Source organism: Hypanus sabinus, chromosome X1 (assembly GCF_030144855.1).
Source record: "Hypanus sabinus isolate sHypSab1 chromosome X1, sHypSab1.hap1, whole genome shotgun sequence".
In the NCBI taxonomy this organism is placed as follows: Eukaryota; Metazoa; Chordata; class Chondrichthyes; order Myliobatiformes; family Dasyatidae; genus Hypanus; species Hypanus sabinus.
Genome location: NC_082738.1, coordinates 41,054,236 through 41,342,593, shown reverse-complemented (window position 1 = coordinate 41,342,593; position 288,358 = coordinate 41,054,236). Strand labels below are relative to the sequence as shown.

Here is a 288,358-nt window from a genome sequence, read left to right as displayed (position 1 = left end):
CAGTCAGTTAAAACACCTGGACTGCACATGGTGACCTCCATTTAATTAATTATGTAACTTCTGAAACCTACTGGCTGCACCAGTGATGATTTGCTGTGTCATATTAAAGGGGGTGAATACTTATGCAATTATTTTGTGTTTCATATTTGTAATTAATCTAGATCACTTTGAGAGAGCTGTTTTCACTTTGACGTGAAAGAGTCTTTTTCTGTTGATCTGTGACAAAAAAAATCCAAATCAAATCCACTGTGATTCAATGTTGTAAAGCATTAAAACATGAAAACTTCCAAGGGGTTGATTTATACCCTTAAATATCTTAACAATAAGATTACTTATTAACATATAGTAAATTAAACGTATTTAGCTGTTCAGGAGAGGACAAGCCACCTCATCTGAGGAGTTAGCCTAATGTACTAACTGGACTATTTCCAGTGCCAGTATGTCCTTTCTTAAATAAGGGGACTAAAACTACACACATTGCAGGTGCTGTTTCATCAATACCCTGTGACAATAATCTCCAGCATTCTTGTAATGTAGACTGATATGCAACTTGTCTTTCTAACCACTTCCTGCAAATGTGCTCACTAATTTTTCTATGATTCATGCACAAGAACATCTAGGTCCATCTGTGTATCACTGATGTGCAATCTTTCTCCATTTAGGTAATTGTCTACCTTTTGATTCCACTTAACAAAGTGCATGACTCACACTTTTCCACATTAAATTCTATTTTCCCATTTCTTGCCTATTTACTCAACCCATGTACAGTATAATCAGTTGCAGAGGTCTAATACATGTGATCCCTTGTCACAAAGGGGTTGCATTCCTTGAAAAATATCCATTGGGGAATTTTCCATAATGTGAATCCTTTTCCCATTGAATTCCATGTTAAAAGTAGAGATGTATTCCTTTAGGATGATTTTTCTCCCATAGTACACATCTCCAGGGTGACAATAAAGTGACCCACCACCATTATTTAACAGCTGAGGCCATCTTGAGACTCCCAAGTTGGAAAAGGCTCATGGATTAAGCACCGTCAAAAACTGGAGGTATTGGGGAAAGGACTGGGAAACTGGCAACATGTTTGACTTTAGTCCCATGAGTTTTACTAACACCCCCCCCCCCCCATTATGGTAATTGTTAGAAGCTTTTCCACAGTGCTTGGAACTAGACAATCAGAAGTCTTTGGAATATTTGCAGAATCCTATGCCGCAAAGAGTAATGTAACGTATTGATTTAATTTGTCTACCATTTCTTTATTCTCTGTTATTAATTTCCCAGTCTTATTCTCCAGGGTCCTACTCTTACCCCAGTTGCCTACTTTTTTTATATATCCATAGAAATTCTTGCTATGTTTTTAAATATTTCTTGCTATTTTCCTCTCATAGTCAGTTTTCTCCCTTATTAGCTTTGCAGTCTCTTGTTGCTGGTTCTTATAAAATTCCCATTCCTGTTGCCTATCACACCTTTTATATTCTAGTGTTTGAGTTAATATTTTCCTTGACTCCTCTGTTAACCACAGGTCCTGCTTTTAAAATTGACAATGTTGAAAGGGTGCACTGTACTTTTAAGTTAGCACATTCTAAGCCCCTTATCCAGTCTCCTACTGCACTTTTCAAGAAGACTGAATGTGTTTCCAGGCCAGCAGTAGCTTTGACTGTGAAACATTGTTCAAAAAAACTGGATTGCAAAATTATAAATAGGATTGTAGTTCTTGGTTTTAATGTATTGCCAACTGAGGAAACAACAAAAAGCTACATGAAAATCCTTTTCTGTTTGTTTTCACCCACTGTGCCGACAATAAATGTTATGTATGTAGAACTTATATTTTTATCAGTTTTGATTTAACACTGGTTTTCAAAATGCTTTTCTGATCCCACTTGCCCACAGGACATGCTTATTGTTGGCCTAACAGAGGTGAGGATGGCTGGAAAAGTATTACATGTGGGTGTGAGGGTATAAACCAAATAATCTTATTTGCGTCATCTTTAGTCTTTTGAAAGCTTTTATCACATGCTGCTGCAATGTTCATGATTCATGGCCTCCGTCACACTAAAGCCACATATTGAAAATTAAGTACTGTTGCTCTAGGAGATCAGGAGATGTCTCTTGCCCATCATTTGCTGCCGCTTTGTGCAAATAGAATGAAGATTTTGTCAAAGAAATAATTAAGATAAAACACGAGCTGGTCTATTGCTATGGCTGTGCTTTGTAGAAACCAATAGCTAATGGCTCTTGTGAATTTTTAATAATTGAAAATATCTGATTTTGCCTCACATTAATAAAGTCTAAAATGGCACTCCTAATCTGAATTACAAACAAAGAGTGAAAATTCCAAATGCTCATTATAATTAAGCCCATTTATATAGTATGCAGAGCTATCAGGAACTAAACTGGAATGTTGAAAACCTGCCCCTATATTGGTCATCCTTCACATAGCAATGTTCATCTCTTCTCAAGCAGGATAGACAGCCCAAGGAACTGTTTGCCTGAACTAAGCAGACTGCTGACATTTATCATTCTTTTAATGCTGCTTATATCATAGCTATGACTTCACTTAACTATGTCCTTGCTGATAAATGGAGCACCATGTTTGTGTCAGTCTTGGTCTGTTAAGAGCTTTTATCACATACGGCTGTGAAAGTGCATGGTTCTCAGGCACTGTCAAGCTGAAACCATGTACTGAATCTCCATGCAAGCCTAACTGCTCTGTTGTAAACCTTGCTCATCAGTCACCACTACATTGCCCATAGAAGGTGGCAACATGTTAAACATAACCACTGTGCATTAGGCTAAAGGTTAACATTGAGTAATAAGTAACACATATCAAGAGTGGTATTGGGTGTCCACCGCACAAGCTTTCTTGCACCCTCATGTGACACTGACTCTTCCCCGAAGGATCAATGGGATTTAGGAGGCCTGTAGCTGGGCATGCTGGTGTAGAAATAGGAGCCGGAGATCTGAATCAGAGCCAAGAGTCTCTGCTGCATAATCCTCAGAGCTCAAGTATCTTCTGATTCAGTAATATGGTTGGCAAGGAGTTCACAGAGGGATGCGTACAGTTGGAGATTAGCTGAGAAAGCATGTTAGCCGACAAGGCAGCCGCATCAATCAAAAGCTGAGTGTTGCGAATTAGCTGTCAGAAAAAAAAATGGAACAGATTATATGTCAGAGGACTGGCATCTTCCTTTGGATCATGGTTCCCAAGTGTCCTGTGTCAGCTCCCTGAGAGATCCTTTAGAAAATCTCCATGGTGCATTTGTGTCTGCTGTGCTCATCCTGCCACTGTCTCTTGCTGATCTCTGTCTTTTGATGTTTGCCCCTGGTCACTGTAAGTCCTCACCCCGAATGAGCTGCTATTCTTAGTCCAAAAGCTTTGACAGCCTGTAGATAGCTGAACTGGAGGGGGAAAATTGGACCCATTGGTGCACATTTTTATGCACACTTGGTATCTACAAATAATTAGTTCTGGGTGAAATTGTGCCAATGGGAAAATTTGCCCCTGACAATAGAGACCTCACTTTCTGTTAGAGATTCAAAATATTTCAGTGAATGGATCCCTGATTCATTTATGGAATTAGCTTGTTACAACCTTTTCAGTGCTTGTACTGTTATATCCTATGAGGCCATGACATTTATATCAACGAGGCTTTAATGAGTGGGGATTCTTGTGTATGGAGGACACAGCTGAAACCAATTCCTGCCGACTCTTCCTATGGTGGCCTGCCAGCCACACTCCACCCAAGACCTTCCTGTTTTTTTTTCAAACGCATCAGTGAGAAATGCAGGGTCTTTCTCACTAAATCTAAAGCCTGCCTCTCCTGCTCCATCACCCAGTCCCTGCCTTCTCCCTTTATCACTCTCCTCTGTGACAGCTATAATGTGTGTCTATAAGGTCTGCTGCACCCCCTCCTACCCTCCGATTGGTATGTAGTGCATTTTAGCAGGTATGCCCAGCTGGACCTGGTCAGGTCTGACTGCATGATTCTGTGTATAATTGATATCATAATTATTTATGTATGGGCTACCTTTGCACATAATAAAAGGGTGAGATTTATTTCTTTAATATCCAATACATTGGGGTCCACACTGACCATCAAGAGTCCATTTATTCTCATCCCATTTTTATTCTCTCCGCGTTCCCCTTAAGTTTCTGTCACCCACTTGCTTTGGGGCAGTGGCCAATTAACCTGAATGCCTTTGAGATGTGGGAGAAAACCCACGTGGTCACAGGAAGAATGTGCAAACTCTGCACAAGTTGCAGCAAAGATCAGGATCGAACCTGGGTCATCGGAGCTGTGAGGCAGTGACTGTACCATTGTCTTGTTTCAAGCTGGGCGACATTAGTATAGTATTTCTAGTTCACAATGTGGATGTTACCATTAAGACTAGTGCTTACTGTTTGAATTATTTTTTGAAGAGAGGATTGTATGGCTCTTTCAGAGAGCATTTTAAAATTAGCAATATTGGTGGCTCTGTGGGCAGATGGATACAGATGACAGATTTCCTTCTTTGACAGGCAGTAGTGATCTGGATGGGGTTTTGAGTTTCCATTACTGATAACAGGATTTCATTCCAAATGCATTTAATTACTTAAATTTAAATTCTGGATCTGCATGGTCAGATTTGAACACTTGTGTCCAGATCAATATTCCAAGTCTCTAGTTACTAATCCAGTTATTTAACCACATGCTAAAAATATTCTGTACTCAATCCTATGAAGAGGTATATCTTTATGTAATCTGTGATAAATATCCATTTATTACAATGAAATGCATTGTAAATGTACAATTATCTATTGTAATAATATTATGGTAGAAGAAAATGTCCATATTCTTCATTTATCTATTTTGATTTCCATTAAACTTCTGTTAAAATTATTAGGCAAGGAATTTTCTGGCTCTATGCCTACACACATTGGTGTGCTTGTGCATTGAGAATATTGGAATATCAGACTGAGTTAAAGATAAACCTACAACGGAAGTTTCTTTTTTTAATTTTTTTTTAATGAATTTTCAAATAGGTTACAGAAAGAAAAAGATTATCAACCCTTCCCCCCCTTAACCCCTCCCCCCTAAAAATTTCATTCTTCCAACGATCTATACTTAAGTATGAATCCGATTTCCAAGTAACTGCAATAGCCTTTTTGGCTACTGCCAATGCAATTTTTATGAATTCTTTCTGATATTTATTCATTTTGGATTTCGGTTTTATCCCTTCAATATCGCCTAGTAAAAATAATGTTGGATTATGTGGAAGTTGTGTTCCAATAATTTGTTCCAGTAAAACTATTAAATTTCTCCAAAAAGGTTGAATTTTAAAACAAGACCATGTAGAGTGTAAAAAAGTACCAATTTCTTGATTACATCAAAAACATTGATCAGATAAATTTGAGTTTAATCTGTTTATTTTTTGTGGTGTAATATATATTTGATGTAAAAAGTTATATTGTACTAATCTTAGTTGAACATTTATTGTATTTGTCATACTGTCAAGACATAATCTTGACCAACTTGTTTCATCAATTTTAATCTTCAAATCAGTTTCCCATTTTTGTCTTGACTTATGAATTCCTTGTTTAATTGCCTGTTTTTGAATCAAATTATACATACCAGAAATAATTTTTTTAGTTTTTCCTTTATGAATTAAAGTTTCTATTTCATTAGGTTTCAGCAATATCATTGTTTGACCCAGTTTATCTCTTAAATAAGCCCTTAATTGGAAATAGCAGAAAAGAGTGTTATTTGATATTTTATATTTATTCTTTAATTGGTCAAATGACATTAATATACCTCCTTCAAAACAGTCTCCTATATATCTAATCCCTTTATGAAACCAAAGGGAATTATCTTCTAGATTGGAAGAATGTGGGAAAATATCAAGGTACAAAATAAATTGGGATAAAAGTGAAATTCTACCCCTTACTAAAGGAGATTAATGTCGATGTCGATTAATAACTCAATTTAGATGGTCGATAAATGGTATAAAGTATTTAGGTATAAGAGTTGATAATGATATAAAGAATTTATATAAATTAAATTATTTGCCATTATTGAAAAAAATTCAAGAGGATCTTGATAAATGGATGATGTTACCAATAACATTAATAGGTAGAGTCAATGCTGTAAAAATGAATATATTCCCTAGATTACAATATTTATTCCAAACACTACTAACACAATTACCGCAGAAGTTTTTTCAAGAGTTAAATAAATGTGTGAGGAAATTCCTTTGGAAAGGTAAGATGTCAAGGATATCGTTGGAAAAATTGACATGGAAGTTTGACCTAGGAGGGTTACAATTACCAAATTTTAAGAATTATTACAAAGCAAATCAACTTAGATTTATTGCATCTTTTTTTGATGAAGATAGACCGGCATGGATTAGAATAGAATTAGATAAAATAGGAGAAAATATACCAGAAGATTTTATATATAAATGGGAATCTAATTGGATACAGGAAAAGAAAGAATCTCCTATACTAAAACATTTGATTGATTTATGGAATAAGATAAATGTTGATGTTGAAATAAATCTTTATTAGCAAAGAGACCTTTAATTCAAAATAAACTTATCCCTTTTACAATGGATAATCAACTTTTATATAACAAAGGAAGTTTTTTAGTTTCATCTTGCGGTATGTTCGCCCCATGACTGTAGGGGTTTTGTCCGGGTGCTCTGGTTTCTTCCCACAATCCAAAAAGATGTATAGGTTGGGGTTACTAAATTGTGGGCATGCTATGTTGTCACTGGAAGCATGATTACACCTGTAGGCTACCTCTAGCGCAGCCTTGGACTGTGTTAGCTTTTGATGAAAATTATGCATTTCACAATATGTTTCAATGTACATTTGACAAATAAAGCTAATCTTTAATCTCATTTAAGAACTCCAGATATGATCACCTAGTTCTCTGATATTCAACGTGAATAAGTGGACCCAAGAGTGACACAGTGACACACCAAGTAGAGCCTGCTGTCTTACAGTTCCAGCCAGAGGTACTATCGATGTGGAGTCTGCACGTTCTAACTTTGACTGTGTTGGTTTCATCCCACATCCATCAATGTGCTAGTTGGTAGATTAATTGGCCACTGTAGAAGATTCTGGAGGTGAATAAAACAAAGTAGAATTCCTATATATAGTAGGTGTAGGTCAAGGGGCTATTTCCATGCTGTTGATTCTGTCATCTACCTTATTGCAACTTATTTTGATTGCGTGATTTTAAGGAGATGACTCAAAGCCATAGGGAGTAGACATCAATAATTTCCTGAATTCATGTCAGTAATGAGAGTCCTACTAGTATAACTAAACAAGTCGCTGATTAATTCACATCTGAAGTGCTAAGGACAACTGTGGTCACTGTGCCCTTAGTTACAAAAGATTGGTCTTATAGTGGATGTGCAGATTTATCAGAATGATACCAGGAACCCAAAGGAGAGATGTCAGTTGTACAGCTGGTAGAACTGGTGGCTCAGCACTAGAGACCTGGGTTCACTTCTGACCTTGGGTGCTGTCTGAGTGTAGTTTGCGTTTTCTCCCTATGCCTATGTGGGTTTCCTGCAAGTGCTCCAGTTTATTCCAACATCACAACAATATGGGGGTTGATCGGTTAATTGGAAACTGCACATAGCCTCCAGTGTGTACGTGATTGCTTCCATGAGACTCCCCAACCCCTTTTACTTTGGAGCTTACACCTTTGTATGATCTACCATAGCATGATAGAATATGTTTCTGTCGTGTTCTGTCATTGCTGCTTCTGTCATTTTGGACAGATGTGCCTGACCTGTAGATGGCACTGGATGCTTAGTTCAAGCAATTGTTCTTCAAGTAAAAATTTTACATTAAAAAACATCCATTGCCTGAATCCCCCCGCCTCACCTCAAAACAATGCCCTTGCCTACTCATCTCCATTCTAACTCATTAATCTGCTAGCTAACGAGAAGCTGATTGTGATTTCCCTCTACCCTTCTGAAGTAGGTACCATAGAGGCATTTAAGAAGCTTTTAGGTTGGCGTGAACATGCAGGGCATGGAGGGATACGGATCATGTGCCGACAGAGAAGATTTAGTTTAATTTGGAATTATGTTCAGCACAGACATTGTGGGCCAAAGAGCCTGTTCTTGTATGGACTATAGTATTCATATGTTGTGTGGTCTTCCAGATTCTTCAGATCTCTCCCATGATACTCCCCAATTACCCCTACTTTGGAACCTGGAACCATAATTTTCCTGTTCCCCTTCACATGAATGTGTGAAGGAAAGGCGTTTCAGAATGTGAGCCTGTTCTCTAGTATACAGTATCTTGTCTTTTACATTGTGGGATGCTGTTAAAGCAAGCCTTTGATCAACATGATCTTTGAACCACCTGTTACAGCCTCCCTAGAATTTGTAGTTCCATACTTTTAAAACCAGAAAGAAATGTGCTTAAAGGAGAAAGACAAAGGCAGGAAACTTGCAAGCCACTTAGTCTATCACTAGACATAGGGAAAATACTGGAATCCATTATTGAGAAGGTAATAGCAAAACATCTAAAAATTCTTAAGACGGACATACAATATCAACATGGTTTTATGAAAGGGAAACCCTTGACAATTTTTTAAGGAAGATTTCATTGATGAGGTAATAAACAGGATGAATAAAAGGGAACCAATAGAGATACCTTGGATTGCCAGAATGCATGCAGTAAGGTTCCCCATGAAAGGTTACTTCAGAAGATGAGGGTACACAGGGTTGGTAGTAACATATTAGCTTGGATAGATGTTTAGCTTACCAATAGAAAACACGAGAGCCCTGATAAATAGATCATATTTGATTTGGCAATCAGTGACTAGGAGGTGCTGCTTGGATCAGTGCTGTGTCCTCAACTATTTACAATTGATATTAATAGCTTACATGAAGAGACTGTGAACATGAAGAATAAGCCCTCCCACTATGCTGGATATAATAGGACCTGTATTATCTTTCTGTTGGCTCTTATGTGAGCTCATTTGTCCTTCCAACATCCTTTGATGTTTGTGTTGTGTTATGTTGTGCCTGAACAGGACTGCACTTTACTTTTATACAATAAAAAAGGATTGATTAATGTTCCAGACCATTGATTAATATGTTTATATCAAACGCTTATGTATTAAGCATGCAGTAAACCAGTTGCAAATTGGGATCACTGTAAGATATTGAGAGGCAGGTGCAATAAGCTATATTCTCTCCCAATTCCTCCTTGCCCACTACCTGATTGACGACTGTGGTTGCACAGCTAACAGCTGTGTCAAATCTGCACCAGGCAAATTTTCTATTAATACGTTAATCTCTGTGCTAAAGTTAGAACTCGGGAATTGCAGTTCCAAACGGTCCTGCTAAGAAGCTGGAATTTTTAATGATGCTTATTGAACTATGTAAATAAACCATAAAATGGTGTTTTTACAGTTGCTACCAGTTTAAGTTGTTGCAATCTATAAAATAAAAAAATGTCACTTCTATTACTTGGTGACAATGTAAGGCATAATAAACCATTTATGAGACATTAAACTTTAAAAGTAGACAGCAAGAATTGCAGTTTTGTCTGCAGGAACTTAATATCTCTTTTCCAACAGATGTTCCCAAATGTTCTGAAATAAAAGATTAGGTCATAAATCCAGTTTCTTCCATAGTTCTGGAGATGAAATCAGCTAATTACAATGTAATTATATTACCGCAGGTTTGGCCTGATGGTATGGTGGTCATGGGTTTGAAATAAATGGCATATTCTGCTTCACATTTTTCTTTATCTGAGATTGTTGTTTTAAATCCTTCATAGAGTCATAAAGCGTGGAAATTCAGATTTGTCTCATTTATATTCAGAAGAGCTATACTCTATTTAAAAGATACTGAGAGCCATATTTTTTTATATATGGTAAAATGATGACCCAATGGGCAAGAATTCAGATTCCTTCACAGTCAGCAATAAAAGGGAGCAATGAGTTTGCTTCCTTGCTGCTCTCACAATTTCTCCTAAAATTGAAGCAGCCACTTGTATGTAGCTGTTCTCAAAAAAAATCATTAATTGCTGAGTAATTATATTATTGCTGCTTTGGCTTGGCAACATTATACTTGGGGATTTGATGTAAATGTCATATGTAAAGGGTCAGTGTTATGTGCTGTTGGGAGGCGATGTTCTGAGTGCTATGTTAACAAGCACACATCTTTCAGTGGTCTAAGGCCAGATGATAAATTGACAGCATATTATTTCACCTGTCGCTAAAGGGCATGACATTCCAAACTGTTTGGATGAGATCAGGGTGGGTCAAGTAACAAGGTCTGTTCTATGCTGCAAGATTTATGGCTGTTAATGATGGAGTCCAATGTGAACGTGTGTGTTATATTCTGTAAGATGTTAGAACTATTGCCGGAGAATTGTAATACCATAGCTACAGCTATAATCATGAATCCTTATTGTTAATTCAAATCCATAATGCCATCATGAGAGTCACAGGATGGATGTGGAGAGGATATTTCCTTATATGGAAGAATGTTGAGCTAGCAGTTAGTTCAAAACTAAGGGATCACCCAGTGAAATTGTAGATGAGGTGAATTCTTTTCTCTGAGGGTTATGAGACTTTAAAACTATCTTCCACAAAGAGTGATGGAACCAGTCCTTAATAAGCAGTGGGGTGAAAGGTTCTTACCAGGGGACAAGTGAAGCTAATGTGAACAAGACCCATGATCTTACAAAGTGGGAAAGTAGGCTTTACAAACCATCTGGCTTATTCATGATCCTAATTTGTACAGTAGAATATCACATGGCTAACCAAAGGAAACAGCAAGGAATACAACATGGAAATTGGCTGACTTGGCCCATCAACTCCACTCTGGCCATGCACCACCCAGTTTCACCAAACCCATTCTTCCCATACACCTATCAACTTGCCCAAATTCTACTAGTCACTAACACAATAGGGTCAATTTACAGTGGGAATTAACAATTCAACTTCCATGTCTTTTGGACGTGGAGGAAACACAAAGGATCATGCAAAATCGATGTAAGCACCACTGAAGGTCCCGGATGAACCAGAGTTGTTGGGGCTGCAAAGGGAAATTTTATTGCAGATCTTCTTTGTAAGATCCTTACAACATTAGAAGTCTCTACTATTAATTAATGTAGTTATACATTGTAAGTGACATCAGGGACCCAATGTCCGACAATCTGGATCATTGGGATCTCTTCTGAAGAAGGTATGACCTGTACCAAAGGGATGGGTTACACCTGAGCATGAGGGGTACTAATATCCTTGCCAGTAGGTTTGCTAGAACTGTTGGGAAGGGTTTAAACTCAATTGGCAGGAGGATGGGAACCAAAGTGATAGGGCTGAGGCTGGAACAGTTGGTATATACAACTAGGTGCAGTGTGCAGTGAGATTGTGAAATTCTCAGGAAAGACAGGCAGATGATAGGACAAAATTGCAGTCATTGTAATGAGTGTAACATGGGGACAAAATCTAAAAGGGTGACAAATACCATATTGAAGGTGTTTTATTTGAATACATGCAGTATATGGAATAAGATAGGTGATTAGGTAACGCATTTAGAGTTTGGAAGGTACGATGTTGTAGGCGTCACTGAGTTGTGGCTGAAAGAAGATCATAGTTGGGAGCTTGATATCCAAGGATGCACATTGTATCAAAAGGACAGGTAGGTAGGCAATGAGGTGGGGTGGCTTTGTTGGTTTAAAAAAAACAAATGAAATCAAATCCTTAGAAAGAGGTAACATAGGATCAGAAGATGTAGAAGCCTTGTAGGTAGAGTTAAGAAATTGGAAGGATAAAAAGAACCTGATTGTAGTTATATACAGGCCTCAGAACAGCAGACTGGATGTGGGCTACAAATTACAATGGGAGGTAAAAAATGCAAGTCAAAAGGCCAATGTAATGATCGTCATGGGGAATTTCTATACACAGGTGGATTGGGAAAATCAAGTTGATGCTGGATCCCAAAAGAGAGAATTTCTAGAATGCCTACGAAATAGCTTGTTAGAGCAATTTGTAGCTGAGCCCATTAGGAGAAAGGCTATTCTGGATTGGGTGTTGTGTAATGAACTGGATTTGGTTAGGGAGCTTAAGATAAAAGAAACCTTGGGAGACAGTGATCATAATATGATAGACTTCACCAAGCAATTTAAGAGGGAGAAGCTAAAGTCAGTTTAATCAGTTTTACAGTGGAGTAAAGGGAATTACAGATACATGAGAGAGGAGCTAGCCAAAGTTGATTGGAAGGGGGTACAAGCAGGGATGATGGCTGGAGTTTCTGGAAGTAATTCAGAAGGCGTAGGGTAGATACATCTCAACGAAGAAATAGTATTCTAATGGCAGGATGACACAACTGTAGCTGACAAGGGAAGTCAGAAACAACATAAAAGCAAAAGAGGGGATATATAACAGAGCAAAGATTATTGGGAAGTTTGAGGACAGCACAGAAAGCAATTAAATGTTGGGGGAGGATGAAATATGAAGGTAAGCTGGCCAATAACATCAAAGAGAATACCAGAAGTTTTTTTCCAAATACAGTATAAAAAGAGTAAAAGAGAGGCAAGAGTAGATATCAGGCAACTGAAAAGTGATGCTGGAGAGGTAGTAATGGGGGACAAACAAATGGCAGAAAAACTAAATAATATTTTGCATCCATCTTCACTGTGGAAGACACTAGTAATATGCTGGAAGTTCGAGAGCGTCAGGGGGCAGAAGTGAATGCAGTTGCTATTACTAGGGTGAAAGTGCTTGGGAGCTGTAAGGTCTGAAGGTAGATAAGTCACCAGGACCAGATGGACTACAGGGTTCAGAAAGAGGTAGTTGGGGAAATTGTGGATGCATTGGTAATGATCATTCAAGAATCACTAGATTTTGGCATGGTTCTGGAGGAATGGAAAATTGCAAATGTCATTCCACTCTTCAGGAAGGGAGGCAGGCAGGATAAAGGAAATTATAGGCCAGTTAGTCTGACCTATAATTGGGAAGATGTTGGAGTCGATTACCAAGGATGAGGTTTTAGGGTACTTAAAGACACATGAGGAAGTCAGCATGGAAAATCTTGCCTGACAAATGTGTTGGAATTCTTTGATGAAATAACAAACAGGATAGACAAAGGAGAATCAGTGAATGTTGTGTACTTGGATTTTCAGAAGGCCTTTAACAAGGTGCCTCAGATGAGGCTGCTTAACAAGATAAGAGCCCATGGTGTTACAGGAAAGGTACTAACGTGGTTAGAGGATTTGCTGATTGTCAGGAGACAAAGAGTGAGGTTAAAGGGAGCCTTTTCTGGTTGGCTGCCCGTGACTAGTGGTGTTCCATGGGGGTCTGTGTTGGGATTGCTGTTTACATTGCATATCAGTGATTTAGATGATGGAATTGTTGGCTTTGTGGCCAACTTTGCAGACGAAATGAAGACAGGTGGAGGAACAGATAGTGTTGAGGAAGCAGGGAGGCTGCAGAAGGACTTAGACAGATTAGGAAAATGGATAAAGAAGTGGCTGATAGAATACAGTGTTGGGAAGTATAGAGTCATGCACTTTCATAGAAGAAACTAAAGTGCAGACTATTTTCTAAATTGGCAAAATATTCAAAAATCCAAGATGCAAAGGGACTTAGGAGTCTTCATGCAGGATTCTCTAAAGGGTAACTTGCAGGCTGAGTCGGTGGTGAGGAAGGCAAATGCAATGTTAGCATTCATTTCAATAGGACTAGAATATAAAAGCGAGGATGTAACACTGAGGTTTTATAAAGCACTGGTGAGACCTCACTTGGAGTATTGTGAGCAGTTTTGGGCCCTTATCTAAGAAAACTGACATTGGAAGAGGGTTCAGAGGTGGTTCACAAGAATAAATCTGGGAATGATAGGGTTGTCGTCTGAGAAGCGTTTGATGGCTCTGCACCTGTACTCACCGGAAGTTAGAGGAATGAGGTGGGATCTCATTGAAAGCCTAGATAGAATGGATGTGTAGAGGATGTTTCCTATAATGGGGGAAACTAGGACCAGAAGACACAGCCTCAGAATAAAGGGACTTCTATTTAGAATGGAAGTGAGGAGGAATTTCTTTAGCCAGAGGGTGGTGAACCTGTGCAATTTCTCACCACAGGCAGCTGTGGAGGCCAAGTCATTGGATGTATTTAAGGTGGAGGTTGATAGGTTCTTGATTAGTTAGGGTGTGAAATATTATGGGGAGAAGGCAGGACAATGGGGATGAGAGGGATAGTAAATCAACCATGATGGACTGGCAGAGCAGACTTGATGGACTGAATGGTCTAATTCTGCTCCTGTCTTTTATGGTCAAAAACAAAAGCTGTTTTATTTTTGTGGCTCCACGTTATTGAAAATTGAGAACTGACTACACGGAGCGCAGAACCAGCAATTTTACTTCCAGTTCCACCTGAGATGCCTACACCCAAATGACATTCAGCAGCTCACAGCATTGTGCAACACATGCTTACTTGTGTCTTAGTTGTCATGGTTGGTGCACCAATCATACATAAGCAAGATGTCCCTTTACCTCTGAAGTCTGAGCTGGTCACAAGCTGTCATTGGGAGCCCAGGCCAAGTGGGTCAAGTCACTTTGAGTTGTTCTCTAGCCTGCTGCTCCTTCAGATTCCCTGTTCTGCCTCCCCAATCAAATTTCCTCTCCTTCAGCTTGTGCCCCTCCATCAATACCTCTCGCCTTACTATCTCACCCCTGCTACTGACTCAAGTTTGATCATCCTGTTAATTGCCAACCCCTAAACATCACACTGAAAAATAGCCCTTAAACTTGATAGAATGCCTCATCTCACAAGTGGAATTTTCTGGTGGACAACCATTTTGATTTCTTTCCCCATTCCCATTCCAACATGTTCATGGCCTCCTCTTCTGCTACGATGAGGCACTCTCAGGTTGGAGCAGCAACTCCTCATATTCAAATCTAGATAGTCTCCAGACTGATGGCATGAACATTGATTTCTTTAACTTCCAGTATTTTCTCCCTCCCCCCTTCCCTCCTCTTCAATTCTTCACTCTGGCCTCTTACCTTTTCTCCTCACTTGCCTTTCTCCTCCTCCAGTGGCCCACCTCCTTCCCTTTCTCCCATGGTGCACACTCCTCTCCTATCAGATTCCTCCTTCTCCAGCCCTTTGCCTTTTCCACCTGTCACCTCCCTGGTTCTTACTTTATCCCCCTTCCCCCACCCACCTGACTTCACCCGTCACCTTCTAGCTTGTCCTCTTTCCCGTCTCCCTACCTTCCAATTCTGGCATCTTCCTCCTTCCTTTCCCAGTGAAGGTCCAGGCCCAAAACATTGATTGTTTATTTCCATAGCTACTGCCTAATGTGCTGAGTTCCTCCTGCTTTTTGTGGGTGTTTCTCTGGATCTCCAGCATCTGCAGAATCCCTCATGGTTTATGAACAACTTGTATTTACCGGCTCAATTTCTCATACTCTCCTCCATTCCTAACCAGACAGAAATGTAACAACACAAAATCTGCTCGAGGAGCTCAGCAGGTCAATCAAGGGTATGGAGACCCTCTCAATCTGCCTCTTCATGGTCTCGCACGTTATCATCTGCCTGAGCTGCTCTTTCTCAGAAGCTGTTGCACTTTTTTCTGCATTCTGTTATTGTTTTACCTTATACTACCTCAATACACTGTGTAATGAATTGATCTGTATGAGCAGTACGCAAGACATGTTTTTCACTGTATCTCAGTACCTGTGACAATAATAAACCAATTCCAAGTCCTGCACCAGGACAGAGTGCAGAGGGAAGACAGTCAGTCTTATGAGGAAGGAGGGAGTAGTGTGACAAGATCCCAAGATGATTAGTGCCATGAAGAGGTGTTGAGAGGTTGCACCAGATAGGGGAGAGGGGAAGTCACATTGGGGAACATTGACGGGTGAATGCCAGTTAGAGGCAAAGAGAGAAGGAATAATTGAGGCAGCTGGGGTGAGCTGGAAGGAGGAGAGAGTGAAGATTGGAAACAGCTGCAGGAGGAAGATGAGCAGGAACACAAAGGGCTGCAACTGCTGGAGTCTGATAAATAAAGAAAGTGGAAATCGGAAATGTAAGAGTAGAGGTGAATGGCAGATGGAACTAGGACAGGGGGATAGGGGAGGAAGTTTTTGAATGGAACTAGTAGGGGGAGGGAAGAAATGTCAACAATTCCTTTCCCACCCCTTGCCCTACCCAAAGATGCTGGTTCCTCCAGCAGATTATTCATTGCACCAGCTTCTAGCACCTGCAGTCACCGGTGTCTCCAGACAGAAAAGTAGGCTGGTATAACAATCTGATGAAAAAGTTTCTTAAGCTACGGACAGTTCCAGAAAGAAATTTATTGATTTTATACCTGCTCCATTCCCAGTGTTAAACTACTTGACTCATTTTAGTGTTGTGATGGTATCTATAAGTGCCCTATCACTCATAGCCAAGAGTAGAATTAGGCCATTTGGCCCATCGTCTGCTCCGCTGTTCAATCATGACTGAATCCTTTTGTCCCCTCCTCAACCCCACTCCCCAGCCTTCTCCCCATAACCTTTGATGCCATGTCCAATCAAGAACCTGTCAATCTCTGCCTTAAATATACCCAACGACCTGGCCTCCACAGCTGCTTGTGGTAACAAATTCCACAAATTCACCACCTTCTGACTAAAGAAATTTCTCTGCATCTCTGTTTTAAATGGACACTTCTCTCTCCTCAAGCTGTGCCTTCTTGTCCTAGACTTCCCTACCATGGGAAACATCCTTTCTACATCTACTCTGTCTAGGCCTTTCAACATTCGAAAGGTTTCAATGAGATCCCCCCTTATCCTTTTAATTTCCAGACCCAGAGCCATCAAATGTTCCTCATATGATAACCCTTTCATTCCCAGAATCATCCTTCTGAACTGCCTCTGGACCCTCTCCAATTTTTTCTTAGATGAGGAGCCCAAAGCTGTTTATAACACTCAAGGTGAGGCCTCACCAGTGCCTTATAAAGCCTCAGCATCACATCCCTGTTCTTAGCTGTAGGTACATTCACCACAGAAAGTCCTCAAAGGTGAGTGCAGCGTCTAGCTCCCTGTCATCAAGCTCGCTGAGTTGCTTGTTGACACTGGGTTGAATTGCACATCACAAGAGTGAGCAGGAATTTCATGCTTTGCATTCTTCTTGAAAGAGCAGTCACTTTACACAGCCAGCAGGGATCAGAGGAATGAGTTGTTAATGAGCAACATTTGCTCTTCACCTTGAGACAACTAATGAAACTATGGTTTAACATCTTTCCCAAACGCTGGTGCCTTTAATAAATATTAAAGTATATGTAAAGCAAAACTCTGTCTCAGAAGTCTACACCAGTAAACTTTCATTCTGCTGTTCCTGGAAAGGGTCCAGAGGAGGTACATGAAAATGATTCTGAGAATGAAGGGTTAATATATGAGGAGCATTTGATGGATCTGGGCCTGCACTTGCTGGAACTTAGAAGAATGAGAAGGGATCTCATTGGAACCTGTCGAATATTGAAAGGCCAGACAAGAGTGGGGGAGTCTAGGACCAAAGGGCACAGCCTCAGAATAGAAGGATGTACCTGCAGAATAGATGTGCAAAGGAATGTATTTAGACAATGGGTAATGAATCTGTGAATTTCATTGCCACAGTCGGCTGTGGAGGTCAAGCCATTGGGAATATAAAGCAGAGGTTGATAGGTTCTTGATTAGTCAGGACATCAAAGGTTACGGCAAGAAGGCAGAAGAATGGGGTTGAGAGAGGTAATAAATGAGCCATGATGGAATGGCGGAGTAGACCCAGTGAGCCAAATGGCCTAATTCTGCTCCAATGTTGTATGGTCTTATGGGAATCATCCCTGAAGCAGATAAAGTAGGAGGGGAGCAAATGGCACCTGAGGGTTTTGAAGTGCACATTACCCTCAATTCTTAATAAATCCTTTGTCAATTTTTGCTGAAAAATCAAGTTTAAGAATACACTGGAGACACAAAAGGCTGCAGAAGCTGTATTCTGCAGCTGTACGTTCACCAGTCTCTTGGGCAGTCTACACTTTTCCAATCTCTGGATGAACGTACTGATTGACTGAGCAGCCACAGCCACTTTAGCTGGTGAATTCCAAAGATTCATCACCTATGGGTGAAGACGTTTCTCCTCATCTCTGACCTGAACGGCCAATCTGCTCAAGGAACTGAGTGGTTTATGTGGCATATTCCACCTGAGAACTCTACAACCGAATGCCATGAATATTGAGTTTTTGTATTTTAGGTTCTCTCTCTCCCCCTCTCTTCCCTCCTCCTGTCCCCTAACCCCACCACCATCCTCTCCCCCCCCCCCAAAAGATGCTGCTCAACCCACAGAATTTGTCCAGCAGACTGTTTATTGCTTAAGAATCAACTGGATAGTTTTGGCAAGTTGATTGAAAGATCTTATTTTTCACCTTCCACTGAAACTGAGCTTGCCTCCTCTAAAAACTATCTTGTTTTTCTTGTGGCTGCAAAACCCTGTTGGACATTGGTAATGTAGAACACTGCAAGTTCAGTTCACTGGTTCATTGGTGATGCTGATGGCAGGGGAGCTGTGTGGCCTCGGTTGTAGCGTGGACCAGGGTCTCATGCCCATTGCAGCCTCCCAGCTGCCCAGAGGAGGGGACGGTGTGGCGCAGTGTCCTTACCTTGCTGGGGGACAGCACCACCCCCGCCCCCACTGCCATCAAAAAATTTGCTCAGTGGTAGACAAGCTGCACTGTGGCTGTGGCTGCACTTATTTTCTCATGCATGATGGTTGGACTGCTGTGGGCTTGTTCTTGTTGACAGTATTCACGCACCATCAATTCACAGGACATGACACTCAGGGACTTGGGCTAGATTATTATTTTGTGTTACTATATGTTTACTGCTGTCATAATTATATGTGCTATCTGTGCTGTGCGTGACTGTTGGTACTGTGTTTTGCACCTTGGTCCCAGAGTAACACTGTTTCGTTTGGCTGTATCCAAGGGTTCATATATGGTTGAATGACAATTGAACTTGAACTTGATAATTCCCTCTCTTTCTCCTCTGCATCTGCCATGAAGTAAACCAGAAGTATGCTTTTGGCCGTGCGTGCATTATCATTCACTCTGTCCTTTGGAAGCACCAGTCAAACAATTTTAAAGGCATTCATTCCAGCAATTCACCCTTTCCTATCCAGTAGATGTGTTTGCACCTAAGCTGTCATTGCCTCTGTTCTTTCATAGGCTCAAAAACTAATGTGTGTTTCCTTTAAATCAAATACCTTTTGAAAGTCTGTATGCACAATGCCAATTGTACTGCCCTGAATCATGACCTCTGGAACTTCACCAAAAATCTCAATCATCTTAGTTAAACAAGACTTTTCCTTTGCAAAACGTGATAGCTATAATTGATGCTTGTCCAGCTGGCTTTTAATTTACCTAACGGACATTTTTATTTCAAGTTCTTTAGCAATGTTCAACTGTCTGATCATTTTATTGTTCATCCCCTTTTATAAATAAGACGTGGTAGCCATAGAAATAGCTTAACAGAATCATAGCCAACCATAACATGAAATATAAGCAGCAGGCAGTAATTTGCTCTCTTGTACCTTCTGCTCCATTCAATAAGATCAATGCTGACCTTTTATTTAAGCGGCACTTTCCTGCACTAACGTTATTTCCAAACATTTTTCCATCTCTACCTTGAATATAGAACCGTACAACATGGAAATAGGCTATTCGGCCCACCAAGTTCATGCTGACCAGCAGACACTCACTTCCCATAATCTATGTCTTAGCGATTCAAGTTCCAGTCCCGAAACTTAATTGCCATCAGAAACTTTGCTTTCACCAATCCATTAGTAAGGGTAGTCCAGGTACTCTTCACTCTCTGGATGAATATATCCAGTGGCCAAGTATCTACAGCACTTTTGGCTAGTGAACTCCAAAGATGATCACTTTATGGATGGAGAAACTTCTTCTCATCTCTGATGTCAAATCCTTTGAGATTGAGACCTCAGTTTCTCTTAGACTGGGGAAATATTAACTCCACATCTTCCCTTTGAGGAACTGTAAAGGTTTTGTACATTTCAATGTAGTCACTTTTCATTCATTTAAATGTGAGAGAAGCATACAATAAGTTTTAATAAGTAGATTCTGCAGATGCTGGAAATCTTGAGCAACCCTTACAGAGTACTACAGAGACTCAGCAAAGCTGGTCTCGACGAAGGGTCTCATCCCAAAACGTTAACTGTTTATTCCTATCCATAGATGCTGCCTGACTTGCTAAGTTCCTCCATCATTTTGTGTGTGTTGCTCATATGAGTTTTCCTTCATTGAAATCAATCTTGACACTTTGCTGCACATCTTCAGTTGCAAGTATATCCTTGCTTAGGTAGGAGGGAACAAAAAATTAGCAATAAAGCTAGCCAGGAATGAAAAAGTTAGTTAAAGTACAGATATTTAAAAAGGAAATGTGCTAACAAAGTAACTATTCATCCTGTCAAAGGTAAGTCTGGGGAACTAGTAAAGGAAAATGGGCAGCTAATAGAGCTGCTTCCTCATAGTGCTAGTGACCTGGGTTCAAACCTGTCTTTGGGTGCTATCTATGTGAAATGTGCACATTCCCCCTGCAACTATATGGGTTTCCTCTGGATGTTTGCTGCCATGTCCCAAAGATGCGAGAGTGAATAGGTTATCTGGTAACTGTAGATTACCCCCAATGTGTAAGCATATGATACTGTCTGGGGAGAGACGATGAGAACGTGGAAAAAATTTAAAGAAGTGAAATTCTTGTAGGATTGGTGTAAATTGGTGCTTATTGTCCGGCATGAATTAGTGAGCTGCTGAGTTTGTATATGTGCTGTGTGACTGTAAATGGCAAATAAATAAAACAGTTATTTTTCATTAGTCATCACAACAGAGAACACAAGTAACATCAGTAAATCATGAATCAGAAAGGAGTAAAGGAATAGAGAAAAATAAAATTGCCATGGCAATGGTTAGGAGTTGCAGGCTGCCAGATGCCCCGATCCTGATGAAATTTATTCTAGGAATTTTTAAAAAAGTGGCCAGGGAGATAGTTGATGTTATATTTTATTTTCCAAAATCTCCTGGATTCAGGAAAAAGTTGCACTAGGTTGGAAAGTGGCAAATGTAATTTCTTATTATTTGCAGGGAGACCAGCCTTGCACTCAATATTCCATATACGCTCTCACCAAGGCCCCTATATAACTGGAACAAGACATCTCTACTTCTGTACTCAAATTCTCTTCCAGTGAAAACCAACAGGGCATTCGTTGTCCTAATTACTGAACCTATATATTAACAAGTTGTGAAAAGACCCCTCTGACCCCCAACACCTTTCAATCTCTGACCACTTGAACCTACTCATCCTTTCAACCTTATATGTTTCCACTTCATGTTCTTTGCCGTGCCCATAACAAATCACACAGACTGTCTGTATCCTCCCTGCGCCTTCCCCACATTGAAATCTAGCTTTGTATCATCACAAAACTTGGAATAGTACACTTGGTCCCATGATTGTGAACAGCTGGGGTCCCAGCGCTGATCCCTATCAACCTCTAAATCTAAAAACTGCATATTTATTCCTACTCATGCTGTCCATTGGCGAATCTGTAATCTGAGCTAGTATATTATTCCTAATAACTGAGTTTTGCTTTAATAAGCTCTTATGTGGCCTCCATCAACTATCTTCTGCAAGTCCAAAGATTTCAGATGCATCCTTATATATTCTTCTAAAATCTAAAAAGTTTCCTGCAGACTTGCCAAGATTTTCCTTACACAATTTCATATTAATTCTGTGCCCATTTTTGAAACTGGTGGGCATAGCAATTTCAGGAACATCTCTTTAATGTGAAGTTTAAGGGAACTCTATTAATGTGCTCTGGGCCTCCTGTGGCTGCTCCAAAAACCAGTGGTTACACTTGAAAAAGACTGAGCCCCTCAGAAGGAGATTTGAACTACTCTAGGCTGCCTTGCATTTCCAACCTCCAACTGGTGTCATTTGCTGTGCCTTCCAGCAAGTCGGACCAGAGCTAGGAGTGTGATGGAGTTTTCATGGCAGTGCCCAATTTGTGGATGGCGCTCGGTCAGCATTATTGTTGCTCAGAGGTTACTCTGTGGCATTAATGTTAGAGGCTATTATAACCTCAACAGGCATGTGGTGGAGGTAAACGAGACTCTACTGCATAGTAATGGCTTTCTTCATAAATCAGATTGTTTTGGTGCAGCTGTTGGGAGGCATGCCCATATATTGGTAATGTGGTAGTATTTTACCATCTGGCAATCTGATCCTGATTTTCTTTTGGAAATTAAAGAATTCCAGCTTCATATTGGGAAGTCCATACCTGCCTGAAGTAGGAATGGGTTGTGGGAAGAATGGCAGATAGCAGGTTTGCAGTAAGTAGCAGATCAGTATGTTGCAAGAAACATCAATAAAGAAACAAAATTAAATCAAAAAATTCCATGTCTCTCCATCTTCCTGCCTCTCACAGTGATGGAAATCTTGAATGCCCATTATCTACTGGCAAGAACATATCTAGTGGTATTTTACAGAAAATTGGATCGATGATGCCATCTTGTCATCACATAGTTAGTCATCTGTAAAGTGTCTTGAATCTTCTGCGTAATGGGTACTGTTCGCGCTTTCACTACCTGCTGAAACAATGTAAAATTAGGGAGGAACAAGATAAGTTGGATGTTTGGAGAATGGAATTTACATACAAGTCCCTCCCGTATGATCTGTTTATTACAGGTGAGCAAGAAATGGAAATCCAAGTCCTTGTGTGCATGAGGTCAAACTGGCATCGAAGTATAGTTTTACATGTCGAAACCCAGGGAGATGTTGGGATTTTTAATTGACTTTTAGTGGACTATAACGTCTTTCACAGTAAGATCTGTGTTTATTGTGGGATACTTGTGCTGTTACTGTTAAGGTGAAAGGTGTCTTAAAGGAATTGAAGCCATCGCTATCTTTTCAAAAAAGCATTCCATTGAGACACCATCTACATCAGCAAAGGAGAAGGGAAGTAGATTATTACATTGATGTTTGTTAATCAGCCCCCAGAGCAAGGTCGATCTTTGCAACGACTGATGTTGTCAGTGTATTATAGAAGTGAAATACTCTGAATGTTTGTTTAGTGTCAAGTAAAGCCAGCTTTCCTACTGATGAATACTTACAGAGTAAACAGAATAAAGTATTGTGTATGATTTATCTCTGCAACGCTGAATAGGACGAACACTGTGAAGCTTAGTGTTAGGGTCTAGCAGAAAGCTTGACTGTAACAATATTGTAACGCGCTGTGTGACAAGATACATGCACACTTCTTATCAGTGCAGGAAAATTTCATTTGAATGTTAGCCGCGTGTAAGTCACTGTCTCCATTTGACAAAGCTGAGCGTTTGCTTGCTTCTTGGTAGTGTCACTTAATAATTTATTTTATCAGTTGATTGAAAATTCTTCAGCCTTTTTAAAGTATCCTGTGAAGTTCATTTCTAATCCACTGAGACTGGTTTCCATAAAAAAAGACATCCTTAGCTACCCCATTAAAATGGAAAGGGCCCGAATTGCTATCTCTTAGCTCATTGTTGTTTTAGGCTATGTGATAGATTTTGAAATTGAGAGTCAGTCATAGAGTCACAGAGAGATGCAGCACCGAAACAAACTGGGGTTGGCATGGTAGTGTAGTGATTAGTGTAATGCAATTACTGTGCCAGTAACCCGGTTTCAATTCCAGCACTTGCCTGTAAGGAGTTTGTATGTTTTTCCAGTGTGTGCATGGGTCTCCTCTGGGTACTCAGGTTTCCTCCCACATTGCAGAGACGTACGGGTTAGTAGGTTAATTGGTCACATGGGTGCAATTGGGTAGAACAGGCTTGTTGGGCCAGGAGGGCCTGAATACCTGAAAGAAAAGCCCTTCGGCCCACCACATCAGTGCTGACTATAAGCACCCATTTTTTACACTGGGCAATGCATTTTATTCTCTCTGGATTCTCATCAATTCCACTAGCCCTGCAGATTCATCTATACACTAGGAGTAAATTACTTTGGCCATTTACAGCAACCCACACAGTCTTGGGATGTGGGAGAAAGCCAATAGGGCCAGTAGTCTGAGTGCTGGGCAGGGGGCGAAATCACCCCTACATCTCCTTGGAGAACTGTCTCCAGAAGCCTAGGCCCTGAACTTTTGCTGGGTTAAAACAAAACTGGTGGCACAACTGAATTTTAAAGTGCAAGTTGTCTGTTGCTTTACTCATTAAAAGGAGAAATTGGACTTTAGGAAGATGTGAAGAGTTTGAAGAGGGTGCAGAAGAGGTTTACCAGGATTCGAGGGGATGTGCTATAAGGAAAGATTGGACAAACTTGGTCTGTTTCTCTGGAATGGTGGAGGCTGAGCGGAGTCCTGATAAAGGTTTATAAAATTACAAAAGGAATAGATAGGGTAGACAGCTGCTATCTCTTTCCCAGTGTTGAAATACAGAGCATGCATTGAAAGGCGAGAGTGGGAAGGTTCAAAGGAAACGTGTGGGCAGGTTTTTTTTTTCACATGGAGAGTGGTGAGTGCCTGGAATGTGCTCCCGGGGTGGTGGTGGGGGCAAACATGATAGAGGTGTTTAAGAGGCTCTCAGGCACATGAATCTGCAGAGTATGGAGAAATATGAACTTGTGTGTGCAGAAGGAACTAGTTTAGTTAGTTCAGCTCGATATCGTGGGCATAGCATTTGTTCTGCACCGGGCGTGTGTCCCTGAAAATCAGCCTTTGACCTCACCCCAATAAACTAGGCAAGCCTCTGCTGTCCAAAGTGCCTCCAAGTAATGGAACTACATTTGGATTCCCCCCATCAGGGAACTGTGTACCTGATGATGTCTGTCACTCAGCAGGCAGTACTGAGAATAGCCAACTATTGGAAGAGATAGGGGGATAAATTCATAGATCCTGTGCCCACTATAGGAAAACTCAATCACCCACTGATGACACCAGGACTTGGTAGTGCTGCTGTGATTATCCGTCCTGGTACAGTTGACACTGCACCTGATCCAGTGATTTGGAAAGAAGCTCCATCGTTTACTACTGGTGTAGTTTATCCACAGCTGGGTTGGGCAGATCCTAGGCCTCATTGACCCCATGAGCATGTTAAATTTTCTAATTCCACAGTTCCCAAGATCTTGCTAACACTTCCAACACACCCCACCCCATCTACTTCACTGAATTCTGTCCCCCTTTCACAATGCCACCATATAATTTGAAAGTTGTCCTTAATGTCTCAGAAATCATTGAAGGCCAACATGGTCTCAGATTTTTCATCTCTGCCTGGAATGTCAGCCTTCCATATTCCACCCAGAAAACGGATTCAATCATTACCAATTTCTGCCCTGTAAGCGGAAATGTCTGGAGTTTAAAATCAGCCAAGTGTACTCTGTCATTTCAGATCTCATGCTTAGATCAGCAGCAATTAGGATCCATTTTAGGCTGGGTGCCAGCTGAAAAGTGCCAGTTTTGTAGCGTTGATCCAAGGCTAGAACAGATGTCGATTCCATTGATTCATTTGAGCTTCTCACAGCCAGGTCAGTGCTAACGTCAAAGGAGCAGATACTTTTTGCCAGCTTTCAATATACTGGATCACCTTGAAACTACAGTGAAGAAATAGTGCAAAAATCGTAAGAGGACTAGGAGAGCAATCTTGCCTTTTAATGCAAGTAACTTTTAGAATATATTCATGGAATCATATGTTAAGTTCTTCTGATGAAACCACAGTAAGACTTGTTATAGGAAATACATGAGGACTCAGGATCTTAAACAAGGTGTGGTAGCTCATCCAATGTCTTCTTCAACATCCTCCTTGTTGTCTGTATAGCTCATGTGACAGTGATGTCGTTGACATATTTGCATGCCTCAATATGACTATATGCCTCAGCAGGAAGTTTTATTCCAGAAAGAGGCCACTTGGTCTATCATGACTTTGCTAAAAGTCAGAGAGCCAGAGAGTAAATTCACTTTGCAGCACGTTGCAGATTATGGTGCATCAGGTGCCTTGAGAGCATTTTTTTAAAAATGAGAATGCAGGCAAAGCAATCTCTTGTCATTTTAGGCAGTGTGTTCCATAACTATTTGGATGAGTGGATACTCGTACTTACATACAGAATCAGAATCAGGTTTAATATCACTGGCAAATGTCGTGAAATACATTGTTTTGCAGCAACAGTACATTGCAGTACATTAATTAAAAAAAACTATAAATTACAATAAAATATAAATAAATTAAATTCAATAAGTGGTGCAAAAAGAGAGCAAGAAAAGAAAAATATAGTGAGGTAGTGTAAATGAGTTCATTGTCCATTCAGAAAGACAGTGGTGGTGGGGAAGAAGCTGTTCCTGGAATGTTGAATGTGTGTCTGTTCAGGCTACTGTACCACCTCCTTGATGGAAGCAATGAGGAGGCATTCTGGTTTATAGGGGGCCTTTAATGATTGATGCCTCCTTGATGTTCTTGATGCTGGGAAAGCTTGTGTCCATGATGGAGTTGGCTGAATCTGCAACTTCCTGCAGCTTTTTTTTGATCCTGCACAGTGGCCCCTCCATACCAGACAGTGATGCACCCAGTCTGAATGCTCTATAAGGTACATCTGTCAAAATTTGCAAGAGCCTTTAGTGACATACCAAATATCCTAAAACTCCTAGTGAAATGTAGCCGCTATTGTACCCCCTTTGTAATTGCATCAATCTATTGAGCCCAGAATAAATCTTCAGAAATTTTGACACCCAGGAAATTGAAGCTGCTCACCCTTTCCACTGCTGATCCCTCGATGAGGACTGGTGTGTGTTCTCCAGACTTCCTCTTCCTGAAGTCCACAATCAATTCCTTGGTCTTAACCGATGTTGAGTACAAGGTTGTTGCTGTGATACCACTCAACCAGCTGATCTATCTCACTCCTGTACGCCTCCTCGTCACCATCTGAAATTCTGCCAACAATAGTTGTGTCATCAGCAGATTTATAGATGGTGTTTGAGCTATGCCTAGCCACACAGTCAATGTGTATATAGAGAGGGTAGAGCAGTGGGCTAAGTGCGCATGCTTGAGGTGCACCAGTGCTGATTGCCAGTGAGGAGGGGATGTTATTTCTGATCCGCACTGACTGTGGTCTGCCAGTGAGGAAGTCAAGGATCCAGTTACAGAGGGAGGCACGGAGGCCCAGGTTTTGGAGCTTGTTGATTAGTACTGAGGGTATGATTATGTTGAACGCTGAGCTGTAATCAATAATGATGTAGGTATTGCTGTTGTCCAGGTGATCCAAGGCTGAGTGTAGAGCCAGTGAGATTGCATCCTCTGTAGACCTACTGTGGTGACAGGCAAATTGCAGTGGGTCCAGGTTCTTGCTTAGGCAGGTGTTGATTCTGGCCATGACCAACCTCTCAAAGCACTTCATCACAGTACTGTGGATGTGGGTGAAACTGGATGATAATATTTGAGTTAGATCACCCTACTCTTCTTGGGCATTGGTACGATTGTTGCTGTCTTGAAGTAGGTGGGAAACCGACTGCAGCAGTGACAGATTGAAGATGTTCTTGAACACCCCCCCCCCCCCCCCCCACAGTAGATTGGTACAGGTTTTCAGAGCCCTGCCAGGTACACCCTCAGGGCTTGACACCTTGTGTGGGTTCACCCTCTTGAAAGATGTTCTGATGTCAACCTCAGAGACAGAGATTACAAGGTCACTAGATTCTGCAGGGATTCACACAGGAGTAGTTTTATTCTCCCTTTCAAAGCATGCATAAAAGCATTTAGCTCATCTGGGAATGAAGCATTACAGTCATTCCTAATGTTAGATTTTTCACCTTGTAGAAGTGGTGGCCTGCAGACCCTGCCAGAGCTGATGTGCACCTGATTCCATCTCTAACTTCAATCAGAATTATTTCTCTGTTTCAAAATAACCTTCTGTAGGTCATACCTGCATTTCTTGTACAGTTCTGGATCACCAGTCTTGAATACCGTGGATCTATACCTCAGTAGATTGTGAATCTCCTTTTTCATCTACATCTTTTGGTTAGGGTATGTTCAGTATGTTCTCAAAGACACACACTCATCCACACAGGACTTGAAGTCAGTGACAACTGTGGCGTATTCATTTAGTTTCACACCCTATATCTACCTGGAAAGCCCACCAAGCAGACTGGTCAAGTATTGCATTGAGTGCAACAATTTGTCAAGACATGGCTCAGAGAATAATTTTGCCCATTAATGATTCTTGGGGAAATGTTCCTTGAGATGTTTTACACTATTACTTTTACTTACTCAGAAATTGTGTTCTAAGCCAAGTAATTATGTTCTTAGTTACCATGGTAGTTTAAGGAACCCATTGTTGAATTGGATCAGTGGACACTCAGTCACAACGTGAGCCATGAATTGATCCTACAGGCTATCAAATCAATACACATTCAATCATTCCCTTGAATAGACTGCTTCCCTCTTTGCTTGATCCTGGGAATAAAAATGCATCTCCCACAGCTAATGATTATATGGGTCTATATACTCAGACATCAATGTTTTGGATTATGTGTATGCTTAATGCTTTACATTGTATGTTTTATAGAGTAAGAGGTAGATTTAGTTAAGATAGTATAGAGATTTATGAAGTCCACAGAGAAAATAAACACTATTTGCCAAAGTTAAATTGAATTCACAATAGTGGAATCAGTCTGAAAAGGTAAATCCTGACAAAAGTCATGTTACAGCAGGGGAATTTAAATGAACTGTTCTCTTTGTTTTATGCTGGGAATCAAACAGACTTTCTGAAAATAGAAAATAAATGCACTTGGCCTTAACGGCTTCTGGGTCACAGCTCTCAAGTGGATTGGAAAAATACAAATAATAGTCTCTATACGTTAATCCAGTTACTTGCATTTTTCCAGTGATTAAATCTAAATCAATATCACAAGGGCTACGGTAGACAGAAAAGAAAATTACTTGTTTGGAACTCTAGGGTAATCAAAAAATGGATCAGGACAAATTCAAAATAATAGTTGTAGGAGATTACATAGCCTCAATGTTTGATTAAAATTGACAAGATTCAGTAGAATAAATGATGATCTTTTCAAAACTCATTTCTGAGATGCTAACTTCACTTGCAAGATCAACTTTCATTGCCCAATCCTAAATGTTTCTTGGTGATGGTAAGCTGCCTTCTTCTGAGTGGTGAATACATAAGCTGGTGAGTCCTGGGATTTAGTTCCGGAACAATGAGACACAGTTTTATGTTTCCAAGCAAAATAGGGGATGAACACTTGCAAGGGGGTACAGCTTTTTCATGTTCTTGAATTTGCAGAACTGGACAGTGCTGATAAGAAACCTCGGCAAGCTGCATTTTCTAGAGGGTACACAAAGTAGCCATGATGTGACTCTGCAGATGATGGAAATGAACATTTAAGCTGTTGGATGAGGTTCCAATTGTGAACATGAGGCTCTTCGATACTGAAAGACCTACAGTTATCAGAAAAGTGATGCGTTTTTCTTCACTTTGCAGATACCTGTAATGCTGTATTACACTGGCTTCTTATGGTTTAGTCCTGTGTGAGTGTGATAATGTTGTCACGTTTTCTGCCTTGCAGTATATTACCAAAACCTTTTCAGATTTCCAGTTTATTGATCCTCATAAACATAGTCATGCTTTGAGACAAGTCAAAGGAGGACAGATATTGCATTTTCTGAATGAATTGGAGATGCAAAATATTAAAAGACAAGGCTAAAGTGTTTTTTTAATGAAATTGGTTATTAGGTGATAAAACAGTAGGACCATATGCTGCATGATAAATGTCTTTAACACTTGCAGGATTATTCTATTCCTGGCTTTGTATAACTTCAAAGTTTCAAGCAACAACATGGAAGAGTCCTTTTAGTTCACCCGTTTTTACAGCTACTTTTCAGCATCTATTAATCAGATCTGATATGATCAAAGAGCAGTTGATCCAGGTAGTTTTAGATTGTATTATTGGAAATTCTGTACACAGATGCCCTAATTCCGAAAAGCAAGGCCAATTCAATGACTGGGGCAAGCATCCGCCGCTTATCAATTCCTGATCCTGTCGAAAAACGTGGGACTGTTTGCACTGCTTTCAGGTTTCACCACAGAAGGAGCTTCAGATCTATTCTATCATTACCAAACCAACTCCATTTTACAGTTAATCTTCTCTATTCCCAAGATCTTCTGTACAAGCAGCTCATCTCTCATTCTTTCCTCTTGTACTTCCCTAATTTCAGTTGCTCTATGATTGGCAGCTTTCCATCAAACCCCTGCTCATTCTCTGAAGTTCCCTCCCCACACACACCTGCCTTTCCACATCGATTTCCCATTCAGGCCCCCCTTAAGGCCTGCCTTATGTACTAAAGTTTTGGCTATATCTCTACTCTTTCCTCAGGTGATTTGGATCTGTTTTGTACATTTTAACTCCCCCAGGAACTAAGGTTTCAAAGACCCCATGACAGCATTCTGTTAGGAGATGTAAGCTTTATATGTGTAGGTTGAGAAAGGGTTCAGATAACTCCTGCCCCTTTCCTTGGTTCATACACTGGCTCACCAAATCCAATGTACTTAAAAACTGACACTAAAATAGAACAGCATAGAAACCTGTCATGATTTGTAACTTTAAAACATTAAACTAATTCAAAGTCCAAGATGTGAGTTTAACTTTGAGCTTTGCTTTAGGCGAGGTGCACACGTATCACGTGGTAGCGTAATGACTTATGCAATTCATGTATTTATACACATAACCCATAATGAATTATTTAAATGAAAAAGAGTGCTTAGTCAAGATTACTCAAATATTATTGTAATATTAAATACGCAACAAAACTGATGGCAGTTTCTTCTGGGGCTATAAGTGGGCAATTTCCTTACAGGTACTCAGATGGAACTGAGCATATAGCCAGTGTATATATATCAGAATTACAGCGGAGTTGTACATATTAGCCACAAGCAACTTCATGTATCACACAAGAAGCGTGAAATTACCTAACCATCAGTAGGTTAACATTTGGAATGATCCTCCTGTTTCTATCACCACAAATAATGCCTGTCTTGCTTCATTTTCTGTTTTGCTTTGTTTCAGATTTAGACCATAAGATATCAGAGCAGAAGTAGGCCATTTGGCCCATCAAGTCTGCTCTGCCATTTCCAGCATCTGCAGTTTATTTTTGCTTCAATTGTATGCATGGCTCTTTTTTAAGTGAGAATTTTATGAAGCTGTTCTCCATGTATTGTTTTATTCTGCAATGCAGTTTGAAGTGAGTTTGACTGCACTATCAGTGCAGAAATGTTAAGTACTGACATGCTGATGCCTAGTCTGTCATGTTAATCACAAAAATACTACATCTATGTAGAAGCCTTTTAACCTGAACTGAAGAAGCGAAGTATCACAAAAATATTAGAATCAATGGAATTTCATTATCATTTGATTGTTTTATTAGAAGCAAAGCCAACAATTGCATCATTCATAAATCCGAGGATTTTGTGTTCCACAAAAGGGAAAATTTATGAGCTAGCGGTGTGGCGGCTGTTTTTTTTGTTGTTCCGAGCCAAGAAAGTTGCCACTGCCTTTTTCATGGAAGAACTTGACACTGCTGGTCACAGCTGCAGTTCATATCGGGCTGAGCTACTTTCCCTGGCACAGTCTGGGCCTCCAGGCAGCAAGTTCATCAGGAGCTGTCATCCACAGTGCAGAAACCCTTTGTGGAGTGGAGTCAAGATAGGCAGAGGAAAGGCCATAAGAAAGGGGAAGGTGCTAGTCGAGTGCCTCTGAACACTAGTAAGGTGGAGGTTACAAGGCAGTGTGACTATTATTTGAGATACTGTTACTTACCTTTCCAGTATGTTTAATAACCAAAGTACAATATTTTCATATAAGAACACTAAAGTTTCAAGACGAGCTTGCCCATAAATGTACAAAGTAGCAAATGTCACGTAAAGATTGGGACAGGATTTCTTTGCCAACCCCCCCTCCCCCAAACACGCTGGTATGTAGCATGGTGGGTAATTTATTTATCTGGGAACAAGTTCCACCCCCCTCCCACCCCCCCCCAGCAGCTGCAGATTTTCAGTCTAAGTAATTAAAAAAGACTGCCTCCGTAATGGCAACTGTGAAATTAAAAAAAAGACACAAAATAAAGGCCTTTGTCCCAACTCATCCACACTGACCAAGATCCCTATCTGAGCTGGTCCCATTAGCCTGCGTTTGACCCATATCCCTCTAAACTAGGGGTTCCCAATCTTTTTTATGCCATGGAGCCTTACCATTAACTGAGGGGGTCAATGGACCCCCAAGTTGGGAACCCCTGCTCTAAACCTTTACTTGACCATGTACGTATACAAATATCTTTTAAATGCTAACACGAGGAAATCTGCAGATGCTGGAAATTCAAGCAACACACACAAAATGCTGGTGGAATGCAGCAGGCCAGGCAGCATCTAAAGGAAGGAGCACAGTCGATGTTTTGGACAGAGATCCTTTGTCAGGACTAACTGAAAGAAGAGATAGTAAGAGATTTGAAAGTGGGAGGGTTGGGGGGGGGGGAGATCCCAAATGATAGGAGAAGACAGGAGGGGGAGGGATGAAGCTAAGAGCTGGAAAGTTGATTGGTAAAAGGGGCACATAGCTGGAGAAGGGAAAGGATCATGGGACGGGAGGCCTAGGGAGAAAGAAAGGGGGAGGGGAGCACCAGAGGGAGATGGAGAACAGGCGCAAGGAGTGATTGTGAGGGGGCAGAGAGAGAAAAAAAGGGAGGAATAAATAAATCAGGGATGGGGTAAGAAGGGGAGGAGTGGCATTAACGGAAGTTAGAGAAATCAATGTTCATGCCATCAGGTTGGAGGCTACCCAGAGGGAATATAATGTGTTGTTTCTCCAACCTGAGTGTGGCTTCATTTTGACAGTAGAGGAGGCCATGGATAGACATATCAGAATGGGAATGGGACGTGGACGTGGAATTAAAATGCATGGCCACTGGGAGATCCTGCTTTCTCTGGCGAACAGAGCGTAGGGGTTCAGCGAAACATTTTAATTCCACGTCCCATTCCCATTCTGATATGTCTATCCATGGCCTCCTCTACTTTCAAGATGAAGCCACACTCAGGTTGGAGGAACAATACGTTATATTTCATCTGGGTAGCCTCCAACCTGATGGCATGAACATTGATTTTTCTAACTTCCGTTAATGCCCCTCCTCCACTTCTAACCCCACCCCTTATCTATCTATCTATCTATTTATTTATTTATTCATTCATTCATTCATTTATCTATTTATTTATTATTCTCTCTCTCTCTCTCTCTCTCTCTCTCTCTCTCCTCTCCCTCTCCCTCTCCCTCTCCCTCTCCCCCTCTCCTTTCTCCCTCTCCCTCTCCCTCTCCCCCCCCTCTCTCTCTCTCTCTCTCTCTCTCTCTCTCTCTCTCTCTCTCTCTCTCTCTCTCTCTCTCTCTCTCTCTCTCTCTCTCTCTCTCTCTCCTCCCCCCCTCACTCTTTTTTCTCTCTCTGCCCCTCTCACAGTCACTCCTGTTATTGCCGATCTGTAGTAATGATTTCAAGGGGTGGAGCACAGTAGCCAGGTTTGGCAGCAACCTGTTTTAGTCAATGACAAATCCTAAAAAGGACAGCAACTGTGACATGTTCTTTGGCCTTGGGACACCCATCACTTCTTGAATTTTCTCAGCAGACTTGTATAAATCTTGTGCATCAATGGCGTGACCACAGTAAGTGATTGGTTTAAAGAATTCACACTTGTTGCGTCGTGCTCTGGGCCCATAATCTTCTAATCATTTTAACACTGTCTTGAGATTTTGGAGAAGTTCCATGTCATCCTTACTGGTAATAGTGATGTCATACAGATAACAAAATCCCTGAGCAGCCTAGCAGTACCTGGTCCAGAGCTTTCTCCCAGATTACAGGTGCAGATGTTACTCCAAAAATAAGCCTATTATAACAATAAACCCCTTTGTGAGTGTTTATAGGGATTTATGTACTTTTATATATAACCTATAATGAATTATGTAAACAAGAAAGAATGCTTGATTAAACAATATATTTACAATATTACTCAAATATTATGGAAATATTAAATACACTACACTTTTGAGCTTACTAACACCTTTCCTTTAACAAGGTAACCAAAACTATACATAATACTCCAAATGCAGCCTCACTAACATTATACACATCTCAATAGCAAGGATGTAATGCCGAGGCTTCAGAAAGCATTGGTCAGACCTCACTTGGAGTACTGTGAGCAGTTTTTGGCCCCTTATCTAAGAAAAGATTTGCTGACATTGGAGAGCGTCCAGTTTATGAGAATGATTCCAGGAATGAAGGGTTAACATGTGAGGAGCATTTGATAGTTCCAGGCCTGTACTCACTAGGGTTTAGAACAATGATTGGGGGGGGGGGGGGTGCTCACTGAAAACTATTGAACATTGAAAGACCTAGATAGAGTGGATATGGAGAGGATGTTTCCTATAGTGGGGTGGGGGGGGCGGTGTCTAAGACCTGAGGAGACAGGACAGCCCCAGAATAGAGGGACGTCCCTTTAGAAGAAAGATGAGCAGGAATTTCTTTAACCACAGGGTGGTGAATCTGTGAAATTCATTGCCATGAATTGCAGTGGAGGACAAGACATTGGGTATATTTAAAGTGGACGTTGATAGGTTCTTGATTAATAAGGGCATCAAAAGTTAGGTGGAGTAGACAGGCAAATGGGGTTGAGAGGGATAATAAGTCAGCCATAATGGAGTGGTAGAGCAGACTTGATAGTCCGAATGGCCTAATTCTGCTCAGATTTAAAGAAGACTGATGAGGAATGAGTGTGAATTAACACCAAATCAGAAATAAATGGTGGAAGAGTAATTGGAGTGAGGAAAAAGTAGAAATGAAAAAAAAATTTAAAAATAGTTCCCTTTTTATTAGAATAATTTCCTACCTGCAGGAACCTTTCAGATTGTTTCTATTCTGGCCTGAGAAGTTGACTGTTAAATTAAATTGGTAAAATGCCTTATTATTATCACATGTACAGAGGGACAGTGGAAAAACTTTATGGAAAAACATGCCATCCATGCAGATCATTTCATCACATCAGTACATGGAGGTAGTACAAGGGAAAAGCAATAACTTCTCATTACTTCTATTATAATTGTAACATTATTCTCTGCATTCTGAGTGGATCTGTAGAGAGCAGCTTGCAACGAGTCGCCATGCTCTGGTGGCATCTTGCGAGAAAACATGGTTATCATATTAATAATTATTGCCATGTAAAAACGTCTACTTGCACTTTCAATTCCAGCCCCATACTTTGTGATGCATTTAGTCAGAAATAAATGTACAAAATCCAGCAAAAATAACGGGGAGGTCAGGAGCAAAAATGGTAAACAGTCTCACCGCTTTCCAGGTGCAGCCTGACCAGCTGAGTGGCTGCAGCATATTCTGTTTTTGTGTCTGTGAGGAATACTTTTCTCTCCACAGGGGTGTAGCCATTGGAAGTTTCTGCCATCTTACTGCTTGAAGCACCTATTAGTGAACATTCTCTACTAATCTGGAATTATCAGTGTTTTACCACCCACAGAAAAGGCAGTGTCTTCAAAGTAACTAGTCTTATTTTCTTTAATTGCTCTTATTGAATTCATGGGCATTTCTGAGTGATGCTTTGTTTTATGTACACTGTTAACTGCAGACTACTAAAATGGATTTCTCTTCATTTATCGAGTACTATGAAACAGGATAAAAACATTGCTAAATGAACAATTGCAAATTGTACTGACATTGGGTGGAATACTAGGCCTCTGGTCTGACAGGCTGATAGGCAGCAACCATTGAAATGAGCAGTCAATGGTTCGGGCTGAGACCCTTTGTCAGGACTCATGTCAGTCCTGATGAAGGGTCTCGGCCCAAAATGTTGACTGCTCATTTCAACAGATGCTGCCCAACCTGCTTGTTTGTACATGTTGATTTGACCACAGCATCTGCAGTTGTGGTGAACTACGTGTACCTGTCTGGACACGCCCTCTGCTGACTGCTCCTGTGGCTCCTCCCACAGGCCCCTGTATAAAGGCGATTGAGGCCTGAGCCCGGCCTCTCAGTCTCCAGGATGTAGTATGGTGGTCACTCACTGCTTGTTCCTTCTTCCAGTCAATAAAAGCCGATATCTCGCCTTTACATCTCAGAGTGAGTTATTGATGGTGCATCAGCAGTGTACTTTGTGTTTGTGATAGGTAGCAAGGTACTGGGCCTCTGGAATGAGAGTACAGCTGAGACCAGAGTACTAGGCCCAAGTGTGGAGCTGACAGTGAACAGGGCACTGGAGCTATCAGTGGTTTGTGTGACAGCGGATGTAATGGCTCTGCCCTCTTGTTATGCAACTGTCCTTTCTAAGTCCAGTCCCTGTGCTTCTGTTCCTTTATCTCTCTCCTTCAGCTTGCTGACTCTGTCTTTACTTCCCAAAGTGTACTTGCCAGCACTCACGTTATAAACTGCTTGTCCTGCTTCTCATCCGAAGTCTCTCAGATGAAATGTTCAATGTGGCCTTGCCACAGTCCATAGCCTTTATGAATAGTTAGTAAGTAGTCTGATTCTTTGTAGCATTAACTCTTTCAAATCATCTCATTATCTCATCCATTCAAACAAAAGGAACATCATTTGTCCAAAGTATCCCTCCTCTTGCCAGGCTGCACTTTACTGAATCTGTGCTGTAACCTGTTTTAGCCCAGCATCTTTTCTATAGTGTCCTGTCGCCTGCTCTGTCACATTTCCCAAGTATTATCTAATTCAAGGTACAACTTGTTTAAACAAGATGTAGCACTGCAAATTTTCTTGCATTGAATTTTATCCACTATTCTTTTATTCTAGTCGCAATTTTATTGAACTCCACTTTGCAGTTTACCTTGGGCTTCAGTTTACCTTGAACTCCAAGTGTGTGTCCAAATCATTCTGCGTTGATTTCAGAATAAACCCCTATGGAGCAGTTATCTAAGTCCATCTGCACTATAATGTTGGCCTTTACTTTACCCCTCTGGGTCTAACTTTATAAATGGAAGGCTTTAGAGTGCACGGTGGGGGGTGGGGGTTCAAATGTTATAAATGTAAAACAATAATCCAATCTGACTCAATCCCTATTTTCCATTTCTAATGGAATGAGGTAAAGGAAAGTGGACTGACTTCCTCTCATGAGCTGGATTCAATGTTGCAGCCTTTTAAAGGGATTAGCTTTATTTGTCACGTGTACATCGACACATACAGTGAACTACATCGTTTGCATCAATGATCAGTACAATCTGCCAATGTGCCAGGGGCAGCCTGCAAGTGTTGCCATGCTTCTGGCACCAAAATAGAACACCCGCTACTTACAAACTGTAACCCGTACGTCTTGGAAGATGCGAGGAAACCAGAGCGCCTGGAGGAATGTTGCGCAGTCACGGGTAGAATGTATAAACCCCTTGCAGAGGTAACTCCTCCCTGCCCCACCATCCTTCCTCATCCACCACCTTGCACCCCCTTACCCCTTATAGTTGCCTTATAATTTCTAATGACCCCTCCCATTCCAACCCAGCCCACATTCTTTGCCTTTGCCTCCAGTCATTGCTGATACCTGATCTCTGCTCCTGAGTTTGTTTAGCGAGTAATGCACTGGCCTATTTATATTATTGGATAGCACAGATTGCAGTGATTATGATGTGAGATGGATTTCAAGCATTCAATCAACCTTGCTCAAGAGATGAAATGAAATTATTAATTCTTCAAAGCCAGATAATTCTAAAAATAAGCAAATTCTTGGAATTATAATTGAGGTGCATCATTTGATCATTCTGTCTTTCCCTGGGAGATTGTTTTCTCTTTCTTGGGATAAAAAGAAATTCAGATTTGTTTCATAATCTTTTCCTTAATGGCTATTATTAAAATAATGAGTGTTATTTCTGGGCACTGCCTTCTCAGAATACATTTGCTATTATCTCCAAGTCAATGAATGCTTGAATATAGTTCAGTGGTGCCATCTTGAGGCATAATTGGCATAAGTAGCTGATGTTTTATTTCAAATAGAATTTTCAATTCGTCTAATTTGCAGGAAGAGAATTATTGAAGTATTTTTCAGTAGGAAGCAAATATAATCACCAGATGTGTACCATACAGCAGACATATAAAGTAGCAAAATTATTTCTGCTATCAAGATTAACCTGTAGAAGACATGTCATAAAGACCATAGCTTGAAATAACCTATCACAGAATAATTGTGTGCATCTCACTTCTAAATTTCTGTAATTATTTCATCTGTAAAGAACAATTTACATTTATGTGGAGGCTTATCATCATGCAAAGTGTTTCCCAGGTACTGTGCATCACTTTGATGTACATTAATTGTTGTTTGGGCAGAGACAGCTGGGATTTTATTGCTGGCCAATTCTCGCCAACGGCAATGAGACGTATGAGACCAACTATTCTGTAGCTGGTGGTTTTTGTTGTGCATGACATTTTTCTCTATTTCCCCTTTGACATTTGTTTACAATAATAGAGTTTGTGACAATTGCTTGACTTTGAATTCCAAAGCTGTTCAATTGGTCACAAGTTTTCAAATATTTTGATTTCAAATGTTAGGACTCAACTGGGACTTTTATTAATCCTTTCTAGCTATTTAACAGGGTATTCTTGCAAACAGATGCCTATTATCATTCTATTGAAAAGTGTAGCAAAGCAAATGAGAGAGCAGTTATGGCAAGCAGCGACAGGTGGAGTAAATGTGGTCTCAACAGATCAATGACTGTGGTGGGAAGCTCATAAGCAGATTCAAATATATAATTAAGCCATGGCTTGATGACAGTATCATCGGATGGAGTTACAGATTCTAATGGGACATGGAGGCAAACCACAAGATTTAGAGTCCGGAAGTTCTTCTTCAGCAGTAGTTCTTTAGAAGAAGCCACAACTGTGTTTTGTGTTCAAGAACATTGTGATGGGTGCAAGAATAGTTAATTTATTACGCAGTACAGTGCACTGCTAGGCCTGGCAATAAGCCTTATGAGGACATAGTTAAAGGACCACTATGCACCTAAATCTTCGATTATTGCTGAGAGGTTTTGATTTCATAAAAGGAATCAAGAGGAAGGCGAGTCTGTTTCAGTTTGTGGCAGTGCTGAAGCAATCGAACACTGTGATTTCGGGCAGTCACTGAATGACATGTTTTATGACAGACCCGTACGTTGTCTGCTTAGTGAGGCAATTCAATTGCCTACAGAAGACAGACATGGAGATGGCAGCTAAAGAAGCACAGCTATTAAGCACATCTCCCCAAGTTCATAAAGTTTCTACTAAAAATAAGACAACTATTGGCAAACAATATTACCATTGTGGCCACAGTGAAGATGAAGGGGGACACAGGTGCTGCAGTATCACTGGTGTCATACAGTTTACAAGGAGAAATTGCAGGATCTCACCCCAGAAGGGGAAAGGTTGACTTTAAAAGCTTTCACTGGTGAGGCTGTTCCAGTGAGGGGAGTGGTACACGTTACAGTGGAGATTAATGAGCAGAGAAAGAAACGTCCACTGTACATTGTTAAAGATCATTATCCAGTGTTTCTGGGCCACTCGTGGTTAGAGCAACTCAAACTCAACTGGCACAAGAGCACCTGAGTCATGGGAGTGCTGGTCTGCCAGAGGTATTGAAGAAATATGCAGAAGCATTCCATGGAGAACGGGGCAGTATGAAAGGAATCATTGTTAAGCTGGCTGTTAAGCCCAACACCACACCCAAGTGCCTGAAGACAAGACCTGTTCCATATGCCCTCAAACCAAAGATAGAGACTGAATTAGAAAGACTGGTCCAGAATAAGGTATTGGAACTAGTGTGTGTAGGTAAGTAGACAACTCCAGTGGTTCCTGTCCTAAAAACGGATGGGTCTGTAAGGCTTTGTGGAGGCTTCAAGGTAACTATTAGATTGGTTCCTACAGCTGAACAATACCCTCTTCCCGTCATTGATGGCCCTTTTGCAGTATAAGCTAGAGGACAGATATTTACCAAGATTGACTTGCGTCAAGCATATTTGCATATGCATTTGGAGCCAGAGTCACAGGAACTGTTAACCATAGTGATTCACAAAGGAATGTTCAGGTAGCGAAAGTTCTTATTTGACATCACCTGGGCTCCTGCACTTTTTCAGCGAGCAATGGACCAGATCCTGAGTGGGTTGACAGGGGTACAATGCTATTTGGTCGACTTGCTCCTTACTGGGAAAAGTGATCCCCAGCACCTACAAAACTTGGCTGCTGCACTACAAAGACTCCAGGAATGTGGACTAAGGGCCCAGAAGGAAAAGTGTGAGTTCTTTGAACCATCGATGAAATATTTGGGCCATGTGATCAACAACCCATGGCTTCACAAGGCACCAAAGGGGAAGGAAATTGTGGAGACTCCATCACCACGCAAGTCAATTAAGATTTTTCTTAAGACTACTAACATAGTATGCAAAGTTTGTTCCTAACCTAGCTAGCACACTGAAAGCACGTCATGGACATTTAATAAATCAACACACTGGCAGTGGACATATCACTGTGAAGAGGCTTTTAGAAAGGGTCAAGTTAGCTTTGTCACAATCTGAAGCACTCACGTGCTTCAACCAGTCATTGCCATACAGTTGGTCTGTGACTCATCATGCTATGGTGTCGGGGTAGTTATCTCACACATCATGCCAGCAGGTAAGAGCGTCCACCGGCTTTCACATCAAGGACATTAAGCAAGGCAGAAAGCCACCATGCCCAGATTGAGCAGGAAGCGCTTGCAATGGTCTTTGGAGTTAAGAAATTCCATCAATTCCTCTTTGAGTGACAATTTACACCACTGACAGATCACTCCTTGACGTCAATTTTGAAGGAATACATGTTGGGCATTTCTCCCCTGGCTGCTAGTCGAATGCAATGTCGGGCTGTGTTACTATCTGCACAACAGTACGATACAAGGTACAGGAGGCCTGAATGCTGATGGACTACCCAGACTCCCCTTACCTGTTACAGCTCCGGAGCCATCCCCAAAAGTGGTCTTTTACTTCAAGGAAACATCTACAGCTCCGATAACTGTGGCACATCCAGAAGCACACACGTACTGACCCTGCTCTATGCAAGTGGTAACTCAGGAATGGAAAGGAGGGCCAACCATAGAACTGAGACCTTAGCAGGCTCGATGGAAGGAGCTCCCTGTTCAAGATGTTTACAATTGGGCCAGTGCATTGTCATTCCTCCACCATTAAGAAAGCACAGCTTGACGAACTACATGCAGGGTATTGGTGTAGTGTACATGAAAGAAATTGCACACTGCCACCTCTGGTGGCCAGGACTGGATGTAACCATTGAAGAAAAGGTCAAAGCACACCCACATCGTTAGCCACTGAGGAATGTTTCTCAACTTGCTCCTTTGCATGCATGGCAATGGCCTGAAGAACCATGGCAGAGGAGTCACAGATTTTGCAAGACCTGTAGAAGGCCCCATGTTCTTGGTCATAGTGGACACACATGGCAAATGGCCTGAGGTTGCCATCATGAAGAGCACTACATCTGAAAAATGAACTGAGCAGCTATGTTCCACCTTTAGCTGTTTTGGGCTTCCTCAATAACTTGCAAGTGACAATGACCCACAACGCATGTCTGAAATGTTCAAAGCACTTATAGAAGCAAACTGTATTCAGCATATCAAGTCTGCACCATACCATCCAGCCACTAATAGCCTTGCTGAATGATTCGTACAAACTATGAAACAAGAGACTTCAGTGGGAAGTGGAACCCTCAACCAGTGTCTTGGCACTTTCTTAATGGTGTACTGCAACACACCTCACGCCACCATCAAAATGGCTCCAGCCACTGCACTGATGAAAAGACAGCTTTGCACCTGGCTTGACCCTGCAAACATAGAGCAGATTGTGCTAAATGAACAGAAAACCCAAGCAGAGAGATGTGCCAAAACAAAGTACAGACATTTCACAGCAGGAGAGAGTACTTGCCCAGAAATACATCTCTGGAGCAAAGTGGATACCTGTGATGGTAGTGGCACAAACTGGTCCTGTGTCGTACACAATGGAAATAAGTAACCACAACATCTAGGGGAGAGATGTTGATCAGCTATTGCCCAATCTGAGACTACTGAAAAGCAACACAGACTTACCAATCCAGATCTAGCTGTAAAAATGGGAGAGGATTCCAAGACAACAACTGCAGAACCTCTGTTAAAATCAAGTGACACAGCCAGTGCTCCCCCATCACTAGTGCTTCCTGAGGTGCCCACCATTGACAATGCAGTACCCAAGACAAGATCTATACATACACCACCAAGAGATAAAATGACTTTGGCATCATCCCCAGGTTGAAACTACCCTCACAGGAACAGGCAGCCTCCAGACAAATTGAATCTCTAGTTTAGTGACTAACTCTCATCACGTGGGACAGAATAATCCCCAGGGTTATGTCTGGGAATAGAGGCAGTTACTCTCTTTCCCGAGTTTAGAAAAAAAATGTTTTTTGTTGTTGGTTGAACTTAATGGTTACTTTAATGAATAAAAAAGGATCTAGTGCTTTCTGGCATATATAACATATTATCTCTTCTCGAGCTTCCAGAGACTTATATGTTGTATACACCAGGAAGGCACTAGATCCTTTTTCACCTTCCTCTATGGGGAAGAAGTTCACCGCAATATTCGTCACTTTTAATCATTGAGTAGGTTAAAATTGATACCTGTACCCAGCTGGAAGCCCGAGAAGAGTTTATACTCCAATGAATGCTAAAAGTTTAGCAGCTGATCTGTGTATGAGAAGGGGAAGAAACATTTAGGATAAGGGGAGAGTAATATGTTATGTATTCATGTATATTTCGACCCTAGAGGTTGCTTTCAAGCTTCCCTATGTGGTACATACTGAACATAATGTGAAAGGGCATTCTGGGTAGATGACTTAAAAGCAAAATAAACAGATACAAATTTGTTCCTCACCTCCCTGTCTCTCGTGTGTGTTATTCATGGTCACCCGGCTTCTCAGTACCACAAACATAACATTGTCTCTGGAATTCAGCTCATTGGTCTTTACTTTGACCAAATGTGTGATGAAGTCTAGAGCCAAGTGGTTCTGGTGATACGTAAACTGGACATCAAAAACAAGTGCCAGAAACTACTAGAGGGACGTAGTGGGTCAAACAGCATCTTTGGAGACAATCCTCATCAAATTCACTAATCTCAACCTTGTCAAAAACTGTAACTTCCCTGCTCCTCTCGACTACTCAAACCTTACTCCTCTGAACACACAATTCACCACTCACTCTGCACCAATCCCAACCTTGTCAAAGTCTCCACAGATGCTGCTTGACTCATTGAGCTCTTCTCGCAGTTTGTTTTATTCTCCAGATTCCAACATCTGCATCAATAAGTAGGTTATTGGTGAATGAGTGCCATTTGGCAGCTCTGTTGACAATGCTTTCTGTCGCTTTACTATTCATTGATAATAGAGTGGACAAAATTAGCCAAATTGGATTTGTCTTGCTTTTGAAAACAGGCCATCCCTGGGTAATTTTCCATCCTGGGTAGATGCCTGGATTATAACTGTACTGAAACAACCTGGGCAGAAGTACATCTAGTTCTAGAGAGTAAGTCTTCAGTATTCCAGCAGGGATATTCCCTGGAACCATTGCCTTTGGTGTATCCAGTGTTCTCAGCTATGAAGTGAATCAAGTTGGTTAAAGGCTGACTTCTGTGATGTGGAGATCTCAGAAGAAAGCCAAATAGACCTTCAACCGCTCACTCTGGTAGAGCATAGTTGCTAATGCTTTAATTTTCCCATCAACACTAACCAGCCTGCCCTTGACATTGTCTTGGCAACTCCTCATCCCATGAACTATTTAATTGTCCACAACCATTCACAACTAGTTGCAGTAGAACTGCAGAGCAATGATTTGATCCACTGATTGTGAGACGACTTAGCTATCTGCATACTGTTTTATTTTCCCTTGTATGTATAAGATGTATATTATCCAAATTACAGCTTCACTATGTAAGAATTTCATTTTTTCTCTCTCTCTCTCCCTCCCTCCCTCTCTCCCTGCCACCCTATCTTCTGTAGCACTGTGGAGTGTCTAATAACAATCACTGCATTAAAACTTGTAGACTAATCACTGTTGACTGATGAGCGGATGTTGTTGTCTTTGCTAACTTACTGATTTTTGATCAAATCCAGACTTAAGGTTTACTATTTACTATTCACCTTGACTCTTTGTTACTTTTAATAAAGGCAACCAAGTAAGTTGACCTGATGGAGGCTGATAAATTACGAACAGCTTTTATAAAGTTAATAGAAGATGTTTCCACATTGTGAAGTGTCAAAGCAATGGCCCTTGAGTGTAGGATAGTCACATAAATCCAAAGAGATATCAGGATAATCTTCTGTAACCAGACATCGATGTGTGGCACAGCTAGTAGAGTTTCTGTCTTAGAAACTTCTGTCCTGTCTTAGAGTTTCTGTGATCCAGGCTCCATCCTGGTCTCTGGTGCTGTCCGTGCACATTTTCCCGGTGACTATGTCGCTGCTCCAGTTTCTTCCCACTTTCCAAAATTGCATGGATTGATAGATTAATTGGCTACTGTAAGTTTTCTCAAGTGTGTATATATAGGAGCAGGGAAGTTGATTAGAATGTGGAGAGAATAAAATGAGTCAGGATAGAATTAGTGTAAAAATGGGTGGGCAGTACAGACTGTGGGCTGAAGGGCCTGTTTCTATGTTGTGTCTCGCTTGTGAATGTAAAACTGTAAAACAGAACTCCTAAGCATATCAGATAGTTGCAGCACTGAACATAGATGGATTGAAAGTGAAGTTAAATATGAGGAAAAGTAATTGGAAGTTGTGACTACGCGGAGGGCATCTGTATGGAACATAAACACTGGCAGACAGATGTCAGACCAAATGACCTGTTTCTGTCCTGTAAAATTCTATGAAATTGCATGATATCTGTGGAAGATTCAGCTTTGTGATGCTTGCTTTATCTGATAATGACTAGAACAAAATTATCTGCTTGAAAGACTACTGGAAAATATATTTGAATCTATCCTGTTCACATCAATTGCCATCATATTTATCATGTGAAAGGTTTTCAAAAAGGAATTGAGCCTTTGAAGTGTTGAAAAAATACTAGTAAATGCAACAGTCCCTTTGAATGCTGACTGTGTTGGAGCACCACATTTTCTGTAGGCCAAGATTATGGAGTGAAAGAGTGACTTTTAAAACAGAATGGAAATGATCTGGATCAAAGCAACTAAAAATGGAAAGAAATTCTGAAATGAAAAAAATTCTGAAATGAAAAAAACATAATTTTTGCTCTGGCTATTGAATGTTACTTTCAGTTGCTTACAACAAATCCATTGTGTTTTACAAAATATAGGACTTTTTTCAATTTCATTTAAATATTAACTGGCAAAAATAATTGCACTTTTTCCAGCCACTTTCTCAGTTTTCTCATATTATAGACTGCTTTCAGGTTAAGAAATGTTATGGAAAGCTTCATTCCAGTGCTGTGGTAACTCTGTTGTTTATCTTAATAACACTTTGTGGTTGGTTTTCTACTTTAAAGCTGGCAGATCCACCAGGATCAGCTGGAAGCACACCCTTCCATTCTGGTGATGTGTCAGCCTCAGGGCATAATCTGTACCGTGGTGGTTGTCTCCCCGTGGAGTCCAACAGGTCAAGGTAAACTTCCTCAGATTTACCCCATATCCAGCTGAGAGAGCAGAACGTGCACAGGCTACATCTGGCACAAAAATGAGTGCCTCATTGCAATAAATGGGAAGGGACAGCTGCTCGGAGAATAGTAGGTAGTTTGAATGATTTCATCCAGTTAGTTTAAATGTAATTAAGTGCTTCTGAGCATATTATTTAGTGTTACATATTCTTTTAAGAAAATATTGAGCACATCTACAAGGAGTGCTGGCATTGAAAAGTAGCATAAGTTATCAAAGACCCTCACCATCAAGGCCATGCTCTCTTCTCGCTGCTTCCATGAAGAAGGAGGTACAGGAGCCTCAGGTCCCACATCACCAGGTCCAGGAATAATTATTACCCCTCAACATCAGGCTCTTGAACCAGTGGGGATAACTCAGCCCAACACTGAACTGATTCCACAACCTACGAGCTCACTTTCAAGTACTGTACAGCTCATTCTTAATACTTAAAGCTTGCTTATTTATTATTATTGTTTTGTTTTTTCCTCTTTTTGTATTTGCAGTTTGTCATCTTCTGCACATTGGTTATTTATCCATCTTTGTTGTGTATGGTTTTTTATTGATTCTGTTGTTTTCCTTTGTTCCACTATGAATGCCCACATGAAAATGAACATGAAAATAAATGTGATTTGGTAATAAATGTACTTTGAACATTGTATTTATATTCATGTTATATTATAGTATTCAATGGTTTTTCAGTTTCGTGAATGTTGGAGAAACTAGCGTTCTTTTCTCAGGAAAATGGGAGGCTGAGCAGAGACCCGACAGAAGTTTATAAAATTATGAGAGGTATAGATAGTGTAGTCGGAAATGTCAGATACTAGAGGACATGCATTTACAGTTAGGGGGAAAGATTAAGGGCAAATTTCTTTTTCCACACACTGTGGTAGTCACAGTCACAGTCAAGTTTATTATCATATTGTATACTAAGTATATATTTCTGACTGAGCAACCTTGCAACATTGATTTCCTTCGGGATAAATAAAGTTTTATATGCAAAAGTACAGGTGTAATGAAAAGCTTGCTTGCAGCAATGTCACAGCCACATAGCATCAGATGCACAACATTCACAAGATGAACAAATTAAACAAATTATATGCAATTTTTACAAGAAAGATTACAATTAGAACAAAAACAAAGTTAATCATCGTACAGAGTGGCCAAAGTGCCTGAAACGGGGTAATGGTGAAAACAGATATGCTTGTAGCATTTAAGAGGTGTTCAAATAGACTCCTGACTGTGCAGGGAATGGAGGGATATGGATCGTGTGCAGCCAGAAGAGGTTTGGTTTAATTTGATATTATGTTCAGCATGGACATTGTGGGCTATATTGTTCTAATGTTAAAGATAAAGCTCAGCGATAGCTATGAAAGCCAGTGAGCCTAAGGACGTCTAGGAGCATAGGCACGAAACTGGGCAGAGGGGCCTTGCCAATCTGACAGAGGTCACCCTCCCAAAGGAGAACTATGCTGGAAGATGGAGTGTAGTCCGCAGGCAAGTGTGAAGCGAGCTCAGATAGCTCAGTGGTCAGCAGGAACTCATTAGAAGTTAATGCTTGGTTGCAATTGGACTTGCACCTGTAGGCGAGTCTGTCAGTGTGAGGTTAGGTTACCTAATGAAATGTGACAGATCGAGTATTCTGGAAAATTTACGCCACATTTGAATTAAAATGTGAAAGTCAAAGTTGCATTCAAAATGTTAAAAGCAATAAGTTCAAATTCACACATGAAATATAGAACAGGAAACGTACCCATCAACCTGAAAATAAAAATCCATATGAAGGCACTTCATCCCACCCTTCACTGCCTTTCTCAGTGTCCTTGTGACTGTTTTCCCACACTGACCAGCCCTACTCATTTATACAAACGTGCCCCTTCCTGACTTTATTTGCTATTCAGCGAGTCCCTCCCTATTTCCTATATTTCTGCTCTGCTAAGAAATGTCATTCTTCAATGCTCTAATTGCACCTGAAAATGAACAATAAAACAGCAGAAGCTGTAAAACTAAAATAAAAGCAGAAAATGCTGGAAATACTCAGCCAGTCAGACCGCACAATTGGTAAAAGAAACAGAGTCAACGTTTCAGATCAAAGACACTTAATTAGGACTGAGAAACAAACTTGTTAAGTTGCAGGGCTGATGGGAAAGGGGGATGTCTTTGATAGGGTAAAACTATAGGGGTAGGCTGTAAACAAAGTTATCAGGACAGTGGGTGAATGAGCGCAATTAAGAGTGAGAACATGGAGAAAAGAATGTAGGAGTTGCAAAATGCAGAGCAGGAAGTCATGCCCGGAAGATCAGGCTGTGTATGTCCCCAACTCCCAGAGCATAAAAGGTGAAAAACAAACGGAAACAGTCAAAATCACAGACTAGTGACTGATACAGACAGAAATCAAGTTATCTAAAAGGTGTAGAATTCACTGCTGATTCCAGAGACTGCATTGTGCCCAGATAAGGGATTGTCCATGACTCTAATCTTGGACCTCATTTTAACAGTACACAAAGCCACAGACTGATCAAAGTGAGAGTTCATGTGACAGGCAACAGGAAGATCTGGGTCACTTTTGTGGACTAACATAGGTGCTCTGATGATACTTTCCTCCTTCTCTTGCATTACATCAGTGCTTGCGTCTTACAAGTTACTCATTCTGAAAGGGATATAGAGGTGTTACATAGATCCAAAACCTTTTCAGTTTGCTCAGTGTTCATTTACATAAGAATATAAGTAAAAGGATCAGGAATAGGTTGCATGGCTCTTTGAAGCTGCTCCACTATTCATCAAGATCTTAACTGACCTTTACCTCAGTACTGTTTCCTAACACTATCCCTATATCTCTGATTCCCTTAATGCCCAGAAATCTTTTTGAATAAACTCAATGGCTAGACTTCCACAACTGACTGAAGTAGTACATTTCAAAGGCCCACCACCTGAGTGAAGGAATATCTCCTCATCTCAATCCCAAAGGATTTATTGCTTATAAACTGTCCTGCCCAGTTCTAGACTCCTTGGTCAGGAGAACCACCCTTCCTGCATCTAGCTTGTCAAGTCTTTTTAAGTTTCAATGGTATCTCCCTTCCTTTCTTTTTCACTAAAGAATGTTGTCCAATGTTTCCTCATGTGGCAAACCTATGATCTCTAGTACCAGTCCTGTAAACCTTCACTTAGGTCCCTCTATATCAAGTAAATCTTTTCTATTTAGAGACAAAAAAAATCCACTCCCCCAAGTGTGGTTTTACCATTTCATAACAAGTTGGAGCAGAAATGATCATGCAGCCCCTTATGGCTGACCTTGTATAATCCCTGTAACCCTTGATTCCTATAAAGTGTAAGAATCTATCTAACCAACCCAGCTTCCATCTCTCTCAGACCTCAAGAATTCCAAAGGTGCAGAAGTCTTTTAGAAAAATGCTTGCCTCGTCTTTTTGAAATTGCTCCTTTATCTCATGAGTGAAAATATTCAGATGTCCACCCAACCAACCTTGCTCCACACACCAAGACTCCTATTTCAATGGCATTATGTCTCATACGCCTAATGAATTTCTTCATTTGATCATCTCAGTATTTCCCTGTGTCACCGTCTCCCGCTGTCTTTTCCTCCATCTCATGACCCTTCCTCCCCACTTCCTTTTTAGCCTGCTTCCACATTTGTTCTATGAACATTTGGACACAAACAGCAGCTTTCAATAAAGTACCGACACTGAAGATTGATTTGTTTTCTGTTTATCTATCATTAGCCAAATGCAACAGTACAGAAGGTACTATTCCAATGGGATTGGATGCTGTGAAAGTGTTTTTGAATGTAATTTCTGGCTTGTTATTTTATCAATTACTATTTAACAAAAATGCCCAGCATGTTTACATATTAATTACCTTTTCCATTCACACTAAATTAAAGAATGCTCCACAAATGCCCAGAAGATTTATATTCTATTAAATAGCAATATGTAATTAGTGCACAAATAAGACTAACACCTTGAAACATTAGAACTTAGTTTACTGTTCCCATTTATAAGATATTTATTTGTCTAAAGATTAAAGCGAAAGCACTGAAACCAGCTAAAAGCAGTGTTGGTAAATTGTATTACATTGATATTGTTGCTGAAAGCTCATCAGTGGATTAACATGGCATATCACAATAAAACTGAAACAGAAAAATAAATTTGAGTTCTGAATCTTATTTTTTGTTTCTATCAATGGCCCGTAACATTTGGTTCAATGCCAATTCCCTCATGCTGGTCTTTGGAGGTACAGATATACATTATCTCTCACTGCCGATTCATTGTGAATCCCCTTCTGGCCCTGTAAATCCTAATATACCTTCTCCAGATGTGAACACTTTTCAGCTGCCACATTCAGGAATATGGGAAAGGGTTTAAAGGTTCACACAGCTTCTGGCACTTTATTAGCCCATATTATTTCTGGCCCCATTACTACTGTAAATCCAACCAAGAATAAATTTATATGAAGTGTTTAGCATTCGATTGGGAGGCCTGAACACTTCATTATCTTTTATTACCATTTGCATTACCCACTGCAAATTGCAAGATAATGCACATATATAATAAAAATTAATATAGAAAATGTGTTTAGCAGGAATTATCACTTTGATTCATCTTTCCAGACCTTGCTTAAAAATAGCATTTCAAGTTCAAGGTGATCAGCTGGAATGATGAGGAAGATTTGGTGAGATAGTGATGTTCTAGTATACTGTATCCCGATTTAGTTTCAAGGAAAATAGATTCATCCAGACAGGAATGTTGGAGAGGCTAGACGACTTGTTTCCCTAGGGTAGCTCCAGGCAGGGGCCATAAATGATTGGAGTAAAAAAACCTTACTTTGTCTAATTCTAAATGCCAGTGATAAAATCGAGAATATAATTAGTTTTGTAGGTCCTATTTTAAAAGAAAAGAAATGCTTGGTTTGAAAGCGGACAGAAAATCTTTTGGTGGTCAAAAACAGTTAATAACCTTTCTTTTTAAAGGTATGAAACGGCCATTAAGCCCTCCTCTGCCCCCTGAAAGTGGTGATGCTGATGCTTCCTCGGTGAATGAAGATGTCACAGAATTACAGTCTGTTACTGCAGACGGCACGCAGAAGCGAGAAAGAAAACTCCAGACTTTCACTCTTTGTGGGGTGTGTAACATTCAGCTGAACTCCGCTGCCCAGGCCCAGATCCACTACAATGGTAAATCCCACCAAAAACGACTTAAAAAGCTTCAGAATGGAAAAATGCCCACAAGCCAAGGTAAGGTTGGAACAAGGTATGCTGAGTAGAAATTATTTCCCTTAAACCACAGCACGTGGTTCATCCTTTAACAGAAGCAACCCACTTAGGAGATCTACCCTCAGAGAGAAATATGGTTTATTGTCACAGTATTAATCATGTGTTATCCCTGATGATAATTTCTTCCAATCTCTTTCTATCCAGAAAAGGTTTCTATCCTTAAATGATTCATTATGATGGCTAATTGTTGAGTTTGTGTTACCCTTTGGAAAGAAGAGAGTTTTGAGTGTTAACTGTGAACATAGATGGAAAAGATTGGTTACATCTCTGAGCACTGGCTTAGAGTTTCTTTATATCTAGCCCCTCTTCATGACTCTAGTTGCAGAATGGCACAGTGCACCAGTTGACAGTGGAAGACCACCAATTAGGAAACTCCCTGCCACTTTCAGTTCTGAGAGGTTTATCTCCCTTATTGTTCTGTAAACTGCCAAGGTTCCAAATCTAGGTTTCGAGTGGAAAATGTATCCACAGAATATGATTGTCACCAGTGGCCAAAGGAAAGAAGAAAGCAGGTGAGCCACAGGCAGAGTCCCTGAGGGAACCATTCAGCCATCAGCTTGAACTGTGCACAGTATATTACAGTACCGGCAATCGGAGAGGGTTGCCCACTTTGAGCATTGAGCTTTACCATTCTGGAACTCAGCATGTGGGAATCAGTAAAAAATAAGTTAATTTTATTCATTTTTTCTCATGTTTCAATATATGTGCTCTACTGACAAAAGATAAAATTAGATGAAACCTTGTTCAACGTTATAAAGGTATTTTTGATGACCACTAATATAGGAATATCACAAGAACAGAAGCTTACAGCACAGGAATAGCCCCTTCATGATGATCATCATGCACTCATTTACACTAATCCCATTTCTGTTTTCCCCACATCCCCATACTCGCCCCAGATTCCACCACTCACTTGCACAGTAGGGGCAAAATACAATGGCCAATTAACTCAATAGTTCCTGTGTCTTTTGCCTGCGGAAGGAAGCCCAGGCATTCACTGGGGAGAACATACAGATCTCATCCAGACAGCATCAGAGGTCAGGAGCAGGTCATTGGAGCTGAGAGGAGCAGTTGTACTATTCTGCTATCTGCATCTTTACTTAATTATTTGTTATCCATTGTTACTTAGATTCATAATTGATTTGGAAATGAGGTTTTTGTAATCTGCAAAAAAGGAATAATTGAAATATTTTGAGCAGCACTTAAACCTTTACAAAATAGTGGGCAACATCACATGGTCAATAATACCATGTGATCAAACCTCCACACCAGCTTCTAACCAGAATGGTGTGTCAGACTGTAGCACACGATGACAAGATTTTGCACTTGCCTTTTCCCACAGATATGTCCTTTTTATTACACTGTGCCTCATCTATGCCTCCTTGAAGCTGCAGATTCATTCTCATCTCCTGTTAAAGGGGTGGAGCATAATTCACAAGCTCGGCCAGACAAACCATGCTATTTGTCTCTCAATGTAAGAAAATCTATGGCTATTTAAAAATAAATATGCACACTGATGATTTGTTAGATTCAGTTTATACAATTCTATGAATATTATTACTGCTAGATGACTGATTCCCTTGCACAAACCTTGTCCAGAAATAAACAGTCAAGCAGCCAAATTACTCCAGTAACATCAGCTCTCAATTTTGTCCTTTGTTTGCTGATTTTTATGGTTTGTAAATATATAATCATATTTCTACCGGAGATTTTGACCATTTAAGGGGACAGTTGACTAATCTGCATGCAATATCACATTTGAAATGCACTTAAAATTGCTTGTTAATAGGTGATATTTCATTGTTTAACTGTTCTAAATGTGATAATGTGCTTTTGACAATTTCACCAGTTGAATGCTTTATTCCTTTTTTCTGTCTGTGACTTTAATGAAAGTGTTTTCTCATTGAAAGTAAATTATCTGTAAAAATGTGCGCATGTTGTAGGAATGTCAGGGAAATAGGTGAAATCATTTGCTTGTGACTGGCAATTCTGAATATATCAATCCATTCCCATTCCAGGGAATTCTGGACTTGTAAAGTCCAACTGGAGCTTCTGGATTTAGTGAGTGACAGATGCCACTTCAGTGCTCTGCATAGTTCCCAGATTGGCCAGCATTCCCCAACATTATCCTGGGGAATCCGCTGCTCTGATTACACTATTGGAGATGTCATCATTTTGCTGGGATTTCCCCACCTCAACAATGGGCAAAGAGATTTTAAGTTAATTTACTTTGACTGGTAGGCTGGTTTGAAATTGTTTCTTGAGATGGGTATGAAGTGCCAGCATCTACATATCAACATTGTAAAACACAGCTATGAATTTTTGAACTGGAACCAAAATGTTCTATGTCCATTCATTTAAATGTGCTTGAGCAGCAAGATTGTTTTATGTCCAAATAGATTGTGGGTCCATAAAATTGATTCAAATTCTACAGCGTGATTTTTTGGTTCTCTCACATTCTTAGCCCTTTATCATCAGTTCAGGAGATTGCAATTTTCTTCTGAATCCTGTTCATTCGCAATCACATCCAAACAGCACAAGATTGCATATTACTGAAATGACGCCATGCAGTAAATGTTTCATAAATCACATATTTGAGTTTGTGTCTTCATTTATATTCTATGATAATTATAATGAGCTACAGCGATTGATTTTTCCCCTTACGCAAAATGATCCTTTTAATTAGAATTATCAAGCAAACACATTAACCAGATTTTGCTGTGCATGTTTTATAGTATGACTATAAAAAATACATTCGAAATAAAACAATTTATGAGAGCTAGAATTGCACTTTTTTTTATATAGATTTTGGTAATTGCATGTACTGAACGATGTAATAAGTTGTGTCCAAGTTCAGTGGAATAGATTGGCATTATATTGAAGTGTTTGTCTAATAGACTTTATGGAAACATTGATTTTTATTTTCCATTAAATTGCTAATCCATTGAATCCAATGGGTATTCACATGCAACTGATGTTTGTTTTATGTTTAACTTGGATGGCTCAGGCAAAAGGCCTTGAACCATACTCAAGATCAAAGCTTAACTGGAATATTTCGGTTTCCTGCAAGTTTCAAAAAAGCTCAGGCAGGCAGTTTGACAATGACAAATGCACTGGCTTCCCTGCAGAGCTGAGCTGGGAGGTCTCCCATCAAGATGGATGAAAGGTCAGCAGAAAGAAATTTTAGGCCGGTAGGAGCTCCCTTGAGTGCAGCTGACAGCAAGTCTCTTAGAGGAGGTACGAGTATGGAGCAAAAAAAAAGGCTACTGGAGAAACTCTGTTTCAGGTAGCATCTATGGAAGGAAATGGATAGTTTCAGGCTGAGGCCATTCATCTAGACTAAAAGGATTGAAGGGAAATGGCCAATGTAAAGATTTAGGAGGGAAAGGTGGGGTAAGAGCTCGCAATCGATAGGTGGGTCCAGGTGAGAAGGGTTGATTGGAAATCAGATCGATGAGGGCGAGCAAAGAGTCGAGAGATGACACCCTTCCTGTTTTGGAGTAGCACCTGTTGTGACCACTGCAGAACAAGTTCTAAAGGTTGCTCATCCTGTAGAGGAGCAAAATTACACTGCAATCCTGCAGATGTCAAAGTAGTCCGTTCCGTTGGTTAAAGCTTTTTGCCTGCAAACACGAGACAATTTTTTCCATGTTGATCAGATGCTGGAAATCTTGAGCATCAGGAAATCCAGCCCTAATGAAGTGTCTTGGATTGAAATGTTGACTGTATTGCCCTCCATACATACTGCCTGACTTGCTGAGCTCCTCCAGTATTTTGTATGTATACTGGAAGCTGGATTACTTGCCTCTGGATTTTGTGTGCTGCATGAAACTATTTGAATGAGAAATAAAATGTGAAAAAAGATTAGGGACTTAGTGCAAATTGCACAAAGGCTGCAATTTTTCTTTTGGGGGCCTCACTGACCATCTAACAGACTAAAGCTTAGAGGAGCAGGGAGATGCTGAACAGAATGTGTTGGATGCACAAATGAGATCTCCTTCCATCTGTGAACAAGCCTTTCTTTGTGGCCTTGACTTAATGTCAATCCTGTTTACTATTTTTATATAGTTTCATTTAATTTACTAAAGCTATTTGCCATCTCAATTAGAATTACAAAGTTATCTCTTATTCCACTTGTTAAATGTTATGTATCCCTAGGGTTCGTTTTATCTGTGGACTGTCACTTTAAAATGCTGGGATAATGAGACTGACTTTTGGACACTGTGGATCTCTGCTGACTGCAGAGTTGCTTGGTTACTATGGTGGAGAGAGGTGGCGTTATCTGATGGACAATCGATGTTATGGTTTCTCTGCGGCTTGTTTACTTTTTACAAAGACAGTCACAGACACACATGCTTAGAGTCAAGATGGATTCGGTCAATGGAAGACACCAGTGAGTTGGTCACTGGTTTAAACCCTCAGTAGCTCAAAAGGGGTGAGTTGAGATCGATCCAGAGTATTGATAAATGATTCTCACAAGTTTCTGCAGCTAGAACAAGTTTGAAGAGAAGAGAGGAAGGTTTGAAATAGAAGAAACTTAGTGACAAAGAGATCACCGTTTGGACTCTCCAAGTAGTCCATAAGGGTGAGTTTGTTTCCATTTGGCTAAGAAAGTGTGATTGTCACTTAGTTAATCCGCAGGAATGGGTTCTCTGGTGAGGGAAAACCTTTGTGAATACCACGTGTGTGTTTACCCTTTGTCTGGGTGTGGTAGTTCACTGAAGAAAGGCACCCTTGTGGCAAATCACTGTTGGCGTTATTTTGTCTGTCGTGGAACTGGATACGTGGCTATCAAGTTGTGTGTTTGGGGTAACCTTGTGGAATCTACCGGTGTGTCGATCCTTGCCTGGGTGGTGGTTCCCCTTTGTGATAAGCTACTGTTGGTGATAATCCATACGTGGATTCTGTTTAAGTATCCTTTCTTTCTTTTTCAATCTTTTTATTGATTTTCACATATACACAAAAAAAATAACATAGTAATGTAAATTATAAATACAATAGACTTGAAATCACATTGATAATAAGATAATAATATCCTACTAAACATCAACAAAAGAAAATACCTTAATCAAGTCCACATGATTATATGAAAAAAAAACAAATAACCATTAAAAAAGAAAAAAAAAATATTAAAAAATATGTGAGAAAAAAAAAATATATTAAAAAAAAATAAAACACTAAACTAAACTAACATAGGCAATAATAACAGTTTACAAGTATAAGATAGTGTCAAAGAACTCCGGAACTCCATACCTGAACATGAATAAGCAGAAAGGTCTGGAGAAGGCCAAATTAATTCATTTAATTCATTTAAGTATCCTGTGGCCACTACTTTGTCATGTCCTGTAGCTGAATCCGGGTGTGGTACTACTTGTGTTGAAAGGATATTCGTTGAAGATCTCTGTTGTGATATTTCATGTGTGGAGTGGAACAACTTTGGAGATAAAACCTATTGCTGTTGTTATTTTGTATTGCTGTCGTGGAATCTGTGGAATATCAATGAAATTGCCTTTTCACAACATTCGCCTTTGGATTACAAATATCTCGCATTAGTTAACCTATGCATTTGAACTGAACTTTTCTTATATACCATCGTAAGATTGTATCACTTACCACCTAAGCTTGAGAAAGTTTGGGAACTTTATATATTTACATCTATATATGCATAACACTGTTAACTCTTGATTTACCTGGTATAAGTTACTATATGACGTAGTTACTAATAAAATAGTGTTTTGTTAACAGCAAAACCGGACTCCAGGTGCGTTCTATTGTTGCTGATACTTTTACTGGGTTGCGTGTACGTGATGTAGAGTATAATGCAGTTTCTTTTGGCAACATTTTTCACTTAGCTCTCCATCCATGATTAGAAGATGTTGAACCGTATGTGGCATTATCGATGAATAATTCCTGCTTAACATTCATTTATTCTAATTTTAATATTGCACAATTCAAACATGGTAAGTCTTAGTATGCTTCATTCTATTGGAATTTCCTCATCAAAGACCTCGCTGGCAACTACCACCCTACCTTCACCAATCCTCTTCATCACCTCTTCAAGAAACTCTATCAAATTTGTGAGACACAATTTCCCACACAAAACACAATGCCAGAGGAAGTGGTAGAGGTGGGTTCAGTTATAGCATTTAAAAGACATTTAGACAAGTATGTTGCTAAGAAGACTTCAGCGTGATATGGGTCAAATGCAAGCAATGGGACCAATTCAAGAAGGCAATTTAGATGGCATGGACCAAATGGGCCAAGGGCTTTGTTCTGTGTTGTGTAACTCCGTGACTAATTCATTTTTGTAGCTATCCTTTCTAACTAGAGTAACCCAATCAACATGGAGATCAAAGCATCCCATAGTTAGTGCACTGTTCTTTCAACAAGTTGTCATAACACACACCAAAATACTGGAAGAGCTCAGCAAGTCAGACAGTATCTATGGAGGGGAATAAACAGTCAACATTTCAGTCCAAGACGCTTTATCAGGACTGATTTCCTGGTGCTCAGGATTTCCAACATCTGCAGAATCTCCTTTGTTGATAATTGCCATTACCTGTTGGTTTATATTATACTCCTTCCCACAGTTTTAATGCTGAAGTGTCACTGTAGACTGAAGGGTTAACATCGAAGTTGCTGGAGTGGACCAGAGGCATTCAACTGATACCATACTTCCTGTGGCCATTACTGAGTGCACAGTATGCTCAGGATTACAGGGAGTTGGAGGATTTTTTTTCAGTGATTTATACTCTCCGAAATGGGAAAAAAACACCAAACATCTTCAGAGGTTTGATAAGACTTAGAACAACTTAGAGGCTTAAAAAAAATTGACAGTATCCACAGATATTGGTTTCAGTCAACTGCTGACAGAAGATTATAGAATGTCTCCAGATTAGAACAGGGCCTGTCTAAATCAATTCAGCAACAATGAGCTATTTGAATTTGTGTGCACATGATACCAGTGCAGCACAGGTTTTACTCCACCGTTCAGCATACCAGGTACACTTGAAGTGAAAAGCTTCCATCACCACAGGTTAGCCTGTGCTCCAATGGAATTAAAACAAAGCCCTTGTTGTCTGTGGTTGCAAGTGTAAAACAGTCTGGAGCTTCTAATACATGGAATTAAAGGAATATAAAGAAAAACCTCTCCCAGTTAATGATAGCAAAATTTTATATCCAAGTGTGAGCCCTCACAGATAAAGGAGTGTTTTGGAGAAAGTAGTGCTGTCCAACCTGGTAATGTTAATATTCATGCACAAGCCTGTTGTTAGTCTGCACTGCAACATAAAGTACCTGAGTGAATATTGCTCTTCTGGATTAGGTATTTTTATTTTATTTATGTGGGCTTTACCTGCATTCTAATGACCTCATAGTTAAGTTACTGGAGGAGTATTTGGAGGCCTGGACCACTGACCTGGAGAGACGAGATCAGGGAGCTAAAAGCATCAAAATAAAGAAATATAAAGGAAGTGCCTAGAAAACTCAGCTGATTCACTGTACTTCTGGAGAAACAATCATCAGTTCTTAGCTGGTCTGGCATGTTTGTGACCCCAAACCAATAGCAGTGGTAATTCAGAATTATCATAGTTCAAAGAGGTGGTGAGGCAGTGTATGGTGTCTGAAGCAATTACGTCTATATTTTCTGAAGAGATTAAGAAAAAGTTGTAAGAAAATTAGATTTGGATTTGTGTAACACCTTTCACAACTTCAGGTTATCCCAACTCTCTTGACAGTCAATAAAGTTCTTTTACAGTGTTGCTGTTTCAAGGTAACCAACATTGTGATGAGTTTGCAACAGAAAGATTGCACAAACCACTGTAAAATAAATGACCAAATCAAAATACCACATAAGCTGGAAATCTGCCAAAAAATTGGAATTTACTCGGCAGATTCAGATGATGCCTCTGTCAGGTCAGTCAGGAATGTGGTGTGGGAAGACTTTAACCAATACTTAGCATTCCTGATAATCAAAGTCATTTGGAAACAGTTAAAAAATAGTTTCAATGCAATGACACCATGATAACTATCTTTAAAATATATGAAGCTGTTGTTAATTAATTTAAAATATTTGCATCAAAATTAAGAAAAATAAATACTTAACTTCCTAAAAATCTTTTAAATGAAGGTCGTTGACTCCATTCAGATGAATGGGGCTGTGTTGAAAGCACCAGCTATGGTTAGTCTAATGCCCAGAGGCTATACTCTGTGTATCAAATTGGCTTGCAGAACACTTCCGGTGAGTGCAGGGACAAAATGAGAGGTCAAATGTTCATGTATCTGATCTCTTGTAGACTCCTGATGTCCTTGCTCCAATGTAATGTTCTGTAATGGGCCTGGCAGCACGGTCATGGGGCTGCTATCTGCCTGTACTATCCAATGTTTCCAGAACTGCCGAGATGTTTAGTATTGTTCATTAACCAATAAATATTAGCTAGGATGCTAAATGTTGAGTTTGTCATGCACATGGGCAATGAAAAGCTTAATTGCAGCAGCATTACAGACACAAAATGTTAGAAAAGCAGCAGTTACAAGAAAATCATAAATTAAGCATAATTTGTGCACTATTTTTACAAGAGCACAATTAGAATCAGAATCAGACTTTAATCGCCAAGTACCTGTGCACATACAAGGAATTTACTTCTGGCAGATGTTGTCTCTCTGCTCATAACAATAATAATGATAAATATAAATGAAAATATAGATTATACATACAGGTAGTGCAATCCAAGTAATAGTTAGCTGACAGTTAATCGGCAGTTAACTGTTCAGCAAAGTGACCGCAGTAGGGAAAAAACTTCTCCAGTGCCTATTAGTCTTAGTCTGGAGGGATCTGAAGCGCCTACCAGACGGAAGCAGTTCAAACAGTCCGTGCGCAGGATGGGAGGAGTCCTTTATGATGTTCCCTGCCCTCTTCTTCAACCTGGAAGAGTACAGGTCCACAATAGAGGGCAGGGAGGCTCCAATGATGCGCTCGGCAGTCCTCACTGTGCGCTGTAGTCTGGTTCTATCCTGCTTGGTGGCGGCTCCAAACCACACAGTGATGGAGGTGCACAGGACAGACTCAATGACTGCAGTGTAGAACTGCAGCAGCAATTCCTGAGGCAGACCATATTTCCTCAAGAGCCGCAGGAAGTACATCCGCTGCTGAGCCTTCTTCAGGATGGAGCTGATGTTCTGCTCCCACTTCAGATCCTGAGAGATGGTGGTTCCCAGGAACCTGAAGTTCTCCACGGTGGACACAGGGCTGCCGAGGACTGTGAGGGGGGACATAACGGGGGGGGGGGGGGGGGGTGTCTCCTGAAATCCACTATCATCTCCTTTGTCTTGAGCGTGTTCAGCTCCAGATTGTTCCGACTGCACCAGAGCGCCAGTTGGTCCACCTGCTGTCGATATGCAGACTCATCACTGTTCATCACTTAGAACAAAAAACACGAAGTTCACTTTAGTGCAAAGCGGTTATAGTGTTGCTATCCTGAGGTTGTGATTAGGGTTGTGCAGGTTGGTTCACGAACTGAATGGATAAAGGGAAGTAACTGCTCTTGAACTTGGTGGTGCTGGACTACAGGCTTCTGTACCTCCTGCACAATGGTAGATGGTACCAGGCTAGATTGGCATGTCATCGATGCCATATGATCCTTTACATCCACATGGAAACGCAGGTCTCAAGTTAATCAAAACATGAAAAATGGTGAAACTCCAACAATTTGAATTTAAATGTTTAATCTAGTAAAATCAATCATTTTTACCTCTCTTACTACTGGCAATTTTGCTTGGAAATGTGTATCTGCCAGGTACTTTGTTTTTGAAAGCCGGCATTTCTTCTGCTTGTTTCTATGCAAGCTCATTTAATTAACAACGCAATCAAGGTGATTGCCATGTGCAGTCATTGCAAATCAGAGTACAATCAACTGCGCGTTCTGTTTGATATTTGGAGCAAATGAGTTTAATTAACACCTTGTTATTCATAAACCTCCAATGTCTACTGAAACTGTTGCATATAAATTGTGTCAATGACTTCACCAGAAGTCAGTGAAGCTGTCAGTTTAGGGCCAAATAATGTACTATGTGTCCTATTGTATCAGGTACTAAAAAGCACTTACCCAAATTCATTCAGCATTTTGTGTGTGTTACCCAAATTCATTCTCCGTAGTAAAATAAAGACTAAAACTGAAACAAAAATTGAAAATGTTGGATATGTGCTATATGCTTGACAGCATGTTCTGTAAATAAATAGGTTGGGTATCTCTCAGGTACTAGCTTTCTCTGGATCCAAAAGATAATTAAATGCTTTGCCAAAAAAGTGACCATTTATAATTCAAGCATCCAAAGTGTTTTACTGTCAGTAATTTTTTTTTCAAAATGTATTCACCATCTCGTATGGGGGGAGGGGAGCTACTGCACAGGATTGAAATAAGCTTCAGAGAGCTGTATACTTGTTCATCTCCATCATGGGCACCAGCCTCCCCAGCATCCTGGACATCTTCAAGGAGCGATGCCTCAAAAAGGCAGCATCCATCAATAAGGACCCCCATCCCCCAGGTCATGTTCTCATTGTTATCATCAGGGAGGAGGTACAGAGGCCTTTGGGCACACACTCAGTGATTCAGGACAGCTTCTTCCCCTCTGCCATCAGATTACTGAATGGACATTGAACCCATGAACACTACCTAACTACTTTTTATTTTTCTTTTTGCACTACTTATTTAACTATTAAATATATATACTTACTGTAATTCAGTTTTAATGTATTGCATATTGCCAGTGAAATTAAACCTGATTCTGACCTGTAGTATATGGATTTGAGGAAAAAAAAGAAAAAAAATTGGCCTAAATCTCTTGCAATGGTGCCAACAGAGCATCAAAATACGACGATATAGAAATAGGAATGAACCATGCAACCCCTCGAATCTGATCCCTTGTTATGAAAGATCTTGGCTAATCCTGCACTAGAAGGCCCATTTCCTTCCTCAATGTGTCAATTCCTTGAGTGTCCAAACATGTTTGATCTCAGCGTTGAATATGCTCAACAACTGCGCTCCTAAACATCTCTGAGAAATTACTACCCTGAAAAGTAATATTTCATCATTTCAGTCTCATGTCCTGGGGCTATGCCTGATTGTCCAGCTAGGAGCGCAACCCCTCAGTGTCTTCACATACCACCCTTCCCTGAATCATGTAGGTTTCAATGGGATGGTATCCCATACAGATAACCAAACAACATGCAAAGAGATAACATCAGGGACATAGAGAACAAGTAAGGTAAACTACATCTGTAGTAACGAAATGGAAAATAAAGAAAAACATCTATGTTTGCCATCTTAACAATTTCTAACCTTACTGACCTGTTCCAATCTGCCCAAATGTGACATGCTATTTGCACTTCTCTTGCCTTTTCCACTCTGACTTCTGTTTTGACCTGTTGATCCAACGAGACTGCACTTCAGAGACACAAATGAGTCTGCAGATATTGGATCCTGGAGTAAGACACGAAATGCTGGAGCAACTCAGCAGGTAAGACAGCATCCATGGAGAGAAATGGACAGTCAACTTCTCAAGTTGAGACCCTTCCTCTGGACTTAAACATAGAGGGGAAAAAAGATCTAGGAAGGAGATTGACTCAAAAAGTCAACTCCATTTCTCTGTGTAGATGCTGCTTCACATGCTGTCGTCTTCTGTTGTTTCGTGGGAGGCTGAACATTGGTCCAGATGTGGTGGTAAAAATTATACTGAGATTATGGGCTCTCCAGCTTAATGGGCTAGATCACAATTGACCTGACCCAGTGTCCACAGTGCCCACCCACCTTTCCTTCATTTGGCTGCAGAGGACTGAATCAGCTGACTCCCTGCACTCAGCAGGACCCTGGGACCAATGAAGCAACAGTTGGCCAGAAGCTTCTACAGGCTGCAGCTTCTCTGTTTGGTCACGCATTTGCAGAAGGTCCCTCTCCTTTTGTCTTTCTGCTAGCACACGACCAAAAGCAGAGGTCCAAGATGTACAAGAGGTCGGATGCAGGCAGGTCCCTTTAGAGCTCCTACCTCTCAGTCTGCGTCCATGTTAGGGTGGCTTGAACATGCACAGCCAAACCCAAGGAGTCTGCTTCTCTGTTCATCTGAAGTTATGTTGCCTGATATCCTTTTTGTTGCCTACTGAGGGATGTTTGATATTGTTAATTATTTTGCATTAAACTCTGTGTAGATGTTCATAAATAATCCTTTCTGTTTGTGGTTGAATTTTCTGTTTTTTATTTTCCCCTTTCTTTGCTCCAGGATGTTTGTAAATTTATTTTCAGTTCTTGTAAAGGGGTTTATATAAAAGGATAAGGATGCTTTTTCCATTTAAAGATGTAAAAGTGGACAGCTGCAATTCCACTGTCCTTGTTTTATTTGATTTTAATTAAAATTCTTACAAGGAGTAAAAATTCGAGTGACCATCATGGCAGAAAATTGAAAGGTCTTTTTACTAACCCATTGTGGCATGAAGAATTTTCATTTTAATCATCTTCAGTGCTGCTGCTGGTGATTACAGATGCATTACTGGCAATTATAGGTGATGCGCTTGCTCTGTAAGCTGGCAAGAAATCTCAGAGGGGTGCATTATTCAAATTTTCTCCAGCACACAGAAACAAACACCATAAAAAAGCACAGGTCAGATCTGAGTGGTACAGCCAAGATGATAGCTCTGTTTCAAAAGAATAACTGAAAAGCAGAAATGAGGGAATGTCAGTTATTTTTACCAAAGCAAATCTTTGAAAGGAATAATGAAAATGGATTTTGTTATCAAGCCTCCATTTCACAGTCCACAATAATGACTGAATAGAAAGGTAGAAATTTGTTGGTAGCTTATAATGGAATGGAGCGTTGGTGCTGCTGTTCATTGTGCATGGACTTCCATACTATTCGGTTAACACAAAGCACAGGGCCAATTTCTACCTGAAAGGTTTTTTGCCTCGTAATAAAACCAGAAAGTGCTCGAAACATTGCAAGTCTCACTGCAGTGGAGAGAGAAACAAAGCTGATCCTTCAGCTGAACAACTGAGGTCTTTGTCTCTGTCTCCATGGAAGCTTTTCTAACATCTACAGCATCCACAGCCTTTGCTTCTGTCGGTTTACATTCCTCTTTTACCCCCCTCTATTCCAGTTTGTTTTTCTTCTGAGAACGAAGAGATCTGCAGATGCTGGAAATCTTGAGCTACGCATGTAAAATGCTGGAGGAATTCAGCAGATCAGGCAGCATCTATAGAGAGGAATATAGCAGTCAACATTTCAGGCTGAGACTCTTCTCAGAAGCGGGCAGAAGCCAGAGTAAGGTGGCAGGGACAGGGAAAGGAATACAAGCTGGCGGGTGAACAGTCGGTAATTTGGGCCGAGACTCTTAATCAGGTCTGACACCAGTCCTGATGAAGTGTCTCATCCAGAAACATTGACAGTTCATTTCCCTCCATAGATACTGCCTGACCTACTAAGTTCATCCAGCATTTTGTGTGTGTTTACTGTTTTTCCAGCTTTTATCTTCTCTAATTTTTTTTTCAGGCTTATTACATTTTCCTCCTGATAAGGCGTTTCATTGTTTCCTTCTTGCCCTCTTCCTTTCAGACACACAGAAAAGAAAGTAGGTTGTATTTTGACAGGTGCAGTAGCTAGTGATGCTGGGCTGCTCTGTAGCTGGCTCTATGGGAGAAAGCTTCCAGCTCTAATCCCAACTAATTCCCACACTATTTCTCACCTTGGTCCTACTCATTTCATACCACACTCCCCAGCCCTTATCATCCCTTTATACATCTAGAGCATCAGCTCAAAGCATCCACAATTTCACCTGTTAACCTATTAATTTGCACGTTATTTAAAATCTGTCTTCACTTCTCATCAACGTTAGTGGCCTGAAGCACGCACTCAATCCATGTGCTAAGCATAGCCTTGTCTTCTGCAGCTCCATATTTCTTTAACAGCATAGGAGACCACCTTAGCTTATTGAGTCTAGACGATTCACAGAGCAACCCCATTTCTCTCCCCACCTCCCTCTATCAACCACTAACTGCCTCTACAACCTATGCTCTCTACACTCCCATCACCTAAATTCCCCCTCCCACTAGATTCTGCGACTCACCAACACGGGCAATTTACTTTGGCCAATTAATCAACCGGCTTGGATGTTTTTGGAATGTGATGGTAAATTGGTGCACCCTGAGGAAGCTAACACAGTCACATGGACAGTCTACAAACGCCAGACAAGGCAGTATGTTGTACACCAGATACGCCTTTCATCTGGACTGAGAGATGGGGGGGCAGATAGCCAAATACTCACTCTTCTCTCTCAACTGCCCATCACCAGCTCGCTGATGGACCTGCCACTTGCCAGCTCTTGCTTCACCCCTTCCTTCCATCTCCTTACACTGGCTATCACCTCTCTAACTTTCAGCCCAGATGAAGGGTCTCAATCAGAAGCATCGACTTGCTATTTCCCTCCATAGATGCTGCCCAATAAGCTGGGGTCCTCCAAAGTTTTGAGGAGATGTAAAAAATCTGTTGAAAAGGATGACTGTTGGCCACTGACATTTAATACTGAAAAATTTGAAGTATTACATTTCGATAGGTAGAATGAGAAAGGCATTATAAACTAGAGGGCACAACTCAGAAAGGGGTAGATGAAGATAAAGATGTGTAGGTATATACCTAAATTTCATTGAAAATGTCATGAAGATTGAGTAACTGGTTAAAAGAAACATGGAGGACCCTAGGCTTTATAAAGCTGTAGAACATACAGTACAAGAAACAAACCCTATTTCCTTAGTCAGTAGGCATAACTACATTCCCTTGTCCCAAGTCATAATGAGCCATTCGAAATCTCTGGTTAACTGCAACTATCATCACACATCGCACATCACAGGAAAACCAGCCTCCCCTCCATGGACTCTATCTACACTTATTGCTGCCTCAGTAAAGCATCCAGCATCATCAAGGATCCCACCCCCTGGACAACCTCTCTTCACACTGTCCTCTCTGGCAGAAGATACAAAAGCCTGAAGACCACCAGGCTCAAGAGCAGTTTCTATCCCACTGCTATCAGATTTTTGATTGGACATCATTATGATCTCACACTTTATTGTTTACCTGCGCTGCACTCTTTCAATAGATTTAACACTCAATTCTGCTTTGTTATTGTCTATGTAATGATTTGATCTGCATAAACAGTGCAAGACAAGTTTTTCTCTGTTTCTTAGGACATGTGATAATAAACCTATACTGCTATGAATTTCAATACTCTTCAGTTTAAAGGGGTTATTTTGGGAGTCTGTCATAGGCCAACGCCGAGAGGCTGACTCAGTTATGTTACCTTTATGAGATTTACTTGCCCGTCTCTCACCCCCTCACCTCCAATCCATCTTTCATGCCCTTACTGCCACCACTGACTTCCTGAACCAATAGAACAATGCCTTCGCCCAACACCACCGACAACCAGAAATCACACCCTGCCCCTGAGAACATCACCCTCATCTATTTACCCTCCCGACCCCTGAAGGAAGATCACAGGAAGAGGCTAGCAGTCCAACCCAGCAACTCAAGGTCAACCCTGGACAATCTCTCTTCACACTGTCCCCTCTACCATCAGGCAGAAGATACAAAAACCTGTAAACATGAGCCACCAGGCTCAAGGGCAGCTTCTATACCATTGGTATCAGATTCTTGGCCTCACAATTGACCACATTATGAGTTTGCACTTTATTATTTGCCTGCACTGCACTCTTTAAGTAGTTTCTACACTTTATCCTGCATTATTACTTTTTTAGAGAGAGTGAGATGCACTAGAATTCCAGGGATACAGGACAGTAGTTATCCTGTGGACAGGGGAAGCTGGGTTTGTTCTCTTTGGAACAGAGGATATTGAAAAGTTGTTGCAAGGACGAAGCTGAGGATGAACCCAAGTGCAGGACACGGGCATAGAGGCAGAGTCATGATGTGTTAGCATTGTCGTGAACAGGGAACATGTATCCAGGAGAGTCTTTACACAGAGACAAGGTTTACATAGAGTATCCAGGAAATGATGCAGAGCTTTGAACTGCCAGTCCTAAGGTATCAGGAAACAAAGTTTACCCACACTAGAATCAACCAAAGCATGGCTGTGATGCCTGAGTTTTATCCTGTGTTCACTAATGGGAACCAGGTGTGTTGTAATTAGCTGAACCAGGAACAATTGGAAATCAGACGAGGGGATTAAGGCCCAACTAAAGAGGTAATAGCAAGATGGGGAATTGCCAGGCGGGACCATGACAAAGATTCTGCTGATCCTGGAAATCTTGAGCAACACACACAAAATGTTGTAGGAACTCAGCGGGTCAGGCAGCATCTGTGGAGAGGAATATAGCAGTCGACATTTCAGGCCGAGGCTCATCAGGACTGGAAAGGAAGCGGGCAGAAGCCAGAGTAAGAAGACAGGGACAGGGAGGAGTACAAGCTGGCAAGTGATAGGTGAAACTAAGTTAGAGGGGAGGGAGGTTGAAGTAAGAAATTGGGAGGTGATAGGTGGAAGAGATAAAGGGCTACAGAAGGAGGAATGTCTTGGGAGAGGAGGGTGAACAATGGATGAAAGGGAAAGAGAATAGGAACCAGAGGGAGGTGATGCCCAGGTGAGCAGAAGGGGTGAGGGGGTAACCTGAATGGGCAATGGGAAAATTGAGAAGGAGGGAGGGGAAAGGGGATGTGACCATTTAAAATGATGAAGGTTGTTGAGAGAAGCTGTTCTTATTGGAGGAATGGGAAAAACTACAGGAAATAGATGAAGATGATCAGGAAAGGAAACAAAAAATATGCTGGATAAAATAAAATTCCTGAGAGGTTAAGGGTCTGGAATACACTGCCAGAGGATTGGAGTGGAGACAGATTTAATTCTCATGTTCAAAAAGGATCATGATGGGCATCTGAAAGGAATGAATTTGTAAGATTGCAGGGAGAGAAGAGGCAGTAGAACTGATTGGATTGCTCTTACTTAGAATAGGTACAGGCCTGATGGGCTGAATGGCCTCCTTCTGCACTGTGATAATTAAATAGAGTTTTTTTCTGTAGCCAACCACGGTAAAATCCCTATTGGATTCTCAGGAAAAAAGATTGAATTCAATGAAAATAAGCAATGAGCCGTAATTTAAGCTGAACAAATGAAACAAGTTCTCTGTAAAATACCTTCCCTCGGGCTACGGTTAAGGATCGTCACATACAAATTACTGTGTAACATTAGATTGACAAACAAATGGACTTACTGTATGTCTGGAAAATTAATAAATCATTTTAAGGCTGGGGTAAAACAACTGAAAACTAAACTTGAATGTCTTTTATTAAAATTGTCATGCTTAGACAGTAGCACTTCAGGGTGAATCACACTTCCGATTTGCTTTATTTCAATTTAATGTGGGCAATGACTGGGTTAGGAATGAATAATTCTTCACTGTCCCTTAACAGCTGCCCCTGTTCATTCTGGGTTTCTGAGCTCAAGTCACATGGGATTTTTGTCTACATTAATTTGCGTGATCCTAACAAACCTCAGGGATTGTGGCAGCACAATAGTATGTTACTGGGCTAGTAAGCTGGAAGCCTGGACTAATAATCTGTTGAATGTGTGCTAAAATCCCACACCAGTAGTAAGGGGATTTAAACATAATTAAATAAATGTGGAATTTGAAAGCCTGTATCAGTAATGTTAAATATATTTGTTTCATCTCTACCTATAAGGAAATTTGCCAACCTCAATCCTATGTCATTGACTTTTAACAGGTTTCTGAATTGCTTGATGAAGTTACAATTTTTTTAGGAAAAGCTGTAAATCATAAATTGGGACCAAATAATCATTGGCCCTGGCGTACTCAGCCAGACGACCCTGTAACCTACATCAGTGAAGAGATGGACTTGTATTTAAATGGAGAAGGATTTGTCTCACCTGTCCCAGACTCTTTCCTGACTATACTTGAAGTCGTATAAGAGCAGAAGGCATAGGAGCAGAATTGGGCCATTTGGCCCATTGAGTCTGCTTCACCTTTCAGTTATGGCCAATTTATGTTCCATCTCAACCCAGTTTTCCTGCTTTCTCCCTGTAATCTTTGATAGCCTTACTAATCAAGAACCTGTCAACCTCCACTTTAAATATAGCCAATTATGTGGCCTCCACAGTTGTTTGTGGCAGTAAATTCTACTGATTCATCACCCTTTGGCTATTTTTGGGAGGACTTAGCATTGACATCAGCCCCAAGGAAGAATCAAATAAAATGCAAGGAACCTATCTGTTGATCATCACTCATTACTCTTCATCAACAAATGAATTGGTATTGAACTGTATTCAATACATAAATCTGTTTTGAACACTACCTGAACTAACCATGTACAAGCAGTACACAGAACTCACTATAGGTAAGGGAGTTCAGTATTTGTTACCCAGTCAGAGGTGCTACATTACTGGTGAGCTAAGTAAAACCAGAAGGAGATGATGTTACACTGATTGGCTGGTGGTAAGAGACTGAGCAGGAGAGAACATAATCCTGACTTTGTCCTCATCTCTCTGCTTGTGGTAGCTCCATTTGCCCATGATGGTCTTGCTAGGGCTTCTCACAGAATTCACCATTTTCTGTGGCTGGAAGCAGGGAATCCACGAGGACACTTTGTGTCGTCACAGTGGGATGGCTCCATCTCTCTCCTTGTGACCCAGTATTTCTCCAGGGGATTCAAGATTCAGAATTGTTTAATGTCATTTTCAGTACACAAGTGTAAGGGAGAATTAAATAATTGTTACTCCGGATCCAATATAGACAAAGCACAATAATAAAAAACATTAAATATATTGTAAATACTATAGATAAGATAGCCTTATGTACATTGATTGTATGTCCATAAAGTAACACTTGGCACAGGAGTGTCTGTATGTAAGGTGACTGACAGGAAATAATAAGGTAGTGGTAGTTGGGGGTGTGCAGGGGAGGTTGGTCCAATGAGGAATGCTGGGCACTGTTCGACCTCTATGTTCTCAGATGCCCAGTTATAAATGGATAACTTAGTAAATAATATCATTTCCTTAAACTGACTGACTGTCGATAAAAGCCATGCTCAACATGAATGCACAAAGGACAGGGAAATTATTTGCAACTTCACCCAGAGATGCCCGTTATCTGAGAGGACTGGCTTTAGCAGATGTTATTTATTCTTATCCAATATCAACAATCACTAGTAGATCCAATAACATCTCTCGATGGGTTGTGTTCTTTTCTGGTCCTTGAGTTTTGCTTCTGGGTATTAACCCAACTTTGTCTATTGATAAACCATGGATACTTCCCTTATTGCGGGTAAGCTGCACTTGTGCAAGTTGTGTTTTCAGCTGTTGTGCAGAAATTCTGACTTGTGCAATTAGTCAACAAGCAGATGCCAATATATCACTGTCCCAGTGGAAGAGTTGTAGTAGACATGCTCCCAGCCACATCGTTCTGATATGCAGGAAACCAACAAAGTGGGAAATTGTGTATATATCCACAGGAAGCAGTTGAATAATCTTTCCATTCCAGACAACAGAACTGTGATGGAAAATGGCAGTGTTGCCATGCAGTGCTCACCAGTGGCTTAGCTTGTGTTTCACCAGGACTTCTTGACTTCAAAGATCATAACAAAATTATGTTTTCAGCTTGGTTAATAAAAGGCATTGACTTGAAATTGAACCCACTTGTATCTATTTCTAATGTCCAAGTTCCACATATTTTAATGTGATTGTCCCTTTTCCCAGTGGAAGTCTTGCCCGTTGAGAAATCAACTGGGCACTGCCATGCATCATGAATGCCATGTCATTTCACCAGAGTTACTTGCATGCATGATTGCATTCGAAGGTCACTTCACCCTGTCCGGAATGGAGTGGATAAGTGCAACATATAATCTGTGTTTCTCAGTCACAATATAAGAATCATCAACCATATGCAAATTATTGTGTCCCCATTGGCACATTGATATATTAATATCAGATTATTGACTGATTACACAAGAGATGATTTCTGGACGACGGCTAAAATGATAACTTGCACAGTTCAGCTTCTCCCCAACATGGAGAACATCCATGGATGAAGTTGGGTTCGAAAGTAAACACAGCTCAAGAACCAGAAAACAATATAAATGACATGAATTTGACTGGGCTAATATTAAGCTTTTGTTCTAATATCTTTAAAATGCTCACTTAGCATGTGACCAGCCAGGAATTCAAAAGGGCAGTGTAGCTATCAGAAGCCTCCAACTGCAGCAGCAATTGCAGGCCATCTGTCTGAGTTCAGCCTCTGGCTCACAGTGATGCAGGTATTTGGTATTTATTGATAAATATGATTTGGGGAAAGTGATGGGGCCACATGCAGTATATGAAACACACTTGCTCCATTCACCTCCCATTTTCCCTCATCTCACTGCACCGTGACTGCCATGGAAAGTGTACTTTAAGGCACTGATTCCCCTTCCAGTGCTGAGTGCAGGAATGACATGGCAACCATGAACTTGTGTACAGCTGCCAAGGGGAAAAGTGCATGCGGCATTTTAGCAAATGGAAGGTCCAAGCCACTCTTGACTTTTTTATTTACCAATTGGTTTGCCAGTCCCCCATCTGTGCATTTGAACTAAATACTGTACCTGATCATTCTACGATGCCCAACTTCCACGGAACTTTATTCTTAGTATGATCAGGCAAGGTTTTTTAGAGTAACACTGGAGAATGCCGGAGATACTCAGCAGGTCAGAGAGCGTCCATGGAGAAAGAAATAGAGTTCAAGTTCAGATCTAATGTAAGAGTTAAAGATTGGGCACCACGGTAGCATAGAGGTTAACATGAAACTATTACAGCTCAGGGTGTCAGAGTTTGGAGTTCAATCCCAACATTCTTTGTAAAGAGTTAGTACGCCCTCCCAGTAAAGTGCATGGGTTTCCTCCGTGTGTTCCAGTTCCCTCCCACAATCCAAAGGTGTACTAATTAGTAGGTTAACTGGTCATTGTAAATTGTCCCATGATTAGGCTAGTGTTAAATTGGGGATAGTTGGCGGCAGCGCACTTTGAAGGTCCAGAAGGGCCTATTCCATACTGTATCTCAATAAATAAAAATCAATTACATCTTGTCAGAACTTACTGAGTATTTCCATCATTCTGTGTTGTTATTTCAGGATTCTAGCATCTTCAGTTTCTTTGCTCTCTGATTACCATTTAGTTATGGCTTCTACCTACAGTTGTGTTTGATGCTGTTGTGGATCTAACTGCTGGATCTCCCAAACAAACAGCACTTCAGGAGAGCCATCTCTATATCCTATGCCATCATTCAAAGGGGCTCCCTAATCATCACCATCCCAGGAGAAATTACAGGCTGACGTTAAATTCTGACCTTGCTGGCAATAACCCCATCCTGTAAATGAACCAAAAATAAAAGACAAGAGAGTTCAACATGAGGTGTGGAAGAGGAAAAATACATCTCATCAGCTGTCTCCTTCAAGTGACTCCAACAGGCATTTGATTCTAGGATATGACATTCAAAATTTTGCTTAGCTTTACAATAATGTGTATTTATTAGTCAAAGCAAACTGACTGATAATTAGTAAATCAATAACCCCCCCCCCCCACGACACCAATTGCTAAACACTAATTGAGGATGTAGTGTATTTCCTCAAACAAATAAGCATACAGCTTTGATTTAGGATTTCTCAGTTTATTTTGCCATTGTGTGGGAGACTACGGCTGTTTGTTGCTGCCAGGCCTCATTTGCCTTGATCAGCTGAGTAGCTCTGTGAACGTAACACATTGTGGCAAGATGTTCTATGGATATCCAACACCGCATACTTTCATTCTCATTTTCTAAACCCCAAGCACATCCACGGACAAGTGTCCTTATGCTTTTTACCATCAGACTTCACAACAGAAACAACATACAACAATGTGGGCAGCACTTCTGAAGCGAGGTAAGTTTGTGTTTTGTATTGGTAATACTTGCTGTTTGCAAGGGAAAAAAATGCAATGAGATCTGTTATAATCAAGATATATTTGTCTTCAATACAGGAAAGGTATTTGGCAGAATTTCATCCAGAAAATATTGCAACTAAGGATTTCTATCAAATATTTTAAAATCAACATGAAAAACATTGCACCTTGCAATTTATTGATATATGAGGATGTGAATCAGTGTTTAGTTTCACTTTAGTACTCAATGAAACTTAAAGAGATGCAACTTATTAAAATAGCATTACTTTTCAAATGAAACAGTTAAAAGAACTATTTGGGGTCAATTTAAAAGTCAAGTTTAAAGTTCAAAGATGCTTATAAACTGAAACACTTAAAACTGAAATTAGTTTCCAATCTTGAAGTACAGAATATTGTAAAATGGTGGCTGACGTTTGTTGTTTTTCTCTTTTGAACAGCCCTTCAGATTTTATGCACTTAGATCAATATAATAATGTAATTTACCTTAAAGTAGAGTTTTATTGAAACTGTTGACTAATAAAATATGCACTTTACAAAGTAACAAAGTGGGCAGAAGAGAAACAAATCTAGTTTGCATCTCTTCATCATTATGCATTCCTTGGGTATCAGTGCATGGAAGGAATCATGGACAAAGAATGTCATTGAAATAAGCTTGATGTAATTTATAATTTTGTTGCAAATAAAAATCATTGTTTCTTTTTGTTCCTGTTGTACTGTTGGTCCTAGATTGTTAATAACTTCAATAAAAATCAAATTCTGTCAGATGCTGCTTGATCATTTGTATATAAAAATGCAGTTGGATCCCTTTAACCTCCCAATCTGTAAATGAGATTGAACTAAAACTAATTATTGTGCAATATACAGTATGATCTTTACCAGAAAGTTGTTAACCTGTCAAAGATCTTAAAGTACTGGACCGATGTATTCAGAGTGCTGAGTGATGAGGATATAAATAATTGAGGAACAATTTATGCACATACATTTAAATATTGTATTTGGATCGGCATATCTGTGTAACTGGAAATGTCTGAAGCTCTTGGCTTTGAATCAACCATTTGTTTCTAAAGAAATTCTTTTAAATATTTGCATTGAAATTGATCATCATTGCCATGGTGATGCTTTTAAATGATCATCTTATGCTAGAATGGCACCAGTTTAGCACCAGTAAATAGGTATGTTGTTGCTTTTCATTATGTTTCAACCAAATAGCTAATCACCATTTGACACCTATCATTTAAGGTATCTTAAGTAGTGCTTGTGTGACTAAATCCCTATGATAACCCAAAAATGACAATTTAATTACCGAAAAATTCCCTGCAACAGCTTTAGTTTTATGCTCTTTTGCACAATATTTATAAATGAAGTATCTTTAGTTCTGAGTATAATTCTTTTCACTGAATTGATTTGTTGGATTGGAAGCTATATGCAAATTGACAAGTCAAAATCTTTAAATTATTATTTTATATCTCCAGGACTTTTATTACTGCACCCCTTCACGACCACCTCCCCTCACACTCCATAAATAACACAGTTGCTAAAGAATAACAAAATTTTACCAACTAATGGAAAAGTAGCTCCAGTTGTAAATATGCACTAATATATTTGCAACAAAGCATTCCCAAGCTGTAACATTATTTTCAGACTCGTGCAGAACGCAGTTGTGTGATTATCACCTTGCATGGACACGCATTTATCCTAAACCATAACTGAACCATAGGCATTTGATATTTGGTTTCTGAGAAGCCCACTGCAGTCAATTTTCAGACACTCTTCCTGATTAATGTGATTATTCAACATTCATTTCTAACACTGCATATATTATTCTTATTATTTTTCACTTTTTTTTACTGTATCTGTTGACCTTACTACAATTTTATTTTGCACTTCTGGGCATCTTGCTTGATGGCACACACAGTGGCATTTCAGATTTGTAAAGGGGCAGTTCCCAATTCTAGACCGATAAAGAGAAACAGAGGATGAGTATTGTTGGGTTTGGTCACATCTTCCCTATTAAAATTCAGGTTAACCAAAATCAAAATGTAATTACAAAGACTGCAGTCCTTCACACTTACTAGTAGATGGATGCAAGAGTCAAGAGACTTGGTTTTGGCCCAGTTTTCAACTGCATGAATTTCTAAAACAAAAAATGAGGGGGTTATCCTTGGCCAGACTGTAGACTTCTCCCTTGGGAGGACTTTAGTGTAGTAGATAAACAGTAAACCTCAAGATCTTGAACATCTAAAGATCAATGTAGCAAAATGCATACAGACAAATACGTAGCATATAGCTTTTACCAAATACTGCATCCACTTTTGCTTTGAAATTAATGTGTTGTAATAATACTCACATCTTTTTGTCAAGTTCAGTTGCCAAGGGATCACAAACAGCAAGGACAAATGTATGCTTTTTTTAATTTCTGAGTTATAAATAAACTATTAACGATTTAACTCCCATCACCCGAAACAGAAATTAACTCAGCCGAGAGATACGACTAATGCTCAGTTGCAAAGTGTAATAATGAGACAAATTGATATTCCCGCTGGGAATGTCAAGTGCTTCAGAAAATGATGTGCATAACAATGAATTTCTAGACAATGTTTTAATATCCTTATAGGAAAATCTCAGACAGATTGAGTAGAGAAGTGGCCATTTGAGATTTCTAGAACAGCTGCGTTCCTTATGAGCTTTAAGTAGCTCGGTGGGGATTCACACATTGAAGTATGGTCTAGCTTGGATAATCCCCAAAGTTGTGGGCAGAGGCAGGAATATGGCATGGGACAACACTAAGTCTGCAAATAGTGCACAAAATATTTGCTGGAATAAGTGGAAAGCAGGAGGAATGTCCTCATCCATAGAGCAGCAATACATGGCCTGAGAAGGCAGGTGGAGCAGATACTCTGGAGGTCACAAGAACATAAAGGAAACAGGAGCAGGAGTAAGTCACTTGGCCCTCAGGCTGCTCCACTACTCATACTGATCATGGCTGATGTCTGCCTGCATCAGCTCCTCTTCTGTGCCCAGAACCTTCAATTCCTGATCATTCAGAAATTTATCTACCACCCTTTAAATACTTCCAATGTCTAGTCTCCACAACCCCCATGGGTAGTGATTCACCAGCCTTTGCTGTGCACCTCGATTTTAATCAGCTGATCCCTTACCTTGCAGCTATAGCTCCTCATGCAACGCTTGTTGAAACATTGCTGGATGTTCAGTGACCTCACACACATAATCAGGTTCAGTGAATGTGTTTCAAATGTCTTACCCTAACATCTGTACTGCTAGCCATAGGCAGTGTTCTTGTTACCACAGCACCAGTGGCCTCTATCAGTCAGGAATTGTGCTTAAGGTTCAAAAGTTACAATGCATCCTCACACACTTTAATGTTGCTGAAGCCATTGCACAGCTTGCAAGTCCTGCCCGTTATTCCCAATAGGTGCTGCTGTTCATTCCTCTCCATGACATTCAGATTCAGATTTATTTATCACATGTACATCGAAACATAAAGTGAAATGCGCCATGCGTCCAAGGATGTGATGGATGTAGCATATCACGCCAACAATGCAAGACATCAACAACAAAACACGACACAACAGACAACACAGCACAACAAAACAAAACAAGACAACAACAGCAAAACAAACCCCATTTCCACACGCTCACAGGACTCCAACCCCAGGATAGGTCGCCTCCAGTCTTTGGCCTGGGCGCAGCCAGAGTCATCTGGAGCTGAATGATGGGAGACAGATCAAACATCCAGAGCGGAATGGTTTAGCACCATTGTAGGGTTGGTTGTTAGGCCAGAAGATATAGGAACAAAATTAGGCTATTTGGCCCATCTGGTCTGCTCTGCCATTCCATCATGGCTGATTTATTATCCCTCTCAACCCCATCTCCTGCCTTTGATGCTCTGAAAATTAGGAACCTATTAACGTTCACTTTAAATATACTCAATGACTTGGCCTCCACAACAGTCTGTGGCAAAGAATTCCAGTTTCACCACCCTCTGGCTAAAGAAATTCCTCCCCATCTCTGTTCAAAATGGATGCCCCTCTATTCAGTGGCTGTGCCTTCTGGTCTAGACTCCACCACCATAGGAAACATCCTCTCCACATCTACTCTAGCTAAGCCTTTCAACACTCAATAGGTTTCAATGAGATTCCCCCCACCCCCCATTCTTCCAAACTCCAGTGAGTACAGACCCAGAGCCATCAAATGTTTCTCATACGTTAACTCTTTCATTCCCAGAATCATTACATGAACCACCCCTGGACCCTCTCCAATCCAGCACATCTTTTCTTAGATAAGAGACCCATAACTGCTCAGAATACTCTGGAGTGTGGTTTGAGCAATGCCTTGTAAGACATTACATCCTTGCTTTTATATTCTAGTCCTCTCAAAATGAATGCCAACATTGCACTTGCTTTCTTACTGCTGACACAACCTGCAAGTTAACCTTTAGGGAATCCTGCACAAGGACTCCCAAGTCCCTTTGCACCTCTGATTTCTTAATTTTCTCCCCATTTAGAAAATAGTGCACACCTTTATTCCGTCTGTCAAAGTGCATGACCAGATACTTCCCTGCACTATATTCCATCTGCCACTTCTTTGCCCGTTCTCTCAAACTGTCTAAGTCATTCTGCAGACACCACCTGCCCCTCCATCTATCTTTGTATCATTCTCAAACTTGGCCACAAAGCCATCAATTCCATCCAAGTCATTGATATATAATGCAAAATGAAACAGTTCCAACACTGACCCCCGCTGAACACTACTAGTCACTGACAGCCAATCAGAATAGGCCTCCCACCTTTTGCCTCCTACCAGTCAGCCAATCTTCTATCCATGCTAGCATCTTTTCTGTAATACCATGGGCTCTTATCTTACTAAGCAGCCTCATGTGTGGCATCTTGTCAGAGGCCTCTGACCTGATGTGGTTGGAGGCAGCAGCAAGGCTGAAACCATGAGAAGTCATGAGGTTATGCACAAACAATTAGGCTTTAGAATGGCCCACCTAGGGCACACCACTTCCAAATGGGACATGATAAATCCACTTCCCTGCTTGTAGACCCAACCTTAATGGCCAATGCCACAGATTCCCTTGTGAATGAAGAGCAAAACTGCAGATGCTGGAACTCTGAAATAAGAACAGAAATTTCTGGTCAGGTGGTCTTCAACCTGAAATGAAAACCCTGTTTTTCCACAGGTGCTGTCTGACCAGCTGTGTGCTTCCAGCATCTCCCACTCCCCAGCTTGTCATGGCAATTCCAAAAATTTGTATAGGAATGGCCAGAAGCAAGTCAACCTGGATATAGAAGGGGATCCCTGTGACTAATGCTGGTGCACACTCCTCTCTTGTTCATTGGGTTGAAGGGTTCAGGGATGCCAATAGCCGGCAACAATTGGTAGCCAGCACCTTTTGCTCCAGAAATGTCTCAAGTGGCACAGGTGTAGTTTGGAAGCTGTAAGTTGCCCTTTCTGAAGGCAGTTCTAACTGAGTAGACGCAGGGAAATAATATAAAAAGCATAAACAGTAATTTTGCTGGAAGGGTATTCCAAATTTTAAAGCCCACAGTCTGTTGTTAGTTTCCAGCTCATGAGGGAGAAGTCGTCTCATAACGTTACAAGGGCAAGTGATTTAGCTAATGCGAAGGAATATGTAGTGAAGTGTAAAACTGTCACTGCGACTCAGCGTTCAGTAGTAGTAATGACTTATTTTTGTAGACAGTTCGTCACAGTAACATCCAAACAATAGGCTAGATGCAACTCAATTGCCTGAATTTATTAAATTCAGGCAACGAGCAGTATCCTCTATTGTTCAGAGTCACTCAGCAAAAAGAAAACAAGCAACTTTGAATGAGCAGCCATGGATCACGATCCCGACCTTGTGGGAATGATATTGCTTTCTGTGTCAGATGTGCGATGTGAGAGTAAATGTGTAATGAACCCCACTTCTGAAATTTGTTTCTTTTGTATTCAATGGAAAGAAATTTTGGAAGCAGAGTTCAGTCAAACATTATTACACCACTTATAAGAGCGAGTAAATTTCTACCCCATTGGATTTTAATGGCCAAAGAAGACCTTTTTGCTAGCACTCTGGGTAAAAGGGTCCAGCTCCAAGTTTTGCACTGAGAGTTTCCTCTCTAGATTTTAATAGCTACTGACAGAAAGATTTCTTCACAGAGCTTGTTCTAATTATCCAATGATGAAGCAGCTTTTAAGGAGTCTAACCCAGCCGTAAAAGGGATAGTTATAGTTGAAGCCAATAGTAAATGCAGATGTAGGTTAACAAAACAGGATTTAGCCCTCAAACATGCTCTGTCATTGAAATGACCATTGTTCCTCAAGAGATCAATTGCACTTACTTGTCATATCCCTCAAGAAGGGTCTGTGGATAAAGTTCCTTATGTGTGGCATCTAGCTTCCTATGATGCTGGAGTTCTAGAACTCCCACTGCAAAGTTCTTCTTAAGGTAGTCTGAGGGTTAGGTCTACCATGACTAAGTAAAAGGACTGACTATATGAATAGAGAACAGTTGTGGAATCTGCATGCTCTCCTTACCCTACTTGCAAATTCCATCAGGAATCATCAAAGCTAAATGTGTTATTGAATGTTGGAGAGATGGACAAAGAGTGGCAAATGCAATTTAATCCAGACAAATGTAATCTGATGCATCTTGGGATTACTAATGAGGCTAGGACATACACCATGAATATTAGATCTTACAGCATATTGAGAAACAGAAGAGCATATAAGTACAGGTTTATAGGTGCCTGAAAGTATCAACACAGATAGGTAATGTGGTTAGGAAGCCAATCAGGATAGTGACCTTCCTTTGTTGGGAACTGAATACAGAAACAGGAGGTTATGCTCCAGTTTTATAAAACCTTAGATAGACTTTAGCTTGGAGTATTGTGTACAGTTCTGGTTACCGAGATAAAGTAAGTATATGAGACCACAGGAGAGAGTGCAAATGGGATTCACCAGGATATTGCCTGAGATGGGAGCATTACTGTTACAAGAAGAGACTGGAGAAGCTAGATCTATCGTCACTGGAGAGGTGGAGGTGAATGGGGGTACATGATTGAGGTACATAAAATTATGAGAAGTACAGATAGACCAAGAGGACCTCAACCTTGTTATGGTTTGAAAGTTTGCGTGCCTCAATGACCCAGAGAACTATGTTGGCAGAAGCCAGAGATTTATGCTTTGGCTCTTGGTTGGGTCACCCATGCCAAACAAGTCAAAGGGTAGAGGCCAGACTAAATGTGGCCCACTGGTCCTTCAGGTTTGGGGGTTCAGCTCAGGGCTAACAGCACTAACTGGTAAAACAAAATTGCGACAGAAGCAGCAATGAAGAATCTTTCTACATCTGTGTGCAATGGTATTCCTGAATCTCCATCCGGGACTTGCATGACTGATAGTTGTGAAAACCAAGCTACTGACACAGTGAAAGAAGCCCTGAGCACCACTAGAGATGGAGGATCTTCATTGATGCCCTAAATGCCAGTAGTATTACAGGCAGTATAGAGAGACAGACAGACAGATAGGGTAAACCCTAGAAAATATGTCCCCCACAGCAATGGTAGATAAAACTAGTAGACGTAGATTCAGCATAAGGGGAAAGAGCTTCAGAGGTGATATGAGAGGGACCTTCTTCACCCAAAGGATGGTACGTACATGGAAATACTGCCTGAGAGAGTAGTGCAAGCTGTGTTGTGGACAGATTTAAAAAGTGTTCAGATGGACACTTGAATCACCAAGTCATGCAAGCATACAGGCCAAGTCCTGTGTGATGGGATTAATACACAATAGCACCCACTGTCGGTGTGGACAAGTTGGACCAAATGACCTGTATGTTCAATGACTGTGTCTGACAGCTCCAAAAATATATGCAGTGAGTTGTATACAGAGGAGGTGAATAAAACCTGATATTACCACAACAAGTGAGGGAAATGCAAGACTGAAATGGCTGTTTATATGAAATTATTGAATCTGGAAAGACGAATTATGCCCAATCTGACAAGGTGATGTTCATCAAATTTCCTTCGCATTGGAATGGTGCAGGGAGTTGAACATGGAGACATCAAGATGGGAAAGCAATGGGGAATTGAATGAAACAAGCAACTGGAAATTAGGGTTCCCTTGCTTTTGTTTTCCCCAGTATAAAGGGGATCATATAGTGAGCACTGAATGTGATTCATTGAACTGTAAGTGATACAAGTGAACTAAAGATGCCTCCTCATCGATATTTCATCACATTTATAATTTACCCATCCACCATGCTCCTATCTTACTCCAAGAATTTAGCTCATTCAGTCATAACTTTTCCTTGCTGACTCAGCTCAATCAGTTTACAAATAATCAAGCTTCTGACAGAGTTAAGTAAATTATTTCCAATTGACGGTAAAATGATTGGAACATGAAACTGGCATACAGTTTCTCTCTTGCTCCTTCCTTTTCCAAGTAATGAGCTAATCCTTTAAATTGCCTGATCTAAATTGACCGCAGTGAGAGGAAGTACTCCCTCAAACTAGTCAAAGATAAATTCAGAGAAAATATCAAGAATATTTGAAGCATCAGTAGGTAACAACGAATGGAATCCCAGTTAAGGAAGGCTTATGGAGACAAGAACTCATTTGAAAAAAAAAGTTCAATGTCATATTGAAGGAAAGGATTTTATTTTAACACGAAAATGTCTGCAGATGCTGGAAATCCAGAGCAACACACACGAAGTGCTGGAGGGAGCTCAGCAGGCCAGGCACTATACATGGAAATTAATAAACAGTCAACGTTTTGGGCCAAGCCCTTCTTCAGGACTGGAAAGGAAGGGGGAAATTGCCAGGATAAAAAGGTGAGGGGAAGGGGAAGGAGGATAGCTAGAAAGTGACAGGTGAAGCCAGGTGGGTGGAAAGGGTCAAGGGCTGGAGAGGAAGGAATCTGATAGGAGAGGAGAGTGGACCATAGGAGAAAGGGAAGGAGGAGGGGATCCAGGGGGAGGCGATAGGCAGGTGAGAAAAGGTAAGAGGCCAGAATGGGAAATAGAAGGAGGGGGAGGATAATTTTTTTTGTATATCAGAAGGCAAAATCAATGTTCATGCCATCAGATTGGAAGCTACCCAGACAGAATATAAGGTGTTGCCCCTCCACCCTGAGGGTGGCCTCATCTTGGCACAAGGAGGTCATGGACCAACATGTTGGAATGGGAATCAAACTTAAAATGTTTAGTCACGGGGAAGTTCCACTTTTGCTGGGATTATAGCGGGTCTCACCAGTGTAGAGGAGGCCACACTGGGAGCACCGAACACAATCGATGACCCCAGCAGATTCACAGGTGAACTGTTGCCTCTCCTGGAAGGACTGTTTCGGGCCCCTGAGTGGAGGTGAGGGAGGAGGTGAATGGGCAGGTGTAGCACTTAGGCCGCTTGCAGGGATGAGGCAGGTGGGTGATTACTGGGGAGGGACAAATGCACAAGGGAATCGCGCAGGGAGCAATCCCTGCGGAAAGAAGGGGGTGGGGTGGTAAAGATATTTTTGGTGGTAGAAGGGAGAGGTAAAGATAGGTTTGGTGTTCTTTTTATATGGGTGGATAGATGATTGTTCTGTAATGTTTATCCCACCTGTCATTCAAATTGCTTCATAGCAACCATTTTTAGAACCAAGAAGTTCAGGGCCTGCAGATGAGTTCATCACCTCTGCCTTTCAGAGGAAACAATTATATTGATAGATAGGAAACAAGAGACTTCATTGAGAAAATAATGCATTAAGCTGTGGTAAACATGTAAAGATCTTGCACATTCAGATTAAGTAGCTCTTTAAGATTGCTACCTTGATAACTTTGGATTTATAGAACAATTTCAATGTGTGTCACCTCTGTGCGGCAAGCCATTGCCCCAAGCAATCAATAAGGTGACTGGTTTCCATGTAAACCAAATGTCTAAAGTAGTTTCCATTCTGATGTTTCTTCCAATTCCCTTATAAACACTTTGCCCAGGGCAGTCCAGGAACTTAAGTGATTGACTCATGATTTCCAGGAGTTCATGTTTCAGGCTATCCTTCATGCTCATTTCTCTCAGCTGAATGACTTCTAGGCCACCTACTTGTGAGTCTTAAAACCTAAGGTGATCGTGGAATGAGGTGTCATTCTCGGCTATTTCCTGCCAGCTGAAGGTATTGGGCCAAACCGTGCTGGCTTTGGCAATAACAGCCACTTACTCACAAGTATAAGAAACATAAACAATGGGAACTCTTGAGCCCTTTGTGCCTATTCTGCCATTCAATAAGATTAAAGTGATCTTTTACATCAGTGCCATATTCCCACACCTAACCTGTATCGCTTAACTCTCCAAATATCTATAAGTCTACCAATCACTGTCTTAAATATACTTAACAATTGAGTCTCCATATCTTGAGTAGAGAATTTTGAAGACTCAGTACTCTGTAGGTGCATAAAATTCTTCCCATTTCTGTCCTAATAGTCACCGATATCATTACTATTTTTCTATGGCATAGAAGGAGGCCATTTGACCCATGAAGTCAATGCTGGCTTGTAGAATGATCCTATTCTATTCCAGGTATTCAATTCTCTCTCACACCTATCTGATTTTCCAACCACCCACCTACACTAGGGGCAATATACAGCAATCATTTAACCTAACGACCAGTATATCTTTGAGACGTGGGTGAAAACCAAAAAATCCAGAGAAACCATGTACTTTCACAGGAGAAGGTTCAGGCACCAAAATGACAGTCCTGGATCAGAACACAATATTCCAAATGCAGTCAAGTTTCTTTGTGGCTGAAGTAAGAGATCTCTAGTCTGCTCCTCAAATAATTTTAAAGGACAAGATACAATTTGCCTTCCCAATTACTTTCTGTATCTCTGTGTTAAATTTCCAGTGCAAGGACATCCAGGTCTCCCTAACCCTTTCAAGCTCTCACAATTTTAAAACTACTTCATGTTTCTGTTGTTCTTGCTGACATGGATGACCTCATATTTTTCCATTTTATATTCTCTGCCATCTCCTTGCCCATTCACTTGAACTGTCTACATGACTCTGAAGACTCCTTGCATCCTTCAAGCTCCCATTGTCACCCAGTTTTGAATCATCAGTGAATTTTGATATATTATGCTTGATCATTGGTATCGATTGTGAAAAGTTGAACTCTACATAGAGGCCCATGGCAGAGCCTCAATTTACTGAGATATTACTGGGATTGGCAGCATGGTAACATAACGGTTAGCTCAATCACTTTACAGCACCAGCAATCACTGATCTGGGTTCGATTTCTACTGCTGTCCATAAGGAACTTGTACATTCTCCCCATGACTGCATAGGTTTCCTCCAGGTGCTCCAGTTTCCCACATTTCAAAGAAGTACTATGTTGTGGTCAGGTATGTTGACACTGAAGGTGCCCCCACAATCCTCGCTGATTTGATTTGACGCAAATGACTCATCTCACAGCGTGTTTCGATGTTTCAGTGACAAATAAAGCTAAACTTTAATCTTTAATCGGGCTGGAGAATGATCTCTGATCCTGTGCCAATCAGAGCTAAATAAGGAATCCCAGCCTGGAGATTAGGAGCTAGAAGTATTTATGTTTATTTAATGAATATAATTATTTCTAAGTACTTTAATGCACATTTAATTAATTTTACTATTTTAATTGTTAAATCATTTACATCAAATATGATAGTTTTTGAATGTCTCAGATTATCAGAGATGTTTAAAAGATGTCCAACCTTTGACAGCCCTTCAGTCAGAACTTCCAAGGGACTTGGTCTTCATTCCACGTTGCCTGAGACTTGCTCACTTGCCACTGAGGCCCTGCTGCATCTCACTGGATGCCTTCTGTTTGCAGTGTGATTGGCCCTCTGTGTCCAGTCCAGAGGAGGATGAGAGGGTGATGGCAGCAGGTGATAAGCTTCAGGGTGCATCTGATACAGAGTCATACAGCATGGGAATAGACTCTTCAGCCTAACTTTTCTATGCCAAGTAAGATACCTATCTAAGCTAGTCCTATTTGCCTGCATCTGGCCCATATCCCTCTAAACCTTCCCTGCCCATGTACTGCACCTGTCTCAACCACTTCCTCTAGCAGCTTGACCCATATAAGCACCATCCTCTGCTTGAAGGTTACCCCTCAGATCCCTTTTAATATCTTCATATCTTAAAGTCCATGTCGTATAATTTTTGATTCAATTTTCCTGAAAAAAAGACTGTGCATTTACCTTATCTGTGCCATTCTTAACTTCATAAATCTTGAGTATCTGAAGATTATCTATGGTAACCTTTAGTCTCATACACTCCAAGGAATAACATCCTAGCCTGCTCAACCTCTCCCTATAACTCAGGCTCTGGAGTCCTAGCAGCATCCTCAGAAATCTTCTTTGTATTCTTTCCAGCTTAATGACAACTTTCCTCCAACAAGGTAGCCAAAACTGTGCACAATACTCCAGGTGCAACATCTTGTAGAACTGCAATGTATCATCCCACATCCTATACTCAATGCCCTGACTGACGAAGCAATATGTAGCAATGCTTCGGCCAAATACCTTTATCTCTCCCCTGTCTACATGTGACACTCTATCACTGACCAATTTGGCCGGATAAATTGAGGTCACTTTGGTCTGTGTCAGTGATGCCATCCTATCTGAAGGGGGCAGTAAAGCATCATGGTAATGAGCCTGCTATCTCGACGTGAATATCAGCGGAACTGGTTGTCAGTTTTGAACCCAATTTATCTCAGTTATTCAGTCACAATGATGTAGATCTCATCTATAGATTATATACAGTCAGCAAAAAATATGTTATTTTGGATTTTGTTGTTTTAATCACTGAACTAGATTGATTGCAATGTTGCCTTCCTTCTGTGGACTCAGTCTATACTTCTTGCTGCCTCAGCAAAGCAGCTGACACAGTCAAAGACCCCACCCACCCTGGACATTCTCTCTTCTCCCCTCTCCCAAAAGACACAAGATATAAAAGCCTGAAAGCATGTGACACCAGGCTCAAAGACATCTTCTATCCCACTGTTATGACTCTTGGACAGACCTCTTGTATGATAAGATGAACTCTTGGCCTCACAATCTACCTCATTATGATCTTACCTGTGCTGCACTCTTTCGGTAGCTTCTACACTTTATTCTGTATTGTTATTACTTTACCTCATTCCAGCTCAATGCACTGTGTAATGATCTGATCTGTATATATAGCATGCACAGCAGGCTTTTCATTGTATCTTGGTGAAAGTAAAAGTAATGTATCAATACCTTAACAAATGTGCTTTCAATAATTGTATTCAAAACTGCCTGAATAGCATGACGTAGCGGAGCACAGCGTTACAGGTTGTAAGCACTGCAAATGTAAAATATACAGTAATATCAGCCATGCTCAGGGTTGTATGTGGTGGCATGTATATACTCCGATAATAAACTTCACTTTGAACTTTGCCTGATATTAGGTGGTAAGTATGGTGCTTACTGTTTCAGTATCTCCCTCAGTCATTCTCCAAGGTACTGGCCATAGATGGACTATCAATGAAAGCACTCTGTTCATGAAACAACCTACAGAGCCAGGCTATATAGTTACTTTCTTCCCGACTGCTTCCTTCTAGAAATTTTCTCCTCAACCCACTCACAGGAAATTCCTTAAAGGAGTAACAGTATTAAAAGGATCAAATATCGTCCTTGGGTTGATACTGCCTATCGTATGGATGTTCCAATTTCAAGGGCTGTTACACACTGCAATGAATAAACAGCAAGATTGAGCAGCAACACACACAAACTGCTGGAGGAAATCAGCAGGGCAGGTAGCATCTGTGGAGGGACTAAACAGTCGACATTTCAGGCCGAAATATTGACCGTTTATTCCCTTCTGTAGATGCTGCCTGACCTATTCATTTCCTCCAGCAGTTTGTGTGTGTTGCTCTGGACTTTCAGCATCTGCACAGTTGCCTACTGTGCACTGGCTTTGGAACTATGGTCACACTTGTTTTTGACTAGAAGAGAAAATACGGAGTTAAGAAGATTGATACATTACTAACAAGTCTAAACTAGCCAAGCCTGTAAGCAGCACCTAGCCTGCAATATTAATTTTTGTTGTCTGCATTCTAGCGAGGAGCAACAAGACAGATGACACAACAGCTTAAATCAGCACAACAGTGATTCCACATGCCACATATGATTACCAGCATGTATATGCACTCAGACAACACACACAACACATTATGCATACATTCTTATTCTATCCCTCTCTCAGGTTTAGTGGAGTGAGCCAGGGAAGTTGTTAGACAGATATATCAGACACTTTCCTAGAGGTAAAACATAAAATCAAAGGGCAAATCAGTCTATGTTACTTTTGTGCACTTCTTGTTAGTCAAGTCTTTGGTTAACATTGGCAGGTAGCCAGGGGCTCATTCTGTTGAGGAATGATGCAAAGCATGACTGGAGACGAAGGGAACCTAATGAGCCATGATAAAATACAAATAATCAATTATAGTAAATATTTCAAAATAAAAGTTTGTATTGCATAGTTTGAAAATTCTTCTTGATATTCCTACCATGCTATATATATTTGGTTAAAAAATCATATTCTGGATGTTCTGTGTTGAACAAGTTATTTCAGTTAATTGGAAGTTATTTCCTGATGCTAATAACATCCAAATGAGGCATTTGTGTGGATGTCATCAGGAGCTTGGAGCATTCAGATAGCTGGCAGTCATGGTGGCTGCTACTGAACCAAAGTGGGGGGAAAAAAAGTATGCACATATGATTATAATTACATTAATTGTATTCTGCAACAGATCATCAGAGTGAGATTGGGTCTATTACCGTAGTTCGATATTAAGTTCTGGTTAAAAATACTATGTAAGGCACACTTAGATTGTATCAAATTATAGTTTCACATGTCACTTTTATAGTTCATTATAATTCCAATAACCCTTCCATTTCCTCTGGTCTGTATTGTAGCACCTATAAATTTATTCTGAGTTCACCCTTCTCATGGATGAGGGGTTTTGAAGTTTTGTTTTAAAATTGAGAAATTAAGAACAGCTGTTAATATCCACTTTGTTGGCTGTTGCACAAAGACATCAACAATTTGATGGTTCATTTGTTAAATATCCTGAGGATGTAATCTGCAAAAATATTGTTTGTGTAGATTAGCATATTAACAATCTGGAAATCTTCTCCGCTCTTTCCTTATCTGCTGAGACATCTCTTTATTTTTCCAATTACATCCTCTTTCTGCAAGAACTTCAGGCAGTTTTGTCTCACATTAACGGTTTGCTGGGGTTTAAGTAATGGGCAACAAGAGAAAATTCTGGAAATACAGCCGATCATGCAGCAACATCAGGAAATTAAAGTCAATGTTTCAGACCAAGAACTCTTCATCAGGATTCTATCAGAAAATCCTTGACCATAAATGATGACTCTCTTTCCCCATGGATGCTGCCTGCCTTACTGAGTATTTCCTGCATTTTCTATTTTTGCTTTTACTTAACGTCATTTGCAGTATTTTTATTGCAATTTAGATGCAGGGCTAATAATTGTATTTAGTAGTCTGCATAACATTGAAGAGACATGAGATAAATACATGGTATCTGCAATTTAGTCACCCTCCCCACAGAATCAAAGTGTAATGTATCATCCATTGGTAAAATGCTTTAACAAAGTAACTTGATCAACCCTCCAAACAGGTATCTACATAAATCCTGCTGGTCCAATGCAAACATGCTCCTTAACAATGCAATTGTCCACACCCAGTCTGGCAAAGCAGATCTTAAAAACAGTTCCAAATGCCTATCCCGGATTCCTAGATATGCTCAGCTGTCACAGTACAAGCTTCATATCCCAAACAAACAGGCTACGAAGATAGTGCATTCAGTTTGTGATGCATTGTTACTTGTACCTCAGAATCTCAGATCTCAGTTGAAGTGGTGGGGCAGGCAGACCAGTCAGAGGATATTTGGATTTTGTCATGAGGAAAGGATTTGCTTTGGATGTGGCTTTATTTTCCTTTTCCTTTTCTCATGTAGCATTGCACCAAAAATTCTAGTCACACTCTAATCTCAACTAAAATTTCCATTGAACTTGCCATGTAACCAGTCCTACACAACGAGTTTACTTGCATTCATTAACAAGTACATTTTGCTTGCTCTCGCTTTCTCTTCTTTCTCTGCTGTTTTCACATTCACTAAAACCGACTTTAACTAGTTGCTAACATAAATGAAACAAGTTGTAAATGATCTGTTTTGCTGTAATCATTCCTGTATAGACTGAATGTACTTAAGAATTCCAAAGTGTTAACCAGTTCCAAATCCATTTTCTTACTAAAACAGATTTTAATAATTGCCTGGAACTTTTGGAATTATAACGAGGCAAATGTTAGATTTTATTGAGTCTGTATGCTGTGGGTGGAGCCAGACCCCTTATTAACATAGCAGTGCAAATGTAAAGAAACAATATTAGTCCAACCAGATGGTCCATATAAGCACTGACTTACACATTTATAATTCTCTTCTTTCATACATCCAGAATCAACACTTTAATGTTCCATTTTCTTGTTTAAAACATACATCATTGACTCATTTGTAAAATGTTCCAGACATTAGTGTTGGATGTGGACAGAAGAGAGAACTGGAGCCCAGTCTGAGGCTAGATCCCAGGGTAAGGTGAGACTGGAGAGAAGACAACATCCGGTCTGCAGGATTTAACTGAGGATCAGAATATCGGCATGAACAATTAGCTGGGACAAGGAAATGGGGAGTGAAGTTTCATCAGTGAATTAGGTAAGAAAAGAAGTAAGCCTTGGGCAAAGATAGGAGGACATCAGGAAAGGGTTTGTGGCAGGGACAGGACCTGCGTAGAGACTCAACTCACAGCTGTGGGGACAGGAGGGTTGTTGAAGTGGGGGCAGAGTAAAGGCCACAGTTATGGGGGCAGAGTAAAGGCCACAGTTATGGGGGCAGGATAAAAAGTCTCAAAAAAAGCAGAGAAAGCTGCAAGAGTTGGCAAGGACTGGTAGAAAGCAGGATCTGTTGCCACCATTAGGTAAGCAACAGGAGTCAAGCCATCATGTTACTGCTCTGCTTATTGAGGTCTTACCTGTACAAAAGGGACAGGTTACACCTGAACTCAAGGGGGACCAACATCCTTACAGCCACCTTTGCTAGAGCTGATGGGAAGCGTTTAAACTAATTTGTCAGGTAGATGGGCCCAGAGTGATGGGGCAGGGGCAGTTGGTATACAACTGGCTGCAGCGTGCAGTGAGACTGTCAGGAAGTGCAGGCAGATGATAGGGCAAAATTTCAGTCAGTGGGATGAGTTAAATTGTAACCGGGGCTAAAATTGAAAAGGGTGACAAATACAGGATTGAAGGTGTTCTATTTGATTGCACGCAGTATATGGAATAAGGTAAATCAAGTCAAGTCAAGTCACTTTTATTGTCATTTTGACCATAACTGCTGGTACAGTGCATAGTAAAAATGAGACAACGTTTCTCGGGACCATGGTTTTACATGACACAGTACAAAAAACTAGACTGAACTACGTAATAAAAAAAAAACAGCACAGAAAAAGCTACACTTAACTACAGACCTACACAGGACTGCATGAAGTGCACAAAAGATGATCTTGTACCACACTTAGAGATTGGCATGTTTGACGTTGTGGGTATCACTGAGTTCTGGCTGAAAGAAGCTTGTAGTTGAGAGCTTAATATCCAAGAATATACATTGTATCGAAAGGGTAAAGGATGTGGGCTGACTCTGTTGGTAAAAAATGAAGTTGAATGAAAGAAGTGACATAGGATCTGGAGATGTCTACTCCTTATGGGTAGAGTTAGGAAACTGCAAAGGTAGAAATACCCTGATGGGAATTATATGCAGGTCTCTGAACAGTAGTCAGGATGTGGGCTACAAATTACAATGGGAGATTGAAAAGGCATGGCAAAAGGGCAATGTTATGATAGTCATGGGGATTTCAATATACAGGTAGATTGGGAAGATCAGGTTGGTGCTGGATCCCAAGAGAGGGAATTTGAAGAATGCCCATGAGATGGCTTTTAGAGCAGCTTGTGGTTGAGCCCACTAGGGGAAAGGCTATTCTGGATTGGGTTTTGTGTAATGAACTGGATTTGATTAGGGAGCTTAAGGTAAAGAAGCCCTTAGGAGGCAATGATCATAATATGACAGAATTCACTTTGCAGTTTGAGAAGGAGAAGCTGAAATCAGAGCTGACCAAAGTTATTTGGAAGGGGACACTAGCAGGGATGATAGCAGAACAGCAATGGCTAGAGTGTCTGGGAACAATTTGGAAGGTGCAAGAAAGATACATCCCAAAGATGAAGAAGTATTCAAAAGGGAGGATGGGGCAACCATGGGTGATAAGGGAAGTCAAAGACAGCGTAAACCAAAAGAGAGGGCACATACTATAGCAAAAGTTAGCAAGAAGTTAGAGGATTATGAAGCTTTTAAAAACTAACAGAAGGTAACTAAAGCCATAAGGAAAGAAACAATGAAATATGAAGGTAAGCTAGGCAATAATATAAATGAGGATGCCAAAAGATTTTTTTCAGATGTATAGGGTAAAAGAGAGATGAGAGTTGATATCCAGTCTTCCACTGAGCAAACACTGGAGAGCAGCACTGACCGAAAAAGCCAACCTCCAACCCAGTATGGAATTCAATGGCACACAGCCAGCTCCAGCATCTCCTTCCCCAGACTGCTGGCCAGCTATGAAAGAGCTCTGATGACCTCTGATGGTTCACTGACTGTTTTACTTACTTTAATAACCAGAGACTTCTTGAACATATTCAGATAGATTTAGTATTGTAAAAGAAAAAAAATCAGAATTTAAATGTTTTATTAAAAATGTTAAAATGTTAATAATAAAAAATCAAAGCCTTGTACAACTACCAAATCCTTGAATCTCTTTTTCAAACATGCATTTCCTTCATAATATATGTAATAAATACAATTGAGGCATTTTTTTCTCTATGCTATTTTTTTCTTGAAGTTATGTTGCAGCTTTATAAAGCCCTGGTTAGAGCACATCTGGAGTATTGCATTCAATTCTGGTCATCCCATAGAAAGGATGTAGACTGTATGGAGAATAAAAGTTTTTATTATTATATAAAGTGGAAAAGGATGGCTAGAGTGAATGTACATCCTTGGAGGATGAGAAGGGGGAATTGATATTGGGTAATGAGGAAATGGCTGAGGCTTTGAATGACTATTTTGTGTTGATCTTCACGGTGGAGGACACATCTAACATGCCAAAGAGAGATGATACAGATGTGATGGGAGGTGAGGGCATCGATACAAAAGCTATCACTAAAGAGGTAGTGCTGAGCAAACTTGTGGTTTTAAAGATAGACAAGCCCCCTGGTCCTGATAGAATACACCATAGGTTACTGAAAGAAATGGCAAAGGTTACCTTGATAATAACCTTTGGTGATAATTTACTAAAATTCTCTGGACTTTGGGCAGGTCCTGGCTGATTGGAAGAAGGTGAACGTCATGCCACTGTTCAAAAAAAGATGTAGGCAAAAGGTAGGTAACTATAGTCCAGTTAGTTTAACATCTGTAGTTGGGAAAATGCTTGAAACTATCATTAAAGCAGAAATGGTGAGGCATCTGGGAAGAAATGGATCCATCAGGCAGATGCAGCTTGGTTAGCAAAGGCAGGTCATGTTTGACAAACTTACTGGAGATTTTTGAGGTTATTACAAGCACAGTGGATAGAGGGGAATAGATTGACGTTATTTACTTGGATTTCCAGAAGGCGTTCGATAAGGTGCCACATAAAAGACTTATCCATAAGATAAGGATGCATAGAGTTGGTGGTAATGTATTAGCATGGATAGAGGATTGGTTAACCAATAGAAAGCAGAGAGTTGGGATCCATGGGTGTTTCTTTGGTTGGCAATCAGTGGTGAGTGGTGTGTCGCACAGGTCGGTGCTGGGCCTGCAACTGTTCATGAAATATGTTAACGATTTGGAATAGGGGAATGAGTGTTTGCTGATGATACTAAATTGAGTGGAAAATCAAATTGTGCAGAGGATACGAAGAGTCTGCAGAGAGATATAGTTAGGTTAAGTGAGTGGGCAAGGGTCTGGCAGATGGAGTACAGTGTTGGTAAGTGTGAGGTCATCCACTTTGGAAGGAAAAATGAAAAAGCAGATTATTATTTAAATAGTAAAAGGTTGCAGCATGCTGCTGTGCAGAGGGACTTGGGATTGCTTGTGCATGAATCACAAAAGATTGGTTTGCAGGTGCAGCAGGCTATCAAGAAGGCAAATGGAATGTTGGCCTTCATTGCTAGAGGGAGTGAATTTAAGAGCAGGGAGGTTATGCTGTAACTGTACAGGGTGCTGGTGAGGTCGCACCTGGAGTACTACGTGCCGTTCTGGTCTCCATACTTGAAGAAGGATATACTGGCTTTGGAGGAGGTTCATCAGCGATAAGGGGGTTAGATTATGAGGAGAGATTGATTCGCCTGGACTGTACTCACTGGAATTCAGAAGAATGAGAGGAGATCTTGTACAAACATTTAAAATTATGAAAGGGATAGATAAGATAGAGGCAGGAAAGTTGTTTCAAAAGAGGTTTACTAGGATGCTGCCTGGATTAGAGGGCATGAGCTATAACGAGAGGTTGAACAAATTTATTTTATTTGAAGATACAGCAAGGTAACAAGGTAACAACATCCTTATGACCAAAAAACTTACTAACCAGTGTGTCTTTAGCATGTGGGAGGAAATCGACACAGTTATGGGGAGAAGATACAAACCCTTTACAGGCAATGGTGGGAATTGAACCGAGGTCACTGGTGCCATAAAGCATTATGCTAACTGCTAAGCCCCGTGCCGACAAGCTGGGGTTTTATCTGGAGAGGAGACTGAGGGGAGACTTGACAGAGATTTATAATATTATGAGAGGCATAGATAGAGTCAAGAGCTGATATCTTTTTTCCAGTGTTGAAATATACTACAGAGAATGCATTTAAAGTTGGGGGGGAGGAGGGGAGAAGTCAAAGGAGATGTACAGGGCAATTTTTACACACAGAGTGGCGAGTGCCTGGAACACGTTGCTAGGGTGATGATGGATTCAGATACAATGGAGGCATTTAAGACACATGAATGTACAGAGAATGGAGGTATATGGACCACGTGCAGACAGAAGGGATTAGGTGTTATTAGCTTAATTAGTTCAGCTCAGCTTTGTGGGCTCAGCCTATTCCTGCACTGTTATGTTGTATTACCTTTTTTCAATATAACATCTCAGTTTTCTCCACTTTGTTAACAGTCCAGTTCAAACTGTCATTAGTGTAAGATAATGTTATGTTGATTTCCAACCCAACACCATTTTGTACTACTCTGCCCGATTGCAGTCACTTTCCTATTTCCTATAGGACTTTCCTATTGGTCCTATTTGATGACCAAAGCAATGCAGTTTTCCCAAAGCAATGCAGTTTTCCCATTAGCAGTGTCTGCAAAACACAGGCAACTGAACTGCCTGCATCCTTAGAAACAATCACATCTCTATTAAAGAATGCAGAAGTGCTGCAGAACACTTCAAAGTGTGATTACCTCATTGCCAGGTAGATTTTATCATGCATTTGATTGCAATGATTATGCTGTAACTGCATGTTTCACTGATTTACTGGCAGATTTGTCTGTCAGCCAACAAAAGTTCACCAGTTGTTTAGTTTGTCTTGGATAATGTTGAAAGGTAGAACCCGCTGAGGACTCTTTCTCAGTCAGTATGCTACATGATGCAACTTTAAATCAGATTTGTGTGCACTTGGAGTTTTGTTTCAGCTTTATTTAGTTTAGGAAGGATGTAAAAGAAATCTGTCGTCGTTCTCTAGTGATGATTGCCATTGAGTCTATTGGCTACTAGTTGCACATTTACTTCATTTGTTCTTGTGAGTGGGGTGTACAAGAATACACAGATGACTACAGGCAAATTTGACTACTTTTTTCCCTTAGTATCTAATAATTGATCCTCATAGAGGGATCAGAAGTGGAGACAGTGAGCAGCTTCAAGTTCCTGGGTGTCAAGATCTCTGAGGATCTAACCTGGTCCCAACATATTGATGCAGTCATAAAGAAGGCAAGACAGCAGCTATACTTCATTAGGAGTTTGAAGAGATTTGGCACATCAACAAATACGCTCAAAAACTTCTATAGTTCTACGGTGGAAAGCAATCTGACAGGCTGCATCACTGTCTGGTATGGAGGGGCTACTGCACAGGACTGAAAGAAGCTGCAGAAGATTGTAAGTCTAGTCAGCTCCATCTTGGGTACTAGCCTACAAAGTACCCAGGACATCTTCAGGGAGCGTTGTCCCAGAAAGGCAGCGTCCATTATTAAGGACCTCCAGCACCCAGGGCATGTCCTTTTCTCACTGTTACCATCAGGTAGGAAATACAAAAGCCTGAAGGCACACACTTCCGATTCCTAAATGGAGTTTGAAGCTTGGGACACTACCTCACTTCTTTTAATATACAGTATTTCTGTTTATGCACATTTTTAATAATCTATTCAATATACGTAATTGATTTACTTGTTTGTTTATTATTATTTTTTCTCTGCTAGATTATGTATTGCATTGAACTGCTGCTGCTAAGTTAACAAGTTTCACATCACATGCTGGTGATAATAAACCTGATTCTGATTCTGAATTTTGATCTACTGCCCACACCACATTTGGCATTGTGTTATAACTCAGTGGCACTGTGGGTAACCTCTTCAATCCACAATAAAATCCTGGGTGGCTACAGCATTCAGGGCAGCATTACCAACCTGAAATGCACCCAGGAAGAACCTTGTTTCCAGCAGCATAAAGAATACACGTCCCTCAGGGTATAAACCAAGAGGGGCCTGAGTGAAATTCTGCTCTGCATAGGCATAGTAAAGGTATTAGAATCAGGCACAGTGTTCATTGGGTGAATGAGGGCAAATTTGCCCAATGCCCCATTTTCAACACTCTGCTGTTTACTGCTACTGACGGGTACCTTTGACTTTGGAAGGATGGTGGGGGATGGCAGCAGGAGAAGAAGAATGACCAACCTGAATGAGTAGAAAAGAGTGCTTCGAGCTTCGGTCTGTGTCTGCGCAAGCCTTAGTGGAATCTTATATTAGGCCTCACTTAACTGGATGCGGTGCATGTTAGGCCCATTTGATGCTGGAAGGTAAGATGAAGGAATAAGGCTAGGGAAGGGGAGAGTTGGGCTAACATCAAACCTGGATAGCATAGGAATTTTTTTTCACATTCATTTATTAGCTTTAGGTTTATTGCCTATCTTTATTGTTCTTGAGAACATGATGGTGAATCACTGCCTTGAACCACTACCATTGAAGGTCTTCACACAGTTATACTGGGAAGGAAGAATTTAAACCCAATGCATGCCCTCTCCTATGAGGCATTTCCAAGTCTGGAAGATGTCCTACTTGGAAGAGTCAAGAAGGTAAGCCTGTATCCACACACTTACTGCTCTTGTCCTGCTTGGTTTTGAGTGTTGTGGGTTTTGAGATGCTATCACAAAAGTCCCAGGAGGTGACTATAATGCATCTTATATATGGTGCACACTGCAGCGGAGATGCACTGGCGGGAGAAGAATGTGAATGTTTAGGATGATAGATGGGTTGCTTTGGTGTATATAGAACTGAAACAGTTGGAGATGTCCTCATCTAGGCAACTGGAGATAATCCCATCACATCTACTTATACTTAGTGGATGGTGGAAGGGATTTGCTGAGGGAGTCAAGAAATGAGTTACTTGCTGCATGTACTCTGTCTCGGAATTTTTCTCGTAGCCATTGCTTTGATATAGCTGGTCCAGTTACTGGTGTGGGATTCAGAAACAAAAAATGTACAAAAGGAAAGGAAAAATAGTAACATGAGGACTGCATTCTTTGAAACCAGTGGTACAATGGTTTCACAGATTTGTGCTAGAGATGGTCGTTGGCATTAGTATAAGGCAATATGTTGCTTTTCAGTACCAGCCTAGGGGTAAAGTTAGTCTTGCTTTGCACATGTGCAGTTGTCTTCATAGTTCAGGAGTTTTGATTTTCTGCTCTTTTATCAACTCATGTGCACATAACTTTGATCAGTCCTTGGTAGACTGCTGAATGTGTCCCTCAACTCATCATAAACCAAACAGATGGAAAACAATTTGTTCTTAAGTTCTGTGCCGGGTCCCAACAGCCGGTATTATGCGCACTTCAGGCAGCTAAGTCTTTCACCGGTTTGCATGGCTGACTCTCAATTGTTCTGTATTTAATATTTCAGTAATATTTGAGTGATATTGTAAATATATTGTTTGATGAAACATTCTTTATTGTTTACATAATTCATTATGGGTTATATGTAAAAGTATGTGAATGGCATTCGCCATCACGCCACCATGTGTATGTGTGTACCTCACTAAAGTAAAAATGAAGTAGACACACATTATCCCTAGCTCCCCTGAGTCTTACTTTAGTGGTTGGTAAGTTGATGGAAAAGATCCTGAGAGGCAGGATTTATGAACATTTGGAGAGGCATAATATGATTAGGAATAGTCAGCATGGCTTTGTCAAAGGCAGGTCATGCCTTACGAGCCTGATTGAATTTTTTGAAGATGAAACTAAACACATTGATGAAGAAAGAGCAGTAGATGTAGTGTATATGGATTTCAGCAAGGCATTTGATAAGGTACCCCATGCAAGGCTTATTGAGATAGTAAGGAGGCATGGGATCCAAGGGGACATTGCTTTGTGGATCCAGAACTGGCTTGCCCACAGAAGGCAAAGAGTGGTTGTAGACGGGTCATATTCTGCATGGAGGCCGGTGACCAGTGGCGTGCCTCAGGGATCTGTTCTGGGACCCCTACTCTTTGTGATTTTTATAAATGACCTGGATGAAGAAGCGGAGGGATGGGTTAGTAAATTTGCTGATGACACAAAGGTTGGGGGTGTTGTGGATAGTGTGGAGGGCTGTCAGAGGTTACAGCAGGACATTGATAGGATGCAAAACTAGGCTGAGAAGTGGCAGATGGAGTTCAACCCAGATAAGTGTGAGGTGGTTCATTTTGGTAGGTCAAATATGATGACAGAATATAGTATTAATGGTAAGACTCTTGCCAGTGTGGGGATCAGAGGGATCTTTGGGTCCGAGTCCATAGGACACTAAAAGGTTGACTGTGTGGTTAAGAAGGCATACGGTGCATTGGCCTTCATCAATCATAGAATTGAGTTTAGGAGCCAAGAGGTAATGTTGCAGCTATATAGGACCCTGGTCAGACCCCAGTTGGGGTACTGTGCTCAGTTCTGGTCGCCTCACTATAGGAAGGATGTGGAAACCATAGAAAGGGTGCAGAGGAGATTTACAAGGAGGTTTCCTGGATTGGGGAGCATGCCTTATGAGAATAGGTTGAGTGAACTTGGCCTTTTCTCCTTGGAGCGACGGAGGATGAGAGGTGACTTGATAGAGGTGTACAAGATAAATGAGAGGCATTGATCATGTGGATAGTCAGACACTTTTTCCCAGGGCTGAAATGGTTGCCAGAAGAGGGCACAGTTTTAAGGCGCTTGGAAGTAGGTACAGAGGAGATGTCGGGTAAGTTTTGTACACAGAGAGCGGTGAGTGCGTGGAATGGGCTGCCGGCGACGGTGGTGGAGGCAGATACAATAGGGTCTTTTAAGGTACGTGGAGCTTAGAAAAATAGAGGCCTATGGGTAACCCTAGGTAATTTTTAAGATAAGGGCACGTTTGGCACAGCTTAGTGGGCCGAAGGGCCTGTATTGTGCTGTAGGTTTTCTATGTTTCTTCCCACCCTCTCTGCCCCCTTGCACGCTCATTCTCTCTCTCTCTCTCTCTCTCTCTCTCTCTCTCTCTCTCTCTCTCTCTCACACACACACACACACTAACCCTTCTTGACATTTTCCTAATTTATCGAGCCATAGTGTTCAGTGTAGCTGTCAAAATTCTTCTGATCTTTAATTACATCGACCTACTCCTGCTCCCTATGGAACCAGTTGCCTTCCCAGTAGTTCTTTCATCCTGAGATTCTGCAGTAATGTTACAAACACCTGATCATGATTTTCTGATGCCCTCATTTTTTTTAAGCATTTCAACCTTGTTGCCATTTTTAGCCTTTGGTTTTCAGTGAGGTGAAGTTGGGGAAGTGGAGAATTTTTATCCATCTGAGTGCAAATAAATACTGCTTGCCTGAACAGCTGAGTATTTCTAGCATTCCATTGGTTCTGTTCCAGATTACCAACATCGGCAGTCTGTTGCACTGATTGTCCATGAATGTTAACAAGCAGTTAGTCAGTCACATACATATAATTTATTTATTTATTTATTAAAATTGGGTTTATTATGTTTTTTACCTGGAAAATAAATTGTGTCATTGGAATGTTATTCACAATCATCCAACAAAAACAAAGCACACTATATAGACCTTTCCAATGCTCCCCACTCATGTTCGGGTCATCCTGGTCTTGCTTAGACTGTTTGAAGCTGCCTCTTTCTCTCTTGTATCAGGACCCTGTTGACTTTATTTGAAAGAAACTCTCTTCTCATATTTTGTATGTAGTTGCCTTTCATATACAATTAGTTTATCTCTCACTACTATATTTTTATAGTCTGACATTCCTAAAGGGTTTCTTTTACCCTGCTGACACTGTGAGACTGCCAATTCCTAGCCTGCTTTCCCTTTACAGCAGGCACGACTAGACTCTGCACCTCACTGAGTAAATATGACCATCTGCAGTAATTCACAGATGCATCATAGAAATTGTTTAATAGCCCTAAGCTCATAAACCCCCACTGGGATAAAATATTGAATTAATATCCTGCTTGCAGTAAAAGCACAATACTTGTTCCTTTTCTAAGTTAACCTTCTGTAAAATAGTAACTTTGTTACTAGTTGAAGCTGATGGCATCATCTGTGGGATGGACTGACCAATGAGTCCCCGCAATGTGTAATCTTGGGACAATGGAACAATTATTCATGTAAAGTAACATTTCAGTGCTTTTTTTTTGCTGGTTCTTGAACAGATGCTTTCAAAACTCATGTACGAAATGAAGTCTAAAGATAATGAATGTGAAAAAACAATTCAGCATAAGCTGTGGACATTTATTGGAAGACTTTTTTTGTTGTTTCATTGAAGGATGAAAACCTTCTAAGTGAGTAACATTCCATGTCCAGATAGCAACCGAACAGACTGTGAAAGGGTTCATTCATTTCACAGACTGAATACTAACTGCATTCAAAAATAAAGTGTTGACAAACTGTCTCACCAAATGGATTTCACAGAAGGAGAAATGCAGGAGAATCAACCCAGGAAAAGATGACTGAAATCTGGTATCACTTTGAGGAAGCCTTCTCAATTTATGACTTAATGGTGCTTTGCCATTAGGTTTACTGCCATGTCCATATTGTTCACATGGCCACACATGGTTTTCACAAGGAATGCCATTTTGGACCAGTGTCTGCTGATCTGTGTTTGAGGTTGACATTCGAGGCCAGGTCTGGTAACAATGTGACCTATACCTCTGTTGCAGAACCTTTGCTTTAGAGTCAGACAACTGTTGTAACAATATAATCCAGGCAGACTCTACTATGCATTTTTAAGGGATTTGTCACTTTCCAAATGAGATAGCAAACCACTTCCCACGTTCAGCAAACTTTTCATGTACAGTAGATGCAGGAGATTAATCTGAATATGCCAGGACACTATTGGAAGATAGTTGCACTCAGGAGATGCCCATTAGAAGTAAAGCACTTAGAGATGAATGCACTTTATAACTATAAACAGGTTTCTTTCTATCTGAGCATGCTCCATCCCTTATAGGACATATTTGAATAGTAAGTGAATGGAGCCTTTCAATATCTTGAACTATGTGCAGAGCATCTGACAAACGAAGGTCATCTCCATCCATCACCCAGTGTATGCAAGTACTTGTCAGGGAAACTTCTGTCAGTAACAAGCCTTTAAAGTTGCCCTTTCCCTTGCTGTTAGAACACCTGGGGGAGGATTCCCAGACCCATCCAAGAGATCTGGAAGTTGCCAGGAAGAGAAAAAAATGGTCTGGAGTCTGTGCCTTAAGATAAACATGGATGACTGTTCTTTTCTTCCCAGGGTAGGGGAGTCCAAAGCCAAACTTAAATGGGGGGGGGGGGAGGAAGTTTAAAGGGGACCTGAGGGATAAGTTTTGTCCATGTAGAGGGTGATGGGTATGTGAAACAAGCTGCCAAAGGAAGTGGGAGAGCAGATTATAATTACATTGTTTAAAAAGCATTTGAACAGTTACATTGAAGGGAGAGTTTTAGAGGGTAGAGACAATATATGGGATTAGCTCCAGTAGGCATATTGGCTGGCATGGACAAGTTGGGCCGAAGGGCCTATTTTCATGCTGTGTAGCTCTATAACTCTATGATTCTAACAATGAGGTTCTATTACAGTTCAGTACGTTCACACATCCTGGGCAATATCACTGAGTTTTAGTTTTCACAATAAAGAGATCTATGCAGATTACTCTGAAATATCTAGTAAAACCCTTGTGCAATTTGAAATATTATTTGATCTATTTGGATAATTTTCAGTGCCTGATGATAACCTGCAGAGGTGGATTAGCCAAGTTTAATTGAGACCTGTTTGATTAAAACCACTTACTAGAATCTTGCCTGGTGCTGAAAATAAACATCTTCCTTCTTTCCATCATTGGAACAGTTATGAGCCATTTAGCCTTAGGAATGTGTCCTGCCATTCATAAGATCCTGGCTAGTCCATGACTGATATAAAAACATCTTCAGCCCATATGCCATGATGGCTTTAGTGCTCAGTCCCAGATTTGCAGTTAGCAGCTGGCCTAATACCAGATGTTGTTGTAGAAGAGCATTCTCTAGATATTTGTACCATTACTCTTTAGAGTCATGGCTCTTTGGACTTTACTTGATTGTTTTAGCTCTTTCACCAGCACAGATATTTTCTCTCCATTTCCAATATCCATTCCCCTTAATGATCCTGATTATTCTGGCAGATCATAGAGAGTCCAAATGGATCTGCTGGTGGAAGCAAACCTATGTCTTCTGCAAATGAGTAATGATCAGTGATAATTATCAGTGTGTGTTTCAATACCTTTCATCACAGGATGTGTGAGCCCTTTAACTTTAAGGGCAATGGGGAAGACAGGAAAGGGAAGGAAATTCTTTTAAAATTATTGTTGCTTTATTTTGTATTTTTATCACTTTTTTCCATGCCTCTATGTAATTTGTAACAGCTTGAAACTTTGCTATATATCAGAGACACTTTAAGCTCCTTCTTCTTTGACAGATGGTAAAGCAAACATCAGGAAAGTTTGGGGATGTGTGGGATGTTGCCCTGTTGAAGCCTAACTTTTTAGCACACCCCAGAATTTGGGCAACTATATGCTAGCAAGATAGGCCATTGTCCCGGGATAGTAAAGTCCTTGAGCAAGGTTCTTGGCCCAGAACGTCAACTGTCAGTTTTCCTCCACAGATGTTGCTTCAGGTTGAAGACCAAACATCAGAACCAACATAAAACATAAACCAGTGAATGTGAACAGCCTTCTGTTGAAGGGTCTTTGACCTGAAGTAATTCTCTCCCATGTCTACAGGCAAGTTGGATGTTTGCAGCCATTTTTGTTGCCCTGACAAGGACTATATCTACCTGTGGTATAACATCTATTCTCTGAACTCAAAAAGTAGTATTTGACGGGGTGGACTATCAAAGGAAGAACCATAAACCAATGTTGCTGATCAGGGGCCTAAATTTAGAGATGTCTTTCAATTTTTATTTTTTCTGACGTATGTGAAACTAAGTGTAAAAAATTGTACAGAGGTTTTTGCTTCTTTTTAATAGCATCGCCTACAATGTTCTTGAGTATCACCTTTCTGATATGTTAATTTCAGAATGCTGTCGAAAATCTTCTTGTCTTATATATGACAATTTCTTTTTATGTTCTACTTGGCTCAGCAGTTGTTAGACAAGCCTTCCCAGATATGAAAGCAATACTGATATCAGGAATAAACCTATGTTGTGCAGGGAGCTTAAAATTGCTGAAGGTTAAAGAATATTTTTATAAAATAAAGAAAGAAAAGTTCTTGAATGTTATTTTGTGAATAGGAAGCTAAAGGTAAGGGTAGATCTGTTTATGAACAAAATATTAGCAGTAAATATTAGCAGACTCTAACTCCTGGTTGGATGGGCAAATGAATTGAAGAAACTCTGCAGAATTGAAGAGAACAATACTTTAATTCACTCTTCTTCGGTCAGCCAATAAGCTTGTGTTCCTGTCACACCACTCCCCCTCTCTTCTTTATACTGACCGTTCTCCCCCTCTGCTTTCCATCTTGATGCAGGGTTTCAGTCCGAAATGTTGACAGTTCTTTCCCTGCACACCACATTGCGCCCCCCCCCCCAAACAGGTGCTGCTCCACCCAATGAATTCCTCTTGTAGATTATTTGTTGCTCCAGGTTTCGGAATCTGCAGTCTCTTGCTGTTTCTGATACTTCTATTGTGTCATTGTAGATTTTAAATGTAATAGTCATAATATTAAATTTTAGCCATCCTCATTGCCCAGGTCTAAACACAATTCAGGGTGGCAGTCAAAGAGTTAAAGATAGAAATGTGTCTCCAACCTGTTTCATGTAGATATAGTCTAGGGAACTGTAGTTGTAACCAGCCACCTGCATAATGTATGTGGGAACCCAGTTTGGAGTTTATTGCACTTGAGCCACTCAGCAAGAAAGATGGATAGGAGCTGCCGATTTCACACAGTTAAGTGTCTATACCTTGTGGACCAGAAGGAGCCAAAGTACTTCTCCAATACTCCTCCCTCCTGATCATGAGCCTCTCCTGATTGCTACAGATCCCTTTGACAACTTTGGCTGGTGAGTTAAGTGCCCAGCTTTGGGAATGCCCACACCCTCTCAGTTTCCCAGTAACAACAAGGGTTTAAAGATCCCCTCCAGCCAAACCACAATGTTCCAATTGATGGAAACATATGGAATTAGGGGAGTTTTTGCAATATCACAAAGCTTTCACTGCGAAGTCTGGATTTCAAGCCACATCAGCATTTAAAACGGTCCTGAACATCATTCTTGATGGTCCAGTTGCAATGGCGCATTGGCCATTCCCATTAATACAGGGTTTGAATCTTTCAAATTTTATACTTTGTTTAAGAAATGTAGTTTTGGTTTAATTTGTGTTCAGCAAAATTATGTTGTTGATAAAACATACTAGAGGCTTCATTCATTCCAAAAGCCTATATAAGCCAATGTCCCTCGTCAGTTATTGACTAGTTTGGGCTTTAGGTAAATTGTATAATCATTTAATTGCAAAAAAAATCTCGATTTTCTTTCATGTAATCATGAGCACTTCTTTATTGTTTTGCCCCCCCCCCCATTCCCCCTATTTCCACCTTTTTTACCATTTCCAGACAAATGGTATGGGTCAGTGGCCAGTGAGCTTTTTGAATGCCAAACATGCATTCCTCAAGCAAAATGAGCAAAGAAGTGAATTCTGCATGGACATTTATTGCCAGCACAGGGTTTTATCCCAGAGGGAAAAAAATTCCAAGTTGGCCTTTGGGGACACTTGTACTATTTTTATCAGTTGAAAACTGAAATATTCAAGCTCTAACAATATAGATGGGGGTGAGCAATATGTTGGAAATTTTGAATTTAATCTGCAAAATGACCTAATTTATATTATACAATGCAATCCATGTATCACCATCCAAAAGGTTGCATGTTATGAAAATATTATGTAACCTCGAGTTGGAAATGTGAACAGATTATACAGTGACATTAGCTTGTCTCACCCCACAATGCAGACACTGGCATATTAATTTGAATTTCTCTGAGATGATCGCAGTTTAGTTTAAGACTCTGAATTTCAGATTAAACGTGTAAATCAATAACTCTAAGCACTCATTTTCTAAAAGTGTAATTATTTCTCTCTCCAATTTGGTCAACACAAATTGAAGCCACAGTGATTTATGTATCCTATTACCTAGTGTAAGTGATGTCACCATATGATGCATGAGTCTTCTGAACTGTCTAGTAGTCCTTTGCAGGGCCTCCTATTGTCATCAGTGCATCCCTAATGATAACTGGTTTAGAAGATGCCAAAATAATATCAAAGGTGCATTGTCTCTGTGCAGAAGTGTTTTCAGTCTCTTTCAATCATTTGATAAACTTGCAGCATAGTTATGAAACTCTTGTCAATATTGCTTTCCTTATGGTATTTTGGTAATCATTTGCAGTTCATCTGACATTTCCACTTACCTAGGAAATCTCTATCCTTAAAGCTGTCTTGCTACATGGCCAAACCAGTGATTTAAAACTTGCATCTACTGAACAGTTATGGTTGCACAAGAACATCTCTGATGTGCCAGCTGAACATTCAGAAATGCTAGGAAAATTGAGGGTGACACAGATATTTGTCTGAATGTCATTTGGAGCAGAAAGTGCAGTCACAACTACATCTAACTATAGTTTTAACAATTTTTAACATTTTTTAAAAATACCTTAGCAGTTACTTGGGGTAAGGTAGGTTTGGTTTAAAAGTGGTACGAGTTTTCATTCATTATATGCGTATGTGCATTTAATAGGCTCTTAAGTAGGCACATACACTCAGTGGCCACTTTATTAAGTACACCTGTACACCTGCTCATTCAATTCAAATATCTAATCAGCCAATCGTATGGCAGCAACTCAATGTATAGAAGCACACAGACATGGTCAAGACGTTCAATTGTTGCTTAGACCAAACATCAGAATGGGGAAGAAATGTGATCTAAGTGACTTTGACTGTGAAATGATTGTTGGTGCCAGGCGGAGTGGTTTGAGTATCTCAGAAGCTACTGATCTCCTGGGATTTTCATGCACAACGGTCTCTAGAACTTACAGAGAATGGGGTGAAAAGCAAAAAAAAATTATCCGGTAAGTGGCAGTTCAGTGGACGAAAATACCTTGTTAATGATAGAGGTCAGAGAAGAATGGCCAGAATCGTTCAAGCTGACAAGAAGGCAACAATAACTCAAATAGCCACATGTTACAACAGTGGTGTGCAGAAGAGCATCTCTGAACATACAACACATCAAACCTTGCAGTGGATGGGCTACAGCAGCAGAAGACCATGAACATACACTGAGTGGTCAATTCATTAATTACCTCTTATATGTAGATATAATACAGATATTATAATATTATATAATAATATATGTAATTACAGATATGCAGAAAATAGAGGGATATGGGCCCATGTGCAGGCAGAAGGGATCAATTTAATTAAGCATCATTAGTTTATTTGGTTCAGCACAACATTGTTGGCCAAAGGGCCTGATCCCGTGTTGTACTGTTCTATGTTCTGTCATTGATAGTTGTCTATCCTTGTTGACCCTGATCTGAATAGCAATTAAGAGTAAACTGCAGTTAATGAGTCTGGAGTCGCACACAGGTCAGAACAGGAATAGACAGTGGATTTAATGTCCAGAAAAATATCATTGAACAACAGAGATTTTACAACACACTCAGAATGTTGGAGGAACTCAGCAGGCCAGGCAGCATCTATGAAAAAGAGCAGTCAACATTTTGAGCCGAGACCCTTCATCAGGACTGATGAAACATCGACTGTTTACTCTTCATTCAGGGGATATGGGCTTCACAGGCTGAGCCAGCATGTAAATGCCCATCCTTCGTTGCCTTTGAGAAGGTGGTACTGAGCTGCCTTCTTAAGCCGCAGCAGTCCCTAAGGTGTGGGTCCACCCACACTGCTGTTAGGGAGAGAGTTCCAGGATCTTGACCCAGCATTATGTGGCTTGCAGGGCAATTTCCAGGTGGAGCTGTCCCAGTACTTTTCTGGCCTTGTCCTTCTCGCACAGGGGTTGCCAAACTTTTTCCTGGCATGGAGCCCTACCATTAACCAAGGGTTCCGCAGACCCAAGTTGGCAACCCCTATTCTAACAGGTCGAGGTCATGGGTTTGGATAGTGCTGTGTAAGGGATCTTGGTAAGTTGCTGGAGAGCATTGTCTAAATGATACAAAATATTGCTACTGTGCGTCAGTGGGATTGAGTGAATGGTTGTGGACAGGGTGCCTATCAAGCAGGCTGCTATGCTCTTTCTCTCTTTTTTCTCTCTCTGTGCCCCCTCATAATCACTCTTTGCCTGTTCTCCATTTCCCTCTGGTGCTCCCCTCCTCCTTTCTTTCTCCCAGGCCTCCCATCCCATGATCCTCTCCCTCTCCAGCTCTGTATCCCTTTTGCCAATCACCTTTCCAGCTCTTAGCTTCATTCCTCCCCCTCCGGTCTTCTCCTATCATTTCAGATCTCCCCCTCCCCCTCCCACTTTCAAATCTCTTACTATCTTTTCTTTCAGTTAGTCCTGACGAAGGGTCTCAGCCTGAAACGTTGACAGTGTTTCTTCCTATAGATGCTGCCTGGCCTGCTGCGTTCCACCAGCATTTTGTGTGTGGTGCTATGTCCTTTATGGCTTTGACAAATGTTTAGATGGTGATTTAGCTTTGGAGGAATAGGAGGTGAGTTGCTCACTGTAGGATTCCTAGCCTCTGACCAACTTTTGTAGCCCATTATGGCCACCCTAGTTTAGTTTCTGGCCAATGGTAATGCCCCCCCCCCCCCATTATTGAAAGTAAGAGGATTAAGTGATGGTAATGGCAGCTGGATTTTCTTGTGTTTTTTTGTTATTGTATAACACAAGTGTTACCCTGCCTCAAGGGAAAAGAAACAACTTCAGAAGCATCAGAAGGCCAAGGTTCATTAGAAGACCCTTGATGTAAAGGACATACTGCATGCTCAGTATATCTGACTGAACGATGACACTTTCTCCCAATTGGCTCATTTGACTGCTCCACCAAGCACCTCCTGCCCATTGAGCCAGACCCTGTAGGTTCCACCTTGACCTCATTGACCAACTCAAACCCAACAAAACTTAAATGGAAGCACAAGTCATCCTTCACTTCAAAGAACTACCTGGGGACAAGAAAAGATGCTCCCCTCACTGGGTTGCTAACTTATTGCAAATAATTCCCATTACAACCCACTTCCCTTATTGCCAAAGGCTAACTTAACTCTCAGTGGTCAGAATAACAGTCACTGTTTTCCACCTCCTGATGACATTGGCAGAAGTACAATTAAAGGAGAAGATGCCCTGTCAGCCTTTGTGGCGGTGCACTGCTATCAGCATTCTGTGCTGAATCCCGACTGGGACAGAATTATACCATCCATACCAATGGTGCAGATAAATCAGTTACAGTTCCTCTTCCAGATTGTGATCCAGTAATAAATTGTGATAATGAATAAACCCAATATCAGAATCCTTTGTCCAGATCATAAGTAACACTTATCCATCTATACAGTGGTGTCATGGGCATTGTGCCCTGCCTGTGAAATTCATCCTATTGACTAATTCACTGACTGGGGATGAATTTCTGGGGTATTTTATTCAGAATCACACCTGAGATGCCAAGAGGTAGCAGGAATGTCTGCAGCAAGAAATAGAGAAAGAGATAAGCAGCACGTTTATAGGCCACTCAGCCCACTGTGTTTTTTGCTAGCTCTGAGTGCAACAATACCATCAACCCTGTTCCCCTGCTCTTTCCCTCTAGTGCTGCAAAATATCTTCTAATTCCCTTTTGAAAAACCAGTGTTTTCCCTCTACCACTATAGTCAGTGAGTTTCAGGTCTTAACTCCTCTCTGCTTAAGAAAATATTGTTCCTCACATTCTGCCATTACCTTTAGTTCAAATCCTTGGAAGCAGCCCTCCTGTGCTATTAGAAACACTTGCACTTAATATTCCCTACCTAAACCAGTTTTGATTCTGTCTATCTTTTTTCAGCCTCCACTTCTCCAAGAACAAGCCTAGCTTTTTTAGTGTAAGCTTCTGGATGAAGTCCTCACCACTGGAACTGGCACTTGCAGGTGCTGGGGTGATTATAACAAACAAAAATAGTGTCGCTCTATTGTTGCTATTATGCAGAAAACTATTTCAAATTGCATCAATTACTTTCTCTATCTGCCACCTCTCCCAGATCAATATGAGCTTGACTGAATTTATGCCGGCCTGCCTGAAGGAACAAGAAAGGAGCGGAGTACTCCTCAGTGCACACTGGCCCTTCATCAAATAGTGAGGTAGTTTATAAATAAAACCAAAAACTGAAAAGCTTGAAATTGGCTTGAAGGATTTGATCCAGGTGGAAGAGTCTCAACCTGTAACATCCATACATGCTGTCTGACCTGCTGAGTTCCTCCAGCACCTTTTGTGTTAGATCCCAGCACCTGCATCCCGCGTGCTTCCACTAAAGGGAACTTGCATAGCAAAAAGAATATCTGCTATAAGACACTGCAGCCTAGGAATTCTATCGTGCAATGTCAAATGCAAGTTGATCTCGGGGAAACCGACCATGAAGTGTACTTGGAGGCTTGGGACCCAAATCACATTTTCCTTTCGGGTCTTCTGTACATTGGGTACACAGAGCTCCCAGCCACGTGTGGCACAGTCCAGGAGCATGTAACACATCTCTGCAATTTTCATTAGCTCGTGACTGGTCTGTGCACAACTCAGACCTCTCACCTTCTCGAGGTGACCTGCCAATGCTGCTGCTTTCGTTCTTCCTCCTCAATCTGAAATAGTAAATTGGGTTCAGCATCGGCTTTGCGGGAGAAACCAGAGTGGTAGTAGATGGTATTCCCTCTCTGATGGGAGGCCTGTTACTAATGGTGTGCTGCAGGGATTGGTGCTGGGTCTGTTGTTAATCATATATATTAATGATTTAGATGATACTGTGGTAAACTGGATCAGCAAATTTGCAGATGACACCAAGATTGGGGGTGTAGTGGACAGTGAGAAAGGCTATCAAAGCTTGCAGTGGGATCTTAACCAGCTGGAAGAATGGGCAGATGGAATTTAATGCAGACAGGTGTAAGGTGTTGCACTTTGGGAGGGCAACCCAGGGTAAGACTGGTTGGTCCTCCCTAAGTGCAACACCTCACACTTGCCTAAATTAAATTAAATCTCACCAACACCTTATAGAACTTTAACATACCATCCCAACTCCTGTACTCAGTACATTGATTTATGAAGACCAATGCAACAAAAGCTTTCTTTACAGCTCTATCTACCTGTGATGCCACCATATCTACACTCCCCATAGTTTGGCCAGTGGAAGTTGTCGATATGGTTTCAATTGCAGCATTTAGGAGGTTTGGATAGCTACATGGATGAGAGGGGCATGGAGAGCTCTCATCAGGTGTAGGCAGTTGGGTCTAGGCACAAAAACTAGTATGGACTAGATAGGCTGAAAGGCCTGTTTCTGTGCTGTGGTGCTCTATGATTTTACCTCTGTAGCTGCTGGCTGTGCAGGGAACGGCAGCAGTATGGGAATAGTTCTGCAGAGGGTGGCAGACCAATGTAGATGTTAGAACCTGCTTAGTTTGGTGCTCTGCTGGAACTATGGTGTTCTCCCAGAGCTGCCCAAGCAGTAGAACACCTGCTTGAGGTCGCCAATTGTGGTTTCCATGTGGTATGTGTTGGGGGTTTGTAGTTTCACACCAGAGCGTAGGTGGAATAAATAAGCAACATTTTCAGTATGGACCTGACCATTACTCTTGGAAGAATCGCTTCCTGAAGACTCAAGGCCAATGTCGCCTCCTCTTGAGGCAGCTCTTTCTCCCTCCCCAACTGCCTTCCTGCTGTGCATGTTCCCTGCTCCTTCTTGTCACAGCACACTCCAAGGGTGCACGGTGGGGTGGCGCAGTAGCATATTGGTTATCATAATTCTTTACAGCACCAGCAGTCAGATTGGGGTTTAGCTCCAGCCGCTGTCTGGAAGGAGCTTGTACATTCTCCCCGTCACTGTGTGGGTTTCCTCCCACATTCCAAAGGGTTAAGGTCAGTTGTGGACGTGTTATGTTGGCGCCGGAAGCATGGTGACACTTACAGGCTGCCCCCAGCACAACTTAGATTGTGTTGGTTGCTGATGCAAGGTTTCACTGTCCATGTGACAAATAAAGCTAATCTTTATCTTTAAGGGCATGCCTATGAGTGTCCCCATGTGTGGATGAAAACAGTTACTGCACAAACCTTTAAATCAAACAAACTCTGTTACATGCCACTCACAGTGGTCTTCAACAACTTTAAAATATCCAGCAACACCAGTTAGTAGTTGATTCACAGCAATAGACAATAGAAATTGTTCAACAACCAGCAATCTGCTGGAGGACATCAGTGGATTGGAAAGCACCTGTGGGAAGAAAGAAATCGTCAACATTTTGGGTTGAAACCCTTCATCAGCACTCTGTTCAGCAGATTGTTAGTTGCTCCAGATTCCCGCATCTACAACCTCTTGTGTCGCAACAAATTATTCAGTCACTGATTTATAAGCTTACATGTTATTGATCACATGTTTGCCACCTTAGGTTAACAAGAAAAATCTGGACACACAGGGAAAATGGGTAAACTACCTATAGACAACATTGGAAGTCAGAACTGAATTTGAGGCAAAGCTGTACGGGTTACACCACCAGGTCCCGCTGTCAGCACCTGAAGTGCCTCAACAACATAGCAGCCATTTTGTGCTCGAGGTTCTCTTTGTTCACTTTCAGAGTTCATAAAACTGACTGCATTATTGATCTCGATTGTGGCCCATTGCATTTTCAATCCTACAGCTAAACAGCAACATGAAAGCCCAGTAATGATTTTGTGTCACAGCTGCATCTCCAAAAGCCCTGGATCCTGGTGAATGTCAAGATGCTCACTTCTAGGAGGGGATTTTAGTCTGTTACACACAGCTGATGCTAAAACTGCCATCACACAGCCGTCACAGATTATCTTGGATTTACATCTGATTCACTCATTATGTTCTCCTCCAAAGTGTCTGAGACAGATGAAAAATTTCAGGATATTGTTAATGACTTCTCTAGTCAGCCCCCACAACTTCTGCAAGTGTAGATATCCAATTATAGAGCGCATCCACATGAAGTGTTGACAGGACAGTCTGGCTGTGCGGCTAAGCACAGCTCAAATGCCATCTATAAATTTGCCGATGACACCACTGTTGCTGAGATGGCGACGAGGAGGCATACAGGAGCGAGATAGATCAGCTGGTTGAGTGGTGTCATAACTACAACTTTGCACTCAGCGTCAGCAAGACTGAGGAATTGATTGTGGACTTCAGGAAGGGGAAGTTGAGGGAACACACACCAGTCCTCATCAAGGGATTTGCAGTGGAAAAGGTGAGCAGCTTCAAGTTCCTGGGTTTCAATATCTCAGAGGATCTACCCTGGGCCCAATACATTGATGCTGTCAGAAAGAAGGTGTGTCAGCAGCTCTGCTTCATTAGGAGTTTGAGGAGATTTGGTATGTTACCAAAGACTCTTGTAAATGTCTACAGGTTGATGGCGGAGATCATTTTGACTGTTATGCAGCTTGCAATGCATAAACTCGCAAGAGGCTGCAGAGGGTTTCAGGCTCAGCCTGCTCCATCACAGGGGCAACCTTCCCACCATTAAGGACATCTTCAAGAGGCAGTGTCTCAAGAACACGGCATTCATCACGACCTGCCCTCTTCACATTACTACCATCAGGGAGGAGGTACAGGAGTCTGAACACCACCAGTCAATATTTTAAGAACAGCTTCTTCCCCTCCATCATCAGTGTTCTGAGAAGTCCATGAACAGTACTTTGTTATTTGTCTTTATTTTATTATTTAGAGATATAGCACAGTAACAGGCCTTTCTGGCCTAATGAGCCCACACTGCCCAATTACACTCCTGTGACTAATTAACCTACTAACCTGTACACCTTTAGACTGTGGGAGGAAACCGGAACACCCAGAGGAAGCATGTGGTCACGGGGAGAATATACAAACTGCTCACAGAATTGAACTCGGGTCACTGGTGCTGTGATAACGTTTTGCTAACCACAATGCTATAATTCTGCCTATTTATTTATTTATTGTTTATTGACTGATTGTCGTTGATTTATTGTGTTAACTTAGTCATTTTTTTGTGTCTTACACTGTACACTTGCTGCAAAGCAACAGATATCACAACATGTGTCAGTGATAATAACCCTGATTCTAATTCTCACAATGCTTTCAGTAGGAAGATCATCACCTTTTAGCATTGAGTCATTCTTGACTTGCCAGTAGCACATGGTGTACCTTAACCTGTAGCGCCTGGGCCGAGGGTTTATCACAGGCAGACCAGTGAGAAAAGGAGAGGCACTCTCAGGCTTACTGCTTATCGGATGTGACATGGATGACAGTAAAGAGTACCTGGCATTTTTTATGTGAACAGTGATGCTTTTCTCAGTGTCTTGACTAATATATATCCCATGGTAAACATTACTGAAATAGATTCTCCGGTCATTATCACATTGCTGTTTGTGGAGCTTTCTGTGCACGTCAACTGCCTTTCCTACATGACAGCAGTGACCGTATTCCATTATAAACTGAACTGAAAAGGATGTCAAAGATGTGATAGTCATTTTAATATAACAAGACTAACAACAAATATAAATAATGTATAATTTCTCCCATGATCTACTTCATACAAAACCATCCATCTTTGATGTATGAAATGTTACATTTGTGAGAATCAACACTGCAAAATATTTAATAAAATATCTCACTTGCAGCCAGAAATTCATGGGCAAATTCCAATCTGTGAATTTTTTGTTGCAATCAATGACTCTAGCTAGCCTTGAGGTTTGGTTATTTATAACAAGAGTCATAGAAAAGTACAACACAGAAAGGGGCCCTTCGGCCCATCTAGTCTGTGCTGAAGTATTTAAACTGCCCACTCCCATGAACCTGCACCAGGAGCAAAGCCTTCCATACCCATGTGCATGGACAGTACATGTACATCCATGTACAGTACCTATCTAAACTTTTAAACATTGAAAACAAGCTCACATGCACCACTTGCGCTGGCAACTTATTCTACACTCTCACAACCCTCTGAGTGAAGAAGAATCCCCTCATGTTCTCCTTAAAGTTTTCACCTCTCACCCTTAACCCATGATCTCTAGTTGTAGTCACACCCAACCTCAGTGGAAAAAGCCTGCTTACATTTACCCTATTTATACCTCTATACCTCTGTCAAATCTCTCCTCAATCTTCTATGTTCCAAGGAATAAAGTCCTAACCTTTCCTTTAGGTTGGTGACCAAAAACTGCACACAATACTCCAAATTAGGCTTCACCAACATCTTATACAACTTCAATGTAACATCCCACCTCCTATACTCCATACTTTGATTTATGAAGGCCAATGTGCCAAAAGCTTTCTTTACAGCTCTATCTACCTGTGATGCCACTTTCAATGAATTATGGATCTGCATTCCAAGTCCCTCTGTTTTACCGTACTCCTCAGTGCCCTACCGTTCACTGTGTAAGGTCTAGCCTGGTTGATCCTGACAAATGCAACACCTCACACTTGTCTGCATGAAATTTCACCTGCCATTTTGCAGCCTATTTTTCCAGCTGGTCCAGATCCTGCTGTAAGTCATGATAGTTTTCCTCGCTGTCCACTGTATTATAAGACTGCAGACAGTGAGGAATACCAGTAATAACAATGAATTTGGTTTCTGCATCTCATCTGACTCTCTGTAATTGTGGCATATTTCTTCACTAACTGCTGACATGTCTAGTTGAGGTGCAGCCTCACAGTTCCAGCGACTGGATTCAGTTTTGCCCTCTGGTGGCTGGTCTGTGTGGAGTTTGCTTTCTCTTCCTGTGACCATTTCCTCCCACATCCCAAAGATACATTGGTACATTCACTGACTGTAAGTTGCCCCAAGTATGCAAGTGAGTGGTAGAATCCAGAGAGAAGTGATGGGAATGTGGAGAGAATGAAATTAGTTAGTGGAGGATTTGTGTGAAAATAGAAGCATGGACTCAGGAAGTCAAAGGACCTATTTCTGAGCTACATTTCTCTATGACTCTGTAACCTCATGTACAAAGTATATGAAGTGAAAGAAAGTGCATTCATTCTAAAGTTTGGATTACTTAATTGTTCTTCCTGCTCTCATTTTGCACTTTTTATTTATTTTTAAATTTTTTTAAATTGGAATTTGTAGTAAATTTTTATGTATTCCACTGTACTGCAGCCGCAAAACAACAAATTTCACGACATGTGTCAGTGATAATAAATTTGATTGTGAGTTATTGGAATGTCCTGATCCAAGGGGTATCTTGGTGCCAAGGGTTGTACTGCAGAACAGTTCATAAAATAACGAGAGATGCTGTTACATACAAGGATTCATATTAGGAAGAAACATAGTTGTTCAACTATCCATTTAATTGTTAAAGGAAATTTCTCTTTAACGGACAATTCACCCCTTTTGAGGGTTTTACTGCAGCCATCCCAGTTATGATTATTTTCAGTTGTTTCCTCATAAACAGCAAGGTCACCATGTGGACCGTGACCATAATGGGCTCATGCTATATTCAGATTTCTTCCTAATTCAGTACTGTGCAAAAGTCTTAGGCACATATAGATAGCTAGAGCACCTAAGGCTTTTGCACAGTACTGTATTCATCGACATGCAGCAGAGAGCAAGTTTGTAAACCTGGCGGGAGTTAAGGATGTTGGGAATGGTGAGGGTAGAGCACCTTAGAAGGGGTGTGGGACGTGTGGAAGAGGAGGAGTGCCAGGGCAGTGGGGAGTAGTGTAGATACAGACACACCCAGCCCTGAGACACCAGGCATGGTCATTTGATTCCAAACAATTGGTTTATTGATCATTACAGAATGTCCCTCTGGTGCTTCTCATTCCCTCCCCTCTCCCTTCCCCTTTTCTCAACCACTATTCCCCTCTCCTTGCCCCTTTCCCACTTTTGGACCACAATAGAGACCCATATCAGAACCAGGTTTATCATCACGGATATATGTCATAATTTTTTGCAGCAACAGTACAGTGCAATATGTAAAATTACTACAGTACTGTGCCAACTGCTGATGGGACATCAGCCATCTTGACTTCAACACCCCTCGCAATTCCAAGCTCACCTTTTCCAAACTCTCTACTCTCCACTCCCTCTGCATTAATTTCATCACCTCCCTCTGGTGTTCCACCTCCCTTTTCTTTCTTCCATGGTCTTCTCTCCTCTCCTATCAGATTCCTACTTCTCCAGACCTGTATCTCTTTCACCAATCAACCTCCCAGCTCTTTACCTCTCCCCTTCCAGTTTCACCTATCACCTTTGTGTTTCTCCCTTCCCTCCCCCCACCTTTCAAATCTACTTCTCAGCTTTTTTCTCCAGTCCTGCTGAAGAGTCTTGGCCCAAAACGTCGACTGTACTCTTTTCCATAGAACCTGGCCTGCTGAGTTCCTCCAGCATTGTGTGTGTATTGCTCGGATTTCCTGCATCTGCAGAATTTCTCTTGTTTGTGATTGAGTTAAAAATATGTTGGTTTGTTTATAGAAAATGACATCCAATAGTCTGGATATCTGTCAGTCCAGCACCACTGAAGTCCTGGGCATGTCAGATTATTGGATTTTTGCAGAGGTTAGGAGTCCCAAATGAATAAACTGAAACTGGGTTATTTAATATTCGACTCTCATCTGTAACAAATACAGATCGTGCCACTGTACATGCTGAAATAGTAACAAATGAATTCACATCATGACAGCATGATACAAAATGGAGAACACACCAGAAACAATGCAAGTGGTCTGCTGGACAACAGCATAATACACAATACCTGCTGGTTTTGTGCATGCATAATCACATTTGTGTTCACTAGTTTGCATGTAGTTTGAATTAACTGGGTGAGCAATAATTTTTCATTTTTGCTCCCGCACCCTCTCATTTATGATATCTCCTCCCTGGCCTAGTGTGAGATATCGTACCTCTCTCTGAGTTGGAGAAACTTGGAATCACAGATAGAATCAAACTTACTATCACTGACTGACATGATGTGAAATGTATTGTTTTGCAGTAGGTTACAGCATCCAAGATATGCAGCAACCCAGATGTGTTTGTGTGGAGCTTGTACATTCACTCTGTAGTCATGTGGGTTTGCCCTGGATGCTCCATTTTCCTACGACACCCCAAAAATGTAGTTTGAAGCTTAATTGGCAACTGTAAATAACAATTAGTGGGTGAGAATCAAGAGGGGAATTGATAGGAAAGTGGGGAGTACGAGATGGGCAAGAGTAAGATGAATGTAAAAATGGTCAGTGTGGACTTGGCAGGGGTTAAAGCATTTGTTTCAATGGTGTCTTTCTGTGGATCGCTGAGACTACGACTCTGTGGCTCTAAAAAAGAGCCATCCGGATCATCCTGTTTCCCACAGCCCTGTAGGTACCTTCCCCAGGACTGAGTTTACCAGGGATGCAGCCTGAGAGGTTAGCTCGCCTTCTGAGGACCGAGATTACGTTGCTCTGGAGACGGGGGCATCGGAGTTCGATGTCCGGGCACGAGATCGGTGTGTCGTGGGAGATGGAAGATCTAAGGCTGTGTGCCTGGAGACCTGAGATCTTTGGCAACAGAGCTCGGAAAAAGCAATGCAACTGACTTTTAATGTCATAAATCAGCGAGTTGTTTGTTATGTCTCCCCACTCACTGTGAAATGGAGACATCACTTTCTCCCTTAATAAGGAGAGAGAGTATGTCAAATACCGGGTGAACGAGTAGTCTTTGGGGTACTGCAAGTCTTTACTGTGGTTTTGCTCATGTTTGAGTGCTCGGTGATGGGTGCCAATGCTTTTTTTGCTTGGGGGGGGAGAGGGGATCGTTGCTTGCTGCTGCTTATGCGTGGGAGGGGGAGCTGGGGTGGGCTGTGGGGTTCTAACATTTAACTGTCGTTCATTCTTTGGGGGCACTCCTCTGTTTTTGTGGATGGTTTGCGAAGAAAAAGCATTTCAGTATGTATACTGTATACATTTCTCTGACATTAAATGTACCTGTGAAACTTTTGAACCTTCACTGGATCCCAGATGCAATCCATTCAGGGTGCAAAGAATTCTACATTCAGCACAGGAAATTAGATTTTATTGCACATAAATAAGACAAGCACTCCTGATAGAAGTTCATAAAATAATGAGAGGCAAGATGGAGTAGACAGTCAAGATTGGAATGCGTATCACTAGAGGGCATACATTTCAGGTGGGGGGTGGGGGAGTTCAAAGGAAATACGTGGATCAAGATTTTTTTTTACACGAAGAGTGGTGAGTGCCTAGAATGTGTAAATGCTAAAGAGGCTATTAGAGAGGCACATGATTATGGAGAGAATGGAGGGATATGGACCATGTGCAGAGAGAAGGTATTAGGTGTCATTAGCTTAATTAGTTTGGAACATCATGGGCCAAAGCGCCTGTTCCTGTGGTGTACTCTTCTATGTTTCACTGTCTCAGGAAAATGAAGGAAAGGGGACAAGTGGTGTTCAGTATTCAACTTGCAGGCTGTCTTCAGAGTTTCTTAAAGCATGCGTGTACACTTCAGCTATTGAGCAAGCATATTGATCAGCTTTTCCTCAATTCATTCCAATATCTTCGTAGGGTTCAAATAGGCCATCTGTCACCCAAATAAGCCCAAGTAAAGATTACACTGAGTTCACTTCTTGAACATCTGTGGTGAAAAATTCACTCACTGCAGTTGGTCAAAAATAATTATTTCATTGTAGATTTTCAATTAGTTTTTCGATCAAACTTCTCTATATTTGATTTTAAAGTTTAAAGGGTGTAGTTATCTTTAAAAGAAACTTGTTTCTATTTGGAGATTTCAAAAGTGTATTTAAATACATTTTTGGTTATTACTCTTTCCCGATTTCTTCCCACAAGGGCAGTGATTCATGTCACTGATGTCAGATCAGCAGGCATAAGCAAGCATCCTAGTCTCTCACCCAACTGCTGCCCCTCACAATGAAATTTCCACAGTCAATGTTGGCAGACAGTTTGATTGAAGGACTGGTACTACTGGTAATTCCAGTGTTGGTCTTCTCTAAGACCCATTGATGTTTGTCATCTATGTCAATGATTTGGATGAGAAATGTACAAGGCAAGGTTAATAAGTCTGCAGATGGCACTAAAATAGTGGTGTCCTTGACAGTGAAGACACTTATCAGGGTTTACCAAGGGATCTCAGCAGCTGGATAAATGGGCCAAGGAACAGCAGCAGATGGAGCTCAGTTTGGATAAGTGCAAGCTGTTGCAATCTGGAAAGATGAACGAGGGTAAGACTTTCAAAGTGAGCAGTAGGACCCTGAGAACTTTTTTTTAGAACAGAGAGACCTATAAGTATGTTCCCTGAAAGTTGCATCATCAGCACAGAGTGAAGCATGCAATCTTTTTCCCAGGAACTATAGAGGGGTTAAGGTGAGAGGAGAGAGATTTAATAAGAATGTGAAGGGCAACCATTTCATCCAGAGTGTGGTCAGTATATAGAATGAGCTGCCAGAGGAAGCAGTTGAGGCAGGTATATCAATAACATTTAAAATATATTTGGACAAGTACATGGATAGGAATGATTTATTTAGAGGGATCTGGGCCAAATGCAGGCAAGTGGAGCTAAGTTAGATGGGAATCCTGGTCAGTATGGACCAGTTGGGCTTTTTTTCCATGCTGTATCACTCTATGACTCTAGAAACAAAATGGGGTAGGCGATTCAGCCTATTAGACACGTTGGACCTGCTGTGTTCCTCCAGCAGTTTATTTTCAGCACCAGACTCCAACATCTGCAGTCTCTTGTGTCTCCAAAGCTGTTCTGTTATTGCACTATTAACAGCAGAACTAGGCCATTCAGCCCAATAAGTTTAATCTGTTATTCGATGATTTACTTTCCCTCTCAATGCCATTTTTCTGTCTTCTCCCTGTGACCCATGACACCCAAGAACCTATCAACCTCAGCTTTAAATATACCCAATGACCTGGCTTCCACAGCCATCTGTGGCAATAAATTCCACACATTCACCACCCTGACTAAATAAATTCCTTCTCATCTCTGTTCTAAAGAAATGTCCATCCATTCTAAGGCTGTGCCCTCTGGCCCTAGACTCTCCCACTATAGGAAAGATCCTCAATGTCCACTCTGTCTAGGTCTTTCAATATTCAGTAAGTTTCAGTGAGATCCCCCCCCCCCCATTCTTTTAAATTCCTGTGAGTACAGACCCAGAACCATCAAACACTCCTCATACATTAACCCTTTCGTTCCCAGGATCATTCTCATAAACCTCTGTTGGGCCCTCTCAAAAGCCAGCATATCCTTTCTTAAATAAGGAGCCTAAAACTGCTTACAGTACTCAAAATGGGATCTGATTAATATCTTATAATGTCATGTCAAAAGATTCAGTCAGAAGATCCTGTGGCTTAAGCCCACTTTGTCACCTGATTCCCATATCCTCTCACTCCCAAATCTAAAATTCAGACTTGAACCACACTTCAACTGGGATAAAGTTTAAACAACTATTCATGTGTTTTTATTTTAATCCCAATGACGAGATAGGCAAGGTGGAAATGGTTGACTAATTGTCCTGCCGGTCAAGATTGACAGCAGAGTGATTGATGTAGGTGGCATGGAGACACAAGAGATGGTAGATGCTGGAATCTGGAGCAATAAACAATCTGCTGGAGGAACTCAGCAGGTCGAGTAGCATCTGTGGGGGGGAGGGGGCAGAAAGGAACTGCCAACGTTTTAAGCCATTTCCAACACCACATCCCACCCTCTGCTGACGCTGCATGACCTACTGAGTTCAATGTAAATGTATTATCAAAGTATGCATCTGTCACTATATACTACCTCAAGGTTCATTTTCTTGTGAGTGTTCACAATAGAACAAAGAAATAAAATAGAAACAAAAAAAAGTACACACAAAGACTGACAAACAACCAGTGTGCAAAAGAAGACAAACCGTGCAGATACAAAATACATAAATAAATAATTCTGACAGCATGAGTTATAGAGTCCTAGAAAGAGGACTCTATAACCTATTCCATAGGTTGTGGAATCAGTTCAGTGATATAGTGAGTGAAGTTATCCACACTGGTTCAGGAGCCTGATGGTTGAAGGGTATTAACTGTTCCTAAACCTTGTGGTGTGGAACTTAAAGGCTCCTGTACCTTCTTCCTAATAGTAGATCCCACCATCGAGGCCATGTTCTCTTCTCACTGCTGCCATTGAGAAAGAGGTACAAAAGCCTCAGGGCAAACACCACCTAACACCACCAGGTTCAGGAACAGTTTTTACCCCTCAGCCATCAGGCTCTTGAATCGGAGGGGATAACTTCACTCGCCCCATCATTGAATTGATCCCACTGAACTGGACTCACTTTCAAGGACTTTTCATCTTATGTTCTCGACATTTATCACTTAATTATTATTATTTTTGTATTTACACAGCGTGTTTTTTTTTGCACGTTGGTTGTCCTCTTGGGTGTGGTCTTTCATTGCTTCTATTGTGTTTCTGGTATTTATTGTGACTGCCCTCAAGAAAATTAATCTTAGGGTTGCATATGGTGACATATATGTACTTTGATAATAACTTTTTTTTGAAATTTGCTTTCTTGTGACAGCGCTCCTTGTAGATGTGCTCAGTGATGCAGACAACTTAGCCTGTGATGGACTGGGCTGTAGCCACCACTTTTAGAAGGCTTTGCCATTCTTGGGCATTGCGTTTCCGTACCAGGTTGTCCTCCAACAGGTTGCTTGTTGCTTAGGTTCATCCTCCACTCACTGCATTTCTCCAAGAAATTGCCTCAGTTTTATTTGCAGAAGTTGTACAGTCTCTCTTTCCCATGCTCTGTAACTTTGAATTGACTATGTTTGCCGTGTGATAAACTGACTTCTGTGAATCATCTAGCACACCCCACCTCCACCCTCATTATATTTGGGATTGCTGCGTAACTATCCCAATCCCTTGGGGACACAGAGAATTTGTACTGAAGACTCTGCATAATGCCAACCACTGCATTTGCTCACCACAAATGAGAGCTTTTATATAATTAGCTTCGAGAAGATACTGCTGCTGGTTTTTGTTATGTTCTCATATTATTAACATGACACCTGTAGAGCAAAGGCAAAATGAGAAAAATAAAGTGTAACAAGGCGTTTAATAGAGTTTCTGGTTAAAAATAGTAATTGCAAAGTAGAGGAAACTTCAGGCATGGGTTCACAAGTTAAAATGCAAATCTTTTCAAAGCACACGACGAGGCAGTGAATGTTAGTTTGTACCTCAGCACTATAAACAGCCAGGCAGACCCACATCCAGAACTGGTAAGCTAGCAAGTATGTACAGCGAGTATCACACAGAGAAGCTCTTTCATTTCGGAGGAATGTTATGATTCTTGTATAAAAGAAAATAAATAGACCAGCTCTCATCTTTCAGCCTCCTGTCAGGCATTCTCTACCAGTCTGCTGTGTGTGGCTGGGGAGAACGGAGGTAGGAACGGAGGCAGGAAAGATGAATAACTCTATTTAAGTTCCTGTGTTTTGAAGGTGCTGCCTTGCATGTTAATGCAGATAGGAAAAAGGAGATGGATTCTCGGGATGTGATTGATGCAGTTGAGCCCCTCGTTCTGGAGGATTCTGTGTTCCGCCGTTTACCCTGAGCTACTGCTGAAGACGGAGTGCGAGCCTGCTTTACCCTGTGAAGGCAGATATTTGAACTTCACTCACTTATGTTCCCTCCCCTCTAATTCTCATGCTGATTTTTCTCTTTTGTCTGCGGGACCTTTGGTAGGAAAGGCCATATGGTTGTTAATTCTCATCTCCTCTTGTGATTGGGTTAAATGAAACCAGTAGCTGCAGAGAACATTCAGCTATCCTAGAGGCACAAGAACACTGGAGCACTGAGTTTTAAGGTGTAACTGTAGCATTTGGAATTAAGTTGCCCGGGAGAGATATTCCGTTCAAGGAGGTCTTTGTTTTGGCTGAATTCCCAACATTTGAACTAACAGCTGGCCTCCAACAACCTCATCTTGTGGGAGAATGCTTCTCGGTGAGTAAGAAAAGGAAGGGGAACTTTAAACACAGGGGATGGTGGAATTTCTGTTTCATCTGGCAGAGCTGTAGCATTGCAAAGCTCATGATTGCACAGAGATAGCGACACAGCAGAAAAGTCGAGAAGCCTTTTCAAGTGTCAGCAAGGCTGAAGCTGGATTTAATCTCATATACTTGCTATGATACCATGTTCTTATTCTATCGCCTGCATGAATTTTAACCAGTCTTATTTTATGGCATGTCTTATCGTTATTGCTCAACATTATATCAGAAATATTTAATAGAGGCTGAAAGAGACAAGCATTTGCTATCAGGATTTTACTGCAATAGACCAGCTAGATAACTGGGAGTAGGCTTTTTTGTTAATCTGCTTAATAAGGCATAAAATGTTCGATAAGAACCTAAAAAAGATATTCAGTTACCTCTGAATTCAGTTGTGCTCTGTAAATGAGTGGCTAAGGTAATTGCTTGGTTCATTAAGGACTCTGTTCTGAGAGGAAAGTCTTCTGATCTGAAAGTAAGACCTTATCTTCTGGCAGCTTTGAGAAATCTGTGAATGGGCAATGTGACCTCGTGCATTGAAGCATGTTGGTGTTAAGGTAAGCATCAGTGGTCAGTGTTATCTGTGCTGCAAAATCAAACACATTTGATTAACATAATATTTTATTTTCGATTTATGCAAGTTGTTAGCCAAAGAAAAGCAGATACAGCCCTTTAATAGGTCACAAAACAGATTATCTATGAATGTATGTTACAGCAAAAATACTTCTCAAAAAACAGTTCTAAGTAATGTTTTAAGCATGGAAGTAAAACTATGTGATATTTGATTTTTATGTATGAAATCAATCTGCCAGTGAGTGGCTCAGCTCATTTTCACGGTTAAAGAACCTTTGATTAGCATCCAACCAGGATGTTAGGTCTCTGATGGTAATCTCTAATCATGTTGCTGCAAGGCAACTGGTGCCTTTTATTCAATAAGGTAGAATTACCTGAGTGTGACAACATGCTTTTTAAGATGTATTCAGCATTGCTTGAAAATATTCCATGTGACTTCGCTTCCTAAGTCAGTAAGGCGACATGAGGATTAAGCTCAATCAAAGAACAAACCACCCACCCCCACACACACCCTTCCGAATATCACTGTGGTAGGTAGAGCATTCAGTTCAAGCAAGGGCAGTGCTCATGAAGTGGCCAACTCTTGTCCGATGTACTCCTGGAGGTTTCATCGTATGACCTCCTGTTTGGTTACCTTGGTTACCCTGCTCTTCTTTCATGCTATGGTTTGCCTGATGTGTCCCATCCTTTCCACTGCTAATTGGAAAGAATATAGGATCTTAACCATCCAACTTGACAACACGTGAGGATCAATTTTCTTCTTACAACAAGGTTTCAAAGACATAAAAGTTAAACACATGCATTCCTTTAATGCTACTATGTTGTTTGCTTTTATGGTGTTTGTGTTCATTGTAGTAAATATTCTTGCAAATTGATCTTTCATTCATTGGACATATTGCTGGGATAAACACACAAAAAGCTGGAGAGGCTCAGGAGGTTGGGCAGCGTCCACTGGGGAAAATGTTTTGGGTTGCGACCCTGTCCATTTCCCTCCATAGATGCTACCCGACCCACTGAGTTCCTCCAGTTTTTTTTGTGTGTCGCTCCATATTCCAGCATCAGCAATTTCTTGTGTCCCATGATTCCTGGGATAGTAGGTTTTGCATATGAGGAGAGATTAAGCAATTTAGTCCTTTATTCTGTCTTGAGTTTCAAAGAATTGATCCAATTGAAAAATTGAAAATTTTTAATAAGCTTGACATGGTAACTATGTAGTTGAGGTTTCTGCTGACCATGGTTTCTAGAACCTGGGGTCACAGTCTCAATATAAGAGGTTGACTACTCACAATAGAGTTGAGAATTTTTTCAGCAGAGGGCATAAATCTTTGAAATTCCCCTTCCAAAAGGTTGCAGAAGCTCAGACTCTGACTATATTCACAAACTAGGAGGTGTCTGTTTATTAATGCATTTGCAGTTTGCACAGCAAACTTCACACTAAGGTAAAAGATTGGCCTTGATTTTAAAGTTCAAAGTAAACTTATTATCGAAGTACGTACATATATGTTACCATATACTACCTTGGAATTCATTTTCTTGCAGGCATTTACATGAAAGTAAAGAAATACAATAGGATTTATGAAAAACTATACATAAACAGACAAAGAATGATAAACAGTCAATCTGCAAAGGAAGTCAAACTGTACAAATAAAAATAATACTGAGGACATGAGTTGTAGAGAGTAGTAACATCAGTTGTGGAATCAGTTCAAAGTTGGGGTCAATGAAGTTATCTGTTATGTTTTGTAACTCCAAAACATAAATTGAAAGGAAAACAGGGGAGCCGAGAGATATCTCACGTACGTTCGTTTTTACTTTTAATTGAGGTGCATGCATATGATGTGGCAGCATAATGACGTATGCCATTTCTGTACTTCTACATAATGCAATGCATTATGTAAACAACAAAGAACGTTTAATTAAACAATATATTAACAATACTTCTGAAATATTGAGTATGTTACACTCCTCCCTGCTTAGCTATCAACTCCAACACAGTATATAAGCATACTATATATATATAATATACTAGTATACTATATATAGAGAGACTTATCAAATAGACATCCACAGCATAGTAAATTTTAAATTCTCCCATTCAGGCCTAAAGATTTAATCACCATGGAGGATTTCTTACTCTTATGGGATAACATATTTCCTGACAATGGGGCTCACTCTACTTGGCAGGTGAAACGTGGCTGTGAAACAGTCTCAGGTTCTGGGGCCTTCTCCGTGGTGGTTGTAGGAGTTGACTCTGGGATGACTGGAAGTGGTTCTGACAGCTCTAGAGTCCTGATGAAGGGTCTCAGGCTGAAGCGTCAATTGTTTATTCCCATCCATAGATGCTGCATGACCTGCTGAACTCTTCCAGCACATTGTGTGTAGTTCTCTGGACACCTTTCCTCTGGATGTGTTGGCATCCTGAACAGTGCATGGCAAGCTTCACTGGATGATATAGATCATAATATGTGAGTACAGTGTCTGATATCACCATCTCCTTTACTTTTTGGAAAGCCACCTTGCACTGCCTTTTTTATTGCCATTTTTTTCCAAACTGTACTAATGAGTTCAAGGGGTGGAGCACAGTAGCCAGGTTTGGCAGGAACCTGTTGTAGCAATTGGCAAATCCTAAAAATGACTGCAACAATGACACGTCCATTGGCCTTGGGGCATCCACCACTAGGAATTTTTTATGCATACTTGTGTAACTCTTGTGGGTCGATGGTGTAACCACAGTAAGTGATGCTTGTTTAAAGAATTCACACTGAGCATCATGCTCTGAGCCCATAATGTTCTAATCTTTTTAACATTGTCTTGAGACTTTAGTGATGTTCCTTATCACCCTTCTGGTAACAATGATGTCACTCAGCTGACAATGAGTGCCTGTATAGCCTTGCAGCACTTGATCCATAGCTTTCTGCCAGAGTGTAGGTGCAGATGCTACACCAAAAATAAGCCTATTGTTGTGATAAAGCTCTTTGAGAGTGTTTATGGTGAGAAACACTTTGGACTGTTCCATCACTATCTGTAGGTAGGCCTCAGCAAAGTCCACTTTGCTGAAGTGTTTCCCTCCAGAAAGGCTTGCAAAGATATCCCTTATCCTGGGCAGAGGGTTTTGATCTACTTTCAGTGCTGGGTTGATGGTGACCTTAAAATCACCAAAGATCCTGATAGATTTATTCTTCTTGGTTACTGGGACCACTGGCATTGCCCATGGGCTCTACTCAATCTTGAAAAGAATTCTTTCAGCCTCACTGGCTACTGTATCACAGATGGACAAGCTTTGCAAATCTTGGGCATGGCATTTTCATTTAGCACTATTTTACCCTTGATATCTTTGAGTTTTCCAAAGCCATCCTTGAACATTGCTGTGGCATCATTCTGTGCCTTTCTTAATTCACTTTTGGTTGACACTAATGCAGAGAGGGTGGTAAATAGTTGATGGATCTCCAATCAAGTTGTAGTTGTCTCAGCCAATCACGACCCTACCATGTTGGCCTTACTGTTTTTTTTACCACATACAAGTCCATTGTGGTTTGTTGATTGCTGTATCTCACTGTTACAAATGTCATTCTCACAGGAGTAATCTTTCTTCTAGCATAAGTTCTTAGTTGGATATCTGCAAGCTTCATTTCAGTATCTTTGAAATGCCATTCAAACTCATTTTGTGGAATGACTGAAACAGCCAAACCGGTGTCCAATTCCATTTTAATTAATCTGCTGATTACTTTTGGTGTAAGCTATATTGTTTTCCTGCTGTTAGTTTTCACATTTTAAATCTTAAGGCTACACAGTCCTGTGTCACTCTCATTATTTTCAGATTTTTCAGTAACAGCATGCAGATTAGTGCTCTTTTTGAAACTCCAACTGGACATTTTATCTCTTTCTTTTCCCTTTGCAATCCATTTATTTTTGTCTGCCTGACGTGCTCTTTGTATGTATTCAACTTTGATGCATTTTCTGTAAGTTTCACCTTTAAACCTGCATTGGCCTGGTGTATGTGAGCCCTGGTCACAACAGTAACACAATTTGTTCAGCCAGCCAGGTTTCTGTTTAGACATGGCAATTTTGTTTATGCTCACTTTCATTCCTGACTGCAACTCAGTTGCATCTCTGCTGTTTGCATTGATACAGCTATTTCAACTGCTCTTTTAAATGTAAGTTGTGCTTCAATCAGGAGCCATTTTCGAATGCTTTCTTCTAAGATTCCACAAACTAAATGATCACTCAGTGCATCATTAAGCCCGTTATGGAACTGACAATGCTTAGACAGCTTCTTCAATTCAGCTACATACGCAGAAATTGACTCTCCTTTTCAATTCTGCTTATGAAACCTAAAGCATTCTGCATTCATTTGCTTCAAAATACTGCTCAATTTGCTGAGCCAGTTATCTGTTATGCAATTGAATGCATCTATCTTTGTGATGTGGCTGGCCACTTCTGCTTTATTCTTATTTATGATTATTATCACCTGGTACTCACTGTTTATGAACCCGTGAATTCATCCATTTCCTGCCTTTTTTTAACTCGACCATGTCCTTTTCATTCCCAAAGAAGCTCATGCTCTGCTGTTTCTTGCAGTGCCTTTTTTCTTAACTTGAACATCTCGTTGCACATTTTTTAAACTCAAACCTTGCGCTGTGCTTCAACGGGTGGGCAGTTGTCTTGGGTTCATTTAAAACATCCTCATTGCCACTGTTATGTTCTGTAACTCCAAAACACAAAAACTAATTTAAAGAAAAACAAGGGAGATGGGAGATAATTATGTACATTCGTTTTTACTTTTAAATGAGTTGTGCACATATGACGTGGCGGTATAATGACATATGCAATTTACGTACTTTTACATATAAGTTACATTGCATTATGTAAACAACGGAATGCTTAATCAAACAATGTATTTACAATATTACTGAAATGTTGAATACACAACATTATCCACACTGGTTCAGGAGCCTGATGGTTGTAAACTAATAAGTGTTCCTAAATCTGCTGGTGTTTTTGAGCAAGAGGTGGGGTTCAGTGGTCTAACTCTGACTCCATTTCAGAGAACTGCTGATTCCATTTCTAGAGATGCAGTCTTTATGAATAGGGTCTGAAGCGAGGTCCAAACCATACACTGACCCAGGGGTAGCTTGATGCACTCTGTCTGCCATGTGTACTATCAACAGGAGCCTCTGGTTGTGATACTGTGTAAAGAAACAATTTATCAATGCCTCCATTGCCCTAACACTGACTGTTTATTGGCACAACTTCTGTCCAAGGGAACCAGTAGACAGATAGCATTAATGTGTGGTGATGCCAGGAATAATGTTCTCCTTCTGTAGGGAAACCTATTGCAGGGTGTTGGTACCATCAGACATTCGGAGAGCACTTACCATGGATGTCCATGGAGTGGTAGCTGCTGGCATCAATCATCTTGTTGGAGATGGTTTTGGAAGCTTCCACGTGTTCGTAAGTCTATTCATCATAAAGGTGTGGATGTGGGCCCTGGAATCTTCCACAATCAACTTGGGAACAGCAAGTCAGCAGGTCCAGTCTCAACTTATTCTTCCAAATCCATGTGTTCAGCGTGTGTTGTTCAATTATAATCAGAACCTGTAGGGCATAGATCCCAGATCTGCAGATGAATGTAAGCTGTTCCCTCTGGTTATTGTCCCTTGCTGTCCCTTCCTGTACATCAGTCCACAACCATTACCACTACATCAGTAACTCCAACTCATTCCCACTCCTACACAGGACAGATGAATAGGAGCCTAAGTTCACAAGAATAGGCCTGATGAAACTTGAATACCATGAGCCGTGGCTTATGTTATTGGGTTTACAGGGAGGAGACTGTTTTACACTCACTAATGCAGATTATGGAATGTGATTTGCAGGATAATGAATCACTTGATGTTTTGTTTAAGTTTATACTTTTCTCACAATCGGCAGCATGTTGTTTAGAAGGAATATGGTACATCCTTATCTGCTTTAGGCTCTCTAATCAACACAATGATCTGAAGTGTTCTCTGAAGAATGATATTGCCTTGACATAGGTGGAGAACTTTGTTGGATGACACTACTCTTTCTGGTATTTCCTTATGATTGTCAGTAACACTACTCTCCAACCAGCAGATAAATCTTTTTACCAGTAGAAAATATTGTACGTAATCCTTTCACAAGGTACAACTCTCATGGGTGTAATTGCATGCACCTATATTATAAAAATGTAATGTGGTGGAAGAACTTGGTTCATGTAAATCCATTTAAGAATATGTACAGTATGTAGAAGGAGCTCTTAGATATTAGACTAAGTTATCTGAGACAGGATGGTGTAATTGTGAGAATGGAAGAATGGATTTGTTCTGTGCATAATTCAAACTCCTAAATAAGGTATATAATAAAGCACCTAGGCTGACCTGGTGAGGCTGGTAAATTCCTGGACCATGATTCAGTCCACAATCTGGTCAGCACTGGTTTGCTCCTCTTTCTGTATGCACTCAGTGCTTGTTCCCCTGTGTGGCTGATGGTTTACAAAGCAGCTCAATACTAGTGCACCTGCTATCTCCAGAACATAGAATCTGACGGCTGTTGTTCCACTGGGACTTAAAACTTTGTTCAACGGGAAGTTGCATGCAGTTTGATATTCCAAAAAATTAGATTTTGAAATTAAGTTTTAAGATTTACAACTTGACTGTATTTTCCATTTCACCCTCCCTTCCCTCACTCCAGCTTAAACAGCACATTTAAAAATGGAGACTCTACTCATGTACAAAATGCTTTTGCTTTATTATAAAGAGATCGGCCTCAGTAATGGCCTTTGATTAGCGTTGATTGCCAATCATAATTCATCCAATCACATTATTTGATGACAGTCCCAAGCCCACTTACTGTGAACCCATAGCTTGCCTTTTGTCTCCTTAGAGTGAATCCCCAAGGTGAACTGGATCTTTTAGTATGAATGAATGTACTTGAGTTTTGTTGATTAGCTTTTAGAGGTCACATGGTATTTATATTTAAGAGGTTAATTCGACACAACAATAATCCTTATGAAAGTTCACTATAAAAGCTCAAATGAGAAAACTCAGGAGAACAAGTGATAGCTCATTCTCATTTTCTTGTTAGGGCTCAGAAATATGAAAGTAAAATTGGGGAACAAGTTTAGAAGAAGGATGTCAACCCAACTGATTGACATTCAGATTTTCACAAATCTTGAAGATGGGAGAGAGACATCCAGATAGGGACTGGAATCAGTGAACCTGAATCATTGAGTGTAAAAGTTGGTGGAAGCAAGACAGGTCAAATTCTGGTCTTGTTGAGATGGAAATGATATCCAGATTTTCCTGTTTTGGCTCAGAAAGCAGCAGGAGGAGGGAAAGATGCCTGGCACTTTAAGAATGTTTACCTCTTACTTTCACCCCTATAATTAACTTAAATTTAGATCTGTGGTGGCTATTCTAGGCAGGCAGGGAGGAGCCATTACATATTTTCTGACTACAAAGAATTGAAAAATTCATGATGAGGATTTAATGTGGCCATACAAAGTAAAGCTGGAAAAAAACAGATTTAAATCCTTCATATTCCAAGTGATATATGTTGATTTACTATGAAACTGAATTATTACTTAAGCAACTACTAGATCTTGAAATTTGCTGAACAAACATAATCTAAAGTATTTCAAACTACTTAGATGTGATCTGAAGTGCAGTTAGTCCTCTGCAGAGTCAGTCCAGAAAAGTAATTTGTCTACTGTTTTTACCTTTCCAGCATTTCTTTCTGCTCCATTTACTAAGGGACCTGCTGGGCAGAGTTAGAACATATGAACAAAGGGTTGGATTTTCCAACTTTTATTTGGTATCATAAAGTCCATAGGGTTATTTTTCAAGAAAAATACATGCAATATGTGTTGGAGGAAAGGAGTTTCCCTTCCTCCCTGAGAAATGGTGTGCAGTTTAGAAGGTGAGAGTTCTGCCATGCACTTGCCATGTTGAGTGTTACTCTTCACAAATCTATGCAAAGACATGATGTCATTTTTAAGGAATGTATAGTGAAGTGGCAAATGTTTGATAGAAATCCACTGAATCAAGCACACAGCTTTGTTGCAATATTGGGAAAAATATTCAATATCTGTGTTTGCCTTGCTCGCGAGGGTTAACACAAAATGTGATGTTTAAAGATTGACCATGACTGTAGAGTTGCTAATGTACTGTGAGTGCAAATACATCAGCAATGTCAGAGCTGAGATCCTGTGATATTGTGTGTCGCAGAGAAATAAAATAAAGGTAGTAACGTGTGGTCGAGAGTTGTGTTCCTGAGATATCTGCAGCACAGTGCTCTCCATTAGTTTAGTGGTAAAATGCAACAGCCACATGCAACCTGCTATTCATCCAACTATCCAAAGCATTGTCTAGCTGGGTACAGTTGCACTAGGCCAGGTTGATGGCAGTTTCCCTATTATGCCTGATGGCGTCTTTTTCGACAGAGAATTCTGCTTGGACTAGAAGGGGCATTATAATCAGACAATGCAAGCTGTACCACCAGTATTACTGCACAAGTCGTGATTGCATGTGATGTTTCTAACAAATGCACCCACCCGACTTATTTGTTATTATGAACTGAAAAACACCCCATGTGATGCTGGAATCTATTTGGATCACAGAAGATCCCATTTAAATTCAGACTTTACCTTTCTGAATAAAGGCTTGTGAAAGCAGAAATGATAAAATTAATATTCAAAGCTCAAATCGAATACTGTGATTAAAAACAAAATGTCATCAAAATCTCAATCCATTGTCTATATTATTGACTATTTGTCATAGCTGATTGCAAAAGTTTACATCTGTTGTTTCCCTACAGTGAACAGAGTTCATTAGACACAGATTCAATCAAAATTCACTTAATGTTAATCGGACTATAGAGTGAAGTAAGATATAGAGAGAGTGATTAGAATAATGTATTCTGGTTTCATTTCAATAAAGTGAGGGTTGCTGCATTCAATTTTGGCAGCTGCTTGGCTGAAGTACAAATTTTGCCTAGGACAGATGGATTTTACTGGGAAATTAAAATTGATTTGAAATGTTCGTTTTTCTTTCCTGTGTATTGCCTCAGGATCCTGACACAATGGAAAAATCTAGCTTCTAATCATAATAACTTAAGAAATAATGTGCCAGAAATAAGCCCTTGGATGCATGCATTAAATGCTCAATGTAGTATGTTTAGGGCTTGATTCTTTTTGTTATTATTTCAGGTTCACTTCTATTGTTTTTATTAGTGTATGGCAAATTCAATATTTTTGGTTACTTCAAAAAGCACTCACAATGAGTCACTTCCAGTCTTCATTAAGACTGGAAAGCACTCAAGGTACAGCAATGTGCAGTCTTTTATAAAAATTAACAATAATAACATGCACAGACTGGTTCCAGTTTTCTCTTAAATTACTTCTTTATTCTTATTTTCCTTTTAACTAAACACAATCACCTCTGATCGATTGCCCAACTCCTCCCTGTGCCTTTCTTGTACCTGCCTTTATCACCACTGCCAGGTCACTGATCAGCACATGTCACAGGCAGATGGGATTGGTCAGTGGTCAGTGGGTATTCCAAAAGCTACATGCAACATTCTGTAAGCAAAACGAATAAAGACTGCATGGTGAATGCCTATGGCCAGCATTGAGATTTTCTTTTGGCATATGGAAACAATTTTTCAGGTGAGCCATCAGGGGTGGTTTTGCTCAGATTTTACAGGATAAATCTCGAAAATTTGAGCAATAAATTGACGAAACAGAATTCTGGAAAATCAGTGCAATGCACAGATGCTACTGTACTGTTCATTTAACATACATGGATGAGAATGAGTTTCCTTCCTAATGTGTTATTATTAGTTTCCCATTTTGATGATAAATGCAATAATGTGAAGCCGGTGGCCATTTAAAGTGATCAAAGGCAAAAGGGCTTGAAATTGTGATAATTTCATGGACATTAATTGGGGTCAGGATTGTAAATTTTGTAATGGTAAATCCAGCACCACAGGGGCATCTGAAATACATCAGGCATCTTTTTTTAGTATCCTGGTTAGCTGCCTTAAAGCAAGTATTAGACTCCTTGCAAATATTAATGAAGACCTGATGATATTTAATGGACCCCTCAGCAAAATTTGTCAGCACTGAGTGAAGAGGTTAACAGTATAAGATTGAAGGCCTGTCCTGGAACTCCTAATCAGATTATATTCTATGTTCATACCCATGGAGAGTGAAAGTGCAGGTCCTGAGATAAATTAGGATAATGTATTGCATTTGCAATTGGATCTGGCTCGCCAGCTACTTTTAAGCTACTTTACTGACATGAAGGTCATAAAGATTAACTGACCATTTTAACCAACGTCAAATAACGAACACAATTCCATTTTAAATTAAATGTACTTAATGTTTTGCAGCAGTCTAGCCAAAATCTGTCTCTTGCATGTTTTAATTTTGCTTTTTGAAATGTCTAAACTAACTGGATCAATTAATTCAGAACATCAGAAATCTTATTGCCAAGAGTGTTTGTCACACATCAATATATATTTTGGACATTCAAAAAGATATATTTAACTGATTATTCTTGAACTGATGTTTCATTCCCTCAAAGTCAAAATCAGAAACAGACTTATAATCACTGGTTTAAATGGCGTGAAATTTGATGTGTTTCAGCAGCAGTAAAGTGTAAAGACATAAAATTATTATAAATTTCAAATATAATTAAACAGTGCAAAAAGAAGGACTAATAAAGTAGTGTTAATGGGTTCTGATAGTGGTGAGGTAGAAGCTCTTAATCCTTGAGTGTGGTTCTTCAGGCCCCTGTACCTCCTCCCAAATGGTAGTACTGAAGAGAGAGCATGTCTCATTTTGTGAGGGCCCTTACTGATGGATATCATCTTCCTGAGCCACCATCTCTTGAAGATGTCCTCGATGGTGGGGAGTGTTGTGCCCATGACGGCTGAGTCTACAACCCATTGCAGCCTCCAAAGCAGGCGGCGATGCGACCAGTCAGAATGCTCTCTACGGTACACCTATAGAAAATTCTAAGAGTCTTTGGTGACATAATGAATCTCCTCAAGCTCCTAATGCCATACAGCCACTGGTATGCCTTCTTCATGACAGCATCAATATGTCGAGCCCAGGATATACCCTCCAAGATATACATCCAGGAACCTGAAGCTGCTCACCCTTTCCACTGCTGACCCCTCAATGAGCACTGGTGTGTTTTCTCCCAACTTCCCCTTCTTGAGGTCCACAGTCAACTCCTTGGCCTTGCTGATATTGAGTGCGAGGTTGTTGTTGAGCCACTACTTAACCAGCCGATCTATCTCACCTGAGATTAGAGTCATAGTCATAGAGCTCAACAGCTCAGTACAGGCCTTATGGCCTATCCCGTGCATATCGACCTGTTTGTCTGCCTAGACCCATCTATCTGCACCAGGACCATATCTCTTCTTATCTATATACCTATCCAAACTTGTCTTAAATGTTGCATTTGAACCCATATCCACCATTTCTGCTGGCAGTTCATTCCACGCTCACATCACCCTCTGAGTGAAGAAGTTCTCCTTCAGGTTCCCCTTCCACCTTTCACCCTGAGCCTATGACCTCTACCAGCAAATGCGGTGTCATCAGCAGTGCTTAGCCACACGGTCGTGAGTATATGACCCTAAAGGCAGACGCAATGTTGTAAGTTTTATAAATGCATGTATAGGTGGTACACTGGAACAGCAGGTAGTACTGCTACCACTCGGTTCCTGGCAGCCAGGATCAATCCCGATCTTTGGCTGCCTGTGTGGAATTTCAGCAATCTCCCAATGAGCATGTATTTTTATTGTCTTTTTCCATTTCATTACTATTTATTACATGGTTTTGCTTAATTGTATTATGTTGGGACCATTAATTTTTACATAGATAAGCAGATTAAATGAACAAGTGAATTAAAGTGAATTGCATGATTTTCTTGAATCATCATATTTGTGTGCTTATTGCAATTATCAACAAAATTTTCTCAGACATCAGAAACTAATTAAAAATGCTTTAATGGGAGCAAGTTGGAGTTCATGCAATTAATTGTATCCCATTTAGTAGTTTGTATTCATAATGGGAATGAGATCAATACTTGTGTTCCATTTATACAGCTTCTGATGCTGTATATAATGACAACTAATCTAATTTTATTCAAATTCAACAGAAACCGAGTCTGTAGCTCACCGAGCATCACATATACAGGCATTGTCTGGCATTGCATGAGCTGTCTTTGTGTCCAGGGTGGATTAGGTGCTGGAATGTTCTGCTGCAATTTTTTTAAAATTTAGATTAGTAATACATGTCTCATTTATAATCTTACTATATTCTCTGCTACGTTATTACCTTGAATAATGTCTAAAGTTGTGTCGCTTATACAGAAATCTTATTTTGCATCAGTATATTTATTCGTTGCAAAATGCAGTGTCTTCTGTCTATTGATAATATTTCACACTTAGCATCACACATTCACAAAACCTGCAATTTGCTGAAAATTCTTCCATTGGTCGACTTTTTCTGCTTTGATTGAATATTGTTACTCGCTGTAGGACTCTTGAGTATCCACATCATGAATGTGCCCTGAGTTTGGTACTTGTTGAAATTTCCTAGCAGTGAGCCAGAAGAGTGAGATGAAAATTCAGGTGATTTTCCTATCAGGATTTGCTATAAAGGGCCCATATCATAATTTCTGACAAAGCACTGTGGATTAGGATGGTGAAGTTTGAAGTATTATTACCTTATCTTCAATTTGAACAACATGCATTTTTTGGGGGGGGGGGGCAATTACTAAATGGAAACACTTGGGAGGAACTTAAAACAAGAGTTAACTTCCCACTGTTTTGTCGAAAGTTGTATACGGCTACTTGATGTTATTCTAATTAAGTGGTCTCTTTTTAAAATTTAAGCTACTTAGATAAAGGAATGAATCCTGGGAGAGGCAGAAATTGGGGTTGATAATACTCCCAACCTGTGTGGACATAGGCTATTGTAGCTTTGCGCAGATGAAGTGGAGCTAATGTGATAGACTTGTCTGAGCCCCAGGCATGAGAGCTTTGTATGGACTGATCTTTTGCAAATCTTCACAGATTTTTGGCAATATCCAATGAAATATGCCAGGAGACACAAAATTATACTTTAGGTATGTATGTTATTTACACCCTTTAGCAAGGATGAGACTGCATAGCAGCATAATTTTAACTTCACAAACTGCTTTGCTCAGTGAAAAAGAAACCCAAATTTGTGTTCAAAGGTTGTTGTTTTAGTGAGTTTCTCCTAGGTTTTCAACATTACTGAAAAAGAAACAGATGCTGGACATATGAAATAAAAGTCAAAATTGAGATTTTCTGTTTTGTTAACAAAAACAGAATGCTGGAAGAATTCAGCAGGTCTGTCAGCAACTGTGGAAGCAAAAAGTGTATGTTGACATAATGGGTCAAGACCCTGCATCAGGAACTTTCCTCTCAGTTCTGATGCAGGGTTTCAACCTGAAACGTCAACATACACCTTTTGCCTCCACAGTTTAAAATAAATTTATTATCAATGTACATACATGTCACCATATACTACCTTCAGATTCGTTTTCTTGCAGGTGTTTACAGGAAAAAAGAAATATAATAGAATTTATGAAAAACTATATGTAAATAGAGAAAGACTGACAAACAACCTATATAAGTAAGAAAACAAGCAGCAAATAAAAAATAATACTGAGAACATGAGTTGTAAGTCCTTGAAAGTGAGCCTTTAGGTTGTGGAATCAGTTCAGAGCTGAGGTGAGTGAAGTTATCCATGATGGTTCAGGAGTCTGATGGTTGAAGGGTAATAACTGTTCCTGAACCTGGTGGTATGAATCCTGAGGCTCCTGGACCTTCTGCTCAGTGGTATAAGTGAGAAGACAGCATGGTCTGGATGGTGGGGTCTTTGATGATGGATGCTGTTTTCTTGTGGCAGCGCTCTTTGTAAATGTATTGAATGGTAGGGATGCATTTGGCTGTGTTCGCCGCTTTTTGTAGCCGTTTCAGTACCTGTGCTTTGCTGTTTCCAAACCAGGCCATTATACAGCCAGTTAGGATACTCTCCACTGTGCATCTATAGATGTTTTTCATGACATGTTGAACCTACACAAGAAAGTAGAAATGCTATCATGTCTTCTTTGTGCTGACACTTACATGATGACTTATGACTTGTGATGGCTACAGCTGCTGGACCCACTGAGTTCTTCCAACATTCTGTTTTTAATTTCAGATTCCAGCATCTGCAGTCTCTTTAGCCATCATTTTCCACTTTTATCTCCGTGTCCCTGAAGGGCAGAGCAAAGTCAGGAAGTTATTCCTTAAATGTCTAACATTGAGATTTAAAGCAGCATCCCACTTTATTGAACTCTGTGCCTGGCTTCAATTGTCCCACAGCAGGTGAGAAATGAGATATAAATATCCTTGGCATGGTGCATTCTTCCTCATTAGCCAGAAGCTGTTTCCATGGCCACACAATTGGTGATGCTCATCACGATTCCATTGCTACCAGGCCTGGAACTCATACAGCATCTCCTTGCTCATGTCAAAGAATATCTTGCTGTAGGAACTTATCATTTCTGTAGTAGTTTACAATATCAACCCAGCTTGGCTCTACCAGAGAAAGCCATCATTAAATATATTCCGGAAAAAGTAAAATGTTACTCTTTGGGCTGAAGGTGTCAAGGTAAATAGGGAGACAGCCTGAATATGGATGGTCATCCATGATTGCACTGAATGGAGGAACAGGCCTGGAGGGCCAAATGGCCATTTCTTACTCAAATTTTCTATGCTTCTTATTTGTATTCATGTTTTTAATTTTATTTGATGCAATGCTTCTTAAACCCCTTTACTGCATGTCTTCCCTCTGCCATTTTACACCTCTTTGGATCACCCTTTCTAATTTGTCCATACTCTCTGTCCTGTCTAATTTGAATACCAGCATAATGCTTTACAGCAACAGCAATCACCAATCACGGTTCAGTTCCCACCACTGTCTGTAACGGGTTTGTACATTCTTCCCATGACAGTGTGGGTTTCCTCTGGGTGCTCCAGTTTCCTCCCGCATTCCAAAGATGTACAGTTAGGTTAGTGAGCTGTGGGCATGCTATGTTGGTACCAAAGTGTGGCAACGCTTTTGGGCTGCCCAGCACAAACTTCGCTGATTTGGTTTGATGCAAATGATACATTTCACTGTATGTTTCAAAATTCAAAGTTAACTTATTATCAAAGTATTAACAATGTAACCATACGTTACCTTGAAGGTTCGTAAGGTATGGGCATACCACGTTTGCACTAGGAGCATTGCCACACTTGCGGGCTGTCCCCAGCACATCCTCATACTATGTTAGTCGTTGATGCAAGCAAAGTATTTCAGTATATGTTTCAATATTTCACTGTACAGGAACAAATAAAACTGATCTTTAAAAATCTTTCTCTTTATATTGGTTTTGTGGAAGATAGATGTAGTCCTTTGCTTCAACAAGTGAGAATGAAAAAGTCTATTCGATTTGAGCACTGAATATTCTGGGCATCTAGTGTGGAAGTTGAAGACTTCGTAATGCACTGAGTAATAGAAGTAGAATCAAAAGCTATTTATTTCCCAACATCTTAATGAAAAACATGTGGAACTGCAATCATTTTGTGAAGATACTTGGCAAAGTTTAATTTCTTCCTCATGCAGTAGCGGGTAATTTGATTGTCCAGTGCTAACGCAAGATGGAATAAGAACAGAAGGCATTGGAAACAGCACCTGTGGAAAGAGAAAATAAAGGTTCATATTTTTAGAGCTGAAAAAAATAAGTTAGTTTTAAATTGTGAAGAAGGTGAGGAAGGGAATGTATAGAACAAGGGCAATGTCTAAAGTGAGGTGGAGAAACAAAAGATTGCTGGAATATGGAGCAAAAACCAAGATTGTGCAGGAACTCAGCGGCTCAAGAAGCATCTGTCGAGGGAAATAGTCAATCTTTCAGGTCAAGGGCTTAATCTGGACTGAAAGATAGAGGGGAGGAGGAGGTGGAGCAAGATGACTTTTTTATATGTATACCAAAATCAGCACTAGCTATCAGCATTCTTTTGCTCAAGTGCAGACCATCTGAAATGAAATAAAGGAGAGCATTGAGATGAGATAGTGAAGAAATGCCAATCTGATAGATGACACGCTGCCACTGTGATTTGGGAACTAATGATCATCTGTTGAATGTTACTTTGTCTCTACCCAGCTGGAAGTAGTTCTTCTATTGGGAAAAAAATACAATTGCTACCTGCATTTCTCCTCTCAGCAAATAATGCTTTTTTGATTGCACAGCTAGAGGCAGAGGTAAATGATAATCTGTCACTAAATCACATCTTGGAGCCATCACATATGCTAATTTCTGAGTACTCAGATTTTCACATTATGTACACAAATCTCAAGGATTGACATTTTTATAGCCTGCTAGACAACATGGTGAAATTAACATGATAGGGTAGGTAATAGGAAACTTCATCTAAAACTAGAGGGTTAGGGTAAGGAGTAAGAGGTTTGAAGGAGGTCTGAGGTAGAATTTTCTCACCCAGGGAATGAATGGAAAAGATATCACACTGTCTGAGTGGGTGGTGAAGGCAGGACACACTTGATGCTTAATGAGTATCTGGATGAGCTAAGACATAGGAGTTTATGAACCAAGTGCTGGTAAGTAGGTTTTATATAGGTGCCTACTCGGTGGTTGGTGTAGACATAATGAGTCAAAGGGGCTGTTACTGTGTTGTATGATGCTGTGATGCATGTTTATTTTGAGCAGTTTTATCACATTATTAAAACTACTCACTATAAATATTCACATAAATAGAAATGAGTTTATAAGATATCTGCAAACCTTGTGTGTTAATGTAAGAAGATAGAAGTGACCCACTATCAGTATTATGATCAGTACATGAATCCAGATCTACTAAAATGCAACAGAACCTATCTAGGTAATATGGCAATGATGTCCCCATTGTTTTTATAAAGTAATTTTTTTAATAAACTTCATTTTTGTTAGAGACAGAAATACTTCTATGACTGTTTTCACTTACTTTCATTCCTTGAAGGAACTGCTTATGATAATCTTGTTCTGTATCCGAGAGCATTATTTTATCCACCCAGTCATAGCAGCTGCCTTTTGGCTGCAATGTTTGTTGCAGTGAAGCAGATCGGCAAGCAAGAAATTGAAAGCCAGACCTAGCACTATAGTACAGGAGCAGGCTGGATTCATTTTTCACTGTGTTTTCATCCAAGTGAACAAATCTGTTTCTGTTCTAAAGATGGTGAAACTTAACCCTTCCTTCTCATTATTGGTTCTCTACTTCTTTCTGTTTGTCAGTTTGACAGTCACACCTTGGGTTTTTAGTATTGCCATGGTTGCTTTCGAGTCCTGCATTCATAGGGACAAATTAATAAATTAATAAATTAATTTTTAATAAAGGTTTGAATTAATTACTGAAGCACTATATACTTACTGCTCCTTCTTAAAGGCACAGGATGGCAGGGAGGTGATTAAATGAATTATTTCTGGGAAAAACTTACACAGGATTTTGATATGGATATTACAACTAGAGCATTTAAAAACAAAGTGCTCTGGGGAATTGCAATCCATTAATCAGTTAAGTAATCCAATATTTGCAAAGTATAGCTTATTTTATGTTCCTCTTGACACATGCCGAAGATCTTTACAGCCAGGGAAGTGCTTCTGCAGTTCTCCATACTGTTATAATATAAGAAAATTTATATGGCTTTATAAGGTGTAGGTCAGATCACATATGGAATATTGTGAGCAGTTTTGAGTCCCATATCTAAGGAAGGATTTGCTGGCATTGGAAGGAACCTGGAGGAGATTTACAAGAATGATCCTGGGAACAAAAGAGTTAACATATGAGGAGCATTTGATGGCTCTGGGCCTGTACTTGCTGGAGTTTAGAAGAATGACGGGGGATCTTCTTGAAAACTACGGAATATTGAAAGGCCTAAATAGAGTGGACGTGCAGAGAATGTTTCCGGTAGGTGGAGAGTCTAGGACCAGAGGGTACTGCCTCAGAATAGAAGGGCATCCCTTTAAAAAGAGATGAGGAGGAATTTTCTTTAGCCTGAGGATGATGAAAGTGTGGATTCATTGCCACAAATGGCTTTGGAGGCCCAGTCATTGGATATATTTAAAGTGGAGGTTGATAGTATTTAATTGGTAAGGGTGTGAAATGTTATGAGGAGAAATGGGTTTGTGAGGGAAAATAAATTAGCATGATCGAATGGTGGAGCAGACTTGATTGGCCGAGTGGCATAATTCTATTTCTATGTCTTACGGTCTTATGGGCATAGCCTCGGAATAGAAGGACATCCCTTTAGAACAGTGATGTGTAATTTCTTTAGCCAGAGGGTGGTGAATCTATAATCTATAGAATTCATTGCTACAAATGGCTGTGGAGGCCAAGTCATTGGGTATATTTAAAATAGAAGTTGATGGGTTCTTGATCAGTAAGTGCATCAAAGGTCACAGGGCAAAGGCAGGAGAATGGGAAAATAAATCAGCCATAATTGAATGGTGGGGCATAGTCAATACACCAAATGGCCTAATTCTGCTCCTATGTCTCATGGAAACTTGGTCACCAGTGTGAGGGCAAGCAAGCACAAAGAGCACTAGGATGTACTGTAAGTACCGAACATAGGAGCAGGACGAGGTTCCTGAACCATTCAGCAATGCATGGCTGATCTAGTTATTGATATCAGCTCCTCTTTCTTTCTGACACCCTTTGCCATTGATTCCTCCACAGTCTCAGATCTATTAATCTCAGCCCTAAACATACTAACTCAGCCTCCTTTGCTCTCTGGGATCATGTTCCAAAGATTACATTTAAATTCCCAGCCATCAATTTGGGAAATATACTCATTTTTCTCAATCAACAAGCCAGCCTTCTGAACACTAGTCCAGTAACCTAACCACGGTCCTATAATTGCCTGATAATCTGCTTTAGTGATGATGAGTGAGGGATAAGCTGGGGCACCCGCTGTCTTTCTGTGTAGTGGTGCAGTGAGATCTTTTGCACAAACCTTGGATGGAGTCTCAGATTACACCTCAATCAAAACATGGCATTTCCAGCACTGCAGCACCCATTGTCAGGGTGTAGTATCTGGAGCGGTAATTCAGCCCACACAAAAATGTCCCAGCAGAGAAGATGAAGGTGCTTTTTTTAATGTACCATTTTCCGCGATTACTCCAATATGGAGTATTTTGATCTACCAAGGGAAGCATATGTGAACATTCTGTGATTGGAAAGGGATCAGGAAACAGGTTCACTGAAGCTCCTAGTTTCTTGAACATAGCTCATTGGCCTATGAGATCTTTCTTTCTCGCTTATATGAAGACGCCAGCGTGGTAACATTTACCAGCCATGTGGTGGATCCCACTGGTCAACCTTCTTTACAATGTTTACCAACATTCCATATGTTGTTTTCGTGAAATTTGATGATCTTTCACAATGTAGGCATTCAGCACATCTTGTAGTTAGCTAAACCTGCCTGAAGGCTACAACATGATCAGTGCTGGTTCAAAGTACTTAGATCAGGGATGGTGAACCTTTTTGAGTTATGTGTCCAAATTGACTATAATCCTCTTGCGTGCCATGGTAATTTTGAGCAGAGATCATCATAAAACCACAAGACCATAAGACATAGGAGCACAATTAAGCCATTTAGCCCATCAATTATTGAGTTAGTTATAATAATGGACTTTTTCAAATAAAAAGGATCAGTCCTGTTCCTTATCTATTTGCATTTGCTGCTTCATTTGGCAGTAACAATAATAATTAGACATCATTTTATTCTGAGTGGGGTTTAAAGAATCAAGGGGCAGCAATGCATGCTGTATAGTGTCTTGGACATGTGTGCCACAGGTTCGCCACCTCTACATCCCAGGCCATTCAATGATTCAATGACAATGTGACATCTATCATGTGTTCCTCACTTCGAAGTTATTACTTGAAATTAGCAGCTCTAGAAATTAGTGGTGATAAACTCCATGTTATCATCAAAAAGCATTCGATTATGTTGTTTGAACAGCGAGTGAAATTATGGATGGATTAGTCAGCACACAACTGGTCAGATTCATTTGGAGGTGGCATTAGTAGATCCAGAAGTATTTCTGTAGTCTGTCAACCAAGTGACAAAAGATGATGGTTGCATTGGTTGGAGTCTCAACAAGCTAACAGATAGAAGAAAATGTTAAAGTGTGAGGAGGGTTAAAGAAAGGCAGAACAATAAAATCCCCCTGCCCTTTCTTCCCATGGTGGGTCTCTGTATAGTTCGAGAACACTTGATTAATTTTGACATTATTGGGTATGGTGTTGATACTGTTAACGGGATTTTCCACAGGGGACTGAGGGGCAGTTGCAATAGCCATGAAGGGTCTTCCTCTCCGCTCGTGTAGCGTTGATGTTTATTTGTTCTGTTTTCCTTTTATTGGCCCCTTGACTCTCCAGCCACTGAAAGCATCATTATCCTTACGATGTTCCAAATCAAGCCACTGAAATGTTGAACAGCAGAATTTCTGCTTGCATAGTTAGCTGTTTATATCATTTCTCTTGGCTTCACTCCTGCTGAAGTTTTACTGCATAGTGCCCAGGTTAGAATCTCAGGGAAATGACAGATGAAGTTTAATGAGGACAAGTGCAAGGTCTTGCACTTTGGTAGGACCAACTATAGTACAGAGAAGGTCTTGCACAGTGAACGGTAGGGCACTGAGGAGTGCTGTAGAACAAAGGGATCGCAGAATACAGGTACATAATTCATTGAAAGTGGTGTCACAGGTGGATAAGGTGGTAAAGAAAGCTTTTTGCACATTGATCTTCGTAAATCAAAGTATTGAGTACAGGAGATGGGATGCTATGTTGAAGTTGTATAAGATGTTGCTGAGGCCTAATTTGGAGTATCATGTGCAGTTTTGGTCACCTCCCTACAGGAAAGATGTCAATAAGGTTGAAAGAGTACAGAGAAAACTTACAAGGATGTTGCTGGGTCTCGAGGATCTGAGTTACAAGGAAAGATTGAATAGGTTTAGGACAGGCACGGGCAAACTACGGCCCACGGGCCATATGCGGCCCGTTAAGCTTTTTAATCCGGCCCGCAGAACTTGATGAAATTATATTAATAAACCTTGTTAACGTTTTTTCCCCGCAATTCTGGCGTTTTCCCAATAGATGACGCACTCTATATACATTGACCTTTGTTGAGGTGCAACGTATTACTCCACATTTGCGCTTTACTTTGTGACCTTGTGGCAACCCATTTCCTGGCACATCCGAACCGGCTCACAATTAGCCAGCGTTCCGGCTAAGGGAGATAGCCTGCGGGGATTTGCGAGCACAGAGCTCCACATACTGGCGCGCTCTCACAGTTTTGGCACAGGGGACAATTGAATAAGAAGGAGCAGGACAAGTAGACCTGCATCTCCTACCGTTTTTGAAATAAAGACAGTCAGGAGGAGAGTGATGATGATAATATCTTGAAGGATAACAGAATTTAAAAATAATAATAACTTTAAAATAATAACTGTTACTATTAAAAAAAGCTGTATTTTATTCATTTAATATTCAGTGTTTTAAAAGTCATTTCAATAAACAGCTAAATACCATGGGACTTCAAAGACAGATATTTTGTTGTAATGCATTTGTTCATTTTCAATTGAAATTAAAGCACATGTTTTCTACATATCCCATGAAATTTTATTTTCTCTTATGAGGTGTATTACCAAAACACTCCATCCATCTGCTCCTGGTCCGGCCCCCCTGTCAAATTTAGAACCCTTTGTGGCCCTTGAGTCAAAAAGTTTGCCCACCCCTGGTTTAGGACTTTATTCCTTGGAGCATAGAAGATTGAGAGGAGATTTGATAGAGGTATACAAAATTTGATGGGTATAGATAGAGTAAACGCAAGCAGGCTTCTTCTAGAGAGGTTAGGTAGGACTACAACCACAGGTTAAGGGTGAAAGATGAAAAGTTTAAGGGGAACATAAGGGGAAACATCTTCGCTCAGCCAGTCATGAGAGGTTGGAACGAGCTTCCAGAACCAAGTGGTGTACGTGAGCTCAATTTCAATGCTTAAGAGAAGCTTGGATAGGTACCTGGATGGTAGGAGTATGGAGGGCTATGGTCCGGGTGCAGGTCGATGGGAATTGGCAGTTTAAATGGTTTGGCATGAACTAGATGGGCCGAATGTCCTGTTTCTGAGCTGTACTATGACTCTATGACTCTAAATTCCCAGTCTGTTTCTCATGAAAACAAGCTCTATCGGTTTCCAAAATAAATATTCTACCCTGAGCTTTGGTTTGTAGTCCGTCACGCATATGTACACCCATTTGCAAACCCAGTTAACCACGTTCTATATTTGAATGGAATTGTGGGTGTTGCTGCTGAGGAGTGGAATGAGTCTGCAGCATGTCATGGAAGCAGAGGTTCTGGGTGTTCAGAATTCAATATAACTTCAGTGGGCACAATTCAGTTAGTGGTCAGAGTGTGAAATGGCTAACAAAATGAATTACCATTGACTACAGGCATAGTGGGGATTGAAAGACTATAGTTTTTAATAAATTTAATTTATTTTGTAAACTGGCTGATATTTTAAAAGCAAAGACGGGATGTTGTTTTAATATAAGTGCAGATTGCTACTGAATCTCCAAACTGATAAAGGCTAAAAATTAATTTGATCAAATGATGCTGCCAAACACATAAAACCTTGTGACAATTCCATTCATTTTAAAAGATTTCTCCACTGATGAACATTTGTGGAGCTGTACTTCAACACGCCCTCTTCCTGATCAGATCCCCAAGATTTATCCATGCTCCAGTCAGAAAACTCTATCCCCCAACCAATAATTCTGCAACACTCCCTCTGACCTTCTGAACCAGTCTCTCCAATCTCTCCAGTGACTGACCCATAACTGGAATGGAGCCAAAGACTGATCCTATCCTTAGTCTATCTGGCCCATGATCTACTCACTTGTCCGATGTCCCCATCAACCAAGTTTATGCTCCCCACTTCCCTCTTTCTCACCAACCCTTGGCTTTTGCTCGATGCCACGAGATTTTGTGGCTGACAGCTAGCCAGCTCTCAGTGTGAAAATTGAATAAAGATTTAGATGAAGCCCTGTGGGGAATATAGATATCTGACTGTCTACCCAGTACTGTTCCCCATCAAACTTTCCAAGATTTCCACACCTTTCCTGCTTCCCTGTCATGCCAGGAGCCAGAATTTCATTGAAACATACTGGATTCTGGCAGGAGAGCAGATTGGAGACAATGAAGAGATCTGAGATCCTGCAAAATAAAGGAACCATTGACTCAAAAAGTTAATGTACAACCTGTTGAATATTTGAGGAATTCTCTGTTTTTATCTAGGCTTTGTGGCACCTGCTTTTGCATTAGAGAAAAAGACATTTGGGGTGGACATCCTTCCTCATTCACGCAAAATGTGTTAATATAAACTCATTGTACCCTGACTCTGAAATTGACATTATTACAGTGAAAATGTGGAACTGAAGTGCAGCACGCAGCCACCGTGCTATTGTGCTTAGAGCATTCAACCATGGATGACTTTCTTCTATTTACATAGTGACACAATAAGACCATTTGGTCCATTGGATCCATGCTAGGACTCAGTGGAGCAATCTCGCTTGCCTTTTTCCCCTGTCCTCTTGCTCCTGTACCCCTGCAATTTCTCTCTTTCACATGCCCGTCAAGTGACCTTTGATCCTTTCTCCAGTTAACTAACACTGAGGGTTAACCTTCGAAGTCTTTCCAAAGTGGGAGGAAGGAGGAGCAAAGCCACACAGTCTTGCACTGACAGCACCCAGTCTGAAATCAAAGTTGAGTCCCTGGAGGCATGAAGTAGCAGCAATAACTACTACTACCATACTGTCCCATGTCTACATAATGTACTTCATGTTGACTTGCAGAACGGTATTGCATGTGAAATGTTTTTGTGAAACAAGAATGAATAATATGAATGCAGCAGAAAGTCAGAAGTAGACAGAACTGGGCTGAATTTGTATATTTTGTGGATCTGATGGATTTAATACAAACTGGTATCCTCCATCTGCTAGTTTAGTATAAAATACCCACAGTATCATCCAAGAGGTATAACTCTGCCAAGAAATGTACCTTTGGCTATTTCATTATGTAGCAAACATATTACCCTCACTGCCACCTGAACATTTAGGGTAATTTTGTAAATCTCTAATGCTTATTTTCCTGGCCAGCAGCCCAGTTTAGGAATGTATGTCATACACAACCTTCTCTGCACATAGGCTCTGAATCTTTTTAATGATCCATGCAGGGCTTTTTGAGGTTTTAACCGATGGAGATGTCAGCATCTTCCAAACTTCATTATTCAAATGTCATCTTTTTTTCACCTGTTACTGTAAACACTCCAGGCACAAGCATAACTGCTTTTATCAAACCCAGTCATAAAGGACTCTGATGAGGGTTTATTTGAACTAAAATGTGTATACATTTAATTTTTGTGAAAGAAATCAAAAAATACTTCATTCAATGTGGCATTTGTGGTGCCTTTAGCCAGGCTGAGTACAGGGTTTATAGACAGCAGTTAAAGTAATTATGGCACAATGAAAAATGTTGTTTGATTGCTTTGCTGCAATCAATGGCACCTTATTTCATTGTAACCTTGAAGTAATCTTGTTTACTTGGATTTTCGGGCCTTCAACAAGGTGCCACACATGAGGCTGCTTAACACGATAAGAGCCCATGGTATTGCAGAAAAGATACTAGCATGAATAGAAGATTGGCTGATTGGAAGGAGGCGAAGAGTGGGAAATAAAGGGGCCTATTCTTGTAGGTGGCTGGTGACTAGTAGTGTTCTACAACGGCCGATATTACGACAGCTCCTTCTCACCTTATATGTTAATGATTTGAATAATGGAATTGATGGATTTGTGGCCCAGTTTGCAGATCATACAAAGGTTGGTGGAGGAGCAGGTTGTGTTGAGAAAGCAGGGAATATGCAGAAAGGCTTAGACAGATTGGGAGAATGGGCAAAAAAGTGGCAGGTAGAATATAGTGTAGGGGAGTGTCTGGTCATGCACTTTGATAGAAGGAATAAAGGTGTAGACTCTTTTCTAAATGGGGAGAAAATTCAAAAATCTGAAGTGCAAAGGGACTTGAGAGTCCCTGTGCAGGATTCCCTAAAGGTTAATTTGGTGGTAAGAAGGCAAATGCAATGTTGGCATTAAATTCGAGAGGACTAGGATGTAATGGTGAGGCTTTATAAGGCATTGGTCAGATCACACTTGGAGTATTGTGAGCAGTTTTGGGCTTCTTATCTAAGAAAATATGAGCAGTCATTGGAGATGGTCCAGAAGAGGTTCACGAGAAGGATTCTGGGAATGAAAGGATTAATGTATGAGGAGTGTTTAATGGCTCTGGACTGTACTCGCTGGAGTTTAGAAGAATGAGGAGGGGATTTTATTGAAACCTATTGAATATTGAAAGACCTAGACAGAGGGGATGTGGAGAGGCTATTTCATATTATGGGGGAGTCTAGGACCAGATGACACAGCCTCAGAATAGAGGGACGTCCATTTAGAACAGAAATGAGGAATTTCTTTAGCCAGAGTGTAATAAATCTGTGGATTTCATTGCCACACGTGGCTGTGAAGGCCAAATCATTGAGTGTATTTAAAGTGGAGGTTAATAGGTTCTTGATTAGTCAGGGCATTAAGTGTTATGCAGAGAAGGCAAGTAAATGGGTTTGAGAGGGATAATAAATCAGCCATGTTGGAATGGCAGAGCAGACTCGATGGCTGTATGGCCTAATTCTGCTCCTATGTCTTTTGGTCTTATGTTATTGACTTAAGAACTACTCTTAATACACATTCATACATGGCACATTCTGGTGTTCAGTTTAAAAAAGGGATAATAAAATAATAACCAGAGAAGAAAGAAAACAAAAGCCAATTTCTACTTCTGTCAGATCAGTTTTATCACTGGTGTCAGTGATAGAAGGGGGGGTTGGCAATACTTTACACGTGCAAAAATAACCAAATAGGTGCAAAAAATAAATGATGGATGGGAGACAACTCCTAGTTGTCTCCTCATATCAGATTCTCAGGATCGTGACCACAGGCAAATGCAGACAAATGTAATGACGAAAGCAAAATGTCAGAAGATTAATTTTGGGATTCTGGGTCAGGAAGCAATCAGTCAAAGCCTTCCCTACGTAATAAGAGTGACTCCACTTCACTGCCTGTGATTTGTTCTGCAGTGACGAGAGATATGAAGAGGTTCTACAGAGGTACACGTTCAGTTTACATCTTGCAAGCTCTGACTTATCTGTTTATGATAACTAAATCTTCTGCATTAGTAACTCACTACATTTGTAGATTTTTTTTTTGTTTAGCAGAGTTTTTCATTTTCCTAAATGAATGGAAGCTGTCAACTGGTAAATTATTTTACTGGATCAGTAAACAGGAGAGTTGAGTGATGTCAAAGAGTCATCTTATCACTGATTCCAACTGCGATTATTATTTCTTTGGCAAATTATTTTATCTAAAAATATGCACTAAAATTGCACTGCAAACATTTACACCACACCACACATTGCAACAAATATTGTTAGTTTTCGGGATAAAACCATTATTGTGCATCTTCAGAATTGAACACTGCCCGAATTTACTGCAATAAATCAATGTCAGCTCATTGTGTTGGTCATAATTGTTATGTTCATGTGGACTTTTCATTCTTATTGGTTCTAAATGGTCAAATGAAATGTTGATGCTAAGTACAATTTGATGTAAGAACACCTTAATGAAACTGAATTAGACCAAAGAAGCTCACTGAATCTACGTTCCGTGTTTTTTTTCTTTCTTTCAGTGTACAACTGCTTTCTGAGTTGTAACCTCCCTACTGTTAGCCTTTCGTTTTTAGGTGCACCCAGAGCTGCTCCTGACGTATTGGAAGACTCTCTTTATCAAACTTGGGCTGGTCTCTTAACTTGGTGATAACAGTACAATGCAGGATATGCCAGGCCTTGAGATTATAGGTTGTGGTGAAAGACAGTATCCCGTAGCACCTCATAAATGCCCTGTTTTGTGATGCTGGGTCCATTGTGACTCTGTCTCACTTAGCACAGAGATGGTGCCATTTAATTGAACTTGGTGCAAAGACTCGAGTTAGTCTCCACAGAATCTGAGGTGATCATTGCTACACCAAAATATTCAGAGACAGATATACTTACCAAGCACAAGTGATAGTTGCTTTCTGTTGATTCTCACTGCTTCTGCAACCCCAGAGTCTGACAGCTGCCCTCAGATATTTCTGGTATTATAGTTTTTCCTTACAACCAACGAGACCATTTAATCTATGCCAGCTCTAGAGAACATCAGTACCATCCCATACCCCTCCCCACCCCTTATTTTCCTTGTAATCTATTCTCCATCTTTCCTCAACTCCTTTCAGGAGTCCCTTCAGGCCTGTTTCATCTGAGCAACACTTGGTGATGGAAAGGGAAGTCAAAGCACACTCTGTGCAGTGATAATTCCAAGTGGTGTTTAACCTGGAGGAGTAGGTTCACCATCTGAGACAAGGAGGAGTTTCATTGTCCTTGTTATATTTGATTCTTTGACCCTTTCTGGAGGCTGAGGTCAACATGAAAGGTCTCCCAGGGCCATTCCCTTCTTACTTTATACCTTATGTTACCATCTCTGATGGATCTGTCCTGGTGACCATGGTGGTAGAGGAGTCTGGGACACTGACAGAGAGGTTTGATCTCACTTTATGAGAGGTTACAACTTAACTACTCTCTAGATAGCTCTCCCAATTTAAACAGCACCCTTCCCACCCCCAGGATACCAGGGTTGTGTGGTCTGCATTTTCCCTTGTCATATCTGAACTCAGTGTCCAGCTCAAACTGAAATAACCAATCCAATTTTATTCTTGTGTTTTGTCATGGAGGGATATTTAAGGGTTAATTGCATTGCACTTTGGGATCACAGACAGTTGAGAGGGAAAGGATGGCAAATTCTTTCCCTAAACAACATCAGTGAACCAAAATAAGCTTCCACAAGAAATCAAATTCTTTCCTGTGTGAGGTTTTTTTTATTCATTACAGATTATATAACTGAATTTAAGTGAAGGGATCTGATTGAAACATAAATGATCCTGAGGGTTCTTGAGAAGGTGGATTTGAAGAGGAAATTTACTCTTAGGAGAGAATCTGGAATAAGGTTCATTGTTTGAAAACTAAAGGGTTACCTATTCAAGAGAGCAGTGAGGTGAAATGTTTTCTCTCAGCAATTCATCAATCTTTGGAACGCTCTTCCTCAAAGGACAATGGAAGCACAGTTTTGAATATTTTTTTGAGGCACATTTAGTAAATAAACAAGGGGTTGAAAGATCACTGCAGGTAGATGAGATGTGAAACTAAGGTTACAATCTGATCAGCCATTATTTTATTGAATGGTAGAGCATGTACAAAGGGCTGATTGGTGTAATTTCAAATCTCTGCAAATTCCCCAGCTACCATGATGGGATTTGAATTAGTGTCTCTGGATTATTAGTTCAGACTTCTGGGCTACTGCTCCATCATTCTGACTGTCCTATATCACTACCATAATGGTTAGGCTACCCAGCTCATATATTATAAATGCGAGCTGTGTTTAACATTTTTCAGCACACCATTTTGTTACCAAAAGATCAAACGTGTTAAGATATGTGCCATGAAATTTCTTAATGCATTGAATTTATTCCTCAGGCAAAATCATACACTGTTGCCCAGCGGATGAATGATATTTCTATATTCATAGTTCTTTGCATCTTAATCTCTCATGGTTTTGAACAACTTTTTGAAGTACATAGATTGTTAAAGAGGCAGATTTATAACACATACATTTCTATTCTTTCATTCACAGACACAAGGGCCATGAATTTTCTACTAATACAGACCATAACTAGCAAATTTTTACCTATTAAAGTGGAAGAGGAAAAATAATTCTCAGGCTGTGGATTACTGCTGAAGATTTCATTTGGGCAATTATTTTCTTCTAAAAGGAGAGGATTTTGGTTTTAGCTTATTTATTCCTACATGAGAGTAGCTCAGTGGCATAGCTAATGGAACTGCAGCCTAGTAGTTCCAGCAGCCCAGGTGCAGTCCTGATGTCCAGTGCTGAATATGGGAATTTGGGTGCCCTCCCTGTGATCATGTGTTTCCTTGGGATGTTCCCAAAGATGGCAGATTGGTACGTTAATTTGCCACTGTAAATTGCAGTTGGCATGCCAATAAGTATTGGAACTTGGGGGTAGTTGATGGAAAAAGAGATAATACACTGAGTTTGTATAAAAATGGCTGCTTGGTGGCTGGCACGGATCCATGGGCCATAGGGCTTGTTTCTGTGCTCTGTCCCTCTCTATAACTCTCTCTTGCAGACTCTATTACAGGTTCTGAGATAGTGGTGGCACCCATTTTCTGAAGTAACACCAGATATTAGCTGCTCAGAAAGGTTAAATGCTTCATTCCTCTTCTGTCTGGGAGGTGCATCCAATGGTATAACTGAGTTGATCACAGGAAGATTCACACTTAACAAATATTGTTTATTAAAATACAAATGGAAACAACACACTTCCACATATGGGCCTGTTAATACATATACCATAAATATGTCACTACACCCATGTACACATCTGTCAAATTTATCAAGGCTAATGTAATAAATCTGTTTGAGAAACTACCAAGTCATGTTTTACATTAGGCTGGATTTGATCGAATAGTATTAGATTAAAAACATTGAATCAGAAGTTGTAAAGTTGGCATATTTTGTTTGGAACGGATTCCTCCTTGTCATATATTTTGAGAGGATTGGGTTCCTTTCCTGTTCTGTTTGTTTTTGATTAGCTGGAATTGGCATTGCTGAAAGTGATCTGATGGAGTTTATTTGCACGGAGAAGACAACGTAGGGCAAATATTTGTTGAAAGTAGCAGCAATCTTCTGATGCTAAACAGCATCAAGGAAATTGCAGACATGCCAGCTTACCTTTTACAACCAGTTTCAGACCTTAATTGCATTGATTTACCATTTATAAGCAACCTCTGTGTAAACTTAACTCTACCACCTCAGTCCACCATGTCCACACATACATAAATCTTTCTGGTCATGCCACTATAACAATGCTTTTGATATTAATGTTTTCCTCAGATGTCTGTACGTTGAAATGGCATGTTGTTGCATTTCATAACATAACAGTTCTGCTTTTGTAAAGAAATTCTTGTTTTTGGAGGGGAAATAAAGCAATGCAATCTATTAGTGCTCACTCTTCTTCCACAGGGTTTCTAAATTCAACGTAAATTTACTATCAAGGTACAGATGTATATGTCACCATTTACTACCCTGAGATCCATTTTCTTGTGTGCATTCACAGTAGATACAAAGAAACACAAATAGAATCAATGAAAAACTACTCACAAACAAGCAAAGACAGATAAACAACCAATGTGCGTAAGAAGACAAATTTCAGAAATAAATGATGATCATAAATAAGTAAGGGACGGCAGCTGCTGGAATCAGGAGCAACAAACAATCTGCTGGAGGAGCTCAGCCGGTGAAGCAGCGTCTGTGGGAGGGAAAGGCATTGTCAACATTTCAGGGTGAAACCCTGCAACAGGACACACAGTGCAGGATTTCAACACTCCCCCGCCCCCCCCACAAATGCTGCTCAACCCCTGAGTACCTTCAGCGGACCGTTTAGTCGCCTAGAGCCCCAAGTGCAAGTGAATGATGAGTCATTTATGACACTATTTATTTATTATTGTAACCTTAAGTGATTTTTTTAGGTCTTGCACTGTGCTGCTGCCACAAAACAACAAATTTCATGACGTATGTCAGTGACCATTAATTTGATTCTGATTCTGATGAATTGTGGCTGCCCTGTTCCGGCCTGCATTTATTATCTGCCCCTATTCCCCTTTTAACTGACTGTCTTGTTAGGCCACTTCAGTGGATGGTTAAGAGTCAAAGTCATTGGATGATTAGGATACAAATAGGCCATTCAGCCCACCCAGCCAGTTTCAAACCTATCCCATCTTACCTCATGTAAATCAGTCAGTGCAAAACTTTATTCCTTTCTCCTTCAGATACTTGTTCAGGCTCCCCTTAACTGGCACCAACCACTTGCAGCGTTAGTACATTTTACATTCTTATCACCTTTCTTTTGACGTTCCTTCTGCAAACCAGATAAATGCCAAGAGACAGGCAAGACCTTAGCAGCGTTGGCAAGCAGAAGGATCTTGGTTCATAGGATGGTTAAGAAGGCGCATGACAAGCTTGCCTTTCTCAGTTCAGTCATTGAGTTCAAAGGTCAGGAAGTTGTGTTGCAGCTTTATAAAACTCTATTTAGGCCGCATCTGGGATATTGCACACAGTTCTGGTCACCCCATTATAGGACGGATGTCTAGGCTTTCAAGGTGCAGAAGAGGTTTACCAGGATGCTTCCTGGGTTAAAGGGCGTGTGCTATAACAAGAGGTTGTTTTCTCAGGAGCAGCGGAAGTTAGGAGTGATCTAATAGAGGTTTGTAAGATTATGAGAGGCATAGATAGAGTAGACAGACAGTATCATTTCCCCCAGAGTTGAAATGTCTAATATCAGAGGGCATGCACTTAAGACAAGAGGGGTAATTTCAAAGGAGATGTGAGGGGCGTTTTTTTCACACAGAGAGTGGTGGGTGCTTGGAATGTGCTGCCTGGGATGGTGGTAGAGGGAGAAATGTTAGAGTCTTTTAAGAGATGTTTAGATCGGCACGTGAATGTGAGGAAATGGAAGGATATGGACATTGTGTCGGCAGAAGTGATTAATTTAGTTGGCCGGTTGATTGCTAATTTAATTGGTTCTGCACAACATTGTGGACTGAAGGAACTGTTCTGGTGCTGTATATGTTTGAACAGTTTTATATTTGCTGTTACTGATACCGCTTCATAATTCCATAATTTTTATTTAAGAAACTGAAATAAATTCTATAGATACCATCAATGAGATTTGAAATCAGTTCCCTATATTGTTACTCCTTGCTTCCAGAGTATTAGTTCAATAACTTAATCACAATGCAACAATACCCCTTAAGTTGTCTTCTCAGTCTCTTGCCTATATGATAATATGCATGAGCAATAGAAATGTCATGCAAGCGAGAACAAAATGAGGCAAATTGTTGCTTGTCATTTTTTCTAAGTAGAATAGTTGGTGTGCTGTGTTATAGTAATTATAAAGAAATGATGCATATTATTCACACCTAAGACTGCTGCTGTCATCGTCCTCCATTTCAGGCTTAATCCCAGCTGCATCTTCACACAGCCTTAGTTTGGGGAGAAATGAGAAGGAAATTCTTCATCCAGGGAGTGGTGAATCTTTGGAATTCCCTATCTAAGAGAACTGCGGAGACACAGTTGCTGGGCATATTCAAGGTAGATTTTTGTAAATGAGGGAAATCCTGTAGGCAGTGCAGGAAAGGTAACAGATCAGCCATGACATTACACACAGAGTCGCACAGTTCAGAAACAGACCCTCCGACCCACTGGGTCCGCGCCAACCATCTACTCCCCACTTACACCAATCCTACCTTAGCTCCATTTTATTCCCCTCAGCTGCCCCCAGACTCTGCCGCTCATCTTGTGACAATTAACCTAACAACCTGCACAGTTTTGAAATGTGGGAGGGAACAAGAGCACTCAGAGGTTCCCCACATGGTCACAAGGTGAAAGTACAAACTCCATACACAGAGTGCCCAAGGTCAGGGTTGAGCCCAGGTCTCTGGTACTCTGAGGCAGTGGCTTTATTAGCTGCACCTCTGTGCCACCAAAAGGAATGACAGAGCATGAAAGTCAATCCAGATATGACTCCTCTTACAATATGAATGTACTGTGTAGACCGTATTTTCTCTCAGTCTTGGCTCTGTGACGGACCTCTCTTAATGTACCATGTCCGGAACTACCTCAGCACTCTTCTCCCTTGCGACTTTTCTGAATTTTTCTTATTTTAAAGAAAAATTAAGAAATTGCTTTTAGTTATTTGCAGTTCTACAGGTCAAAACTCTCTAGTGCAGTATCCTGGGACCCGACTGCTGCTGGACCACAGAAATAGCCCCAAGAACCCTCTGGGTAAAGATTGGTCTGGTCAGTTCACTCTGTGTATTTCTTGCACTGATCAAAGCTTAAAACAGAATATCTAACTATAATTAAAGCCTGAATTTTATTTTTTTATGAAACATACAATGAAGCTTACTGTTGGAAATCTGTACTATACTTTCATTTATACTTAATGCTTTTCGAACATAAACATATATAATTAAGTTTAAAATGGAAAACAAATATAAACAGCCTTGGCAGGCAGGCTAACACAGCCACCTCGGTGACCACTCTGCAAATTGATAGTGCCAGATTGAAAACATGCCAGACCTTGGGCATTGCCAGACCAGAGAATTCAAACTGTAATAGGTTTTAAACATCACTGAATATAATTACAAACTGTGACAAATGCTCAACAGTTCTGACAGCGGACAAGGTTCCTCTGCAGCTTACCCTTCTGTGAAAGGCCAACAGAGGGACCTAGGACCAGGCTCTAGAACAGGTCAGGGATTTTTTAAAAAAAGAGGCTCCTTTGCAGGTGGTTAGGATTAGTTTAAATTGGCATCATGGTCAAAACAGACGTTGTGGGCTGAGGGGCCTGTTCTTGTACTGTACTGCTCTAAGTTCTAATGGAGAGATCCAGTTTAGTTCATCCTGTTGCCTGTCCAACTGTTGTGCTACACCTACAGTTCAGTTGTGTTTCAGATGGAAGGGGAGTTCCACTCCAACCTGTGGGCACATATGTTGATAGTTTTATGTGCTTGCTTGGAAACTTGAAGAGTCCACATCATGGCTAAACATAAACTGTGGTTTTATCATAGCTTCAAGATCAGGATGTTATTTAAACTGTTTGGTCAGTGTAGCATAGAAGATCTACTGTGCTTAATGTGGCCCTAGCAAGGTTAACTTCTCTTTGTGTACAAACAGGAGGGTTACTCCAGATCGCTAAAATAAAAATTGGGTTTCTGTCCTCCTTTCTGATCCGTGGAATCCGCTTGAATCTCTCCACAGTTCCTTCAACCTTTGAAAGCCCAACACTAGTGAACTGCCTCTTGGGCAGACAGAATGTTAATGAGACTGAGACATTGAAGTGGATTGGGGGTACATTGCAGACCTGGGTACTCCACTAGCCTTCCAGCTGCAAATTAAAATTCCTTGTGTTATTCCTCACTGAGAAAGGTTGTTTTAACACCATTTTGACATCTGATATTTTATATCCTGGGAGAGAAATTTGCCTTTAGTGGCAGTGCTGAATATTTTATTGAGTTTTGGTTGCCAGTGTCATCGCCTCTGCACACTTGGTTCCAATAGAGTTCCATAAAATGATCAACTAATTACACTTGCTTATATTTAATGTTGAGGACTAAATGTAAATTTATCTCCCTTTTCTCCATATAAGAAATAATTCAATCAGTATAGAGGTACACGGAGGGTTTTCAAGCTAAGTGTTGTAACTTGAAAGTTAAATTACTAAACTCGTGCTAAAGGATCTGTCCCTTTTCCAGTCACCCTTACAATGTATTCAAAATCCATTCAAACAGTCACAATGCTTACCATACATTCCCTTTCAAATGAGTCTGGCAATAGCGCTTTGAAATAAAAAAAATTAAAACACATGTTGAGTAAAAAAAAATCCGAAATACCTTAAAGTATGTTTTATCAGCACAACTTTTTACAATCTTCTCTGTTTCTTAAGAGGAAACTGTGTGTGAGCTAAAGATTTAACCAAAATCAACATTTTACTATGATAGATAAGGTAATTCCTAAAAAGCGCTTTGATTAAATTGAAACAATTTAATTGAATTAAATTCTGACAATCTAAAGAAGGATTATACTTTACATTAACAAAAGGCAATTGTAAAGGAATTGATGCTTTGATGTGAGGTGGAATCCTTTCGGAAGGACAGATGGGCTATAGAGTGCCGCAACCCATAGAACTGCTGCCTCACAGTGGCGTAGAGCCAAGTTCAGTCCCAGTCCCGAGCTCTGTCTGCACGGACGTTGCAAGTAAACCTTCCGGTAACCTCGTGGGTTACCTCTGGGTCCTCTGGTTTCTTCCCACAACCCAAAGGTAGGTAGACTGACCGCTGGTGTGAGGGTGAGTGGAGAATTGATGAAACGATTGGAGAATGAAAACATAATTAATGTAGGATTAGCATAACTGGGCAGTGGACAGTCAGTGTGGACTTAGTGTGTTCAAGAGTTTGTTTGCATGTTTTATCTCTCTACAACCTCCTAACAAGAAAACTAATGTCAACATCCTGTGCCTGGTCAGAGTTCCCAGTGTTGAGACCCCAGCTATGCTCAAACAGCTGTGTGGGGAGCTCGTGGGGATTCCCAGAATGGACACTACATGTGATTAGTTGGTGCACAGAGAAAAGATACATTGATGCTCTCAAAGCTGCCTTAAAGAAATCCAACATCTCCACCGACGCACAACATTTATAAGACTATTGAATGGTTCCCTCGTGCAATAAGATATACTCTTGACTTCATTATGATCTTACACCTTATTGTCTACCTGCACTGCACTCTCTATGTAACTGTAACACTTTATTCTGCATTCTGTTATTGTTTTACCTCAATGCACTATGGTAATGATTTGAACTGTATAAACAGAATGCAAGACAAATTTTTCACTCTATCCTGGTACATGTGACAATAATAAACTGATTTACTAATTTAATTTACCTCTGGTGTGTGAACATTCAGGGTGGTATTCAAGACCCTGAGCCCATGCACTGTGAGCAGCAGGACAATCCACCTTACAAACTGGACCTCCCCCACGCCCCCAGCCATCAACTGTCCTGTTCACGCTATGGAAGGGTCTCCAGCTCACAATTTGCCCTCATTATCCATCTCAGACCCCACAAAAACAAACCAGTAGAAGTAAGTCATTTTCAGTCAGCACAGAAACAGGCCCTTTGGCTCACTAGTCTGTGCTGAACTGTTATTCAGCTGAGTCCCATCAACCCATACCTGGAGCAGAGCCCTCCATTCCCCTCCCATCCATGTAATTACCTAACCTCTTCAATGTAGCTCATTCCACACTCACATCAACCCATGGCCTCTAGTTTATACTTGCCCAACTTCAGTGGAAAATGCCTGCCTGTATCTACCCTATCGACTGTATACCCCTCATAATTTTGTATACCTCTATCAAATCTCCTCTCATTCTCCTACACTGCAGGGAATAAAGTCCTAAATTATTCAACCTTTCCTTAAAAAAACCTTGGCAAGATATTCACTATTGATGGAAGAATGAATTCCATCCAACACTAATGTCTGTACTAAACTGATGGCTTTCCACAGAGTTACGTTTATGAAGTATGCCTTGAATATTAGCAATAGTGCAGATGGAGTAGCTAGCACTGAGGCACTGTGGACAATTGGAGTAATTTCAACGTAAGCATATAGTGTGTAAGGATAATAGTCTGAAAATTACTGCATACATGTAATTAAATGTATGTTTAACACATTTATGTTATTTCTCTCTCTTACTGCTTTAACCAATTAAATTAACCCATTAAAACAACCAAGAGAAGTGAAGTCATTGTGCATTTCCATCACTGAGAATAATTTCCAGCGTAAAAAAGGCACTGGCACTTTATCTTGGAAATTCCCAAAGTTGAAATAAACGTAAAATTTTTGTGTCATCTTATATTCAAATACACTGGATTCATCTGAGTCATGGAGCTGTGGGAATACTTAACTGTGATCTGATATACACATCAAAACTTGAATACAAGTTGAAATTCACTAGCGGGTTATGTGTAGAAATAAAACCTTTGTTTTTGTGTCTGATTCTTTTGCAGTAAGATGTAAATGCTTTGATACCACTGCAACATGAGCAAATACAGACCAAAGTGAATATCTTCAATTTTGTTAGTAGAAAAATACACTTGTAAAAAGTCTGCATTTTTATTTGTAAAATTTACTTCCTCTAGGAGTACAAGATCCCAGCGCTTCAATGTTTTTTAAGGTCTACCAGGTTTTGGACCATCCAAGGGCCTCACTGAAGATCTCATACTTGCAAACGTCATTGCAAATATTCTGCACTTCAACACCTGTCTGTCAGCTGACTATCAGGTGCCTGTTAGAGTATTCCCATCTATTCTCTAAAAGGCCCATTGTTTCACATTTAATCACCCTTGAATGCAGCTCATTGAGAAAGTGCTGGTATCTTTAAAAGGTGTACTATATTTCAGCATTAGGGATTTCAGTGCTCCTTCTCTTGCATTATTATTGTCTTTAGATTGTAAATTCTCATTCATGTCCTCTTTTCTCCCTTTTAATCTGTTTTCTACAAACATAAGACATGCTATAGCACTGCAGCCAAGCAACCCTTCCACATTGGTGGACTTGAACACTGAGAGAAAGCAGATTGTTTGAGCACAGTGAGAGTCATTGATTAGTCTAGAATTATCATTGGCTCGTGCACACTTCCCAGCAACCCTGACTGATTTCCTCCTTCTAGGCTCAAGGAGACAGAGACTTAATGAACCAATGAAATCAGTAGCCATTGAAATTTGAACAATTGTGTTCAAACAACTGCATTGAGCAATTGGTTTAAACAACTCTACCACTGTAGGAGCTCTCTCAGTCGCTATTGCTAACTCAGCAACACCGTATGCCAGCACCAAGCTCTCAAAGCTTGCTGAAAATGAAGTCACTTCCCCACAGAATAAAATATTAATTATAAAATTAAGGTACTTAAGATAGATTTTCATCTGCCAACTCCACTAATCCATAAAAGCTTTAGCAGGCGAGAAGAAAAATTGGATGACGAGTTGGTTCACGGCCAACTGCCATCAATTGCAGAATTTCCCAGCAGATGTGGTAATAGGTGTTCACTGTGTCAGTCCAAACATAGGCAGGGGAATTGAAATGAATTGCAAATGAGATTGTGTTATATATTCCAGTCATTTGCCAGTCAGTATCTTTCTCTCTCTCTGTGATACTGGAAAATAGATGGCAATTCAAGGGAACTTTATTAAATAAAAGAGGAACAGGATTTCTCCCACTGTCACTTCCTCCACGGTGACAGATTGAGTCTCTAGCAAATTCCATGCTACATAATGTTACTACAACATGGAGAGTCATTGAGTACATTTTAAAGGAATAGCAATCAATACTAAATGTAGCAAATTTAGTAAAAGTAATGAACTAGGCCAATGCTGGGTGCTTGGAATGACATTAGATTCCCAGGTTCCAAAGTCTGTATTGTTTGGAAACGGATGGTTGAATATTTTGTAGGTCTTGGTTACTTAATTAGGCTTCAATCATGAGGTGATTCATTTGAGCTTGAGTCCTGGATTACCAATTTTGGGCTGAATCCCAGGTTATATATTTGGGCCTGAGCCCCACATTATTGATTTCATTCTGATTCCCGGGTTACCTGTTTGGGGCCTAAGCACCAGGTTAATTATTTGAGCTTCAATCCTGAAGTTCGCTACAGATGCAGAAACTTTGCAAATATTCAGGCCAGCCTGGAAAGTCTGCTACCCTCAGGAACATGACCAAGAAAGGAGGTACAAGGCACACCAAACTGATCGAGAGCAAAAAGGAAATTAGCCTTTTTGGATCAACCAGAATCCATTTGCTTTTGACCTTGGTGACATTGTTTGATGTAATTCATCTTGCAAGATATAATTCCATTACAGCTCAGTTTTAATTCTAAGACACAGAAACATCACGTATCTGTTCTTTGAAGACACAAATGAATTAGCTGAAGTGTAGGATGGTAATCATATATTATCATAATGCTAGAACACTGACAGCAGGTAAGAAAGAGCCTTATGCAGTGTAAGCTGAATCTCTTCAGTTAAGTGTGTTTGAGTAGAAATTGGATTGGATTTTTGCAAGTTTATTTATCCATTTTCAGTGAACAATAAAACTCTTACGAAAATGAGGGATCGAAACAAAAGACACTGGAGGTAATCAGCATCTGTGCAAAGAGAAGCGTTGAGACATACAGCACAGAAACAGACTCTTCAGCCCAGCTCATTCATACTGAACAGGATGCCCATCTAAACTAGTCTCATTTTCCAGTGCAGGCCTAATTTCCTGCAAGTCTCTCCTACTCATGTACCAGTCTGTTAAATGCTGGCAGCCAATTCCATATATGTACCATTGTCTGTGTGAAGAGGTTTTCCCTCAGGATTTTTTAAAATCTCTCCCCTTTCACCCTAAACCTATGGCCCCCAGTTATTGATACCTTTTCCTGAGAAAAAGACTGTGCGGGTTCATCCTATCTATGCCCCTCGTGATTGTATACAGTTCTGGAGTGTAGTGTCCTACACTCCGAAGAATAAAGTCCTAGTCTGTCCACTCTCTCCCTATAACTCAGTATCGGTTGAGTCCTGGTGACATTCTTGTAAACCTTCTTTGCTCACCTTCCAGCTTAATGACATATTTCCTATAATAGGGTCAGTATTTACTTATTATTCAATAATTATTAGGTAATTATTTAGTTATTCCAGAAACAGCTTCATTTCTACTGAAATTTCCATTGTGACAATCATGAGCCAATGAGCAACAGCTATTTAACATAGCAGCTAAGTACTCGGTTGATAAGTCTTCAGCTTCACATTGTGTGCAAGTTCAAATGGTTCAATGTAATAGCACAGAACGTATACAGTATACAGCCTGAAATTCTTACTCTTCACAGACATCCTCAAAACAAGAAACCCCATAGGTTGAATGATGGAATCATCAGAACCCCAAAGCCCCCTCCCCTCCCCTACACTTGTGCCAGCTGAAGCACTGACCCCCCCCCCCCACAATGCAAGCAAAAGCAAAATCCCCCGAAAGAGATCTAGATCCAGAGTCCATCAAAACTGTTTCGAGGACAAACTGGAAGAAGGCATCTGGGTCTGCAAAAACCGCTGAAGTGATTTTGCAAATGAATAAATGAGCAAAATGAACTTCTGAAGCTTAATATTTGCTGTCGACTTTTTTCACCATAGCACAGTAGCATAGTGGTTAGCATAATGCTTTTTAGCGCCTGTGATAAGGGTTCAATTTCCGCCACTGTAAGGAGTTTTTATGTTCTCTCCGTGACCATGTAGGTTTCCTCTGGGTGCTCCGGTTTCCTCCCACCTTCCAAAGGTGTGTGGGTTGGTAAGTTGTGAGCATGCTGTGTTGGTGCTGAAAACATGGCGACACTAGCAGGCTGATCCCAGTGCAATCCATGCTGGTTGTTGACACAATCGACACATTTCAGATGTTTTGATATTTTGATGTACATGTGCCAAATAAAGCTAATCTCTTTATCCTTAAACAAAAGTTTGTGTTCAGTTCAGATTATCCATTTGTTGTAATATTCTGCAGAAAATCCAATGTATTGATGGTAGAAGAACTCATTGTGTTAATGACCATCATTAATATCGTGTCTAGCACAAAACTTTACAGTACCAGCAACCCGGTTTCAATTCCCACCACTGCCTGTAAGGAGTTTATATGTTCTCCCCATGACCATGTGAGTTTACTCTGGTTACCTCCCACAATCCAAAGAAGTACCACTGGTAGATTGATTGGGCATTGTAAGTTACCCTGTGATTAGGCTCGGATTAAATCGGAGGATTCTTGGGTTGCTCAGCTCAAAGGGCCAAAAAGGCCTATTCAGTGCTGGTACTGTATCTCAATAAATAAAATCTACTCTATATTTTTTACAATTTTTATCTTTCTTTGGTTCAGCTGTGTCTCCAGAGCAAGATGAGTTAGGCAAGAGTCCATTTCAGCAGTTTGAACACAAAAATCTAGGATGATGCTCCAACAGAAGAGGGAGGGTCACATTTTAAGATGTGCTGCCTGTTAAACTGAGTCCCAGTGACTTCCCTAGATTCCACTAAGATTCCATGTGACTCTGCAGAAAAGTAACGGGAGTTATCCTTGGTGTACAGGTCTTAGCCAATGTGACTAAAAATCAGTGATTGTTACATTGCTGTTTGTGGGAATGTGCTGCGTGCAATTTGGTTGTCACATTTTCTACATTGCAGAGTGGCTGCACTGCATTGGCTGTGACACACGTTGCAGTGTTCTGAATGAGGCAGATGCTTGAGTGATACTTATGGTTCCACAGCCACTGGATAATTTGTGGTAACCTGTCCAGATGTCCATGATTGATAGGAAGATCCAGATAATGATTCTCAGTTATGGGTGAAGCTATGAATTGCTCCTTCACCCATGTTTAGCATAGATGCTTATTCATGGTGAGCATGAGGTAGAAAATGACAGCTCACTTTCCACTGCTTGGTCCAAAATGCAACTTTATGTTAGCCAGGCGTTCATGTTGGAAAGGGCATCCCTCTAGGACAGGAGAATTTCTTTAGCGAGGGGGTGGTAGATCCATGGAATTCATTGCCACAGATGGCTTTGGGGGCCAAGCCATTGGGTATATTTAAAGTGAGGTTGATAGGTTCTTGATTAGTAAGAACATCAATAGTTACAAGGCAGGAAAGTGGGGTTGAGATGGAGTAGCAGAGCAGACCTGATGGGCCAAATGGCCTAATTCTGCCGCTATCTCTTATGGTCTGCCATTAAAACAAGTCATACATTCAATAGAAGTGGATCTCATGGATGGAGCTGCAGAAGATATTGCAGAGAAGTAAAATGAGGAATTCAAGAGATGCCAACAAAGCTGATAGATACTGAAGATATACTATATTCAGCCAGGAGGGCTTAATAGATGAACCTCGGCTTCATGCTTAGATCCCCACCATCAACTTCTACATCTTACATATTCCCTCCACCAAATTAAGCAAAGAATTTGCTTCTGACACACGTTGAATGGGATGGGTGGCCTCCTCCTATGTAGTCTTGGTTCAACTTCAGGTAAAGGATGAGCTGTCACCAACTGAAAGGCAAAACAGGCTGCAATTACCTGTACCTGCTCGGCTTCCTGTGTGCAGAACCCAAAAAAGCTTTCCTACGTGGAGATGTATGCATTACATGGCTGGCTCTAGGGTAATAATATATAAGTAACCTGAAAGATGGCGTTAACCTTAAACACGAATTCATAACATAGTTCATTAAGTACTCAAACTGGTAAAGATTTATTTTAAGTGAAAACTGAAAGCATGATATACTGTATGTTCTCAAGGCTGAGTGTTGCAGTTGCTAATTTGTATTATCGCTGTTTTCTTATGAATGACTCACATTCCACATCCAAACCAGTGGCTGGGAGAAATTAAGACCCTTTTATCCAAGTGCCCACTCTGGTAGGGAGTAAATTTTAGAAAGATGAACAGGGACTTATCTGAAGTTAATTGAATAGAAAGGCTGCCAGATAAAACAGAAGACTAACAGTGGGAAGTCTTTTCCAATTTGCCCTGATAACATGAGAGATTCCCTGCTGGAGACTACATGAGAAAATTACCACTGTGATATCCAAGCTGTTTTTGTGCCAAAGTCAATTATTCCATAGAAATAAACAAACATGTCCAACCTGGTGAGGAATTAAATGGGGTCAGAGTTGATTAACAGCCTCTGACTAGGATTTTGAATCTACTAGTTTGCAGCAAAGAGACACTCTTTTGTGTGATTTTCAAACACCAAAGTTTTTTTAAAAAAATCTTTGTGTTACCTGCTCTCAGCACTTGACATGTATAATTGACAGTCTTCAATGATGAACACTCAGTGATCTATACCATTCCATCAGGGAATAGTTAATTTTAATTGATATTTGAGTTACTGGAAGTAAGTTAGTGCCTATGAGTGAGTGGGAATGAGACAATGCATGACTTTAGGTTTCTTCACCAAGGCACCAAATAAACTTCACAGCAAACTGCACATTTGTATTTCTTTGTGCAAAGAAATTATATGTCTCTGCCCCTCAGTTGCATATAATGAACCCAGCAAAAGGATACAGTAAATGCCATTCCATCCAACACTGTCTGTTCAGTGTGTAATTATACAATAGTTTGTAAAATAGTTCTTGTCTGAGCTGGCTTGTTTGAACTGCCTGACTCATAGCCCAACAGACAGTCCTAGCAATTACAGCACCTTGTTACTGGGGCTTTTGAGGCTTTGACAGGAGGGATTACAATCTCCATGAGGGCTTAGAGCCCAGTCCAAAGAAGAAATGGGTAGGATAAATGATGTGAACTGGGCTGATTGTGAAATGGGTGACAACTACCTAGTGCCTCAGGGAAAGGCAGGTTCCCTGCCCCTGTTCTTAAAGGTTACCTAGTAACCTTTACTGGAGGTATAACTGAGTGACAATTGGAAGAGAACAAAGCAGCATCTAGGTATGATGTTTTTTGTGGTACAGTAGTGAAGCAACACTTGACTACTTGGGAAAGAGAGGGCTAAAATATTGAAAATACCATTATGTAAAATGTGATGGAGTAAATAAATAATCCCTTTCCTTTGAATTGGGGAAGTTAGTGCCAGTTGGTCATCAATTTAATACCTTTAGTCAGCAGTTGAAGGGGGGTGTGTGCTGGAATCTCTGTGAGCAGCAATTTACTGAAGCATAGAATTGTTGCCACAGGAAGTTTTGGGCTTTTTGCATCATTAATGGGAAAGCTGGCTGGTGGTGTAGTGACATTTGTACTGGACTTCAAAGTGACTGGCCCTGGGTTTGAATCCAGCCAACTGCAGTATGCCCAATGTGCCACAAGGCACAGAAAGGAGACAACATATACTGTATAGAGCTAGGGTGCCTAGGACATTTGCACAGTACTGTAGTAGTTTTATGTCTTGCACTGTACTGCTGCCACAAAAAAAAACAAATTTCATGACAGATGTGAGTGATGATAGACCTGATTCTGATATGGGTCTCTATTGTGGACTGAGTGGGAAGGGGGCAGGATAGGGGGCACCCTATCTATCTGTCTATATCAGACTCAATGGAGAGAAAACAGGGTGAGAGGTTAGTGTTACTATAATGATGAGCCAGTGGCCTCTTCCTGTTCCGCAAGGGTAAGTAATGTCATCCTGTAACTTGATTCGTCTTTCAGGGTTGTATAAAGATTTCCAGACTTCTCTAAAGATGTGGATTCTGGGAGTTCATTATGCAGCTCCTTGGGCATCACTCAATCTTTACATGGAATGCATCCACCTGAACTCACTAGTTCTAATTTTGTAAATGGGGAGCACAGCCCCATGCTATAAAAAGCAGATGCTGGTAGGAAATGGGACAGGTTTGGTATCATGTAGGGGATAAAGAATCATCTGTAGTGGCTGTTGCTAAATAGATGCTCAGTACACATTGTGACAACATTCCCTCATTTGTTTCAGAGTTTGGACCTTAAATTTCTATGCAGTATCCAAATGCTTGGGTTAGTGATCAAGTGTTGCGAGTATTGTGTATTTTGTGAGGTATGTCACTGGGCAGCATGGACAAATTTCTAAGCACTACTCCTGCAAGCTCAGGTAGAGGCAGAAAGAAAGACAATGCATGTTTTAATTTACCAATGTCTGCTTCGTTACCAAACTGAGTGAAGGCATTCAGATGTTCCTTAACTATCTGCTTCAGTGTGTGAACTCTGCTGCATCGGCAACAAGTGCTGCACGACTGCACAGAAACCATAAGACATAGGAGCAGAATTTGGCCACTTGGCCCATCAACTCTGCTCCTCTATTCCATCATGGCTGATCTATTATCCTTCTCAACCCCATTCTCCTGTCTTCTCCCTTTAACCTTTGACACCCTTACTAATCAAGAACCTATCAACCTTCGCGTTAAATATACCCAATGATTTGGCCTCCACTGCCATCTGTGCCAATGAATTTCATAGATTCATCGCCCTCTGGCCAATGAAACTCTTCCATATCTCTGTTCTAAATGGACGTCCTTATATTCTGAGGCTGTGCTCTCTGGTACTAGACACCAGTTAATTATCAGCAAGTTACATTATAACAAGTCTGACGGAGTTTAGTAGGAGGTCTTTATCGATGCACCATAGAAAGCAACCTATTTGAATGCATAATGGTCTGGTATGGCAACTGCTCTGCACGCAACTGCAGAGAGTTGTGAACACAGCTTAGCACATCACGGAAACCTGCCCTCCGCACTCCATGGATTGTCTATGCTTCTCACTGCCTCAATGAAACAGTCAGCATAATCAAAACCCCCACCCACTCGAGACATTCTCTCTTCTCCCCTCTTTCATTGGGCAGAAACTACAAAAGCCTGAAAGCACGTACCACCAGGCTCAAGGACAGCTTCTACCCTACAGTGTAAGAGTGTTGAATTATGCCCTAGTATGATGAGATGGACTCTTGACCTCACAATCCACCTCATTATGATCTTTCACCTTATTGTTTAACTCACTGCACTTTCTCTATTACTCTTTATTTTGCATTGTATGATTTGGTCAATATGAACAGTATGTAAAACAAGCTTTTCACTGTATCTCAGTACATGTGACAATATTTGAGAGTCAATGAATGGTTTATTGTAAACATCTTTAATTTGAATAGGCACAGAGAGCCAACACATAACTTATTGTAAATAACTTTATTTATTGTATAAGGACTCAGATTTAATGGATTTTTTTCTATGTAAATAACTTTATTTTGTAATATTCCTGAATGAAGTATTTTTGGAGAAAAAAAAATTCTGATTCCATTTCTGTAAAGACAATGCATAAAGTGACAATGAGCAGTAGTTTGTAACTATGTAAACATGCATTTATATATAAAATCTTGATGCTATTGGCTACATTCAGATGAAGTTATGAATCACAAGATTGTTCTTTATCAACAATGCATCTGAATATCAAAAAATATATATTTAGACCCAGTAAATACTTGTACTCATTTAACTTCGCTAAGTTGTGTATATCTGCAGTACAGGACACTCAAAAATACCAGGGCATAGAGAATATGCTCAGCATCTAAAATATGGAAAACTGGAGGTGACAGGGCAGGGGATTCAGCTGCATTGAAATCATTTGAGTTAATGCATTTTACAAGGGAGTTTTGGAGAAGTTTGTGTAGAATAAACCAATAAACCAAATAGAAAGCAACCCCTGACCTGCACTGCTGTTGGAGTAAAATGTGGGTGTGGCAGAAAAGATAGTCATCAGAGATTTTCAGGATAATGGAAAGGATGTGAAATCCATCCCAAAACCAATACAGTTAGATGGTTTAATCACGGAGGATGAAAAATAAACAGAAGAAAGATTTTGCAAAGAAAGATTTGCAACGGCTTTAACCGAAAATATCATTCTTTTACATTTACCAAGGTGATTCTTCAAGGAATTCCAGAACAAAATTGATTTAAATCATCTGTTGAGTACAAACTGTTTGGGATTCTAATCTCACAGCTTGGCAGTTCTATTTTAGGATTTAGGTAAAGAAAAGGAATATAAATTGTGTACTTCTAAACCGGGATCATTTGGAAGAGGAAGAATGAGCCATAAAACAAACAAAAACATATATGGCATGGAAAGAAAGCTATTTAGACCTTAAGGTAAAAGAGCAGAATTTAGCCATTCAGCCCATTGAGTCTGCTCTGCCGTCAGTGCCCTCAGATCCTAGACTCCAACCCAGCTTCCTGCTATATCTGCACCTCGAGTTATTCCTAAAGAAAACAGGCATTCCTGCTCATCTATCAAAGTGCAATTTTTAATGCCTCAAGCCTAGTCTGTTCCAAAGAAGAAAACCTCAGCTAGACCCATTCCACCTGATTTCCAAAGTCCTCCAATCCTGGAAAGTCCCATCAGTGTCTTGCGATCACATCCTTCCTGTAAGCAGTGACCAGAGCAGAACGCAGTTCTCTTGCTGTAGCCTAATTCTGGATGCTGAATTTCATAAGAAATCAATGGGAAGAAAGAGATCATTTGTATCAAAGGCTAAACCCATCAATTTTGACGAAAACCATTTTGAATAATGATTTCTTTTTTCCCAGGACTATTATTTGAAATGCTTTTGTTCACTGAATCAACAAGGGAAGCTATTAATCACAAGCTAGTTAATGTAAAGGTACAGTTAATGGTTGGAAAGTCAATATGTCCAGAAAGTCGGACAATTTTCCTCTGAAATATGCACATTATCGACATGCCTGGGTGCTGAAAATGACCACCACAGGATGACAATGTTAAAGACAAATAAAGAAAAGCACCCAATTTTCTGCCTGGGACCATATAATGAAAATCTGTCTAGACATACTAGAAAGTGAATAAAACATACAAATTACTACTGGCAAGGTAATGAGCAGATACTTAACATGACTTTAGAAGAATTCTTTGGCCTCAATTATACTGGAGCAGTGTCACCTATAAAGGAGGTGTACACCTACTTCAAACTAACAGATTATCTTCCAGAAGCATTGAGGGTGTGCCTGTTAATACTGCCACCAGTAAGTTATAAATTCGCTTAATATATATGGACAAAAATGTGAAAAATCAACGTGTCTTCTCAGTGACACTACTTACCTCAGTCAAGAGATAACAGATTACAGATTACAGGATTACAGGATAACTAGAATGGGCTCTTGGACCATGATATCCATACCTGTTGGAAGTCCAGATGGAGATTTTGCAGCCTTCCTCAGCCCCTTCGGGCTCATATCACACTACCCCCCCCCCCCCCCCATCCTCTGCACTGGCCATCTTCCCTCTCCACCCTCAGCCCTGAAGCAGAGTTGGCAAATGAGCAGCAAAGGGGACAGGCTTGTAGCAGTTGATTTTTAATCTCTCAGCCTCAATAACTATCATGGATGAATACGTCCACTCCAGCCCAGACATGCTGCAACTGTCCTGCCCGAGCAAGACACCGGCCACACCGCAAAAATGCCACATTGTACAGGCAAATTGGCTCATCTCCGACAGGGAAGCCACAGGTCACTATTTGCCATTTACCAGAAAAAGTGTGAATAATGAACTATTTAGTTGCTTTCTTTGTTTCATTGACCACCAGCAAGTTGCCACTTAACACTTGAGAATACAGGCAAAGGAGTATAAACTGTTGTGAAATGTAAACTTCCAATAAAAAGCCCCAACCTGCTCAACCTATCTCCATAACTCAATCCTTCAACATCCTTGTAGATCTCCTCTGCACTCTTTCCAGCTTAATGGCATCTTTCCTATAGCAGTGTGACCAAAACTAAACACAGTATTCCAAATGCAGCCTTGCCAACCTCTTGCCTTTGGGTCTACACCTGCTGAAATCCCCAAAGGCAGTGCTCAGTTTATATTAAAAACTATTCTACATTATAAATTATGAAAAACTATTTTTATGATTCCAGATCCATTAGTAAGGAGCACAACACTAGCACTTCAGTTGGCCAAGTTTATTTTGAGTTCAATGTCAAGACCTCATGAGAAGATAATTTTTCCAATGAAATTAAATAATTTTAGAATAGCTTTCCTTACACAAGATAGAAAATATTGATCATCCTAAAACCTCTACTACATGCAGTACATTTAATACTTATATTTGTGGAATCAGTGTTTATTAATTAACTCCTGTCCATCAGAAGCAGTTCCAATTCTACCGGTTTGCTGTCACTCCAGAGAGTGAGCTGCCAACTCTGCAGGGTTCTCTGTGAACTTTTGGGAATTAAAGAATAATCCCACAAACATTCCTTATAGTAAACAAAAAAAAAACAATTATTGGGGCAGTTATAAAACAAACTGATGGAATGCTGCATTCTTAGTTCTCTATTCAGGTGAAGCTTAAACCGAGATCCCAGCTGCCTGTTCATATGGAGGTTAGGAGGTCTCGTGGAATATGAAAAGAAATTCCATAGTGTGGTGACCTCTCAAGATTTCTCCCTGAACAAACTCCAGTCAAAAAGATAGGTTCACCTCATTTCTTGTAATGAGGCAGGAAGCCTATTGCCTAACCGCTGGGCCTTTAATTTAAAGTAATTTGTTTTATTGTGAAACTCACCATGACACATATAAAGGTTCGGGGAAAGATTTACCAGGTAAATTGCCATCTCCAAAGTATTTCCCTCAGCAATAGATTTCTGGAATTTACTCTGGAAGAGGAGGCAGGAATCTGAAAATCTTGCCACATCTACGTGATGAGCATTTGAGGAGGCAAAATCTGCAAAGGTGTGAGAAGAGGACGAATCTAAAATCTGATTTTAGCCAGTATGGACACAAAGGGCCAAGTGGCCTTTGCTGCAGATTTCAGTCATTGACAGTGTAATGCATGGGGCAGCATGGTAGCGTAACAGCACATAATTCCACAGCGCCAGCAATCAGTGATCAGAGTTTAATTCACATGGCTGCCTGTGAGGAGTTTGTACATTCTTTCCGTGACAGTGTGGGTTTCCTCTGGGTGCTCCGGTTTCCTCCCGCATTCCAAAGATGTACAGTTAGGTTAGTGAGCTGTGGGCATGCTATGTTGGTACCAAAGTGTGGCAACGCTTTTGGGCTGCCCAGCACAATCTTCGCTGATTTGGTTTGATGCAAATGACACATTTCACTGTATGTTTCAAAATTCAAAGTTAACTTATTATCAAAGTATTAACAATGTAACCATACGTTACCTCGCGATTCATTTCCTTGCAGGCGTGAAAAAAGAAATACAATAGAATTTTGCGAAAAATTATATATAAGCAAAGACCAACAAACAACCAATATGCAAAGCCAAAATTTGTAAATAAAAATATAATACTGAGAGGATGAGTTGTAAAAATGTTTTAATGTACACGTGGTAACTAAAGCTAATCTTTAATCCCATGGAATTAGCCCGGAGTAGTGCAGAGTAGAACTGCACTCGATCATATATCGCAGGTGTGTTGCTTTGGGCCAGAAGGGCTTGTTCCACACTATATCTCTAAATGAACATAATCACTTGTGGAAGTCTAAACAAACCGTACCACTGTAATGCATTGGAGGTGTTGCCTTATCCCGTTGAACCCCCTCAGTTCAGAAATGCTTTGGTGTTTGAGACCAAAGCAACTTGCAGGCCAAGTATATATGAAGACGTGTCACACAGGTGATGTCAAGTGATCACTGTACATTATTTGATGATTTTATGCATATCCAGGCACATCTGTTCGTGTGTATTGTTAGAAGTAGGGAAATCATGCATCAAAATTCCAGAAGTCATATTTAAACAGTCAGAGTTTTTAATAAAGTGCTGTGGCAGAGTGTAAACAAGAAATGTTGCACTGTACAATAGGATTTCCAGGGCATCCAGTTCTATTGCGCAGTCTTTTTCTTATGGCGTTAATGGAGGGCATGATTATTCTTAAGGTTCAATTCAAAGGCAATGAATTTTAAGAGAAAATCTGAACCAAGATTGTTCCCTTGGCAATCTGCTTGGTCAATGCCTTTGCAGCCACAATAAGTATTTAAATGTTTCAAAAGCCAAGCAAATAAATAGCTTCTATCTTGTTTCAACAGACCTAGCTTGTGATGACAAGATTGTAATTGCAAATTGTGTCTTGCATGTTGTTCCCTGGAGAGCTGAATCCCTTTTGCAACAGTAGCATTGTCATATTTAATGATCTGACACTTAAAAAAAGGGACTTCAACATTAAAAAGATTAATATATTATTTCCAATTTACATAAAATTTCTCTATTTTCCATATTTCTGAATATACCTTCTGGCATATTCAAAATAAATGCAATCGTCATGCATTAATTTATTTCAGCCTGTGGTCGTTTCTTGCTCCAGGATAGCTCCTGCATCCTCTCTGAAAGAGGTCACTTTTACCTTCAAGGCAAATTTTGTTCCACTGCCTTCTTTGGATAATCAAATAAATGTCTGTCTCACAAAAATGCATGATTGCATGGTATTTGTAGGATGCCAATTAAAACAAAATGTAGCTAATGCCTTATATTGTTATATTTGATGTGATTTTTCATTGAATGCGTGCAAGAACTTCTCAGTAGCACTTGAGAGACTAAATTTGCAATTGTGTATTTAGGACCAAAACTGTTTAGGAGCATTGAAATTTCTAGGTTAAATTGCCCAACATAATTGGTTAAATAATTTAGAAAATAATAGGATGAAAGGATACATGGAAAGGACAGACTACAGTTAAAACCGTAACTCAGGCAGAGGTACAAAATACCAAATGAATTCCAACCTGAGTTTACTTGATGACATGCTTATACTCTGACTACCTCACTGGTTATCATAGAGGAAGCATGCAGCCTAGCCTGTCCGAGCAATCATCCAACTCCTTCGATGTGTGATTGATAAATGCGATACCTGGAACAGCACCGAGCCTCCAACCAGTCAAGGTCACAGCTTTATGCCCCAGCCTGTGCTCACATCACTGATCTCTAAGGATGCAGTACCTGTAAGGTGAAGATGGAAGCATTAAGTTGCACAGTGATGCTGAGAGACCAAATAAAACAGCTGAATCATGGCAGATATATTGCAGCGCTGACAATTTAAGGGCATCCTCCTTAGACCTAAAAATCATAGGACAGAGTAAATTTTAAATGGAGAAGATCTGGAAGCAGTAGGTGCCCTAAAAAGACCGGGGATACATGTGCATAGTTAATTTAAAATGTCATTGACAGCTACAGAAAATAACCAAAAAACAACCTTAACAAATAATAGCATTTATATCCTTATGATTGTAGTACAAGAATATAGACATTTTGCAGAACCTTTACAAAGCCTTCAATATGGAGGGAAGGTTGTGCAGATTCACCAGAAAGTTTAAATTGCAAGTAGAGACGAGCAAAACCTGCTCCATATTCCTTGCAATTTCAAACATGAGAAGGATTGAAAATTTGATTGAAGTTTTGAAAATGATGATAGAAAGGTACAAAGAAATGATTTGAGGAATTAACTGATTGGGGAATCTATTGCAAGTACAGGGAGTAATATAGTTTAAAGACTAGAACCAAGATTTTCTGACACTGTTCTAGGTGTTATATGACACTAAAGTGGACAATGAAGAAGTTATTAAAATTACACATGGATCTTGATAAAATAAGTATTTGGCTGAAGAATGACAAATGGAGTTTAATTTGTGTGAGGTAAAAGTCAGGTACAGAGAGTTGGGTTCCTGATTGGCCATGATCTCATTGAATGGGAGAATGCACTCCACCTATTCCTGTGATATATTTTGGTAACTGTCCACCGTGAATGGGCGTGTCAGTGAGTACGGTTTTCATTAACAATGCAATGGGTGTTTGCGAATTACCAGTCAAATTTATCTGCCTTTGTGAGTGAATCTCAAACCAGTCACCAACTGCAGGAAGACAAACAGCAGGATTGGCTTCTCTAAGATCAGGCCCACCCCCAGAATGCTTCTTGAAAACAATTTGTAAAAAGCTGGAAATCCCCTGAAGGTCAGATGCATTGGTAACGAGAGACCATTTTGGATTGGTGACTTTCGTCAGAACTCAGGACCTGTCTGATGAAAATCATCAACCTGAAATATTAATTGTTTCTATTCCCGCAGATGCCGCTGAGTATTTCTGACATTCTCTGATTTGAGCTTTACCCCTGCACCCAAAAATCCTGTTGTATTGTTTTTCAATGCTAAACATTAAATAAGAAAGGGATACAGCATGGAAATGGGCCATTCAGCTTATCATATCCATAACCAACTATCAAGTACACAATGCTCCCAAGACTAGAATTTCCAAAAATATCAATGTCAAAATGTTTCAAGGTAAAGCCCATTCACAAGAATTAGTAATGTCTCCAACATCTGGATGATATTTGAAAAGGTATTATCTCCATAGCTGACATGCTTATAGCAAGGCATGATTTTAGACCTATGCCTCTGGGCTACCAGCCTTGGATCACCTGGACAATAGCCACACCTATGTCACGCTGCTGTTTATTGATTACAACTCAGTGTTCAATACAATCATGCCCTCATTTATAATCAAGGAGCTCCAAAACCTCGGCCTTTGTACCTCCCCCTGCAACTGAATCCTTGACTTCCTCATCAGGAGACCATATCGTGTGTGGATCAGAAATAACATTTCCTCCTCACTGACAATCAACTTGCTGCACCTCAAGGATGCGTGTTTAGCCCACTACTCTGCTCTACTCTACATCATCTATAGATTTGCCAATGACACAATCGTTGGCAAGATTTCAAATGGTGATGGGAAGGTGTACAAGAGTGAGATAGATCAGCTGGGGTTGAGTGGTGTCACAACTTGCACTCAATGTCAGTAAGACCAAGGGATTGATTGTGGACTTCAGGAAGGGGAAGTTGAGGGAACACACACCAGTTCTCATTGAAGAATCAGCAGTGAGTAGTTTCAAGTTCCTGGGTGTTAACATCTCTAAAGATCTACCCTGGGCCCAAAATATTGACGCAATTACAAAGGAGTGTGAGGAGATTTGGTATGTCACCAAACACACTCGCAAATTTCTGCAGATGTACCATGGAGAGCATTCTAACTGGCTGCATCACTGTCTGGTATGGAGGGGCCACTGCACAGGACTGGAAAAGTCTGCAGAAAGTTGTAAACTCAGCCAGCTCCATTATCGGCACTAGCCTCCCCAGCATTGAGGACATCTTCAGAAAGTGATGCCTCAAAAAGGCAGCATCCATCATTAAGGACCCCCATCACCCAGGACAGGCCTTCTTCTCATTGCTACCATCAAAGTGGAGGTACAGGAGCCTGAAGACACACATTGAACATTTCAGGAACAGCTTCTTGCCCTCCACCATCAGATTTCTGAATGGACAATGAACCCATGAACACTTACTTCCTCAGTACTTTTTCCTCTCTTTTTGCACTAATTTAATTTAATCATTTATATAAACTCCTTGCACTGATTTCCTTCAAACTAGTATTTATTGTAAAGCTGTTTGTAATAAGAATCACATATCTTATGTATGCCAATCATGCCAAACAACTTCACAGTTCCTCCTTCAGTCTGGGAATAATGCAACATGCATTGAAGATTTTCATGGTTTGCCACAAATCATGCCAATGATTTCCCCTGGACTTGATCCTTAAAGAACTAATAGTTTAGACTTCAATATTGATTTTACGTTCAGACCTGCACCACTGTAATTAACAGCAAGCAATGTTACAGTGGGTAATGTCAAATTGAACTGTACAGCTTAACCTAAACAAACAATGTCTTTGCTGAAGAGGTACATATAATGATATATAAATCAATAATGTGCATGATTTCAAGGACTTCTTCTGCGAGGGAAGGCTTGTTTTTCCTAGAGTAAAGAGGGCAGAAAGGTGACCTCATATAGCGTAGATGGCCACAGTCTTATTTCCATGGTCAGAGTATTAAGAACAGGAGAGCATGGATTTATGATGAAAGGTTGTGATCGCAATGGTTTTATTTTACACAGTGTGCTTGTTATCTGGAAGGCACTGCTAAGGAGGTGATTGTTATATTTAGGAGGCATATAGATATACAGTTAAATTTGTAAGGTGCAGAAGAATTCAGTCCTAATGCAGACAAATGAGATTAGTGTAAATGGACAGACAGGTCAGCATGGACGACTAGGGCTGAAGGGTCCATTTCTGCATTCTGTGACTCTTTGACTCTCTCGCACTCTCACTGAGAACAAAATAACACAACGTTATAGTACTCAATCTTTTCTATATCTAGCTTCCATCTGCTCCATTGAGAGAAAGTTACTGTTGCATGACTAAAATTAAAATAGCATTTAACTTCATTTTTGCATCAGCTCCCACTCGTTTACTATTTCTACTGTGGCACTAGCTGATAACTCTATCATTTCAGAATTCTATTTCAACATGCAGCATAAAGGAACAACAGTTCTAAAGAGGCTGGGCAGAAAATGTGATTGAAGTTGGCATTAATATTGTAAATAAATTTATCATCTTTCCTTGGTGAATTTGGCACTCAGACCATCAGAAACATAAATCCACTCAAACCATGTTTTTGTCACTTGGTAATGTGACCTGAACCCCACAATTATTTGATTATGTCCTGTAATCCACTACAGATATATTGGGAATGTATATTTGCTGGAAGATTTTTGCATAATTGCAGTAGCGTCAGGAATGTCAAAAGGAGAGTTATTAATCATTGATCAGATTAATAATTCCATATTTATGTTTAACATGGTTACATGTTCTAAAATGCTTCACCTCAGCATACTCAAACCTAAGGGTTGGACAGAAAAATAGACTGTAAGGGGCCTCCCGGGGGGGGGGGCAGACATGTGGGTGGTTTAGCAAGGAATTTGTAGTCCTTGGAATCTGGGAGTTCTTTCTTCAGCTTTCTTTACATGGGATTATGTGGAGTTATGTAGGATATACAATGAAGAAAATGAGTCATTCAACTCAACCAGTCAATGTCATCCATTATGCCCCTATCCTGCCTCATCCTGTCTTTTCTCATCTAAATCTATCAGTGTAATCTACAGTTCCCTTCTCCTCCATGTACTTGTCCCGTCTCCTCTTTAACATATCTACACTGTTGCATTCAAATACCCCCTATGGTAGCAAGTTCCAGATTGTCACCATTCACTGCATAATGAATATCTTGGTGGGATTCCTGCTGACTATCTTATAATGATAATCTCTAGTTATACATTTCCCTAGAAGCAGAATCAGAATCAGGTTTATTATCACTGATATATGTCATGAAACTTGTTTTGTGGCAATACATAAAATAAACTATAAATTACCCTGATGGTAGTAATGAGAAGAGGGCATGTTCTGGGTGATGGGGGTCCTTAATGTTGGATGTCCCCTTTATGAGGCATCGCCTTTTGACAGTGTCCTCAATGCTGGGGAGGTGAGTGCCCATGTTGGAGCTGACTGAGTTTACAGCTTTCTGCAACTTTTGCCAATCCTGTTCAGTGGCCTCTCTGTACCAGACAGTTAGAATACCCTTCACGGTACATCAGTAGAAATTTGCGGGAGTCTTTGGTGACACAGCAAATCTCCTCAAACTCCTAATGAAATTTAGTCACTCGGGCACCTTCTTCATAATTGCATCAATAAGTTGGGCACAGCATAGATCTTCAGAGAGGCTGACACCCAGGAACTTGAAACTTCTCACCCTTTCCACTTCTGATCCCTTGATGAGGACTGGTGTGTGTTCCTTCCTGAAGTCCACAATAATTTCCTTGGTCTTACTGACACTGAGTGCAAGGTTATTTTGTTGTGGCATAAGTCAACCAGCTGATCTATCTCACTCCTGTATGCTTTCACGACACTATAAGTGGAAAATTACTCTCTGTACTTTAACCTTCTTAATCCTTTTTATTTTATTTATTGAGATACAGGCCAGAATAGGCCTTTCCAGCCCTTCAAGTTGCACCACCCAGTAATCCCCCGATTTAATCCTAGCTTAATCTTGGTGGGGCAATTTACAATGACCTACCAACTGGTAGGTCTTTGGACTGTGGGAGGAAACTGGACTACCTGGAGGAAACCCATGAGGTCACAGGGAGAACGTACAAACTCCTTACAAGCAACAGCAGGAATTGAACCCAGGTTCCCTGTACTGTAAACCATTGTGCTAACCACTATGCTACCATGCCACTAGACCTCTAGGCGGTATTCTCTCAGCCTTCTTTCTCAAGAGAGATGTAACCCAGTAGAACCTCTAAATTTCTGGGTCATCTTGACCTTTCCAATCTCGCCCGACACCGAACAACGAATCGTTCCTTATTCTCTGGGCCCAGGACCTGCTGCCTGAATTTGGCCTCCACTGGATCTTTCCAATTTAGCCTTCCCTTAAGTTGGTCAACTCTCGGTTTGTTCCTCTCTCTCAGGCCCAGGACCATCTGCCTCGATTCTGCCGCTTCGAATGGCCTCCATATCTGCTCCAGCAGCCAAATATTGGCTCATTCCCCGATCTCGGCCCGAAACCCACCTCTTCGATTCGGCCCGTAACCATTCTACACCATTGAGGCTTCAGTTCACAACGCAAAAATGCCGATGTTTCAAAACATCGGTTATAATCTATACCTGTACCCGGCTGGAAGCCCAAGAAGAGTTTATTCGTAGTTAATAGATGTTTTTGCTGCCTGCAAGTTGTTGCCAGTGCCAGCTTAACTGGAAATGATACAGATTTAGCATAACTTCTTATTTTCATTTCTGCCTCTCTAGAAGTAAACCCTTATCCTTGGATCACTCTTTCCCTGGACTTGCTAAGCTGTCATGCAACTTTTAGTGATCAGTCATTTGCAAACTGCAATCCAGTTGATGCTGCAGCCCATCAAAGCTTCTATCTCCCAATAATTAACCTCCCTATTCTTTGTGCAGCAGTGAACTTCTTTGCTTCTACTGGAGTTGAACTTCATTTGTCACTGACTTCTTCTATTCTATAAATTAATGAATGTCCTTCTGTAATTTTTGCAGTCTTTTCAGAACTTAACTGCTTTGCCCAATTAAGAAATTATGGCTTTGATCCTGAAGTATAAATGTACAAGGAACAGCTGTGGTCCCAGCACAGTTCCTTGTGGAAAACTATTACTCACCTTCTTCGCTGTGAATAGTGACCCTGTACCCACATGCTCTTATTCCTAAAGTAAGCAAGTAAATCGTTCTGCTATTTTTAACCTGACCCTACATTATTTTGCATTCATCTTTATGGGGAACCTTGTCAAGGACCTATTCAAAAAACAGACAAGTTGCATTGACTGCATTGCCATTAACTACACTTTCAGTTGCCTCTTTGAAGAATTCAAAGGGTTGATCAGGCAAGATTTCCCTTTCTTATATAGATTCTGATTACTCATTACTAAACTCTTCATTTCTAAATGTGCTTCTATTCCCTCCTTTGGTAGAAGTGCCATTATATTCATTATCCACCAATGTTATGTTAACCAGTCTGTAGTTCACTAAGCATGTTCGACACCCCATTCTTAAATGCATATATTATGTCAGCTATTCACCACTTCTCTGACACTGCACCTTTTTCTAATGAATTATTAAGTACATCTAGTAATGCTTCTGTAAAATTTCCCTAAATTCTGTTAAAACGTGTGGTTTTCAGGGTTTCATTTCAGGGTTGTTATCCTCTGTAATTTTGACGTAATAAATTCCCTTTTCCTATCATAAATAGATTTATCTCATTTCCCAGCTCAGCAACCAATGTTATATCCACCTTGTCTATCTTTGTGACAAATGCCAAACTGAAATGATGATTTCATTCTGCCTTCACCCTATCATGGTCTTGTCTTATTTTTTCCTGTTGTTCTAATCCCATTCTTTTTTAATTGATCTGTCTGTAAAATATCCCACATTTTTTTCTGTTCCCTTTTAATTTAGTTTTGTAATTCCTTCCTTCTCTCGCAATCTCTTTGAGAGGTTGGGATGAAACATATCAACTCCTGCCCGAGGAATGACTTGGTCCCACTCCAATTTGCTCACTATCACAACAGATCAGCAGCAGATGTCATTTCATTGGCTCTTCACTCAACTCTGGAACATCTGGACAGTGAGGCTGCATACATCAGGATGTTCTTTATCGACCACAGCTCGGCACTCAATACTATCATCCCCTCAAACCTAATCAATAAGCTCCAAGACCTAGGCTTCAGTACCTCCTGTGTAATTGGATTCTCAATTTCCTCACCTGCAGACCCTAGTCAGTTTGGATTGGCAACAATATCTCCTCCACAATCTCCATCAGCACAGGTGCACCACAAGACTGTGTGCTTAGCCCCTGCTCTACTCGCTTTACACTAGTGACTGTGAGGCTAAGCACAGCTCCAATGACATATTTAAGTTTGATGATGACACCACTGTTGTGGGCTGAATCAAAGACGTTGATGAATCAGCATGTAGGAGGGAGATTGGAAATCCAGCCGAATGGTGCCATAACAACATTCTCTCACTCAATGTCAGCAAAACCAAAGAGCTGATATAGCCAAGAAAACCAGAAGTCGATGAGGGAGTCCTCATCAGGAGATCAGAGGTGGAGAGAGTTAACAACTTTAAATTTCTCAGTGTTATCATTTCAGAGGATCTCTCCTGGGTCCAGTACATAAGTGCAATTGCGAAGAAAGCACGTTAGTGCCTCTATTTTCTTAGAAGTTTGGACAGATTCAGCATGTCATGTAAAACTTAGACAATCTTCTACAGATGCATGGTGGAGAGTATATTGACTGCATCATAGCCTGGTATGGAAACACCAATGTCCTTGAATAGAAAACCTACAAAAAGTAGTGGATATGGCTCAGTCCATCACAGGTAAAACCCTCCCCACCATTGAGCACAAGGATCACTGTCGCAGGAAAGAAACATTCGTCATCAAGGACTTCCACCGTCCAGGCCATACTCTCTTCTTGCTGCTGCCATCAGGAAAGAGGTGGAGGAGCCTCTAGGACCCAGGTTCAGGAACAGTTATTACCCCTCAAACATTGGGCTCTTAAATCAGAGGGGAGAAACTTCACTCACCCCAATACTGAACTGATTCCACAGTATAGGGACTCACTTTTAAGATCTCTACAACTCATATTATTGAAATTTATTGTTTTTTTCCCTTTCTCTTTGTATTTGCACAGTTTGTTGTCTTCTGCACATTGGTTGTTTGTCCGTCTCTGTCGTGTGCTGTTTTTCAATGTTTTCTGTTTTACTGTGAATGCCCTCAAGAAAATGAATCTCAGGGTTGTATATGGTGGCATATATGTACTTTGATAATAAATTTACTTTGAATGTCTTGTCAAAGATTCCTCTGCTTTTGTAGCATGATTCTTACCTATAATTGTTCTTTTATATCTTAATTCAATCTTTGAGTCACAAGTGTGTTTAATTTGTTCTTCCCTTTGTGTAGAATATATCTTCCTGCACTCTGCTGATCATCTCCTTAAACGTTACTCATTGTTGTTCTATATCATTGTTTGTCAGTGTTATTGTCCATTTTAATTTCCCAAGTTCCTTTTTTAAATCAGTCTACCTTCATTGATTAACTTACTTTTCTTGTTGATGAAGGGTCTCGTCTTGAAATGTGGACTGTTTATTCCTCTCCATAGATGCTGCCTGACCAGCTGAGTTCCTCCACCATTTTGTGTGTGGTATTTCATGATACTGATCTGTTTTACTATTATGAGCTTGAGAGATATTGTATTACAATCACTATTGCTAAAACATCCCCCTGCTTCTCTCATCTGCTCTGTTTGATTCTCCATTACTATATCCTTTATTATATTCTTTGTTGGCTTGTCACATGTTGGTATTGTAGAACATGTAAGGATCTCCATATTCTTATCCCTTTACATATCTCTTCTATCCAATTAACTTAGAAGTAATTTAAATCATCTATCTATACATCCTGCTTTATATAATCAAATACAATATATAAATACTCCAATTTACCTCTTTCTTCATTTCTTGCCCACTTCTAACTAAATGTTATATTATCTTGTAAAGAAATAAAACTCATAGGTATAAGCCAATGTGATTTTTTTACAACAGGGTCTCAAATGTCATCTGACTCATTTGCCAGTTTCAAACCTCTTTACAGTTTGTCATCGTATCCATTTCTATTGATGATAATGTGAGTTGAATAGGAACATGCAGACATACTGAACTCTGAGTTATAGCGAAGGCTATCCCTGTCAGTTCATACAATGGAAGTTTTAATTAAATAACTCCCCCTTTGACATCTACAGCAGTGATACAACTAGTTGGAAAGCTTCCATGAAATACAAATTTCCAACCCATATATATGGAGATCTTTCAGAGAAATGAAGAGCATAACTCAGTCATTGTGGGACTCAGATCAGACCACAAAGAGACTGGAACACAATTTGATTGGACTTATACTTGCTGACAAAAAAATGTCTGAGCAAGGAAAGCACTTGTGGCTCTTCTCGCTTCAGTATTTAAGATTCCCTCAATCTACATTTTCTGACCCACCTCTTTAAAATGGTGCACCTTTGTGTTGTATTTTGTGAACTGATTGACAGGCTAAGGGTACATTCTTTAGATAGTGGACTGTGTTGGTTGTTGACGCAAATGACACATTTTTTGTACGTTTTGATATTTCAGTGTAATTGTGAAAAATGAAGCTCATCTTTATAATCTTTTGCTTTAAAATATGCAAATGAAATGGCTGAAATGCCCATATATAACAGTAAGCAAATAAATTAATAAATTCAAAACATATAAGAGTCCTTCTTTGCATTCCATTCAGGACTCCTCAGCACCTCCCTGTCTTGAAGCTGGTGGTTTTGACAGTCAATAAAATGAGGAATGGGTACAGGTGCCCACAGACCATGCATTTTTAATGTACAGGATGAACATAACTGTCAAGTGGTTAAAAGCAGCGATGTCAGAGAGATTGTGTTGCCCCAGCCAGCAGCTGCCATCCAGAGTTACAGGTACTAGGAAAGAACAAACCATTCTCTGCCAAGGATGCAGCATCTGCTGCTGTGGGAATATATCAGAACTGACTGAAATGGGACGTAAAAACTGTTGCTTAAAAAAAAAGAATTTGAGGCACAGATGTTAAATAGTGTTGCGTTTTAGATTGATCTCCTGCTCTTTGCTCCTTTCTGAGATGTAGTCACCGCACCTGCTCATTGGAAAAATAATTGAGTTTGAAGATATTGCAGCTTCAAGTGTACGGGGATGAAGGTGATTCAGAATTTTCTCCCTTGTGAGGCTCTTCTGTTCTTGTTGGATCTAATTCCAGAACAAGCTTCCAGAAGTTGCTCACGTGCCTCTGCAGAAGGGACATCTCCTTGTGATTCCTCTGTTGTGGGGTAGATCCTTGTCACTACGATCAGCAGTTCTGGTGTCTGTAAAAATCAATGGGAGTTCCTGGAAAGAAATGAGTAAACCTGCAACATTTTGTATGGATGCTACGGCCGAGAGAGCTCACCAATGCCTCTACCTCCTCAGAAAGCTGAGGAAATTCAGCATGCCCTCAATGACACTCATCGCCTTTGATATATACACCACTGGAAGCATCCGATCTGGATGCATCAGAGCTTGGCAGCTGCCCAAGACCACAAGGAATGGCAGAGTTGTGAACACAGCCCAGTCCATCACGCAAACCTGCCTCCCCTCTATTGTCTCCATCTACCTTTGCCCCTGCCTCAGGAAAGTAGCTAACCTAACCAAGCACCCCTTCCATTCCTCTCATTCTCTCCTTGCCTCACCTGTTGGGCAGAGGATACAAAGCATGAAAGCACGTACCACCAGGGCAACTTCTATACTGCTGCTATTGTCCTCTTGAATGGAATTCAAGTATGTTAAAAGGTGAACTCTTGATCTGCCAGTCTGCTTTTCCATTTTCCTTGCACATTATTGTCTACTGCACTCTACTTTCCCTCCAACTGCAATACTATAACCTACATTCTGTTTTCTTCACTACCTTAGTGTAATTATGAATGGCATGATAAGCACACAAACAAAGGTGTTCACTGTGTCTCAGTACCTGTGTCAATAATAAACCTATTCCAGAACCAGCGATCAGAGTTTAGCAAACTCCAATCACTGGAAACCTTTTTCCTCTCACTAAACTGGAAAGAAGTCGTGACACCTGCACCATTTTCTTTCATATTCTATTATCAAAGCTTCCTCCAAGAAACATAACTCCCTCTTCCCTCTCAATGCTATATGCTCAGTTCAAAAACATTAAAACTCTGCTCTTGTCTAGGTAAGTTCTGCTAACAATGTTCTCATTGTACTGGGCAAGACACAGGCAAAAGATTGCTATGTGCAAGCGATGTCAACCTCTAATGAAATATATCACAGGCTGTCAAAAGGAGCAAGGGAGAAAAGTGCAGGTGGGAAAATATGTTGAAACTGTTCTCAGGATAAACTGAGTCACAGTTTGAGTGCTGCATGCAGTTCTGGTTACCGTATTAGAGGGAAGATGTGATTAGATAAAAAAGGGTGCAGAAGAAATTTCCAAGGATATTGCCAGGAATAGAAAATTGTAGCCATACAAGTAAAGATGGGATAGACTAGGATTGTCTTCTTTGGAACTAAGGCCTAAGGTGGCTGATGGGAAATTTAATCATGGGCGCCTAAGTAAGATAAATAAGAAGAGCATTCAGTACATCTCCCAGCCGAGAGTTCAGAACCAGAACCAGGTTTATTATTTGGGTGAAATTTGGATGGAGATTTAGAACAAGTGGCAGAAGGATTAGAAGGGAAAGGAGGAAAGATTTTTTTTGCTAGCAGGAAGTAGGGTTCTGGAACTGCACCTGAAAGGGCCCATAGGATCATTGGGGACCCAAGCCTTCCCAACCACAAACTGTTCCAGCATATTCAATTATGTACAGGCAGATCCCCTCAAACATAAAAAAAAATTGAATTGAATTGACTTTATTTCTTACATTCTTCACATACATGAGGAATAAAAATCTTTACATTACATCTCCATCTAAATGTGCCATGTGCAATCATAGTAATTTATAATGAATTGAACAGTCAATAATAATATAGAGTACACTCAAATCAACATGAGTTCATCAGTCTGATGGCCTGGTGGAAGAAGCTGTCCCAGAGCCTGTTGGTCCTGGCTTTTATGCTGCGGTACCATTTTCCGGATGGTAGCAACTGGAATAGATTGTGGTTGGGAAGGCTTGGGTCCCCAATGATCCTACGAGCCCTTTCTACACATCTGTCTTTGTAAATGTCCTGAATCATGGGAAGTTCACAACTACAAATGCGCAGGGCCGTCCGCACCACTCTCTGCAGAGTCCTGCGATTGAGGGAAGTACAGTTCCCATACCAGGCAGTGATGCAGCCAGTCAGGATGCTCTCAATTGTGCCCCTGTATAAAGTTCTTAGGATTTGGGGGGCCATAACAAACTTCCTCAACCATCTGAAGTGAAAGAGAAGCTGTTGTGATGTGCTATCAAAGAGCCACAACCAACAAAAATGTGCTAACCTGGTGCTGGAAGTTGGGATTAGGCCAGGTAGCTATATCTTGAGTAGCATAGACATAAGACGAAGGAGTGGTGGGGAGGCTAGTGTCTGTGATGGAGCTGGGTAAGCTTTTTCTGACCCTGTGCATTGGAGCCTCCATACCAAGCGATGATGCAACCAGTCAGAATGCTCTGCATGGTACATCTATAATTTGCTGGAGTCTTTGGTGACATACCAAATCTCCTTAAACTCCTAATGATGTATTAGCCAATAATCGTGGATTAAACCTAGAGGAGCTCACAACTATTTGCGTAATTTACCGAGTGTATTAATCCAATAAAACATACTGAATATGACCAAAGCATTATCAACTATGCCTTTATATTACAAGTTATGGTAAGCTCTTTCCTTCCCTCTCAAATAGTTTCAATTTATCAATTTTAGGATAACCTTTCTGTACAAGGTCATATTCATTATTGTAACACTAAAGCTCCAACTGCCACCATTCACTGGCAATTTTTCTGGACCAGTGATAAACACAGGATACGTAGCACAATGATACAGTTGTGGACAGGTAGTTTCAGTTAATCAAATTCTCCCCTGGCGTCAATAATGTTTGGTGGAGGTCATGGGTTATGAATAAGGCTGTTCCCGTTTAGATTTTGGCAGTTACACTTAACTATTTGCACAAATCCCTTTTGTGAACACAGACCCTAACTGATTTGCCACATCACTGAGCACAGATTTTATTTCTTCACTCATTCCACAAGACTAAATTGAAAGGGTAAAAATGTAAAAGGATGTGTGGAATGCTAAACCATCTGGGTCACATGTATTAAGTACTGGAAAGCCTTTTCAAGAGATCGGGGAGAAGAAGTTAAGAATCAGACATTTGCTTCTCATTGCTTCATCCTTAAACCTGCAGAAATTTAAGATTTTCAGATTATCAGGATGTTTTGTCAATGGCTGTAGCAGAGAAGACCAGTCGGTCTGTACGTATTGTGGATTTGCGGATCACAATTTATTTCCAGTGCGTCCTAAAGTTAATACTGAAATATTTTGCTCCAGAACTTTTGGTGCATTCTGCTGAGCACCTACTGAGGGAGATATGTTAACAAAGTTCAGGACTTTAAACTAATCATTGGAAAATTGCAGGCTGGAGTCCCATCTTCCCCAATCTGTACACTCTGTGTGCACTTGAATGGACAAACGCCAAGGTATCCACAAGCTGGCAAAACATCCACAAAAACAGAGAAGTGCCCCAAAGAATGAACAACAGTTAAACGTGAGGACCCCAAAGTCCCCCCCCCCCCGGTTTCCCCCTCACGCGCAGAAGTGGCAGCGAGCAACGATCCCCCCTCCCCTCACCAGCAAAAGTAAAAAGCTTACTCGCTACTGAGCACAAGCGTGAGCTAAGTGATAGCAAAGACACAGACCTAGCAGTTACCCCAAAGACTATTACATTTCATCCGGCATTCGGCAACCCACAGGTTCTCTCTCTCCCTGATAAGGGAGAGGGAGGTGTCTGCCATTTTCACAGTGAGCATGAGACATAACAACAATCCGCTGGTTTATGATGTTAAAAGTCTGTTCTTTCGCTTTTTTTGAGCTCTGTGTCTGAAGATCGCAAAGACCTCGGGTCTTCAGGCCCACAGCGAAAGATTTTCCGGCCTCCCTGACGACACATGAGTCTCCTGCAGTGACACCGACCCTTGATCCGCCCGTCTCCAGAGCCCTGAGATCTTAGGCTTCCAAACACTAGGCCGTCTCTCAGGCCGACCCCTTGGTGTGCCGAACATTGGCCAGTCGTGAAACCCCGAGAACGGGTCCCATTCCTGCCAAAGTCAACGTGTAACTCCAGATCAGGGTCTTCAAAAGAACCCTGAAAGGGAGAAATAGAGATATTAAAGATAGAAATAGAGCTGTTTCTGAAGATGCAAGCAAAGGAGTTGTCATTTAGCGCCATCTTAACTCTGTCTCTAAAATTTATATAAAAGAGCAAAATAGTGAGGTAGTGTTCATGGCTTCATGAATTGTTCAGAAGTATCATAGTGAAGTGGAAGAAGCTAATTCTAAAATATTGAATGTACATCCTCAGTCTCCTGTACTTTCTCCCTGATGGTAGTAATGAGAAGAGGGCATACCCTAGATGCTGAAGGTCCTTATTCAGGCATGGTCTTTAAAAATATCCTTGATGGTGGTTGGCTAGTGCCCATGATGCAACTGACGGAGTCTACAATCTCATGGCTTTTGCTGATTCTGTGCATTGGTGCCTCCATACCAGATGGTGATTAAGCCAGGATTGGATAAAGCGGCAGACCTTTGTAAGCCCCCATCTGAAGCAATGTGTGATAAGAAATGGTTACTTAGACACATGAATATGAGGAAAGTGGAAGGATATGCACTTCATGGAGTCATTAGGGATTAGTTGGCCATTTGATTACTAATTTAATTGGTTCAGCACAACATTGTGGGCTGAAGGGCCTGTTCCTGTTCTCTGTTCATGTAACAACGTGTGCTGCTCTATCATCCTGCCTTGCCTTTCTTAAGTCAATTTGCAAGGAGGCCAGCAGCAGCTTTTCTTGGGGGAAAAAAATGCTCAGTATGGATTTCAAGAATGACTTGGAAGTAATCCATAGTCTGTGTTGAATTAAATTGCAACTGACCACAGCACCTCTGTAGGTTAGTTCACTAGGCAGGGAGTGGGGAATACGGATGACCAGTTTATATGTGTGCATGTTCCACTGTTACATAACATTTCAGATTTTCATTGTTTGAGTTCAAGGGAAGCACAGGAGGGCAATCTGCCATCATGTCATTCAGAAACAACAATTCATAATTATGGATTGTCTTAAACACAATATTGTCTCTTAACGGACTTTACAAAAGCATTACCAAATGAAATAGTACTAAACTACTTAAAGAAACATTATGACAATGACTACAAGACTATCAAGGAATAGCTTTTAAAGAGGGTTTCAATAAGAATAGAGGTAGAGAGGAAGAGAGTTTAGGCAGAGAATTCGGCTGGGGCTTTGGCAGCTGTCCTTGGTGGACTGGTTAAAAATGAGACTGTGAAAGAGATCAGTGGAAGGCAAGTCTCTAAGAGTGCTTCAGGTCGTTTACTGGGATAGTGAGGGCTGAGACCTTGGAAAGCATTGTATAACTCAGGAGAGGATACAAGTTGAAAAGGATTGGATTTGTATTAAGATACAGATTTCAGAGCTCCCAATGAGCTAATGATCACGGAGAGTGGAGATTGAGGGGCTGGCCATGGGAAGCTGAGCTGCTTTCCTTCATGCCTGGGACAACTTACAGTGGCTGGTTAACCTAACATCCTTCATGTCTTTCTGATGTGGGAGGAAACCAGAGCAGCCAGAGAAAACCAATATGATCACAAGGGGAACATGCAAACTCCACACAGAAAGCACTCAAGGTCAGGAATGATTCCAGTTCTCTGGTGCTGTAAGGCAGCAGTTCTGCTAGCTGCACCGCTGTGCTATTAATTCAATCAGAGATGAACTAATCATTCCAAAAATGTAAAAATGCCCTCAAGTCATGCGATCACTCAAGACCAGTATGATGCTCTCTTAAGGGGTTGTCTATTGGTGGGTCCTCAGGTGGCTGTAGAGGCTGGTGTGGAATCCACATGTTCTGGTGCGGTGTGGGCAAGAGTAAGCTGTGGCTGTGGTTAGTGTTTGGTCCTTTTGAGTCTTCAGTCTATCCTTTAACATCTGCTGCTTGTTCTCTGTTGAATTTCTTCAGGCTGATTTTGATGTTTTCTTTGAAACATTACGTTTCCCCATAAGGGGCTCACTGATCTTCCTTCAACTGGGAGAATCTGTTTGGGGAGAAGTGAGATAGGCGTGCAGGTGACATGATCTATCCATCGGAGTTGGTATTCATGTTGGGCTCCTCCAGTACTCTGGTGTTAGGGATTCCCTGTGGTGGGTCTTGGCCAATGAGATGAAGAATGGTAGCAATAAAGATGGAAAATAGGATGGGCACAATGATCCAGCCCTGTTTGACTCTTGTCTTGACAATGAAGGGTCCTGATTCTGATTACGATTATGTGCCGTCATGCAGTAGTCTCAGTATTCAAAAGTACTTGTCAGGATAGTATATGTCAGAGAGCTTGGTGGTCTACTGTACCCAATGCCCACATGATGCATGGGCACTGATATCTCAGTGGATGTATGTTTGGATCTGACCATCTGAGCGTGCATCTCTGTGACTCTGTGCAAGCACGGATTTGTAGGTGTGTGTGTGTGTGTGTGTGTGTGCATGTGCGCACCTGTAATGCATACTTAAATGTCTGCTCGGCCCTTTGTCTGAAGTTCAGCATTTCAGGAAAGGATGTAAATGGTGTTTGCACTAAAGGTATAAGATTCCTTTCCCAGCTATTGAACCATGCCTGTTTTTAAACTGCTATCCTGAAGAGGAATGCAGAGTCATTAAGCACTGCCACACAGAAACAGGTCCTTTGGCCCAGCTGATGTATCCTGATGAAGGATCTCAGATTCCTATGGTTATCTTGACAATAGCTCTTCCCACCCTGTCTCCTGTAAAGATGCTGTTCCCTTGTCTCAGTTTCTCTCCACTGCATCAGTTCCCAGGATGAGGCTTTCCTATCCAGGACATCAGAGATGTTCCCCTTCCTCAAAGAACAGGGTTTCCCTTTCTCCACCATTGATGCTTTCCTCACCCTCATCTGCTTCATTTCCCAAACATCCGCACTCACCCTTAAAAGGGATAGAATTACTCATCCTCACCTACCACCCTCCACATCCAACACATCATTCTCCACAACTTCCACCATCTTCAATAAGACCCTACCCCCAAACACATTTTTACTTCCTTGCCACCCCAATCTCCGCTTTCCATGGGGATTGCTCCCTAAGTGGTTCCCTTGTCCATTTATCCCTCTCTACTAATCTCCCATTTGGCACAGATCCCTGCAAACAACAGAAGTGCTGCGCCTGCCCATTCACCTCCCTCACCTCCACTCAGGGCCCCAAACAGTCCTTCCAAGTGAGGCAACACTTCACCTGAGAATCTGTTGGGGCTGTCTATTGTATCCAGTGCTCTTGATGCAGCCTCCCCTACACTGTTGAGATTCATCGTAAGTTGGGGGAATGCTTTATCAAGCACCTCCACTCCATCTGCCAAGAGTGGAATTTCCTGGTGGCCAAACATTTTAATTCTCATTCCCATTCCTGTTACAACATGCCAGTCCATGGCCTCCTCTTTTGCCAAGATGAGGCCACCCTCAGGGTGGAGGAGCAACCTCTTATATTCTGTCTAGATAACCTCCAACCTGATGCATAGACATTAATTTCTCCTTCTAGTAATTTTGTTTTTCTTTTCCCCTCCACCTTCCCTCTTCTTCTATTCCCCTCTCTGGCCAATCACTCCTCTTACCTCTTCATCTCACCTACCTGTCACTTCTTTCTGGGTCCCCTCCTTCTTCCCATTCTCTTGTGGTCCACTCTTCTCTCCTGTCAGATGTCTTTTTCTCCAGCCTTTTATCTTTCCTATCTACCTGGCTTTACCTATTACCTTCTAGCTTGTCTTCCCTTCCCTACCCCACCTTCTTATTCTGGCATCTTCTCCCTTCCTTTCCAGCCTTGTGAAGGGTTTCAGCCTGAAACATCGACTATTTATTCATTTCCATAGCACTGCCACAGACTGAGGTCCTCCAACATTTTGTGTGTTAGTCTGTGCCAATCTGGTTTTCTGCATAGTGCCATCTACCTGCACCTGGACTATAGTCCTCCAAACTCCTCTCATCCATGTATCTATCCAAACTTCTCTTAAATGTCACAATAAACCTACATCTACCACTTCCTCTGGCAGCTCATTCCTCACTCACATGGCCCTCTGAGTGAAATAGTTCCCCCTCAAATTCCCCATAAGTATTTCCCCTTTCACCCTGACACTATGCTTGTTGCAGCTTTCCAAAGATCTGGCTATAAGATTCTAATCCTTTGTCCACTCATATTTTCACCAATTTTGCTGGAAACTTGGGGTTACTTACTCCACAGGGAGGTTCCTTTTGCTTGAGACTTTTTTTTGAAATAGCTTATGTCACAATTTCAAAAGAGAAGACTCACCTGGCGTTGATCTTGACAGCAGACCTTTCCTTAGACATGCTAAATAATTAGCAAACATTTTGTATCAGTTGCTGCAGGATGAATGCCTTTCATACATTTAGCATAATTAGTGTGGCAATTGCAATTAACCACTTCACCTTCATTCTGTGTTTCTGCAGGTTCCACGGGCCAAAATAGTAGTCTTCTAGCGTCCCTACAGCTGCAAGGAAGAGCCATGCAGCCTGCTCTCGATATCAAACATTTCCTTCCATTTCGTCTGAACAGCCCCTCTCCTGTTGGACTCTTCCCCAACTTCAACACAGTAAGTACTTTCGCAGTTTTTTGCTTCTGCTTTTTAAGGAAGGGCAATTGAATACAGAGAGGAAATAACGTTTTCTAATTTGTCTTCGGCAATACAGGTTAATCTATAGTTTTAAATGTAACCGTGTACCCTGTGACAGATGTAGAGGGGCTGGACTTTGTCTATGTCTGTTGCTCAAGAACATAAATGGATAATGTGAGTGTTCAAAGAGAGTTATCCTCACCAGTATTGTCTGCCACATGGGTTTTATACTGTAAGCCCTAACTGATGTTACCTGCACTTGACCTCTAGTATATTTGAGACTCAAGAACATCTGAGTTCGAAGCACTAAAATAAGGACAGTAAAAAACTCTCCCCCAGACCACCTCGGAATGAAATTGATATCCTCTTGCAATTTGATTTCAGTCTTTCTATACTAAGGTGAAAACCCTTTCTCTACAACATGTGCAAGTAACCCCCATTAAATAACCTTAAATGTATATCATTAACTTTCCTTGCATGGTGTTTGATGGCACAGCACCTGGATCAGAATAGGATCATGCAAAGTGTCTATAAATATGGAAATTCTCTGAAATAGGAAGATTTGCATTGGTGAAGTTCTTAAAGTCTGAGATTAATTGCAAGTGAACAGCAGAAATTTCAGTCTGGAACAGCCCTAGACCATTCCTGTTATTATACTGGTACTTGGTCTGTACACTGTCCAAAATGGGATAATCAGATAGTGGATCCACTGCCCTCGCCCAATGACAGCACCTTTACTAAGGTCTTCAAACAAGGGCCCATTAACCCTCAATATATTAACATCATTAATTTATAAACTACGAGGGGTGATTGATAAGTTTGTGGCCTAAGGTAGAAGTCCAAAATGCATCAGGCTTATTTAGATATTCCTTTGCAAACTTCTGATGCTGGTTTTTGTGGTGAGGATGCAGGAAAGGTTTTCTCCTGATGACTCTTCCATGAAGGTCATATTTGTGCAGGTGTTGCTGCACAGTAGAACAGGGCACCACCTCTCCAGAGTCTGCTAAATCTTCCTGAAGGTCTTTTGCAGTCAAACGGGGGTTTTGATTTGCCTTTCTAGCAATCCTACGAGCAGTTCTCTCAGAAAGTTTTCTTGTTCTTCCAGACCTCAACTTGACCTCCACTGTTCCTGTTAATTGCCATTTCTTAATTACATTATGAACTGAGGAAACAGCTACCTGAAAACACTTTGCTATTTTCTTATAGCCTTCTCCTGCTTTGTGGGCATCATTTATTTTAATTTTCAGAGTGCTAGGCAGCTGCTTAGAGGAGCCCATGGCTGCTGATTGTTGGGACAATGTTTGAGGAGTCAGGGTATTTATAAAGCTTTGAAATTTGCATCACCTGGCCTTTCCTAATGATGACTGTGACAAGCCATAGCCCTAACAAGCTAATTAAGGTCTGAGACCTTGATAAAAGTTACATCTCTTGGGGTGCCCAAACATTTGCATTGTGCTCCTTTCTTTTTTTTTCCCACTCTAAAATTGTACAAAACAAATATACTAATCTTGCTTAAAATGTTGAAAAGAATGTTTCATCTTTAACTTTATGACTTTTGGAGATCAGTTCATCTTTTACTCACTTAACTATTCACAGTAACAGAAATTTTGACCAGGGGTGCCCAAACTTTGGCATGCCGCTGTATTTCTGCTATCATAACTGTATGTGCTGTGTGTGCCCTTTGGTTCAGTGTTTTGCCCCTTAGCCCCAGAGGAACACTGTTTCATTTGGCTATATTCATGTGCATTTTGAATGGATTAACCTTGAACTTAAACATATACAACAAAGTTTGGAAACTATTTATGTATTTATTTAGAGATACAGCGTGGAACAGGCCCTTCCGGTCCAACAAGTCGCACCGTCCAGCAACCCACCTTTTTAACACTAGCCTAATCACAGGACATTCTACAAAGAATTGAATTGAATTGACTTTATTACTTACATCCTTCATATACATGAGGAGTAAAAACCTTTACAGCACGTCTCTGTCTAAATGTGCAATGTGCAATTTATAGTAGTTTATAATAAATAGTACAACAGGATAGTCAATGTAACATAGAAATACACTCAAATCAGAGTGAGTTAATGGCCTGGTGGAAGAAGCTGTCCCGGAGTCTGTTGGTCCTGGCTTTTATGCTGCGGTACCATTTCCCGGATAGTAACAGCTGGAACAGTTTGTGGTTGGGGTGACTCGGGTCCCCAATTATCCTTCAGGCCCTTTTTACACACCTGTCTTTGTAAATGTCCTAAATAGTGGGAAGTTCACGTCTACAGATGTGCTGGGCTGTCCGCACCACTCTCTGCAGGGTCCTGCGATTGAGGGAAGTACAGTTCCCATTCCAGGCAGTGATGCAGCCAGTCAGGATGCTCTCAATTGTCCCCCTGTATAAAGTTCATAGGATTTGGGGGCCCATACCAAACTTCCTCAACCATCTGAGGTGAAAGAGGTGCTGCTGTGCTTTATTCTCCACACAGACAGTAGGTACAGAGCACTTGAGGTCCTCGGTGATGTGGATGCCGAGGAACGTAAAGCTGTTCACCCTCTCAACCCCAGATCTATTGATGTCAATATCGGTTAGCCTGTCTCCATTCCTCCTGTAGTCCACAACCAGCTCCTTTGTTTCTGTGACATTGAGGGAGAGGTTGTTTTCTTGACACCACTGTGTCAGGGTGATGACTTCCTCTCTGTAGGCTGCCTCGTTATTATTTGAGATCAGGCCAATCAATGTAATATCATCAGTAAATTCAATTAGCAGATTGGAGCTGTGGGTGGTGACACAGTCATGGGTTTACAGGGAGTAAAGGAGTGAGCTTAGGACACAGCCCTGAGGGGCTCCTGTGTTGAGGCTCAGAGGGATAGAGGTGAGGGAGCCCACTCTTTCCACCTGCCGACGATCTGACAGGAAGTCCAAGATCCAGCTACACAAGGCAGGATGAAGGCCGAGGTCTCTGAGCTTCTTGTCGAGCCTGGATGGAATTATGGCATTGACTGCTGAACTATAGCCCAAGAGCAGCATTCTCACATAAGCATCCTTCTTCTCCAGGTGTGTAAGGACGGTGTGTAGAGCTGCGGCTGTTGTGAAGTCTGTTGATCAGTTGTGTCAGTAGACAAATTGTAGAGGGTCCAGTTTGGGTGGTAGCATGCTGCAGATGTAGTCCTTGACCAGCCTCTCAAAGCATTTGCTTATTATTGAGGTGAGCGTGACAGGATGCCAGTTGTTCAGACATGTTACCTTGGTCTTTTTAGTTATAGGAATAATGATGGATGTTTTGAAGCAGGAGGTCACTCTACACTGGGAAAGGGAGAGATTAAAAATGACCAATTAGCCTTCTAACCAGTATGTCTTTGGACCATGGGAAGAAACTGAAGCACATGGTTCATGGGGAGAACATACAAACTCATTACAGATGGCACCAGAATTGAACTCCAAACTTTCGATGCCCCAAGCTGTAATAGCGCCTTGCTAACTGCTATGCCACCGTGACACTCACAGGAATTGGATGTTGCTAGCAAGGCCAGCATTTATTGCCCATCCTGAATTACCCTCAAGGAGAAGGTGATAAAGATGCCTCTTTAAACTTATGTTGATAATGAAGGTACTACCAATGGTACTGTTAGGTTGACGAAGTGACGATAAAGGAGCAGTGATAGATTTTTATTTCAGGCTGTACCCTACCACTTTGAACGCTTAAGGATCATAAAATTCACCAAACAAATTACTTCCACTCCCTCGTTATTAATTACTTAATGTTTTCATTTCCTAAGTAATTTAGTATACAACTGGATTCTTAGTTTGACTAACTGAATTACGGATTTTAGGTCATAAATAATTGAGTCATTAAATTCATAACGAAAAACACTTGGAGGCAGCCTGCTTTCTGGACTTCCATTGGAGATGCCTTGGATATTTGATTCAGATGCATTCCGATCTATTTATCACACAGACGTCAAAACAGAGAGAGAAATGCATCGTTTGCGTTAAGAACCAACACTCATGGATGTGCTGGGGCAGCCCACAAGTGCCACTACATATTCTGGCAACAACCCTGTGTGCCCACAATGTTTGACAGACCACAACAAAGCAGACACAACAAGCAGCAACAGCAAAACAAGCCCCTTTCGTGCCTCCCACCCTCCCTCCGACCCACCCACACAGATAGTCCTCCAATCCCAGAACAGCCCTCCAGGACTGCAGTCTCCAGGCTTTGGCCATTGGACATGAACTTCCAGACTTCCAATCAACCTTCGGGCTTCAATCTTTGGTATCAACTCCTGAATTAGCTGATGATGGGACCTGGAACTTCAGGCATGCCTTTGTGCTTCCTGCCCACATGGATATCCGATCCCGGGACTCGTCAGCCTGGGACTTCTGAGATCCTGAGTTTTGATGGATATCCAGGCCAGATTATTATTGATTCAGTTCAAGCAGTTCAGAGGAATATGGCTGAATTCTAGCCTCATTGCTGAAGTTCAGGTTGGCATGTAAGCTTCCTCATAATCTGATGGATGTGAGCCAGGTTACTGGTGCTCAAGCCTAGATTAACTGATAGTTGGTGACTTCAAGTAAAGACAGTCCATTTTCTAGTGAGCCATTTGTCTTGTTGTGAAGATGTATCTTCGTTATTGATGACAAAGAGGAATATAGGATTTTGTTTTCTGTGTGAGACATTTGTCTGATTCCTCTGGATTGAGATAAGGTTTTTATCTCTAGCTTCTGCCTCCTAATTGGCAGCACCTTGGGGCTGAGGATAACTTGTTTATACTCCAATTCTGAGGCGAATGCCATGCCCTATGTAAGATACACTGTCCGGTGTTCTGTCTGCTGAGTCATAGAGTCACAGATTAATACAACAGAAAAGCAGGTCCTTTGGGCCAGCTCATCCAAGCCAGCCAAGATTTCCATCTAAGCCAGTCCCATTTGCCCATGTTTGCCTCATATCTGTCTTCCTTTCTTATCCAGGTACCTGGGCAAATGTCTTCTAAAAGTTGTCATTGCAGCTGCCTCAACCACTTCGTCTGACAAGCTCATTCCATATAGGAACCATCCTCTGTGTGAAGAAGATGCTCCTCAGGTCACGTTTAAACCTTTCCCCACTTGTCTTAAACATACTTTATCTTCACAAGCTCTCATCAGAAAGAGTCAAATTTTGATGTCTCCCTAAGTTCAAACTAAAATTATTATCAAGGTACATATATGTCAGTGATCCCCAACCACCAGGCCGCAGACCAGTACCGCGCCACAAAGCATGTGCTACCAGGCCGCGAGGAAACAATATGTTTTCTTGCAGGTGTACACAGATGCATCAGTGTACAAAAGACAATAAATTTTGGAAATAGAAAAGGAAAATCAAAATAATATGACAGTAAATCATGAATACTGAGAGCGTGAGTTGTAGAGTCTTTGAAAGTAAGTTCATAGGTTGTGGGATCAGTTCAGTGTTGAGGTGAGTGAAGTTATCCACGCTGGTTCAGGAGTCTGATGGTTGAAGGGTAAAAACTGTTACTGAACCTGGTAGTGTGGGACCTAAGGCTCCTTTATCTTCTCTCAGATGGCAGCAGTACAAAGAAAGCGTGGCCTGGATGGTGAGGGTCCTTCATGATGGATGCTGCTTTCTTGTGGCAGCACTCTTGTAGATGTGCTCAGTTGTGGAGGGGGCTTTTCCCATGATGAACTGAGCTGTATCCATCATTTTTTGTCGGGTTTTCTGTTCTTGAGCATTGGTGTTTCCATACCAGGCCATGAGTTCTTTGAGGGGTCTCAGGTCAGGTATTGGTAAGGATGTTTCATCTTTTTTAAGAAGGATTTGAGGACCTCCTTGAAGTGTTTTCAGTGTCCCTTTGGATGCTGCTCATAGTGATAGAGCTCAAAGTAGAATGCTTGTTTAGGGACTCGCATATCCAGCAGATGACATAACTCCAACAATGAAATCTTAGCTGATTACTATTGAACATAACAAAAGCCTCAAATCAGGGACCTTAGCCTGGGAGAAGACACTGACATACTAACAAATTAGACATAATGGCATCTACATGAATCCTTGTCCCACACAGGTTACAGCTACTTGCTTGATGTGGCATAAAATAACTTAGGCTCCCCTGGATGACGTGCAGGACACTGGATGATTATTTAACCAGAAGCTAGATTCAGAAACACATCTGCCATTATTTTTCTCATCACTAACTATTCTCATTTAGTCTGTGACCTTGTTCTAAAATTTGCTGTGCATTTCATGTTCATTACCCTGATATTGTTGTTGCTGATGGCTAGAGTTTGACGTGATAGATCCATTCATTCCCTGTGTGTGTATTCATTCTAGGAAGTATAATCTAGGTTATAATCAAGAAACTTCAGGATGAATAAGGCTGCGGCTTGGTACAGAGAGACTACTTGTGACAAGATGGAGATTTGTACAGTGAATTTTTGCCACACATATGGAGAATATTGATGGGTCAGGGATTCAACGCTGGGAACTGGATGGAATTTATGCCAGGACAGCTGGAAATTTGGGCTTCACGATGCGCTGTGGAATTTCCAATTCCTGGGGACACTTTTTAAATTCCCATCCAGAATACAGTCAGCTTGTATTCATTGGCAGGGTTCTCCAGACTCACTGATCACACTCAATCATTCTATAGCATTAGCTCATGTGATCAACACACCCAGCACCACAGGCACAGGAGGTGCTGGCGGGGAGCATAGCATTGGTCACGGAGACGAGCGTAAGACATTGAAGCATAATTAGATCACTTGGTCCATTGAGTTTTCTCTGCCATTCCATCATGGCTGACTTATTCCCTCTCAGCACCATTCTCCTGCTTTCTCTCTGTAACCTTTAACACCATTACTAATCAAGAATCTATAAATTTCCTCTTTAAATATGCCCAATGATTCAGCATCCACAGCTGTCCGTGGCAATGAATTCCACAGGTACACCACCCTCTGGTTAAAGAAATTTCTCCTCCTGTCTGTTCTAAAGGGACACTTTATATTCTGAGGCAGTGCTCCCTCCCTCCCATTCCTCTAAACACCAGTGAGTACAGGCCCAAAGCCACCAAACGCTACTCATACATTAACCTTTTAATTCCCAGGATTATTCTTGTGAGCCTCCTCTAGACCTTCTCCGATGCCAGCATATTCTTCCTTAGATAAGAGACCCAGAACTGCTCACAACACTCTGTGCAGCCTGACCAATGCCTTAAAAAACCTCAGCATTAACATTTCTTGCTTTATATTCTAATCCTCTTGAAATGAGGGCTAACATTGTAGTATCCTGCCGACCAATATTCTATTTCTTCCAGGCTCCTCATATTCACTGGATCAGAGTGTGAACCACTCTTCCATCATTTATGTGAACAGTGGAGCCACCACAAAAGAATCATGATGAGCGCCATATTAGCCTTGGGGATTAGTCCTCATTCCCTCATCATCACTTATCTTCACCAGTCTTTAACTCCGAGCTCTGGAGCTTCAGCTTCATGCTGAAAATCACTCTTCCATTGATGTTTAGTAACGTCACTGCCAACAGTGCAGGACTTGTCGCAAAGACCACCTGCACACAAGTATACGGTTACCCTCTGACTGAAACCTGAACAATGGGCTCTAATCTGTGGTTAGGAACCGTGGATGGTGTTACCTTGTCATGTTTGACTTTAGATTCCTGTACATAGTGGAAAAAATGTTTATGTTGCAAATGAATGAAGGAGATTTATTCCACCAATGACTTATTTAGCCCCTTGAAACGGTATTTTTGGTGCATCTTTGTTTCCAGAAGTTGCCATGCATTTTGCTAGGAAGAGCAATATTCCAACACAGAAAAAGGAGGTTTTAACCAAGATTTGGTTTGCATCTGTGAGTGAGACAAACTTAAGGCTTTATATTTGTTATTTCTTTATATACAATGTATGTGTAATGCTGTATATATGTGTGTGTGTATATAATATACATAATATAATAATATATATATTATATATATTAATGTACATATAACACCATTGCTCAAGACAACATTGTGGAGATCTCAATCTTCATTCTTTGCAACATGGTACATCACAGAGTCCCTGATCAAGACACTGCATTAAATAATGTCCAGTTTTCTGGCAGTCAGGAATGTTGATCCTCCCATGCTGAAAGGGAGGAGGTTGAGTTTACTCACTCTGTATTGTCTAGATGAATGAGAAGAGGCCTTATAAAGTGTATAAAGTTCAGGGATGATGCTTCCCCCTGACTGAGAAGTCTAGAGCCAGGGTTCACAGAATTAGGGGGTATGACACTTGAACCTCAAAGTTCAACAACAACTTCTTCCCCACTGCCATCTGGTTCTTAAACCTACCTGAAAATCCCTCACACTACTTTGGATTAACTTCCGCTACTTGGGTAGTGTAGTGGTTAGCATAATGCAATTATTACAGCGCCAGTGACCCAGGTTCAATTCTGCCGCTATCTTTAAGGAATTTGTATGTTCTCCCCATTTTATTTATTATACCCCCCCCCCCCCATGCCTCATTGGCACGCCTGGTGGCAACCTTACCATTTCTTTAGCATTCTTGTCTGCTTTACGAGGTCAAGTTGCTAGCTCAACCCGGCATGGATGGAAAGCGTGCAAGGAGCCAGTCAGATTTGAACCCGAGACCACTCGCCCCAAAGTTCGGTGTGGATGCCACTACACCACCGGCCGGCTTGTCCTCCCCATGACCATGTGAATTTCCTCCAGGTGCTTTGGTTACCTCTCACATTGCAAAATACATAAAGGTCAGCACTTACGTGGGTGTAATTGGAGGCATGGGCTCGTCGGGCCAGGAGGACCTGTCATAATGCTGTATCTCGAAGTACAAATAAATAAATAGGTAATTTTTCTCTCTTTTGCGTATTGTTGTTTACTTTGCATACATGTCTATAATTTATGTTAATTTAAGTGTATGTTAACTTATCCTTGTCATCTTCTTGTAAAGTACTCTGCTGCTGCTGCTGCAAAAAGCTAGTTTTCATGGTATTTATGCCATGGGTGTTTATGCCTATGATAACAATAACCTTGAACTTGAATGTTCCATTTAGTATTGAGATGAGAAGAAACTTCATGCAGAGGATGGAGAACTTCAGAATTTTTTACTACAGAGGGTCATTCAAGCTCGATCACTGAGTTCATTCAGAAAATAGATCAATGGATTTCTGTATATTAAGAGATAGAGGGATACAGATGTCCCCCCCCCTTTACAAAGGTAGAGCGTTCCTATGAAACCTTTCTTAAGCCGAAATGGTGTAAAGCGAAGAACCATTAATTTATACAGGAAAAATTTCTCTAAAAGCGAAAATCCTCTTCATAATGCAAAAACAGGTTACTAATGTAGGCCTTTTGTAAAAGCGAAGTGGCGTAAAGCGAACATTCGTAAAGCGGGGGCACCTGTACTAAAGGAAAGGCAGTGAGGCAGAAGATCTGTTGTGATCTTCCTACATTCTTGCATCCGTTAAGTATGACAGTGCTAATGCACATTTAATCTTCCTTGCTGGGAGCAGCTAAAAGACAGAGGCTGATGATGGATGGACAAGTTCTGCTGTGATCACATTGTGGAGAGATGTTCATTGTCCACTATATACAACTAAATTGTGAAAGATGATATACGAGAAACTTCTCTGGTCATGCAAGCAAATCAAATAGATTCCATTACTGGTCAAAGTGACAACCAAAGCCAGCTTCCTCCCCGAAATATTTCCCAGTGTTTGTTTTAGCCCAGTTTGGAGAGTTCCAACATTGAAACGATGATGTCATGACAGCTAAATTTTAATCAATCTTTCCAAGTATTTTTGTGATTTCCCCTAAGTGTTGGAAACTCCTGTCAAACCTTGAGTGCTTCGGAAGTGACAGGTGGATTAACAAGCCAAGTGTGGGCAGATGTGCCAGGCATCAATTAATGCTAATTACAGAGGGATGCTGGTGAAGCAATACAAATAGATTTCAAGAGATTCTAAATGCTTGTGTTTCTTACAAGGGAATGGTGTGCGAGGAAGGAAATCAAGCACATGTGTGAAGAAAGGGATAGGCTTTGGAATTGTTTGAATGTTCTGTTCAGTTAAAAATTCCACTGCCCTTTTCAAGAGTTCAGGAAAGGCTGAGAGACATTCACAGAAAATGCCTGGAGGTTTTGTTTTGTTTTCTAATCACCTGCTTGGGTTTTGTGGGGAACTTCGAATTGCCCCAAATAAAATAAATCCATTTCCTACTTAACATTTAGAAGATTCACTTGAGGCTGTGCATTAGCTGCTCCTGATGTTTATTTTGTTACCAAGTCATGCATCAACTTGTTTCTGAGATTACTTTGCTTTTTTTGTATTCTTTTTGCATGAATTGTACTTGAATAATCAAGTTAGATCAAGAAATCTCAAATCTCACCGAAGTATGTGTTAGCTCTTGACTACTTTTTGTGAAATAAACATTCAAAATTATTTTAAACTCAGCAACAGAAACAGCTTTCATTTATATAGCCTCTCTAAACTAGAAAAATAATATCCCGTACGCTTCCTATAATCATTGCCAAAAACATGAGCTGCTTGAAGAGTAAGACAGATAACTGAAGGTGTAGTCAAAGGGGTAAAATTAAAAGAATATCTTCAAAGAGAAGGGGAAAAGTGGAGATGCAGAGTATCAGTTGTGAATTTCAGAGCCAAGTCAATGGGCAGCAGAAGGCTCGGACATCAGTGACAGTGCAAATATATTCAGCGATAGTTATGTAGCAAATACTGGAAGAGAACAGGTATCTTAGATATCGCAGTGACAGGGGTTGGTGGAGGTTAAATAGGGGTGAGGCAATACAGTGGAGGGATTCTGAAATAAAGGCTAAGAGTGTTGAAATTGATATACTGCTTAGCCAGGAACCAGTATCAGGCCAGTATGCTCAAGGCTGGTGGTGAACAGTGCTCAGTTCATCCAGACAGGAGAATATTTAATAAATCCTCTGCAAAATCCAGCTCGTCCTTATAACAATGCCTCGGTGAGAATGTTATTGCATGTAGGCCCATAATTGTTCCTTTGATCTTCTGATTTCATACTTCTGGCATCAGAAGATGAAAGCCTAAAATTACCAAAAGAGTTAAACCAGACTGTGCTTCAAAGCTGTTTTCTATAATATATGTGTAGAGTTAATTAGAATCAGATAGTTTTGATCTTTCTTATTTGAAGCATGTGCCATCTTTTCCTTTAGCTTCCGTAACATTGTTGATCTTTCTTTTTCTATATCAAATGGTTCTTCTCGCGTCACCTTTAACAGACCTAGGCACCAGTGCAGGGGGACTACTGACATAGATCCCTGGATTGCTTACCATCGTATTTTTGCTCATGATGCGATTCAGTTTCAAGGAAAATTAAACATTGGTGGAAATTTGTGTAGTTACAGCAAGTTACATGAAGTCTACAATTTTACTTCCAAATCACCGACATTGTCGAGTCTGCCGAGCTACCACGCTGAGTTGCCCAGATACTGATTAAATTTGTTGCTCTTCCAGTTCAGCGAGATGTCCATAAGGGAATAGCTCTGAATGTATTCAGGAGCAGCTTCTTCCCCTCTGCCATCTGATTTCTGAATGGACATTGAACCCATGAACACTACCTCACTACTTCTTTATTTTTGCACTACTTACATACTGTAATTCGCAGTTTTCCCCCATTATTATGTATCGCATTGTACTGCTGCCACAAAGACAACAAATTTCACAACATGTACCAGTGATATTAAACCTGATTCTGATTATGACCCTTTCCAGGCTGCAGGATGATGTGCCTCATCGCAAAAGCTCACCAATAAGCATCAAGACCTGCTTGGCCAACAGTCACCAGCTTGACTATATCACATCTTTGGGAGTCTCACTCCCAATGCACACTGTCCTCAGGATGGCTGACAATCTCTCACCTTTTTGTGGACTGTGGATTTGCTAAGAAGGTCTGGAAAAGGATGTAAGGATTCTTAGAGTCATGAAATTGGTCCTTTGGCCATGCTGACTATGTTGCCCAGTGAATTAGTCCTATCTGCCCACATTTGGGGCATAGCCCTCTAAACCTCCCCTATCTGAACTTACATAGATGACTTTTAAATGTGCTGCCTCAACCACTTTTTCTGGCAGCTCATTCCAAATGTGCACTCTCCTTTGCATGAAGCAGCTGCCCCTGATGTCCCTTTTAAAGCTCTCACCTCTGATTTTTAAACCTATGCCCTCGTGTTTATAGCACCCCCTCCCTGGGAAGCAAACAATGCGCTTTTGCTTTGTCATTGATCCTCGTGATCATATATACCCCAGTCAGTTGTCAGGACAGCCCTCAGTCTCCTATGTTCCAGTGATAACGTCCTGGCCTACAGAACCTCTCTTTGTAACTCAGGCCCCCAAATCCAGGCAACAGCCAGTCGACTCTTCATCCCAATTCATCCCAAGCCGCAGCTTAACAGAGGGATCTATGATCTACAAACTGCATCCAGGGATGCATACTAAAACAAACATCGGATGCTACTGAAGGATCACCAGCTTGAGGAGCAATGGAATTTGGTCTGTCCAAAATTTACAATGAGCTGATCATATGGGAATGCTGCAGATTAGCATATTCCAGGCTACACAAATACATGTTAAGGGATGCGCTGACGCTCTGTGCAACCAACACAAGGCTTTTGTAAGGAAAGACTCACAGCGTATAGTCCTTTTTGCCAAATAGATACTGAGGGAATAAGTCTAACATGGAAGCATCTTAAACACCTGAAATTTCTATCATTGGGAGAAGGCAGGAGAATGGGGTTGAGAGGGAGAATAAATCAGCCATGATGGAATGGTGGAGCTGACCCGATGGGCTGAAGGAACAGAATTAGGTCATATGTCTTATGGTCTTATACCAGGAGGCCACATGGGAGACAAGGGTGTTCTGTACACTGCACGTGGGAACACTGCCGATGTATAGAACCAATAATACTATGAATGCACAGACTGAACAAAAAAATGAATGTGCTGCTTAATGAAAATAATTAATATTTGAAGTAGAAGTAAAAGTGAGTGTTGGGGTTAGGAAAGACATTGCAGCAGGCAGATAAGTGAGTTGTATTCACTGAAGGAAGAGATTGGAACAAACTCTCAGAAACATGCAAGAGGAGTAGCATTGGGCGAGATTGAGTTGAGGAAGGGTCTCGGGCCGAAATGTCGACTGTTTATCCCCTTCCATAGATGCTGCCTGACCTGCTGAGTTTCCCCAGCATTTTGCGTGTGTTAAATTGGGTTTGTGTTGCAAGATGTGGAAAACAATTGACTTGGACAAGGCCGTGCACCTGTATATATGTTACATATTTTTACATATACCTTATATATAAAAAGTGATATACCTGTGCTAAAAACTGCTAAGTGTTTGGTTATTTAAATAGTGCTTTGGTTTTATTTTATTATTTGTAATAAATATATTATTCTTTGATGTGTTATCAAACTTTGAAGGAGACATATAAAATCCATTACCTCGTCTCAGAACTACTGATTAGACACAAAACAATACTCAGTCGCCACAGGAGAATGCAAGTCGATAAATTCATGTCCAGATGAGAAGTGATGATAAAGGTCCCTCCCTGCTGAGGATTCTGCCTCCGGGGAAAGCAGGCAGGTTTCACGGAAAATGGAACAGGTTTCTGCATTTAATGAACAGTGGGTGCCTTGTCAGTTTACTCACTGAAACCAGCCTCATTGAAACTAGCAAATGTGGCTGGATTAGAGCTGAAATCTGTGCACTGTCAAAGTAAATTCTACACATTTTTGCTTTGAATCTGTCCTAGCTTCAAGGAAATCCAATGCTTGTGGGATTTGCAAGCTTGAACAAATTGGGATTAGGGCAATTTAAATATACTCAGTGTCCACTTTATTACGTACAGGAATGGAACCTGTTGTGGTCTTCTGCTGCTGTAGCCCATCCACTTCAAGGTTCGATGTGTTGTACATTCTGAGATGCTCTCCTGCACACCACTGTTATAATGCATGGTTATTTGAGTTACTGTCATCTTCCTGTTAATTGAACCAGTTTGGCCATTCTCCTCTGACATCTCTCATTAACAAGGATGCTTAAAAAATTTTTTTGCCCACAGAACTGTTGCTTACTGGATGGTTTTTGTTTTCCACACTGTTCTCTGTGAAGTCTAGAGACTGTTGTGTGTGAAAACCTCCAGAAATCGGCAGTTACTGAGATATTTAGACCCATCCTGTCTGGGACCAACAGTCATTCCACAGTCAAAGTCACTTAGATCCCATTTCTTCCCCATTCTGATGTTTGGTCTGAATAACAACTGAGCCTCTTGCCCATGTCTGCATGCTTTTATGCATTGAGTTGCTGCCACATGAATGGCTGATTAGATATTTGCATTAATCAGCAGGCATACAGGGGTACCTAATAAAGTGGCCATTGAGTGCATTTTCCTTATTTTGTGAGTCAGGTCACCCACTCAGACTGAATTGCTGGGTACTACAGTGACTGTTGTGTTAGCAAGCACTGCAGTTATTTTATATGCACCAGTGTCCCAGTAGCAACAACAATCCAAACAACTAGTGTCAGTATGTGCCAGAGTTCCACCTGTCCCTGGTGCCTGGCCTATTTGGAGCACAACATACTATTCATTTGTTTTAGGTGGCACAGAATATCCTGAAAGCCATGCGTGAGAAGGCGGCAGTGGATTCTAGGGGGTAGGTCCCCAAGCAAAGTCATTTGGCAAAAAGTCTGATCGCAAGAGATCAGAATCAAACAGCCAGACCTTGCTTGGCTAGCAGTGAGAGTCACTGTCAGAGCCTAAGTATCAGTTCTGCCCTCTGGAAGATCCTCAAGCAGATGAGGTAATGACCCAGTTCCTCATGGATGGTACATATGCAAAGAAAGTCCATAAAGGAACACAGTGGTGCTTTTGAGCTTTATCCAAGACAGCTATATAACAGAGGCCACCCCAATCTTTGGGCTGTTGCATTGGACCCAGACTGAGTCAAACACTAACTGCTGCTGGAAGATCATCGACCTGATGAAAGATGCACTTTGGTCTGCCCGAAACTTACATACATCTCAAGTGTAACAAAAGATTCCCAAATATTTGCCCTTAACCTATGATCTTTACTTCTAGTCTCAGCCAGCCTCAAGGGAAAAAGGCTCCATGTATCTCTTTCAATATTTTCATTAATTTCTACATAGAACGATACAGCGTACAAGAAGATATATATTACAAGTCAAAAAAAACAAGATAAAATAATACCAAATACATTATATTTGAATCACACTTGCAATCTCAAAGGCTTCATGTATTGACCCTATCTATACCCCTCATAATTTTATATACCTGGATTAGACTTCACTGCATAAAGTGATGCTGGGCAAGTAGCCACACTGCCTTAGAGTGAGGTGCCCAAGTTCTGATATTGTCCTGCACAGGAAGGTCATCCAAGGTATACCAGGCATCCGGCAGGGAAATACTTTTCCTCCCTGCACAGTAGAAGTTGGGCTTCATAGAGGAACGTCTGGAAGTTCACTTCAAGCCAGTAACATGGCAGTCTGATGCACTCCATTTCTTAAAATCCCTAAGTGTGCCACAATTGGGTTTATGATAAAACAGCAGATAAATATATTGTTCTAAGAGTTCTAGTCTCACATTTCTACCAGGATGTTTGGAGTGATTAACGGGCAATTATAATTCAGTCTGAGGAAGTCTCAGCCAGCAAAGAGTCTCCACAGCCCCATTAGTCAGTGCCCTAGCTATGACCTCTGATTACCATTGTTAATCTTCCAAACTCCTTCAAGTTACTCTTTGAAACTAAAACCCACTGTTTCCTTCCCTTAAGCCAATTTCTAATTCATCTCCTTCAGTCTCTGCCTTTAAAAACTGTCAAAGGCTTCTGAAAGTGTCAGGTTATTCAAGCACAGAGAAGAATGAAACACCTGCCTTGGATTGGCAACACTCCCAGTCTCCAGCTGTACCAACATTAGCGGTGGTCTCACCCCCGCTCCCCCCCTCAACCTACACAGAGTAATATGCCTTTGGAGTCCGCACCTGTGTAGCTTGTATCAACAAATCACCTCTTCCACCAACCTTCCACTGTCAGTATCATGAAGTATGAAACAGGATGATTCCAGAAATGAACCGAGGTTTATCATGGCACATCTTTGGGGAGTGGGATATGCAAAGAGGAAAAAAGCAGTCACATTGGATGAGACCACAAAACAAGGGAAAGGAGGGCACAAAGAATATAAATTCAAGCTGTGGGTGTGAAGAACTTAAATAATTTGAGTTTAGTGGCCAAGCTTTGGTTCTGAAGATTGAAGACAGATCACAATCTGAATAGTGACAGATTGAGGAAAGGGAAAGGTGTAATGAGACCTGGGTGTCCTTGTGCACCACAATATTGAGCAGGGCCCTACACAACATTTTTGGTAATCTTTAGCCAGATTTATTGCTGATTTCTATGAGAATGGCCAATAAAGAGGTCACGAGGTTATTGACAACATCCCTCAAATGGGAATTAAGCAGAATGCATAGTTGATAAAATAGATATTGCTTCTTATCCACATTCCAACAGCTTCAGGTTGGGCATCTTCATTCTTTTTAAATTCTAAGGTTTCAGTCCACCAGTGAATTCTGGAAAGTGTATATTTGTAGTTTGTTCAAGAGGTAAGCATCAATGTTAAAGCTAGCACTTATTGCCCAACCTTAATTGCTCTTGACAAGGTGCTAGTGAAGTACCTTTATGTATAAGTCACTGGGAAGGAAGTTCTATGACTTAGGAAAATAAGCATGTACAGTATATCCGGTCAGGCTGACCTGCGACTAGGACTGGAACTCACAAATGATGGAACCCCATGCATTTGCTTTCCAAGTGGCAGAGAACAAGGGTTTGGAAGAGTTCTATCATCAAAGCATGGAACTGAGGAAAGCACATTACTTGTAGACATGTATTGTCCTTTGGCAAAACTCTTTTCATTTTATTCTAAAAAATGTATTTCATGCACATGCATAACATGTGCGCTGTCACATTGTTTTCAAATAGAGCAGATACTGATACAGAGGCAGCCTAAAGGCTGGTACCTATGCAATGTGGCAGAGTTCAGGAGAAGCATCTGCTGTTCCTGCAGCTGTTGACTTTTCAAGCAGAAGAACTGAAGGCTTCACTGAGCACCAATTATAGTTCCTTGTGGTGGAAATGGCAAGATGCAAGGACAAACAGACACTCAGCGTCATTGTCCCTATAGCATAGTCACCAGGTTATTTATGCACAGGCATCGATAAGCTTTGCAAAAATAGCGAGTAAGCCAGCATTCTTTAAGGCTGTACAATCATTTCTAAATCACTCCCAACACAGCTGATAACAGACTGTGAACATTAATAAGCAGTGGTGTTGTTTAAAGAGTCACCATCTTCTTCAGCCAGATGTTGTACAACTGGGTAGATGATCATGTTATGAGGGAGTTGTGTCAGCTAGCTTCATGTTTACTCAAGTTCTGAAATTTGGTTTAATTGACACCCAAATATCTATTTTATCAACTGTGCATTCTACTTAATTTCCATTTGAGGGATGTTCTCAATAACCTTATGACCTCTTTATTGGCCATGGTCATATAAGTGTTGCAGCTCTATAAAACTCTGATTAGACCACACTTGAAGGGTCAGTTATTTATTCCCTTGCACGGATGCTGCTTAACTCACTGAGTTCTCCCAGTATTTTGCTGACAGTTTCCAGCATCTGCAGAATCTCTTGCATTTCAGAGCATTGTGTTCATTTCTGGTCACCTCGTTATAGGAAGGATGTGGAAGCTTTAGAGAGGGTGCAGAGGAGATTTACTAGGATGCAGCCTGGATTGGATAACGTGTCTGATGAGGTAAGGCTGAACGAGCTGTAACTTTTCTCCTTGGAGCAAAGAAAGATGAGAGGTGGCTTGATAGAGGTGATAAGAGGCATTGATAGAGATGACAGTCAGCCCCTTTTTCCCAGGGTGGAAATGAGAAATAGGAGCGTGCATAATTTTAAGGTGATTGGAATAAAGTATGAGGGGAACTATCAGACGTAGGTTTTTACACAGAAAGTGGTAAGTGCCTGAAATGCAGGGGTGGCGGTAGATTCAGGTACATTAGGGACATTGTAGAAACTCTTAGATTGGCACATGGATGATAGAAAAATGGAGGACTATGTAGGAAGGAAGGGTTAGATTGATCTTGGAGTAGGTTACAAGGTCAGCATAACATTGTGGGCTGAAGGGCCTGTACTGTACTGCACTATTCCACTTTCTATGTTCATCAGTGGAACTGAACTTTGGAAGGTCAGTACATACTACATATGCCTCATTACAAATCTTTGGTTTGAAAACTCAGGTCACAGTCACAATTTTTTCCTGTGTCCAGGAAATAACACGAGGCATTATAAAGTCTTTTCTCGTGTTATTTAAAAAGCAATTTGGGTCTCCATCCTGTTAACCTTCATGTAAGCTGTCAGAGACTATGTTTTACAGTTCTCTGCCCCAGTTCTTGTTCCCATAGAAACTGATACCCATGTAATTTTATGCATAGTTCTCTGTCTACAACCAGGCTATAATTTTTTGTGAAGGAGTATACCTTTAAGTACGCAAAATATTCTTAAGTTCTAAAGCAAAGGGGTAGCAGACTAAGTGCTTGCTATTCTAACATGTTGAGTGAAGGTAGGAGGCAGGTTGGCAGGTATGTTGCCTCGAGCAGTTTGTGTGCACCTTCAAGCTACCATCTCAAGAGCACTGTAGCAGAAGCTCGGGAAAAGGTCGTTGACCTTTTAAATCACATGGGTCTTGCTTGCAGCAGAATGCATTGAAACAAAAGGAAGGAGACTTTTGAAATTAGTGCAAAGAAGAGAAGCAATGAATCCTGAAGTAAAAAGAGGAAATACCCAAAATACATAAAAACATAGAAAATAGGAGCAAGAGTAGGCCAATCCCATTCTTCCTCACCTTTCAGTATGATAATGGCTGATCATCTTCAGTATCCTGCTGTTTAGTCATAACCATGCAACAAGATATGGGAGCAGAATTAGGCCATTCCGCTCATCAAGTTTGTTCCAACATTCAGTCATGACTGAATTATTTTCAAAACCATTCTCTTGCCTTCCGCCCCCATAACCCTTAACCCCCTTTCCAATCAAGAACCTATCAATCTCTGCCTTAAATACACCCAATGACATGGCTTCCACAGATTCACCACCCTCTGGTTGAAGAAGTTCCTCCTCATCTCAGTTCTAAGGAACATCCTTCTATTCTGAGGCTGTGCTCTCAGATCCTAGACTCTCCTACTAATGGAAACATCCTCTCTATGTCCTTTCTATCCAGACCTTTGACTATCCAATAGGTTTCAATGAAACACCCCTCATTCTTCATCCATTAAGTACAGGTCCAGAGACATCAAACTCTCCTGATACCCTTAGCATTAATAAATATATGTGTGTTGGTGCATGGCCAAGTGGTTAAGGCATTCGTCTAGTGATCTGAAGGTTGCTTGTTCAGGCCTTGGCTGAGGCTGCGTGTGTGTTCTTGAGCAAGGCACTTAACCACACATTGCTCTGCGATGACACCGGTGCCAAGCTGTATGGGTCCTAATGCCCTTCCCTTGGACAACATCAGTAGCGTGGAGAGCTGAGACTTGAGCTTGGGTAACTGCCAGTTTTCCATTAAAAAAACCTTGCCCAGGGAACTTGCGCCCTGGAAACATTCCAAGGTGCAAATCCCTGGTCGATTGAGACTAATGGAGGCCTACTACTACTACTAATAATAAATATACCATTCCAATGGTGAATATATCTAATGACTTGGCCTCCACTGCCCTCTATGGTAAAGAATTCCACAAGTTCACCATCCTCTGGATGAATAAATTCCTTCTGACCCCAGTTCCAAACCCCATAACCTGATGCTGTGATCTGGCCTGGACTCCTTGGTCATCAGGAACACACTCCCTGCTGTGGTCATAATCCAGGATATTGGACTAACCCAAAGGTCTATTCAGATCCCACTACAACAGCTGGGAAATATTAGCTGCAGCATGACTTCCTTACTGTTACACTCAGCATCCTCGCAAAAAAAAGCAGGAATGCCATACAACAAACACAAAGTGCTGGAGGAAATCAGCAAGTCAGGCATTAACGTTTAGGGCCGAGACCCTTCCTCAGCATGCCATACACCTTCTTTACCACCTTATTCACTTGTGTAGCAATTTCAGTGAACTATGGACCTGCATCTCAAAGCTATTAAATTGTCTACTATTAGCTGTATGCCTCCCAAAGTCAATATTTCACGCATACTGTAACAGGATTATACTTGATTTGTTACTTCTCTTCCCATATCTGGAACTGATCTACAGTATATCCTGCTATAATTCTTTGATAGTCGTTTACACTGTCCACAACTCCACCAAATCTTGGTGTTATCCGCAAACTCATTAATCCACACATCTCCGTTTTCATCAAAATCATCAAACAGCAGAGGTTCTTGTGGAATGCCACAGGTCATGGACCTCAAGCCAGAATAACAGCCTTAAACCCCAACTCTATGCCTTCAGTGGGCAAGCCAGTTCTGAATCCAAACTTGCAATTCACCCCAGATACCATGCATCTTTATCTTCTGAATCAACTTATCATGAGGGACCTTGTCAAATGCCATATTAAAGTCAACTAAAGTCAACTGTATAACTCTTATCAGGTCCTCCCACTCCCAGACCTCCTCCGCTTAAAGGAAAACAAGCCCAACCAATCCAGCTTCTTCTCATAGTTCCATCTAAGGCAACATCTTGATGAATTTCCTCTGCACCTTCTCCAGAATGATCATGTCCTTGCCACTGCTAGTTCAGTGCCCTGTATACAAAAGAGGGGGAAACGTGAGCAAAGTGCTTAATTCTGAAGTTCCAGACATTGGGACTTGACAAATGAAAACATGATCACCATTGATGTGGTACTTATTGTCAGAGATGGTCAAGTGACCAGTTTTGGAGGAATACAATTTCAGAGGACTGGACAATTGGAGGCGATTATAGAGATAGAGAGGGTGAGGCAAAGTGTAAAAATGTAAATAATGGTAAGAGTTCAAGCCACTGTAGAATTGCAGCCATGAGAGTAACAGGTGAACAGAATTTGATGAACCTGTCAATGAAATATGGGATGTCATCCAGGTAGAAATGGAATGCACACGTCTAGATGAGGAGGAAGTAAGTTCCAGACATTGAAATTTCAGTTAAGTGTCAGGCCAGGTTTGGAAACTCACCCTCGGACAGTTGCCAAGAAGGGTGATTAAGTTGGTGGCCCGTTTCTGTGCTGCTTTACTCTATTACTCCATGATCTTTTGAACTGCCATTATACATCTACATCATCTGGCTAATGACTGATGTTCATTCCAAGTATGAAGTCTTTGCAATATTTGGTTAGAAAGGGTTTAAGCTCATCCCATATTGGAGAAAGTGAAGGCAAAAATGGAAGTGGAGTGATGTCAAGATGTTGTGGGCCTGAATGGAATCTGACATTGTGTTACCAATGCCACCAGGAAACAGGAGAGCAAACCTATTCTATAACGGTCTTTACAACAATACAAACTTAAGTGTTACTCCCATTCTATCCAGGAATAAAGCATTTCAGTGAAAATAGGGTGTTCACCTACTCAGATGCATATCGTTTTTAAAAGTTGAAGGGTAAAGGTTTCCCGACCATTATGATTATTTTTTAAGCTTTCTGTAAGGTTCATGAGTGTAACCTTTCAACTTTGAGCCATTTACAAGACACTGAAACTCAGAATTGTCCTTAGTGCAATGCTAACGGTTAACTAGAGCATTACAATTCAATTGCCCATTAAAATCACTGACTGACATGTCACTTGTAGATGTTAGTAAATCGCTTTATCATGCATTTCAAAAGTCCTCTATTGATAGCAACACAACCCACAAATGGATACCTTGTACTTCTAAAAGAATACTGTTGGAAAGAATGAGTCTGAAATGGTCTTGGCTAAGAGGAAAGCATTTCAAGGCAGTATTATAGTTAACTACAGTTTCACCAAAAATAGGACATTCACTTGTTCAGTAGCTTTTTCAGCATTCCTGTTTCCTGTAATGGTGATTTAGTTGGTTCTTGATATTGTAGTTCGATCAGACAGTCGCAATGCAAGAATAACACTCAGGCAGAAAGGATTACATTATATTATCCAAGCTCAGTTTATATCCAACAAGTATCTATAATAAAAATGAAAAATACCACAAACACTCAGCAGGTCAGACAGCATCTTCAGAAAGAGAAACATTTCAAGTTCAAAATTCTCCATCATAAAGAATCTCAAATGTTTATTCTGTTCCTCTTACTGCTGTCCAGCCCCCTGAGTATTTCCAGCATTTTTGGTTTTTATCTCAGATTTCCAGCATAAGCAGATTTTCGTTAACTTTTAACTTGCAAAACTGAATTAGCCAGAAGTAATTTGCAACATCCATAAGGTTGGAGTGAGACATGATCTGTCCTGTCCTTCCAAGTCATTTTAAAATGTTATTTTGATTTTAATGTTGTATTTAATTTGTCTGCAGCAGCTTTTTTAATTTATTATTACTTTTACTTGTTAAGCCTCCCCTCATAAATAATCCTGCTTGGTGTTCTTAGCAAAGTTTTGTTCTATTAATACTAAAATGCTGCAAAATAAATTGGTTTCTTTTCACCAAGCTATGTGCAACCCAAAATAACTTCCAAGAAAATATCTGGCCACCAGTCAAAGACAATGCTCAATGAGAGTGAATATGCTCAAACATCACAGGCCATGCTCTCTTCTTGTTGCTGCTAACAGGAAGAAGGTACAGGATCCTCAGGATCCACACCACCAGGTTCAGGAACAGTTTCAGGTTACCCTTTGACCATCGGGCTCTTGAACCAGAAGAGATAACTTCAGTTGCCCCATCACTGAACTGTTCCGACAACCTATGGACTCGCATTCAAGAACTCATCACCTTATGTTCTCGATATTTATTGTTCACTTATTTATTATTATTTCATTTTTAAATTTCTTTTTGTAATTGCAGTCTGTTGTCTTTTGCACGTTGGTCATTTGTCCTTCCTGTTGGGTGCGGTTTTTCATTGATTCTATTATGTTTTTTGGATTTACGTGCATGCATGCAAGAAAATGAATTCCAGGGTTGCATATGTTGACATATATTTATTTTGATAATAAATTTACTTTGACTTTGACTTTGACTTTGGGCAGTACATAAAGCTACCCAACAAATGTAAAGGAAAATGGTGCCATGTAAAGTCAGCTCTCACGGGGAGCTCAAGCTCAGCAAAGCTCTAATGCCCTCCAGCTATGCTGTAAGTTCTGTCTTTGAATCTCTTCCCCTTTCCGATCCAGGGAATGCAAGAACATCAATATTCAAGACTGCAATAAAATAAAACAGACAGCATCATGATGCCAGCTTCTGCCTTGCTCCTATTCTGATTTGCTGGGCTGATAATGTATCAGTTGACTAATACATTAATGAAATGGGGACAGAATGGGGCCATTCAGCCCTTATTGAGTCTGCTATCCAGGAATGGGAAGCTGCTCAGCCGTAAGGCTATTACATCGCAACTCACCCGGGTTCAACACGGTGCTGTCTGTAAAGAGTTTGTATGCCTTCCCCATCGCCCCAAGGTTCTTTTTTCCAAGTGCTCGTGATTCTTCCCATATTCCCAAGACATATGGTCACATGGGTGTAATTGAGGTGGTTCTGCAAGAGCAAGAGGTTGTCACATGGCGCCTTACACCGAAACAAAAGGAGCCGTTCAGCCCTTCAATCCTGTTTACAGAGTAACAGGAGGCCATTCACTTCTTCAGGATGGTTACAAATGAAGAGGATGGGTCTATATGTGTCCCGGATCCTGCTAGATATATTTTTCAGAGCCAACTGACAAGGAAGAAGCAAGCAGTATATTCCACAGTACAGACTTCATCACATTGACTGGAAAATCTGTTAGTTAAACCTACATAATTTGTAGAGGGAGGAAGGTGTAATGAATATTTATGTGATACGTTACATTGCAGAAAGGGATTACACACTCCTAACTGCAATTGTTTTCTTTTATCAGGCAAGAATTTAGTTCATTGCAGCACTTCCATCAGATTAGAGCAGCCTTTGAGCTAAAATGGTTCTTTGGTTAATTTACTGTTGGGTTCTGCTTCAACAAATCTTCATTTTTACAATATTTGTTCTGAGGATGTAAACCAACTTTTGGACGGAAGCCAGGGGACAGACAAGCTCTGAGCAAGTGGTGGTGAGCTGTAGACAGTCTGTGGGCTGATAATTCTATAATCACCTGTCTGCTCGGTCCTGGAATGGAATTCAGAGAGCTGATAATGGCTTTTCTGTGCAGGCGTGTGCCTCCAAGACTGATGCACCTGCCTTTGTAATTAAATACGCTGAAAGGCAATCCGCGATTGTGCATTCGTGTTGGGCAGGAGGAGAGGGGCTGACAGGGAAATGAAACAGGTAGCTCTGTGTTTCCTGAGAGTATAAAGCAGTAACTGTATTGTGGTCCACAGTTAGCCAGAGGCTGAAGGCATTTTTAACTTCAGTGAGTGAATTCCTGCTATTGTTGGTTTATATTGAGTGCAGCCATGTGCATCAAGCAACAGTGGCATTGGGTTTAACCCTTTCTCAGCCTCATCTGCCAGGATATAGGGATTTTTTGCCTTCTCGAGGTAATCTTTTCTGAAATAAAAACCAAAAATAATGGAAGTCTACTGACATGGAAACAGCAAGTGGGCATGGGAAGAAACTGTCGTTTTGGGTTAAAACCTTGCTTAAACCAAAGCATTGACAATTCCTTTCCCCTCACATATGCTGCCCAACCCATTGGGTTCCTCCCATCAGTTTGTTGCTCCAGATTCCAGCATCTGCATTCTCTGGCGCAATCAAGGCAGATAAGCTGTAAACAAGGTTATTCGGTCAATGAGTGAATGGGAGCAGTTGATGAGTTAGAACAAAAACAAAAGAATGCAGGGGTTGTGAAATGCAGAATAAGAAGACTTGTCCAGGAGGTCAAGCTAGGCATGTGCCCCACTCCCGGAGAGGGGAAAAGAGAGTGTTTAGCTTTTGTTACAAGGACTCGCTCATGGGTGCCACTACCTCTCATTCACCTTTAATGAGCTTGGAATTCTTCTGAATGTTGTGGGCATGCAGAGACATTCAAAATTCTCTGGCAGTCAGCTTGGCTTAGCTTTCTGACAGAAATTTTATGCAGACCCATAAAATCATCAAATTGTACATCGCAGAACTGGGCCTTTTGGCCCATCATTTCCATGCTGACTTATCTATGCTAATCCCATGTGGCCTAGTTACATTGTGGAAGGACCTGGCATGGAACAAGGCCTTGTGCAACATGGGGAAGAAGCTCTTGACCAACATTTTCGGCCTTACCAGCCCAAGCTGAAATCACGAGGATTGGAAGCTGCAACTGTGGTGTCACAGTGGTTATGTTGCTAGATTAAGAAACAACAAACATTTGTACTTAACCTGAACTAAAGCAGATACCGTGGCAACGGGTGTGAGATTGCAGTAGTAAATTACTTAACCAGCAGCCAGAATATTGGACCATTGATCCAAGGACAAGGGTTTAAATCCCACCAAAACATCTGGGGAATGTAAATAAACTCGCAATTCAAGAAAACAAAAATGTGATTCTATTTAATGGTAGCCATCAAAGTGTAAAGTCTCATCTAGTTCTCTGCTTTTGTTCATTTGCCATCCTAAAATCATAAAGCATAGAAGCAGAATTAGGCCATTTAGGCCATTGAGTCTGCTCCACCAGTTGATCTTGGTTCATTTATTTTCTCCCTCAACCCTATTCTCCTGCCTTCTTTCTGTAACCTTTGACGCCCTGATTAATCAAGAACTTGTCAACCTCAACTTTAAATATACCCAATAACTTGGCTTCCACAGGCATCTGTGGTAATGAACTCCACAGATTCATCATTCTCTGGATAAAGAAGTTCCTCCTTATTTCTTTTCTAAAGAGATATCCTATTATTCTGAGGCTGTGCCCATCCTTCAATATTCTGGTTTGTAACTGAATTCAGGACCACAACAGGGCTGGCTCTTGCCTTTCTCCTGATTTGAGGGCCAATAAGAGATGACAGTGTTGCCAGTGATTTCCACATTCTGTGAATTAACAAATAAAATAAATGTAGTTTATTAAATCTGGAATAAAAACCTACTGTCAGCAAAGAGATCGCTGTAAAGACTCAACTGGCTCACTTTTGCCTTTTCTGCTAAAATAGAATTACAAATTAGTACAGTATAGGAACAGGTCCAATGGGCACCCTTCGTCCATGCCAACCATGATGTTTATCTATGCTAATCCAATTTGCCGGCTTTATACACATATCCATCTGTGCTTTTTCCTATCTAAATATCACCTTTGTACCTCCTCTGGCAGTATGTTATGGATAATCACCACCTTATTTATGAGAGAGAAGCATACTCCTCAGAAATCCTTTAACTTTTCCCCCTCTCATCTTAAACCTGTGCCTTCTAGCTCTAGACTCCATTATTCTGGGGAAGACTCTGATTAGCCATGCCTTCATAATTTTATAAACCTGTATCAAGCAATCTCTAAGCCTTCCACGTTGCAGTGAGAATAAACCCAGCTTGTTCAAACTCTCCTCATAATCACAGCCCTCCATTCCAAGCAACGTCCTGGTGAATCTCTTCTACACTCTCATTTGCTACCCCATCCTTCCTGTGACCAGAACTGTACACAGATCTTGATCTAATTAATGTTTTATACAGTTGCAATATCGCATCCCAACTTCTATACTCATCTTAAACACTTTCTGTCCTTTTTCTGTCTCCCAAGCTTCCAACAACATGTTTGAGCCATATCTAGTCCCAGAAATCACCTAACAAGCCATTCAGAATGAGTCATGCTTTAGTGACCTACATCTTTGAATGAATGAAAAAAAAGCATTGAAAACCAAAAGCACTTTATGCAGACTAAGTCTATTCATCCAATTTATTTACCTGGAATACAGCAAAGCAAAGGTGTCAACGTAATACTAGTTGTACGAAAGGTTTGGGATCTGTCCATCATGTAACAATTATCCATTATATAAGCATCAGACTGTCAAAGTTGATATAAACAGTCCGCAAAGGTTTTCAGAAATGTCTTTATGTTATGAAATGATTCCCATCAAGTTAATGCACAGGTTTGAATTACAGCTTTTCACATCTCCTTTCTGACAAGTTTAGACTGAGAAAAAGAACTTCAGCCCTGTGGCCCTAATGCTGTTTCTGAGGATAACCTTCCTTTTGAAGGTGGGAATGCCTATGAATTCTTAATTAACTTAAACATCAAAGTAACAATGCAGTTTTACCCGGTGACTTAATAAGATTTCCCCTGTGATTAGCAGTGATAGTCCAAGAGTATACTGGATGCAGTTGAAATAGAGCCCTTTAACAAATACAATAGGCTAATTTACAGTAGAGTTAAAGTTTAATGCAGCTGACGCCCGGTAGCCTGTATTATTACCTATCACAGCAGGGTGTATTGATGAGTGGAATGGACAGTTGGCTGGCTGACCTACTTGTCAGCCCAGGCCATGATCTGTTTTGAGGCCTCTGACCTCATCTGATAGCTTGCCGTGAGAAAAGGGCCACTCGCCCTCACCTTTTCCATCAGCTTAATGAAATGTTTCACTCAGTGCTCATTGCTACTTAAACCCACAGCAGGACGTTACAGCTGCTGCTTAACAAATGAAAACAGACAATGCTGGAAAACTCAGAATATAAGGCAGCATCTGCTGAGAGGAGAACAGAGCTAACATTCCAGATCCAAGATCCTTCTGACAAGAGGCCTTTTGATGTAAAACATTAACTCTCTACCTCAGTGGTTCCCAACGTGGGGCGTATGCCCCACAGGGGGGTAATTTGATTTTTAAGGGGGGCAATTTGAGAATGAGTTATTAACAGTGAATTTTTTCTAGTAAGTCTGTGTGAGTATGAGTGTGTATGCGAGTTAATACATATGTGTATATACAGTATGCATACATAAAAATACTTGTGTGTATGTACATGTGTAATTGCGTATGTACTGTATATATAGTGAATCACCATCATTACAACCATCAAATGGCTTTCATAATTAAATTAATGAATTGACTGATGTAGGAAGGAACGAATGAACAAATCCAAACGCGTAAGAAACTCGTACGAGGTCGCGCCAATGCTGCTTTTTGCAGTAGCTTTCGGTTCTTGGTGTGTGAAGGTGTGTACATTGCGTCATCTCTTTTAAACGGTGTATCTGTCTTTGTATGCTGTCGAAACGAATCGGCATTGTTTTATTTATTTATTATTATTATTATTTTAATATCATTTAATGTTCTTTTTTTTACAATTTCTTAGTAATTTCTTCCTCAGAACTTTAACAGTCCTTTGGTTCTTTTATTTTTCTCTTTCATGAATGCCATGTTCTTTGGAAGCTTGTTTAAACCAAGTTAATGGTCTTTTAGGCTTCCTCCAGGTGAATAGCAGTTCACTTTTTGAATAATAAGAATTATATATCACCACAGGGGGCATGAGGATTTTAGAGGTGATTAGGTGGGGCATGGCCAAAAAAAGGTTGGGAACCACTGCTCTACCTCTTTCCACAGACACTGCTTGGTCTGCTGAGTGTAAACAGTATTTTGTGTTTTAATTTCTAAAATAAAAAGACAATTCTTCTCAGTTCCTGACCTACATCAGGATGCTGTTCATTGACTATAGCTCAGCACTTAACACCATCGTTCCCACAATCCTGATTGAGAAGTTGTAGAACCTGGGCTTCTGTACCTCCCTCTGCATGTGGATCCTCGACTTCATAACCAGAAGATCACAGTCTGTGAAGATTGGTGACAACATCTCCACCTCACTGACGATCAACACTGGGGCACCTCAGGGGTGTGTGCTTAGCCCACTGCTCTACTCTCTATATACACATGACTATAAATTTGCTGACGGTACAGCCATTGTTGGTAGAATCTCAGGTGGTGACGAGAGGGCGTGCAGGAGCGAGATATGCCAACTAGTGGAGTGGTGTCGCAGCAACAACCTGGTATTCAACGTCAGTAAGACAAAAGAGCTGATTGTGGACTTCAGGAAGGGTAAGATGAAGTAACACGTACTAATCCTCATAGAAGGATCAGAATTGGAGAGAGTGAGCAGCTTCAAGTTCTGGGTGTCAAGATCTCTGAGGATCTAACCTGGTCCCAACATATCGATGCAGTTATAAAGAAGGCAAGACAGCAGTTATACTTTATTAGGAGTTTGAAGAGATTTGGCATGTCAACAAATACACTCAAAAACTTCTATAGTTGTACCGTGGGGAGCATTCTGACAGGCTGCATCACTGTCTGGTATGGAGGGGCTACTGCACAGGACCGAAAGAAGCTGCGGAAGGTTGTAAATCTAGTCAGCTCCATCTTGGGCACTAGCCTACAAAGTACCCAGGACATCTTCAGTGAGTGGTGTCTCAGAAAAGCAGCGTCCATTATTAAGGACCTCTAGCACCCAGGGCATGCCCTGTTCTCACTGTTACCATCAGGTAGGAGATACAGAAGCCTGAAGACACACACTCAGCAATTCAGGAACAGCTTCTTCCCCTCTGCTATCTGATTCCTAAACGGACATTGAAGCTTTGGACACTACCTCAATTTTTTTTTAATATACAGTATTTCTGTTTTTGGACATTTTTAAAATCCATTATACGTAATTGATTTACTTGTTTATTTATTATTATGTTTTATTTTATTTATTATTTTTTTCTCTCTCTCTGCTGGATTATGTATTGCATTGAACTGCTGCTGCTAAGTTAACAAGTTTCACATCACATGCCGGTGATAATAAACCTGATTCTGATTCTGAGCTGTAAGATGTTTGGCTCCTGATCCTGAGACTAGGTCCTTGGTTTACTAATTCTCTGCCAGGAGAGCATTTTTTAATGTATTTTGCTTTCTTGTTTTCCAATTAAGGTGATAAAGCACAGTTTATTTTGTAACAGTTAATGAAGCTAATTGTGCTTCTAAATGCGATTATTTTAATTGCAGATGGATCCAGTGCAGAAGGCTGTAATAAACCACACGTTTGGTGTAACGCTGCCACCGAAAAAGAAGCACGTGATCTCTTGCAACGTCTGCCATCTAAGGTTCAACTCCGAGGTGAGGTGCTTTCACCTACAAGAGGCATGCTTGGAGTTGGAATTAGTTTATTGTTGTCACATGTAGCAAGTACAATGGAAAGCTTCTCTTGCACACTCTTCATACAGATCAGTGCATTGAGGTAGAACAAGGTAAACCAATAACAATGGAGAAAAATGTGTAACAGCTGCAGAGAAAGTGCAGTGCGGGTAAACACTAAAATAATCATAATGAGGTGGATTGTGAAGTCAGGAGTCCATCTTATCATATTAGGGAACCATTTAATAATCTTATAACAGTGGAGTAGAAGCTGTCCTTGAGCCTGGTGGTACGTGCTTTTGGGTTTTTGTATCTTCTGCCCGACGGAAGAGGGGAGAAGAGAGTGTCCACAATGGGTGGGTCTTTGATTATGTTGGCTGTTTTACTGTGGTAACAAGAAGTATAGACAGAGACGATGGGAGGGGGGGTCTGCTTTATGTGATGTTATGAACTTTATGTCCACAACACTCTGATAACTTCATGCTGTTTAACAGCATCCCCATACTCCATAAGGAAGCAAATTTGCTGCTCAAACATTAACAATTTTCGGGCATGGGTTTCGTTGTAGGAGAGCATGTGTCCCAATATTGAGTTAGAAAATCATGGGGGTTTATATGAAACACATCCAAAATTCTGGCAGTTCTTCACATTTGATTTTCTGTGTCTAGTGTCTGCATACTCATAAGTCTTAGCAGCTTGCCATAAATAGAAAACTCAGTTGGGCAGCACTTTAAACCTAACTTGTTGATCTAATCAAAACAATGGTTTATTTAAGAGTTGTAACCTGGTAGTTTTTTATTAGCATAGTTTATCACTTCAAGTTGGAATATTGATAAAGGTAGCTTTGAAAAATTCTATGAACATTGGTACCTAGAGGATTTGCTGGTATATTATAATCACTTTCAAAATAAATCTGAAATAAAACTCCCTTTGTGTTCCCTCCACATTCCCTTTCTCCCGTGGTCCACTCTCCTCTCCTATCAGATTCCTCCTCCTTCAGTCCTTTACCATCTATCACATCCCAGCTTCTCAGTTCATCTCACACTCCCCGTCCGCATATCTTCCCCCTCACCTGGCTTCACCTATTACCTTCCAATGTCCCCTCCCCCACCTTCTTATTCTGGCTTCTTGCTCCTTCCTTTCCAGTTCCAATGAAACGTCTCAGTCCAAAATGTAAACTCTTTATTCTTTTCCATAGATGCTACCTGACCTGCTGAGTCCCTCCAGAATTCCATGAATGTTACTCTGGATTTCCAGCATCTTCAGAATCACTAGTGTTCAAAATAAATTAAATATGTTTTGATTTTTAAGAACTTGAAGAATGATGTGCAGAAAATATATTTAAAGAAATATAATTTCCTTGAGGTCTGTAAGCACATGTGCTGTGGGTTAATGGTCCATGGTGATTAATTTGATCTGGGAGCTTGGTCAGTCTTGTGAGCAATTTTTGCCTGAGTTTGGCCACTCAGAGTAATTGCTCTCAAAATAACAGTTCATTGACGTAGAAATGTGCCCCAACCAAAGATAAAAGCTTGCGTATCCGACTAGATAGACCATTGGCAGACATTTTGATATAAAGCAACTCTACTCCTTGTATGGCTGTTTCTCTGAAGTTAGCAACTCATGCAAAATAATTGCAGCATGTTTTAGGCATGGAATGATTTCTTGTTAAAAATAGTATTTATTTGTAACAGAACCAAAATGTAATCCACATTCTGGCTTCCTCAGAAGTGGCGTAAATCATCTGCTTAGCCTCTTTGCAGCATACATGGTGAACAGCAAACCTTCCATTTCTACAAAGCTGTAACATAGAGATGTACTCTGAAGACTGTTGACATTGAGTACAACTTATCAAAATCTGGTGCCGAGCTATATAGGGAAAAATTAAGGAAGAGGACCATAAGCTATGTCAAGGAGGTAAATTTTAAGGAGTAGTTTAAAGGAAAATTGAAAGAGTTAAGAGGGAATTTTAGAATTTAGACCCTTGTCAAGTCAAAACATGCCTTATAATGGCAAATTGATTAAAATCAGGAATGTGCAAGATAATTTATGATGGCTGATGCTTGGAAGTGAAATCTTTCTTTGACTCAGCCTCCCATATATAGGAGGTACAGAAAATTGGAGGGGTCATCATGAAAACATAGAGAAACTTGAGCCAACCCACAGTGCGTATGCACTCAGATGCTCAGGAGCATTAGCAGATCCTTTTCAGATAAATGGTGCAAAAGCCATCTCAAAGGAGATGATTCCCATCTCTTCTACTCTGCTTATGGCAATGGTTACCCCAAAACTCTTTCAGTAAAATTTAATCCAAGTACATCTCTTACTAAGAGCTTTAAAACCCATTTGTGTCAGGTAATGTCAAATGGTTGTCCTGGTGCTGTTTGGCACTCCTGTACACTCTTCAAATGGCTGATGGCACTTCCCTTCATACAAATGAAGCAGACTCGTTAGTTTATTGAAAATCTGAAATAAAAAAGAAAATGCAGGAAACAATCACAGTTCAGGCAGTATCTGTGGGAAGAGAAATCGAGATAACCTTTCACATCTGAGATCTTTTGAATGGTCTCGGAACACAGATGTTAACTCCAGATGTTAGCACAGATGTTAACTCAATTGTTTTGAAAATCAAAGATGAACTACAGATGCTGGAAATCAGACCCCAAGCATTAACTGTCCTGCTTTTCACAGGTGCTGTCTGACTTCCCTCAGCAATTTTGCTTCATGTGGATTTGTTTATTGTTGAGTGGGAGATAAAAGAACACCAGGGATTACCCTACTCCATCGCAAACTGAATGGTCTAACTATACCTGAGGGGGCTTTGGCTTAATATCTCACGTTAAAGATGGTGCTTCCAACACTACTGCAGTGAAGTGACAGAGTAGGTTTCTGTGCTCAGTTCTCAGGAGTGGGGCTTGAATCCAGAAGTGAGCACACCACCTCAAAATGTACTGTATGTACTCTAAATTTTACATTTCTCTTTCATATTGTGGAATGAAAACTAACATTGTGGTGAATCAAATTTCAAATGCCATTACACTGTATCATGAAGGAGATAGTTCCATTTAACTCATTCAGTATAAAACTCCTCTAGACTGTTCAAGTCGTTGACTTGTCATCTGTCCTGATGAAGGATTATTGACCCAAAACATCAATCTGTCTCCAAAGACCTGATGAACATTTTCAGTTTTTATTTCAGTCTCCAGAATACAGTTTTACGATTTTCAGTTAATTGAACAAAGCTGGGTGGCTAAGTTCTTCAGTAGATCATAGAAAATCCCCTTAATCAGCTTGTTAAAGATTATGTGCAAAGCAAAGTCCATCTTTCACCCTCTGATTTACATTTACTTTTATCATTTGCCAACTTCCTTTCCTCCCCTTACCATTCCTCTCTCTCCTTTGCTTCTCTCTGCTCTACAGCATCCGCAGATCAGATGATGCACGTCTGACATGCATTACTTGGCCAGTTTAGGTTTAAAAAGGTTAACCAGACCTTTGTAGGATTATAGTAGCTTTGCACCAGAGAAGGATGTCATTCAGCCCATCAAATGCATATTGTCTTTCTGTAGAGTATTCCAGTCAACACACAACATAAGAAAATGGGTATGGGGGTAAGCCATCAGGCCCCTCACACCTTTCCCATTACTCAGTGTAATCTGTACAAGGCCTTCTTTGTCTCAGTCTCCATAGCCCTTAATTCCCTGACCTTTCAATAGATTGTCTACCTTCTCTAAATTCCAGAATGATCTACCTTCCATCATTCCATTTCTGTGTTTGTAACTCTGCAAATCAACTTCCTTCCAAGTGCCTATATAGTGCTCTTCTGAAAGCCCTGATCGATTATCGGTCATAACCACTCTCTGTATGGAAGCGTTTTTTTTCACATCTGTTCTGTTCTATAGTGCACTGAGTACAAAAGTTGGGTTGTCATGTTACAGCTGTATGCGACATTAGTGAGACTGTAATGTGTGCAGTTCCGGTCGCCATACTACAGGAAGGATGTGAGTAAGCTAGTGATGGTGCAGAAAAGGTTCACAATGATTTTACCGGGACTCGATGATTTATGTTATGAGGAGAGACTGTTTACCTTGGAGTGAAAGAGGCTGAGGGGTGACCTTATTGAGGTGTATAAGATCATCAGGGGCACAGATAAAGTGGATGGTCAGTCTTTATCGTCAGGTGGGAGACATGAGGGACGTCTTTTTCACGCAGAGTGCAGTGGGTATATGCAAAGGGCTGCCAGAAGAAGTGGTAGAAGTGAATACAATTATAACATTTACAAGACATTTAGACAGGTACATGGACTTAGAGGACTATGGGCCAAATGCAGGTAATAAGGACTAACTCAGGATGGTACATCAGTAGGGATGGATGAGTTAGGCCAAAGTAAGGCTTGTGTCTCAAGTCAAGTCAAGTCACTTTTATTGTCATTTCGACCATAACTGCTGGTACAGTACATAGTAAAAATGAGACAATGTTTTTTTCAGGACCATGGTGTTACATGACACAGTACAAAAACTAGACTGAACTATGTAAAAAACAACACAGAAAAAAACTACACCAGACTACAGACCTACCCAGGACTGCATAAAGTGCACAAAACAGTGCATTTACAATAAATAATAAACAGGACAATAGGGCAGTAAGGTATCAGTCCAGGCTCTGGGTATAGAGGAGTCTGATAGCTTGGGGGAAGAATCTGTTACATAGTCTGTTTGTGAGAGCCTGAATGCTTCGGAGCTTTTTCCCAGATGGCAGGAGGGAGAAGAGTTTGTATGAGGGGTTCGTGGGGTCCTTCATAATGCTGTTTGCTTTGCGGATGCAGCCTGTAGTGTAAATGTCCATGATGGTTGGAAGAGAGACCCCGATGAACTTCTCAGCTGACCTCACTATCTGCTGCAGGGTCTTGCGATCCGAGATGGTGCAATTTCTGAACCAGGCAGTGATGCAGCTGCTCAGGATGCTCTCAATACAACCCCTGTAGAATGTGATGAGGATGGGGGAGGGGGGGGGTGGGAGATGAACTTCCCTCAGCCTTCGCAAAAAGTAGAGACGCTGCTGGGCTTTCTTTGCTATGGAGCTGGTGTTCAGGGACCAGGGACTGGGCTGTTTTACTCTACTACTCAATGATCTTTTGAACTGCCTTTATACCTGTACATCTACATCATTTGGTCTTCGAACATCTATTAATATGAACAGATTGAAGAAACAAGAAGAAACTGGGGATCCATGAGCCAGTCCTCATTAGGGGATCAGAGGTGAAAAGGGTCAGTAACTTTAAATGCCTTGGCATTATTATATCAAAGGGACCAGCACATAACTGCCATTACAAAGAAAGCACAACAACGCCTTTTAGAGGTTTATGCAGATTCAGCATGTCATTTAAAGAATTGACAAACTCCTACAAATGCATAATGGAGAGTATTCTAGGCATGGAAGCACCAATGCCCAAAAACGGAAAAGCCTACAAAAAGTAGTGGGTACGGTCCAGTCCATCACAGGAGAAGTCCTCCCCACCGCTGAGTGCACATCTACAAGGTGCACTGCTACAAAAGAACAGAATTGAATTGAATTGACTTTACTTCTTACACCCTTCACATACATGAGGAGTAAAAATCTTTATGTTACGTCTCCATTTAAATGTGCAATGTGCAATCATGGTAATTTATAATAAATAGAACAGCCAATGTAATATAGAGTACACTCAAGTCAGCATGAGTTAATCAGTCTGATGGCCTGGTGGAAGAAGCTGTCCCAGAGCCTGTTGGTCCTGGCTTTTATGCTGCAGTACCTTTTCCCGGATGGTAGCAGCTGGAACAGTTTGTGGTTGGGGTGACTCGGGTCCCCAGTGATCCTACGGGCCCTTTTTACACACCTGTCCTTGTAAATGTCCTGAATCATGGGAAGTTCATAACTACAGATGCACTGGGCTGTCCGCACCACTCTCTGCAGAGTCCTGCGATTAAGGGAGATACAGTTCCCATAGCAGCCAGTCAGGATACTCTCAATTGTGCCCCTGTAGAAAGTTCTTCGAATTTGGAGCCCATACCAAACTTCCTTCCGTCATCAAGGACCCCCCACCTTCCAGACCATGCTCTCTTCTCGCTGCTGGTATCAGGAAGGAGATACAGGAGCCTTAGGTCCCACACCACCAGGTTCAGGAACAATTATTACCCTTTAATCATCAGGTTTCTAAACCAGCACGGACAAGTTCCTCACGTCAGGTCTGGACAGATTCCACAACCAACTGACTCACTTTCAAGGACTCTACAACTTATATTCTCAGTATTGTTTAGTTAACTTATTTGCACAGTTTGACTTCTTCTGCTCATTGGTTGTGTGACAGTCTTTGTGTGTAGTTTTTCATTGATTCTATTGCAATCTTTGCTCTGCTGTGAATGCCTGGAAAAAAATGAACCTCAAGATAGTAAACGAACTTTGATAATAAATTTACTTGGGACTTTAAACTCCATTTCCCTGTTGAAAACAGTCGTGATTTTGTCCGCCTCCATCACGTCTCCCTTCATTCTTCTTTACCCCAAAGAGAATAACCCCAGCTCTGCCAACATAACTTTGTAGCCAAATTCCCTCATCCCAGAACATTTCCACTGAATCTTCACTGCTCCTTCTGGTGCATTTAGAATGCCAACAAAGCAAGTTAATTCCAACTTTGATTTGGCTATTGGTTCTCAGCATTGCTGTTTATTGTGAGTACATCTTTGGAACATCTTGCAGCAAGACAGATTTTTGAAAGCCAATAAAACCCAATATTTACTGCAGATAAATCCCAGAACATCTATGATGTGTGGACCTCAGCAACACTTCATCATATTTTATTGCTCATGAACACAATGTCATTATAACAAGCATTAAAAATGAGGAAAATGATACAATGAATTTTTAATATACAGTTTGGCTATGAAACTGCTTGGCAACCTTTTTATGGTGTTTACAATTCACAATGAGTTGACATAACTAACAATAAACTTCAGTGCTATGATATAGTGCCAGGACAACAAGATTTACAGGCTCATATTTTGATATTCTCAAGACCAAATAATAAGAGTGTTTCGCTCTTCTTTGTGAGACTGTGAGCCAATTACTCATTGTGGCAAACTCTTGGTCCATTCCTGATAAACCTCCAATATTTCATCATTCCTTCTTGATCCCATGCTAACTAACAATGCAATTACTCCCCATAGAAAGCCACCATAAAAATGTCCCTTCTCAGAAAGAATTTACCATCAGCTTCTTAATTCCGAAAAGCTAGAATCAGAATCAGGTTTAATATCACTGGCATATGTCATTAAATTTGTTGTGTTGTGGCAGCAGTACATTAAATTACAATAAGAAATATATATTAAAATTAAATTAAATAAGTAATGCAAAAGGAAGCAAAAATAGTGAGGTAGTGTTCATGGGTTGGTTCATTGTCTATTTAGAAATCACATAGTAGAGGAGAAGAAGCTGTTTCTAAAATGTTGAATGCCTTCAGGCTCCTGTACCTCCTCCCTGATGGTAGCAAAGAGAAGAGGGCATGTCCTGGGTGATGTGGGTCCCCAAAGAACGATGCCGCCTTCGAGGCATTGCCTGTTGAAGATGCTCTCGATAATTTAGGGGCTAGTGCCCATAATGGAGGCTGGTTGAGTTTGCAAGCCTCTGCAGCTTTTTCTGATCCTGTGCAGTGGCCCCTCCATACCAGACAGTGATGCAACCAGTTATGCCACATCCTTACTTGGGCATTCTCTGAATCAGAATTACATTTCGTATCACTGGCATATGTCATGAAATTTGTTGTTTTCCGGCAGCACTACATTGCAATACACAATAATAAAAATACTATAAATTACAATAAGAAATATACTGTATATAAAAATTAAATTAAGTACATAGTGCAAAAAGAGCAGAAAAATACTGAGGTAGTGTTCATGGGTTCATTGGTCATTCAGAAATCTGATGGTATAAAGGAAGAAGCTGTTCCTGAATCACTGAGTGTGTGCTTTAAGTTCCTGTACCACTTCCTTGATAGTTGCGATGAGAAAAGGGCATGTCCTGGGTGATGGGTGTCTTTAATGATGGCTGCCACCTTTTTGTGGTTCTGCCTTTTGAAGATGTCCTTGATGCTGGAGAGGCTAGTGCCCTTGATGGGGTTTTGCAGCTTTTTTTTCTGATCCTTTGCAGTGGCCCCTCCATACCAGACAGTGCTGCAGTCAGTTGAATGCTTTCCATGGCACATCTGTAGATATTGGCAACATACCAAACCTCCTTAACCTCCTAATGAAATATGGTCGCTATTGTGCCTTCTTTTACTGTTGTATCAATATGTTGGGCCCAGGATATTGATAAGAACATAAGAAATAGGAGCCGGAGTCGGCCATTAGGCCCATCGAGCCTGCTCTACCATTCAATAAGATCATGGCTGATCTGGCCATGGACTCACCTCAACCTACCCGCCTTTTCCCCATAACTCTTAATTCCCCTACTATGCAAAAATCTATCAAGCCTTGTCTTAAATATATTTATATTTGTATTTACTGAGGTAGCCTTTACTTACTAATGATCTTCAAAGATGTTGACACCCAGGAACTTGAAACTGCTCACCCTTTCCACTGCTAATCCCTCGATGAGGACTGGTGTGTGTTCCCTCGACTTCCCCTTCCTGAAGTCTACAATCAATTCCTTGGTCTTACTAGTGTTGGGTGCAAGGTTATCGCTGCAATACCACTCAACCAGCTGACCTATCTCATTCCTGTACACCTCCTCATCACAATCAGAAATTCTGCCAACAATAGTTTTGTAGTTGTCAAATGGTAGATGGCCTAGCCACACATGCTGGGTATAGAGAGAGTAGAGCAGTGAGCTAAGCATGCATCCTTGAGGTGTGCCAGTATTGATCATCGGTGAGGAGAAGATGCTATTTCCGATCTGCTCTGACTGTGGTCTCCTGTGAGGAAGTCAAGGATCCAGTTGCAGAGGGAGCTACAGATGTCCAGGTTTTGGAGCTTTTTGATTATAATTGAGGATATGACTGTGTTGAATTCTGAGCTGTAGTCAAAAAACAGCTGCTTGATTGAAGTATTACTATTGTCCAGGTGATCCAAGGCCCAGTGGAGAACTAGCGAGATTGCATCCTACTGTGCCAATAGTTCAAGTTGCAGTGGGTCCAGGTCCTTGCTTAGGCAGGAGTTGATTCTAGCCATGACCGACCTCTCAAAGCACTTCATCACAGTAGACGTGAGTGCGACTGGGCGATAGTCGTTGAGGCAGCTCACCCTCTTTTTCTTGGGAACTGGTATGATTGCCACCCTTTTGAAGCAGATGGTAACCACTGACTGCAACAGTGAGAGACTGAAGATGTCCTTGAATACTCACACCAGTTGGTTGGCACAGGTTTTCAATTCCCCACCAGGTACACCATCAGGGCCTGATGCCTTGCGAGGGTTCACCTTCTTGAAAGATGTTCTGATTTCAGCCACCAAGACAGAGATCACAGAGTCACCAGATGCTGCAGGCGTTCACACAGATGTAGTTTTATTCTCTCTTTCAAAGTATGAATAAAAGATGTTGAGCTCATCTGGGAGTGAAGTATCACAGTCATTCATGATGTTAGGTTTTGCTTTGTAGGAAGCAATAGTCTGCAAACCCTGCCAGAGCTGACATGCATCTAACTCCATCTCTAACTTCAGTCAGAATTGGGTTTTTTTGCTCTTGAAGTCGCCTTCCACAAGTCCACCCTGGACTTCTTGTATAGTTCTAGATCACTGGTCTTGAATGCCACAGATCTAGCCCTCAGCAGATAATGAATCTCCTGGTTTATCCATGGCTTTTGGTGTGAGAGTGTCTGGTATGGTCTTGAAGGTGAACATACATCCACACAGGTCTTGATGAAGTCCCTTTACAAAGATCTTAATCACATTACAGTAATTGTATGACAATATTTCTTGCAAGTGCTTTTGAATCTGTCTGCTTATGCTTCTGCCCCTAAATCAGTTTTGAATCAATTGCAAACTAAATTAAAATGTTTACCTAGCTACTTCCTTAGGCAAGGTTAACACTTCTTCATTTTCTTTCCAGCTTTCAGAAGGTGCCTTGCCTAGTTTCAAATGCTGGATTCCCTTTGACCACTGTCCTTTCTGCACCCTCCCCTATCACTGTCCCATTATGTCATTCAGAACAATGAGAATTGAATAATATTGATTTCAAATGTTTTGCCATCCATGGAGTTTTGGCACTGCTTTTTATTAATAGTTCAATTTATATTATTGAATTTGAGAGTGTGTTCACACATATATTGAGAAAAAGTATTTGGGTTACATAGTGTTTACAAGAAAAATGTATTAATATTCTTTGTCAGAGTTAGGTCTATGCTGGGCTAATATCAGTTTAGGATTGAGGCAATATTTTGCTCATCATTTCTTGATCTATCTTGAGTTAGGGAGGGACAAGTTCATGATGAACTTGTACAGTGCCAGAAACACTGGTAAGCATTCTGAAAAACCTGTAAAGGATGTTTATCCATCCACAGAATTCACCCTGAGAAACTATAGATTGCTATCTATTAAGGCATTCGCAAAAAAATCACAGTCATTTGATCATAAATGTTTCAGTCCAGTTATTTTTTCACTTCTGGGCAAACAACTAATGCTATAAGCCAAATTTTATATTTAAAGCCAATTTGTGCAATAATAAGAAAATTTCTAAAGTTTTTCCATTCATCTCTAGCCCCAGGTGTTGAGATTCTATGTTTTTATAGCTTTCCTCTTAAACTGAAGTAAAAACAAATACAAAATTAGCACAAAATGGCTCAGTTTGTGATGCTTACCATCTCTGTCAGGTGGTTCTGAGTTCTTGTCTCACTCTAAATGCTTGAACATAAACACCTAGGCTGACACCCTAGTAAAATTCTGTGGGACTGCTACACTGCTGGTACCCTGTAACTGAAGTAACACTTTAGACTAAGAACCATTTATCTCCCGGGTGTATGCACAGCAGTCCGCAAGATTATTTTGAAAAGAACAGGAAAGTTATGCCTGGTATCCTGGCTACTAGTCATCAGGCAACATCACCAAATGTAACTATGTCTGCACTTCCTGTCTCCTTGGGAAAGCAGCCAACATAATCAAGGATCCATCATTGGTCATTCTTTCTCTCCCCCCCCCCCCCCCCCACCACCAATCAAGAAAGTTTAAGAACATGTACTACCAGACTCAAGGACAGCTTCTATCCTGTTGCTATAAAGAGGTCTTGAAAGGACCTCATATGATAAAAAGGAACTTTTGATCTCAATCTATCTCATCGTGGCCCCGGCCTTATTGCATACGTGCACTGCATTTTCTCTGTAACTACAACACCATATTCTTCACTTTTTTTTTCTTCTACCTTGTACTTGTGTTTGGAATAATCTGTCTGGATGGTGTGCAGACAAAAGCTTTTCACTGTATCTCAGTACACATGATAATGATAAACCAATTATCATTTACCAAGTTAGCTGTATTGTTGTAATGTGACAGACACTCTCTGGAGTTCTACGTTATCTCACTGGCAGTAAAGTGTTGTGAAGCTTCCTGAAAGGTTCATAAACAATGCAATATAAATAAAAGTCTTTCTTTACCATGTAGTTATCCATCAATACTAACTTTTCTCTGAACCCCTCCAAAACCCCCTACACCATCGCCTTGGTTCCTTTGAAGCTTCCTGTTATGTGGCCACAATATTTGGAGAGATCAGGGTGAGCGAGTGAAGCAGAGTGCTGTCCTGAACCCTTCCCCACGTACATTATTTCCTCCAGTCTCTTTCAGGAGCAATGATGCGGTGAGAATGGCTTTTACAACTCAATTCATTTTTGTCATATTGAGGTTCCACAGTTAAACTTGCTGGTATAATTTGCATTTTAATGACACAAATGAATTTTTGTGGAATTCTAATAAAATGTGATGAAATGGAGTGCTAAAAGAATAAACGGGTGATGGGGTAAAGAGTGTCTGAAATCTGTTTCACTGAACTGTAGTAAATTTAATGACAACATGTGATGTGAGAGTCATTAATGATTTCTATCTTGCACTGAGAAAAATTGTCCTGCTTCTTGCAGAAGCTGGTTTGACATTTGCAAGGTGCAGAATTCCTTTATTTTGCTCTTTTTATGGTTATAAATTTTACATTTACTCAGAAGGTTATTTGATATTAGGCCAAAAAATAACATATCTTCTAGGTGTAAAACTAAATGTACCCTGGTGGTATTGGTATTGGTTTATAATGGTGACATATACCAGTATACAGTGAAAAGCTTGTCGTGCACACTGTTCATACAGATCACATCATTACACAGTGTATTGAGCTAGAATAATGTGAAACAATAACAATGCAGAGTAACATGTGAAAGCTACTGAAAAAGTGCAGTGCAGGTAAACGATATAGTGCAAGGTCACAACAAGGAAGATTGTGAGGCCAAGAGTCCATTTTGTCATATAAGAGGTCCATTCAAGAGTCTGATAGCAATAGGCTAGAAGCTGTCCTTGAGTCTGGTGGTGTGTGCTTTCAGGCTTCTGTATCTTCTGCCTAATGGTAGAGGGGAGAAGAGAGAATGTCTGTTGGTTGCTTTACAGAGGCAGCAGGAAGTGTAGGCATAGTCCATAGAGGGGATGTTCCTGATAGTCATAATGCAAGGAATTTAAGAAGCTACGCAGCTGAGCCCAGTTAAAAATGTGGGGAAAACAAGGGATATTAGCAAAAAAATTATAAGTTAAAGATATCTATTGATAGATGCACTGCGAAGCAAAGTTAAAGGGTAAAGATATTGATACCATAGCTGATGTGATATCAAGCATCCAGGAGAGAGTAAACGTAGCAAAAGCTGTCTCATTTGTCAGAAAAACCTCCAATGAGAAAGCTAAATTGCTTGTGAGAAAATGGAGGGATTACCAAAGAAATAGAATGTCCAGATATAGCCAAGACAGGAGTGAGGGTTCAGTGTATATAAATCTCTCAGAGAGATAGAGACTAAAGCAAAGCTGTTTCACAGAAGGTGCTGCAAGTGATTTTAATACTCATATTGTAGCAAAAAGCTGTCTAACTCATACCCAGTTTAGTGAATCTGAGGTTGAAGGCATGTCCAGAAATTCATCCCAGTCAGTATCATTAAATGCCCATTAAAGTTGTGACTACACTTCTCACTCTGCCTCCAGGATTCATTTCCATGAAAAGTATAATAAGCTACTGTTACTATATAGTGCATTACTAGAACAACATTTATAGCCATTTGTCTTTTATCTCAGATACTTCTGTTGAATTATATCTAGGGCAGAATGTGATGATTTTTGTTCATAGTTGAATGCATTCACAAGCAGAGGAAGGTTTAATTTATTACCCTTCAACCATCAGGCTCCTGAACCGTCATGGATAACTTCACTCACCTCAGCTCTGAACTGATTGCACAACCTATGGACTCACTTTCAAGGACTCTACAACTCATAGTCTCAGTAGTACTTATTTATTTGTTTTGTATTTGTACGGATTGCCTTCCTTTACACACTGGTTGTTTGTCAGTCTTTGTGCGTTTCATTGATTCTATTGTATTTCTTTGTTCTACTGTGAATGCTCGCAAGAAAATGAACCTCAGAGTAGTATACGATGATATATATGCACTTTGATAATAATTTTAGTTTGAACTTTGAACTTTGATTTGCTACTCATTCCTCATCTCCCAGGTCGTCTCTGGATCCTGTTTAGAACTGCACATGTCCTTCAATACTGGCAAAGCAGACAGAGTCTTACAGTTGGGTCTTGAGGGAGTTCCTCGTTCCAGACTGTGTTTCCAGCCCAACTTTTGTTCTGTTCATCACCATTATTGAAATTGATGGGAGAAGGATATCAGGACCAACAGAGTTCCAAGAAAGTAAAGGTCAAGGAAATACTTCCTGAATCAAGGAGAGAATGAACCTTTCAGATCAAAGATACTTTTTTCAGAATTGGTTCCCTGATCTGATTAAACTTGAAGTGTTAACTCTGTTTCTCTTTCCACAGATGGTTCTTGCAAAACACAATTAACTTTTATGTTTTTGTTTCAGATTTCTGCATCCGTAATATCTTTTAATCTTCATTTTTGTTTTGATTCCCAAGATTTTATATGTTTTTATCATTTTTTTGGGACCCATCAGAGTTATAGGAGCCACTTCAGTCCCTCAAATGTAACAAAGTTGTTTTTGTGAAAATAAGACAGTGTACTTCCTTGGAGTTGATCCCATTTTTTCAGATTAATTTGCCTGAAATCTAGCAAGAGTGTAAATAAACTGTCACCTCAAATTGATACAAAACACATGGTTAATGCATCATTCAAGAAATGGCATAAGGGCAGTTTGACATGCACAATTTGCAAGATATTCACAATTGCTCCCTCCAATTTTCCATCTGTTGTAGACGGGAAATTGCAGCTGAGCCTTCTGCAATTTGGCAGCTTGCATTCCTTGCAGACAAGAAGGAACAATGCAATAGGACATTTAGCCCTGAAACTTAGAAGACATGTGGGTTCATCTAAATGTCATAACTTCCTACAAGTGTCTCCCAATGGACTGAGTTCACATCAAGAACAATGCAGCTTCGACTAAGGTATCACTGATTAAGAATCACACTATAGCAGGTACCAAGTGATCCTCCCACTTAACTGTGGGTCATTTCTTCCTGCATTTTATTTTCTTGCTGGGGTTTTTAGAGTAATCAAATTATGAAGTTATTTTCTCCTCTTAGTCCCTGTTATTATACAGGTAACTTGCTTCTCGTTTTCTGCAGCTTCCTGGACTGTTTTGCCAACTTAATTCTCTATTAGCTTTGAAGGAGCTTTGTTCCCAACAGGGGTCATTTAATAGCATCCAGCTGACCTTTTAACTTTTCAAATAATCCTCTTAATCCTTCCCTTCTTATTTTTCTCATCTGGAGTGAATTTGCTTCAGTCAGTATGTTAGCCAGTCATGCATGTCAGCCAGTCTAACATGGTTATATGGGGACTACGACACCTCCCTCATCAAGGTTGGTAAATATGCTCCTTGTCTGAATGAAATTCCAGTGAATAACAGTGCATTTAGGAATGATGAATTGTTGGCTGCTTGCCTGTCTGGTTAAAGCCAGGCATTGCTGGAATTGAGAAGGTTTTAACCTTTGCATCAAAGAGCTAAAAATTAAGAAGAATAATTAGAATAACTCAGAACCATAGATCATCAAAGCCAAAGCAAACTTACAAAGTCAAAAACTACATCCTCAACCTTCCTTCTCAGGACACCAGGATATCTGTTTATTCTTATCTGAAGTTTCATCTCAAACCACTGGAGAGGTATGACCAAAATCTCCATAAGATCCTCAAAATCTATTGCAATATGTACAAAATGCTGGAGGAACTCTGCAGGTCAGAAGGCATCTATTCAAGGGAGCAAACAATTGATGTCTAGACTCTTCATTGGAACTCCTCCTAATCTATTGCCATGGTAAAGGAGTTTTTGTCTGTGCCCCCCCCCCCAAAACAATGTTCCTGGTATAATGCTTATATCACACTTAACCACCTCGTCTTCCACAATACCAAGAGCAGATTCACAAACAAAAGCACTCTACTCTGAGCTTGGTCACAGCAAGAGATTTCTGGGACAGAGAAAAGCTTCAATGACAAATAACTCTTCAAAGTCTCCTTGAGAAAGGTGACATACTCATGGGTATTTCTGTCCCATAACCATTCAAATTAGAGGAGCATCATTCCAGAATGATGCTCTTATTACCTTGAATCTCTGTGCCAAGGGCATGTAAAGGGCAAATACAAGTAGTGAAAGAAGCATATTAAACCCCAAACATCCATTCACCATCCCATCAGTCACCACTTGGCACAACTGTGGTAGGGTTTGTGGATCCAGCCTAATATAACAGAGTGCTTTTCAGAAGGTTTACAGACAGACATACTTTATTGATCCCGAGGGAAATTGGGTTTTGTTACAGTCGCACCAACCAAGAATAGGGTAGACAATATAGCAATATAAAACCATAAATAATTAAATAATAATAAGTAAATTATGCCAAGTGGAAATTAGTCCAGGACCAGCCTATTGGCTCAGGGTGTCTGACGCTCCTAGGGAGGAGTTGTAAAGTTTGATGGCCACAGGCAGGAATGACTTCCTATGAAGCTCAGTGTTGCATCTCGGCGGAATGAGTCTCTGGCTGAATGTACTCTTGTGCCTAACCAGTACATTATGGAGTGGATGGGAGTCTTTGTCCAAGATGGCATGCAACTTGGACAGCATCCTCTTTTCAGACACCACCATCAGAGAGTCCAGTTCCATGCCCACAACATCACTGGCCTTACAAATGAGTTTCTGAACAACATTTAACATCTGGCTACAGACCAGGTGACTGGAGACATCCTCGTACAAATGGGGAGAAAAGGGGAGGGAAGTGGAGAGGCTGATGAAGAGAAATCCCCGAATTTGGAGAGTAAGGAGTCCAGCATCGTTAAACAAAGAAACTTGAGGATTTGCAAGAAGCCAGAAGGGAGAGAGAGAGAGGGGTTACAGAGTATTGTGGAGTTGGGGGAAGTTGATACTTTAGGCACGCCTGAGGTTATCAGAGGCAGATGAAAAAAACAGATAAGCACTTTAAAATCAGGGTATTGCAAAATCAGGAAGCAATAAGACTAGCACACACAAGCATGTATACAAACATATTGTGTATGTAATTTTACATATAAAATTATGTCTATTCTTTGCGGTCTGTTTTTAGAATCTTGTGTCACTTTAGGGAAACAGCGACATCTGTGAAATGGTGTTTTGGGGAATGAATTGATAGTTTCACTTTAAAAGTTATGACTAAAATCACAACACATTCTAACATTATAATCAGATGTGAACATAAAACCCCAGTTACGATCAGCAGTCCCAGTTATCCATCATTTATCAGCAAGGAATTTTACTTTGGTAACACAATAAGTTTCAGCTACCTTGCAGAAACCTAGTGCAGCATTTACATTAAATAAATATTTTATGCAGTTTATCATCTCATGTGCCTGCAAAATGTTCACTGAGTCCTTATTCCTGACCTTGTGGAATTTCTTGAGAATCGGAGCAGTTGGACTGACCTCCGAGCTGTGATTTCAGGAACATGTGGCTAGCCACATAGAGGAATAAAAAGTTAAAGGCATCTGAAAGTGCTCAGCAGGTCAGGCAATATTTGTGGAGAGAGAATGTTTTGGGTCAAAGATGTTTCATCAGAAGCCTTCGAAGGTCATTGAACCTAAAGGACACTCACGAGCACTGGGTGTATAGTGCGCCTGTTTCTAATCCTTTTATTGACCCATGAATCATTTACCAGATGGAGAATTGCAGGAAATAGTGCAGCCCCTGACAACCCATGCTCCGAATCAGGTCAGTAAGCCACTACCACTTGAACAACTTATCAAATTATTAACCGACTTCACAGTAGAACGCTGAATGATTAAGAATGGGTCTCAACTTTTGATCACTAAGAAACACTGTGGGGCTTCTTGTTAGTGTAACCGTTAGCCAGGGTTCAATCCCTGCTGCTGTCTTAAGGAGTTTGTATGTTCTCCCTGTGCCAGCCAGTGGTGTAGTGGCATTAGTACTGGACTTCGAGGTGAATGGTCCAGGATCCAAATCCGGCTAACTCCTTGCACGCTTTCCAAATTGCTAAAGAAATGGTAAGGTTGCCGCCCGATGTGCCGCAAGGTGTGGAGAGGAATAACAAGGTTTTCCCTGTGACCACGTAGATTTCCTCTGGGTGCTCTGGTTTCCTCCCATGTCCCAAAGACATATGGTTAATTGGCCACATGGGCAGTGCCGGCTCATTGCACCAGAAAGGCTTGTTACCGTGCTGTATTTTGAGATAATTTTTTTTAAATTATTCATTTACGGGATGTGGGCGTGGTCAGCTAAGCCAGCATTCATTGCCCATCCCTAGTTGCCCTTGAGGAGGTATGATGAGCTGCTTCCTTGAACTGCTGCGGTCCCTGAGGCGTAGGTACACCCACAGTGCTGTCAGGGAGGGAATTCCATGATTTTGACCCAGCAACAATGAAGGAAAGATGATATGTTTCCAAGTCAGGATGGTGAGTGACTTGGACGGCTCAAGAGCTTTTATCAAATGGAAGATGGGAACTTAGTGAGTGACATGTTGGAAAATCAGTTTGCTTTATCAATTATGCATAAGCCTAGAGATACCACTGACTCAAATATAACTTTCTGGTGACATAGTAGGTCCTTGATTGAATTTCCTGGAGCTTGGTTTATTATTGTCTGAATGCAGTGAAAAGCATTTGTTTGTATACAATCCAAATAGATCATTTCATGCATAAGTACGTTGAGGTAGTAAAAAGGAAAACAGAAAGCAGAATGAAGTATTACAGTTACAACGAAAATGCACTGCAGGCTAACAAACAGAGGACAATCCAGGGCAGAGAAGGCCGAGTCTCATAGCACCAAGAGATGAGCTCTGGACTCCAGACTAGATAAAGGCCTGCTTATGCCTCAAGTCACTCTTTTACCACAGGTCAAGCTTCAGTTAAAATTGCCTTGCCAATTCATTGGCACAATAGAACTCTGACAAAAATACACAACATCTTCCCTGCTTTAGTTGAACATCCCCCATGTCAATGAGTTAAAATTGAAAGCAGTTAGAAATGAATAGGGCATGAGTGATTAAATTACTTGTTCACGTTTAAATGCCCACTCACTTGGTTTACACAGATCTAGTAGGATTAAGATCTAACACCGGGTATCGATCGGAATAGTTAATCACTGTAGGAAGCTGCAGATTGCTGGTTTAGGATCCTAGGTGGGTCAGGGAAACTATTTATTACCCTTAATCAATCTGTCCTTAATTGGCCCTTAATTGGCCAACTCAATACAACCAAGCACAAATTAATCCTTAATTATTTTATTGAATTCCATGTCATCTGCCTCGGAGCATGCATTTATCGCTAATTGCTGTACATTGGATATCTCATCATCATCTATTACACATATATTTATAAAGCTGTAATAGAATATTATCACTGATAATACTGGAATGTCCTCAGTCTAATGAAATAGATCTAATAAAGTAATGTTAAGTGGTGATGAATCTCGTGGATAATGCAACCGTTCTTAATTTCTTCATGCAAGCATTCTGACACTTCACAGAACAACAAGGTAATTGAATTTAACCCACCTGGGCTTTGGATGGGTAAATCTAACGTTCCCCCATTTTATTCCTGCTGCCATTGTGTAGATCAACATTTTCAATATTATTTGCATTTGGTAGTTGAGTTGCTTCATGGGTATTTGTAAATCATGATCCTGATGGCCATTTTGGACTTGTGCACAGATTTAACGAGGAAATACAAGACTTTGGCTGGTTCCAGGAAATTCCCATCAGAGCTGTTACCACCTAGTTCAGTTGGTTGGAGTTTGTGCAGACTGTGTCCCTGCACTGTTTGTTAAATCAGAGCATTGACCATGTACACTTCCAAACACTGTCAGATTTTCTTCCCCACAGTTGTTAATTTCTCATTTCAAATGGTGCAGAAGAAGGCCTTTCAGCCCATTGAGTGTCTGACAGCTTGCAGTGTCTAATGCTGCAGCTGTGGAGAAGCAGACATAGAAAGAATGAATTTTGACCATGGTGAATGAGACACCGAGCAAGTAAGCTGCTTTATCCTGGACAGTGTCAAGCTTCTTGTATAGCTGAAGCTCCGCTCATCCGGCAAGCAGTGGAGATTCCATCATGATCCAGACTTGTACATTGTAGATAGTGGATAAGCCTTTGGCTGTCAGGAGGTGAGTCACTTGTGACTGAATCTTCAGACTCCTACCTTCTCTTGTAGCCACAGCAGTTTTATGGCTGGTTCAGATGATTTTCTGTTCACTGTTGTGCATTTAATATTTCAGTAACATTTGAGGAATATTGTAAATATATTGTTTGATTAAGCATTCTTTGTTTAAATAATTCATTATCAGTTGAATGTAAAAGTACGTAAATGGCATTTGTCATTATGCCACCACGTCACAAGTGTGCTCCTTGCTAGAAGTAAAATGAAACTAAGGCGTGCATCTCCTGGCTCCATGTTGTTCTTTCAATTAGTTTTATGTTTTAGAGTTACAGAACATAACAGTGGCGACAGGGAAGTTTTAAACAAACCTACCTGTTGAAGCACAGCAAGATGCTCAAGTTAAAAAAAAATGTGCAGCACATGCTTCTTCAGGAAGGGACAGAATCAGCTGATTTAAGAACAAAAAAGCAGAAAATGGATGAAATTCAGGGGTTCATAAACAGTGAGTACTGGGTGACTGTAAAAAAAAGACTTAAGAAAGCAGAAATAGCTGGCTTCATCAGTAGTTTTTGCCAGGATACTGACTCACCAGCCATTGGACCTTCCAGATTGAGGTGTATTTTTACTACAGTCAGTTGAAACACCTTGACTGCATACAGGTCACCAAAAACAGGTCTCCACTTAACTAATTATGTGGCTTTTAAAACCAATTGGCTGTACCAGTCTGTCATATTAAAGGGAGCAAATACTTACACAATCATTTTGTGTTTTATATTTGTAATTAACTTAGATCACTTTGTAGAGATCTTTTTTCAATTTGATACGAACGAATCTTTTTCTGTTGATCAGCATCAGAAAAGCCAAATTAACTCCACTGTGATTCAATGTTGTAAACCAATAAAACATGAAAACTTCCAAGGGGGAGGGCAAATACTTTTTATAGGGACTGTATATGTACACACATGCAGTTTTGCTGTTACAAAACATAACATTCATGAGTCCAATGGTAAACCACTGAATGTCAGGAGTAAGTGGCCAGTCTCTCTCAGAGGTGATCACGGCCTGGCAATTTTGTAATACTAATGTTACTTGACATTTATCAATCAATGCTTAAATGTTGTTTAAATCTTGCTACATGGAGGCATGGACTGCTTCAGGTGATTAGGAGTTTAAAATGGAGTAAAATAGTATCTAACTATCAATGAGCATTCCCATTTTTTAACCTTGTGATGAGAGGAAAGCCAGTGACGAAGCAGATGAAGATGGTTGGGCTGAGGATCCGACCTGAGGAGCTCAGGGAGAGATGGAGACATGAGAGAATGCAGTTGCTGGAATCTGGAGCAACGAACAATCTGCTGGAGGAACTCAGTGGGTCAAGCAGCATCTGGGGTGGTGGAGGAGGGAAGGAACTGTCTGCACATCGGATAGGTAGGATTTCGACAGATGATGTTCGGCCCACCGAGATTGCCCTGCGGATTGTTTGTCACTGCTGCAGTGATGTCCTGGGTTGACGTCCAGTAGCCACAGCCATCATCCTTTGTGTGAGCTGCAGCCCCCGCTACCAAAGTGCTTTAATATTGATGCTCATTGACTTCAGCACTCTGAGAGCATCTTGAAAGCCGGGCAATGCATTCAAAAGCACATTGTGATAAAACATGTCATTTCAGATGTTACTTGTGTATCATCTGCCCGTTGTGTGCATTGGTTAATATTCAGAGCTACCTTTGAAAGCGTTTTCCAAGAACACTGCTGGTGAGTTCACTACCAGGTGTTCATATCACTGTTCACAGTGTGCTGTGTTTATAATGAAAGTATCAGTCATGTTTTGTGCATCCTGAATTTTTAAGCAACACATATTCTGAGTAAGATTTATTGGGTCAATGAAGCTGTTTTTTTTCACAATGACCACTCCTTTTATTATGCAGAAAATGCACACAAATTGATACTGCTCAAATGATAGGAAGGATTTATTTGAAGTATTATCAACTTAAAGCAGAAGGGACATAAACATACATTAAACAGCACCGTGACCTTGGTTAAATCTGAACTCCTGTCGACCACATGGCTTTGCCCTGAATGCTGTTGATTTCTTCTGCATCCCAAGACAGACTGGTAGTTAGGTTGTTTGATTGCTGTAATTTACCCCAAGTATAGGGGACTAATGGGAGAATCAGGGAAATGAGCATGTGAGGCAAAGCAAGTGACAGGGAAATAAATGGAGGGATAGGAGCCAGCATGGACTCAATGGGCTGATTGTCCTCCTAGACTGGGCAGTCAACAACACACAGTGATTTTCTGTATTAATGTCAGATCCAAGACACAGCAAATCAGGTTCAAATCAAATAAATAAACTGAACTCATCAGGAAAAAAAGCAGTTAGATTATGAGAACCAAAAATGTGAATAATAGCACTATCAACAAAATAGGATCGTTAGTGAATTACACTTGTCTCAGTCTTTTTAAGCAGGAATCATAGAGTTTTTAAGGAGGCCGAACAGTAAAGATACAACTAATTTATCTAATTAATGATAGCTCACGTTAGCTAATTAAATTTCCTATTCACCGTACATCTGCATATCTCTCACTCACAGCAGTTAAGCTTCCCATTGAGTAAAGCTCCCTAGCCACATGCTGTGATGATGGGCTGGTCTTTTCCAAAACTGCACTAACATCTGTAGTCTGCACCCCTCCCCTTGCACCATATGTGTGACAGATTTGTAAGTCTCTGTCTTCTCGAATTCCTATCTCCAATCCTCTCTGATTTCAGCTATCATCTTGGGATACAGCAGTGCTTTTTGAGTAATTATTCTTCCCACTAAGCTCTATTCTGCCCAGACATTAGGATAGTTTTCTACAGAAGGAATACTTTATCAGCGATGAATCCTCTAACTTGATGAATGTTAAGGAGACTAACACAGTGGTGCAGCTAGAGCTGCTCCAGCCACTCAGTTTCAGTCTCAACCTCTGATGCCTTTTCCCTGTGACTGCATGAGTTTTACATTGGGTGCTGTAGTTATCTCCCTCAATCATATGTAGATTGATAGATTAATTAAGCGCAGGAGATTAATCCTAGTGCATTGGTTGGCCGTAGAATCATGGGAATGCAGGCAGAAAAGGTTGCAGGGAAAATTAGTGGGGATCGGGAATATTCTGCTGTGCCAGTGTAGACTCGATGGGTCAAAATGTCTTTCTCCTGTATTGTAAGGAAACGCAATCAATATGATCAATTATAATTTGAGATTAGCCTCAAAAAAATTGCTGGTTGCTGGCTGATTTAATGGGATTCACTGTAATCAGAAGTTCCTGGGATAGTAACAGAGTAAATCATGTAAGGTATTTGGACAAGTAAGGATGGAAGACAAGTCAGTAGTTACCCAGAGATGCTTGGGTTCCTGGAAATGATCCTGGGGATGAAAGGGTTAACATATGGGTTAAAAGAATAAAGGGGGAATCTCATTGAAACCTACCGAATTGTGAAAGGCTTATACAGAGTGGACATGGAGAGGATGTTTCCAATAGTAGGAGAGTCTAGGACCAGATAACTCAGCCTAAGAATAGAACAGAGATGAGGAGGAATTGTTTTTTTAGCCAGAGAGTGGTGAATCTATGGAATTCATTAACACAGACGGCTGTGGAAGCCAAGTCATTGGGTATATTTAAAGCAGAGGTTGATAGGTTCTTGCTTAGTAAGGATGTCGGGGGTTACAGGGAGAAGGCAGGAAAATGGAGTTGAGAGGTGAAGCAGACTCGATGGGCTGAATGGCCTAATTCTGCTGCTGTGTCTTATGATCTTATGGATTCCAGGCCATCAGCTAATGTGTGTGTCTGTCAACCTTTTGCTCTGTTGCAAGAGCAGCCTCTTCAGGCTCTGAGTTATTATGCAGAGCTCAGTTAGGTATGAGCATAATGGCTGAAGGAAATTAAATACTAAAATAAATCAGGAACACTTATCAACAAAATGTGGCCATTTGGAATTGTGTAACATTTTCTGCAAAGTTTGAGTTTCTGAAAGAGGCCATTGTGTATTCTGAGGAACAGCTCACTTCAAAAGGAGCTTTCCGGTAACTCAAAAGCATACGCCACCTTCCTGCTTTCGGGTATGAGTGAGAACAACTAGGATCAGCTTCTTTATAGACAGCTAACAAAAATAACAAAAGAGTTCATTTCAATTCAGTGAAACAGATATCTCCCCCAAGAGGCTTAGATAATGCTTGGCTTCTGGTGACATGATATCATATTTGCCCTTTGTCTTACTCTAGTGATTTATGAAAGGATTAAAAACACCTTCTATCACAAAAATATGAATAACAACCTCTTTAACAATATTGCCTTTAAGCAAGGTGTTTAAAAGCTCCTGCAACCTGAATTATTAACTTTGGTGTCTCTCTCCACAGATGCTGCCTGATTTATTGAGTATTTCCAGCATTTTCTGTTTTTGTTTCAGATTTTCAGCATCTATAGTAAGGTTTTTGATTTTCACTAATACTTATTACAAATTTAGCAAGTATGATAAAGTCCTAACCACAGAGTCACACAGAATAGAAGCATCCACACCATACCCATTTACATTAATCTTAGCCGAATCATCATTTTCCTCACGTTCCCATCAACAGATTCCATCACTCTCCTACACACTGGTGGTAATTTACAGTTGCCAATTAACCTACCAGCACACTTTTGGGAAATGGGAGGAAACTGGAAGACCCAGAAGAAACCCATATGGTCACAATGAGAACAAATAAACACCACAGAGACATCGTTAGAGGTTGGGATTAAACCTGGGTTGCTTCAGCTGTGGTGTAGCAGCTCTACAGGCTGTACCACTGTGCCAGCCAATTCCAAATGATCTCAGCAAATTTGTCTATTCACAGGATGTGAATCTTTAGGTTGACCATTTTTCGTTGTCTTAATTGGCAACATTAACTTTTGCTATTAGGTAAAGAGGACATATTTATGTATTCAGGGGTACAGCACAGTACAGGCCAGTCCGGCCCAACAAGCTGCAATGCCCAGCGACCCACCTATTTAACCCTAGCCTAATCAAGGGACGATTTACAATGACCAATTAACCTACTAATCGGTACGTCGTTGGACTGTGGGAAGAAACCGAAGCACCTGGAGGAAACGCACACGGTCACGGGGAGAACGCACAAACTCCTCATAGGCGGCGACAAAATTGGACTCCAAATTCTGATGCCCTGAGCTGTATTGGTGTCATGCTTACCACTACACTGCCATGGCGCCCACTCTAACGGCCCACATCAACATTAAAGAAAGTTATTGAATCAAACTTTCAAACAGTAAATAATGCACTGATAATCAGAATTATAATATATTAGAACATTAATAATAAATAAAATATAATACCATACTTACAATTATATAGTCCTTACTCTTAAGAAGGCCCTGGTCTCTTTTCATTGTGCTGTTTCTCTGGATCTACAATCCTGTAGATCATCTTTGTCACTTGAAACAACCTTCTATGATGCCTGTTTATTTTTCAACTGTTTTTCAAAGCAGATTGTGCAGCATTTGTTAAAATGTACTTGCATTAACAGAATAGTCTTCATTGTTAGAAGCACTGAGACATGACTAGACTGTGTTCATTATTGAAAAGCCTCATTCAACTGGGAGCTGGGTTGCCTGATAGGACCAGTTGCCTCTGCTGCGCTTGACAAAAAAAAATTCTCTACTACATTATAGAACTCCCCATCACTAATTGCCCCATCCTCAACCAAACACTGCAGATGTGGCAAACCTTTCTCTGAGCTCCTCTGCCAAGTTCTCTCCATGGATTTGCAGTGCAGCCTTAGTCACTGACAAATCCTTCTCTGCCATCTTCTTATTGAGTGCTGTTTGTTTACTAGCAACAGCAAGTCACAATTTGGAGCGAGAACCATTAAGGATGTTCTCCAATAGTGTTGGACACCTTTCTTGCTATAGAGAAAGTGCCTTCTGTCAGAATCAACGAAATTCTGTTTAGTGCCGGTCCCACTGATAGGAACCATATGCTGCCTTGTTCTAGCAATTTAGAATATTCAGGGGGGTCACAAATCAGTAGAGGTTCTTCTACACAAACAGTATAAATGAGAAAGTATTTATAAACTTCACAGTAAAGCACTTCAAGTCAAGTGGAAAACAGTCAGCTGTTGTTTGTAGATACTATGAAAAATGTGAGAACCAAAACCAATACCAAGTTTTTCCCTGGGTTTAACCTGCAATTTTCAGCATGCATAGTTTTTTCTCCTGCTCATTTGTCTTGGTGTTGTCCATATAACGTCCAATAAACTTTTCAGTGGGTTGATTTTTCATGATCGGTTGAAGAAATTAATATTGCAAGTTGGGTGTTTAATCCTTCGAAGAAGTAAACTCCATGAATTTTGTTTTTCTCCCTGGTCATCGGAACCCTAGTTCTGGTGTGAATGTCGCTGGTCTTTTTGTTTGGTGCATCCAAGCTATGTAAGGTAAAAGTACACCATGAAACCACCCATTATTGGGCAGCTGACCATGGTATCATCGAATTCTAAGTGATCGTTGCTGATCTTGTCTGTTCCCATTACTTTCTGTTCCACACACCTAGCTTTGTTCCTAAAACACTCTAATCTCTCACCTAGTTCCCAACAATATTCCTGCCATACTCCCACCATATTCTCATTGTTGGAAGTGTAGGCATGTTTCCAGCCACTTTCTAAGGGTGGATGGCTAAGGCAGAAGCTAATTGAATGTGGCTGACTACCAGTGGCCATCTTGAACTGGGTTCAAGTCTAGTATGCATGTGATTTCTCAAGACAACGCTTGTCACTACTGCACATCATAAAGGTGAGTGTGGTTACTGTGAACAAAGCAAGATTTTATTTTTACATGGAATTCTGAAAGACCTGGATAGAGTGGAAATGGAGAGAATGTTTCCATTAGTAGGAGAGTCTAGAATCCAGGGGCCTCAGAATAAAGGGACATTCCTTTAGAATTCAGGTGGGGAGGAATTTCTTTAGCCAGTGAGAGGTGAATGTGTGGAATTCATTGCCAAACAGAACTGTGGAAGCAAAGTCTTTGGGTGTATTTAAGGCAGAGATTGATAGTTTCTTGATTGGTCAAGAGGTTAAGGGTTATGGGGAGAAGGCAGGAGAATCAGGTTGAAATAAAAACTCCCATGGTTGAGTGACAGTGCAGACTCTATATGTCAAATTACCTAATTCTGCTTCTATACCTTAAGGTCTATCTAAGTTCTTGTGAATTACAGATATTCTACTTTCACTTGTATAGGATCAACTTTATAAAAAGTGACTTAATAAAAAGTCAGTACATCATATTATGGCTTCAATATGGGACTGTTCCATTAAAAACAGAAGGTATGGTCACCCTTCTAATCTATATCCTTGAATTCTGAGTTAATCCTACAGAGTGTATTTGAATCTGAAGCGCTGTTGGTTGCAATTGTGTCACATCTGTGGATAAGGGGATGATCTCAGTAGAGTGTATTTGATTTTTTTTCTGATGGGGCCCTTTCTACAGCATTTTGGTACCAATGCATTCATTTACCTAATCGCAGTTCTGACCTTGAAATGATGCCATTGTTTGTACACTTCTTTATACAAAGGTTACATGGAAAGGAAAGGTTTCTGATCAAGGAATTTTGATCTTAACTGAATGGTTCATTACTTTACAGAACCAGGCGGAAGCTCACTACAAGGGTCACAAACATGCTCGGAAGCTCAAAGCACTTGAGGCGCTGAAAAATAAGCAGAAAGCCGCAGCAGCCAAGGAGGACAACGTAACGCAGTCCGTTCCCAACCTTGACGATACCATGAGCAACCCAGAGAAAACAGGTTAACCGCCCCTTTTTTTTAGATATGGGTAGCTTTCAGCATCTGATCATTGTAGTCTTTTACATAAACTTAGAGATTGAGCAGGTTGTGTTCTGCAGGTTGGGAAACAAATTGTTGAGAAATATAAGACACAGGAGTCATAGAACACTACAGTACAGAAACAGGCCCTTCAGACCATCCAGTCCATGCCAAACAAACCGAGTCCCATCGACCTGAACCCGGACCATAGTCCTCCATACCTCTCCTATCCACGTACCTATCCAAATTCCTCTTAAATGTTGAAATCGACCCCGTGTCCACCACTTCTGCTGGCAGCTCGTTCCACACTCTCACCACCTTCTGAGTGAAGAAGTCCCCCCTCATGTTCCATTTACTCATTTCACCTTTCACCTTTAAACCATGACCTCTAGTTCTAGCGTCAATGGGAAAAGCCTGCTTGTATTGACTCTATCTATACCCTCATAATTTTGTATACCTATATCAAATCTCCCCTCATTCTCCTACACCCCAGGGAATAAAATTCTAACCTATTCAATCTTTCCCCATAATTTAGGTCCTCAAGTCCCAGCAACGTCCTTGCAATTTTTCTCTGCACCCTTTCAATCTTATTGATATCTTTCCTCTAGGTAGGTGACCAGAACGGCACACAATACTCCAAATTAGACCCCAGCAACATAACATCCTAACTCCTGTACTCAATACTCTGATTTATGAAGGCCAATGTGCCAAAAGCTTTCTTTATGACCCTATCTACCTGTGATGCCACTTTCAATGAATTATGGATCTGTATTCCCAGATCCTTATGTTCTACCCCAATCCTCAGTGCCCTACCACTTACTGTGTAAGTCCTACCCTGTTCAACACCTAACACTTCTTTGCATTAAATTTCATCTGCCATTTTTCAGCCCATTTTTCTAGGTGATCGCGGTCTCATTAAAAACTTTGATAGTCTTCCTCGATGTCCACCAAGTCCCTCCCCCCACCCATCTTAGTGCCATCCACAAATTGATCCAGTTTACCACATTACCATCCAGGTCATTGATATAGATCACAAACAACAATGGACTCAGGACCGATCCCTGTAGAACACCACTAGTCACAAGCCTCCAGCCAGAGAGGCAACCATCTACTACCACTCTATGCTTTCTCCCACAAAGCCAATAACTAATCCAATTTGCTACCTCATCTTGAATACCAAGCGACTGAACCTTCCTGACCAATCTCCCATCCAGAAATCTTGTCAATGCCTTGCTAAAGTCCATGTAGACAACATCCACTACCTTTCCTTCATCAACTTTGCTGGTAACCTCCTCAAAAAAACTCTCTAAGTTTTTAGGTAGACACAACCTACCATGCACAAAGCCATGTTAACTATCCCTAATCAGTCCCTGTCTATCCAAATACTTATATACTAAGTCCCTTAGAATAAATCCAATAACTTTCCCACTACTGTCAAGCTCACCAACCTATAATTTCCTGACTTATTCTTGGAGTCTTTCTTAAACAACAGATCAATATTAGCTATCTTCCAATCCTCCAGCACTTCACCCGTGGCGAAGGAAATTTTAACTACTTCTGTTAGGGCCTCTGCAAGTTCTGTGGTGCGCAAAATGCCCCGACTGATCCCGCTTGCTTTCATCAAATCTCGCTCCCGCTATGCACAATCCAACGGCTCCTCGCCATGTGTGGTGCGCAAAATGTCCTGACAGAACTCACTGGCTTTTTTTTTCAAATCTCGCTCCCGCTACGCACGATCCAACGGCTCCTTGTGGTCTGTGGCGCGCAGAATGACCTGACTGACCCAGCTTGTTTTTTTTTCAAATCTCGCTGGAGAGGTTCTGCAGATGCTGAAAATTTTGAGCAACACACACAAAGTGCTGCAGGAACTCAGCAGGTCAGGCAGCATCTATGGAGGGAAATGAGCAGTTGATGTTTCAGGCCGTGACTCTTCATCAGGATTAAAAATTAGATTAGCCAATCTTTAATCCTGATGAAGGACTAGAAAGCAAGGGGGCAGGAGCCTGAATAAGGTGGGTGGAGTGGGAGGAATATAAACAGACAGTCGATAGGTGAGATCAGCTGAGGGGAAAGTTACGTCGGTGGGGAATGGGGGCGATGAGATGAGTCACCAGCCCATCACCTCCTTCTAGTTTCCCACTTCCTTCTATTTATTCTACTGTCCACGCCTATTATATTCCTTCTTCAGCCCTTTACCTCTTCCACCTATGTCTTCCCAGTTTCTCATATCATCCCACCTTCCCCTAACCTGGTCTCATTCGTCACCTGCCAGTTTATACTCTTCCCCCTCCTCTCCCATTTCCCACCGTCTTATTTTGGCTTTTGTCCCCCTCCTTTCCAGTTCTGAAGAAGGCTCTCAGCCCGAAATGTCAACTCTTTACTCCCCTCCACAGATGCTGCCTGACCTGATGAATTCCTTCAACATTTTGTGTGGGTGGAGAAAAAATTAAATTGCAAATGTACAGTGAACCTGTCAGCATTTGGGAGAAGGGTTGCTGTTTCTGGTGTAGCTGTTCAGTAGTCTATTTTGTCAAAGAATCGCAATAAGATTTAGCGTTAGATCATGAAACATCAAATGTTTGGGCTCTCTTCAAACCCAACAAAGGGGGACTTGCATTTCTATTGCACCTTTCACAACTTCTTTCCAAACAGCCTTAAAACTTGTTAATTGCTTTAGTACAGAGGTTAATGTTTCAATATAATAAACAAGAACCCCAATTTGCATTGACCCTTATTTCCTTATGACATGAAAAGATGTCATTTCAGTCCAAACCAATCCCAATCCCCAGTGATTTTCCCGCAGTCTATTCATTCCTTCCATCACCCCGCCCCTGGACCCTGTACATCTTTGGAATGTGGAAGGAAACAAGTGCACTTGAGGGAAATCCAGGTGGTAATAGACCGAAGGTACCAGCTTCTCATTGAGATTGCCGGAGGTAAGGATTGGACCCAGGTCTCTGATGCTGGGAGATAGCAGTTGTACCAATCCCACCATTCTGTTCTCCTACAACCTGCAATGCTGCAATTTGTTCTTGTGATATTAACTGAGGGTTTGGTATTGTCCAGGGTACCAGGGAGAGAACAGCCTCGATCTCCTTAAGTGAGGCTACAGGCTCTTTTACTCTCACCTAACAGTGACAAAAGTGTTCTTTAATTTGCGCAGCACTCCCTCTGTTGTTAGAGCTTTCCCAGGATAGGACACCTCCTTGTATTAAACAGGCATTGCATAAATTGCTTTCTAAGTGATTAAAACAGCATATGGCTGCTTTAACACCATTGTTCCAAGGCAGTGTCGCACTTCTGCATTGAAAGTAAATGGCCTTGGGCCATTCAATGTGAAAATTTCAAACTGGCAGTCTGACACAAGATGTGTGAAACCACCACTAACCTTACACTCCCTGGGCTTCAAAGCAGTCACAGTCTGACTCCAATCCTGTGTCAATCCATGCCCATTCAATGTCCTAGCAAATACTGTAGTTTTAAAGAAGACAAGGGAAAGAATATTCTCATCCAAAGTAAAATCCAAGTGTTTGTGTTCATCCAATTTAGACCATAAAACATAGGAGTAGAATTAGGCCATTTGGCCCATTGAGTCTGCTCCGCATTCCATCATGGACAGTGCTCCTTCTCACTACTCTAGGTGATCCACAATGATGAGGTACAACTACAGTGTCAGTTGGGACCACTGCAATGGACTTTGTTAAATTAATGTAATGTATTACACCTTTCATTTGTTATTTTAAACAGTAGAATTTGGCACTTTAAATTTCAGATAATTAACACTGTGGAAATTGTATATTTCTGATTATCAATCCATTTCCAATGTCTAGTAGGCTGTGGATGTTTATATTGCAAATGTTTTATTGGTCACAGTGCTCCGTTAACAATTAATAATCTATTGTTACGTTGCCAGAGTAAACACGCTCCGTGTCACACCTCTGGTAACATTATGACAACACACCAAATGTGGCTCAAAGGAAATTCCAGCTCATGTAGTGATCTGCTCTGATTTGGCATTAGCAACTACATGTCCTCGATCTCCTTCACACATTCATTAAGCCCCTGCTTTTCCTCACCAAGCAACTCACTCCTGAAATCACACAGATCAATGGTTCCTTTGAGACTAAGAAGGCATGAAGCCACCTCCACGTTCCTACCACACTCTCCCCCCACCCCCCACCTCCAGCCTCAGGCTAACAATGTGGCCTTGGTTCCCATTTCAGTATTTGTTTTACAAAGGCTAAGAAGCAGTGCATTGCTGAGCAAGTTGCCTCACTTCCGAACAATTGGGCACTTGGCATTCTTTGCCTGGCAAGATCATTGTGCCAGACATATGTCTGTGGCAGCAATATCTGGCAAAATGATCACAGCAAAAAGTTGTTATGTACGATCAGCTGTGGCTGCATTCCCTCAATGGATATGAGCATTTACAAATCGAGTTGACAGTTTCGTTACATGATATTCTGCCATGCACTGTCTCACCTCTATTCTCTTCCCTTTTATCCCCTGCCATTACCAACTCCATGACAAACCATCTTCCTCTGTCAGAAAGTGATCAGATTTCTCATGATTCAGTTAGATGATCATTGTATGCCCTTGTCTGTCACTCTGATTTTGTTGATTGACACCTGTTCAAAGTAAGTGCGCAAAGATGCACTGTAATATATTCTTGACCTTGGATAGCAATAGAATTGTGATGGGTTCTCCTTACAATAACAGTTAAAGAACACATAAGCTTAACCAAAATTGTTTGTTCTAACTCTGATGGCAAGCAACATGAAGCGTTTATGTTATACATGTGATGATGTCACAACATCCTCAGATCATGTGACTTATTTGCATAATGAGATGCAAATATATCACACACCACCTTTGTTAATGCCCCATTGGTTTTTCTCCCAGACGATTCTCAAACTGTGTCTTGGAGATTAATCTTCATTTATGGGAAACTAAGACAATTACCTGTGTTGGGTGAAACTGAATCCTCAAAAACATGTCTCAGCATTGTTTAGGTACCCCCACTCCCCCAAGTAAAGGAATAATATACTTTATGCGTTTGAGAATGCTAACCTTTGGTCAAAGGTGTCACCACACTAGCGCACTTCAAAGCAAAATGTCTATAACAACCAACGGTCTACATGCGCTGAAAAAAATGGAGGTCTATGTGGGAGGGGAGGGTTAGCTTGATCTTAGAGTACGTTAAAAGGTGGACACAACATTGTGGGCTGAAGGGCCTGTACTATGCTGTACTGTTCTATGTTCTATGAACCCAAATTTTCATTGAATGTTGAAGCAAATAGTCTCTACTGAGTCTCCCAAAAATGTACAGACCTTTTGGGATATTAAAAGGGTTGCCACAATGGTTGTTCAGGTAATAATTACCTGAGCAAGTAAATAAAAACACAACCAAATGGAACAATGAGATGGGCAGCCGCTACATCAGAGCTGGCCCAGTCTGCTCATATACAGGTAAAAGCAGAAAGTGCTGGAAACACTGAGCATCTATGGAAAGAGAACCAATTAATGTTCCAAATCCAGAACCTCCATCATATCTGGGAGACAGAGGAATCATGCTAGTATAGGTTACAGAGAAAATGAGGAGAGGGATGAGCAGAAAAAAAAGGAATACCTCTGTTAGGGTGAGACCAGATATCCTAATGTGGCCATTAGGGGACTATTAAATTAAGATGCATAATCTGATTTCAAAGGCCTGTAACTATTATCTGGTCACAGGCTTTTGGAAAATTTCCCTTTATTCCATACATTCTTTCCTCTGTGTTACCGAAATCTATTTTTCTCTCTTTCTCAGTTCAAATGAAGGATGCCAGGTAAAATTTGAAGAACAAGGGCATTGCACAGACAGTATCCCAATGAGTTATCAGGATTGAACTTCAGGCCACCGTAATAACATCCACACCCAAAATGTATTTCTCTCAGATTTAGACAAAATGAAGTGAAACAGAACTTGGATTTATGGAGTATTATGATTATTAGTTTTAAAAAGAAGATTTGGGTTCACATAATTGAATCTTAGATCCTGATTATTATATTTGGAGAAGCACTGTCACAATAATCTGTTAGCATCCGAGAAAGGCTGCAAATTCATGAAAGGGCTCGTTTTATTGGTTGAATCTTGTTCAGTATCAGCAGTATATTTCCATCCATCTGTCTTTATTTGTATTGAATAACGAATAAGTAGAAAACTGTTGACAGAAATAGTGCAAAGTATCAGTGTGAGAGTAATAATGTGTGGAAAAAAATTATGAAACATAAAAACATAAATAAATCCTGAGTAAAGTAAAACAGTTGGAGATGAGCCAGGATATCAGGAACGGAATTAAAGAAAAATGTGTGGATGTAGAATAAAGCCAGCTATTGATTTAGCCCTGTGCTAGGGTTTATAAAGTAAGTCTCAGGTGTACTTCTCCTTTGTATATATTATTTTATTTTATTCCATCTGGTGGCTAGGTCTAATGTCAACACTTCTAAAAACCTACTTTTTTAATTTGGCCTACATAAAAGATTGCTTACTGCCTGGTGATGCTGATTACAGTTACATAATTTGAAATATTCTATTACATTTTATTCTATATAATGTTTGATTTTTTAAATTTGTCTTGTATTTTATGACTATATTGATTTATCTTTACAATCTATGTAAAACACTTTGAGCCTGCATCTTAATGTATGAAAAATGCCATAAAAATTGTTATTATTGTTATTTTTATTTTTTCTCAGCTCAAGCTGGTAAAACCTGAGATATGGGCATAGCCAAGCATACTCATTTGTCAATTGCTAGGAACTTTCAGACTATTCTGGTGGTGTTTAATATTGTGGCTTTCTGGAGATTTACATAGATATTGCTGTATAACCCTAATTGTTTAATGTTATTGTGTAGTGACTTTCAGATGACACCAGTTGTAGATATTACTATCAGGACAATGTATTTATGTTCCATAGTCTTTCAGTTTCCTCTTTTAATTCAGCATATTTCTGGTGTTTTTAACTTACTGATTTCTGTATGTTGTGTGATTGGAACGGTTATATCTTATCAAGTAAGTTGTTCCTGCTTGTTTATCCTCTATTATTATATCTGGATGGTTATTAAGAATTGTCCTATCTGTAATAATTAATCAGTCATAATATAATCTGTGGTATTCTGACACTGAAACTGGATTAGGCTTGTGTTTATAGTAAGATATGATTTCATTTATGAGTTTGTATTTTAAAACAAGATTTTGGTGAATGACATTTGCCACTTGAGTGTGCCTGCCTAAGTAGGTCAGATTTAGTTAAACTGCTACAGAATCCCACAATGTGTTGGTTTACAATTATTGTTATTATCATTAAACAACCTGCACAGGTTTATAATGTGAATGCTTTTTCTGATGCTGAGCCAGCAAGGTGTTGAGGGAGGATTGTCCCAGCTGTAAGACAGGGGTTCAATTCCCACTGCTGTCAGTAAGAAATTTGTACATTCTTCCCGTGACCACGTGAGTTTCTTCTGGGTGCTCCAGTTTCCTCCCACATTTTCCAAAAAGACATACTGGTTAGGGTTAGTAAGTTGTGGATATACTGTGTTGGCACCGGAAGCATGACAACACAGGCTGGGTCAATTGTTGGCACAAATGACACATTTCACTGTATGTTTCAATGTATGTGTAGCAAATAAAGCTAAGCTTTATCTTTAAATATCACCCTCCACCCACCCCGCCACTACCATGACACTGATGCCTTTGAAGGAAATTCGAGACTTATTTTGTGGAAAGGATTATGATTCAGTGTATGGGAAGTGAATATTTCAACTACACAGACTACAAGGAAGCTCTTATTCAGACCTGTAAATGTTGTTTTGAACCCTGCAACAGTTTGTGTTGTAAAGGGATTGTGCTATTAGACTGAACCTAATGTAACCAATTACATGTACCCAGGGATATGCAGCTTGCTCTGTTTGGCCTGGAATCAAATCCAGTTCCTGGAGATAAAGAAAGAATAGTCTGGAAATTCTGTCTCACACTCCGATGGCCAATGGGAGGAATTTTCATGAATGTGGCGTTGGGGATTGTCCAGATCAACAAGAGAATTTTTATCATGGTCACACTTATTACCATATGTAATACTGCGATGTGCTTTCATGGTAAGCTCCTAATGCAGTAGTACTCTGCTAAAGCACTGCTGGAAGTTATGGGGGAACTGCTCAGAAGAACAACAGTGGGGTGGGGGGCATAGGAGCTGGCAGCCCTCTTCTACAAAGTTGGATTAGGAATTCTGTGGTGAAGATGATCAACAGACATGCATTCTACTTGATGATCTACTAGCCAAGTGGGAGAAACCACTGAATTACTCACAAGAGAAAATCTGCAGATGCTGGAAATCCAAACAACACACAAAATGCTGGAGGAACTCAGCAGGCCAGGCAGCACCTATGGAAAAGAGTAAAGACTAGATGTTTCAGGCCAAGACCCTTCATGATAAAGGTTCTCGGCCCAAAACTCTCTTCCATAGATGCTGCCTGGCCTGCTGAGTTCCTCTAGCATCTTGTGTGTGTTGCTACTAAATTACTCGGTCACTTATCCCTTCACTCCCCAACATCACCAACAAGTAGAAGGAAGACAGATCAGAGCCATCAAGGAGTTGAACCTAATGGGTAGCTTCAAAGTCGTTGCAGCATCATCTGCATTAGGTCAGCTATTTCTTTACAATTCCCATCATCTGGCACTGATGACCTGATTTTCTGCACATATTCCCATAAATAGAACTAAACAACTGATTGAGTGGGAAATCCAACAAAACAAGTTCAAAATAAAAGACAAATGAAAGGGATGTTTTTCCTTCCTTTATATAACCAAATGATATCTGAGGATAAAGCCATAACCCTGGACCTGCAAGACCCAGATGACATCTCCTTCCATAGGACATTATAATCCTCCCCAAGTACTTTTCTGGCCTTTTTTAAAAATAGAATTGGTCAGAATCAGAGTCATTTTTATTGTCACTGACATATGTCATGCAATTTGTTGTTTTGTAGTAGCAGTACCCTGCAATACATAAAAAATTGCTGTAAGTTACAATCAGAAATATAGTCCAAAAAAATAGCAAAATAGTAAGGTAGTGTTCATAGGTTCACGAAACCTTTGATGACATACAGAATCTCCTCAACCTCCTTATGAAGTTTAGCCACTGACATGCCTCCTCCATGACGATCATATGATAGATCCTTTGAGATGTTGGTGCCCAGGAACTAAAAGCTTCTCACCCTTTTCACTTCTGATCCCTCAATGAGGACTGGTGTGTGCTCCCTCGACTTCCCCTTCCTGAAGTCCACAATCAGTTCCCCTTGGTCTTGTGTCATCAGCTGATTTATAGGTGGTGTTTGATCTGTGCCTAGCCACACAGTCATGAGTGTAGAGAGTAGAGAGGTGGACTAAGCACACATACTTGAGGTGTGCCATTGTTCACTGTAAGAAAGAGATGTTATTTCGGACTCCCACTGACTGCAGTCTCCTAATGAGGAAGCTAAGGATCTAGTTGCATACACTCAGGTTTTGGAGCTTGTTGATTAGTAGAGGTTGTGTTGAACACAGAGCTTTAATCAACAGACAGAAGCCTAATGTAGGTATTGTCTAGGTCGGGGGTCGGCAACCTGCGGCTCCCGAGCCATTTGTGGCTCTTTCACCTCTGTGCTGCGGCTCCCTGTGGCTTTGGGAAATAATTGGTCAGTATTTAATTAAAATGTATTTTATGTTAGTTTGTTAGCTTTTGAAATGTAATTCTAAATTTGAAGATTATGGTGATCTTGTACAATCTAAGTGTGGCGACACATTTCCTCACAATTAGCCAGCATTCCGGCTAAGGGAGATAGCCTACGGGGGTTTGTGAGTACGCGTCTTTTGCAGCATCTGCGTCCATGGGGGCTGGGTTGAGGGAGGCTTAAAAGCAAGGCTGTTTAGTTCGAATAAAGTTATTCGACTGCAGTTTACTGACTGCGTGAGCACACCGCTACAACGTGTTTTTATCGCTATTAATATACGTCACCACTGCCAATACCTGACACCCGCCAGTGCGCGATTTCTTTAATTTTTCGATCCAAGGTAAGCCAACTATGGAGAATTCTAAAAAAAGAAAAGTGACTGAAGAAAACAGAACGTTTAATGATACGTGGACAGATTCATTTGCTTTCACTGTTGACGAGACTGGTTTACCGGTATGCTTAATATGCAATGAGAAACTAGCAAACAACAAAAAGTCAAATGTCGCAAGGCATTTCCAGAATAAACACGCAGCCTTTGCTCAAAAATATCCGGATGGAGATGAGAGAAAAAAAGCCGTTTCGGAACTGATGCGGAAGTTTGATCTGAGCAAAAATCATTTCCAGAAATGGATGAAGTCTGGAAAATCAACGACATACGCCAGTTATATTGCCGCTCAGGAAATAGTCAGGCACGGGAAGCAGTTTACAGATGGTGAATATATAAAAGAATCTTTCATTAAGATTTCAGAACATCTATTCACGGACTTTAAAAACAAGAGTGAAATTGTGCAGAAAATCAGGGATATGCCCCTCTCTGCAAAGACTGTCAAAGACAGAACCATAAAAATGGCAGAAGACATCACAAGACAGCAAATTAAAGACATCAATTCAGCTGTGGCCTACTCGATTGCCTGTGACAAGTCTAAAGACAAAGGTGATATTGAACAAATAGCGTTGTTCTGCCGGTATGTAAACTCTGCCGGGCCACAGGAAGAACTGATTGAGTTGATACCTCTAAAAGACCAAACACGGGGGGAGGACATCTGTGAGGCTGTCTTGAATTGTTTAAGAGCCAAAGGAATAAAGACCACCCATCTGGTGTCAGTAGCTACTGATGGGGGCACCGAATATGACGGGAACGCACAAGGGAATTGTGGCTTTACTGCAGAAGTCGCTGGACAGAAAGCTGCTGACTTTTCACTGCATCTTGCACCAAGAGGCACCGTGCGCTCAAACATTTCCTCCGGAATGCACAGAAGTAATGGATGTTGTCATTCAGATTGTCAATAAAATAATGGCAAAAAGTTTAAATCACCGTCAATTCCGTTTGTTACTGGACGAGCTGGAAATTGCATATTCTGATCTCCTGCTGCACAACAAAGTCTGATGGTTGTCCAGGGGGGAGGTGCTGAAACGCTTTGTCGCGTGTCTGGAAGAAGTGAAAACTTTCCTGGGCAGCAAAGGGCTCAACTTTCCTGAGCTGGAACAGCCAGAGTGGCTGGAAAAGCTACACTTCATGGTAGACATGACAGCGCACCTGAACACGCTGAACACAGCTCTTCAACGGGGTAAGGACGTACAGCCCTGCACATGTTGGAGGATGTTTTGGCATTCGAGCGCAAGTTGACGTTGCTTGCCAGAGATTTACAGAAAGGCACATTGTCTCACTTCCCCAATTTGAGAGAGTTCAAACAAGGTCACGACATGATAAATTCGGAGTATTTACATTCTGCAATCATCGCAATGCAAACATCATTTGGGAAACGCTTCTGTGAGTTCAGAGAGGAAAAAAGCACATTATCCTTCCCGGTCACTCCCCTAAGCATCGATCCATCCCTACTAAATACGACTGCATTGTCAGGTGTGAGTCAACCTGAACAAGTATGATAAATATTTTAATTGCCTATTATTTTACGTATATTCATATGTTTTCATTGTTCAGTGAAATAGTCCTTTTATTTTTCAGGTTGACAGCTGGCTGACGTTATTTTTGGTTTGCTGCTGGCGGCAAATTTAAGTTTGGCGTTTTTCATAAATACAAGAAGGACTCAAATAGACGTTGAGTATTTTACTTAAAAGTAACCTTCAACCCAACGTCTTTTTTTCGGAGTTCAAAATGTTTTTGTTGCATGCAGAAATGTAATTTCATTTTCTCTGCAGGAGTTCATCAATTTCATAAATGCAACACATTATAGTTTGTTTATACATAGCATAAAGGCAAAACAAAACGTTGTATGCAGTGTTATTTCATTTTAAATGTCAAGCGGGTTTTGCGGCTCCCAGTGTTTTCTTTTCTGTGGGAAACGGGTCCAAGTGGCTCTTTCAGTGGTAAAGGTTGCCGACCCCTGGTCTAGGTGCTCCAAGGCCGAGCCCACCTTTACTGGTAACGTTTGTGGTGTGTCTCACTTCTACATATTCAGCAGTTAGCTCAGAGGCTTACTCTATATGCAGAGTGATGTAATTTGATTATGAGAAGGAATTCCTTCAGCCAGATGGTGGTGAATCTGTGAAATTTGTTGTGACAGAGTGCTGTGGAGGCTGAGTCATTGGGTGAATTTAAATCAGGTCTTGATTGGTAAAGGGATTAAGAATTACAGGGAGTAGATGGAAGAACGGGGTTGAAAAAAAACTGCCTATGATTGAATGGCAGAGCAGTTCTGATGGGCCAAATATCCTAATTCTGCTTCTATATCTTAAAGCCTTATGGTTATGCTGTGTCTAAGAAAGGATGCGCTGGCATTGGTGAGGGTCCAGAAGAGGTTCACAAGAATGATCCCAGGAATGAAAGGGTTAACGTATGAGGAATGTTTGATGGACCCTGGCCTGTATTAACTGGAGTTGGGAAGAATGAGGGGAGGATCTCATTGATATCTGTCAAATATTTAAAGGCCTAGATCTGGGGTTCCCAACCTGGGGTCCACAGACTCCTCGGTTAATGGTAGGGATCCATGGCATAAAATAGTTTGGGAACTCCTGGCCAAGACAGAATGGACATGGAGGGGATGTCACCTATTTTGGGGGAGTCAAGGACCAGAGGGCAGAACTTCAGAATAAAAAGATATCCCCTTAGAATAAAGATGAGGAGGAACTTCTTTTGCCAGAGAGTGATGTTTAGTAAGGACATCAAAGTTTACAAGGAGAAGGCAGGAGAATGGTATTGAGAGGGATCATAATTCAGCCATGATGGAATGGCAAAGCAGACTCAATGGGCCAAATGGTGCCATTCTGCTCCTATGTCTTATGGTCATATTGTCTACATGATCATTCTTTCAGAATTTAAAAATCTGAATCCTGTCATCTCTCAGTCCTGGCTTGATCAACAAGAGCACACTCAGTACCAGAAGATGCAGAGCAGTGGTAGGCTAGCACTAGGACCCTAGCAAAGCGCAACAGGCTAATTATCATGCCAGGGTGGTAGCAGTGCCACTTATAGCTCCTGCCAGGCACATAATGGGGTGACTGTTTTAAACTCCTCTCCATTTGCTTTGAAACAGACTTGTGTTGTTCAGTGCCTGCCAAATCTACTTGAAAACCCTGAAGTACTAAGTAGTCTTTTAATGTGTTTAGTCATTTAAAAAGCCGTCAAACTCCACAGAATCTGCATACAGATGTGGAGCATGTTTTCCTATTGGTTCTAAAGGCTCTAGTTTTAACCTCAGAATGCTTATTTCATGAACTGCTGCTATATTCCATACAGCCAACTGTAAGCTGGTCTCCTTAAGATGAAACATGACAATTACACCTCCGGATGTAAGATATTTAATAATTCTATTGCACATCAAAATACATGAGATCAGTCGCACATAATTGTACTGAGGATTTATCTGCATGGAGTGATATATTGAACTTGGATACCATGCCTGTTACCAAATTGAACTTGCAATGTGGAAGCAAATTGAAAATGAAGTTTACATTTCATATCAGAGACACCAAATAACAAGTTGACAGCTCTAACAGCACTTAAGTATTCTGGTACTTTCTGAATTTTTACTCAAACAGTGAAGGCTATCACCTATAGAATATAGTATGATTTGTTATAAGTAGATTATTTTTTCCTTGAGTTATTTTTTCGTGTTTCATTTCTCCATAGCTAACTTAAAACAAACTTCACAACACTAAGACAAGTATCAGTTCAATGGCTTTAAAATTAGAAATTTTGAACTCAGTTATTTATTGAAGAGAATATTCACTGGTAATGGAAAGTGGATCTTTTTCTTTATATATTCAGTGAGTATGGATATTGTTGACAAACCAGAATTGATTTTCCATCCAGAACTGGTTCTTGACTCAAGAAGTCTTGTCAGAGTATTTCGAGGCCTGTTCGGAGTTGAACGTGGCCAGTGCTGAGAAGGACGTGAGTGAATCAGATGGGTGTCTGTGACAACCCTATGGTTCTATAGTTACCATTACTGATACTGGCAAGTTCTTTGGTGCCTGGAATAGCTAGTGAAATTGGTAGTGTGTCTCAGGCCAATTACTGATTTTAAATTAGAATGAGCTTCCTATATCCCAAAGACATGTTGGTTGGTAGGTTTTGTTGAGGGCCCAGAACTATGAAACTTTAGAGTAGGGCCTCCCCTTCCTGCATTCCTTGCTGTTCATGTGCCTATCTAATGCCTCTTACTGATGTTTAAGATGCATTTAGACAGACACATGACAGACAAGGAATGAAGGGATATAGACTAGCTACAGGCAGATGGGCTTAGTTTGGAATGGTGCTGTAGTCGAAAGTGATGCCTTTTCAAGTTTCGAAATTGCATGAGTTAACAAAGTTAATTCAAGGAAATATTCCTACATTTGAAGTATACCAGATGAACTGATGGCACAAATAGTGTCAAAGGGGTTTAACCTAAAAGCTATTATGGAAAAAGTGGTTGCAAGATGACCAAAGTTGGAAATTGAATATTCCTGCACACTTAACATTTGAAAAGGATGGATGAAGTGAAAGAGGGAGGGGTTGGGGTGGGTGTACTGCCATAATGGGAGGAGTGGGTAATGAACTTGAGCCGGCAGAAGAGGAAGCGGAATGTGTTTGGGTGAAGACTGAGAATTTACGCTGAATTTATTGGCTTCTTTCAAACCCCTCAGTGATGCGTTGTGACCAAGGCCTGTAAGGGAGTTCCCATCTCACTTTGTAATTGGGAATGTGTCAACCAGTGGAAGTGAAAAGAGCTGTGATGAAGGAAACCAAAAGTGTGAAAAAGAATCTGTTGGCCAAAATGAAACAAATCTGCATGAAACATAATGTGTACCAAATCAACAGGGGGAAAAAAAACACTTCACAGGGATACATACCTTACGGGAGCTAATAAATCTGACTCACCAGTGTTTACCAAAGACTTTGAACTGTAAATTTGCGATATAGTCTTGGATGTACTTTGTAATCCTTTACTGATTTTTAGTTTGACTTCAGTGATTTACCAAGTTAGTCAGTAGGAAATTCAGAAAGTAACACATTTTTCATGCCAAGCTGTACAACTTATTTTCCAGTCCTTGTGTGGCTCCACTCAAATGTGGGCAAATTAATCCTCCTCAGTTTTGCTGGTGAACTGTACCTAACTGTACTGACACAGTGGGACAATGGGTAGTATAGCTGTCTCATCCCAGGTTTGATTTTGACCTCTTAGTTGTCTGTTGAGTTCATACATCTTTCTCCCTGAGACTATGGTTTCCCCTCACATCCCAATGACATGCTGGTAGCTACAATTCAGGAGATGGATACAAGAAAATTTCCAAGTCACTGAATATCCCTTGGAGTGCAGTTAAGTCAATCATCAAGAAATGGAAAGAACATGGCACAGCTGTACATCTGCCTAGAGCAAGCTGTCCTGAAAAACTGAGTGACCGTGCAAGAAGGGGACTAGTGAGGGAGGCCACTAAGAGACCTATGACAGTTCTGGAGGGGTTACAAGCTTCAGTGGCTGAGATGAGAGAAACTGCGCATACAACAACTGTTGCCCGGGTGCTTCACCGGTCACATCTTTATGGGAGAGTGGCAAAGAGAAAGCCCCTGTTGAAAAATCTCACATACAGTAAAATCTCAGCTAAAGTTTACCAGAAGGCATGTGGGAGACTCTGAAGTCAGATGAAAGGTTCTATGGTCTGTTGAAATTAAAGCTGGACTTTTTGGCCATCAGACTAAACGCTATGTTTGGCTTACGCTCATCATCAAAAGCACACCATCCCTACCGTGAAGCATGGTGATGGCTGCATCATGCTGTGGGGAGGCTTCACTGAAGCAGGTCCTGGAAGCAAGCAGAAAGTCAAATGTACATAGGAATAGCTTAAAAACAACAAAGTTAATGTCCTGGAGTGGCCAAGTCAGAGTCCAGACCTCAATCCAATTGAGAATTCGTGGCTGGACTTGAAAAGGGCTGTTCACTCACGATCCCCATGCAATCTGACAGAGCTTGGGCAATTTTGTAAAGAAGAGTGGGGAAAAAATTGCAGTGTCCAGATGCGCAAAGCTGAAAGAGACCTATCCAAGCAGACTCAAGGCTGTAATTGCTGCCAAAGGTGCGGCTACTAAATACTGGCTTGAAGGGAGTGAATACTTATATAGTCAATTATTTTGTGTTTTATATTTGTATTTAATTTAGATCACTTTGTAGAGATCTGTTTTCACTTTGACTCAGAAGTCTTTTACTGTTGATCAGTGTCAAAAAAGCCAAATTAAGTACACTGTGATTTAATGTTGTGAAACAATAAAACATAAAAACTTTCAAGGGGAGGTGAATACTTTTTATAGGAACTGTAAATAACATCCTAATTTTCCATCTTTCATAACAAAATGGATAACTCAGATTTCCTCCCTTTAGCCTCCATCTTTATCACCACTCATTAAAAATGTCCACATTTCTTTGCAGGTCTTTGTGTCCTCCTCCTGCCCTCCTTTCCAAGGTATCCCTGTAGCTCAGCAAACTTGAAAATGCTGCAGTCAATCACTTTATCTGTCAATATAATAGACTCTAACTAGCTGAGGGCTCAGCACTGATCTATTATGGACTCCACTGGCTTGCCAAAAATGACCTGTTTATTTCTAGATAACCAATCCTTCATCCTAATTGTATATGACTATCAAACTGATGCACTCTTATGTTGTGCAGTAATCTTTATTGAATGCCTTTGGAAATCCAACTATATTGCGTCTGCTGACTTTCCTTATACATCCTGCTTGTTAGAACCTCAAGATCTGTAAAGAAAAAATATGCTAAGCCACAATTTTCATTTCATGAAACAATGTTGACACTGTTCTGTGTGTTATGATAATATCTTGGTAAGCGCAATTGCTTTACAGCGGCAGCGATTCACCAATTGGGCTTCAATTCCTTCCACTGTCTCTAAAGAGTTTTCATGTTCTCACCGTGACTGCATGGGTTTCCTCCGGGTGCTCTGGTTTCCTCCCATATTTCAAAGACTTACAGTTAGGAATACTAATTTGTGGGCATGCTATGTTGGTGCCAGAAGCGTGGTGACACTTGCAGGCTCACTGAATTGATTTGACACAAATTATGCCTTTCACTGTATGTTTTGATGTACATGTGAAACATAAAGCTAATCTTTCATCATTATCTTCTAAGTGCTCTGCTATCACCTCCTTGGTCCTGCCTTGATTCCCTGCTTTCTCTCTCCTTCCTTTCTTGAGTAGCTGGATTCTTTCTAAGTCTGGGAATTTTGGAAGATTACATCTGATGTAAAGTCGCTGAGTTGCACAGAAACCTCAGCCCACCATATCCATGCTGACCATCCTAAACTTACAGGACCTGATCTGTAGTCTTTATGTTTTGGCACTTCACATGCTTGTCCAGATTCCTCTTAAGGTTTGGCTCTGCCTCCCCACTCTCTCTGGCAGAGCATTTTAGATTCTAACCACCCTCTGGGAGAAAGAATTCTTCCTCAGATCCTCTTAAAACACCCCTATCCATTCTTTAAGCCTATGCCCTCTGGTCTTAGCTATCTGTGCTTTAAGGAAAGGTTTTCTATCGACCCTAGCTATTCTTCATAATTCTATATATCTCAATCAGGACCCCCAAAATTTCCTCCACTCCAAGGGAAATAAACCTGTTGTGTGTCCATCCCACAGGAGCCTAGTGATTTAAGCTGAACCAATTTGCATTAGTCTACTGGATAGTTGAAAGTAATTCAGTTGAAATTTAATTGAACAGAATTTCTTTGACAAACAGTTATAGATAAATATTCTGTCAACATATTATGTTTGATTTGTAGAGGATTATCCTACAGCAACAGCCGTGGAGAAGACTGATGATTCTACCTCATTGGTCCACACATCCAGTGTGTTTATGATGGAACCTGCTGGGTCCAGGGCATCAGCCACAACCTCTTGTTCCGAAGCAACTAATGGCAGGTCAGAGAATGGCCTTGAGACCTTGCACGAGCACGCTGTGGAGATCATTAGAAGTGAGGGCACCAACAGTGTCAGCTCGGCCCCTGAGAATGAGAAAGAGGGCGAGAAAATGAAACAGCATCTGTACTGCGCAGCTTGCAAAGTGACCGTAAACTCCATATCACAACTCGAGGCACACAACAATGGTGAGTAGCCCCCCGCTTCACACCGGTGAAGCAACGTGGGAAGAAATGTAAGTGGCCATTGCTTACCAGAGGCAAAAGGACGAAATTTTATTCAGATGCATGTTACACAGCGACACATAGGAATTATAGGATAGAAACAAAACCATAGGAGCAAGATTAGGTTATTTGGGGTATCGAGTCTGCTCTGCAATTCAGTAATGGCTGATTTATTTTCCCTCTCAACCCCAACCTCCTGCCTTCTTCCTGTAAAATGTAATGCTCTTACTAATCAAAATCTTATGAACCTCCACTTTCAATATACCCAACAACTTGTCCTCCACAGCCATCTGTTGCAATGAATTCCTCAGATTCATCACCCTCTGGCTAAAAAAATTTCCTCCTCATCGCTGTTCTAAAAGAACGTCCTTCTTTCCTGAGGGTGTGCCTTTGTCCTAGCCACTCCCACTATTTGAAATATTCAATCTACGTCTACTCTGTCTCGGTCTCTCAATATTCGGTAGGTTTCAACGAGATCCCTGCTCATTCTTCTAAACTCCAGGGAGTACAAGCCCAGGCCAACAAACACTCCTCATACATTAAGTTATGCAGCCCATCTGGTGAAGACCAGTTGGTTTTGCTTCCATCCTCATTCACCAGACCAGCACCTTATATTCCTCCCCATTGTATTAATTTACCTTAAAGGCAACAAGTTGCTTTCATTCAGATTTCAGTCATCGTCCTTGATCTGCCACAATAAATTTTCCCTTAAGAAAGCTACAGATCAGTGGTCCACTGTTGTCAGCCTCCACTTGAAAGCACGTCCCACCAGGCTGAAGAATATCCTAAAACTATTGAGTGGACCTCTTGTACCATAGGATGGGCTTTTGAACTCATGGCCTTGCACCTTTTTGTTTGCCTACACTGCACTTCCTCTGTAACTGTAATACGATATTTTGCATCCAGTATTGTTTTTTTGTACCTCAATGTACTGATGTGGTAAAACAATCTGTGTGGATGGCATGCAAAACGAAGATTTTCACTGTACCTCGGTACGTGTGGCCAATTACCAGGTGCCATTGTTGGGTTAACACTGGTGGTTCTCAGCTGCTTAAATGGGGACCAGTGCTTGCCCCTAGAGTGGCCTATCTCAAAGGAGCGAGATAACTCTCAGATCCCTTGTACTCAAATATAACACATTGTGTGGCTGGTAGTCACAGAACCTATCACATCAGTTACAAAAATAGATAGCTGCTCCTTGGCTCGTGAACTTATTAGTGGAGGAAGTCCTAAAATATGGTAAGGAACTTGAATGTGAAGGAATTAAATAAAGCAGCATTTTTAAACTAAGTGTTAAAATTGATCATTGATAATTTAGTTGATGTTGATTAGGGAATGCATATTGACCACAGCATCAGGAATAACTTTCTGCCTCTTTTATAGTTTGGTCGTTTTACATACACCTGACAGGCTTAACCTCCCATCTCAGCAAGAATATTTTTAATAGGCCAGTACTCCTTGAGTGGCGAGTCGGCCTAGATTTTTGATCTCAGCAATAGTGAGATAAAGAACACAATGGCTTTAGACTTGCTGGATTGGATGGTGGATGGAATATTTTGATTTCAAATTAATAAACTCAGAATTGCAAAACAAGTAATTTTTCAGAAGAAAGAATACTTAACAGATCCATTGTTGCTTCTATGCCCACCATTTTAACAGAAGGATAAATTATAGATGAACATCCATATTAAAGAAGAGCATGGAGCAAAGAGATTCAAACCATTTGTCCATTATACTTTGATACAATAATTTCTTATTTTGCCTAATTTGAAAAACAAAACTTAACAAGCAAACTTTTATAAAGCAGTTTTCAGAATTTTAAGGTGTACCAATGTGCGTTACGGCTATTGGATTATAGTTCCAAAGTAGACTAACATGGAAGCCAACTTACTCATATTTCATAAATTCTACTCTGTAAAATATAAAAAATTGATTTACTTTGGAACTACCATAAGAAATGGGGCCAAGAGTAGGCAATTCAGCTCCTCGAGGCAGCTCCCCCATCATGTCTGATCCAACATTCCTCACCCACTTTCCTGCCCTTTCCCCATGACCCCGATTAGAAAGCTAGTTATCTTCACAGGGATTCTGCTCCCATGCCTCTCAATCCTTTGAGAAAAGAAGTTGTTCCTCATCACTTCCTTAAATGGACACAGCTGCCCCTCCACTTCATTCTGAAACCATGCCCTCTGGTTCTGGGTTCTCCCATGTCAACAACATCCTATCAGTATTTACCCCCTTAGAGCTATAACGTTTCAATAAGATCACCTCTAACTATTCTAAACTCCAAGTAGAGTCCTGATTGTTTAACTTTTCCTCAAGGATCAAGCCTTCCAAACCCAGATTATCATAAATAATCTTCACTAAACCCACTCCAATTAAATAATCTTTCCTAAAATAAGGGCACAGTGTTGTTCATAAAGATGTGGTCTCACTGGAGTTCAGCTGCAATAGGAATTCTCTATTCTTTATACTGCAAACCGCTTAATTTAAGAGCGAACATTCCATTCACCATTACCTGCTGTCCTCATGTTTTCTTCACAGGGATGTGAGGTGAGTGCTGGATAGTTATTCTGAGGCAAAAGGTCAGAGCATGCACAAGAGCAGAACAGCCAACTCCTGCTTTTATTTCCTAAGTTAGATATAAAAGCAGAATTAGGCCATTCAACCCATGGAATCTGCTCGGCCATTCAATCATGGCCAATCTTTTTTTTTCAAACCCCATTCTCCGATAATACTTAACCCATTTACCAACAAAGAACATATCATTCTCTGCCTTAACTACACCCAATGACTCCACAGCCTGCTATGGCAAAAAGAATTCAACAAAATCACTACCCCCGGCTGAAATTCCTCTCATCAGTTTTAAAAAGGACATCCCTTTATTCTGAGGTCTGTCTTCTGGTCCTATTCTACTACCAATGGAAACATCCTCTCCATACTCATTCTGTCCAGGCCATTTAGTGTTGTCTGCAAAATCCTGAGCCAACATGTCTCAGGTGAATCCAAAGAAAATAGTGTCCTGGGATCACTCCATTGAGCCCAAAACTCATTTTTTGTAAATCAGCAACCTGGGGTGGGAAATTGTAGGGAAATACATACTGACAGCAAATAGGCAACTGAATTTTCATTTAAATATTGGCCATCCTATGTCATATGGGACAATTGACAACACGAGTCCACACTTTGATTTCTCTGTTTCATCACAAATATTCCTAAATCGTTTGTGACCAGTGTTATTGTAATTATAAATAATGGAGGCTGAAGCATTATTTCTCCAATGTTTTAGGGTCAAAGCATAAATCAGTGCTGCAGGGTCAGAACAGTCACAACAGAAGGAGCAGACTGCGACTGTTCCCAAGGACATTGTACAGAACCAAACGCATTGGTAACAAAGGGAGCATTGGCATCCAGAGCAAGGCTTTCCACTGTAACATCTGCGAAATCTATGTCAACTCTGAAACTCAACTTAAGCAGGTGAGTTACCTGAGTTATACTGCAAAATATAGAGCTGAAACCTCGAAGTTTACATTATGCATTCATTCAAAGAACCTTCTTTCCTTCTTCTGTAATTGTTACTCAGGAGATGCTGTCAGTGAAGCTCCTGGTACAGTGTAGGGTGGTAAACTCATTGGTTAAGAGTTCAAATCCCATCATGAGTTTAAATTCAGTTCATTAAATAAAGCTGACATAAGAAACTCCTATCAGTTATCATAATTAATAACAGGGACTTAAGCTACAAGAACTTCATCTCAAATACTGAAACCGTCCAAGTAGATGACTCACCACTACCTCTTGATGGCCAGACAGCAAGGCCCACATCCTCCAGAGGTTCTTACAGTTTTTGGTCAAAGTAAAAGCAAATGGAATACTCCTTGCTTCATTCCAAGTGCAATCAATGTTCCTCTGTCCATTTGTAATCCTTTCCAACCCTTCACCCTGCACCCTAATTTTCTAACTCTCTGCATTATTCCCCAAACCTCCTCTCCCCATTCTGCTCCACATTTTGGCTGGCTGGATTGTCCTGAAATGCTGCCATGTGTAGATAGGGGTGGGGAGGGGGGAAACCAAGGCTCTAAGAAATTGGACCATTTTTTGTTGGGATTGTTGGAATCAGAATCAGGTTTTATTATTACTGACTTATGTCATGAAATTTGTTCCTTTGCGGCAGCAGTACAGTGCAATACCTATAAAAGTCACAATAAGAATATATTAAATAAATAGTACCAAAAAGAGAGAAAATAGCGAGCTAGTGTACATGGGTTCATAGACCTTTCAGAAATCTGATGGCAAATGAGAAGAAGCTGTTCCTAAAACACCAAGTGTGCATCTTCAGGCTCCTATGTCCCCACTTGATGGTAGTAATGAGAAGAGGCTATTGTGAATGTGCTAGAACATCGCTGAAGAGAAGTTTTGTGATAGACCCACAGGAATACTGAAGCTCACACCCAGAAAAGCAGAGCCTTCAATACCAACCTCTCAAGCCATTCAACTGTTCCATTGAGGCCCAGGCACAAATCCGTTCCTTTTACATTTCAGCTTTGATCACCATCCTTTCCAAAAACCAAGAAAAGAAATATACTTCACCACTTTCAGCCTCCCTGGGAAGTCCAAAAATCCTTTCAAACCCAAGAGATTCTTTTGAACTGTAATTGTTGTAACATAGGAAATGTGATAACTAGCTCCAACCATCAAGAATATGACAGGAACTAGGTGATCTGCACAATAATCTCTTCCTTATATTTCAGCTTCCCAGTCTTCCCACAGAGTAGAGTTTCACCACAGGAAAGAGGTAGCAAGATTACAAACTGATGGTAATCTTTTTAAAAATCTTAAATTGCATGCCCTAAAGAAGATAAGCACTGCAGCTCACTGAACCTTCTCCTTGGCTGGCCTTTATCCCTCCATGGCCTGCTTTCTTTGTTCATTGTATAAAACCCAAGTGCACATAGCTTCACTAACAGTGCCTAAATATTCAGTATGTACTTAGGAGCCACCGTGTGCACAAGATGAAGTACAACGAGTGCCATGTCTGCTTATCCAGGTGCTCAGGCATAGTGCACTTGTGACCACTTTATCAGGTGTCTCCTGTACCTAATAAAGTGGCCACTGAGTGTATGTTCATGGTCTTCTGCTGCTGTAGATCATCCACTTAAAGGTTTGACATTGTGTATTCAGAGACGCTCTTCTGCATACCACTGTTGTAACGGGTGGTTACTTGAGTTACTGTTGCCATCCTGTCAGCTTGAACCAGTCTGGCCATTCTATTCTGACCTCTCAAGGTATTTTTGTCCTCACTGGGGGTTTTTTTTTCTTTCTCACCCCATTCTCTGTAAACTCTAGAGACTGTTATGCATGAAAATCCCAGGAGATCAACAGTTTCTGAGATACTCAAATCACCCTGTCTGGCACCAACAATCATTCCATGGTCAAACATCACTTAGATCACATTTCTTCCCCATTCTGACGTTTGGTCTGAGCAACAACTGAACCTCTTGACCATGTTTGCATGCTTTTATGCATTGAGTTGCTGCCACGTGATTGGCTGATTAGATATTTGCATTAGTGAGAAGATGTACCCAATAAAGTGGCCACTGAGTTTATCTTGAAGTTGACAGGCAACCTTGCTTAGCCAAGTATCTTTTCTGTATTTTTCACGCATGACGATGGCCATCCACTAGTAAGGAATAAATGGTTTTCTGAAATGCTTAGCTATTCTGTAGGGCTATGGGTTCATAGGAGAGCTTTCATCAACCTACAACCAAGGAGCTCAACAGTTCATTTCCCGAGTGTTGAGTCCAGAATTGAATCACTCTGAATGTTGGCCAGGGAGAGGTAAATAATCTCCCTATTGACAGATGTTTGGACTGACCGAAATAAATTAATTTCATTCATTCATAAAGTATGATAATAGAGCATAGAAGCAAGCTCTTCATCCCAAACTGTCCATGCTGATCTAAGCTGGTCCCATTTGCCTACACTTGGCCCATATCCCTCCATAACTTTCCTAACCATATCCAAATGTCTTTTAAATGCTGTTATTCTACTTGCTTCAACCACTTCCTCTGGCAGTTCATTTCATATACTCATCACCCTCTGTGTGAAGAAGTTGCCCCTCCAGTCCTTTTTAACTCTTTCTCTTCTCACCTTAAACCTATACCCTCTAGATTTTAATTCCCTTTCCCTGGGATAAAGATCGTGCATTCACCAAATCTTTGCCCCTCATGAGGTTATACACCTCTATAAGGTCATCCCTCAGTCTCCTAGAATCCAAGGGATGTTTGTCTGCCTTTTAGGAGGCATTATTCCTTAACCTGATCAACCTATAGTGTCTCAGCTGCTGAGGAGTTCAGACAGAGGTAGAACGAGACAAGGTTAAACTAGTGGAAATAAGTGGTCTTGGAGACATGCCAAAACTCAGTGTACGGAGATGTGAGAATCTAACAAACCAGGGATGGACACAACAACATCAATGGATTTTGCAGTTGGGAAATGGAGTTTTTGGCAGAGATAGAAATTGATCCTTGGGCAAGCCATGAGGGAAGTTGGAGGAGATTTCTGCTTTTCCAGAATGAACAGACAGGAGTCCTGACATCTTACAGCCGAGAAACTTCCATTCAAAGTGGCATTTGCAATATATTGAAGATCATCTATACTGGCAGGAAATGTGGAGCAACTCCCTGGATCATATCCAGAATGCCCAAAGTGGTCCCAAAAGATCCTGGGATTTCCAAAAACTCTACTCAGGCATTGATAGATATTTAGACATTAAGAGAATCACTGGGTAAAGGACTAGTGCAGGAAAGTGACACAAAGGCAAAAGAACAGCCATGATCTCATTGACTGGTGGAATAACTATAAAGGACTGAATCCTGGCTCCTGCTCCTATTTCATACATTATTTATGCCAGAATTTCTGGAAAAAAGCAGAAATGGATCCTTCTGTATTGTCAGCTCCCTAAAGGCTGAAGTACTGAGGGATCTCCTCAGTAAAATAGAGGGGAAAAACTGATAATTGAAGATTTGTAGAAGAGAACTTCTGAGGAACAGGTGGGGAGGTGCAAGCAAGAAGTCAAAAATAGTAAAATAACTCGGGAAATCTACTGTTGCAATCCAGCTGACAGACACTGGCCAGGCAGATCTTTGGCTTAGTGATGGTAGCAACTCTGAATGAAATCACAGAATGAAGTGAGATTGCGTATAAGCAATACCATCGTTTTTCTTAAATGGTGATTTGTCCTGAGTGTTTTTGTCAATTACTCTTAATGAAACTCAGTACAAATTCTGTTTAATAGATTTTAATATTATGATCAAGCACAAATACAGCCAGAAGTCAAAGGGTTGGCAATATAAACCAGAGCTTTCAGTAAAATAACTGAACAGTGTCTTTCTTTCAATCACCCTGTTTATCTTTAAATCTGTTTGCATTCCAATGCAGCATATGACCAGCAGAAGACATAAGGAGAGGCTTACAGGAAAGCCATCGAAGCCCAAATACAGTCCTTATGCCAAGCTCCAGCAGACTGCAGTGCTGGCGGTGAGTACTAGGGTCTGACATTGATTATTGACAGGCAGATCTCTGAAAGGCAGAAATGACTGCAGGGTTCATACCCCTTCAACTGCTGCTCCCACAGAAGCTTCAGTATATTCTTAGCCCAGACTCCAAGTTAGGTGCTCTTACCCAAGCAACTGAGTGCTTTCACCTGCCTCACGAACCCACCCATTGGAAGCTTGTAAGGCAAAAAAATATTATGACATTTTTGCACTATTATACAGTCAAACTGCTTGCTTGACGGGTAAGGACTCAAATAGAACTCTGCCATTTGAAGCAGCTTGTTACTTGTTGCTTCATGGGCTAGAGTCATAGATTCATATAGCACAGAGTCCTTTCTCCCACCAGTCCTTTCTCCCATACAAAGTATCAAGCACCCATTTGACCTCACCTTTCACTAACCCTGTTTCACCCTCCCTATGTTCCCATAAACTCTACCCCCCAAATTCCACCAGGGGAAATTGACACCTCTGAAACTATTAAGACACTAACCTCTTTAGGAAATTTGCAGTGGCCAGTTAACCAACCAATCCAAACGTGTTTCAAGCTATTCCTCTCTGGAGTACCCTGTGAAAGAAGCCAAATGCAGAATTTTGACTTCACCATGCTCTTTGGTAATGGAAGGTTAACAGCATCCTGCTGCAACAACCTCTCTCAGTTTTTCTGCCACTACCACTTAGTGGAATATTAACACAGAAGAAAAACACTTTACAAACCAAACCAACTGAAACAAAATTTGCACTTATTAAGTTCCAGATTCCTGTGAAATGAAGCAAAAGTGGATTAAAATAATAGAACACTCACTAAGTGCCAGTAACCTTATTCATAATGTCGGTTCTGCCGAAATTCCGAGAGACGCCTTTCAGCAGAACTTTCAGTTGACTGGCTTCATCCTCTTGTTCCCAAGTGATCTCCCATGTCAATGGGACTGTTACTATCTCACAGTCAGGCACCAACAGAGGAACTGCATCACAAATCTGTTTCTGACAAGAAAATATCTTTGATGTTGGTATTCACTGATAACCTTAATAAAACTGCACGTTGAAAGTGCAATAAAAGCCGGCTTGATACAGAACAAATATGGCAAGCCTTCAAGAGTGTTGTTAAAAAGATCTGAATACAAAGTACAATTAAAATAAATAAATAATGTACCTATCTGAAAGTGGCTTATAAGAGTATGTTTCAAATACTGAAACCTCATGAATTAAACAACATGATATCCTTCACTCATGCCCCAGATATTTTTAACTCAAGAATTGTGTTCTGAAGTGTACAGAAAAGAGAAGCAATTTGAGGCCATTCAGCCCCTCTACACCGCTGTCTGAAGTGTACAAAAATGGTATCTATGTATGAAATGCCATAACCAAGATTAATTAAGTAATAAACAACCATTTACTAAAGATTTGATAAACAAAGAGCTAAAGTAATAAAACAGAAAATACTAATATAACAGGCCAGGCAGCACCTACAGAGCACAAAAGTTATTATTCCAGCTCAATGATCTTTTGTTTTCTGTACAGAACTAATGAAAGATCATTGACTTGAAATAGTTTCCCACTCCACAAACATTGAGTATTTCAAATGTCCTGCATCTACAGAATTTCTGCTTCTGAATCTGAGGTAGATGACTTTGGGCTGAGCAAAGTCAATAAGCAAGGAATTATGATCCAGAGTGTTTGGCGCATCATAATTGTTTTTATGTTATTTTCTCTTTCTTCAGACAAAGATGGCTTTTCAGAAGCACCTCACAAAACCAATAGCAACTGGTTTCTTACCAAATCCTCTAACAGCAGCCGCTGTCTGCGCAATGCCAAATCTCACTCTTCGACCGACCACACTCTTCCAGACTCCATTTCTCGGACCAGCCTTCTTCAGAGCCACTCCAGGCCCTCTGAGGGCAACACATACACCATTTCTTTTTGCGCCGTATTGACTTCAGGGTTTAAAACATTACAGACATTTTGGAAAATAAAAGGGAACTATGCAGTCATAAATGTGAACATTATAAGTTATGCATGGCAGATTCCTGCCTTTTGCTTTAACATCTAGAATCAGCAGTTTTATACTGCAAATATATTTAGATGAACATCATATACAGAAAATATGGTTTCAGTAACAAAGACTATTACAGAGCTGATGTAGATGTGTGTAGAGTTCTGGTAGAACCACGGGTTACCAGTCTTTTTTGCACAATATTTTTGTGAGTTCTTTAAAATATCAGTCATTAGCAAAGGTATTCTGTGCGAGGGCGTTTTTTTTTAATATATTGGAAAAGAAATAAAAATCTGAAAAAAAGAAACTCTCTGAAACCAAAATGGTTGATGAAAGATCAGCAGCACCAGGCTTGCTGCAGTCCAAGGATAGAAATATGAATTCATAGCACAAGCATGGCCCCAATTCAATAACCCTACTTTGGGTCAATAATATTGTGGATATGAAATGTCAACCCCACTGCAGCTAAGAGTACTTTCTTGATTGAGATTTCAGGGGTAACCTGATGGCAATACCAAGAGGTCTAGTAGTATAGTGTCTCTTTCTCTTATGGACCTTCATCCATCAGTAATGATCATACATCATCCTTGGAACTACAGAAATATCAAGGCCATCGGTACAGGCTGGAAGTGGAAGGCACGGAATATTATCTGAAATATTTCAGGGGATTAATGTATTATTGGAAAAATGAGCACACTCTCCATGTGTACTGTGTTTGTGATGCCTGCCCTCACAGACATGACAAGAAAATAATGGTGAAAGGTGACATTAAATCTGTTTCAACCAGTTAGATGACTAGATTACTGCTGTTTTTAATAAATTCTATTTAAAGGATCCTAGTAATATTTCAAGCGAATTCTTTACTTAAAACATTGATTTATGTTTTGTGCTATTCATGCCTTTAGGTTTTATGCAAATTTTAGAGTTTACATTTTAATGTTAAATATTTTTTAAAAAGTGCCTCATAGAGGTACATTATATAGGTAAATTGAGATAACATCCTGTTGCATGGATCCAGAGACATTAGTTTGACTCCCATTGTGGGATTGACTATAATTGCTAGTCTCACCAGTGATGTCCATCTCCCATGGTTGAACAAAAATAGTACCCAAATGCCTGCTTATTTAAAAGGGACACACACATTTATATAGCAGAGCCCTTTAGAAACTGATTTGTATTTGGCATGTAGTAACAGATGTGTAGCAGCATTAAAACAAACTCTAAATCAGGTCACAGGTTTATTAGTTTGAGGACACTGTTTTAACTCAAATGTTAAGGTCTGGAGTTTATTCAGAATATTCCAAGTCAGCAGAGGGGATGTCAACTATATAATTTTTTTTAGTGATAAAGCATGGAGTAGGCCCTACAGACCCTTCGAGCAGCACATCCCAGCAACCTCCAACAATGACCAATTACCTGCCCTGTGGGAAGAAACCGGAGCACCCGGCGAACACCCGCACATTCCACTGAGAGGACGTAGAGACTCCTTACAGAGGTCACCAGGATTGCACTCTGAACTCTGACACCGTGAACTGTAAAGCATCACGCTAACCGTTATGCCATGGTGGTGCTCAATTCTGCCAAAAAAAACTGAATTGCACAATTAAATAAAAAACAGAAAATGCTGGAGTTACTTGACAGGTCAGGCAACATCTATGAAAACAGTAACACAGAGTAGTGCTTCACAGAGCACTACTGCCACAGCACAGTAACAGACCCTTTGGCCTATCTAGTCCATGCTTCATGAAAATGATCTTTCATCAGAAGTAGAAAACAAGCTTGGTTTAAGCTGCAGAAAGAGGTAAGGGTGGAGTAACAGAGGGCATGTATGGTAGAATGGACACCAAGATTGTCCAGGTGATACAGGTGCCAATAGTTTGGACAAAGAGAGAATGAGGAATGCATCTCAACCATTCTGTTTTGCTTCAGACTTCCAGCAACTGCCGTGTTTCACAGTTCCAGTAGATCTTTCCTCTCTCAAATTTATCTCCTGCCTTTACACTTCTCCAGACAGATCAACTGTGACTGACAAGCATTCATCACCCTCTCTTAGTACAATCAGCACTTTGTGTCACTTGATTCTTCAGCTCTTCCATTGATCACAGACATTCCCCATACCCTGACCTGATGCAGGGTTTCAACATGAAACATCGACAATCCCGTGCCCCCACAGATGCTGCTCGACCAGCTGAGTTCCTCTAGCAGATTGTTGTTGGTTCCCTCTACCCCTCCTTTTCTCAGCTAGTTAAAACATGCTGGCCTTCCTCACTTTTCTATTTCTGGAAGGTTGTTGACCTGAAATACTAGCTCTGTTTCTGTCTCCACAGGTGCTGCCTGGCCTGCTGAGTACCTCCAGCATTTTCCATTCTCATTTTAGGTTCCCAGCATCTGCTTTTTTTTTTGCTTTTTAATCTTATATGTGCAGTTTGATCCTCCAGCTGTTACCAGCTTGATGACTTTTAAGAGTTTCTAGTTGCTTGCCTCTCTGCAAGGAGGAGCGTTGACTTGCTGGGAGCAGCTGTCTCATTGTCTGCCCAACCATGTGAAAATATCACAGGAGTACATGAGTCTCTGACGTTCTGGAAAAAAGTTACATGCCAATTGCTTCCCCAGATTTACATGGTTGAAAGCAGAAATTGAGTAAGAATGTAATATCTAAATAGTTCATTAACACACAGCTTCTAATGTTTTGTTAGTTACTGGCTGAGATTTTGACCTTTGAAGGATTTTGTTTTGGCAAAATAATTTTTCTATGTGATCTCCGCTGTTGATATTTAGCAAGGGACATTTACCAGTCTCTGTATATACTACAAGAAATTATTGGTTTCATGTAGAAAGTAAATGGATTCATAACGTTCTTCAATTCAATGTTGCTGTTGTATGAAACTTGCATAAGGAACTGAATGTCTTAAATATGGACAAAGTCCTGCCCCATAGTTTTTACATTTTCTCTTCAGTTGTGTTTACAAAAATGCCCTCCCACAGCTGCAGATTTACCTGCAATCTCCTCAATGTGAAATTGAAATAAACACTGTGAATATCATCCTTGTGACCCCAGACTTCCCACTGCGAATATCGTTTTACTGGTCTCCAACATCAACACGTGAGGCCAAGTTATTGTGTCTGAATGTTGTTAACTGTGTGGAGTCATGTGACCACATACCTCCATTTGGTTTGAGAACAAATCTCGCATTATTTTCAATGGGCTGTCACTTATCTGATGCTTGAAGATAGAGTAACTGTTGAAAGGTATTTTGGTAACAGCTATTTTTCTGTCAATGCCGGGTACGTCCAATCCATCAATACACTGCAAAGGGCCTCATGGCACAGATGAGTGAACACTTGGATGAAACTGTAATATTTCAAGTTTAATAAATCAAATGCTGGTCTTCCACAAACGTCACCTTTATTTTTATCTACAAAATAAGGTTGCACAGAAAATTGCATTTTTCTTCAAATATGGCGAACCACAAAGTTTGGGCTATCAACTCTGACCATGAAGAACTAAGGGTTCCAAATTTCCTCTGGGAATGAGGGTGTGCTTAAGCCATAGTTGTTGGAAGCAGGGACTGGCAAGGTTAGAAATTGGGGCAGTGTACAGTTGGATCTGTTTTCCCCCAAAGAATCTGCAGTGGGATTTCCAACGTATCCCTTTACATATATGATCTGGCATCTCTGGCATAGCCAACATTTATTGTATATCCTTCATTGTCCTTGAAAGGTGGTGAGGCACCTTTTTGATTTGCTGAAGTCCTTCTGATGAAGGCACACCTGCAGTGCTGTTGCTTTGAGAATTCCAGTATGAAGACCCAGTGGGAGTGGAGGAATGGTGATAAATATCCAAGTCAGGATGACCTGTGACCAAGGGTAGAATCCATAGATGGTGGTGTTCCCTTGTGTCTGGTGCCATTGTGCTTCTGGGCTGCATGGTCGTGGCAACCTTCTGTCAATATTTCACACAGCAATCACAGTTTTGTGGCAGTGGAGGGAGTGATCATTTGGGGTGTTGCTTTGTTCTGAATTGTGATCATTTTCCTGCATCCTGGAACAGCACGAGTGCAGAAGAAAGTGAAATGACATTTCACGGGTGCTATATTTTGGACTTCTGCTTCTAGCAATTTTGAGACAACCTGCTTGTGTAGAACCCAGGCTCAGGGAGGATGCTTTAAGGTAGGTACTCAAATCACTTTCATTTGGGCCACCCACCCTGTACTCAATACCTTTAGGTTAACCAACACTTTTTCCCCTAGCTTATGACCTTTTTCTCTAACCACCTTTCAACCCCCAACAATTGTGACGATTTGTCAGTTTACCTTCTGAAGGTGCAGATACACAGTATCAACAGACTTACCTTTATCCATCTACTCATTAAAATTTCCATAGATTCCAGTTTGGAGATTTTCATGAGCAGAATATTGGATGAATTTGTCAAACATTGTCTCCCTTTCACAAATCCATGCTGGCTGTTGCCATGGATTTGGTGGACTGAAGGGTCTGATTCGGCACTATATGCACTAAATTGGTTTATAATTGTCACATGTACCGAGGTACAGTGAAAAACTTGTCTTGCACACCGCCCATAAAGATCAATTCATTACAGTTGTGCATTAGAAGTACAAGGTAAAGCAATAATGAAGTGTAGAATCAGAGGCACGTGAGATTCTGCAGATGTTGGAAATCTTGAGCAACACACACAAAATGCTGGAGGAACTCAGCTGGTCAGGCAGCATCTACGGAGGGGAATAAACAGTTGACATTTCAGGCCGAGACCCTTCATCGGAGAGCAGAATAAAGTATTACAGTACAAAGAAAGTGGAGTGCAAGTAGACAATAAGATGCAGGGTCAGACTGGGGTAGATCATGAAGTTAAGAGTCCATCTTATTGTACTTGGGAAATATTCACTGTTTTTATAACAGATCGGTAGAAGCGGTCCTACATCTGGTTGTACATGCCTTCAGGCTTTTGCATCTGCTTGATGGGAGAGGGAGAAGACAAAAAGTCCAGGGTGGGTTGGATCGTTGATTATGTTGGCTGCTTTTCTGAGACAGGGAGAAGCGTATACTGAATCCATGGAGGGAAGGCGGGTTTCCGTGATGTGCTGAGATGTGTCCACTACTTGGTACTATGAACAGTGCAATATACACTCAGTGGCCATTTTCTTAGGTACACTTGTACAGCTGCTCGTTAATGCAAATATCTAATCAGCCAATTGTGTGGCAGCAACTCAAAGCATGCAGACATGGTCAAGAGGTTCACTTGTTCAGACCGAATATCAGAATGGGGATGAAATGCGATCAAATTGACTTTGATCATGGAATGATTGTTGGTTCCAGAAACTGCTGATCTCCTGGGATTTGCATGCACAACAGTTTCTAGAATTTACAGAGAATGGTGTAGAAAACAAAAATAAATCCAGTGAGCGGCAGTTCTGTGGGCGAAAATGCCTTGTTAATGAGAAAGGTCAGAGGAGAATGTCCAGACTTCTTCAAGCTGAGAGGAAGGCAGTAACCTGTTCTCCCCTAGTTTCCACCACTTGGCCTCACTAAGGGCAATTTGTGAGATCAGGATTGAACCCAGGTCGCTGGAGCAGTGAGGCAGCAGCTGCACGACTGTAACCCACCCAAATTTGGGCCAGTGAACAGTGCTCTAGGAAACTCCAGTAATTACAACGGCAAGGATGAACCAATGCATTTCCCACCATCTTCCCCTTGGGGATGAATAAAGTATCTATCAATCAATCAATCTTCTATCACTCCAAGGCTGAGAAATTCACATTGCATAATAGCCTCCATAAAAAGCATAACTATTGCTAACTAATCTACTCCACTGAGTTCCATAACAGTAAGCACGAAATATAATGAGCAGCCATTCTGATACCTGTTCAACAGCATTAGCTAAAATAAGTTCTGACTGAGATTCAAGAAGGAAATGCAATTGTGAGGTGCAGGAGTCAGTTGTAGGTTTGGGGAACATCTGAACATCACACTAGTACTTTGCAATTGAAGATCAGACATAACAACCAATGTTCTGCAAAATGGTGGATTTATTGTCATGGGGGACTTCAACTTCCCTAATAGAAACTGAAACCTTCTTAGTGCAAGAGGTTTAGATGGGGCAGAATTTGTCAGGTGCATCCAGGAGGGTTTCTTGATTCAATCTGTAGAAAATCCAACAAGACGAGGGCAGTAGTGGACCTGGTGTTGAGTAATGAGTCTGGCCAGGTGACCGACCTTTCAGTGGGTGAGCAGTTAGGGAACAGTTAACACAACTCCTTTACTTTTCAGATAGCTTTAGATAAGGGTAAGTATGGACCTTCTAAGGGTATTAAATTGGAGCAGGGCAAATTGCGAGCGCATTAGGCAGGAACTAGGGTGAGTTAATAGGGAACAGTTGTCCATGAGCAAGGCCTTTGCAGGTAGGATTAAGGTGAACCCTGAGGCTTTTTATACATACACCAAGAGCAATAGGGTAAACAGGGGAACGTGCTTTGGATGCAGAGGACGTGGGTAAGGTCCTGAATGAGTACTTTACATCAGTATTTAACCAAGAAGGACATGAAGGATAGGGAGATCAGTGCTGAGTGAATTGATAAGCTATGACATTTCGAGGTAAAGGAGCAGGTAGTATCGAGTCTCTTAAAAAGCATTAAGGTGGATAAGTCCCCGTGGCCTGATGAGATTTACTCCAGGTGTAATGCCCTTGTTCAGATGGCTCCTAAACTCAATTTGATGATTGATGAAGGCCAATGCACCGTATGCCTTCTTAACCACAGAGTCAACCTGCGCAGCAGCTTTGAGTGTCCTATGGACTCAGACCCCAAGATCCCTCTGATCCTCCACACTGTCAAGAGTCTTACCATTAATACTACATTATGCCATCATATTTGGCCTACCAAAATGAACCACCTCACACTTATCTGGGTTGAACTCCATCTGCCACTTCTCAGCCCAGTTTTGCATCCTATCAATGTCCCGCTGTAACCTCTGACAGCCCTCCACACTATCGACAACACCTCTAACCTTTGTGTCATCAGCAAATTTACTAACCCATCCCTGCACTTCTTCATCCAGGTCATTTATAAAAATCACAAAGAGTAGGGGTCCCAGAACAGATCCCTGAGTCACACCACTGGTCATCAACCTCCATGCAGAATACGACCCGTCTACAACCACTCTTTGCCTCCTGTGGGCAAGCCAGTTCTGGATCCACAAAGCAGTGTCACCTTAGATCCCATGCCTCCTTACTTTCTCAATAAGCCTTGCATGGGGTACCTTATCAAATGCCTTGCTGAAATCCATATACACTACATCTACTGCTCTACCTTCATCAATGTGTTTAGTCACATCCTCAAAAAATTCAATCAGGCTCATTAGGCATGACCTGCCTTTGACAAAGCCATGCTGACTATTCCTAATCATTTTATGCCTCTCCAAATGTTCATAAATCCTGCCTCTCAGGATCTTCTCCATCAACTTACCAACCACTGAAGTAAGACTCACTGGTCTATAATTTCCTGGGTTATCTTTATTCCCTTTCTTGAGTAATGGAACAACATCCGCAACCCTCCAATCCTCCGGAACCTCACCCCTCCCCATTGATGATGCAAAGATCTTCATCAGAGGCTAAGCAATCCCCTCCCTCACCTCCCACAGTAGCCTGGGGTACATCTTGTCTGGTCCTGGTGACTTATCCAATTTGATGCTTTCCAAAACCTGCAGCACATCCTCTTTCTTAATATCTACATGCTCAAACTTTTCAATCTACTGTAATTCATCCCTACAATCACTAAGATTGTTTTCCATAGTGAATACTGAAATAAAGTATTCATTAAGTACCTCTGCTATCTCCTCCGGTTCCATACAGACTTTTCCACTGTCACACTTGATTGGTTCTATTCTCTCACGTCTTATCTCCTTGCTCTTCAAATACTTGTAGAATGCCTTGGGGTTTTCCTTAATTCTGTCCACCAAGGCCTTCTCATGCAACTCCACGCAAATATCCCCTGAACATTTGCCACATTTCTTCTGTACATTTCCCTGAGAACATCTGTTCCCAATTTATGCTTCCAAGTTCCTGCTTGATAGCCTCATATTTCCCCTTACTCCAATTAAATGCTTTCCTAACTTGTCTGTTCCTATCCCTCTCCAATGCTATTGTAAAGGAGATAGAATTGTGAGCACTGTCTCCAAAATGCTGTCCCACTGAGAGTCCTGACGCCTGACAAGGTTCGTTTCCCGATACCAGATCAAGTACAGCCTCTCCTCTTGTAGGCTTATCTACATATTGTGTCAGGAAACCTTCCTGAACACACCTAACAAACTCTACTCCATCCAAACCCCTCACTCTAGGGAGATGCCAATCAATATTTGGGAAATTAAAATCTCCCATCACGACAACCCTGTTGTTATTACACCTTTCCAGAATCTGTCTCTCTATCTGTTCCTTGATGTCCCTGTCTATAAAAACACCCAGTAGAGTTATTGACCGCTTCCTGTTGCTAACTTCCACCCACAGAGACTCCGTAGACAATCCCTCCATGATGTCCACCTTTTCTGCAGCCATGACACTATCTCTGATCAACAGTGCCAAGCTCCCACCTCTTTTGCCTCCCTCCCTGTCCTTTCTGAAACATCTAAAGCCCTGCACTCAAAGTAGCCATTCCTGTCCCTGAGCCATCCAAGTCTCTGTAATGGCCACCACATCATATCTCCAAGTGCTAATCCACGCTCTAAGCTCATCCGCTTTGTTCACAACACTCCTTGTATTAAAATAGACACATCTCAAGCCTTCGGTCTGAGCGCGTCCCTTCTCTATC

General features: G+C 40.7%; 1 protein-coding gene across 1 annotated transcript; it reads left to right on the top strand.

Annotated features, from left to right (window-relative positions):
- Positions 1 to 72,865: 72,865 nt before the first annotated feature.
- Positions 72,866 to 280,321, top strand: znf385c (zinc finger protein 385C). The gene is made up of 8 exons (XM_059956449.1): positions 72,866 to 72,952; positions 193,677 to 193,819; positions 223,901 to 224,011; positions 251,485 to 251,644; positions 269,640 to 269,963; positions 273,289 to 273,476; positions 277,437 to 277,535; positions 279,271 to 280,321. Exons 1-8 carry the CDS (start codon positions 72,928 to 72,930, stop codon positions 279,481 to 279,483), a joined length of 1,263 nt encoding a protein of 420 aa, XP_059812432.1. The 5' UTR covers positions 72,866 to 72,927; the 3' UTR covers positions 279,484 to 280,321.
- The last annotated feature ends 8,037 nt before the right edge of the window (positions 280,322 to 288,358 follow it).

What these genes read in the sequence shown, in the direction of transcription:
- znf385c (XM_059956449.1), top strand. Translation starts at nt 72,928, where the DNA reads ATGTGGGCAGCACTTCTGAAGCGAG. An exon ending in TCTTCCCCAACTTCAACACA is followed by an intron (nt 193,820 to 223,900) that starts GTAAGTACTTTC and finishes TTTTAATTGCAG; the next exon opens with ATGGATCCAGTGCAGAAGGC. An exon ending in GAGCAACCCAGAGAAAACAG is followed by an intron (nt 251,645 to 269,639) that starts GTTAACCGCCCC and finishes TTTGATTTGTAG; the next exon opens with AGGATTATCCTACAGCAACA.